Below are 288,358 nucleotides of genomic sequence, written 5' to 3' on the forward strand. Positions count from 1 at the left end.
GCGCATTTCCTGTTATATAATATTCAAATCATGAAGCCTGAGTGAGAAAGGAGGTTATTTAATACTGAAGACATTTATAATGCAAGAAGGAAAATCTTACAAACAGAGCTCTTTGACAATAGGCAACTCTTCAAGAATTTATTGATTTATGGTGGAGTTACTGATTTATGAAGATGATGCAGCAGTGAACTTCTTGCTTCTTAATACATGATTATTACAACTTTTGGGGCCAAATTGTCTTCACAACCTTCCATGCATATTCTGCTGATGGAGGTGACACTGATTCAATACAGGATTCACCAGAGTTTTGGTATCAAGGAGACATTCAGACTTGAAAGAAAAATTTCAAAGCAAAGAACAAAGAATGGGAGAAACTGTTTTTGCCATTTTCTGGCTGGTTTCCAAGGTGTTCAGGAACTGTCTGACCACCTCGTGGTCTCAAATACATCTTTTATCTTCTGGAAAGGCCAGGACTTAGTGAACAGGGAAAATGTTGCAAAACTGTCAGCATGAAATAGTAAGGAATTTATTTCTATGTATTCATTTTGATACTCATCACTGATCAGAGGAAGAGGAGGATGAGTAGTCATGAAATAACTAGATGTCAAAAATGTAGTTGAAATTTTAATATGTATTCATTTTGATACTCATCACTGATCAGAGGAAGAGGAGGATGAGTAGTCATGAAATAACTAGATGTCAAAAATGTAGTTGAAATTTTAATATGTGAGAAAAAAAAAGAGAGAGAGATCTTGTTAGCGAGAGTAATTGTAATATGAGCAGATGTATCACATTAAAAAAATACACTGTAATGACAAGTTGGTCTTCTGCTCTCAGGGTTCTTGGAGTTCTCAGTAGTCTTGAGGATATGGGTTTCTTGGGTTGGGTAACTGATGTATCTCTAGCATGTACTGTTGCCCTGCCTCCTTCACTGGCCCTGGCTTTAAGCTGCCACCCAAACACATAGTTCCTGCTTCCTTCATCTCTGTCCTCCCATTACAAAACATCATTTAAATAGTCCGTCCCTTGATCAGCAGCAGTTTTGCTTGGTGTCATTTGATTTCCTTATCTATCCTTATGATATTTTGATTCTTAATAACATTAGAATTGAATGACTATCCATCACAGTTTATGAGTGTTGTCCTTATGTAATTTCAACATCACACCATTTACACTCAAAATTGATAGAGTCTGTATCTTAAAACACATAGTCATTGTAGTTGTGGTGTATATTTGCTAAAGTTTAGGGAAAAAATGGTTTTGTGTTTGATACTGTAACAGGATTATGCTCTGCCCCCCCCAAAAAAAGATGATAATAATGACCACCAAAGTCCTTTCACTGATAAGTAAGTGGGTAATTTGTGTTTTGCAGCTCCGGTGTGGATTTTTACATGGGTATTTCACAGGGTCTTTAAGATACGTGAAGAAATTTGGGGGGTTGTATAGATTGGAAATCTATTATTATTTTTCCTACTTAAATGAAATTTGGACCAAATTGTCTTCACAGCCTTCTCAGTATTCCCTAAGCAGTATCTGGTTTAGGGTGCTGATGGAGATGACACAAATTTCAATTGGAAACTTTATGTGTATGATCACAAAATCTGTTTGGTGAATGTTAGCAAATTGGTCATCTCGTATGAGTAGCACTTCCTGCCAGAATTTGATTTGTCCCAATGGGTGAATCAGTGATTTCTGTCAAAGAGAAAAGTATGCAGCCTCGGCACCGGCTACATTTTAGGAACATAGTGGATGTTTTCTTTTTTAATGGTAAAGATAATTCCCTGTTACACATACCTAGGATAAACTTAGCGTGAAGAGAGCTGAATGATCAACTGGATCACAAACTGGTCATAACTTCTTGAGACGTGGCTCCTTTAATAAATACATTACATGTATTCTTGTTTAGTGTGATAAGTACACTTCTTTATTATTTTCCCAATAAAATAATTATAAAATGTGGAAAATAAATCCACGTCTACGTGATCAACTTCAAGTATGAATATTTTTATAATGCAAATTCAAATCTCTATTTTAAAGAAAAAGGAAGAAGTATTGCTAATTTGGCAAAGTCACCCAGCTCTTCCTCATCTATGTCCTCAACTGGCATCAGCTGTTTTCCCACCAGTGAAGGCGGTTCATCCTAGATGCAGTCTCCGCGATTTCACCCACTGTTAAAATGCTTCCTAATTCAGCTTTAAAAAGAGAAGAGCTTGCTCGCTCTATTTGAATACGCTCTGGTTTATTACAGGCAACAGAATGATCAAATAAAAGCCCAGCTGAATCTGAGTTACAGAAGAGATCTATTCATTTATTCTGTGCACTTAAGTGAAAGCTGTGTCAGCGTATGACAGTAGTTTAATAATACTAATCTTGATAACCCATTATATTTTTATAACAGTTATCACTCTTCCTTTCTGTTAGACATACAAGTAGACTTGTTAATCCATGCCAGATTAACAAACAAACAGAACAATTTTTCTTTCCCAGAAGATTAATAAATTTGCCCTTGCTGGGTTTGTAATTAAAAGAGAAAATAGCATGTAACACAAATCAGATAAAAACAAACACTGTTCTAATTCGATTACATATAAACACAGTCCGTCCCTCAATGTCTTCTAAGGATGCTGACCAGCAGTCTTAACTTCTGAGACAGAGATAGTGGATAAGAAGCATTAGACTTTCTCCCTATTGCACTTTATTTCTGTGAACGAAACAGACTCAATAATGCTCTCTACAATATATAAAAATCATTGAGTCCTCTTTCTTTTTAAATCTATTATTCACCTCCTGATCAAATGGTAATCCAAGTAGTCCTCATTTATCAGAGTTAATCCGTTCTTTTCTGAAAATGGACTGCATTATGAATTTTTAGATAGTGAGCATCTACAGACCTTCCTGTTTGTTGGCAAGGAGATCCCCATCTCCTCTGTGTCTGAAGTCGTCTCTCAGCTACTAGAAGCCACCCATACTCCTTGGTTCATGGCTTTCTCCTCTTCAGAGCAAATAATAGAGACTAGAACCGTTCTCTTAGCTCATCTCCCCTGCTGCTCGTTGCATTATCACCTCTCTCTGACCAGCCCTCTTGTCTTCCTCTGCCACTTCTCAGGGCTAGTGTGATTACACTGGGCTCACGTGGGTAACCCAGGATAACCTACCAATCATAGAATCAGCTTTAACCGTCTGCAACCCTACTTTCCTTTGACCATGTAGCATAACATATACAGAGATTCCGGGGATTAGGTTACAGATATCTTTGCGGGACCATGATTCCATCATTTACTAATGCTCTCATCTAAAAATCGCACATCCCTCTAGAGGTTGACAAAACTTATTATTTCCAAGTAGTCTCTTGGAACTTCATTATAGATTATTCTCCCTGAATATGGGAAGTGATTCTGTTTCATTAATAATTTTGTGAAAATAATTACTTTTTGTATTTAAAATTTCTTTTCTGAGTTTCTGCTGTTTGTATTTACCTCAAAGTAGTATTTGTTGGATTATATTTTATAAAAACAATACTACTGCTTTGCAGCCTATTCATATAAGTTTTTATTTTGATACTATTCTTGGAATGAATCAGTCTTTATAATCTTAATACATATGTACTTTTCTCACCTACTTTTATAATGGCAGATTATCAGGGTTTTTTTTTTCATTTTTATCATTGTTCCTGTTTTTTCATTAGTAATTAATTATTAAACAGCATAACAATTGTTGAACCTCGTCAAACAGACTGAAAACAATGCTTTCCATCAACAACAGGAGCAGTCTCTCAATCCTACGACTATTTTCTGTATTTCGTGTGTAGGTTCTGGAAAACTACCCAGCAGCTGTTCTTATTTCAGGAAGAGACATTCTGACAAAGTTTAATCAATGCAGTGATATGACTAAACTATGTCCTCAGAGTCTTAGCTACGTGGAGGAGGAGTGGTGTGGTTACATCTGAAGGCTTGGAGACCTGAGAGTTTGCTATTACAATAGTCCAGCTGAAAAGTAAGAAAGTCTTGGAAATAAAAGCACAGAGAAAGGATCAGATAATGTTTTAGAGATCAAAGTAGGGTGAGTTAATGATTCCACTCATAATAAATGGGGAGGAAAGGAGTCAAAGATGACTGTCAGGATAGTGCCTGGTTCACTGATGGTGACTTCTCAGATATAAGGTCAGAGGAAGTGCAGGCTGGTGGTGGTGGTCGGGTAGTTAAATTCAGTTTGGGACGTACTCGGGTTGTGATACTAATGACAAACACTAATCGAGACGGTGATTTTGGAATCTTTGTAAATTCAGTCTATAAAAGCCATTAAGATTACTCAGCAAGAGCAAGCAGAGGGAGAAAAGAAACAACAGAGAATCTTGGGGAACACTAATATCTGAAGTACGGGCAGGGAAAAAGAGAATACAAGAAAGCATATGCAGAAGAAATGCTCAGGATGGCATGTTTTAGTGAAGACAAAAACCAGAAAAAGAAATTCCAGTAGACAGAATCTCCTAGTCTATGAAATATTTCAGATGGGTCAAGTCATTTGAACATTGAAATGTAACTATGAGAGTTAGTAACGCTTAGGAACTATTCGATTTTACATCCTCAGTAGATGGGCTTAGAAAATTTAAGTAACATGTCCAGGGTTACACAGACAACAAATTAGAGAATATAATTTTAGCCAAGTTTTTTTAAATCTTTGATCTTAATCATAGTAAACAAACAAACAAAAAACACCCAAACGAACAAAAAAGCTAAGGCAAAGGAGTGATAAATATTTATTGGTTCTAGTGGTGGAAAGGCTTCTAAATTTGAAAGCTTTAAAAGGAAACTAAATTACAGGGAAAAAACTTTTCATGAAAATCGGTAACATTTACATATGGAGCAATAATAGCAGTTTAAGAGGAAACATAGTCTCTTTCAGTGACGTATTTATACATTTTAATTTAAAATGCATGAAGCTTGTACCAACTTTCCTTTGAAACACCTAAGATGATTCAGAAACACCAAATCTCATAAGAACAACTGAAAACTGAAAACATGACGATAACCTGAAAGGAAGTACAAGACCGGCGGGGCTGAGCTGAGAATCACAATTGGCAGCTGACACGAGCTCTGCCAATTGGAGCAGATGGTACGAATATGATTTGGTTCTGCGCCACAACCTCCCTCTGGTAAGAGACCAGAATTTGTGCCAACAGAAAACTTGGAAGCTGCCCTCCTACTGCACAGATATAAGATATTCAGGGGCTCATAGTGGCCCCGCTTCCCTGTTGCTGTTCTGTCTCAAGGACCTCTCGTTATGCATAATGTAAGATCTTAAAGGGAAAAATGAGGACAGAGACACTAGGATTGACCAGTTGTATCCTGTGCGGTGCTGCCCTAACATATTAAATTTTGTGGGCAAATCCATAGGTGTGCTGTTAGTCCTACTACCTGCTGGTGAATGAAAATGTTTTGTGAATTCGTTTCGCACAGTGACAGAAAAAGATGTCATCGTTTTTTGAGACCATTGTACCTCCATCAAGTAGAATCATGCTACATAAATATTTCCTAGCCCAGGAAATGGGTCTAGAAATTCTGTCATCAATCTAATGTATACAAATTAGGAAGCCCAGGTTTGCTTGGTTTTTTTTTTTTTTTTCCTTCTCTGCTAAACAGGGTGGTGTGTGAGCTTTCTGTTTAGAACACAAACAAATGCTATAAAGTGTCTTATGCTAAAATGGTCTTCCTTACTTCACTGGCTTGAGCTAAGCAAAACTCTGCCAAATTGCTGCTTGAATATGAAAACATAAGGCTTCAGTCCAGCAATTCTTTTCTGATGCTATCTGAGAAGTGTACCCAGTGGACAGCGAGTAAACACAGGGTAAGCCATAACCTTTTTTTTTTTTTTTTTCTGGAAACACTGAATGTACTAGCAACTCTTCATTCCAAGATAAGTAAACAGAATCAAAAATCCACATGAGACTCAAAAAAATATATAGAACAATAAATGAGGAATAAAGAAGTTTTAAGATTCAGAGAAAGATTTTGCTTACAAAGATGGTTTAATTTTCTGAAATCATAAAATTAATTATCCTCTATGACCACGGGGTGTAGTTCTTCCAAGGGTTCTGCACCATGATTGCCTTAACTCCTGGTTTGCAACATCACTGAGCCCTCCAAACCCCTATTTCCTCTTCCTCCTTCCGCCAGCCCCTTTTTTCATTGTTTACCTCTTTTCCAGCGCAGATGCTGGGATCTCTTCCTTGACCTTACTCTTGTGAATAACCTCAGCTTTTCTTTCTCACTCGTAACCACCTGGAATAAGTTCAGAGTTGGACACACCCAATATCTGCATTTTCTAAGCCTATGTAGGTTTGCTGAACCAGTTTACAAAAAAACAAACAAAAAACTATATAATTGCAAAGAGAATAAAAATAAATCATACATATCATGTATCTATATCATATATGTAACCTTGTATATATTTGTGTATATTTATTTTCACCCTCTTTTCAGATTTTTGCTTCTTCTACATAGTGGAATAGTTCAGTCACATCTTCTCAACTGTCCTCAAACTTGTCCCAACGTCCCCTCCCTCTCAGCACAGGACCTTGCTTTACAAATCAAACAGCGCCCATTAGATGAAAACACATTCCCCTGTCACCAAATGTGAAAACCATCAGTGTTGTTATTAGAATGTGCTTTTCCTGTTGTAGAGGAGAAAGTCTTTCCTGTCCGAGTAGTGACACGCTTGTCACGCTAGGAGCAGCACCACTGAAAAGGGCTGGACCTTTCGGGGGACGGCTGTTAGCGGTCATGTTGGTGGATGACTGTTACCCTCTACGAGGTGAAAATCAGTGAAACAAGAAGCTCTGAAATGTTCAGGGAAGTCCCCTCGTTGAAAATGTTTCCTCTCCCGCCAGGACTTCTAGATGTTTATCTGGGACTCAAATCGGTGAAAAATCTGTCTCTCATGAACTGAATGTGGACCGTAATTCTGGTTTCGGTGTATCCCACCACTTTTTGCAAGTGTATAATGTAATGAGAGTTACAGCCGTGCAGCTACTATAAACATCAAGGGAACTTTTCGTTCCTTATAGTAAATAATGTACGTGAGAAAGTGATAAAGGCTATAGAAAAAAATAATGCAGAGCGAGGGGATTGAGGATTCTAGAGAGAGATTTGTGATACAAATATGTTAGCAGGATAGGCTTAATCGAGAATGTGGCACTTGAGCTAATACTTGGGGAGGTGACATATTTAGCCATTTATTAATGAAGGGATGTATAAGAAGAAATAGCTACGAAAAGGAACGTCACACACTCACACCCTCTAGTGTTTAGGTGATGACAGCTGTTAATAGCTCTTGTTTCTGGTACAGTTAATAGTATAGTCTTGCTGTGAAAATAGTGCGCTGCCCTAAAAGGATTTTTACACTTGGACCATTCATCACAAGAAATGAGACTTCTCTGCAAACATGAAAATGTTTAGACCAAGTGTTACAATAAAATATATCATCATAAAAAGTTGAGAGTAATCAAAATGTCCATTCGAAAAATAAAATATTATAAAAAGCAGCTATAATTTTTAAATTCAAGGTTATTTTATAAACTTTAAATAAATAAAACACAAATGTTAGTTACTTTTTTCTGTAGTTAAGAGTTAGAAGTTGTTGGTTTAATATAAAGAGCAATAATAAAATATTTCTAATTAGGCATTTAAAATTTAATTTGTAAAGTAGCTACAAAATGTTGCTCTTTTAAATTGTTTTATGTAGTTAGAGAAATTATACTCTTTATATTTTTAAATTTAATTTTATATAGTTTAATTTTTTATTATAAGCATAATACATATATGACATTATTTCATCTCATTATATGTTAGTTCTTAAATATGTAAGGACTGGGAATATTTGGGACCAAATGTTTGTAAACACACAGTTAAAATTTTCATTACCAATGGGATTATTTCTATTGTAACACTTTAAAAAAAAAACTACTCATATATTTAAATAACAACATATTTGCAAATTGAAGATGATTGAAACTACATAACATCCCACATTTATCAAGATTGAATTTCAGAATATATTTTTTTCAACTTGACTGTGGGTGTATTGAGTAGTGACATAAAGAATGAGAAAAACGCACCCCACTATGAAGCCTTAGAAATAAGGAGTAGGAGTACCATCTGCCTTGGAGAAGATTGCATTTTACCCATCAGTTAAATGTTTGTAAGCACTGCAAATATTTCTCAAGGAATGTCTTTGCTCCTCCAAGTATATGTCATTTATGAAATCAAATATAAACATTAATAAATGTAATGTGTGGGTATATATAATATTGAATTTTTTTCTTAACAAGATCTCAAAGTGGAGCATTGTTGAAAGAATAGCAAAATGCAAAAGGAAGAAATGTTTGATTGTCTCTTACAGAAGGGCACTAAAAGAGAGGTCACCAATTTGAATACTCTCTTTTTTCACTGGAGCAAAATTTTTTAGTTTTAAAATTTAAAGTTTTCAAGTTTTTAGTTTTAAAGTTGTTAAAAGTGCTACATCCCACTCCATATTTTATCTTTAAAGGAGAGTTTGAATTTTTGGTCTCCAAAATATTTATATTTTTCCAAAGTATTCCAACATGATATTATTATACTTTACTTGCTAATGTACAGTGTACACCCAATGTATATAAGAAATGCTCTTAAAACATTCTCTTTTTTTGCAACAGTGCACTATACTTAGTAATAGTAAAAATAGATATATTCTGTGTTGATCATTTTCCCTTAATACTTTACCACTTTATTTTTTAATTACCTATTTTTTTTTTTTTAGTATTTTTGATTAAACACATTTCATTATTTATTTAATTTACTTAATCATTTCATTCACCTAGCAAGTGCACTTCTTTTGGTAAAATCTTTTCTAGATAAGAATAATTGATGGCGTATGATCATGTCATCTCAAAAAGTCAAGTGGCTTCCAATGGAGAGAATCAGCCTTGAAAGGACAGTGGAGGCGGTGTCTGAGTGAGTAATTGTGTGACTCAGGCTTGACAGGCTGCTTGCTGAACGTAATGAGTGCCCTGTGTCCATGTCGACAATAAGAAAACCGAGTCATTGTCTATTTCCACAGGGCTTTATCTGTTGTGGCTGAAACTCAGTTAAACAATGGTTAACTCAAACTCTTCGTCTGACTTATTTCTTCATCATTCTTTTCTCAGACTTAACTAGCTATTTTAGCTGTGACAACAGAATTAGTTGTCCAGGCTGACTAAACCCATTAAGGAGTAGGCCTTTTAAACATGTACATTTATTTTTTTGGTTCCTCTTTATTTTTTATTTTACTTTTAATAAAAATTGTGCATATTTAGGTATTGGTAATGACATATTGGGAGTGTTTTAAAAGAAATTTTGATGAATTCCAATTATATTGGACATAGTAAATGAATATCAATTTGTAGAAACTACCTAAAGATATTCCAGCTCTGATGCCATGTTGAAAATTCCTAGAAAAAGAAATTTTTGATAAACTCTAATTCTTTTGTATATAATAAATACATATTTATTTGTGGAAGTGGTTTAAATGTATATATTCAGTTCTCTGTGAATACAACACACTTGGTTTACAAATAAGACAATAGTCATATATTAATATCTATAAAAAATGTGTGAAAGTTTATGTGAATTACTGAAATTTGATGCTCTTTTAAATAATATAAATAAATATAAGATGATTTCAAATTGGAACAAAGTATTTGGAAAGGGAGTTAGTATAAAATAATGAGATTTTTTTATAGACTACTCAAGAAATAAATATCAACATTTTACATTGTAAAAATGTGGCCTAAATGTTAGAAACTTGATCTAAACACTACCTAGTTATTTCACAGGAACTCTCTTTTTCGGTTTCACATATTAGTTATAAAAGTTTACATCCTTTCAAATGTAACCTAAATGAAAAACATTCATTAATAGGAGCAAAGAGAGTTTTATGAATGGATGCTAAAAGGAGGTAGCTTCAAAATTAGATTTAAAAATAGTATATAAAAGGGCTGTGGCATTTTATTTGAGTATATTGTTAAATTTGCTAAATTCCAAATAATTGATCAACACTTTATTGTTTGTATGGATTTTTCACAAGTGGCTAAAAAAGCGGGGGGATCAATAATTTACATATTTGACACTATTTCCTTCTGAAACAGGAAAATTTTAATAATTCAATAAGTGGCCCTGATAATCTGCCACATTATACACAGTCATTATGACAATCTCAATTAAAAATGGACAGAAATCCTTCCAAAAGTGGTGGGTTTAGAATGATTTAAACTAGTTAACTGTTTTGAAGATACAGGAAGGAAAAATTGAAAGTTTGAAAACTGTGGACTTGGGAAAGGAGACACTAGCAGACGAGGGCACTGCCCAAGAGTGAAATGCTTCATGGTCACTAAACTCATGAGAGAGCGTGCACCCAACTTAAACACTGCCTTAGCCTTTAGAATCCTTTAGAGTGTGCATTTAATGTTAAAAAAAAAAAAGAAAGGAAAAGAATTTCTGTGTTAAAAGTGACATCTGACAAGCACTGAAAGGTTTTTGGTTAATAAAAGTTTTACTATCAATTATAATACAATAATAATAATTGAGCCTCATTAAAGTATAATACACATATATATCAGATTTTTTAATAAAAGGATCATCTTAGTCTAGAGATGGTGCTATCTTCTCTTATAATAGACATCTATTATAATTACTAATTTGAATCTGGAGAAACTAAGGCATAAAATACTCTTTCATTCAGAAAGTCAGTGATACAGTTACCAACAGGGTCATAACAATGCTATTTTCATTGTAATCTTTTATCAATGTAACAACTTACAAAATAAGTTGAGTACACCTTTATCTAAAATGGAAAATCATTATTTGATAATATTTAGATTTTCATGGTGTCTGATAATTCAGTTCACTTGTCTGTGTATAATAAGGTGATATTGAAAGTGGGTGTGAAATTATATTTAATAGACAATAAACTGAGAAGAGAACACTTCATGACCAATTCGGTTTTGAGACCAGATTGTATAAAAAATGACAAGGCAATTAGCATTACAGACTTAGTCCACAGTGAGAAATGCTGAATGGCTGATTTTTCTCAAGTTATTTTTCTCAATTATGAAACACTCCATTTGCAGTAAAAGTAAGAAATAAGTAAGATTTTTAAAAATTTTATACAGGATTTAGCAATAAATGCATAAAGTAATTATAAATCCATGTGACTTTACACATCATTTATAAAGATAACACATTGTAACAATAACAACACAGAGAGGACAGGAGGACGGGGCTGTTTAGGTGCATGGATTTTCTGCGTTATTGAAATTAAGTTGGTGTTTATTTTAAATGGACTGTTATAACTTCAGAATGTTAAATATAATTCCATGGAAAACAAAATATTTTTGAAATATACACAAAAGTAAGAGTTTTCTAAAAAATGAAATAACACAAAAGAGAAAGTATGTTAGAGGTTGGTAGGCTTTGGGGGAGGGAAGGTTAGGGAGTGATTATATAATGGTTACAAAACTTCTGCTTAGGTTGCTGATAAAGTTTGATATCTGTCCAGCATTGTGAATATATCTAATGCTGAAGAATTTTACAAGAATTATACACTTAAAATGGTTAAAATGGCAAATTTTGTGTCATATATATATATATCCCAATAAAAAATTTAAAAATCCCCAATCCACCAAAATATAAAATAAACAAACAAAACAACAATAACAATAAACCTCTTAATCAGAAATGAGGTGCAACATTAAAAATCTTTGCTGTATAGACATTCACCTGTGGTAAGTAATTAACAAATTATTTTATGTAATGTTTCAAATACAATAAAACTGAAAATTATCTTCTGTGAAATTCTGACTTTTCTGAATTGTGACTTTTAAAAGCATTAAAAATATAAAGTCGCATAATTGATTAAAATAATTTACATTAGATAATGAGTTCCTGAGGACAGGAACCATTTCATACTTTAAAAATACTGAGGACCTTAAGAGCTTTATTAATGTGTCTTATACCTACTGACAGTTACCATGTTATAAATTGAAACAGACATTTTAAAAATATGTATTTATTAACTAATTAAAAACCAATAGAGACCTATTCATGTTAACAAATGCTCTATGTAAAATGTTTTTGAAAAAAATTTGTCATTGTTGTACATTTTTGCACATCAACTTAATGTCTCACAATAATAAGAGAGCATCTCATTTTGCCTTTGCATTCTGCTTGTTAAGGTATGTTTTTTTGTTTGAAGAATATGAAGAAAAATCCAAAGATATATAGTCAGAAAAGACGAGACCTAGCTGACCCCTGAGAAAATCTGAGATCCCAGGGGACCTGGAAACCAAGGATCTATCTGGAAACCAAGTTACCAAAAAGACATAATCATTTATGACAGATCTGGATTCTAGCTAGAATTATTCTCAATCTCTGGGACTTAATATGAACGGACACATTTGTCAGGAAATAATCACACATGTACCTATTTGGGGATAGTCCTTCTGTTTTCCCACAAAACCTTGGCTTATATCTCTCCCCACCCTGTCATGACCAAGGCTGCTCACTTTTCTTTTCCCTCATTATGCTGCCGTCCCTTACAGGGCATGGGGAATGTCCTTCCACTCCTTAGGACCAAGTCACAAGTTAAGAGGACAGTGAGTCACTTGTTAAAGAATGAATGAATGCTTCTTTGAATGAATGGACCAAGGGAAATATGTGAAATTCTATTTAGAAGAGATTGCTATGTCTTCTTGTGAGATTTGGAGATAATGGAAATGTCTGTGTTCTGAGAGGCTTTGGAAGAATGGCAACTGAGAAAATTGTATTCATTTACACTGGTGAATAATCTGACATCTTACAGACTTCATACTGGTATCCTAGACAGTTAAAAAGAAAGTCTCTTCCTTTTTTTTTTTTTTTCCAGTTTGCTAATGTGGTTTCAGTGGTAGCGTTGCTCTTATATTAATCCTGGTACCTAAAATCTAAAATATATTTTATAAAACCATTAATTTACTTAGAAATAATTTACTAAATTGAGATAATAGAGTGGGAGCAATAAGAAAAAAAAAGTTCTCACAATTAAAAAAACCTTTTTATTCGTACAGCTAGATATCCTATAACAACCCCTGGCAAGGTGATTCTATCAATTATTTTTTATGTTCCTCTGGTTTGGTCCTGATTGTAAAATTAAGTCTCTGAGTGCATGTATGCATTCGTGCATGTAGAAGACACAGAGGAAAAATAATGTATGGCCTGCAAAATACAGATAGCCGAGCTTTTCGTGAAACTTTTGTAGAAATTTTACCTTTTCCTGGTAACTGTATTATTTACAAAGTTTGTCATTTGTCTCCTTACAGTAATTTACAAGCAAGGGAAATTGAACTCTCCATGCTTCAAAGATTCGGAAACAGGGTTAAGAGAATCATCCAAATTCATGTCTTTAGCATAGAGTGAAAACTCCTGGGTCTGCACTCTTTTTTTTTAACTCATTGCCTTATCTCTTCCCTCCTCCTCTCCCGAGTCCAATCTTCCTTCCCCTGTTGTGTGTCCCCTCTCCTCTGTGACTGTGTGCGTGGGCACACAGCTGACTCTGTGGCTCTTCTCGCACGGGGAAGCATCTGGTGGTCACCCTGAAGCTGCCGGCACTTCAGGGTGTGTAGGCCCCCCCAGCTCACTGCAGGTGTTGGAACCGCGGATGGAAATGATAGCCTGGCGTAGAGCTGTCAGCCACAAGGAGAGCCTCCGCCCTTGTGTTTCCAGGACCAAACCCACTCGGGGAAGGAATTCTCTTCCTCGGGGGGATGGTGGCTATTCATGAGGTGGCCACTGGGTGGGGCGAAAGTGCATACTTTGTAAGAAGACGCAGACGTAATTGACAAGCATACTAAGGACAAATTAAAAACATTTCCCCACATTCATTTTTTCAAGCAAATTAGGAAGCTCAAATTCAGATTCTAAGGTCTAATTTTCATTACTTAGCATACCTCCTCTCTAATGTTTGTGTTAATTCCATTACCCTCCCCCAACGGTCTAAAGATGAAACACAACCATTAATTTGTACAAGGGAAAGTAGAACAGCTAGTTATCATTGCCACTTACAATAACATTTCCTCCCTAATAGATCTTATCTGCTAGGCTTTTGTTTTTTTGTTTTTTTTTTTTTGGTCTTTCTGAATGTTCATGTTGTAATTTTGCTTCAGTGGGGTGGTTTTAAAAATGATAGTTTCATAGTTTATTGCATTTTTCTCCTAACTTCTGTTGGTTTGTGATTGTTGTGGTTACATTCATCAAACATCGCGTTCAGATGCAGCCATGTAATTGTGGCCGTTTAGTGTCTATAATCACTTAAAGAGGATGAGTGGAAATTAGCCCTCAGCTGGAGTGTTTAAAGAGGGAAAGAGTGAGCTTTAGTGTTTAAAAACAGATGAGCCATTTTCTACCTTTAGATTTCTTGCGGGATTTGCGCCGAGTCTGATTGTATATGTATATTTTTTTTTGTCACTATACCCTCCTTGATTCTATAAACCCCTGGACTGCTTTAAAGCTAGACTACAGATCTGAAGACACAAACAGGTAACGGCATGTTCTTTAAGGCAAATGAACCATGTCTCTGTACCATGTTCTGTGCTCCTCCCAAATGTTCTGGTCATCTGACTTAGGAGGTAACCATTCTCTCCATTCAAAGGCTGCTCAGCTCCCTCTCTGCTCTTAAATATAACAAAAAAGAGAGGACCCTTTGCTTTTGAGACTGACTCAATTGTTTCCCACTTCTTTTCTTTTGAGTGCATCACAGAAAGGCAGGGATGGGTCCTGTTGATTCCCCCAAAGAAAATTCCTCCTCCTTTTTAAAACGCATCTAAATCAGTGACTCTCAGTGTAGGCATTCTGGACGTTGGTGGGGCAGTTTGAGCCCACCCCCGAGCATTTATATATTGAAATATACATTATTTTAATGTCAGTTGTTTTCTTTTTATCTCATTTATTTTTCTGTTGGGGCATTATATTAAGTTTTTTTGGTTTTTCTAAGTGTAGAGGTAGGTTTATTATCTATGGATTTCATTTCAGGATGTTAAATGATCATTATAAAGCATTTGGTACAAAAGGAATCTTTGCATGTTATAGAAGTTTGGCTCACTGGTGTGAAATAACTCATTATTGACTAGGAAGCTCTTTCTAGGTTGGATAAATGATGCCTCCCTTAGCTCTAGTGTTCATTTAATCCTTGGTTTAGCAGCTCCCTAATTTCCCAGTATTAGAAGATTATCTGATTTTTTAATTATTCATGGACAGATTGGAGTCCCATGGAGAAAAAAGTCTGTGATCAGTGTTGCTTCCTTTCCAATCCCTGCGATAATCTGCTCAGCTAACATTTACTGAAAACATACGTTGTGAAAAGCTAAGTGTTCAGAGAATCACATGGTCACTGTCTCAGGAAGGCTATACTTAACGGTTGGCAGGGAAGGAAGAGACACATGAATGTAAGGGCATAGGTGTTTATCAGAAAAGCAGTAGTATGCTATGGCATTGCAGGAGAGACAGTTCTTACAAGGGGGTTTAGAGCGTGTTTTATGAAAGAAATAACATTTGAATAGAGGCTTAAATGTCGAATGGGGTTTTGATGTAGTGGGAGAGCAAACAGTCTGAACAAAGTTAATTGGCGTAACAATGTGGCCATGTTCAGGGAATAATAAGCAGTCAGTACAGGCACCCAAGCGTGCTTGCTGACGGAGCTGATGGGCAGGAGGTGGCAGACCTTGGAGGGACTGGAATGCTCCCCCTGGGAATTTTGACCTGTCCCCTTTGACAGTAAGGACACCTTACTTGTTCTAGGGGAGAAGATACTGGCAACATCCAAACTAGTTTAGGAAAATGACCGGCAGCAGTGGAAGGAATAAAAAGCAGAGCAAATAACAAGACAGGCAGGGAGACTAGTGAGGACTTTCTTCCATAACCCAGCAGTGAGAGGACGCGGCAGGACTGATGTGAGACTGGGAAGGAGGAAGGCAGACAGGTGTGGAAATGGTATTTCCTAACCAGGTGTGGGGGGCGGTGAGGAAAATCAAGGAGGAAAAGACCGTGAGGCTTCTGCTGTGGGTGGTACCGGTAATGAAAGGAGACAATTTCACTCTGGAAGACTAGATGTTTGAAGAGAAGGCAATGAATTTGGCTGGAAACAGGCAGAGTATCCCCCAGATAAGCTTTGCTCTCAGTAAAGGTAATGTCAACATGGAAAGCAGAGTACTTCCCCACCCCATTGGTACTAACTTGGCGATATCAGTTGTCTTCGTGGGGCATGTAGGCGTCCGTGGTTTAAGAAGCCATTCAAAATACAAATGAGGTTTGATCATGATTTAAAGAAAAGATGATTGAATCATAGAGGCATCAATGTTATGGGTAGACTTTATTAGCAAATACAAAAGAAGTTCTTGAGTGAATGCTACAACTTAAAAAATGCACCGTGTGCAATGTCTGCCGATAAAACAGATGTTTCCACTACCTGACGTGTGGTAGAAGACAGGATATGATACTGTGCAGAGAGTAAGAGGAAGTTCTCTTTCTCTCCCGATGATCTTAGCTGGGGGTTATCAGTGAGAACAGCCGGGCTGAAGTCCCCATGGTATGCAGACTGAGATGTCTGAGTTCCCACTTCATTTGCTGGGAAGGGTTCCTCTGAGCACGCTTCACAGATGGAGACAGCTGCTATAAATCATGTGGAATTGAATAGGACATTTTAAATGTCTTAAAATGGAATTAATTAAAGTTAAAACATACACATGTGAGTGAATAAATATAGAAAAACAATTTTAAACTCAACAGCAAATTTCTGTTGCTCTAATAATCAGCTTCATGTTAGAAATTGCTTTAGATCACAATATCAGTGATTGTATACAATGTATTATTAAGATCAAATCCAAAGAGAGAAGCTCCAGGATAAGTGACTCCAACAGTGTAAATCATAGAGCCTACAGCCAAGAAAGAAGTTGCATACCCTGCATCTTGGCTTCTGATATAAATAGTACAATTTCTCTGAAATAAAGGGCTTCCAACCTTAATGATTTTCAACAGACGTGTGGTCTTAGGCAGTTTAGTGGTGGGATTAAGAGCACCTCAGTCTAGTAGCAGCAAATTAGAAGGGAGTGGACTTTAAAAAGGAGGAACTAAAACAAATTGGGTAGGATGTATTTAAATTTGATGTTATATGTATGTAATACATTTTTAAACATTAATTTTTTATTGAAGTATAGTTAATTTACAATGTTATGTTAGATTCTTGTGTACAACATAGTGATTCAGCTGTATATATTACTTTTTCATATTATTTTTCATTATAGGTTATTACAAGCTATTGAATATAGTTCCCTTTGTCTGTTTCGTATATAGTAGTTTGCATTTGCTAATCCCAAACTCCTAATTTATCCCTCCCCACCTCCACTTTGATAACCATGTTTGTTTTCTATATCTGTGAGTCTCTTTCTGTTTTGTAAATAAGTTCATTTGTGTAACTTTTTTTTTTAGATTCCACATATAAGTGATATATATTTGTCCTTCTCTGTCTGACTTCACTTAGTATGATAATCTCTAGATCCATCCATATTGCTGCAAATGGCATTATTTCATTCTTTATTATGACTGAGTAGTATTCTATCATCTATATATAACAAATTCTTTATCCAGTCATCTATGAATGAACATTTAGGTAGCTTCCATGTCTTGGCTGTTATACATAGTGCTGCTCTGAACATTGAGGTGCATGTACCTTTTCGAATTAGAGTTGCCTCCAGATATAGGCCCAGGAGTGGGATTGTTGGATCATACAGTAACTCCATTTTTAGTGTTTTTAAGGCATCTTCATTCTGTTTTCCATAGCAGCTGCACCAAATTAAATTTTCACCAACAGTGTAGGAGTGTTTACAGAAATAGAACAGATAATCCTAAAATTTATACAGAGTGACAAAAGACCCAGACTTGCCAAAGCAATACTGAAGAAAAAGAACGAAGCTGGAGGAATTACTGTCCTAGACTTCAGACAATACTACAGAGCTACAGTAATTAACACAGTGTGGTAGTGGCACAAAAACAGACATATGGATCAATGGAACAGGATAGAGAGTCCAGAAATAAACCCACACACCTGCGGTCACCTGATCTTCAACAAAGGAGGCAAGATACACAATGCAGAAAAGACAGCGTCTTCGGCAAGTGGTGTTGGGAAAGCTGGACAGCTGCATGTAGATCAGTGAAGTTAGAACACTCCCTCACACCATACACAAAAATAAAGCCCAAAATGGCTTAAGACTTAAACATAAGGCAGAATAACATAAATCTCCTAGAAGAGAACATAGGCAAAACATTCTCTGACATAAATTGTAGCAATGTTTTCCTAGGTCAGTTGACCATAGCAGTAGAAATAAAAGCAAAAATAAACAAATGGAACCTAATTAAACTTACAAGCTTTTGCACAACAAAGGAAATCATAAACAAAATGAAAAGTCAACCTATGGGCTGGAAGGAAATATTTGCAAACGTTGCAACTGACAAGGGCTTAACTTCCAGAATATACAACTAGCTCATACTAGTTGTATAACAAAAAAAAGCAATAACAAAAAAAAGCAACCCAATCAAAAACTGGGCAGAAAACCTAAACAGACATTTCTCCAGTGAAAACATACAGTTGGCCAATAGGCAAGTGAAAAGATGCTCAATATTGCTAACTAACAGAGAAATACAAATTGAAACTACAATGAGATATCACCTCACACCTGTCAGAATGGCCATCATTAAAAAGTCTACAAATGATAAATGCTGGAATGTGTGTGGTGAAAAAGTAAACATTAAAATTTAAAAGTAAATAAATATACTTACACTATGCTTACTTATAGTTCTTTAGAGATTCTAAATTCCTATGAAAGAGAAACAGAACATGTAAAAATAAAAATTGTTGGTGCATTAAGTTAGGCAAACTGCAATCATGAAGAGAATCCAAAAGGCAATAGACCAAAAAGATAGAAGCTCATTTGTCTTTCAGATAATGTTTCAGGGAAAGTAAGCAGGTTCTGATCAACAAAACCATGCATCCAGTGACATAGGCCAAAAAGGGTTCCGCCATATTTAATACATAGCTTCTAAGATGACCTTGGACATGGTCTTTTCAGACCCGGGCGGGGGAAGGGCAGAAGACTAGAGGCAGGGATTTCCCCTTAGACAAACGAGGTGGAGGTGGCACACATCAGCACCACACACATTCTATCCTGGACCACTTGGGCCCTTGACCATGTGTTGCTTAAGGCAGGCTGACCAATGCACACCATTCAAATGTCCACAAATAGCAGAAAGGCCAATATTGATAGGCAGTTGCCAGTCTTAGCTGCTTAGACATTGCAGATATTTTCATCCTTTACCTGTATTACTATTACTTTGTATTATTACTATTATTTAGTATTATTATTATTTATTCAATAAAGGCAAATAACTTTCAGTAATCATTGAGAACTACTTCCAAATAATCCTCCACTGGATTTTCCGTTGAATGTTCAATGAAAACCCGAAGTTCTTTAAGAATGGAAGAGCTGGTCATGCCATAAAGGTGAAGATCACTTGACTTCGGTTGGCATAAACCATCATTTTGTCAGAAAGAAAAATAGGAGTTCCCCTCCTGAACAGTCAAAGGGTACTTCCCGTCTAGTGGCCAATGCCAGATGTTTCACTAAGACAAATAAACACACTTAATTGCACAATACCAAGCGGGGAATATCTTCCTGACCCAGCTGGGGAGCAGCCTCTGCCCTGAAGCATGAAGACAGATAGCGGATGTGATTCTTTCCTAGAACTGTAACTGCACTCACTACTCTGCGTCACACCAATGTCTAATTAGCTTCAGGATTATTTTCTCTCATTCACATCCTGGCACCTACAGTTAGACAGGCTAAACATTTTGTTAATCCTTGACTGTTACTCAGCAAGGAAGGAAGGAAGGAAGGAAGGAAGGAAGGAAGGAAGGAAGGAAGGAAGGAAGGAAGGAAGGAAGAAAAAGAAAGAACAAATTTATGACAGCAGAATTGTTTTCAGGTCACCTGCTTTTTTGGAAAAACTGTTCTACTGATGTTTTATATTTCCCCCAGTGGTTTGAAAGGTGCATTAACAAACTAATTTTCCCTCAAATATATCATTGGCTCCATATCCCCTATGCCAAATGTCTTTGTTGATTTTCTATGATGATTTATAGTCATGAACTAACTTCCTTGCTGCTAATTTCACTGTAAATTTCATTGTGTTACCAGACACCCTCTGGATTCGACTTGAACAGATCAATACACTGAATTTATATTTGTTATGGAGCTATTAGCACCAGTATCAGCAGGGTAATTAACTTCCCAAACAGAGATATCATTTCCCATCTTCATTATTAATAGTATGTATATCTTGAAGAAATATTTCTATTTGCATCTGACACATGAAAAGAACTGGTGGCCAGATTTCAAAGTCCATGTGAATTCTAGACTTTAGGGACTCATTAAGATATATTAGGAAAGGAGTGAGTTGAAAAATATACACATTGTCAGTCGTGAAAAGAGATACACATAGGAACAAAATATAGAGGCCACATTGCAGAAAGAGCTCAGTATTAACTACTACTCAGAATTTCGATCATCCTTTCAGAAACGATATAGCCAGTCCCTATGTAGATGAATGTGCAATCCACTTAAAGGTCAGTGTTCGCTTTACTAAAGCAAAGGCCAGTGAGTTCTCACTGACAAAATAATTTGCCCCTCGTCATTTGGGAGGTGACTACCTTGGTTGGAAAATACGCTATTTACTTTATGAGGTTGGAAAAATGTGTAGTATCTTTTATATATTTGCATTTGTTTATTTTTTGTGTGATGTTTTATATACCAAAGTAGTTTCAGTTAATATTTAAACCTAATTCAATTAATGACTGAGTGCACATGCTATGCAAAATTCTCTGCTAAGTTCTTTGAACATAAATAAGGAATGTTAACTGTTCTCAATAACTACAGTTCTAGCAGGGAGGAGAAGAAAAATATTCTGAAGCAAAATATATTCCAACATATAAAAATCTTCCCACTACCTATGGGTGGGAGACTTGGGATTGAAAGGGGCTTGTGGAATAATTATCCTCAACTTTAACCCAATAATAAATGTTGGGAACTAAAAAATGTGGAATTGACCCTAGTATTTTAAGAAATATAATTCCATTAAAGAAGAAAAGCATCTATTCTTACATAATATTTGCTCAATGTTGTTCTCACTGAATGGATTAGGGATAGTTTATATTTAAAGTAAATACGGGATCTTTGCAACATGCTCTTTTAAAATTTCTCTATTTCAAAAGCCCTGTTTAAAAATGATGATGTCATTTATATCAATTGATGCTGCTTTTTATGTAGTTAATTTCTGTTATCATCTGAACATACCTTCTTTACTGCTTTGTTTTTGGAATAAATCTATCTTATTAGTTTTAAACTGCTCATATAATTCTGTGCTTAAATCAGAAGACGACCTAACAAGCTTTGCCTAACCATCACTCTGCTTAAAACCACTTCCCGCTTTGCTTCAGTGGATGTTTCTTCTTCATAAACGTCGTCAGCCTTCTGTCTGTGTCAGGTGTGCCTGAGGAGTTTGTTACCTATCTCGGGGATGGTGAGAATTCCTCAGGTGTCAAGAAGATCTAGAAATACAGGGCATTTGATAATTAGGTGTAACTTAATAAATGCCCGAGTACTGTATTTCCTTATTGTCATTCCCATAACTATCTTGTAGTTTCTTATGTCAGTTTGGCCCACTTTTCTATAGGACCATGTCTTAATATCCAGTGTATCAAATCTAATCCTACGGTGTATTGTGGGCAACCCCGTTTGGTCTGTTCTGAGCGTTTTCCTGCCTTCCCAGTAAATGGAAGTTAGAGTTATGCCCTGCTGGTGGCTTGAATCACCTCAATTTGTTCTGACAATCAGAGGCAGCTGCTTCGTGTGAAAGGCGCGAGGCCCACGAAACAGCACGTTAGCGCTGACCTCCAGCTGAATGGAAGGGCTCAGCCCTTTCTGCCAGGCCAGCCGAGCGTGTGTGGACAGAGCCGCTCAAGTGCCAAATGGTCCAGCGATTTAAGGCAGCTGGGGATCCTTTGTCTCACGCGTTTTCTCTTTTCCTGCCTTTAAAAATGAAGCAGGAGAGAGGACGGGCTCGTGCAATCTTAGCAACATCTGTTGCCTTTCACAAGGGCCTTAGCTGGGGACAATACATTCCAAAAGGGGACTGAGTTCTTGTTGATGGGGGTAAGATGAAAGCTCTCAGCTGAAAGGAACAGGGCCTGTTTCCCCACACACGGAGGAGGCCTTTCGTGCCTTCTGTCAGATCAGGTGTGAAGAAAGGATTTCCCCCTCTTCTTTCCTGATGAAACTGCCAGAAAAGAACTTTCCCAATTAGTGCTTAATTGACTTAAAGAACCGCAGAGAAGTTACGTCTCTCAATACCTCCATCCTAAGCTCGGTTAATCAGGAGTGCGAAAGACTGTGCTTTGTGTTCTTTCACATCTGGTACTTTCCAGCTTCCTCCTTCAATTAACTTTGATACCCAGTCCAGACAGTTAGAGAGCAACTATTAGGCTCTTACTTTTTTTTTTTTAAATGGTCAAAATGAGTATTTCACACTGATTATTTTTCCCCTTGAATTTGATCTGTTCCTCTTACTAATTATCTAACTTCGGGCTGCAGTAAACATTAAATTTAGATAATTTGCAGAGAAAGAGTTACCTGCTTTTTTTGCAAGATACTTTTCAGAGCAATGTTCTTCCTGCCAACCATGACATCCTTTCATAGAAATGAGATATGACTCAGCATTTCTTCAAACAAACAAACAAACAAATGAAAATGAATTTCAATGACTATACTCTTATTGACCTGATATATATTTTTGGAATCTGTCACATAATTTTGAAAAAAAAATATAGGAAGAGAAATCTAAAGATACAGATTTACGTCGGTTAAGAGAATGATAGATTTGTGTTAATTTCAGTGATTATATTTATAAAAAAAGAAATATATTTCTGAAAATATCTGAATTTATACATGTTTCTTTAAAAAACATAACAGGTCCTTTTATACTCAACTCCTTGTGCCAATGTAGTACATGGTATATTTAATAGCTGTTTAAAATGCTCTTACTTATTAGTTAAAATGGGTATAATGTATTATATCCCTAAATTAAAATTTTGTGCCTCAAAGACTTTAAAAAGATTCCTTTTAGTTTAACTGCATTATTGTACTTCCAATGCTATTTATATACATGCAATTGAAAATATAAAACTACAGTATTGTATTCATGCCTCCTATGACTCTCATTAATGATTATCAAGTTTTTCTATTTTTAAGGCCAGAGTAAAAATAACAAAACAAAATCAGTATAAGAAGCAGAATTTAGGAGTATGATGATTGTGTGTTATAAATATGGAAGAATATGCTGAGCATTATTGAAATAACTGTATTTTTCAGAGAAAGAATCCTTACAAACAAGGTATTAATTAACATCTAAACCATCCTGTTAGGACGGGGGAGCTAAAATTACTTGAGAACATTTCATAACTGGTCTCCATGAAACATGACGATTCATGTTCTGCTATTCTGGCTTCTAATAGATTTATCTAAATGCTGAGATCCTGTTTAAACCGATAGGAGTGCCAAGCTTGGGAAACCTTGATAGCATAAGTAAAATAAGAAAAAAAAAATCAAAAGCCATTTGCAAACTCACACATAATATAGTAAATGCGTCCCAGTGGGTGGTACTAAGATTTCCCAGGTTGTGTAATAACGCAGCTCTGCCGGTGCTGGAGTGTCCATTCACTTCAGATACACAGCACAGATAACTTCCACACACAAGAACAGCAAGATCTAATAATGTCCAATGGTTAAATGGAAAAAAAACTTCAGATTTTTAAATCTGCCTACTTGCATATCTTATGCTATGGACTGAATGCATTCCCCCCAAATTCATATGTTGAGGCCCTGATCCTCTGTATGATGGTGTTTGGAGGTGGGGGCTTGGGACAATACAGGATTTGGGTGAGGTCCTGGGGGGTGAAGCCCTCAGGATGGGCCTGGGGCCCGTGTTGGGGAGCGGAGAGAGAAGACCTCTCCTCTGGCTGAGAGGACCCAGCAGGAGGCAGCCACATCCAGGAGGAGAGTCTTCTCAGGGCCTGCCCACGCCGGCACCCTGACTTCAGCCTTCTAGGGCTCAGACTGTGGGACATAAATGTTTGTCGTGTAAGCCACTCAGTCCATGGCATTTTCTTACAGTAGTGTGAGCAGACTAAGACATTTTACCTGTAATATTAGGGATGATAAATTTACACACCTGCAAATGCCCGACAGTTAAACTGAGGAGCAGACTGACTGTGGTAAATGGCGTGTGCTTGCCCGTCGCAAGGGAACTGAAAGTCCTCGTGTCAGTCACGCTTTATAATACGAAAACGCAGCCTCGGTGTGGTCAGACCTTCAGTGTGTAGAACCCAGAAACAGACACTTATACATAATCTTCCAATAACAAATACTGAGATACACAAATAAAAAAAAAACCCTACTATGTGGGCCCAAGTTATCTGCAGGTTGGGTATAATCAGAGGAGTGCTGAGTTGGGGCACATGCTTAAACAAACTAAAACACCTAAAACTTCATTTGTTTTGCTCCTTTATAGCGTCCCTCTAACATGAGACTCAAATTAGGCAGATTTGAAGGTCAGTTCAGGAGCTGCCTTTCACAATTTAGAAAGGTATATTTTTGTCTTAATCTACAGGGGAATATTTAAATGTTTAAAGAGTACCTAATAATTCTGTAACAAATAAGAGAACTATTTTTATTCATTAACCATGGTTTAAATGAACTTATTTAGCTTTTTTCACTTTGGGGTGGGACTACTTGATATTTCATATGATAAAGGAACTGAGTTAGCAATCAGTATGGATTCTAACACCAAATAACTTTCTTGCCATGAGCTATTCATTTGACTTTATAGTCCTTCAGAACATAGGTGTTTTACTCTAAAGCAAACCGACTCCTTTAATTCTTATTCTCCTAAGAATGAGAATTATGATTTATATTCGTAGTTAAATAAAATTTGAAGGTGTGATGAAGAGCAGCTAGGTCTACAGAATTATTTGTGAAAATGTGTTCAATTTTTATAAATTCACTACAGTCCAAACTATAAAAACCGTTAAATTAAAAATGAGTGTGGCTACAACCAAATTCTTTTTCCATTGCTTAAGAGAGCTATGAAACATAAACAAAAAATCCTACTTGGTATTTGAAATGCAAAGTATCAGATAATTATGTCTGACTCTCCAGGGTTTTGGGGACTTCCATGTTGGACGTTGCACACTTTCATCATCCTGGGTTTTGATGCTGATTCCCAGACCAGGAGTATATGATGAGATTATGAACCAATCCCTTTACCTTCCAGAATTTCAGTTTCATCATTGATAAAATGAGGGAATATGCTGAAGTGTCATCAAAGATGTCATATGCAGGTCATTTCATGCATAAGGTGGAAGCTCAGTTATCCTCGGTGACTGTTGCTGATTCAGTTGCTTATTGAGGCTCATTAACCCTTAAAGACCAGGATTTGTATCCACAGATGTATTTGGAAGGAAATATGTAAGTTCCTTACTATAACGTTTTCCTGTCTGCATTCAATCAAAAGCCCTAAGAAAACGTGGCATAAGGAGGGTTTATTTCCACCATGACTTTTTCTCACACAAATACACAAATGCATCAGAAAATGTTGTGCCTTATCTTGTTCATAAAGTCTGTTGATGTTGGGCCTGTTATTTGGTATCAATCTGAATTGAGTTAGTTTTTCTGATTTAGTCTCTTGTAGTGAGGGGCCCTCCTTAATTGGGGGTGTCACGTGACCGTTTTGCTAGACGGGAAGAGAAGTGAACGAGAGATGCTGTTACATTCCTTTTTAATCATTCAGACCTAAACGTGGCCAAGGGGACCCACTTGCAGTTCACAAAGATAACGACTGCTTCAGACGCCATCTCTGTGCGTGCAGCAGTTCAAGTTCATAAAAAGACCACTCTCCTTCACCACAAGTACCTTCCAGGGCGGCGCTCCTTCAGTCTTTTATGAAACTTGCTTACCTTCCTTGGAAGAAACTGGCTCATTTCATCTAATCTTTCTCCCTGAAGCATATCGTTTTCTCTCACATTTTCCCTTCCTGGATTTTCCTTCTGAACCTGAGTTTAGCCTCAAAGTCACGTACTCCAGAGAGCTGTACTCTGGGCTGCGTACAGCTGCTGGAAGTAGGGTCACTCCTACGCGCACGTTTTATGTGTGTTAGGAGAGCACTAAACATAACTGAGTGGTGCCAGCTATAAAACGGACAGAGCCCAGGGCCGGCCAGCGCTCCGAGTCTCCACACAGGGAGCGGTCAGGTTTGCGCTGCGGGCGCGGGCCGAGCGGAGCGCAGCATCTCCGCACACGCTGAGCGGTGACCACGAGCTTAGGGAGCCCTCTCTGTCTAGGTGAGCAGAGGATGATGGAGAAGAATCTCATTTTATGTGAAAAAGAAATTCCCTTATTAAATCCCTTTGGTCCTTGGAGACGGCCTGATGTTCTCCGAACGTTCTCCTGACGTTGTGGTGTCTCCCACATCCACACCACACCACACTCATGTCCAAGACCCAAGTGAAAGGTCCTGTTGGTTTCTGCTTTCAGGGCTCCCCAATAGCAAGTGTCTTCCTCCTTCAAATCCTTGCTGTTCTCTTACAGAGTTTAGCCTCATCTCTTCCTTTTATTATAGATCTGTGTGTGCCTGGAATATTCCACAGGGCCTTGCCCATACTTTCCTTTGTAGTTCCTTTACTTTGTGGCGTGAAACCTGGTACACAGCACACACCTCATAAATATTTCTGAAATGAGTTTATTGTGAAAATCAACTTTTCCCAAAAGAGTCCACTGTTTATCACAGAGTGATAGAGCAGTGTTTAGCAGAAATTTGCATTATTGCTTCTCTCTCTGATGGTTTTAGAGGCTTTTATGGAACAACTATAATTCAAGAGACGGCACAGGCCTAGCTCTATTATTTCTGACAGTTTTGATTTGAGCTGCTTTCTCAAAAGTAATTTGTGTTCCAACTGTTCTAAATCCAGAGATACAACTGCACATCTGTAGTATCATACACTATTTAAGTAAGTGTTCCCTTGCTTTGGCATTTAATACCAAATCCAAATCAGGTGTTTATCTGAGCGTGTTCATCAGAAAGGAAATGATGAGAAATGTGACGTGCAGGGGCAGAAATCTCTACTTCTACTTTAAACTGATAACCAGTGACCCACAATCTCTCAGCTATTTTAAGCCCCATGAAAAAGCTGGAGGACTTGACTCGAGGAGACTGGAATAAGAGTCTGGCTGACTTCCTTGGCTTAGAACAGGGGAAAAACAAATCCGTCACCTTTGCTTTCCTAGCCCTCCAAGTCTCATTTTGTTCCTGTTTTCTTTCAGTGTTTTTTTTTTTAATTTTTAAATTTTTTCTGAACAGTTGGGGTGAGGAGCATGCTGCCTGTAATCTAAAGCATAAGATATACAAGTAGGTAGATTTAAAAGTCTACAGATCTTTTTTTCTATTTAACCATTAGACATAAATAGAGCTCATCTTTGTCGTGTGTGAAACTTGTCTGTACTGTGTATTTGAAGTGAATAGAAACCCCAGGACTGGTCCACCCGCGTCATTCCATCACCAAGGACACCTTCATACCACCTATTGGGACACACCTACCTTATTAGATATGAGTTTACCAATGACTTTCGATTTTTTTTCCTTTCTCATTTTCCTTATGCTATTAAGGTTTTCCATGCTTGGCACTTTTATTGATTTAAGTGGGATCTTAGTACTGCATTCTTACATTCTTACTGGGCGTCCTGACTGGCCTCTTGCCCTCCTCCTCAACCTGAAAAATGTTTAAGAATTCTTTAGACCCCATTAGACATCCTTGAATTTTGTAAATAACCCTGTGTTGTCTCAGCAGCTCCCTTGTTCTATGAATATCTTCAGGGCCCTTTAACTAAGTAGTATTCATTTTTGGACAGACTGACTTTTTAATTTTTATTTATTTATTTAATTCAAATATAGTCAATTTATAATGTGTTAATTTCTGGTATACAGCATAGTGATTCATTTATATATATATACACACACATATATTTTCCCTTTCATCTATCTATATATATATATATTCCTTTTCATCTTCTTTTTCATTATAGGCCATTACAAAGTATTGAATATAGTTCCCTGTGCTAAACAGTAGGACCTTGTTGTTTATCTGTTTCACATACAGTAGTTAGTATCTGCAAATCCCAAACTCCCAATCTATCCTTTCCCCGCTTTCCTCCCTGGTAATCGTAAGTTTGTTTTCTACGTCTGTGAGTCTGTTTCTGTTTTGTAAATAAGTTCATTTGTGTCTTTTTTTTAGATTCCACATATAAGTAATATATGGTATTTTTCTCTTTCTAGCTTACTTGACTTAGAATGATGTTCTCCAGGTCCATCCATGTTGCTGCAAATGGCATTAGTTTATCCTTTTTTATGACTGAGTAGTATTACATGGTATATATATATATATAAAACACAACTTTTTTATCCAGTCATCTGTCAATGGGCATTTAGTTTGCTTCCATCAGACTGGCTTTTTGGATAATGTAAAAGGAGCCATTGAGAACATCTTAAGCAGCAAAATTGTATCATTTCGGACTTTGCATTCTTCCTGTCTAGTTGCTGTGAGGGGCACAGTCACCAGTGAGATGTGCTTGCGGGTGGAGGCGGGGTGATTCCAGGATGCTAACCCTAAGCGCATGCCTTTCCTCTCTTAGTGATCATTTCTGCTCTGTTGTTGATAACTGCATTCAAGACATCCTTAAACCTATTCATGTTTTCCGATTACATCCAAGGGATTTTCATACATCATTGCCACAACTAGCGTCCAGGGCAATACTTCTCTCACCTGCATTTCTGCGGCAATTTTCTCACCTCCAGTGCCATGCTTACTTCAAAAAGGCCACCAGGGTGTGACCTTCTTCTGCAATTACCATCAACATCTCCCTTCACAGAACTCTGTGTAGTCCCACATAGCTCTCATGGTACAATCCAAACATTTTCTCTTCTCATTCAAGACTGTTTGCCATGGGGCCCCTCATATGGGCGGCCACACTTGATTTTCTGTGTCTGTCTAATCGCAATGCTCATCATGGTGGATGGAGATGTAAGTACCTTCTTATTTTCACAATAAGTTGGAAGATTCCAGAAGATAAGAACTACATCTTCATCTCCGTGTTCCCAGCCCCTAGGCTAAGGATCACCCAACAGGGGATAATATTTACCAAGTTAGTGAACAGAGTGCTAGATATCTCTCCTACTAAATCCTCTCTTTTCTGGAAAATGGAAGTACACTTAACTAGATAAAATACATTGAAGAATATAGACATACTCAGGAAAATTCTAAGTATTACATAATGAAAAGATATATTTGTATTATTATCCACAAGTTTATATTGGGAGAGGCTTTCACAGGAAACTATAAATGGCCCAACTTTTTCAGAGCTTGCCTTACGTAAATCTTCTTACCTTCTGCCACATCTATGTTTTCCTACTCATGGCAGAATTGTTCAAACTACTCAGGTCTCCTTGATTAACTCTTTTCTGCTCTCAGCTGCCAGATACTGGAGCCATATCTCTGGTTTTAGAGTAAGAGCAGGATGGAATGAATTTGAATATAATCTAATCAGCAATCTCACTGAAACTCTGTACCAAATCTGCTTTGGGAGGTAAAACATGTAGGGAAATCCTGTCTCCAACAGAAATCATGGCAAAGTTCTCTTACTTTTTCTGACTCCTCCTTCTCCAAAATATAGATCTGGTACAGCTGATTTGATTGAGTGAAAATAAATTGAAAGTATTGTTTTAAGTAGGAAGGGAAGGGGGACATTTGTCAAATTTATGTACAGCATTATGGGACACTGAAGAAATCAAATCTTCAACTGAGAGGATTTGTAAAAGACTGATGTATATAAGAATAGAAATATTAAAACAAATTTGAAAATTATATGGAAACATGAAATTTCATACTGTAAGCCTAGGCAGTTATGACTTACATTTGTATTTTATGGAATACATGTAAACATCTGGTAGCATCTTGGGATGTATCTGATACAGTGATTCTTTTCTTTGTGTTTCTCAGAAAACAAAGCTTTCTAATCAACCAAAAGTTGTTTGGAAAAGGAGGGAAAAGGAGAAAGGGTCTAATAAAACATGTCTTGACCTTGGACTTGACCACAGCATAAACTTTTTAAATTTATCATTCCCAATGTTGGGCTTCCTCCTAAAAGCACAAACACCTTCAGGAGACCTAGAAGGCCCTACAAGATTTGTCCCTTGCTTGCAAACCCGACACAATCAATCTTGACTACCCCCTTGTGCAGGACTCTGTCTCAAATACACCCAACTCTGCTTCTGCAAACATTTGCCCTTGTTTGTTCTGCTCAGGTCATTTTCCTTCAGATCTTCACTGTGTCTCAGCTTCAGTGCCATCTCCCCGGAGAGAAACCACCCCTGACCTCCCCGAGTCTAAGGGTGCTTCTCGGTAATTGTCTGAAGCACCCCCCTCCCCCATTCCTACCCTTGCCTTCCATGCTGTACTCTCTGGGCGAGAGGAACCTGGCCTTTCCTCTAGGACGAACAGCTTGTCAATGTCAGAACAAGAAGTAGTCTTTTGGTTAACTAAACTCATTTCGCCCCTTCTAGAATTCAAGGACATTTTTAAAAAGGAAGGCAAAGTTGAAGGTTCAAGACGGAAGCCCAAACTGGTGATCAATATTTGTGCAGAGGCATAAGAAAATTTTAAAAACTGAGGAAAATTGTAGGAAAAATATGAGCAAAATGACTTTTAAAAAGCTCTTCAAAACTTTTCCTTTCTTATGTGGTGTCTGTTGATTAAAATAAATAAATGAAGATACAGTACCTGATTCCTGATCACAGATCATCTCTTATAGTTGAAAGACCCAGGCAGTCAGTGAGCTGCTTGCAAATAGGTTGGTGGGCTCAGAGCTGAGTTAATGTTGGATGGGATATGAACATTCACTTCTTTATTCAACAAACAAAATGTCTGAATCATTCTGAATATGAATCTTTGCCTTCCTGAAGCTTTTGGTCCAGAACAATTTTAATAGGTCCTATCCCAAAAGCAAATTCATTAGACAAAGCAAGACAAATGTACATAAGGCCAGAAAACAAAAACAAAAACAAAAACTGAAGTTCTGGACTGTGTGATATTAGCCAGGATAATTGAGGATTTTCACACAGAAAATCACATCAAAGTCTTCAAAGAAGCAGCCAGGGTTTCCTGTCTGGCTACCAGGAGAATGACCATGCACTCAAAGAGAAGTCCATACGGGGAAATCCAAGGCGATATCTATGCAGAGATGAAGAGGTCTGTTCTAAACGTACTGAGTTTGGGTGATGGTGACAATTGAATGGAAATGGACTGTGAAATGGCCATCCAAGCAGGCCTGGAGCTGGAGAGGTTTTGGCTTGGAAATCTAACTTGTAAAGTGAAGCAATGTTAAGTAAATGGCGTGGCATGCATGGCATCTGGAAATGAACAGAAGCTGGAAAAAAAAAAAGGTTTGCTGTTAGAATTATTAGCGTAGAATTCAGTTTTAAATACTAACTAGATGAGAGAGAAAACGCAAGCTAAGTGGACAGGAGGAGCTGGATGGGGGGCGGGGGGGCTGAGCAAGTGTGCTGGGTGAACAAGAATGCAGAGGTGCTGACACCGGCAAGCCCGTGCCCACAGGACCGCTCTCCGGAGAATCACAGTCAAGGATGGATGAGAGACGCAGAGCGAGTTCCGTTGACAGGATGAGAAAAATGAAAACGAACGCAGTTGGAAATGATCTATTCACCTTCCTAACCTCTACGACAGACCATCTAGCCATCAGGTTAAATCAAGCACCAGAGCAGAGGAAAACAAAACGTGCTCAACTCTACCGGCTGCGGCGCACTCGGAAAAGAAGACCGGCTCCCCTTCCCCACCTCGCTAGGGTCCCCTCTCCCACCCGGCGCGTAAATCACACACCTCGGGAGTTTTGCATTAGAGCGCCCAGCAGGGGAGGGAATTTTCTGCCAGTAAAGAAAGTAGAACTAGGGCAGTCCGAGGAGATTGAAAGGGCAAAACTATCACGCAAGAAAACTGTAAGTTCTGATTAGTTTTATGACTCTGCCTTCATGCCTCAGGAGCTCAATTGATCACGGCTTCCACGACACGTTGGGGGTGGGGAGGGGAGGGCGCTGGAAAAAATTCTCCAAACTCTCCGCCAGTTCCGCGCTTTCAGATGCAAATACCTCGCGGAGAGATGGATGGGCTGCGGCCCCTCCTACTTTCACCGCTCCTCTCGATTTTCCTGCGAAGGACTCGGTGGGCACGGAGCTGTCAGGAGGGCGGTGGAGGAGGGGTGCGCGGGGGTGCGCGCGCGGGGGTGCGCGCGTGCCGGCTGAGCGGCTTCCCTGCCAGGAGCCCTCGCTGGGGCTGCGGGAGGTGCCGAAGTCTCAGCGGCTCCCCGGGCCGGCCACGCACGGCGCTGTCTGCAGGCGCCCGCCGCCAACCAGCCTCCCCTCCTCGGCGCCCGCCCGCCGCCCCGGCCCGGCCGCGGCGCCCAGTCTCCTCCTCCCCCGCGCTCGCCCTCTCGCCCTCTCTCCGGACGCGCGCGCCCGAGCCGCCCGTGGCCGCCGGCGGAGGCGGCGGGCCGGGGGCGCCCGCGGCCGGGGCAGGGACGACGCAGCCCGCGCCCGGCGTCCGACGGCGAGGGCTGTGATTGGAGCAGGCGCCCGGCCGGCCGCCGCCGCGAGTACCGAGCGGGCGCCGCGGGTCCGCCCCGTGCGCCCAGCGGCGCGCACTGGGTCCCAAGGCGCCCGGCTGCTGAGCTCGCACCCTTTCGGATGCCAACGCCCGGGCGGCTGGCCCCGGACGCCGCGGGGAGGGCAGCGAGGCCCCAGGTGAGTGGGTCCGCCTGCTGGGGGCTGGGGCGGGCGCCGCCGGGCGGAAGCGCGCCCTGGCCGTGCGCCTCGGGGAGCGGGACTCGGCGGCCGGCGGAGTTTCCCTGACGTCCCCAAGTTGCTGTGGCCCTGAGCCGTGGCTCCGCCGGCCAGGACGGCTGGGCGGACCGAGCTGAGGGCTCCGGGCCCGGAAAGCCGCTGCTGACGGACACCAGGTGCGGTTTGATTTGACGAGTTCAGGGAGAGCGCAGATGCCTGCCTTCTCCAGAGGAAGCGGGAGCACAGTCTGGCCCGCTCTCTCCAAAGAGGAGCGCGAGGGATACCCCCCCACCCCCTCCGTTGACCTGGAACGGATGGGGGCAGAACTCCGCTCTGGAGGGGCATCCGACTTGTGCCGCGGGCTGGGACTGGAAGGGGGTGTGTGCCTGCTTGTGCAGGAGTCCGTCTGACCATCTGCGTAGACTCCTTTTACCTTTCGTGAAGGTGGAGCTCATGTAAGGGCGCTTCGCCTTTTCACTGTGATTAGTATTCCGCTGCTACCGGGCAGCCCCTTTCCCTTCCGCCCGGCTGTGCCTGAGGTGTGCGCTGTTAAAAGGGCGCCCTGCTTCCCGGAATGCTTGGTGGACTTCTTCGTGGGCACACCTGATCCACGGCTGGTTGCGGGCATTCAGCCTCCCAGCGTGGATGAGTGAGGAAGGACCTATTGTCTTCATTGGCTCCACGTTTTAGACCGTTAACCTTACGGATTTCTTAGATATAGTTCAGGTGAGTAAAGATTGGCAGTTAGTTCAGCCAGCAGTGGGCAGATGGGAACCTGTGAAGAAACCATCCAGGATTGGGTGTCTCCAGGCTTTGGAGATCTGCAGATTGAACCATGAATATACTTAAGATGCCTTTTATTTTGTAAGAAGTATCTTCTCTTTATCGGATCATTTATTAAGTGAAACATCTTTAAGTAAGACTCGCCCTTCGTAATTCCTGTAACCAGGCAGGTATTCAGATTATTTTTTTCGTACAAAAGTAGACAAACAGAACTTTATGGGGAGAAAATAGGGAAAAAATGTAAGTAACGTGTTAATGTATGGCTTGAGCTAAGGGACAAGAATGCATTTTAAAAATACCAGGTTAACATCACAAAAATGTGTGTTTTTTAAGAGTTTAGGGGGAGTAGCAGCTTTTTTTTTTTTAAGGAAAGTTTGCATTGATACACTGCCAGCAACATCTGAATAGTTTTAAGTGTGTCTTTAAAAAGCCAAGTTGTAGTCAAGAAAGCACTAAGGAAGAAAGTGATTGCATTGGAAGCTTTCAGTAAGTCACCATGTACTTCTTTCTGGAAGACCTAGTTAGATATTTGCACATGCTCTTTTCTGGTTACTCTCTGTAAAGGGCAATACGTTAAGAATCCTCCTCCATTTCTGGGTTATTTGGAACAATCTGAATTAAAATGCAAAAGGATTGAGGCAGGTAATCAAACTGGCAACTCTGTGGAAGTGGTGCTTCCCTGCTGGTGTTTCATATGGAGTGGAGTGGCAGAAGCAATTAGCTAGCATCCAACTTTAATAGTCTTATCTGGTAAAGCTAGCTGAAAGTCTGTGGAAAGAGATATAAAAGAAAACCATCATCCGTAGTGCAGACCATCAACGGGCTAAAAGCCAGGAAGGTTTGCAGCTTTCATAAAAGGGCACTGTACCCTTCCAACGTGAGATATTATTGTAATTAAGGGCTGCGGTAGGTCATTAGAACTGTGTTATCAGCTGACAGGCTCACAACTCTTCTTAAGTCAACTTTTATTGATTTAATGGCACAGAGCTTTCTTATCAAAAGGTAATTGTCAAGCATCTATATTACTGCTGTTTACCCTTGAATTGACTCTAGTTTTTAGTATCCAGTCAAGGAGTGAGGATGGGGAGCCTACTGAGTTGGCCACTGCTCAGCCGTCCTGGATCTGAAACTCCCCCCACCGTGTCTCCTCAGGCGCGATTTCTTTGTTGGTCTCGCTGGCATTCAGCATGTTAGTTTTTGTGAGGGCAGAGCTGATAGGAACTTCTCAGAATTGCCACTGATGTAAGGAAGTGCATACATCTCTGTGTAAAGTCCAGTACTTTCTCTTTTAGAAATCTTTTGTTAAGTACTGTAAATTGTTCAGTGTTGTGAGAATTTATGCCTCAGTGATCGTCACCTTCTTTGATTTTCTCATTTATTGCATTAGCAGTCTGTGTCGCATCACGGTTCTCCGCCCCCCACCCCACATGCTTTTTACTGGCTGGGAAGGCTTCAAAGCCTTAGCTTAAATTGGGAGTTTCAGAAACTTCTGAAATAACAAGGCACCTTCGTTGATTGCAAAGGGATGGTGATGGAAGCTGTTGTCCTTAGCAAGAAGGACTCAGTGGCTTCTAAATGAGGTGGTAAGGGGAGCTGAGGACAGCGAAGAAAGGCATGTGATCAGAGTCCTGTGTGTGACCCGCTCCTCCGCCTCTGACAAGCAGAGCAGATCTGGCTGTAACAGGCAGTACTTGAGTGCCTCCTCTGGGAATCTGCTGGTTCTGCAGAAAGATATCCCCGCAGACATTTCCCCCTCATTCTGCAAGACTCCTCACTGACAAAATTATCAGTGCCAATGAATGTGCCGACATGAATGTCTTTACATTCATTTCAGATTATGCTGCAGATTTTCTTCCTGGTAGAATTTCTTTGCAGCTGCTTTGCCAAGTGTTTACTGAAACATGTTGTATTGAACTCACATAACTCTTACCTGCCTCAGTGTAAATGGAAGGGAAATTTAAAAATGAAAATGGATACTGCTGAGATATGTTGTAAAAATACAAAGAAACAAGCTCTTTAAATACGATTTTAACATTTTGATGTTATATAAATAGCTCAGAAGACACTTTGTTTAACTTACATAGGCTTCTAGTTAATTATAAACTTGTTCCTTTTTTTTTTAAATTCCTTGCATCCATGGCCGAGGTTATACGTGCTTAGTTGAAATTGACTCTGTCATTCACTTAGAGAACTTTTCATTCCATGTCTGATAACCAGATGCAAACTACAGGCTGTGTAATTCATTTCCAGGGCCCCTGCCTGAATATTTAGGCTAATTATCAGTAGGAGGTTGTGGTCTGTGGTTGTGATGTTATCTGGCCCAAGGAGCTAATGGATTTGATCACAGTCTCTTTACATGAGAAGTCACATATCACAGAGGGTCCCCAGCCCCACTAATTAAAATGTAAAAAATAATACCTTTTCAGTACAAAAAAAAAAGGGCTGTTTCATCAGTATTAAAGTTATTGAAGTTAATGCTAAACTTTAAATGGTGCAGAAAGGAAACATGATAGTGTATTTCCATAGTAAAAGCTGAAAATGGCAATATTAAATCTAGAGTGATTATAACCGTTACATTAGGAACAGGGAGACATCTCAAAATACAGGATTTATAGCAAAAACCAAATAATCATACATACGCATTCTTGTATCCTAAGATATTTTCCTGAGTTGGTACCCTATTTCTAAAACATTCAATGGACTGTTATTCAGATTTCAGCAGTGATAGTTAACTACCATAGAGTTACAGCATAGTAGGAAGTTACTATTATTTTTTGATCACCAGGGTTGTTTAGAAGGCAGAAGGCAATTTCAAAATCGGGTGCTGCTTACTCTCTATTTTTTGGTAACATCTAAACGTACAATCCTGAGAAACAGCTCCCTTTTTACTTTTACTCTGTATCATGACCCTTCTGGATGGAATCGTGATGGTCTACTTGCAACATTCAAACTCATTGGTTATAGTAAAAATTTGAGTTAGAGCAAATCTACTTTTTTTTGGCTTTTGGAAAGGATGAGAAATTCTGAAGGTAGTAAATTAGAAACATCTTCCTTATCAGAATGAGAAATATTGAACAAGCACTGTAAATTTTTGTTGCATCCAGAAATGCCCAGTTCCATCAGTCACTGGCCGTGTGACCTTGGGCGTTTCACGAGTCGTCTATGGACTGTGGTTGTGTTCTTTGTAAAGATAGAAAAGACCGCTTAGGTTTTTCTTGTGCCAATTCCAGCTCTGTGGTTCCCCCCACTTGAGGAATCTTCATACATCAGCAGGATAACTTCTTTATTTTTTTAATTCCCCCCTGCCCGTCATGAGTGCTCAGGAGAACCAAACAGTTCCCTTCTGCAGCACTGAGGTGACACCCTCTCTCTTTCTACCCCATAGACATCGTCTCTAAAAGCTCTGTTTGCACGTGGTTGTTGGAGGTGAAGTGTGGCCACAGGTCTTGAAATGCTTCTTGTCCCGGATTACTTTCTCTCCATTGTAGTCCCATGGCATCTTGCATCGTGAATGCGAGCTTAGAACAGACCTTTTCCCCCTTCTGCATTTTCCAAAATGTATGAAGTGGATGCACTTTAAAAATCAGTAAAAGTACTGATGAACGAGTGTTAACCTTTTTAACAATGAGACTACTTGAACTCTGTGCCCAGAGATAAATCACAGTCCGGACCTCAGTGGAGACAGGTGGCTGCTGTCCTGGGGAAAGGCAAGGGCAAATGAAGGTCTTTAATGAAGACATTGCGTGAATCAGGAGGCAGACTCTGCTGAATTTAAATAATTGCCGTTAAATACCGAAGAAGCCTCCGAAAAAGAACAGGCTTCTTTGGCCAGACTATACAAAAGAACTAGTACATGGAAGGTTGTTCTGAGAGCAGTGGTGATGCCTTCACAGTGCCCTCTAGCCACTGCTGTGAAGTGCTAACTTCCACTTTCAAACTTGTATTGTTCCTCTTCACAAGGACTCATTAAAAATCTGCTGCTTGGCAAAATGTAGTTCAACTTTAAAGCTGACTTGGAAATGACAGTTTCCTCCCAACAGCCCAACAGCAAGACGACTCCCCCCCCCCCCATTTTGTTGTTGTTACAACTGTGATTTCTTGTACTACTATGTTTTCTAGACCAGCCAGCAAAACATCTTGGGGAATGTGAGTTACATTCTTAAGTTGTTTGGCAGTTATCCATCATGGATTTTTCTGATTCTCAGGGGTTATTTTCTATCAAGTATACTGACAGTCCTCGAATGGCGTTCTTACAATTTTCATAGAAAGTGCAAATTACTGAATTTATTTTGGGACTCTCATCTTCCACGTGATTGTGAATTGCACCAGTTTTGTAAAGAGGCAGGACTTCAAGTCTTCTTTAAACTACCAGTAGGTAACAAGCTATGTGTTAGTGTGATATGCCTTAAGTATATTTCAAGTCAGTTGCAGAAGACCTATATCTTATGCAGCTCCAGGCACCCAGAGCTTGAACATCTATTCCTTGTGTATATTTTAGAGAAATTCATGGTATAAAGTCTTTAACTGAGGTAAGCCATTGACTATTGATATTGGACTGCAAAGCACACATTTCAGTTTAACTCAGTGCCACCAAACCTAAACTAGGGATAGATTTCCTTTTAGTGTAATTGATTGTCATATTTTATAGCCCAAGTTATTCCTAGAAGGCAGATAGCTGTCTGTGCCTTTCTGAAAGGCAGTTTCGCAAGGATAAATTAATTGGTAATTAGGCATGTGTTTATGGGTATATATTGATGTGAGTGGCTGAGTAAGATACATAATTGTGTTTTTATCATGTTGACTTTAGATAGAACAGGGTCTGGAAGATTTGCCCTTTTGCTGGTTAACAGGTATGCTAATGCATAAAATACCTTTTTTTTTTTTTTTTTGGTTGTTATTAAGGGATTTTTTAGTCATTGTTTTTAGGTCTGGATGAAACATTTGATTAAGAGCATGATGGTCACTTGATCTGATTTTTGAAAGTAGGTTCACAGAGGTGTTAAGTGGAGCAGAAAATCCAAGAAAATTTTATAGTAATGAATTTATTTGGGTAAAATAATTTTAGCTATTAAGGTTAAATGAATAATAAACTATCTACTTGGAAATAATTCTTTGCCACTGAGTTGAACAAAAATAATTGGAACAAAAAATAGCATGATAAAGTGATTTTAGGTCAAACAAATGATGTTGAATTAGTAAATACCACCTGACTGTTTCTCACCCCTCTCCCTTGTTTTTTTCTTTTTGCTCCGGTCCATTTAAGATTTCCTTTGTGAGGTTTAATTTTGTATTCTCTGACGAAGATGTTTTGTGCTGGTCACAGTATTACTTTGGTGATTTTCATGTACTTTTAGTTTGGCAAAAACAAAAAGACACCCCAAAAAACAACCTAACTAATGTTATAAGTTTAAAAAAAAAACAAGTTTTGGCTTTAAAATATCAGAGCAAAAACAAAATAATGTTTGATGCCTTACCCAGATATTTTTAGATTTTAGATCAATTATTTGTCTGGTCGCCATCACCACTGCTCTTTCAAACATCTGTGGTTGGCCCCTCAGATGTAACCTTTTCCTGTTGTTTTTCTCCTCGAAGTTATAATGCTACACGTCTGTAACTGTCCAAAAGTTGATACAGATCTGTAGAGGTTACCTAACTGTGTTCCCAACACATTCTTCTGTACTGTCCTTTTTCCCTAGGCTAGTCGTAGTGACCAGGTCAGTGCTCCAGACCTCCAGAGTGTCACTCTCCTAAGCTTTCCCATGGAGACATGATGACCCATGGCACAGCGTGGGTGCAGAGGTCTCTGTTTCTGATGTGACTTCCCCCTAGTTAACCCCTGGATGTGACACTCACATAGGAGACAGGGTGGAAGAAGGGGAGAAGATGGACAACATGGAAGTCAGAGAAGAAAGGGCGCGGGTTTCTGCTCTGGGGTTTGGGGTGCAGATTCGCCAGGCAATATTTAACCCATCGGGGAAAAAGTCAACAGCTGTGATCGGTTGGCTGCTCAAGTTCATGGATATGGCCCAAATGTCACTGTGGTACCTTCATACGTGTTGACATTTGTGTAAAGATTGGAAGCCTTTTGGGTGAGGTTATGGGATAGGAAATCTTAAGTTCAAGTCTTGATTACTCCTGTTTGATGACCACAAGTAATCGAAGGCTTTTCCTCATGCTTCAGGGCCCTTCGTTTCTTTCGTGGTACCTCAGTACGGACAGGATGAGCTGGGGTGAACCGCGGCACGGGCCCTTACTTTGTAAACCAGATCTGATTGGAAAGCCAGTCAGGGACTTGCGGAGGACTGACAAAGAAAGGGGACTCCAGGCCCTGGACCAGACAACTTTCCTTCCTGCTGTATCAGGTCGTAACTACAGAAAATATTAGTGAACACATGATGAAACTGCCCCGCTCACATCACACTCATTCATGCATGTTTTCCCGACTTTACAAGCGCACGGCACAGAGGGTATTAGAAAGGCACTTATCTGCCTCATGAAAGAGAGTTTCATCCTCCAGTCAAAGTATCCTTGTGCCCGCTTGTGGCCTTCAGGAAAGGTGGAGGAAGTTTGGCTCAAGAGCATGGCAAATGCTTCCAACCCTGCAGAGAAATACGATGGAATTGTTTTCAAAGTGGCTGTGACTTATAAACATGGTAGAGTTACCAAGAAGTTTATCTGTTGCCTTATTATATGGTCAATATTTCACAGTAGAAAATGAGGTTGGTTCTAATGAAAAGAAACATTCTGTAAATATTTTCTGAATACCAATTATGATGCCTGCTCCTGTTCTAGATACTGAGATGCGGAGATAGGGTAAACATCCCTGTTCATTCAGGTACATGTTAATACTAACTGCTTTTAAAACCCTTGGCTTAAGTAGGAAAGTACAGAATTCTCAGGTATCTTTGCAAATATTATGTCAGTGACTGTAAAGTAACCCCTGGCATTTTCTATCACCCAGTTCTTGTATATGTTCTAGCTAGTCCAATAACTCCACAATGGAAGGGAAATATCAAGAGGCAAGAAGAGTAATTAAAACATCTCATGTTAAAAGTGCATGCTACCTCTCATAAATATGCCACATGCGTCTTTTACATTCCTGTGACTTTCTTTAATCTCTCCACCCTTTAATTATTAACAATGTATACTTTTTCACAACTGAAAAATGGCAACAAAAGCATTTCCAAGTAATCAAAACCTGTAACAAACAGACTTCATAAGAGAAAGGAGTTCAGATGCCGCATTTTGCAAATGTGGAACATGGAATCCCAGAGGGATCCAAGGTCATTGCAGCAAGTGGTGGAGGTTCTGGGACAGAGACCACAGTCATCCCGTTCCCAGCCCAGGTTACATTTCTTCTTTGTCGGTAAACATCATCCTGAGTGAACTCATAAATTTCTCCAGTACTGATACGAGTTTTGACTTATAAAAATTACCGAGGACATGGCTTTTGGAAAGAAAATATTACATTCTTTTTTGTAAGAAAGCGTTTTGTTGTCATTGTTTGTATCCATCTAGATGTTTTGGTTTATGATCTGCATAGTGCTCGGGCACTGACTAGAGCTGTCAAGAATATTTTCATTCAATGTTAAGAGTTTTCTGAAACAGTTTACTATAGAAGACATTAAGATAAAAACTAAGGTCACTTCACAAACTAGTATCAAACTGAAAAAAATGATAATAGCAACCCCAACAACTGTTTTATATATATATAATATATATATATATATTATATATATATATATATATTAGTGCTTTTAGCTGTGCTGGGCATTATCCTTAGCTTTTTATGACTTGCTTATTTAATCCTATGAATCAGATGCAGTTATTAACATTTTCATTTTACAAGTGGGAGGCTTGAGGATTCATCTCTGGAACTTAGTTTAGAATTTAAACAACTTGTCCAAGATTGCATAGCGAAGGCATGAGAGACTCAGAATTTGAATCTTTATCTGATGCAGGTGCCCCCAGACTTTAGCAGTATATAATGATGATAACTCCCCAAATTTAGAATTCTGAAAGTTCGTTTGCTGATTTTTTGGATGTTGGATACATTTTCGCACTGAAGCAATGTTACCAAGTTCACTTAATCCACAGAAGAGGCTGAATAACATAATTGAGCTATATCATGTTTTTAAACATTTTGTCTTAGGGACCAAAGTGTTTATGCCCTTATTTTTATGAGAAAATTAATTTTCTCTTGAGGAAGGAGAGCGATGAGACTGGAAATGTTCTTTAGCCAGCAGTTTCACAGGCCGGTTTCAGTCCTGTCACCAGAACTCTAACCCACTCCCTCCATCCCCTTCCCCGGGGAACCTGGTTTGCAACAGGAGCCACGTGGCCCTCCCCTTGCCTCCAACTAAAGGCCACTCAGTGTGAGGGCCTGGCCAGGATTCCTGGCTCATCACAGACTAACCCTACCCTAGAGCACCGTTTCCTAGTTAAGTACCTAGTTGCGTTCTTTAACTCCAGGTAACCCGGCTCTCAGGTGGGTTAGCTCAGACCAGCCTGCAGTGAACTTGGAACCCAAGGATGGAGTATCAATAGATGACCCCAAGTTACTTCTTGTTTATAATTCTAAGCGTAGAACAACTCGCCCTTCTAGAGTGATTTCTAGATGGACCCATTTCATTTCTGATCATCAGATGGGAGATCTGGATTCTGGGAGAAGGTGTTCAGTGCGCAGACTGCAGTTAATATGGCTCAATAAAAGTTTACCTGTTTTGGTGGTTCTCAGTGCACATCAGTTAGCTGTATGTTGGATTATTCTGGAATAGCCTCTGGAATTTCAAAACTTTAACCAGAATATGTTCATTTGAATACAGCTCAAAGCCCACGAACCTGTTTCTTCCAGTTGTGTGGACTGTTATAGCATATGCAATCAGTTTTGCCTGTCTTACTATATATGGCATTTTCCAGAAGCAATTTGACTGTCAGAAATCATCTAATGAGTAGCAGACATTCTTGTTATAAGAGAGACAGGTAGGAAGCTGGAAAAGCTGATGTAAAGATAGTGTGTTTTCTGCTTTGATAGGGAGCTGTCTTGTGGCTTCGTGTTCTTAAAACTGCATTTTTCTCCTCTCCCTCAAAAAAAAGCAAATGTTAATCTTTTGCCTTAATTATCTGATTGTTGATTTATTTAGAGATAGTCAAATGAATTCATAAACCAAAGTGCAGCGTAGTGATTTAAGTGAGCACTTTGTCGGAAATTCTCATGCCTCTGTGTTTTGGGGCGGTGTTTATTTCATAAACTGGTTTTATATCTCTGGCATAATCAGAATTCTGTGACTGAAATAAGTAGACTTTAGAATAAAAGGGTTTCTCTGTACTGCTGCTAAGATACCTCCTGGATGCATAGAACTGTGAACGGCTCTCATAAATACAGCTGATTTTTCTCACCCCTCTGATGATCAGTACAATTCAGTCCCATCAGTCTTGATGGAGAAAGGCCCTACTGTGCGCTCGCCATCCTGTGAGATTGTCAATCAATATTTGTAAAGGAGTAAATAACTTTAGTGCAGCAGAATAACCTCCCGTGCTCCACAGCGTACGTGACAATAAGTTTGAAGGGTGAAAATTGGAAACCACTGAGCTTTTCAGCTGATCACAATCAAATCAGAACACATCAAAACAGCTGGTATTCTGTGACTCAGAATCAATCAACCAGCTTTGAAGCATCTCATACTTCTTTATTTCTCTTTACAGTTTCACAGAAGAGATTTAAACCAGCATATGTCCTTTCCATTTGGTTAAATCCCTGCTTTGAGCTGCTTTGCTTTCATAGTCTAATACCAACGAATGAAACTGACTGTACTATAGAAGAAAAAAATAACGGCTAGCATTAAAATGATATTTTTAACCGACATGTTGCTCCATTTGTGTTAAATAAAACCATATGCTCAAACAGAATGCCCTAGAAGAAACACGAAATTTTTAGGTTATATTATGGAATCAGGATAATTCTGCATCAGCAGTATTTAAGTAACTTATGAATGTGGCAACGGCTTTTGCAATTTTCTGTCTTAGTTTAAGTTAGTAAATGAAAGTCACACGTTATTATGTGCTGTGGTTTCTCACACTGGCTCTTCTCTCTGTCCTGATAGGTACCTATCACACCATTCTTTGGCGAAGGTTATTCAGCAGTTGTGACCTCTCCCAATCGAACTCTCTACAAATTATTATCTCTGGACTCCCAGCTGACACCCTGCCGGAGGCAAGAGCTACTAAGCCAACTGGAACTGTGCCTTTTCTCTTGTCAAGGTTTTTTTCTTACACAGGAAAAAGAAAGAAAAAAAAAAAAAGATGAAGTTGGGCAAAGTGGAGTTCTGCCATTTTCTGCAGCTAATAGCTCTTTTCCTGTGTTTTTCTGGGATGAGTCAAGCAGAGCTCCCAAGGTCCAGATCAAAGCCCTATTTCCAGTCGGGGAGGTCCCGGACCAAGCGCAGCTGGGTGTGGAATCAGTTCTTTGTGCTGGAGGAGTACATGGGATCAGACCCCCTCTATGTAGGCAAGGTAGGGCGTCTGGCCTTCTGAAAGCAAAGGGGATGGCTGTCAGTGTCTGAATGGAGAATTGCTCATTTTTTGCTTTGGGGTGGGAAACGCAAAACTGTCACTCCTGCGAAAGAGTTTGTGAGGTTTTTGGCATTTGTTAGCCAGGCTAAAACTTCAACCTAGATGTTATTGTCAGAGTGAAGCTGCGGCTCAGGGAGTGACGCTTTATTCCTAGAAACAGAGGAGGACTTACAAGTGCCTAGTTGACCATGATTGTGGCACGTTAGTAAAAGTGCCATTTCCAAAATTAGAACAAGGATGTTCACGAATAAGTGAAGAGTAGTGGGTTCTTACAGCCAGTTGACTTTTTAGCTTCTTTCTTGGGGGTGAATGATGCTCACGCTGACTTGATGCTTACACATCCTTTTCCGATTCTCGCCATGAAAAACCTGCAAAGTGTAATTATGGAGCCTGTTGTCTCTTAAATTATGACCAGTTCAAGCCCATTTTTCTCAGTGGTGGCCTTGTTTTAATGGGTGTTCTTTCATTTGCTTTTTAAAGTGACATTTTGGTTAAAAATGGATGTGAAGAGAAGTCAGAGGTGACATTAGATGAACAGTGGGCAGTTTGCGGTGTGTTTATCTGGTGGCCAAGTGGTAGCCAAATTGAGATTTTTTCCGCAGCTTCTTTCTGCCTGCGTGTTTGGGCAGGGAGTTCCATCTGAGTGCCTCCTGAACTGAAGGGCGCTTCAGGGGAGCCTGGCCTGGCCCCTACCATCCTGGTATCTGCTCCTGGTCTGTTGCAGGTTTGATTATTTTCATGTCCGGAAAGATTTCCGGAGTGTTTCAGCTGGGTGCTGAGCACGGCTGAAGGGTTTCTCAGTCAGTGTGTTGGCAGAACATCTGTCCATCCGCATTTCCACTCTGTACTTTGTCAGTTTTTCTGGTGAAGTGAATCACAGCAAACTGATGGATTTATCCCTTAGTGAATGTTCCACTGTGAAGGACTGAGGAAGAATCCTTGCTGTTCATTCCAGGGGTCAGTGTTTCATTTGAATAAACCCTAAGTAAAGGTAAAAATTTTATTTCTGTTGGTGGGTATCTACAAAAAGCAAGGTAAGCTTTATCACATTTATTCTTATTTTCCCTTCAACGTGTCTACATTGTGCAAACACTGACGGATGCTACGTTGAAAACAAAAGGATCTGAACACATTAAAGGTTTCTAGGGATGTGGATTAGGATTTATTTTAGCCCAGTCATAGCGTTTTTCTGCTCCAAGAAAGAGTGCACAGCGGTGTGTTTGTGTGTGTATGTATATTTCTTGTCATAACCATTCTGCTTTTATCAAAGCGCCATCATATAGGCTTTCCATGTGCTGTCTTTCATTCTCTCGTTTTCTTGTAAACAAAGTGAAAGCAGTAACCTAGTGCAATGTTACTGACTTAACAATCTAGCTCATAATTTCATTCTTAATGAACATTTGAGAAATCCATCAAACTTTTTCAGTGGACATTTATCAAGGTCTACAATATTCAGCTACTTCATAAAGAACCAGTAGTCATTAGGTGAAATCACGCTTTTGCACAAATGTGAAGTTTTTCCAAAGATGACCAAAATATTCCCATCAATTTGGTTTTAAATATAGATGCTTGGGTGAGGTTGATGTTTTGAAATCAACATAATTTAAAAATTTTTTAAACGCCATTATTTTAAATTTTGTAAAACTTTGCCATAACAATTCAAAATGCTTACATTGAAATAATCCCTGGAAGTCAGTTTGAAGTTATGAATGCATGTCCCTAGGTTGCTTAAATCCCAAATGCATGTGAAGTTCCAGGGCAATGCTGATGTTATTTTTCTAAGAGAAATTGTGTGGCTCCTTGATCAGGTAACAAATATGCTGTGCTTCCCTTTCAATTAATCAGAGATGATCACTTAGCAGATTTTATGTGACAGAAGACGAGTTTGTGCTTATCTCCTGGAGGCCACGTATTGGGCTTTGAAAACTGCCGTTCACAGTAAAACGTTCAGGATGGAAACATTAAAAAAAAAACCAACCAAAAACCTCTTTATTGAATAAAATACAGAAAAAGGGCAATAAAATAACTTGAAATGGAGAGAGGATTCGTAGAGAAGAGAGACAGGTGTGAGATGCCTTAAAAGAAGCAATTTATATTTGTTTGAGAAAAGGTGGCAGAGGACATGAGCAATTTAGATCGTATTTATGGGATGATTCAGTGAGTCTTTTGGGATGGTCTGAATGGGTAGTGTTATAAGAATAACTTTTATCTCAGTGAAGTTTTGATCACTTGGGTGTAGAATCATAGAATACATACATTTTTCTTCCTTTCTTTTTTTTATAATGAGGGAGGTAATGGCTATGAGTAGAAGTTTTTACAGGACAGAGAGAGCAGAAAATTCTAGGCGAAGATGTGGAACAGTGGATAGACAGATAATCAAAGGAAGAAAGGAAGGAACCTAGTCATTACTTTTCAAGACACGTATTTAACCCATTAGGCTGGGAAGCAACACACGTCCTGATAAAATCTAGCTGTTTGGGTAATTTGGAAAATAGGAGTGATGACCTTGCCACACTTGATAGCCTGGTTTGACCCTGTAAGGGCGAAGGACACTGTGTGTCAAAGTGACGTCAGTTTTATTGCTGACTGCCACTTCCTCCTAGTTGTTTACCTTTGGTTAAGTTGCTTGATGTTACCAAATTCGAGCTTCGTCATCTGTAAAATGGGAACAACGATACCTACAGTTCAAGTCTTTTACTGAGAACAAATGAGAGCAAACTGTTTGGAACATACATTCAATTAATCTAGACATTATTTGATTTATCTACTTCCCTACCTGTTAGTTATAAATTAACTGAGTTATAGATAATCTGTTGTGTTATGTGTCTAATGTTATATTTGTGACCTTACAGATGAAAGCAGGCATTATGTTATGTCCTAAACAGTATTTAAACTCATTGTAGTTAGTTAGAGGGGTGGTCTGTAGTGGGTGAGGTTGGAAATACAGTGTGGCTTTATATTTGGATAAGACTAGACTACGGCAGAGATAGGGTTAGTGGGTAAATGATTCCATCTTTAAATGCAAGAGCATCAAATGTCAGAGAAATCATGTCTAAATTTTTTTTTCACTTTCAAATATGGAGACAATACTCATGGCTGGTATCTAACAAGGTCAGTTAAATGATTCTACAGTAAATAAAACTTGGTCTTTCAGACATTGGGGATAAAGAGGCCACAAAATGGCTTATGGCTGTATTCTTTTGGCCGGTTTACTGGGTTTGTTTACCGTGACAGCTCAAGACTGAGGTAGAGCAGTCTGTTGGAGGGGGGTCGGGGTGCTGCTCGAAGCCTCACCGAGAGGTCCCCAGGGCACAGACATGTGGGCTGGGTTAGGCTCTGACCTGGTCATTAGCATCTCATCTTTTTCTTGGGATACAAGTTGATAAACTGCTGAGTCTTAATGTATAGACTTAAGGAAAGCGTCACTGGTCATTACTCCGATGGAGGTTTTTTTTTTTCCTATTGAGGTGTAATGGACATATTACATGATATTAGTTTCAGGTGTACAACCTAATGATCCAGTCTTCGTATGAATTGAGAAATAATCACCACAATAAGTCTCATTAACATCCGTCACCATACATAGTTAGAAATTTTTTTTGTTCTTGTGATGAGAATGTGTAAGATCCCCCTCTCGGCAACTTTCAAACGTGCAATGCGGTATTAACTCAAGTCATCGCGCTGTAGGGAGCACTGTGTTAGCAGGGCACCTTTCCTTAAGAGCACTTCTTAATTACCAGTCATGCTGTTTCCCTGCCCTTTGACAGGGACAGTGAAGTGGAGAGTCCTCTCTTTTCTCCCTGTGACTTTGAATCACCCCGATGTGACTCTCTGAAGTCCACGTGAAGGAGCCGTTTTCGGCGATCCTCATTGCATCACTCTGCACTTTTGTAGTCCAGTCTTTTCCTCACTTTGGCATTTCTCACTCAACGTCCCCTATCTGACAAAAAGTTCTGTCTACACAGCCACCCAGCCTCTGTTCTGGGTGTTAACTGTTTTTCATCTCTGCTCACCGGAATGGGCTGCCGGTCGTTTGCAGTGCTCTGGGCTATCACTTTCCCTGAAATGTGTGTTTCGTGCCTCTTCCACAGTCTGCTTCTCGAGCTGTGAACATCACTCTTACCTATTCTGCTACTCCCCTCTCTTCCCTCCTCATTCGGGGAGAATTTATGCCTATTACCCTAGTCGAAATCAAACATATAGAAATGCAGCGTGGGATTCACTCTGCCTTCAATTTGAGCTAGCTTGAAAGTGTTAGTGAGCATTTTCCATGCATGTCATTACCCCTTGGCAGTCTCTCACCAAGGGAGTCTGTCTCCTGATCACTAAAGCTCCAGTCAGGGTTCCTGAAAAGAAACCGTCATCTTGAAAATAGTTTAGGTTAAAAAACCAGGTTACAAATCAGATCCCTTAACAGAGCAAATTTATATCAAATACAGAAAAAGAAAATAATCCCCAATATTGAGGACTTAGGGAAGAGCATATCTGTCACGGTAAAATTTACATTTTCTGGATACCGGTGGGAGAAAACAGCAAACATGTCCTCTAAATATGTAGATTACCTGGAATTGGCTCTAATCTTAGAAGAAAGCAAATTGTTTTCCCTATGTGTGCACAGAAAACCCAGCTCCTTAACGTCTTTATAAGCAGAGTGCATGGTAAGGACCCTTGTTCTTATCTTCTTGCTACTTTGCTGATAGAAATGTGGAACTCCTGGTGGCTTCGAAAGGAATTTGGACATGGATCAGCTCTGTGGGATGCAAATAAGTTCAGACTTTTAGAAATATTTTTTGGCAGCTATTTTTAAAAACTTACAAAACTCTGGGAGAACTCTAAAGTAGTAGATGCATTTTCTTCATGTAAAATCAACAAACCAAAGTCTTGGTTTGTTCTTTTAAAACCATAATGAAAAAAAATATAGTAGATTTTGACACGGAAATGCAGAGACCTGCCATTAATTCAGCTTAATATTGCTTATTTTTTCCTCCAAAGTTATCTTGGGTTAGAAATGAAGGTTATAATTAACTACCAGAGACTTGACAGGTGAGACTCCACAGCTAGCAGTCGGAGGAGAGGGACTTGGAGTTATAAGCCTAATTACAGTCACACTAGCTAGCCTTGACTGGCTCTTAATTTTCTGATTGTCTATGTCGATCAAAATCATTTAAAAAAAATGCTGGCTTCTGTAATGCATGCTTGTGTTTGTACACATGTTACTTGCTATCCATTTGGTGATGGAGGCAGCAAAAATTATTTTAAAAAATTAAATTCAGCTTCTACCAGTTGTGTTTTTACACTGTGTTCACGTTGAGTTTTTAAGTACGAAGACGAGCTGTGAACTTGAAATGATGACACTGGGCCTTTTCTACAGCAGGTGCCCTGTAATTGGTTGACCAGTGTTCTGGGCCGTGCTCATTGAAATGGAGTCAGAATCCACAGCCGTCTCTGGGACTCCCCCAAGATAAATGACAGAATTAGATAAGGAGCAGGGCCGTCACTGAGTCTTTGCTGGCTTAAGCATCTATAGATGAGTAGCAGAGTGGGAGAAATTTCATCTTAATCATTTTGTTTGATTTATATTGATTATCCATCATAGTGATTATGATCGCTGGAGAGAAATGGTAGTTTGTTTAAATATGCTTAACATGCTGTCCCCCAGATTCTCTCTGATGTGCTGTTGAGGCTGTCCTTCCTTCTCTTCTTTCTTCTTCAAATACTTGTTAAGTCCGCACTCCATGTTAGGTCCTGTGCGAGATAAAAGAGCTTAAAAAGAAATAAACTCTTCTTCATAAAATTCACAATCTGGTTGATCAGCCAAGCAGGTCACCAGATGGCAGGGGGAAAGCAGTAAGTTCTACAGCTAATCTACTATTTTGGAGGTGGGTACACCAGAGGAACAGATTCGTGGATCTGTGAATGAGAGCTTGCATGGGGATGCCTGGGAAACCTCTGTGATTTCATGATCCTTTTATTCAATATCCAAATCAATGCAAAGAAAAAGGAATTATCTTCTTAGAAAGTAGGGCAGAGTCTTCTCCCACTGTACTGGGGGAAGCTTTATATAGTGGAAAGATGAGTAAGTGGAAATCCTGGGTTATACTGGCAAGTTTCTCATTCTTTTGAGCAATGCTCTAAAATGTCATAAATTACAAGCTTCTCATCTGTCAGATAGAGATCAGATAGGTAAAAATTTTAAACTTTATTTTGAAATAATTTCAGACTTACAGGTGGGGTGCAAAGTACCATTGCAGAACCCAGCCTCTCCAAGTGCTCATCTCTTACATGACTACACCTGCTGTGTAAACTGGCAAGTTACCATTGGTGTAACAATCTTTACTGACCAGCAGGTCATATTTAAAATTCTCCAGTGTTACATTAATGTGGTTTTTCTGGTAGAAGCCAGCTCAGTATCGCATCCTGCACTTGTCTCGTCTCCTTAGACTTCCGTTGTCATTCTCAACTAGTAATTCGGTTGAGTCTCTCACGGTCTGGGTTAGTGTCATGTTTCTTCCTGAAGCAGACGTGTCAGGTGATGTAGTGACGGCAAGAATTCCACAGGAGGGAATGCAGGGAGAAGGGCATCTCATCAGGAGGCACAGGATGTTGAGAGGACCCGTCCGTCCTCATACTGACTTTGATCACTTCATCAAGGTGGGGTCTGCCATGCTTCTCCACTGAAGAAACATATGCAAGTTTTGAATCTTGAAGGAGGTATAAGAGTATCTAAACTGTCCTTGTAGATTGGAGTAAATATGACTGCTGGTTTGAGGGCTATGTACTGAATGATTCATTAAGGTCTATTGTCCGTTTTGGGGGATGAGGGAGTAGGTTTGTCTGAAACGTGGCTCAGATTTAAAATCTAAAATGCCGTCAGGTAATATCCATGATTTTATGTCATAATTGATCTTGTTCCTCAAAAAGCACATCAATTTAGAATGTCTCAGGGAAATTGATTTTGTTTTTTAATTCTGAGCCATGTGATAATATTGTCTCTAGGACTCCAAGAAGATGTCTACTGATCTATAGTTAAATAAGAGCTTTCCCCTTCACTGCTTGCAGAATATAAAGAGCGGTACTGTACTGAACGGTGTGCCACAGATATTTAACCCTCACAATTATAAATAAAAGCGTGTTATGAAAAATAATAGATACAGTTGGCCAAGGTAAAAGAGGAGGCTCAAGAGGGAGCAATCTGATGTCTTCCATTTTAATACATTCACAGGAGAGCTGAATTCTGAACAATGAGTAGTTCTATAGTTAGTGTCTGAGAAGATTTAGTAACGAGAGTTTCTCCTAATGACTCTTTTAGAGCCTATGACATTTCTGTTTCATAGTCAATACTGATTAATCTCCAGAAAAGCCTGGTGAGTTAGAAAGGAGGGGTTGTTCTTATACTGCAGATGACGTATCGGGTATATTTGGCAGTAACAGCGCATAGAGTCTGGGGACAGTCATTAGCACTATACTTTAGAAGAATTAGAAAGCAAATCTGGATGCTCATGTCAATTCTGGAAAGTAAATTTCTATAAAAATGTTAATAAGATGTTTTACATGTATGAAAATACTTGGTTTTTCTTCAGAGTATCAGATTTAGTTGCATTATTATCAAGCCCTTTCAGCCTATGCTTTTGAAATCTTACCTTTCAAGTGGTGTGTATCCAAGAGGACATGGGTCCATTTACAGGGCTCTCAAATTATTTCATACTGCTTCCTAAATTTTAATAAATCTTGAAACTGCATAGTGAGGATAATAGGGCATGATAATAATGGAGAGATTAAAATGGTATTTAGCCAAGACACAGAAGTATTAGAAATGAATTCTAGAACAGCAATTTCCAGAAAAAGGTGCGCAAAAGTAACTAACTAAGAATTGGGAAGGGAGATATTTAGGACTTTGACTCAATTTTGAAAAAAATCTCCATTTTAAAAAATTCTAGATTTGGGTGTATGAAGCATATGGTACACTTAGGGACTTTTAACTGATAAAAGTACACTTTCAAACACGTGGGAAGACCACTGGCTCATCCCAGGACAGGGGATAAGAAAATTAGATAAAGGACCTGTGTAGCTGGCTGGCCCTACACTGCCGTGCAGTTTCCAGTGCGCTGCTGTGGGAAGACGGAGACAGGCTCACAGGTCAGCTGAGCTGACTTCCCTACCTCCTGGCTTAACATTTCAATAGAAGAGAAGGTCTGAACACATCCCAGTGAGTATCAGCCAGAGAAAAGGAAATGGCCAGGAAGACATCCACGGTGGCCTCAACCAGCCTTAGGTCTTCTCAGATCAGCCTTAGGATCATCTTCTGTCACCACACAGATAACAGAGTGCCCAAAAGATATGGTGGGAAAAACCAAGATGGTATGGGGAGGCCGTCTACATGTCTAGTTCAGCTGGAATCCTTGTCTTCTGTAAGAGAAATGCAGAAGAGTCATTTCTCAAGATGGGGCTGTGTTAGAGGAATGGTAATTACAAGAAGCGAAACGATTGACGTCATTCCAGCAAGTTTTGTGTGTAAACAGCACACAATTATCTGATAAGAATACTTCCCTGAGCATGTTGACTTATCTTCTTAGTTAAAATGCTGACATGTTTTAAGGTATTTAACTGAAAACACACAATCAGGATTTGGACAACACATACATAATGCTCAACAGATGTGAGCTTGGAAGATTTGCAATGATGACTAGTGAAATTAGTCAAACCCTGCTCAAATTAGATTTTTTCTGATTGGTGAGTCATTTAAGGGTCCACACTGGAGCAGAATATGTGTGGGGAGTAAAAGATTACACATCCTGCACTTGGTTCTTTGAAATGAAGAAAGGAAAGCCTGCATTTTCTGTTTCATAATGTGTCTGAGAAACGCAGTTCTGGAGTGCGTACGCTCTGTCCTTTACACGGTTTGTGTAATTTACTCAGCTGAATCCTAACAGCTGAATTTGGGTGGCTAATTTTGCTTATTCAGGAGAAGCAGATACTGGTGAGCTCTAGTCATTGGGATTCAGTGTTGTTATATATAAGAAAAGTGAAGCCGTCGGTCGGTAGAGATGATTACTAAGGAAACAGGTGAGAATCATGTGACCACAGCACATGGCGAGGGCTCATTGTCATGCTAAAATCACACGTGGGCCATATAAAGGAACACAGAGCCACGTCTAAAATCAAAGTAACTTGAATTGTAGAGCAGATGACACAACCTTGGAAAAGTGCTTTTTGCAAAGACTCATGTCAGATGATGTGATAGTATTGTACACTTGGCACTGACATTAAAAATACAAGCTTCATTACAGAGGATAAGGTGTCTTTCTGGTTGATCCTTGTAACTCCTGCAGATAGACTCCTATCTGTGGCACAGCAGCTGTGTGCAGTGAGGTTGGGAGAGCAGTTGTGGAGGGTAACGGTCTGAAACAAGACTGTTTTTTCCTATTGATTAGATCATTTGTTGGAAATGTGAGTACAATTAATGATGGAAAATATACACAAATGAGTGAGATTCAGGGCTGGGGTCAGAGGAGGAGATGCATTCTGTTTCAGGTCCAGTGAAGATTTCACAAGGAAATTGATCAAAAACATAGGGAACCAATATTCAAATGATTAGTATCTTGTAATAGATATTTTTCAGTGCTGCTCTCATCACACTGTCTATGGCTTGTGACTTAGGTCAAAGTTTGAATTCTCTATAAACTCTGGGCACACTGATCAAATCTAGTTCTTCACGGTACTTTATTTTTTATTGACTTATAGTTGATTTACAATTTTGTGTTAGTTTCTAATGTACAGGATAGTGGTTCCTTTATACACATATATATTCTTTTTCATATTCTTTATTGTTATAGGTTATTACAAGACATTGAGTATAATCCCCTGTGCTAAACAACAGGACCTTGTTGTTTATCTAATTTGTATATAGTAGTCAGCACCAGCAAATCCCACACTCCTAATTTATCCCTACCTGCCCCCTTTCCCCTTTGGTAACCATAAGGTTGTTTTCTATGTCTGTGAGTCTGTTTCTGTTTTGTAAAACAGTTCATTTGTATCATTTTTTTAGATTCCACATGTGAGTGAGATCATATGATAGTTTTTCTCTGACTGACTGACTTCACTTAGTAGGATCATCTGTAGGTCCATCTATGTTGCTGCAAATGAAATTATTTTATTTTTAACTTTCTATCCAGAGCTAGAGTGTGTAGGAGAAATCGAAGTTTTAGGGAGGAGGAGTTGAAGCTACTTCAGAGGCGTCAACAGTCATGTGGTAGCTCTTTTTAAATTTTTCTAAGCAATGACCTCTCTTGGAATTTAACAACAACAGCAACAAAAAAGTATTTTATGTAATTTTGGTCATGAGATACACATTGTCACATAAATGATTTGTTTTCCAAATCATGTGTCCTTAATTATTGAAATTAAATATTACTATCAAATATTTTCATCAAAAAGAAAAATACTATTTTCTTATTTTAATTTCAATTCTTTTTTTTTTTTTTTTTAATACTAGATCTGTTTGGTGCTTTAAAGTTCATTTACTCTAGTCTCTTTCTGAATTTGGGAGTTCTTTGTCCAGTACCCTGATGGGTGACCAGGCAGCCTCAGGCCTATCTGTCCGTCGCGGTGGTGTGGAAACACACATTTCACAGTCATGTAGTTGGGCCTGAGTACTCGCTGTACCGCCTACCAATGGGGTGACTTCGAGCAAATAACTCCATTTCTCATTTCATTACTTAGAATGTAGGAAGAACACTAGCCTCACAAGGCTGTTGTAAGCGTAAAAACAAAGGAAGGGTTCACGTGGAAGTGTAAAAGGGAGAGAGTGTATTTCCAAAAGTGAGTGAGCCCGGTGTGGAACAGGGTCGCGTCCACCCCCAGCATCGTGCCCAAGGTACAGGCCGGGTGGTTGTTGATGGCGTGGGAAGCTCACAGAATCGCGGGTAGTTCTCTCACTCTGATGACCTGGGCTCACAGACTTTACCATCCCTGGAATTCCTCTGATGGCCCTGGCCCTGTTTTAAGCCTGCCATAAACCCAGCCAAAGGAAATAAATAGAAATGGGGTGGGGGAAAGGAGATAGGTTATTTTGGAGCTTTCTGGAATGTTCAACACAAATTTCAGTTGGTTGTCTGAAAAGAAGCATGTGGAGGATAAAAAGAAATAGGGCCTAGACCCCACAAATAAGGGCCTTAGAGAATTAAGATGGAAGCTCTCTGCTTTGTTGTGTTCTCTCATAGGGAATTGGAAATTACGTGACAGTTTGCGTGTTCCATGACCGTTATTGGCTGTGTTAACCTAATACAGATGGTAATGAATCGGTAGATTAGGGCAGAGCATTGAGAGGAAGGTAGCCTACTTAGCTGTTAACTCCTAACTCAGATTCATAAATCAAGGAGAGCTGAGTGTGAATCTCAACCATCACCACTTACTTAGAAATAACATCATCCCTCAGTATCCACAGGGGATTGGTTCCATGGCCCTCCCTACCCCTCCAAGGGTGCCCAAATCTGAGGATGCTCAAGTCCCATTTATAAGTTGTCCTAGTTCAGTTGGCCCTCCTTATCTACAGGTTTCGAAGTTGGCTGAATCCAGGGATGTGTAATCTGGGGATACGGCGGGTCAACTGTACTCAGCTTTTGTCAACTTAAATCTCTGTAAAATGGGTTTAATGATGGGTCTCACATGATACAGTCGTTAGAACTAAATAAGATAATACATGTCAAGTGCTTTATCTTTGGTACCTAAGAAGCATTCATAAAGGGTTAGCTGTTCTTGTTAATAGTGGTACATACTTCTATTCTGCCTTTTGTCACTGCTTTCTATAATTGACCTGAGTCAGCTGTTCTCTTTTTAAAGCATATTTTCAAAGCAGCTTATAGTCTAAGGAGAAGCAAGGATAAACCCAAGCAAGACCCCTCACACTGGCACACTCTGTGCATAGACAAGCCCTTTAAATTCCCTTTCCTTGTGCGTTCATCTGTCAGGAAGGGACAGCGATGCCAGAGCTCCCTGTGCCACAGAGTTGGAGTCAGAACCTGCAGCAGATAGCACCTGTTAAAATGCTTGGAAATGTACAAAATACTAAGCCTTAAGTAAAAATTATTTTTGATGGGAAAAACAGTTACTAGTTAAATTGATAAAATCCTAGGTTGGGAACAGAATTTACAACACGTATACTATTTTTTTGGTAATTACTGATGAACAATACTTGGGCACTCTCTGGGTAATCCTTAGAGAGTAATAATTTGATAAATACCATAAAAACACTTTCAGCACTTGACTGTTTTAAATTTTACATATTCCAAGTCAAATCAGACTTAAAATTACAGAGGACAGCTTTTCAAACCACAAATTTGAACAAAGGGCAGGACACACACACACACACACAGACACACAACACAGGATTGTTTTATTCTCAAATACTTTCTAAATCTAGAAAGCTAATGACATCTTTGAGACTTTCCCAGGAGGCAAGAGATTCCAGTTTCATTAGGATTCTACTGAAGAGAAGTGATGCTTAATGGAACTAGATAAATGGAATTGTTTGTTAATCTCTCAGCTAATTTTCTTTCTTTTCTTTCTTTTTTTTTTTTTTAGGATTATGCCTTAGTTCAAAATTTTATTTACTCTGAAGTTTGGGTCAAACCTCTTGCTAAGGTTTGCCATCCTATACTCCATGAAGTTCTGAATTCAGAAACTGAGTTTGATTACTTCATTTTTGCTCCAAATACGGTAGCATTTAAACATCTCCAGCTTAAGAGCTGAGAATTAATCCTATGTGCATAACATTTCTTGGAGTAGTGAAATTCTGACATTTTGAGGGAGGGAAGTGTATTGGGCATCTTGATGTAATGTGAGTATTTGTAGAAACAGATATTGTGTGTGTGTGATTGGAAAGATAAATAAGGAGAAGCCAAAATATCTGGCAATTCTGGTAGCCTTACGCACAGAAGGAGGCAGAGAAAATTCATGTTGGGAATGTTGCTGGTCTTCTAGGAATTGCCATCACAGAGGAGTCGGCCCAGGTGGGCAGGTGTTCTAGAGCATAAGGAAAGAAAACTGAGAGGGAAAGAGGGCCAGGGGCTGTTTTTCTTAAATGCATAAATAGATAGATGACAGGATGCTGGATTAAATCATCCAAAGGCTACATGATACAAAGGGACAGAGGTTTCCCTGAAATGCAGCTCACAGTACGAAGCAAACGAAAGGCTTCTGTCGCTACAATAAGTGTTTCTTCATGTATAAAAATAATCATGTCTGTTGACTACATCCAATGAAAGCCGCATGAGTTGGAGGGCAAATACTACACATTTGAGTATGAAAATCCTCAAGGATTCTAGGTAAAATGAATGCTAAACCCACCCCAAAGCACATAGGAGGCTAATTATATGATCCCCGGGGTGAGGCTTGCCTTTAGGCGAAAAGAAAACTCTTCAGCTTGGAGCAAATGTATCCATCCAGATCGAAGCATCTAGTTGAATGGAGAGAAGACATACTCCAGCTTCACAAACTCTTCACTCCAGATTGATGTCATAACTGGGGGGTAATCTTTCTCCTTTTTCCCCTGCATCGTGTGATGTGATAAAGCTAATAAGAATTCATACCCTGTGCCCACAGACCACCAAAGTATAACTATTATTCAGCTTTAGGAAAGTATATAAAAAATATGGTATCTAAGTGTACTATATTCTTATATTAAAAAATAAGTATACATAAGAATACAGAATGCCCCTTTTGTTGGTTTTGTAACAATGTCTGCTCAGAGAAACTAAATTCTTTTCCTCATGTTTGTTTTAGCTTTGATTATATCTGATTGGAAAGTGTCATCAACCATTTAGTGATTTTAATCTATATTTTTCAGAGAGTCAGTGACTTTTCCTTTGTGTTTACTTCATGCTGATCTACAGCAAAATGCTAAGCACACCTGAGTGTTTATCATTATTTTTATCAAGAGCTGGTACCATGGTGATTCAAAAGCTCATTAGCCTGAAATACAGAATTACACAAACATGATGGGCTGAGTTACAAAACCAAAATGGGAAAAACTGCGTAAAGAACACTAGTGTATTTTTATTCCCAGGGATACATGCCATTCTTCATATTTTTCTACCATCAGAACTTGCATGAATGAGAGTGAGCACCTCTTTAAATTTTATGCATCTCACTCTTAGGAAGGGTCCTGCTCTCAGGGAAACCCAAGATCAAGGTTAGCACGTGCCTAAAACTGAGAATGAGTTCATCTTTAGGTTGTGCATCCTCAGTTGCCTTGCTTCAAGTCTCGGCCTTTTGACTGAGAAGCCAGTAAGTGGATTTTCCTCCCAAATCTCTGACATTGATTCAGTTGTCACAGAGTCCTCACTAATACATTTTGGAAGTCAGTGGAACTATAAAATACAAGTAAGTAACTGCCTAAGATGGAGATAGAATGGGAGGAACTGACAGTCTCTTTAGTGTTTTGGAGGAACATCTACCAAATTTGGATTTACTTTTCTCTGTTGGCTATGCCATTGCCATTTATCAGAGAACTGGCACTCACAAAGATTTGATGGTGGTGGTTGGTACCCCTTGGACTGGCCCTCTTCAACCTTTCTTTTTGTTACATATTCCAGATGTATTCAATTTTATGTCAACCACAGTTAGTAGATGATTAAAAAGTAATTGGGAAGAGAAAGATGATTTAAATAAGAAATCAGGTTAACATTTAAATTTTTTCTCTAAAGTAGCATGCATATAATCTGACCATACATATAAATTTCATGCAAATGTATGCAAATGTACATATGATAACTGTTTTTTTACCGTAAGCATTTTATATACTTGAATGTGGTTTCTTGGTACAAATTTAGAGCTATTTCACTTGAGAAAGAATAATTTCATGTTTATAAGTCAACCTGTTAGACATTTTAAAAGGAGATGCTACCAGAAACAAGGGAATACCCAGCAGCATGTGTGCAATTCAGATCCTTTCCACTTTTATATTTCCCATTTCCTTTCCTCTCTTTCTTCTCTACATCTTTTTCTGACTGTTCCTCTGCCACATTTTAATATCTATCTGCCACTTGAGAGGGAGAGGTACTATCTTAAAAAGGGAAAATGACCTTGGTCTCTGAGTACTCTGCTGGTTGAATTCAATTTGTTGGTGGAAATGGAATATAAGGATAACAAAAAGTTGTAAAATGGAGCCAGATTTTCCGTATGTATGTACAGGTGGTACTTATTATGATAGTTGTTCTAAAAAGTTGCCATAAACACTGAATTAGCAAATACTGAACCATTGCTCCTGGGGTGAATACAGGGTTAGGATCTTGTGAGCCTCTGGTCACATTTCAATCAACTGATTAACATGTAACCTTGTTTTATGTGTGTTTCTGTTTAAAGGCACCATATGTGTGTGTATATGTATGTGTATGTACACACACATGTATGTGCATATATATACACACATATGTATATGTATATTATGTATACTATATCAATATATACCTATATTGTTGATCATTAACATTGAACTCACAGCCAATAGTAGTGTGCCTCGTGCCCTAACAGAGCTTCGCCAGCATATTTCTTCCCCCCGAGGCACATCGCGCAGCCGTCTCGTGCCGAGGAACACTAGGTAGCACTTCAGCACTACACTTGGGGACCACTTTAAGTAGCAAAAGCACAAAGATACAGAAAGTGTGGCATTAAGTAGATCACAAAATAGGCACTTATTTACAATATGAGTGCTGAAACAGGAGGGCAGAGTGTTGACTTGTTTAACTGTCGTTAGGACTGAGCAAACCAGGGGACTCAGATTTTTTTTGCTGCTCTGCGTATGTCCAGAAATGACTCCAAACAAATAAATGTTAACAAGAAGGCAAATTCATGAATACAGAATTTAGGAATAACAAAGATCAGCTGTATCTACTTTAGTAAAGAGTTGTGCTTTGGACCACGATGCATAAACACTTTAACATCCAATTTTTAGGTAACTAATCTCCCCAAATAAATAAACCGGAGGAAAAGGATATCGATGATGAAGATAAATTAACAGTAAGATAATGATGAAGCAAGAATAGCAATAGTTGAAAATTCTGAAAAGCTCAAAATGTTGCAGATAATACAGCATCCTTTCTGGAAATAGCAGAATTTTCAATTCATTGCATGTGCATATATGATATAGGAGGTTGGCAAAAACATTGCACTGTTTCATGGCAACCGGGTTTCTTGTAGAATGTTGAGTTTGAGTCTATAAATGATAATTGCATCCTAGCTTGAGTTTATGAATACCAAATTTAGTCAGATACTAGCGCTAACCCTTAGCATGGTACAGAGAGTTTCTATGGAAAATTGAGCGGTACAGATGGAAATTCTTACCCATCTCTCCACGGCCCCTGAAGAGACCTTGGTGGGTTGAAGAAACCACCTGGAGGATCATTGAGTTAGGCTTTGCAAAAACTGTTCACGAGTGTCTGATGCCGCATTTTATCCGCCTTATCCTTTTTTGATGGAAATTCTGAGCAGAGCCAATTAGGAAGTAGTGATAACAGTTGAGACCAAAGATGGAGCGAGACACCTTGAGTGGAGCTTATGTCCTAGCGGGGACCTGGCGAGACCAAATAAATGAAAATAAAGAGCGTATTAGATGCTGACTCATTATCTAGAGAAAAATCCATAAGGAATGGATGTACAGAGTGTCAGTAGAGAACTGGTCATTTTTTACAGGGTGGTCAGCTTCACTGATTTGACCAAATTCAGTATGTTGTATCTAACATTTTTATGAAACTAATTTCTAGAGAACCGTACTACATATAAAACGAGAGTATGTACCATATAATGTGTGTCATGTAAAAATGTACATATTTGTATTGGAAAATTCTCCAGCCAAAGGGATGGATATAACATATAATTCTCTACAAAAACAGCATGAAAACTGGATCATTTCCTTAAAATGTGCTGGCAATGTGGTAGACATTATATGCTGTGTTCATAAAGTAAAAATACGTCTGGTTAAAGTGATGGCATGAAATTCCTTGTGTCATCGTTGAGGCAAATTCTGGTCATTTAAGACCTCCATTTTCTAACTCAGAATACTTACTTGTAGAAAATACATGAAGAATAAATTCTTAGCCAGCATTCTAAGACAGCTCTGCCCAGTGTAGTAGATATTAAATAAGATGGGGGAGAAGATCTAAAATCTTTGGAAAGAGACCCAAATGACAAGACTTAATGGAAAACTATCTAACGGTGCTTAGGGAACTTCGTATATATCATCTTCCTAGTGGCATTGGTTTTAGCGTTCATTGTATATATCATGAAGGCAGTATTTATTGCTTTTACTCTGATTTCGATCATCTAAATGAGGAAAAGCATGCAAATTGCAACTGTAAAATCCTTTGATTTAGACAGGGAGTTATTTTCTCTACAAGGAAACAATGCAAAGATTACAACAAAATTAAACTTTTAAATATAAGAAAATGTTTAATCCTAATGAGCAACAGAACCTTTTTAAGCAGCATTCTATAGTAAGATGCTGAACGTTCATTTTAAATTGTGTTGTAAATAACTGTAGTGTTCACTGCAACTGCATGTTTCTCTCGCATTGGCAGGTGGACTCTGGTTCCCCAGGCCCAGAGCTGTTACCTGGCATTAAGTAGATGGTGGCAGTTCATGTGGCTTAAATACGGTTGTAACATGAATTGGTAATAATGACATTTTCACTCTGGTATTTAACACATAATCAGGCTTGTGTTTCTACAGCGAGGGCACCTGATTGTATAATGGGGATGGATAAGGAAGAATTTTTCAAGCTCAACATTTTGATATGCTATGTGATATTTCAGGAGCAGACCTAACACTGAAAAAAGTGAACCAGAGAAAAAGATACGCGTTTTGTGGGTTCTAGAGTTTCACAAGAAAAAAATTTAACGATTGCTTTTGGACATTTTACAAAATTGTGACTGCATGAATAAACCTACCATTTCTCCCCAGTCCCTGAGCGAGTGTGAGGTCTGAAGTCTTAAGGGGCATTAGCTTCAGGGTAAACCCACCTCTACAAAGCAAGCCGTAAATCTCTACTGAAAATGTTTAATTGGATATGTTAACGTAATGTCTCTGATGGGGTTGGGTTCTTCTTCAACATGATGTCAAAGACTAGCATTAAGGGGTGATAACTCTCTGGGTCAGATATCTTCTTGGTTTCACGCTCCTCAGTGAAAACTCATTTCTGATACAAGACTGTCTCATTCGTAAGTGTTTTTATCAAAAAAAATTAAGGATCATTATCATTAGCAACATTTATTGACATAGGCAGGTTGAAAGCCATTCATGAAACACTTAGGAAATTTTTATCAAAAATTATGTATTTTTAATTTTGGTGGAAATTTGGTATGTATGTATGTGTATGCGTGTATATATGAATAGAAAGAAGGAGCTTTTCTTGCAGAACATTTTGTTTAATTAATGGTTTAAGTTCGTTGAATTATACAACATATATTTAGGTGCTCAGAGATCTAAGGAACATGACTTGAAACTGATTTGAGGGAGGTGGTGGTTGACTTCTGCCGTTGCTTCTGGTAGAGGTCGTTTTGGTGTAAGTTCAATGTAATTTACCAAGAACTGACATACTGTTTGCCAGTCATTTCATGAGGTATGCTAGAAACTTTCTTACAAGCGTGAGGATGTAGGGTGAGCATCAAATGCAAGTGAAACATTTTGAAGAATTCTCAAGCGACACTTTAGGAGATTTGATCTACGTGATCAGGGTGTAGCTAGACGAAGAGCAAAATTAGAACTGCTTTAGTTCTGCATTCTGTTCCATAAAAGACCGGATGGGCTGTCCGGATAAATAGAGGCAAAAACAACAGTATAAGAGCTCTCATTCCTGCTCACTAGACTGGCTCTTCCCTTGGATGAGCTCTTGAAAGGGAGGATCTTTGTCTCTCATTTTTACGTTTTCAGCACTGAGCAGATGGTCTGATGTAAGTATTTTTAAAATATATTACACAGATGCACGTAGCTAAGAAACTACAGTTTCTAAGAAGACGGAGACTAATAGGACGCTGCACTCAGCAGATACATGGGTACTGTGTTTCCTGAATAAGTTGGTGAAATTCGAGGCAAAAGAAGTAACCAGTTAGTGTGAAGAATGGAGGACAGTAAATCACATTTACTGTTTAACAGGATAGATCTTAGTGAAATAAAGGTACTGAAATCTTGCCTTAAAATATTAAGCAAGAAGAAAGGCAGGTACTATCTGTAAGGATTTTTGTTTTCTCAGTGTTTTTACTGAACTCTGTCCTTCATTTGAACACGTAGAAAACTAGCATGTATAATCAGGAATTGATCCAGATTCATCAAGGGAACGATGTATTAAAGTTAAATTATGTGGACTGTGGCTGGTTCGGTACAAAGTTTGGGCTAAAATGGGCATGTGAAATAACGAACGGTTATTTCAGTAAACATTTACTAAGTACCACTAGTGCACACAGTTCTCACCCCTCAAAAACCTAATACAGTGGACGTTTTAATCACTTAGAGCTATTTCTACTAGACCATAAACCAAACTCGACATCACTGGCTCAAATCATCAAATAAATTAAAAGACTGAAAAACTTAAAAACGGGAAGTCATCATCACTGAATTTAAGCTGGCTTTGACGTGCTTTATCAAATCTGCTCATCCTAAACACACACAAAATCTGAAATTAATGAAACTGGTGCAGTGGGAAAGGAGAGGAAGAAGGAGACAGACGGAGGGGAGAAGAAGGGAAGGAAGAAACCCTGTTTGCCACGTTACGTTCGCGTTCGTTTTGGCAGCTCTAAACCACGCCGAGTGGCACCAGCAGGTGTATTTATAGATAATCCAGTTCAGAGCTCCTAGGGGCCACCTGCCGATCTGGTCAACTCGTACAAGTGCTTGAATTTCTTGTAGGTCATGGCTTCCCACAGTCACCACTTCACTGACCAGACAGACCTTTCTTGGGATGCCACTTGTCAGACATCTGTGTAATCTAAGGAATAGCGTAGTAAGTGCTGTTTATGTGTCTCCGTAGGGAGGAAAGGGAAGCAGAGTTACGCCTGCTTTCCCTAAGATGGACGCCATGCCCGGATGGTTAGCCATTAGTGACAGTCGGAGATTTTTAAGTAAGCATCTACTCTGGACAGTTCCACCCTATCCAAGTTTAATTTTTTTATTTTTGGAGGGGGTAGGTAATTAGGCTTATTTTTATTTATTTATTTCATTTTCTTTTTAATGGAGTTACTGGGGATTGAACCCAGGATCTCATGCATGCTAAGCACACACTCTACCACTGAGATATACCCTCCCCCAACCCACAAGTTTAGATTTTACATTCAGCTAAGACAGTTTGCCTGGTTGAAAACCAAATTTGGGGGCTATAAAAAAGGGAGAAATTTGTGGTCTGTAATGGTCCTATGAGAAGTCGTGTCATGAATATTTTTCAGGACATGTGTTAACTGACTCTTCGATTAAATATGAAGTCCATGGGCTGTACACCCATGTGGCTATGTGCTGGGGGTATAAATATGCAGAGAACAAATCTTGTCCTTTCTGTAGGTCACGACATAACGAGGACATTTACAGGTAATCTCAGTGTTGTCTGGTGGTGGGTTTTATAAACGTGCAGTGGAAGATTAGGGAAAGAGCACGAACAGAAGCGGGGGCGGGGATCAGGCGAGTCTTTAAAGAGGAGGTGACATTTCAGCTGAGCCTTGAAGGATGGGAAAGCAGTCCCTAAATAAATGGAACAAGAGAAAACCATTTCTTGTCCCAAAGGAGTAGCTTATACAGAGGCATGGAGTTGGGAGAAAACACAGTTAGTTAAGGGGCCAAAGCAGAACAGAGGAGCCGTGAATCAGGAATCGTGTCATGAAAGTTTAACATACTTGATACGGAGTTGTTTGGTTTTTATTCTTCCTTTTGTCTTTTGGTACATTTGGGGGATGGTTTTGAGCTTATTGGAATTTCAGGAAGGCCAACTCGGCAAGTATCCAAAGATTTTCAATTGAAAGGGGCAAGACTGGAGGCAGAAGGTCAGTTCAGTGATGGTGAAGGATTTCAGGTAAGAGGAAGGGGAATGAAGGTAGAAAGGATAAAGTGAATACAAGTTACTTGGAAAGCGATGTGGTTATGAGGTGTTTAACAATTGAATGTGGAGTTGAGAATGTTGGAAGGATACAGAAAAGGGAAGAGATGCTGCCGTATCCACCGCTGTATTCACAGCATCATCATAGCAGCAGCATTCACGCCTAGGAAGTGTGTGCAGTGGATGAGAAATCCAATGTTTTGGGCTCAAGACAGGAAATATCAGATTAAGCTGCAATTTGGCTGCATTGAATGTGAAGTTCCCTGAGGGATCGCCACTTGGAGGTGTTCGTTAATGAAGGTGAGAAAAACAACTTACTGAATCTGGTTGATTTGAAGCAAGTAGGATTGATGACTCAGTGAAGAAGCTGACTTTTAAGCTTAGTCATTAACAGGGCCCTTTGGGAGTGAAGGGCAAAAAAACTTGAAATACACTGATTTTTTAATATTCTTTCCCACTTCTTCCTTTATTTCCTGTTCACTCAAGTAGTCAGAAGTACTACATTAATGCAAAAAAATTGCATTAAATAATTTTAGTACTGTTTGTAGAAATGCCATTATTATAGACTTACAGTTTATGAAAGGTAATTGATTAGTTAAAAATGCACCCACTGCATTACAAAGCACCATGTACCATAGTGACTCACTGTAGGTGTATGAAGTAGATTATTTAGACAAACTGAACAGAAAAAAACACTTTATTTACAAAAAGGCTTTCTGAAATGTGAAAAAAATGTTTGAAGATTTCATTAACGCTCTTGCTTTTGAAGCAGTTATCCTTATACATGTGTCAGATGCCTTAAGGGGGATCTAATCCGAAAGCTGGGAATGACACTTCTGCCTTTCAGTCCCTGTGCTCACCTTCTCCATCTGAAACATGGAACATCTCCGAGTGTGCACCTGAGTGTGTGTGTGTGTGTGTGCAGACATGTGTACACATGTATCCATATGTTTATATGCATGTGTGGATTTCTGTGTTAACACGTGTACTCAGTTAGCATTTGGCGCACATACATGAATTAGTAAAATAGTTTGATCTGAGACTATCTTTTCTACGTGGTGTTCTTAATCAAATAGCACTCTTTATTTAGCATTTTGTAGTTTGTGAGCCACTTTTTTTCCCTTAACATCTCACTTGAGTCTAACGAAAACTCTTTGAGGTTGGAAGACATGTTATCATTTGTCACCTTCTATATATGAGAAGATTAAAGCCGAAAGATGGTTACAGACGTAACTAACAAGTACTGGGGCCAAGCCTTGGCCCCGGGTGTCTGGTCACAGCCCGTGTTCTCCCACTGTTGGTCACTGTCTATTTAGGGCGATGCCAGGACAGTTCACTAGAATTCCTGGGGGCCACATGAGGTGGTAGAATGTGTAATAATAATTTAATATTTGCTCTCTGAGTCTGCCCCCAAATTCCTGTCTCTAGTTTCAGAATTTTCTTAGAATAGGACAGCATTATTGGGGAAACAAATACCAACTCAACTAGTTTGAATTCCTTTTGCCCTGATGGTTGGGTACGTTCTCCAGTCCCCCTCATCCTTCTCTGTTTCTCTTTGGCCTTTATTTTAAGTTGGTATGTCTGGCTTTTAATTAGGTGGCATGTGACGAGATAACCTTTCTCTGTGTAGTGTGCTGGTGTGTTTGTATGGTACTTGGATACTGAGTTTGGAAAACTGTATTAACTACTTGGTTTGCCCTGGTGGTAGTGATTTTTCTTCGGTCCTCTCGAGGCTGACGTTCCGTGTGTGAAAAACCAGCTCTAAGACGCTCTCGCAGTGCTCCGCGGAGCACCTGAGGGCCGGCTGTCTTCAGCCCTTTCTCAAGAGTGACGGAACACGTGGAAGACCGCTTCGAGAGTTTGGAAGAAAGAAGCAGAGAAGGAAAAGGGAGGGTGTCCTGGTTTCTGTACTCTAGAGGACTGAAGTGATGTGCCCTCTAGGGCCTGAAAGGAAGTTCGTGTCTGTTCAGCACAACAAGTAGGAGGACTCGAGCACCTCCGCCTTGAACAAGCCCTGGGGTCCCCCCGTCTGAGAAGCTTGCAGGTGAAGAGGGAGACAGTCTTCCCGGGCTGTGGGCCAGTCATTTTGTGTTTTCATTTTCTTGCCTTAACGTTAAAATAAGACAAAAACAAAAACCAGTGCAGATGGGAGAATATGTGTAGGAGAATCTTCTTCGTAAGGTTGGTTTGGTAAGTGTAGGAATAATCTCATTTCCTAGAATGATACATTTTTTAGCTTTTTTTCTCGTGTGGCCACAGAGTTGCACTGTAATGTTGTAGCTGTGAGCCCTCCAGGGCCACAGACTAGAGAAGAGGATCCTTCCCCGTTGTTACCAGTTTCCAGAAGCCCCGTCATCCGTGCCGACCTGCGCTGTTTGGCTGGTATCACAACTCAGCTCTTTGCTGATTTCCATAAAGAAAACATGACACCTTGCATTATACGACATTACAAAAAAATCATTATTAAAGTTAAGTGAAGCCATGGGGGGTACCATTCAGCCTGTACTTAGCACATCCTCAGTCCCTGCTTGAAGGGTTTAATGGCTTTTCCTCGTCCCCACCCCTCTTTGTAAATCACCCAGCTTCTGGTTTCCTTTCTCTTTTATTCACGCTGAAGGATTTAACAGTTACCCTTCAGAACGTGAATGTGAGGAAGGGGTGAGTGTCTCTGTCTCCATCCCGCAAGGTTTATATAAGACTTTTGCTCCTGCATAAATACGCGTGTGTATGAGAAACTTCAGTGAATACACTTATTTCCATTTCATCACAAAACAGACACATTTTTCACTGCGTTAAAAGCCTGTATGGCAATCTAAGTCCAGTCTGTAGATTGGAGCTCCAAGAATTAGATGAGATTTTTTGTTAATGGTGGTAACCATAAGTTGCTTCCAGCATCTCATCACCCTGTACTTGTCACCAGAGTAGACTACCCCTCAGTGTGATTGCAGCAGAGACTTGATTTTGTAAAGAAAATAAAAATAAGATCTTCAGAGATGTTCTGGAGAAGCTGCATGCCGTGGCAGCACTAAAGCAGATCCTGTCATTTGGTGAAGCTGGTGTCATCATGTTTCCTTGAGCTACGAATAATAGTTACTGCTTCGTGTGCGCTTTTCTTTTTTACTTGGCTTTCCTTGATTTTCATGTTAGATCAATGTGAAATACAGATAATTTTGGTATGAAATCTGATGGATTTGATTGCCGAAAGCCTTAGGCAATGTGATCTTGCTTTGCAAACCCTGTTGCATTCCGGGGCAGAGACAGGGCAGGGTAGGGGAGGATGTAGAAGATTATGGGAGAAATGCTAGTAGGAAATAGAAGAAGAATCAAAGAACAGCATTTTACCCTCAGTAACTGGGATGTCTGGGACAAATAAGAACAGCTTAGAATTATACAGGTTTCTGTTCTTTTGTGGTAGAATTACGGTGCAGGTTACAGTCACTGAGCTCACACCATTGGAGACACTGAATGCTAAGCTGATCTTTAACATGGAAAGTTGTAGGGAGCCATCCGTGGTCTTGAGCCGGGGAGCGCTGAGACTGTTGCATTTTATTACTAAGGCGCATGTGACAATCCTGTAATACTGTGTGTTAGAGACGTTAAAAGAGGGGGCAGCAGGTGAGAGTCTGCAAGTTTTTTGGAAAGTATAAATCACTGTGCTTTTAATGCACGTGAGAAATAATGAAATCCTGATTCCGAGCAGTGATGGGCGAAGTAGAGACAAAATAACGGAGCTGGTGGGCTATTGAGGGGGACCGTTAGGAGTTGATACTCCTTGGGGGTGGGGCTCAAAGGACCAGGAGGCATCAGGAAAAAAAACCCTCAAAATTTCAGCAGCTGTAAATTCTCATTTTGCCTTACGATTGGTTGGGTTTTTCCTATCAGGTCATCCGTTTCCTATGGTGGGAGATGGGTGGGGGCAGCACGCGCCACCCATGACACTGGGTGGCGCGCAGACTTTGATGCTGGGGAGATCTGGAGTCAAGTCGGACGCTTCTGTGTAAGTTTAGACCCAGCACTTCATCCTGTTAAATAATACTTTCCTTGTGTATAAAGTGAGGCCAGTAATGCTCACTGGAGAAGTTTGTTAGGAGAATTAAAGGCCCCTTTACCGCAGTGTCTGGCACATAATTACACTCAGTAAATACCAGCTCTCGCTATTAGCTATCTGAATAAGAGAGCTATAAAAAAAATATGTGAGGCAGGGTGGATAAAGGTCAGGATTGTGGGTATAAACCAATGAAGTGGAAGGGGACAGAAAGGAGCAGAGAGGCTATATTCTTTAACCGGATTGATGGGGTTTTGAGTTAGCCTGGCTCTGGTCGCCATCAGAAAAATTTTCTGTTGTACTTCCGTCAGGGTTAGAGTGGCCCCATTTCACATAGTACTGCAGTCCAGAATCAGCCACCTGCAGTGGTGACTCATGGTTTTATAGTTGGTATGTGACAATGCATGTTTATTCCATTATGGACTTAAAAAAAAATCACAGTTAATGTAAAAGAAAGGAGATTCAGTTGGCACTTTTTTATTTTAATTTTTTTGGTGGGGTCCACAGCAAAGGAAGTTTTAGTTAATAGAAGCAACACAGAAAACAAGGGGGAAATATCCACCCCAAATGATGCCCTTCAGGAAGGTTTTCTTGTTTCAATATCCCTCAGTGACAGGCTTTCCACCAGGAGATCATTATCATCACGTTACTGCTGCAAGGAGTTTTGGGTGGTTCAAATTGAAATAGAATAATACATCTAAACCACGTATCTATAATGGGACAGGATGATGCACAGAGAAAACGTAGAACAGTGTAAATCTCAAAAGAAGAGCAAATGGGTTTTCTTAATGTGTGTATTTGTATGTGATGCTAATTGAATGTGTGCATAAGATATCAGACAAATTATAAATACGTATCATTAATAACATCCCCTCTAAAACAAGCACCCTCATCCTGACAGTTGTGTTTAGGTAGCATGTTACTGTGATGAACCCTTTAGAGTTACTTTATGTATGTTCTTGGCATAGACTTTTAAATCAAAAACTAATTACTTCTGTTGAATTATTTTAACCAAATTGCAAGCTGGTGTCAGGAGGAAATAATTTTCCTCTCCTTTTCTAGGCTTTTCTGGCTGGTCTAAGAATTCAGTTGACCTGAGAGAGAGAAACAGGAGAAAAGCAAAAAAAAAAAAAAAAAAAAAAAAGCAAATAAAATTTAATTAACGAGTATACTTGGGAGAGACCCAGGAGAACTGAGAAACTGGCCAAAAGGGCTGAAACCTTCACCTTAAATACTATTTTCAGCTAAAAACAAAAGAGGTTGTTGGGGGGGGTGGTTTAGAACCTCAGAGGGGAGAAAAATTTTTCCATAAAAGTGCACGTTTGGTCAGCCAGTGTTTGCTGGGCTGGGCAGAGGCAGCAGGGCACCCAGCGGACACTGGGCTCCAGGCCCTGTTAGGTAGAGTTTCCCCACCACGCCCAGCCCATACTCTTTGCGGATGTATCTGGTGATAGTTCTAGGGGACAGACCCTCTATCTAAATTCTTTTCGGCAGTTAGGGAGCTGGTCAAAATTTCTTCCTGAGTCTTTTGGGCCTTGACTGTTTTCAGCTCAAAATAATGTGCATGACAAAGAGACATGTTGGGGCCAGTTACCTCTCCTGCGTTCCTATAGCCGCACTAACGTTATTCCATTTCTTTATAGAAACATTACCCATAAGGCTTTAAACATGGAGATCCAGACTGTCCGTGGTGGAAGGCATGGTGGTGGTCACATCCCTGTGGCTGCCTTGGGTGCTGAGAAAGCTCAGAAGGGGCTCTACTGTCTTCATTTATTTTTAAATGATATTTTTTCTTTTAGAGAATAGAAAACATGATTTAGTCCTTCTTAGCTCATCTCAGCCAGAATATAGCCTTCTTATTTGTCATACCTGCTGTATTTCAGATGAGACAGTCACGTGTCCCATGGAGGGTCCTGACAGGTGAAACAGGTTGATTTTGTGTTTTTGTGTTTATTGAAATTATGGCAGAGATTTGGGGGGGCGAAGGGGGACCAAGTATTGCTTAAACTTTGCAGGCGTGCCTATTTGCTCTTTTTTATCTCACTAATAAACCTCTTTTCCTCAGTCCTTCAAAATGATAGTATCAGTAAAATGGAAGAATATTTCCCTTAGCTCCTGTGTTCCTTTCTTCCTTTTAGGTCAGTGGTTCTTGCACTGGGTGGTGTATAAGAGTATGACCTGGAAGGCTTTTAAAAATTAAAAACAGTCTGGACCCATGGAGACCTACTCCGATTGGACTATTATGTAGTAGGTCTGGACATCCCACCTTGGGTGGACATATGACACTTTCCCGGGGCGTGGGGAACCGAGGGGCTGTGTAAGGAGAAATGGGTGCACATGTGGCCCCTGGGCTTACTGAGTTAAGGCCATTCTGCTTCTCCCTCTCCAAATGGAAAACACCACGTGCATCCTCCCTACCCTTGTGACTGGTTCATTCATAGTGAGAAGTTTCTAGAAATCAAAGCATTTGGGAGCATGGGAAAAATAAGTTTGTATCAGGTATGGATGGAAAGAAACAAGGGACCCTCTGCCCGGGGTGATGTCTTTTATGAGTCTGGCCAGCCTGCAGCTTCTCCTTCAGCTGTGGCTGCTTTGGATCTGCACACACGTAGCTTTTACCACATTTTGCCGATGTGCCTCTGACTCTCCTGTGCCCCTGCAGGAAAAGGCTTGGTATGCAGGACAGATGTCCTCGGAGAGCCAAGCCCTGCCACTCAGTAGTCACTGAGTTAGTGACCTCTGTCCAGGAAACAGACTGAGACTGGGATTTGCCCATGGGGGATTCACTGGAGTGCATTTTTGGAACCAAGACTTGAGGTGGGGGGTGTTGAACTGCAGTGCCATCACAACCTAGAAGGTGGCTGAGCTTTGGGGAACTTTGGAGCTGGGAAGGCTCTTTGAAGTTGTCTGGATCAGGGGAGCAGGAGGAGCTTTAAATCAGCCAGTCATTGACTGAGGGATGCCCCCGAGAAAGAAGTGTTATCGCTCTTTGCCATTTTTGCAATCGGCCAGATTTGTGTATTTCCCCAAGGTGAGTGACGGTTTTTAGGAAGGACTTAGCTGAGAAGCATCAGACACGAACGCTTCAGTGTTTCATGGGCTCAGGTGGGAAGTGGACCTGGGAGGCTGCCCTGACTTCCCCTAGGGGGCCCGTGGCCCCACTCATATCCATTTGCTTCAGGTAATCAGTTCACGGAGCCTCTTCTACAGAACGTGTCTGACCTCTTTTCTTAGTGGAATTTACAAGAAGTTCAGCACAATGAACTCCAGCCCCTGATGCTGTCACCGGTCTCCAGGTTACAGCCGATACTCATCATTGTCCTTTCATCACCCAGCCTGCTTCAGGCTGAGGTTCTTGGACTCGTCCATTTATTGTGAAATGGGGCAAGGGAGTATCAAAGGTACCCAAGCGCCGAGATGCTAAGCCTGTTCTTCCTGCCTCCGTTTTATAACAAGCCCACCTCCTCCTGGTGATCAAGGTCCAGGACATCTACCAGGATGGCAGTGCTTCTCCTCGTGCATTGGTCCTTTGGCGCTGAGAGTCCAGATGCAGTACCACGAACCTAGTGGGATCACCTCGCTCTAGGAGTGGAAACACGTGTCTCCAAGGGGGTCAGGAGGAGTGAAGATACCATGGACCTTTCCACTCTGACTTGCAGTCCTGGTCTTGCGATTCTGTCTGTCCCAGGAGGTTGCGTGGTATTAGATGGGGCGTCCCTCTCCTGTGGAGGGTGCGTCTTCCTGCAGCCAGTGGTAGAGGGCTGAGAGCAGACGGGCTCCAGCACTTCAGCAGTTGGAGGGGTCTTTCAGCCCTTAGGGTGAAGCGGGGTGGGTGCGATGGGTGACCCACCGTGGATCCCCCAGAGGGGAGACTCAGTTTGAAAAGAACCTCTGAGGTTTTATCTATTTATTTATTTTTAAAATGAAGTACAGTCAGTTACAATGTGTCAGTTTCTGGTGTACAGCACAATGTTCCAGCCATGCATACACATACATACATTCATTTCATATTCTTTTTCATTAAAGGTTATTACAAGATACTGAATATAGTTCCCTGTGCTGTACAGAAGAACCTCTGAAGTTTAATTGAGATCAGCAATATTTTTTCCACTCCTACTCTCTTTGCTTTATATTTTCAATCTTTTTATCATAAGCTTATGGGTAGATGACAATGTTAATCTTCTGAGCAGACGCAAATCATTTCTGTGTCACAGATCCTGCTGCCCATGGTTCTTGCATCACCTTAACGTTCTCTCAGTCTGACCAGGACTAACTTCACATAAAATATAAGCAGAGCGTTTAGCTGTTCTTTGTTTATCTTTCTGGTCCCAGATGGATGCCCAGAGCCCAAGGGCATCCCTACGTCTTGATAATATGACCTGGTCGTATACAGAAAATGCAGTTTACGTTAATAATGCCTCATCACTTTGCATCATCAAAACATCAAATGCTTCTAATATTCCGCAAGGTACTCCGTATTATAAATTAGTGGCGCCTGAGTATTGCTTAGCCTGGCCCATCCCTAGGAGTGTATTTCATCATTCAGTCCAGTTTCTTCCTGGAAATTGCCTTCTGCCCTTCATTACGCAGACTAGTCCTACCAATGACTAGCCTGCCTGGCTCAGCTTAAATATTCTTTATTTAAAAAGCACTTTCCTGAGCCCCTGAAGTTGGCTTGGTTACCCTGCTGTGTGACTTCTCAGCATTTAGTGGGTGCGTTTTTGTGATGATCAGAATTGCAGTGGTGTGTTCAGCCTGGTGCTCCGACAGCCTGCCCCGGCGTAGACGTCTCACGACGATGGGGACTGTTGGGTTCAGTGCCTTAGGCTCTTGCCCTGTCCTGTCTCGTCTCCATCCATGCACATCCGTACACCTGACCAGTGGAGAATACTCTGTACATATTCTGAATAGATGATAAATACGTGTTGAGTGTCTAGACGAAGACAGAAACAGACCTGATGCAGACTTTATTTTACCAGGACAATCCAGTTTGGGCACCACAATTACATCAGTTGTGTCCCTCTGGTCCAGGTAATTGCTGAAGTGGTGCTTTCAACCTGGTGCTTTTAATAACTGCCAGGGGGATTTTTTTTTTAATGTGAAACTTTACAAAGATGTCAGAAGTCGTTAATTAGACAAACACTAAATACCCAGTGAAGAATATTTGAGACCAAGTTTACCAAATAGATATCACAAATCACAAGTACACGTGTGTCCTTGCTGTGGATCTAGAGTTAACCGTGAGGCCTCCCTTCCAAACTCTTATTAATAAGGGTAGGCGTTGCATGGCCTTGGCGCTGTCCTCCTCCTGCGGAGCTGCTGTTCCGTCTTCGCCCTCCTGGGCTGTGCTCTCCCTGACACTGTATTTCTCCATGTCTTTGCTGGTCCATCGGGTCACACTGGATACATACTCCCCTTGTGTTAGAATTGATAAGACAGTGTAGACTGTTCTCTTCTTAAATCATAACGCATGTTGACGTTTTCACCCCAAAGGTAGACTCCAAAATTATACTTCCATTCTTTTAACCGCTCTTGTTTCTGTGTTTGAATGCACAAGGCGGTGCAGTGCAGAAGACTTCTGGAAATATTTTGCAAACACATGGTGCTGTTAACCCTCTGCAACATACACGTGAACGCTTTCTCCAAAATGCCACATACAAATCATCTTTGCCCTTCTTAAAGGTGGCCTCTTCAGAAGGCCATGCCTCTGTGGTGGTGAGTGTCTTCCAGTCTTCCCTGACGGTAGGACAGGAGAAGTTTTAGGATGATGACCGCCGAGAAGCATTCAAAAGAGCTTGCCCATGGGGTCTGACCCACTGACCCAGTTTTTCTCGGCTGGTCTGTGGGGAAATTTCACCATTGTTGTGTGCAAGCTTCTTGGTTTGTAAGAACTCAGGTCATAATGTTTTGACCTCCTAATAATTTTGTAACTACATTAAAAATGAATTACTTAGATACAAAATTAACCCCCCTTTTTGGTGTTATTATTGGGCTGAAGAGACATTAAATTACTTGGTAAATTGACAATCACGTTTGTTAAGCGCTTCTTCTGAATTTCCATACTTACCTTGACTTGGATACGTGGCATCTGGTCCTAGGACTGCTCTTTGCATAGCCCTGCTCTGGCCTCCTGGGACATGCAGGTTTTGCTCAACTTCTGCTCAAAAAGAAAAACGCTTAAGCTTCCCAGGGGTTGGCCTTTTAACAGCTTCTGGTTGATGACTTGGAGTTGACGACTAAGTGTGCGAGGCAGTAGACCAGAGCCCTGAAGGGGCCAGCACGATGCTCTCCCAATTAAATTGGGTGACAAGGAGTCTTGATCAGTAAGGATCCGACTCCAGGCAGATCTGTAAGTTGTTTGAGAGTTTTGGATGAGACCTGGAGACAGCGACCAGAGAGAGGGTAAGCTGACTGCGGCGGAGATTTTCTTTTGGGAGTTAGATGTGGCCGCGTGGGATGGAAAGCACTTTTCTGAGCTGTTAGCACTCAGTCCCTGGTGAGAAAGATGTGGTTCTTAATGTGAAGCTCTGAGGAACATAGACTTAAATGTAGAACTTTTTTCAAACACAAGCAAGATCCCCACCTTCCCCCTGCCCCCAAGGAAGGCAGGTACTTCTGCTGAACATAGACATTTTGCAAAATACCTCCAAATGCCTTGCTTTATTTTATCCTCACTTTAAGGTCCCAGGCTGAGTGGACATTTAGGATGCTGATCTGTAACTACCGGTAAACTGGGACTTAAGTGTGATCAAGGCAGCACGATTAGGAGCAGAGTGGAGATTCAGTAGCTGTCCCTCTGGTTCCCATGTATTGAGCAGACTAAGGATGAACTGAGACCCCAGATTGAATGTTTCTTGCCACTAGATTAGCGTGGACTTTTCCTGTGAAGAAAAATAATCTGAGTAGTCCCTCCTTTCTTTTAATGTTTTTGTGGGTTAGAAAGAGAAAAAGAAATGAGATGATTTTCTTGGCAATTTTAACCTTACCTGAGCACTTCATAAACTGTATCCCTTTCCTTTATTTCTCCGTGTGTGGTAATTAGTACTTATATTTCTTAAAACATGCGTCTTTCTCAGAGATGCTTCACAAGAAGATTATATTCCATTACCCCGGACCACAATGATAACTATAAATTAGGAATCCTTCAACCGGAAAAAAAAAATGACTCATACACTTGTTTTCATTTGTAATATTTCTTCAACAGCTTGATAATTACATGGTAGCCAGTGGCATGTGGAAAATATCTATTAAAAAACATAATGAGGAAAGAAAACTTGCATGTAATGTGTGTATTCAAGCAGTTTTATTTCTGCCAATTATTGTTCAAATCTGCCCTCTCTGCTTATAATTTTAACCTTGTAAAAGTTTAGTAAAAGTTCACTGTGTGAGTTCTAACCATCTGTAGTATATTTTTAAACTTAAAAAATCAGGAATCTATAATAAGTAAACCAACAGTATAAAATTTACCCTAGCCTCATATTCAATATAAATCATTCTCAGATGGATTTACATGCTGTTCAAAGGAACATAAGCGTATTTTATTTTGCTCAGCCATTGATATTCCATTTTTGTATACAAATGTAGTAGCAGTATAAACTTTTACTTATATAATAATGCATTCTGCATTTTTCTTATGCAAATGTTCATTATAGAACAATTGAATATAAACCTCTAATACTTCCATCACCGTATGTAGGTCAGTGAGGCTCACAGAGGCTTTGTTCGGTTTTATTTTTTTTAGTGCCAACACTTCTGTGATAAACATGATCTCCTTACTAATGGTTCCATCTTATGTCTCTGTTTGTTCTTTTTTTGTGACATGGAAGTTTAATATGTTGCCAAAGGCAAAAACGTTAAAAAGTACAGTCCTGACATCATAGTAATTTACCTTTGTGAATCACATTCTACTGCATCATCTCAAGTAGTTGTCACAAATGTTCAGTTAAGTCCAAGGGTAGATATTTTTAATCTGTGTTCTAGAGAGGAGGGGACTAAGATGCCAAGACAAGATCATCAATTAAGATCAGATAACAAGCCGAGTTTAAGATGTTCATGGAGGGAAGAAAAATTGATCAGTATTTTGAATTGATTTTTTTTTTACTTCAGTCTTTGCTAACTTGAAGAATATTCACCATCTTTGGACTTTTTAAGACTTTTGTGGGTGCTAGATCAGGTGGTTTGTATCAGTTTGAATAATAGATGTAAGAAAATTGTCAGAACTGCAGTGCATGGATCTGGTTTTAGTTTTGCTTTTTACTGTCTTAAATTTAAAAAAAAATGGTGGATAAAAAATGAATCAAGGACATGAGATTCTGCCATCTGAGGGCGTCCAAGGGTTTTTAAAATACAAAACCCGCTTGAAGCCTTTCCGTGTGCGTCAGAAGTGCTGTACAAGACCTAGGGAACCTGAGGAATAGAAAGCATGTCTGTCCTCCATGGTTCTTGGGGAACACAAACCTGCCCATATGCCAGTGTTGCTGCAGGCGCAGGAAGCCAGGTATCTGATCTCCATCTAGGCGGTTTACAGAATTAGGAGAACAAACCGGAGATAACGGGATGTTTTCTGTTTCATTCATTTTCTTTTGGCTTAATGCTATTAAAAATTAAAAGGACAGAAATTGAAATAAAACAAGCACTACTGTTTTACGAAGTGGATTATGAATTTACTAAATTTAATACAACAAATTATTGGTGGAGAATGTGGAAGATGGTGATAAAAGGAACCTAGCTCTTAAGGAGTTTATAAATGAAAGAAGAGGTTGGATGGGAAAACAACCAAACCAGATTTGCAATATAAAGCAGAATTAAATGCGTTCTGTCATAGAAATTCAAACAGCGCGGCATGGGGGTGGGGGGACTGGATCGTTAAGGCTGCAGTAGAGGTGACTTTGACGTTAAGCCAGTTGGGTGTCAGCTGGTGGGTAAGATGTTGGACGACTTGTCTTGAAAGGGGTAGAGATGCTTGCTTTCCTCAGACAGTGGTGACCAGTCCCATATTCCTGGACCACTGATGGCCCTCTGAGACGCGGCAGAGGAAGAGACCAGGGAAACTGCGTATGGCCACATGGAGCCCCGTGCTTAGAACTTGGGGTGAAACCCATAGACCGTGGGAAGCAATTAAATGTGTTTGATGAGCTGTGTGACACAATTCAGTGTATGTTTTAGGGAGATAATTTCTGACATGCAGGGTAACAGCCTAGATGATGTGAGTTATTAAAAGTGGAAAGAAACTAGGGAATTTTGTATTAGCCCAGGTGAAAGATTTTAAGGTTCTGAATTATGATTATTGTTCAGAGTGACTGATAAGGAATGGACTGATGTATTAGAGATAATGAGTGCGTACCCCATCAAGCAGGGGACGAGGGAACCACGAGGGACTGTGAAACATATTATACGCTAGGCGCATGCACAGTGTGCTTTGCATTCTGGCCTGTGTAGATTATGGCTGAGTCCCACCCGGCAGAGTATTTCTTAGGTTGTCACCGCACACAGGGCTGGCATAGTGACACACTGGGTTCCCATCATGATTGGCTCTCCTTCCCTGCTGCTGCTTTCATCTTATCATGAACTGGACTCAGCTGAGGGGTCAGTGCGCCTCCCTGTTTGTGCCTGTTTGCCAAAAAAAGTTATTTAATGTAAATCTTTACTTTGGAGTCACAGCAAATATTTTGAAAAGGGTTTAGGGACACAAGCAGTAAAAGTGAGCTTTGGTGATTAGTGAATCAAGATTCTGTTGCTATTGTTTAGATGAATCACGCGGTCCTATTCCCAAGGATATTTGCAGATGAAGTAGACGTACCGTCATGAGTTCTGCTCTGCCCCAGAGCACAGATATTTGTGCTTTTTTAATTGTGTTTTTCATTTATCGTTTATTTGTTCACTTACCATAATGTGGGACAACTGCATTTTTTTTTTCCTGGCTAGAGGTTTCACAGTGGAGAGCAGTACTCTGTCCCATAAGAGTCAGTCATTTACAAAGATTGTGCATGCCTCTGTGTGTGTGTGTGTGTGAGAGAGAGAGAGCGAGAGAGAGAGAAAGAGAGAGAAGGAGAGAGGGGGACGGAGGGAGAGGAGGAAGGAGCACATGAGTCAGCCACACAGACACCTGTTAATTTCAGAACTCCATTCAGTAGTTCTGCACTTGCCCCATTTTTCTCTATACAGCATGCTTTTCCAGCACAGGATAGTAGTTTTTTCTGACAGCATGGATTTCACTCCACCTGTGAAGATTAGAATAGTGTGCATAATGTCACAGATTCAGCGTCTGAATGCATCTGAGAATTTTGTGTCCATCTTAACGTTTCAAAGTTGGTCCTCCACTTTCAACTGAAGACGCTCACACTGATCTTGCAAGGACTCTGAGGTTAGACTCAAAGCAATTTTCTGCTTGTGAATTTTGGCAGTGGTTACAAGCCTAGTGATGGTCCCAGCTGGGAGAAAAGTGTTGATGCCGGGGAGGATGGTAGATTTCAGGGCTCCAGAAATTGTGTGTGTGTGTGTGTGTGTTTGTGTGTGTGTGTGTGGTGGTGGTGGTGGTGGTGGAGGAGGAGGAGGAAGGTGGAAGAGAAGAATTCTGATCCTTGAATGACTGGAGAAGCAAATGAGAGGGACTTTTTAAACCTTTAAGCTTTCATGCTGTCAGTGATGGAGAACAAATGACAATTCCACATCATGTAAAACACATCAGAGCTCAAGTTAAAAATCAGTCGGGGTTTAATGGGTGTTAGATATTGAAAGGAACATAACCCCCACCTTTACCTGAATACCACAGGAACATTATGTCACCATGCCCTGAAAACAGCAATCAGTGGATGAGAATGAGTTTAATGAATCCTAGAGGCTGGTCTTATAAATGGGAGCCCCTAATGATATTCAGAGATAGCAAACCTTTGGGTGAGGACGCAGCCTGTGTATTACTGATGCGTTTCTGTGAGGAGGGGTGGGGGGAGTAGCTGTGAGAAGTGTGTGCGTCAGGGGGTGTACTTGAGGCCTTAGCTGCTTGAAAACAACTTATTATCGCCTGTCATCTGCATTTGTGTCTGGACTCAAGTTTTCGCTCTGTGTTGGTCAGTGTGGTAGAGTTTATTGCTAGTGTTTGGTGTCGAGAAAGGTCCGTCCTGGCGAGTCATAGAACCCCACCCCGGAGGGACCAAGCTGCTTTAGGATTTAAGGAGCGATCGGGCTGGGGGCGGGTCGCCTGTCCCCTCCTTCCCTGCGTTCTCCCTTGTAGCCACTTTTGCTGCCCTCACTTCTCAGGACACCGCCCCTCGCTCAGAGGCGGGATCCCGTTGCAGGGAGTGGAGAGTGGGCTTCCTGCGAGCCTAGTGTTTTTCCTACTCTTGGTGCACCCAGAGACGGTGTGTAGCCTTTCTCTGCCTCGGTTTCCTCCTCTGTTAAAGGGAAAATAAGTCATTCAACGTGAGCGTTGAATGGGTTGCAATGTAGAAAACATTAATTGCTGCTGGCATGTCGGGAGCTCTCTGTAATTTAAACTTCAGTGGTTCTTAGCTTGCCTCATCTTAAATTAGATGGAAATATGGAGGTGACAGTAACCCTAAGAAAGACTTAAGAAAATTAAATAATTCATTGTATTTCAAGAAGACAGTTTCTCCCTATGCTGCATAATCATGCTGCAGAGTGATCCACTAGATAATTCCACCCTGAACAAATCTGATAATTTGTGCCAGATGTTAATTTTTTGGTATTATTTGGTTCTGCCTGAAAACCACAGCAACTGAAGGCTCCACCAGGCACCGAAGTGTTCTGGAGGGGAGCACCTGCACCGCGGTTACAGCTCCGTGGGAGAATCACTTAGAGACGCTGGCGGCACAAAAGCGGCGTCCTCGAAAACTACCAGGGAAGGATGGAAGTGGACCGGGCATACACTCTCCTCGGTTGCTTCCTGTATCTGCTACGTCTATCACCTTGTCTTTTAAAGGATGAGAGCGTAGTTCTGCAGGGCAGTGAAAAAGCCTTGCCATTTGGTAGATTGGGTCTTTACGTCTGTATTCATTGCAGCCCAGAATCATGGCAGGTATAGGGGAGGAAAGAGCGTTGAAATAACCTGAGAAGTACAGCACTCAGTCTGTTGTGAAGTTCAGGAAAGTGTGTGATCATTCCTGAGCTTGCCCGGGTTCCCCTGTTCAACATCGTGTTCTGACGTACGGCAGGGCCAGCTCCAGCTAGGAAACGTGAATCGGCAGGTGCTGTCCCGGCTTTGGCGGCAGGGCTTAATCACGCAAATCTAATGCAGTTCTTGGTATTTCAAGAAAGGTTTTCCTTGAAGTCTTGGGCACATATTGATTTAAAATTCTGACTTCAGAGAGCAGTGTCATTTTTTTTTTCAGCTTCAATTTTTAAAATATAGAGCAGGTTTTGGAGACCAATTTAGTGACTGGACCTCCATCCGTACTTAATAATCATCAGAAGGAGTGGGAGTGGGAGAGGAGGGTACCCTTAAAGGATGTGGCGATTTCTTTTTTTTCTTGATTTTAAACATCGATTTTATTTATTTTTTTGTATTTTTTTTTCAGTGGGGGTGGGAGGGAAGGGTACCCTTAAAGGATGTGGCAATTTCTAAGCACATTAAATAATATATTAGATCTAAATTTATCAGTGTTCTATAGCAAGTCCCTTTGCTTGGAATAAGACCAAAGTGACCAATTGTACATGTTTACTGAATGTCCTCTGTTCAAAGAAGATGGCTAAAACTGTCAAGGACAGACAAAACCAAAAATAACACTAAAAGTTCCTAACTTTGGGAGTGATAGAAAATCCCCTGGGAAATGAGACTGTTTCCAGGAAGGAATGAAATTGTCTTGCTCACACATTCTAACAGCCTTTTCTGCCGTGCGCAGGACACACCAGCTTATCTTCCCAAGAACAGTAAAAAAGTTCACATCCTGCTGCCTGATGTAAGAACTATTTTTTTTTTAATGTGTCTCCGTATCACTGCCTCTCTTGTAAGTTAATCTCATCTCACGTGAATTTTTCACCAGCTTCACTCTGACGTCGATAAGGGAGATGGCTCCATCAAATACATCTTGTCAGGCGAAGGGGCGAGTTCCATCTTCATCATCGATGAGAACACGGGGGACATTCACGCTACGAAGAGGCTGGACCGCGAGGAACAGGCCTATTACACGCTCCGAGCCCAGGCGCTGGACAGGCTCACCAACAAGCCCGTGGAACCCGAGTCCGAGTTTGTCATCAAGATTCAGGATATCAATGACAATGAGCCCAGGTTCCTGGACGGCCCCTACACGGCCGGGGTCCCCGAAATGTCCCCTGTGGGTAAGTCAGCTGATTTTGCACCGTCTGATCTTAGGAGGTTTGTATTTAAAATTAAGTCGTCATAGGCACCCGGGGGCAAGAAAATGACACTAGTGTTTGTGTAGTGATTGCCAGCTAGAGTGAGGGGAAAGTTGGAGATGTGTGAGTAGCCAGCACCCAAATTCTATTTTTTGACACATCATTTTATTTATATGGAAAATTAGGAAATTCTTACTTTCACACAGTTAGCTCAGTGTCCTCAAGAAATCACATAGGTCTTAACAACCCCTTTTCAGTTTAATATTTAAAATTAAAAACTGATTATAAAATTATGCCTAAGAGGTTAAAAAAGAAAATCCTTCCAAACACAGCTACATGATGATCTTTTACTTTTCTTCTTGCTGATACGAGGATAATAAATCACTTTTTCTAAGCATCTCTCTGGGGCCGAGGTATCAGGCAGACCCCCAGTGGCCAGCCAGGCTAGCGTTGGGACCAGCTGGTCTGTTTGCTTTTAGAGTATGCTTGAACCCATAAACATCCATCCATCCATGTGCCACCACTAATCTTCTTGCAATTTCTCTAGAAATTTAAATGCATGAAAATTTATATTGTATTTATAATAATGGTAAAGTGATACTCAGTGTGAGATATATAAAAGAATAATGAAAGGCTGTTTTACTCAAAGGCCTTTTGACATTGCCCCAATACTGGAAAAATAGGAAATAAATTACTTTTCATATATACTTTGTTTCAAATACTATTAAACTTTGTTTTAAATTCCATTTATTTAGGTACTTTTAGAATAGTTTTCAGCCAGCATGTAATTTAGGTATGATCTTACAAAATAATAGCACCCCAAAAAATTACAGGGCTGGGATAGAGATCAGGTGATTTATATATGTATTCCCTGTTTATAGGATGGAAGGAGGAAGTTTATTTAAAGTAATAATTGAACTTGGATTTTAACACGTCTCAAGTATTTAACTTGAAAATGGTACCCGGTGTGATTTGTTTTACTTCAAGTAAAGGTCATTGCATTCGTTCCAGCATTCAGTGCACACATCCGCTACGACGGGGAGTGGAATTGCAGAGACGAGTATTATGTGGGGACTGCAATTTAGTGACCCTAAATTTCTGTTCCGGACGGATGGGAGAGGGAGCATTATGTGGGGCACCAGGGCTCTAGCTGCTGAAGGAGTAAGGGCCGAAAAAGAACCAGAGGAATCTAGACCCGAGTCAGGAGAAACTCTGAACCACAGTGGCAGCACCTCCCTATAATTAGCTTATCTGTAAACATTTCTGTGACGGAACGGGCTTGTTCGCAGTCTCTCAGTCCTGCCCACACCCTCAGAGTATTACCTGCCTCTGCTGTTGAATGACAGTAACAGACACAGCTACAATGCCAGCAGCAGCGAGAAGATTAGGGAGGTTCCAGAGAAAAGAGAAGTCACAGAGCCCTCCCCAAAGTAGTCATGTTTAGAAACACGAAGTTTTGAGGTATGTTTAAGCAATTCGGTTCAACTCCATACTTCTCCCAGGCATTTGGGGCATTCTTTGTGGTCTCGCTAAGATTTCCCTTTCCTGCATAGAACATAGCCATGTACGTTGGGTTAATGTGAGCTTAGCGTTCTGGACGTTGAATAATGCACTCTCGCTGTGGTTCCAGTGGGACCACTCTGATATCAGACAGCAGGACTGTTAGGTATACATGTAAGTCATATTAGATATTTGATGGATTCCAGCAGGTTCAGAACTTTTTAGAAAAGGATTTTCAAATGTCTTCAGGATTTACTTGACACTAATTGAGATCACTTGATTACTATCAAAATTTGAACTAAGAACAAGAAATGTCTATATAAAATGGCATATAGATTTATAGTGAGCCATAGTTTATCAAAATGTTTAACCAAATAATTATAGTAGCCACTATATGGTATGACATACACAGCATGAGTTTTCAGTGTTTATTATTCAGGCCTATTTTTTCATTGCATACTAACTAATTGTAAGATGTTAACCCAAACTCGTAAGCCCCTTGGAACACTTGTTGCCAGAAGAGCACAGAGAAGCATGAGAGTGTGTGTGTGTGTACGTGTGAGTATGTGTAATAGATTACTTAATGAACACTTCCGAAAAAATTATGTGACACACAATCAAATTCACTGAAGGATAGTTTTCATTATTTTGTTTGTTTCAAGTTGTCTTCTTTTCCAGTGAAGTAGAAAAATCAGTCCTTGAGCATCACCAGAATAAACACTGCTGTAAAGACAGTGCATTATAGAGGAACTAGAGAACATTAAAGTCATTGATTCTAACATTTTAAAATAATCAGGGTCTAATTCTTAAAAAGATATTTAAATATACATCATTCACCGTTTGGTCCTACCAAACATCCACAGGACATCATCTCCTAAGTCTATCAAAGGAAAAAATAAAACTTCAGAATTTAAAAAATGGTACCATGTAGATATAACTTCATAATTTCCAGCCAGTTTGAAAGAAAATGGAATTGATAAGGGAAATCATAATGTGAAAAAGAGAACAGATTTATGATAAAATGGGCGTTAATGACTTATTTAAGGCATTTAGAAAAGGAGATCTATATAGTAATACATCTAAAAGAGATGTTAGATTAAAAATGCCATCTTTTCCAGAATTTATTAGAAACCAACTTAAACCTTAAAAGAATACATAAAGGGACTTGTCTCCTTCCTGTCAACTAGGACATAAATGATAAAAGAGCACGTGCTTAAATATATAAATGAAGCAAATGTGAGGATCTGGTATTTTTAAGATCATATTCCAAACGGAAATAAAAAGAACAGACCACAGTAAATGCTTTCCGCATGGAGTTAAGTAAATACATAGTAAAATGAAGAAGTGATATAGACACTCTTGTCATACGAAATAGAGAAAAATAACCAATATTGCAATTTGTCAAGTTGCTGTGCTTTTTTTCCTTTGGGAAGGTTTGGTTTAAATGTTCATTTCATGCTTTTGTTTTTAACTCAGTTAGTGGAAACAAATGAGAAATAAAACTATGGAAAAGGTAGAGCAGCCACCGAGTATCCAGAGTATCCAACGAAATGTATCGATTGAATGTTTATTCAGTTTCTGATGAAGTTTCCATTTCTGTCTGGCTTTACTTTGCTACAGCAGTGAGGTCTCCTCCATGATTTGAGTGTCAGGATGCTAGCATATGTCATGCTGCCTTCTAGACAGGGATTCAAACTTACAGAGATTGCTCTGGGTAAAAACTTGTTACTTGACTTTGATGGATGAGATGCTTAAAATTTGAGTCCCATCCAAATCTGAGTATATATTCCTGTCTAGCTGACATCATCAGTCTTATATTTTGCCAATATATTTTCATATCCCTTCAATATTTGAGGGATTAATGATCATTTGTCATTTTGGGGGGTTTGTCTTATGCAAAAAAAAAAATCAGTTTTTCACGTCTCTTGGAACAAGGAACATAAAAACATTCAAAACAAGTCTCATGTAGAATTTTCAGTGTTTTGTGAGTTCTTAACGCTTTGTGGCATTTGGGAGTTTTTAATTCAGTGGTTTTTGGACTGGCATGTAGGGACCTCAGTGGTACAAGTGACAGCAACGGATGCTGATGACCCCACGTATGGCAACAGCGCGCGAGTGGTCTACAGCATTCTGCAGGGACAGCCGTACTTCTCAGTGGAACCGAAGACAGGTAAAGACTGAAATGCGCCACTCCTTGCAAAGCCATCCTCTATGTCCTGGCATAGGATTAGTACTAGTTACTTTTATTCAATGCCATTGGCACTGATAACAGACAGTATTTTTATTCTGCTTCTCCCAATGTGTGTGCTATGGTAATAAATAGCATGTTATTTATAGAGGCATTAGCACCTTTTAAGAATTTTTTATTACATTTACCAGTGTTCCTACCAAAATTAAACTATTACACATTGAGAAGTGTTTCAGCTGCTATCTTTTGTCTGTGTAAGAAAATGTTGATTGTTCGCTTCTAAAGTTTGTTTTGTTTTCTTGAATTAATTCGCATAGGAATGATATAGCGTCAGATTTAAATCTTAGGCAAAATCTCCCTGCCATGCAGTAGAATTTATAGTAGGTTCAGCTTATCTTTCTAGGGGCTGCTTTTCTCAGGGAAATTCATTTCATCGTAGCAATTAGGATGATGATCTGCTAAATCAAAAATGAAATTAAATGACTTTTTTAATTTTAGGAGGGAAAAAAATGTATGAGTTGCAAGTCTGCCTGGATAGAATATGTGATTGGCTAGATGTTCTGTTTTGTTCTGATGATGAAATAGTTTACATAAAGTAAGGCTATAATTTGGAGCCCTGTTTTCTTGGTTATAAAATAATATTTTATCTATTCTGTGTGTAGGGAAGCATGGGCAGGTGTGAGCCACTGATTTTCTCCATCATGTGAAAAGCCCACGTTTCTCAATTTTTTAAATAATTTTGCCTTTATTATGGAGACTAATTCTTCCTCAAACAGCCAAGTTTATGGTGTTGAATACTTGATAGTACTTATGATCCTCTATGAATATTTGAACACTGCTTATCCTGTTTTTCATATTATAAAAAGTGGTGATATTAATTCATTCTCAAATCACTGGGGGGAGTGGATAAATATTTTAAATGTCTTTTGAGAATGACAGTTGTCATGTGCAAAAACAGGGAAGTAAATTCCATCGTAGTTCATCGTTGCTTAGGATTTTCAGAGAGACTGCCTTGCATATTTTATACCAATGTTGGAGTAAAGTTTGGAAGCTGCCTAGAAAGTCTAACAGGAAGAAATGGTTCTGATTAAGCAAGTATTGAAGGAGAAGTAAATGAAAGTGTCTGATTTATGATACGAATCCCATGAATGTAGAAGTTGTGCTCGTGGTTGATTTGATAGATCTGAGAACCTAAATTCTGACACCCACTCCTTCCCTTATATACTTACTCTTGGCACCTAGAAAGACATTGACAAGCTTCTGACAGTTTGCTCACAAATTATACACCTCCTGCGTTATATAACCTGTCCAAAAATAGCATGTGCTAATCCCAGAGGTTAAATATTTTGCTGCTACTAATGACTGGCTTGTGGTTTTCGCTTGCTGCAAGATAATAGATTTTTCACAAGCCCTGTGTAGGTTAAAGACCTCACCTGTTGAACAGCTGGACAATAATCTGTATCATGGGACCACATGATTAGTACTTCAAACTTAATTTTAATTCCCAGTCTGAAGGATCATGTATTACAGGAGATCAAGTTTAGTTCAATTTTGTTTGGGCTAGAGTTTTGAATGCTGTAATCATGGTAATCATTGGGACGTTCTTTCTATAGTCATCGGTGCAGAAATGCTCTAGGGGTTTTTTGTCCTCTCTGCTCTCATAATATGGAGAATGCATTTTTTTTTTCCAAAAAGAAAAAAATAAGGAATTATGGGGAGAAAAAGGAATTGTATTTTTCTGACAATGATGGAAAATTTCCAGCCCTTAATCGTGTGAAGGGCTGGAAAGACAGTTTGAAGTAGACTTCCTTAGTTGATTATGATCCTTACCTGTGTGAGAAATAACATTATTTTCCCAACCCCTAAATCTAAGGGGTTTTGAGAAGAATGTAAAACTTTGACAGGAAAAATGCTGAAAATATGCTAAATCAAGGTTATATAAACATAGGCCCAGGAAATCTGACAATTTAACATCTAATTTTTTTAAAGGGGGATACTATTAGTAACGTTAATAATAATGATTACTATTTATGAATCACATAGCATTAACTTAGCATGGCTAAAATCTCTGTGCACATTTTCCATCTGTAGCTCTACTTACAGGCCAGATGCCAGAGGGTAAGTGTATTTTCTACCTTAATTTCTCCATCCACAAAACAGGAATGTGAGTAGCCCCAAAAAAACAATGTTGACGATTCAGCAGGCAAAGAGAATGGCACAGGGAACAAGCTAGTGTAGCGTTAAAAGGACTGCAGAGATGCCCACCACCTTCATAGCGTCCCCAGATCTACTGGGAGATTGAAGATGCTTCTAACATGTTTGTCTAGTCTGTAACCCGCAAGCAAATAGATCCTGTTTTTCTATCTCTTTCATACACGGCAGGACTGGCTGTATCATTTGCTGTTGGAAGTGAAAATGCAAACTTCTTGTTGTAAAATTAGTAGAGTTTCAAATGTCATCAGCAGAGCAGAAGCCAAACATGGGGCCAGCGTGACCGCACAGATCCCACGGCCATGAAGTTGGCCTTGGAAAATGGATGGAGTGTTAAATATCACTTGTCATTTAGGGGTTCATTCCTAACACAGAGGTGTGACGCCAGGGCGCCTTCAGTATGTGTTCCATGAATACTTGCCACATCCCAGCTTTATGTCAGTCGTGCAGTCACAACACAGCCCTCCTTCCCAGATGGGCCCTTCACACGTGTTCTGTTCTGTGGTGTGGCTCACGGGGTGGAGGGCCCTCACTCCTGCCAGGGCTTCCTGAGGACGTCCCCTCACAAGCTCGGGATTAGACTCTTCGTTTGTCCCTTCCGGGGACTCTGGAATCCTTTGATGTTCCAGAAGCTTCCATCTTTACTATTTCTGGCTCTTCTCCATCTTTTCATGGTTCTATTATATGCCTCATTTTCAGGTAGATACACCAAATAGTACCAGGCTTAGATGGAAAGTTTAGGAAGAAATACAGACTTATTAGGAAGAGACAGACCGTGTACATCTGAGGCAGACTGAACCCATGGCGAGAACGGCCCCGCCCCGTGCGGTCGCCTGGACTCCAGAGTCTCATCCCCAGCTTGACTGTGCGGACCGCGGCCCCCTCTGATTGGTTGTTCCCTTAGCTGGGGGAGACTTCAGAAAGGCTTCTCATCTGTGATGGGTCGTACACCTACAAATTCGTCAGAAGCTTTCATGCTAACAGAATATGCTTAAAAAAAAAAAAAATCAGTGGCTGGTAGGACATTAGAAAACATCTGAGGATTTTTTCCCAAACTAAAACCCAGACCGTTGTTGAATAATAGCAGTGATAAATTTATGTTTCGTATACTTTTTGTGAACATGGATTATAAATAAATGCAAAGTTCTGGGTTACTGGGTCACATGAAATATCTGTACAAAAATGATTATTTGAAAAATCTAAAAATCTGAGCCAGTCTCTTTTCTAAAGAGCTACGGGAGATGGTCTCTTTTTTTTTTTTTTTTTTTTTTTTAAAAATTTGTTTACTTTTTAAATTTTGTTGAGGGGGAAGTAATTAAGTTTATTTATGTATTTTTTAATGGAGGTACTAGGGGATTGAACCTGGGACCTCGTGCATTCTAGGCATGCACTCCACCACTGAGCTATATGTACTTCCTCCCTACAGGAGATATTCTTGTCATAAGTGGCTTAAAATGATTGATTATTAAAAGTAAATATTATCTTCCATGAAAACCTCCCAGAACTGTGGGGATGTAACTAGACAAGACGAGCCTTTATCACTTCAGAGACGCAGTGTTAACGGTTTGCTGCTGTGTGTATGTGTCTGAGTAACATGCAGCAAAATGCAAATCGAATCCCATAGACAAGAATTCTTTTCCAAGCACAGATGGCCTATATTTCAGAGTAAAAAGCTAGCAAAAGCCATAGGGCTAGCAGTCTGTTCTTTTTTTGATTGCTACTGTTTAAATTCAGTTCTCTTCCAACTGTTTCATTCTTGTAAAAGATATGTTTAATAATTGAGGTATTTGGAAATTACCTTTGCCGCCTGCTTATTTTTTTGTGCAAACTTTGTGATGATTTTTGCTTTGGAAGAGGGCTATTTATAGGATCACTTGTAAAGAGACAATTAGAGGTGTGAAAAATAAGTAGCTTTGACAACCAGACTTCTCTCCTGGTAATTCTATGTTTTCTTTCAAATAATGCCGCTAAGCAAAACCAGGAGACGATGAGGTGGCAGTGTTTCCTCTGCTGATTAGTTGAAGGGTTATGGACCACGGGCCTCTCTCCATCACAATAAATGTGCAGGGGTGCAGACTCACTGACACATACTGATATTGGAAGGAAAATGAGAGGTGAATAGAAATTCAAAATTAAGACTGAATGAGAGGGAAATTTTGTATAAATTTTCAGTATTATTTTGTCTATGTGTAAACATATAGTTCAATATTTGCAAGATTGACAGTGTCAATTATAAAATTTGAGGTTTTTTTTGGTGGTAGTTTTGGATGCTTCAATGAAGAGGTAGGGTTGGATTTGGTGGAATGGGAGAGTGATGTAAGTCAGAACTCTTAGATGATGAATCATTATGCTTGGTAACAGTGAGTCTTACTGAAGTCAGTGCTCGTTGTCTTGTATATTAATAGAGTTAAGAGAAGTATTGAAAACCAGACATGAAGTATTCATAGAGTTATCATGGCTCTCAGAAGAAAACGTCTCAGGCAGTGATCAACTGAACTGAATGGTATATGACTGTTTCTTCTGATTTTCATTGTGATATTTCAGCAGTTGACTGTAAGCAGTGTGTAGACAAGCAAAAGAGTCCAATGAAGGAGTTACTTAAGGAGACCCTGTGTTGCTGAGATTGTGGCAAGTGTCCAGCCCAGTTCATGTATTAGGATAAGTGATTGTTAAAACAACAAGAACAAAACCTACCCTCAAAGAAGTATAATTAAATGCCTAAAATACTGATGTGTTGTTGTGGGGGTTGTGTGTGTGTATGTGTGTGTGTGTACTTGATAGCTAGTGCTCAGAACGAAACAAAAATATGATTGCTTAAGATAGTTGTGAGTGTTATTTAACTTGGAATCTTGGGAACCAATAACACATTGGTTCAATTATTCTTAAACTATTGAGAGCTTTTCTCATCTCTTACCTACTCCAAGAATAGTTATCAAACTGTGGAATATTGTGAAGAATAGGGCAGGCCTAGTATAGTGTAGCCTTGGCTTGTCACTTATTAGGGCTGAAATGTAACACGCACAGACCATTATTACACATGTCCGTTGAAGAATCAGCATTTGAACAATTTAAACTGGCAGCTTTTAAAAACGTTTCATAAATTTGGAGAATATAAAAATATTTTTCTGCTGAACATGAGGAAAAAAGAACGTTTAGCCCAATTTGTTTATAACTATTTTCTTCCCAAAGAACTGTTGATAAACAACCCACTTTTGCTCTTGAGAAGTCATTGATACCAGAGTTTCTGTTCCTCAAATCTGGGAGTCACTGGGGACTTAAATTCTGACTTAAATTCTAAAAGTTAGAATCTGCTTAATATAATAGATTAGACATTTTTCAAACTAAGTCAATAAACAGAAAGGTTCCAGGCGGGCAGGAAAGACATTGTCGTCATTGGCAATGATGAAAGTACAAGAAATGATTAAGTAGGATTCTGGACTCCTTGGAGAATCTAATTAGTGAAGATGGACCCAAGATATTGCTCGTTTCAACATCTATATAGAGCAATATTGAACACATTTTCATTTGATATTATCTCTGTGTATACACTAAATTTATTATATTAAGTATATACATCATTTTATAGATTTACATATAACATAAACTAAATTCTATCCCATAGATTCTGTTGCCTAATATACTTACATAATAAGTGGGTATTAACATAAAACAACTAATTTACTGCAGTAATGATCATTCAGTCAAGTTTTCCCATCAAGCAACATGAAATTCTGATATCAATTTCTCATACCTCTGAAGTCTTAAGGGCTAGCCATACTAAATGCAACTGATTAGAAATGAACAACAAAACATGTTAATGTTTTTAGCGTCTTGATTTTCATTAACACAGTGATGCTCATCTTTACTGCTTTTTCTCAGACCTTTAGATGCAGCATAAGATCATCCAGCAGCACAGTCTGGAAAGCTGTTTTGCTTATAAATAACTGTCATTCTTTTCTTTATAGAATATTTAGTTATTTTGCTAGAAGAGAGCTGGTAGGGACCAGAGCTGAAAGGTTTATGATGAATTTCACATCACTGGGAATTAAGTTGTTGAAGAGGGTGAAAGAGAAAAAGAGAAGTCTTGTCATACACTTGTGTAGGCGACCACCCATTCTTCTAGTTGAGTACATTTTTATTTTAAGTTGGTGTTTCCTGAACCACATTTCCATAAAACCTAAAGATAATTCTCTCTCTCCACCCTGCTCTTCCAAATTACGGCATTTTCCATGTTTTGTAATATTGTATATGATTATTGTATCCCTTGGTCTTTAATATGGATTGAAATTGTTAAAAGTGAACAACAAAACAGCAAAAGGCAGCAACTCCAGAGCTGTTTTCTGCCTGTATCAGTGTTCTTCACTAGTATAAATGCAGTGATTCATGATGTATTTTACTGGGATTTGAAATTTTACAGGAGTCATCAAGACCGCCCTTCCAAACATGGATAGAGAGGCTAAAGACCAGTATTTGCTTGTTATCCAGGCAAAGGATATGGTTGGTCAAAACGGAGGACTCTCTGGAACCACGTCAGTCACCGTGACCCTAAGTGATGTGAACGATAACCCGCCTCGCTTTCCTCGAAGTAAGCTGACCTGTTGCATGTCACAGGCATTCGCTCTCCTTTCTAACTTATAAGAATGTCTTTAGAAAGGAATTTTTCCAAACAAATAATTATCCTAACTACATTCTCCCACAGTTTTATCAGGGACGGGATTTTTAATTCAGTAATACGGAATAACTGAAGGGCATTGAAAACAAATAGAAATAATTGTATCTTTGTGTTCTTTCTATCTTAAATAAATTTTTTCTGTTGTTCACATTTTGAATACTAGACAACTATTAAGTTCGTTTATGCATTAACCTTTTTATTCAAAGACATGCTGTTTTATACATTCTGTAAGTTAGGAGGTTGTTGCCAATTAGTAACATTGAGATGCACTCCATGAATTCTACACACTAAAAATCTTGCTTTATTTTTAAAGATAAAAATAAGAGTACTGAACTTTATTTTTCATTCCACACTTTTCTTTTAACCAGTTCATGTACATTGAACATGCCTTTTGCTTTCTACTGCATCTTTTTCATGCAAACACTGTGTTTCAAAAGAAGTCAGTCCAAGGAACCAGAAAACCACCTGCCCTCAATTTAGTTCCTTTGACCAAAGTGACTTTTATTTTAACCAAGTAAAAAAATAATAATTTCCTTAGATAGAATTATCCTGATTATGAAAAAGCATTTCATCTCACTCTCTTTTAGTTGCCTTTTTCCCCCTTTTTGTTTTGTAAATGTATGCAGTATTTCTTCAGAATAGTCAAGAAAATAAGAAAATTGTACTGACTACAATGTCTTTAAATGCTTGCTCGATAAAAATAGTGAACTGAGCTAAGGAAAAGAAGTTAGAAGCTAATGATGTCAAACAAGGACACTTTTTTCCTGCAAATATGAATGTTACCATGTTTTCCTTCAAATTAGTAATAGTTTTACATATTTTAATATTTATATTATTGTGCAATAGAGATTTTGATACTTTCTGGCAAAATAAAGAAAATTACCCTAAGTTTCGCATTACAAAAAATGAACCTGTCCTTAATTGTGTTGTTGGCTTACAGTGGGGAGGAGAGGAGGACTGAAGAATAAACAAAAGAGAACAATTAATGTGATTATATTTGACTCATAATAGAATTAGCTGTTTCTCTTTTCTTTAGCTAGAGTGATAAGAATTGACACTAAGAAATTCTGTGGTTTCAGTTGTCATGATTTAATAAGATAGAGCACAGGTTTTCTAGCTTATTAGATACTCTCCTCCTTATTAAGGTGCAGGAAGCCAAGAATATGTCATTTTTCCTTTTGGCTGGGAAAAATTTCTCTACCATTTAGTGACTATTCTAACTTTTGAAATTTTGGGGTTTTCCTAAGGACACTTGTGAAAGGGGTCACTCAAAAATGATAAGTATATGTTGTCATCATTTAAAAAAAATCAGTAATAATTTACAAAATGTAGAAAATTGCAAACAGCAACCATTCGTAGCTGAGAATGTGGTCCCTTCATCAGGATCCATTTTCCTTTCTTTATTCCTCTTGAAGAGGATCCTTTCTTTTCTTTTCATAAGAAAGTGCACCTGCACCACATTTAGCAGCTAAAAGGGAATGGAAAGGAGTGGAGGAAGCAGGAGAAAGTCAATGATTAGAGGAAAACGGTGAAGGGGTGCAGTGTCCTGAGGTGTTCCCTAGTTTCAAAGGGGTGGTTTGGGTACTTCATCTGCCTCCCAAACTTTTTTTCTTCCTTAAGTTGAGGGTGCTGAAATAATTTTTACAAAAGAGAGTTTAAAAATGTTATTCTCTTTTAGCTTCTCTTTCCTCCTGTTCAGATAACGTTGCCTCTGCTCTTATACCACTCTGCCCCAAACAGTTCACCATACAACCCACACAACTAATTCCTGCCCTCAGTGAATTTATGAACTAGAAGACGACTAATACTGGCTTTCTTCAACTTTCCCATCTGGTTTTCTGAAACTGTTTTAGTAAAAGACATGATGATGTAAATCTCAACATTAAGTCCTCAGAAATATTTAGCCTTATTTTTGGCCCATTTGAGGACTAAGCTATGCTATTTTAATTTTTTTAGTTTTTATAGTATATGAATTAATTGCATTTTGATTATAGTCAATATTCAATGTTAGCTCTATTTAAAATTGTTTTAAATGTATTTTTATTAGTAAAAGCAGCATATTTCTCAGCACTACCAATACCAGAATGGAGATTCTCCGCTTGCCTTTCCCAAGCCAACTGTTTCTGCTTTTACATGTTGATCATTATCTACAAAGTACCATGACATTTCTTGAGGCTATTTGAAACTTGTCATTTGCCGTATATTGCCTTAGCATCTTCTTTGTTAAAAAATAAAAACAAATTAAGCAAAGATGATGTGAAATAGTCAAGTAATGAAATGTTTATTGATTAGTTAGTGGTAAGGTTTCATTCATTTCTCATTTTTAATTTCCCAGGGTCATATCAATATAATGTCCCAGAATCACTGCCAGTGGCCTCCGTTGTGGCCAGAATTAAAGCTGCCGATGCAGATATAGGAGCTAATGCTGAGATGGAATACAAAATTGTGGATGGTGATGGATTAGGGGTTTTCAAGATTTCTGTTGACAAAGATACACAGGAAGGAATCATCACTATACAGAAGGTACTATTTTCTTTATTTTTATTTCCTATGAAGGTAACATCCTAGACACTATTAGGAAGCCACATCTGCTTTGATGGAAGAATGTGTTAGACAAATTTGAATGGCCACATGGAACCATGGTTATTGTAATGTTGGGGGAAAAGTCATGCATTTATTTTGAAGTGTCAGGATTGTGGAGAAAATTGAGTACCACTTGGAACCACACGCATCAGTTCCATTCTCTGAGTAAACACACAGTTCTCATCCAGAGCTCTGTCACGGTAAGGCATCCTGGTCCACGGGCTATTTTAAACAACCTGCCTGGAGAGATGAATATGATTCTTCACTGACCATTCCAGTAATGAAACCAGCCAGAAGCCTTTGCAAACAACTAGGCAAGCACCCCACATGCATGAGAATAATAGAAATAAAGTTGGAAATAGAAACCAAAATGCTGAAGACTCGCTACATTACTGACTACTCCTTTATAAAATGTACACCAACTGAAGTGTTTGAAAAATGTATGCAATCAGAGCACATAAAGTTGTGAAGCCTATCATAACCCTTTAAATATAAGTGCAAAGGGGATTTTTAAAAAATCATTCTAATCCAAAATAAACACTATTTGCCATGATATATTTATTTTATTATTTTTTTCTTTTTGAAACATGGTTCTTATTGAACTATAGTCAATTTACAATGTTGTGTTAATTTCTGGTGTACAGCATAGTGATTCAGTTATAAATATGTATATTCCTTTTCATATTCTTTTTTATTATAGGCCATTTCAAGGTATTGAATACACTAGGATCTTGTTGTGTATCTATTTTATATATAGTAGGTAGTATCTACAAATCTCGAACTCGAAATTTATCTTTCCCTCCAGTAACCATAAATTTGTTTTCTGTGCTTTGATATATTTAAATTAGCTCCCCACATTGATTAGATATGGGGGAAAATGAGCTGGTTTCTCCATTTGCTCTGTATAGACATGATCTTTGACAAATGTTAATTTAAAAAAATACATCAAAAAGAATCATTCCAGCGTATAGTCTTATTTTCTCAAATATTTGAAACACTAAAAATTAAACCATGTGTGAAACCCCCGCCCCCAAGATACTGGGATTTTATGCCAGTTTGACGATCCAGGTGTGTAACGCTGTAATTAACACTCCTCAATAACTAACACACATCAATAAAGAAAGTTATGTTTTGGTTGTTATAGGAAAACATATGTTTGATTTCAGGCCAATGGGCAAAACATTTCTGCAATTATTTCCAGTGGGCAGCTGCTGTTTTAGCTCAGCTGGTGACAATCTGTGTAAAAAAAGTTTTAATAACTAGAATAGGCCAACTGTCGGTAAAATGTTTTGTTTTGTTGTCTAAAATAAAAGGAATGCAATAAGGTGTAGTGCTGCTCAAAGATTTATCTGAAATCAGTCTGCACATGTTCAAGAATTTTTGAATATATACTGAAATTATTTTATTGAATATATACATATCTTACATATATTATAATGAGACAGCATAAATACTTGAATATAAAAATACACATGTATGTGTATTTGATATGAAATATTTGATTTCAGTAATAGAAAAAATTTTATACTCAATTCCTTGGTATTATTTCTAGATGTTTTAGAGAATTGTTATGAAAAATTATAAGAAAACAATAAAGTGCATTTAATCTCCTAGCATAAAATTCATGAAAAAAATCTACAAGGTAAAAATAAATTATAACTTCCAGTGATTTAAAAGTAACATGAATAATTATTATTGCTGTTCTAGGTAGTGATTAATATCTGCTAGGATTTATTTGGAGTAATTTAAAGGCTTCATCTTACTTAATTTTCTCAACACTTCATGAAGGCATTATTAGTATAGTAATAAATAGAAACATTATGAAATGTCCAACAAAATAAAAAATTGTTAAATGTTGTAGAATCTTGTACATCATCAAAACGATCTGGTGACATTGTCTTAACATAGTAACTAATATGAGAAGTAATTATATACAATTTTATAGGGAAAAACAGTATCCAAAATTGTACAAACCCTTTGTTTCAAATTTTATGGAAATTGCATTTATATAGAATTATGAGATGGCAGAGAATGTTAAAATTTTAACAGTAATTGTTCCTGGATCTTTACTATTTTACAATATAAATATGCATTAGTTACTGTTATAATTACAGTGTTACTTGATTCATAAAAATATTATGTGACCCCAAATATATTTCATTAACAGCACTGTATAATCTACTTTGAGTACTGTCGTAGACAAAAATCTTGTCTAAATGCAGAAATACGTCATAGAGATGTCAGTCACTGGGCTTAAATTTAGTGTATTGTTGAAGCTCTCTCCAGTGTTAAAAAAAGGCATTGTCCTCTGTCTAATGAATTAAGATTCAAAAACATTCCAAATCCTCTAAACATTTAGATTTAAACATTTTTGATCCTAGAGATCCCCAACCCATGCACGTGAGTGATGTTTTGTACCTAATGAATGCTCAGTAACGGGTAATTAAAGATTTATCAATCTGTTATATAAGTTAGCTAAATGTTTTAATAATTTCTTATGCTAAATATGAGATCAAAATTGTGTTATTTTCAGTTTAAATTCCTGACAACTAAAAATAAGTTTTATTTTCTCCAGTGGCTTCTAATATAAGAATACTGTCTAATTTTTATTGTTTCTCCTCCTATGTTTTCTCGTATAGTGTCAGTGATTGTCTTTGGATAATCAGGCACACTCTAAACAGTGTACAGGAGAAACTTGAGAAACATGGATGGTGGGAAATTTTGCAGTTTTACTGTTGTGGCAAAAGTAACCGGTAAAATATTTAATATTTAATAAAGAAAATCTAGTCCATTTTGAACTCTACAAAGTATAGAACCAAATCCATCATCTAGCTTTCAAGGGTCATAAAAGCACATTTAGGTTAAACGCAGGGCTTCTTAAAAAAATCCCTTGAAAACTCAGATGTTGAACGCTAACTTGGTTTTATATACCATTTTGAGTCTAGTAAAACACTCTGTTTATACAAACATTAATTTAGACTAAGAAGTGAATGATAGTTTATTACTTTTAAGATGGTTAGTTTGCTCTAACTTTACTAATGTGGACAGTTGATCTGATGTTTAAGTTTTATCCTCATGTGAAGAATATAGTTACCATATTGGGGCAGAACCATTAGATTCAGACAGTGAAATAGTCTAGAGTAACAGATCACATGAGAATAAGCAGTATAGTTGTGTGCGATTTTAATGATTATTAACTCATTATAATAGAACGTATGTGTATTAAGACAAGATAGCTGAAACCTTGTTATTTGAAAAAGGTAAAACTTAAATAGACTTACGGTGTTCATAATGTGCTGGTAACATCTACATAGAAATAAGTGGAGATAAAAATCTGGTTTTCTTTATGCTAAAAATCATTAGTGTTAGAAAATGTTGCTTCACTCTTTCTTCCTACCTTCTTTCCCTACACAATTCTGAGTAAATAATAGATATTGGAGTGACTAACTGGTATACATCAGCCTAATTTTTAGTTCTAAAGCTCCATCCACCCCCAACTCATTTTTAAAAATTATAACTTTGCATTATTTGCTAATGTATTCCAGTGCCTAACCAACCCAGCACAGAGTTCTTACCGATGTTTAAATAAACAAACATAAACGTGATCCCTCTAAGAGTTGATTAAAAATAGTGGAAAGGATGCATTTACTTTGCAGTTCCAGCTTAGTGACTGGTGAAATTTATTCACTTGAAAAAAATGTTGATGCTATTACAGATTTAGTTTTTAGATGAAAAACTACTGTTAATTCATAACTTTTTCATTTTAAGCAGTTATATTATTAATTTTAAAAATGTAATTCCCATTTTATGTGCAGTGACTACACCTAGCACTGTAGGTGCTACAGTTTTGCATTAATCAAGGGGTTCTTTTGTTTAAAAACCTCAAATAAGGCTAACATTCTAATTCCTTACGTGGATATCAAAGAACTAATTTTGGATCCCTAGAATTATTCATCTTACATTTGCCAGATACATACCCCACTATTCCTGGTGTTATTCAGATACCTAGAGTAGGCACTAAGATGCTTTTAACTTCTAGAAGCAACGTACATTTTCCTCGAGCTCTTCAGACGTCCCCTCTCCCTGTGGGACCCTCCTGTGCTCTGCTCCCACGTCCGCTTACTCTTACTCATCTTTCAAAACTGGAAAATTGCCCCTGCTCTTCCTTTCTTAATAGGTAAACAGGGGAAGTAAAATTTTCTGTGTGACCATTTATTTCTCTTGTTGAAGGAAGGGTGTGAGTGCACGTGTGTGTTTCTCTTCAGTGTTGGGAGCTGGTCTAGTAAAGATGCAATATCGTGGGGTTTTGTTTTTGTTTTCATAGACTTAGCTGTGGTCACAAAGATTTGGGTAAACATCCAAGGCTCTGTAGAAGCGTCTGAGAGCGCTCAGGCTCCAGCTGCCAGCCAGCTGCTCGGCCCCACCCAGCCTCTCAAAAGACATGAACACGGCCCGCAGAAGGAGTTGCGTAGCCGCTGGATAACACTTCTCTCTAAGTAGACAGGGAAAGAGAGACTTTCTCACGGAGGTAACCACCTGTGCAAAGCTTCACTGTGTGAGACAGCACAGCATGCTAAGCTCAGAGAGCCAGAGCGGGGCCAGCTTTACTGGAAGGGGGTGTTGGCCCCAGTGAGACAGTGTAAGGGACAGGGCTCCTTCATGACTTTATGCCTCCTTCACAAGGACACTGTTAGCAAAGAGGAGCATATAGCTACAGTGCTTTGCAAGTAAGAATGGATTACAGATAATAAATATTAAAAGGTGTTTTACTTGCAGCTGCAATAAAATACACTACAGAGTAAAAATTTACATTTTCTAATTTCTCTTGGATCCTTATTATTGGGATCCTGTGATCATTCTAATTCATTCCAAACATTTCACTTCTTTTCACAACACTGAATTATAATGGTGCTTATTTAAACATTTATTTAAAATGTTACTACTTTCCTGGCCACAGTCAAATAACACATCATTTTTATTATTAAGTTTAAAGCCTTGAAGTCTTTTCTAGTTGCCCCTTCTTGGTCCATAAAAGGTCTTATATGTATGTTTGTTTGGTTTTTTCCTGTTCTGTTTGGCATCACCCTGAGGTTGGTTATCACTGCTTCACTCCAAAACTGTTCTTGTTCCTAAGCTCACGATCTGAGCTCTAGGGTTTTAGTTCTTAAATTTATCCTTTTTAAAAAATTTCTGTTTAGAATTCAACACTGTTTTATTCTTACTATTCCAACTAGTTTGAACAAAATCTACCTCATGCTATGGGATTAAGGCGGAGCAATACAACAGATTGAAAGGAAGTGGTAAAAATGGTCATTAATGAGGGTTGTAAGACTTAGAAATTCTAAAAGAATTCATTGAAGGGTTATTAGAATTAATGAGAGCTTTCATTAATGAGAGCTACAAAAGTCAGTTACAAATCAGCAACTTCATTAGAGCTCATGAGAACAGGTGTATGAGCGCTGGTCCTTAGCCCAGCCATGCAGCTTCAACCCGCTAGGAGTTGTGTCTGGAATGTCCGTCCCTCCACCCTCCATCTTAAAGCAATGTAGTCTGCTGATCACAGAGGCAGTCTTTCCTCCCAAATCTAAGTGCTTTTCCACTGTGAAGCCACCAGTATCAACAGTATCTTCATTCTCTATCTCAGAAGAGTGTCTTTGCTTCCATTTTCAAACTAAAATCTCTTTGGAGTGGTTTTCTCAGAATGAAGGTTGTCTGTTCTTAAGATTTTCTGATTCTCTTTGCCAAGGACTGACAACTGCGTATGTCCCTCCAGGACAGGATTTTGATTTTCAGTTCTGCTGATCAAGATTTCAGTAAAATGGGGGGCTGTATTCTAGTGCAGGTAAAACATTTCCAGAGACCCCCTCAGAGTGAGTGGAGTGTGGGGAAAAAATGTATGAATGCCATCAATTTAGTATTCTTTTCATGAAAATAGTAGAATCACCTGTGAAACCTGGAATATATTTCTGAATGTGAATCTCAAGAGCATTCTGACTAAAAGCAAGAAATTCTGAAAGAAGACAAACGAAGCCTTTTTTTCCATTGTTCTTAGAATACTTATAAATTTTCACTGAGATAAACAGTGGAGTGCTCTGGGTGGTCTATAAAAATGAACCATTTGTTGATAGGTTTTCCAGCTCCCCTGACTCTAGGAGAACATTTACAACCAGGCGCTGCTGGGATGTTGATGAGCTTGTGTGTTAAGGACAGAAGTGTATTTGTTCTGATGATTCTGTACATCTCAAAACATTACTTTACATTTGGATAATAGAGTTCCTATATCCATTTAGACAGTCATTTCTGTTGGAATTAGGTTATTTTGTGCCTCTGAACCATGCTTGATAATCATCTGAACTTACCTTCTCTCTACTCTATAGTATAATAAAACTTTAGTCCATTGCTTTTTCATAAACAATGCACCATCATGGTGATAATGAGATTTATTCCAGTTTGAGAAAATTATTATCATATTTTGAAACATCTACATATGCTGTACTTCGCACAGGGTGAAATTAGGAGCAGGGAGAGAAGAATAGAAAAACAATTTTTTTTTTTCACTGAAGTCTAGTCAGATACAATGTGTCCATTTCTGGTGTACAGCACAATGTCCCAGTCATGCAGATACATACATATATTTGGAAAAACAACCCTTTTCTAAAACACGTTAGAAAAAGAAAAATAAGTACAGAACTGTAAAAGATTGTCTTCAGTTTTGCTACTATTGCTCCAGTGCTGTATACAGAAAAGGTTTATTAACGTGACCAAATAACGCAGAATTCACAAGGCTAAAGATTTGAGTAGGTGTTGCTATAGAATTACATTTTTTAGTAATTTAATTATTCTTTTTATACATTAAGAATAGACATGGTTATATATCTGAAGTATTTTTTTTTACTGATAACAAAACTACAGTGTTAAACAGTGAAAGTGAAGTACAATCTATTTCTGTGGCTGTTGATGAAAGATTTGATAACCTTTGTAAATAAAGTTACATAGGGCTTCGAGATTCACAAGGTGTGAACATAAGCATTATCCCATATGAGCGAAAACTGTTTCTTTCTACCTAGAATTCTTTGTTTACATTTCTGCATCATTTACAATGCAGGAACTTCAGACTTTTATTTTTCCTTTGCGATGCGGCGGTCTTACCTCTGACGTACTTCAGTTTTCAATGTAAGACTTCAGCTGGGATTAAATATGAAATTCTGCCTCTATAAAATCCATTACTATTGAGTTACATTAAAGTAAAAAAATGAGCGTTTTCAAAATGCATTTCCTACAAAGGGTAAGTACACGTCCGGTCTCTGGCACACGGATGGCTTATTTGGGACTCATGTCATCATACTGCCAAAGAACGTGTTTAAGCTACTTCAGACCCATTCTGCTGTCCTGTCTTCTTCATCTCTCCATATTCATACCCTAGAAAAGGCTGAGTGAAGTGGAAACCATCAAATAATAGAGCGTCATTGTGGAGGTGTTGCTATTGCTGGGCTCCATTCCCTGAGGGGGAGGAAGGGTTAGAAGATGTCCTGTTCCTCCAGCCTCCCCCTCAGCTGCACAGATTTCTGAGCTCTGGGTTTGCTGTCTTACTATTGAGACGTGTCTTTTGTCTACTGCTGGTAATAATGAGGGGCTAATTCCCAGAGTCAAGTGTCTATTTCAGTGTTTCATAAATGCTGCTGATGTGAAGAGGAGGAAAATGAAACCAGCAACATTTCCAGTTTATTTTTCTTCTCATTACAGTGTTCTTTCAAAGATATTATTCAATTAATCCTACTGCTGTGAAGGCACATTTCCCAAAATGCAGCAGAATGCAGCAAAGATATTTGTCTCCTCTGACTGTGAAAAAGCATAAGCTTTGGATTTTAGTTTTAAAGGCTGGATGTGATGAGATTAATACAGTAACTCAAGTGAACTTCTGAAATCTCAGGTTACATTTTCCAGTTTGTTCAACCCATTGTTACTGTGTGTACATAAGCAGATCCTAACATCATTTTAATCATTATGCACATGTGCATGTATGTAGACTATTGTCTGTTTATTAAGGCATAATCTAACCTGTTTTTAAATAGTCAAGATTAGATTTAGAAGAAAGTAAGAAATCGGCAGTCTTTGAAAAAATTGATAGTATTGTTAATGTCAACATGTGATGGTCTTGCTCAGAGAGACTAAGACCCTGTTCCTTAGGAATAGTTTGTTTTCTTTGATTTGGGCAGTTATCAGAGCAGTGTTCTCAGAATATATGTATGTCAGAGACATTTTCAAGTGAGCCCTTCATGACTTTTTTTTTGTTTTTGCTTAGTACCAGTCACAGATAATGTATGATTTTCCTTACTTCTGTCTTTTTCCATGGTTATGTTGTATCCTAGATTAGTTTCAATGGGTAGGATTCCAAGAAAGAGATATTTAAGAAATAGGTAAGAGAGGGTTTATTGAGTATATAAGAAAAGTTAGAGAATTTAAGCACAAAACTAATGCTTCTAGTATGAGTAGCTAGATGAAAAATGTGCTGTTCCTTCAGAATGGGAGTGTGAAGGTGATTAAAATGGTTTGGAATATATTACATTTGAGTTACCTGTGATATCTAGGTAAATATTTCTAGAAGGTCATGAGTGAGGGTTTGTAACTCAAAGAAGAGGTTTTTAGTACTAACTTAGGTTGGGCAATTAAAGTGAAAGGGATGACTGAGAACATCATAAAGCACGCACGTAAAATAAGGGAAGGAATGCTTTAGACGTTACTTGGTGAAACTGACCAACTTAAGTTGGCAGGGCAGAGGAGGATTCAGAAAAGGCAATTTGTTGTATTCTTTCAGGAATAAGGTATTTTAAGAGAGTTTAAAAACAGCTAGTCAACAAAGCAAATAAGAAATGATACTCAGATCAGTAAAAGGAGTTGCATGTATTATCAGTGGAGGGGACCGATGGATCCTGGAATCTCTGCTAGATGGCAAAGACAGGACGTAAGCAATAAGGAAATGATGAGTTCGGGGGCCTGGAGTTTAAGGAAATTTCCATGTCTGGATCTGACCTCTCTCCCACTCATTCATTTGGTCATTTCAAGTCAATTGCCATTCATTTTTCCCTGGATATGCGCCCATCCCGTGTCAAGTGACATCACCCACTCTTAATTTTCTTAAGGCTGAATCCGCTGTCTTCTGCTACCTAACAGATCACCCCAAAGCTGGTGCTTTGAAACAGTGCTTCTTTAGGTCGTGATTTCATCAGTCAGCAGTTTCGTCGGGGCTCAGCCAGGTGATTTTTCTGGTGGTCTTAGGTGGGCTCAGGTGTGTCAGAGGTCAGCTGCTGGTGAGTTTGGTGGTTCTGCCTCAACAGAGGTGGGTATCTATCTGCTGGGATGATGAGGGGGCTGGAAGTGTGCCTCCCCTCAGCCAGAAGCTAACCTGGGTTTGTTCCATAAATGGCAAGAACACAAGCTGTCTGGTGTCTTGAAGCTGATACCCAGAATTGACATAGCATCACTGTCACCACATTATATTGATCGAAGCAAGACTAGGTGGTCCAGATTCAAGAAATGAGTTGTGCTGGGAAATACATGAAAAGAGAGGAGTTATAAAATATTGTGGACACTGGGAAAGAATAAGAAAGATTTTAAGTCCAAGCTCTGCTCCAGAAAAACTTAAAAACCTTTAGGTAACAATTATAGGAAATGGCAGAAGAAAGAGTGACTCTCAGGGCAGCTGACTTCTGCTATAATCTTCTCTCTGCTATCAGATTACTCACAAAGTAATTGTTTGGATCAAGAGTAATTAATTAATACTTGCCACTATTTGATAAAGGTCCCCAGGAAAATAAAAACTAAACTGCCTTTGGGTCATAATCCCAACTCAGCTTCCCTGAAAATGGCTGAGACCCGTTGGCAGAGGTCCCTGGTGCAGTCAGTAGCACGTGTCGGGAAACGGGGACCTCAGCCCTTAGGGAATCAATCTGAGAGTAGTGGGAACCAGGTTTTTGAAGCTGGGCAGGAAGATAGTCATTCCCAAGGCTTGTTTCCTGCTTTCTGTTTATAAACGCTGAACAGCCTACCTGAATTCAGAGTAGGAGTCCGCGGCACACAGAACAGCGCCCCCCGCAAGGACACCAACGTCCGAACTTCTGGAACCTGTGCCTGTTTTACCTTGCATGGCAAAAGGAACTGAGCAGATGTGATGGAAGCGAGGGATCTGCCTTGAGATTATCCTGGATTATCTCAGTGGGCTCATTGTCATCGCAAGGACCCTCATCAGAGGGACGCATGAAGGTTCAGTGTCAGATAAAAGAGATGCGGTAACAGAGTCTGAGCTGAAGGGATGCGCTGTCAAGGCGGAGGGAGGGTTATCAGCCAAGAATACACGTGGCCTCTGGCAGCTGGAATGATGCTCCCCTGAAGCCTCCAGAAGGAATGCAGCCCTGCCGACACCGTGAGTTAGACTCCTCGCCTCCAAAACTGTAAGAGAATAAATGGATGGCTTTTAGGCCACTCAGTTTGTGCCGGTTCCTTACCACAGAAGTGAGAAATGTATACAGAAGTCAAAGTGGGCAATTTCTGTGAATGGAAAAGCTGATCCAGACAACAGAACATGAAAGAGAAAGCAAGATGTTCATTGGCTGAGCCTGGGTAAGAATCTGGGTGGTTTAACTGAGGTGCTCCACGCTCAAGCTAAAATAATATGTGATGGCAGTGGACATCGTGGTGATAACAGCCCTCAGTTTCTGTCTGTCTTGAATCTCACCAGTATCACTGCTTTTCTGCTTCAGGTTTACAGGGGTCATCTCACTTTTCTCCTTGGCCATCATCCTAGGATTAACTACTACTCTTTTCTGTTTTAGATTATCTGAGTCATACTTCATTCTGATATATATATATATATATATATTTTTTTTTTTTTAAACAAAGATACTGGAGTTAGACTAGTGGTGTGATTGTGAGCAAGAAACTCAACCTCTCCTTGACTCAGTTTCCAGATTTGTCAGAAAGATCTGTAGAAAGCTGTATTATCTTATGTTATATTATATATTACCTTAGAGATTGTTTTGAGAATCAGTGAGTGGGAGCAGGTAAGACGCTGATACTGTAACACGCTTAGACCAACACCCTGCACGTGGGAAGGACTATATAAATGTGTGTCGTTCATGGGAAATACATTTAGCAGTTTATATAGTACTACCTCTTTGTACACAAGTGCAACTAGCAATGTGAAATATCTGTGCATTTAGTTGGTGGTCACAGATTTTTTTTTGTTACAAAATGGAGGTATTTTAGGATACCTGCTTGAATTGCTTTTTTTTCCCATTCAGTGGTCTTTATGTCTAGGTTAAAATGTTAATGTAAGGACTCATGGAGATCAGAGGGCCCTCGTGGCACTAGGTAGTAACAATTCCTGATAGTTACAGCCTTACTTATTCCTAATATCTTGACATAATTTAATGTCTCAGGTTTAAATGTTTCTGCGATGATTCATAATACCTTTCTCAGGGTGCCAGTTCACCTACAGAGCACCAGATACTTTGTGTACAGTGGAAATAATCTATTTGCAAAATGTGACTATTTGTATCAGGCACTGGAGAAGCAGCTGTGTTAAAGTATGATTTTTTGGAAGTTAAAATAATGACTCATAAAAATATAAAATGGACATGGAGACACCCAGTAATTTTTGACTGCTTGTTCTAAATTTGCTTTTACTTATTTTGTGAGTTTTCAAACAATTTGTTTGTCCATGGATTTTTTTTTTTTTTCTTTCTTCAGCAACCAGTGGATCTCTGTTATATCCGAGGCTTTTGTTGCACACTGGAGATACGTAAGGTTATATACTTGGCTTCTATCATAGATCTCAAAATCCAGCATAGTAAGATATTAAAGGGACAGTCCCTTGTAGAGGACACCCACAGAGCTGGCGAAACTCCCAGAGCTCTTTTCTCCCTGGACTCCAAAACCTCTGTGAGGGCATCAATTTGGGGCATTGTATATAAAAAAAAAATGGGAATGTATCTTTCCTTTGCCTTCTTCTCTGTAAATAATAATATTAACATTGCCCAAATCCGGATATAGGTTTTGTGATTCACAGAAACTTCAAGACAAGTCAAAGCTTCACCTAGCTGATAAAATCAGTTGCAACTATCAAAGCAAAATTTTCACTGGACAAAGTTAAACAGGTAGGACAGAGTTTAAGGATGTTGCAAAATTCAGTCTGAACTCAACTCAGGGAAACAAAAGGCCTGAAGAATTTTTAAGCACTGGAGTGTCTGCATTTGTGTGTCTGTGTGTGTAATTGGAGGGGGCGGGGGCAGGTATAGATCGTGCTGTGTTTGCTTAACCCAAAGGAAAAGGAAATTTTCTTAGATACTCATGATAGAAGATAGTTTTACAACTTGGAGCGAGACTCCTGTTGAAGGTTGACTGTAAGAAAAGGGAGGTCAGGGGCATGTACAGTTAGGAGGAAGCCTGTCTTAAGTCTGTCAAGTCAAGGGGAACACTGAAGCCTTCCTGGGCACAGCCCAGGGAAGGGAGAAAATAAAGGCCGTAATGCGCTGTTCATAATAATGGTGTGTTTTGCTTTTGGAAAGTTCTTAGGGAATAACCTTTGAACTCTTACTGTATTGAAATATACAAATTGTTCTTGCTGACTTATCTTTCCCAAGGTTGGAGATGATTTCTCAGATTCTAGGTAGTAGATTTACTGACAGTAAAATAATCATAAAGGGAAAGTTGTGACTGAGGGCTGTTTTTCCATTGGTACAGCCTCATTGAAGCTGTTTACTTAGGAAAAATGATTTATGTTGATTTGATCAAAAAGTAGAGAGGATACTGGAACAGAGTCTGCTTTGTTCCAGAAGACATCTGCTAGCTCCAGAGAAAGAAAGGCTTTTAAAGATGATGGACGATGGTCTCTGTGCTTTTGTACAAAATCACCATTGAACGTGAGGCACTAACTATGTAGACAGGCACGTGTGTGTGCGTGCACACATACACACGCACACACACACACTAACCAGCCCTGGTGGCACTATGCCGTGGTTACAGGAACAGAATGGAGAATTTCCAGAAGGATGTAACTGGGATCAGTTCCTGAACTGGCCATCAGGGCAAGGGCCAAAAGGAGGTCATTGAGCTTAATGAGAGCAGATTTGGCTGTTGACCAGAAGCCAGGCTATACAGAGAAAGAAAAATGCAGTGCAGTGATTTTATAATGAATTCAAGATTGTATTTTAACTTAGGTTTTACTACTGAGAAACCTAAAAATGGCAGGGGGGAACTGTTGAGACGCCACTATTTATGATCATTAATTTATTCTTAATCCAACAGATGGATATTATAAACTGACTTTGCCAAAGACAGAGGCCTAGGTGTCATGGGGGAAACAAAGACAAGAAAGACACAGTTTTTACTTCCCGTTTGATCTGCTTATAATCTAGCAGGAAATAATGGCACTAATAATAGAATAGCAACAGCAAATGCTTATACAGTGATTACACTGTATCCATCACTATTCTGGGTGCTTTAAATTTGTTAATAATTTACAGCAATCCTATTCAGTTGGTGAGGTAGGCAGGTACCTAAATATGATCATGTCATTTAATCTAATGAGGCACTGATTGCTCTTAGAACTGGAAGAATGGCTGTGTGTTATAGCAGAAAGGGAATTGGGGTTCACATAGTGTGTCTGCCCCAAGTACACATAAATGTAGGGTTTTCACTGCTATTTAGTTTCAATAATACCAACCTTGCATCTTTTTAAATGCATGCTAAAGATGTGTGTGAAGTTTTTTTGTGTGAAGTTAGCCCTGTATAAATATAAAGAAGCTTTATTATCAGTTAGGTAAGGAAGCAGGATGGGGTTGCTCATAAAGAACATGGTAATTGGTCTCCAAAAGATTTCCATAAGAGAAATGGCAGGGCCCCATGGGAAAGAGGGGTACAAACTGGAAGGTGCAAAGTGCGCTGTTCATAGTGAATAGTTCATTGTTTGGTTTTGTTTATTTTTTTAATTCTTTTTTAAATTGAAGTATAATCAATTACAATTTTAATTGTAGTCAAAAGGGTAGGAGGAAGAGGGGTGAGCCTCGAGTCTGCGAAGATAAGCCTACATGATTTGGGGCTCCTTAGACCAGGGACTGGCAGACAGCTGCCTGTGTGTTTCTGTACAGCCCAGGAGCTGAGGATGGTTTTACATTTTTAAACGATTGGGAAAAAAAATGAAAGAAAGATGTTGCATGATACATGAAATTTATAGAGAATTCAAATTTCAGTGCTTATAAATGATGTGTTACTGTCACACTAGTTTACTTACATGTGGCAGAGAACATGGGGCCTGCAGAGTCTAATTATTTTCTATCTGGTCTTTACAGGAGAAGGTCGCCAGCCGCTGCCTTAGTTGTAATACTTGCTTTTTTAATCCTAAAGTTCATCGTCCTTTGATGGCAATAAAATTCAACCACCTAGTTTTATAGTTTAGGAAAGAAAATGTCAAACAAGCTGCTGTCTGTCTCTTTCAGTGTCTCTGACATAGATGTCACTTGACAGATGGAGAAGCAACTTTCTCCACTGCATCATGAGTTGGGTCAGAGTGACTAGAATTTGATTTCAGGTTCTGGCTTGCTCTTGTGGGCTGCATTGTGAACAGGGTTTTGGTCAAATTTCCAAATATATCGAGTCTCTGATGATACATCATTTCAAGTGTTGAATCTGTTTAAAACGTTACCTTAATCACCTTCCCTCTCCTTCTCCTTGTCTTTCCCCCGTTGTTATTTTAACTGTTTTTTCCCCTACGTATAGCCTTGCTCATTAAATCTAATAGTTACGGAATACATTGCTTATGTAGAAACCAATAAGGAGACACAGGAATGAAAATTTTCTGCAAAAGCTTTTTCTTCAATTGGCTTCACAGTCTTGTCCCGCACACCCCACCCCTCCCTGAAAACTAGTCTGGCTTATTCTGATTTGCTCTGAAACTCATTTTGTGGGGCAGTTCCTTTTGTCTGGAATCTTGATTCATAGCCTTTCATATGAATTCTTTTATTGCTCTATTTTCCTAATAGCTTTTCGGCAACCAATCATCACGTGCAATCCCGTGTCTCTTTATGACTTGGCAGCATCCAGATGTCTTTCCTGCATATTGTTGCCTTTTAGACACATTTAAAAATGCAAGTTGCCATAAAATAATTGCATTCATTTGTGCATAAAATGTTAAATGATTCTTTCATCAGCCAAACTTTGACTTCAAGACAGAAAGACTTGCTGTCCCTTTTGGTAAAGCTGAGTGAACATTTTAAAAGTTGTTTTGGTTTTGAATTGATTGCAAAGGAGATGGTAAATGGGGTTTTTAAAAAACATAGTCTATCTTACATAGACATAATAGATAAAAATAAGATTTCTCTCATAATTTGTCAGTTTTATAAGTAATCTAAGAACAAAGTGAATAGGTTTATATCCAAGTTCTGTGTATGCTTAGAGTCTCTAAATACATTTAGGTGAATAAAAATACTATGTTTTATTTTTAGCAGAATCCAAATGAAATATTGGGTTACATGTATAGGCCCAAGAAAATTTCAACGAGGAGGCCAAGTTTCTTACAAGAGGATTTGCATCATGGTTACCTGAAAATCCTTTTAAAAATAAATATGCTTGTGACTCAGGCTGGATCTGTTGAATTGAAATCTTGGAAGGGGCCAGGAAGTTGTGAGAAAGTCCCCCTGAGTGGTTCTAAATCTCACCTTTGGTTGAGAACTATTGGGCTAGATGTATTTTTAGATAATAGACAAAAAAGGGTGGCCTCATAAAAGTGTCACTGAATTTGTTAATGAGGTGATCTTGAAGGCACTGGGTACCACATGCTCCAGCATTTTCATGTGAAACCTCAGATAAGAATTAAAACTTGATTCTCCCATAGTAATTACATGAAATTCTTTGTAGTCAAGAAGAACAATGTAACTGGCTGTTTTCCTGCCCCCACCTTCCGCCTCAGCCATCTGGAGTCTCTGGGCAAAGGGAAAGTTCAGTTTTAAGGCTCCTGAGGTTTAGATACCTGCATTCTAGCTTTTTTCTAATTCAGCAAGAATTTATCGAGGCTTTTCAAAGTACCAAATTCAGAGCAGGCACTGCAAATGCTAGTGTTGAACAGAATAGTCTGGCGCTTACAGTCTACGGATGAGACAGATGCTAAGCAGATAAAGATTTCAGTGAGTGCTCTCTGGCCTAGATATTGTGAACCTGTTTTGAGTATTGGTTTATATATTTTCATATATAAAATTAACCAGACATGAGCTCTGGAATCTTTTCATGCACTATTTATGTGGAAATACACACACACACACACACATAGTGTGTATTTTTGTATTTTATGTATGTATTTGTGCTTTATACTTAGTATATATGTGTCATATATATAGCATATATATACACAAGAGTATGTTGTATGTATATATAGTTTACGTTCATACAACTACAGTGTTTTGTTTTAATTAGCATCATATCCGTCTGGGGTGAGTTGGAATGTACACGTACCTCCATGTGTGTACACACGTGTGCCCATACACATGCTGGATGAATTTAGGTTGCAGTTCTCAACATTACATTTTAGCCCGTTTTTATTATTGCTTTATTATTAAATGACACGTGAAAATGACAATTATGCTTTATATTTGATAGTATTTCTGTCAGTTTCTTTACTTTCTAGAATTTTTGTTTTTACATCATTAAACGTAACGAATATTTTGGGACAGTTTTTCAGCGGTGAGACTGAGATGGAAAGCCCCAACAAGCTGGGACTCTGTGCCCCTTGCAGAAAGAGAAGTGTGTTCTTGTCACAGCTTCCACGTGTTGGGTATATAATTCTTTTTTTTTTTTTTTTCACAGATGGTGCCTCACTAGTACAACATTTAGCTGCCCTTACAACTTTTAAGTTACCATATGGCTTGACTCGGGTCACTGTTTTTGAGAAAAGTGATGGCATGTTAATCCTGTTGGAAAGTTGCAGAATAGAGATTCTGGAATCTAACTGCCAAGCATCGAATATAGACAGAGAGCTAGTGTACACTGATGGCGGGATGCAGAAGGGAGAAGGAGCGGGTGTTTCAGCAAGAAGAATCAGCTGTTTTCAGGCTGTACAAACTCAATATGCCACCTCTTCTGCTGCAGCTGCCTTTGGAGCACCTGAAAGTTTAGGATTGTCATGGAGTCCCCGAAATCATTGACAGTGACCTTTTAAATGAGAAGTTCAATGGAAAGCTATATTTTTCTTCCTTTTAAACTTATACCCCTGGATAATGCAGTTAAATCACATGATGGAAGAGTATCACCTTAATGTCCCTGTTGGAAAATATTTTTAAATCCTATCAGTTTGTCTTCCAAATCATATTCCAAAGGCCTGCGTTTGCCCACGCGATGGACTGCAGCAGAGTGGATTAAGTTTGCTCAAAAGTCCTTACCATCGTCTGTGAGCCAGAAAGCAGCAAGGATTCTGACTGGCATTGCTATTTATTATTTTTATGCATTTTCATAGCTGAGTCCCTACTACACTTACTGACATTCATAAACAAGGTTCTGCTTTGCTGGCTCTTTAATTGGCAATTTAATTTTCCAAACAATTTTCTTTACAGGACTTGGATTTTGAAGCCAAAACGAGTTACACGCTACGGATAGAAGCTGCCAACAAAGACGCCGACCCTCGCTTTCTAAGCTTGGGACCGTTCAGCGACACGACCACCGTGAAGATAATCGTGGAAGACGTGGACGAGCCCCCCGTGTTTTCCTCACCCTTGTACCCCATGGAGGTGTCAGAAGCCACCCAAGTGGGGAACATCATTGGCACCGTGGCCGCGCACGACCCGGATGCTTCCAACAGCCCCGTGAGGTAAGGGCTCCCCGCTCTCCTTCTCTGCACTTTTGCAAGGTGCCGTTTTCATCACTCACGTCTCCATAGAACGATGCTTTTGGTTCATAGCAAAGAAAAACCAGTATTTGTGTTTTGTAGGTAGTTGTATGTAATCGAGCCAAAGCAGCAGAAATGACACGGGATCAGAACAACTCAGCATTTGACTCATTCAGACGTGTCACCTGGTCATCCAGGGCCCCTGCTGTGTGGCAGGATTTGTGGGCATCCGTTATCATCCACAGGCAGAGCTGACGTTCCTGTCAGCCAGGGATCCTGAGCTCTTTCAGAACAAACTGTGTTCAGAGATAAAGTGCTGCGTGTCCTAGTCGCAGGATGAACGCATGTGGTGGGAGGCTAATTTTATAAACAGTTTAAATTAGGGACTAATTTTTAAACAAATCCTTTTTTATATTGGTTTATATGGATAGTATATGTTTGTTAGTTTATTAACTCCACTTACAGAAACTAAAATAATACCTTGTGTCTATATAAGGACTGTTTAAAAACGTCCTCTCAGCCGTCCTGTGGAGAGAGTAGACCCGTTGTTATAACCCTGCCTCTTGAAGGTGAACAGAATGATGATGTGTGAGCAGCTCAAAACATCACGAGCTTTCAGTCCACACTTTTTACCTAGAGTTGACAGTCTGAGATCCTCACACGTTGTTGTGTATGCTTGTGTGTGCATATGACAGTCTTTTTCAGTGAATGTTTAATAATATTTAAGTGAGTAGATAGAATGTAATTGAAATTACACTATATTAGTGTCTTAATTTGGGTTCCTAAGTAACACTTTTCAATGTCATGGTTTGGATTTTGAGTCTGTAAATTACAAAAAAACAGTGAAGGTTTTATATTCAGGTATGTTCAGCTTATAAGCTAAGCACAGATTTAACTTTTAGATTTAACTGATCTTTAGTAATGCTGAGTGCTTTTGAGCTAACTTCTGACTAAGTCTGGACACTGACTAGAGTGTCCTGAAAAATATACATTAGATAATGATTTTTAGGTAAGGAGAGCTCATAATCTTTTCTCTCCCTAAAATAATAAGCCTATCAGGCATATATAGTATATATTTATGTGTACATAGAGTGTAATATAAGTCATTATACACATTTAGTAGTATTTTATTACTTATATACACATAATAATCAGCATATGTATGTGTGTGTATATGTAATTAGTGCTCTCCTTTCCTCCTTTTCTATTTGACATTAATACCCTAGCCTGGTAAAAAATTGGTATGAAATATTTGTTGTTCCAAAAATGAGGTCATACCCCTTGCTTCTCTGGTCCAGCAACTTCAGGCTGTATGGATGGCTGTATTATTTTTAATGCAGTGATCGTATACCATTTCTAAGAGTGTAATCCGCTGTGCACTAGAGCATCTGTGAGTCATAGATGTTCAGCGGGAATAAGCCTGCCCCTGCTCCCTGTAACGCCCAGCCTTCACTGTCAGATGACTCCCGGACGTAAGCTCAGCTGCATCCCCCAAGCCCTCCTGATGTGCACAAAGTCGGACCCGGGGTTTGTCGTAGCGCCGCGTCTCTCGTGGCGTCCTGGTCTCCTTCCTCCGTGAGCCACCAGCCACGGTCCAGTTGTGGTCTTAGCCCAGCGGCTCAGGACAGTCTGACTTCTGCTGAAAGTGCTTAATATGACGCGGGGAAGGGAGAACGCTTGCGTTGAAAGCAGGGGTATGGGGAAAGAGAGACACAAATCCTAATTCAGTACTTAAAGGAGCGAGAGGATTTAAGAAAATTTTGACTTATTGTCTTGATACTTTTATCTTTTTTAAAATTTTTTCTTCACCCATCCCATTGTGTATCATCCTGTTAAAGCCTTTCAGAGTAAATATTTCACTTTTTATAGTATTTTACTTCGAAAACATACAGAATTACATACTAACTTAGGGAAGGGGAGAGAGTGGGACCAAGGGGGCCGTGACTTGAGTTAGTGCTGCAATGAGTTTCACGTGGGCTCCCTGAAGCGCAGAGGTGGGACGGGCCAGCGGCTGAACTCTGCTGATTTTGGAGGTGATTTTCCAGGTTTTTAATCAATAAAAGAGCAGCTGGCCAGCAGGGGATGTCTGCCTCGTGTTCATCTTCTTAAAACCCATAAACGTGACCTGAAAGTTCAGGTTAGTACTTCTTACATCCTTTTCTAGTCTCTAAACCTCACAAACAGAGACTTTGTTCAAAGTTATTTTGTGTGTATGTGTGTATGAATATTTCTTTGGCTTTTGTAAAATTTACTTCTTGACTTAGATTTTATGCTTGTATTCTTGAAACGTTACTTGCCACTGTTTTTCACAAGGCCAGCACAATCACTCAGCCTGCCCATTCACGGTATCTGTACGAGGCCAGGCTCCCTGAGTCGTGTAGTGGGGTGAGCTGATGAGTGCTCCCAGACGCACACGTTCGCTGCAGGACTGGCTCTCTTCCCAGCACTGCTGTTCGCTGCGTGTCCTCGGAGATGTCACTTAGCCTCCTGAGTTTCCATATAACCCAGTAAAAAGGAAAACCAGGACTTATCTCTGCTTCAGCCCAGGTTTTTTTTCAAGATTAAGTCAGAAAGGTAAAATAACTGATGCTCTAAACTGTCCATCACGGCTTCAGTATTAGGAAGCATTATCATCACACATTGCTGTGATTATCGTGTATTGTTTTCATGCCGTTTTTATTTCAAGGTCAATGAAGTCAATGAAGGGAGACATATTTTACAAGTAGCTGCATTAGCTGAAGGTTTTGTACTCATATATTTTCCAACATGTGGAAAATATTACATAGTCGTTTAATGGACATAAACGTGTGTTTGCACTGGGTATTCAAGTAACTCAGAACGTGAGCCTGCCTTGAGCAGATGCTGGGGGACGAGTGGGTCACACAGTCTGAGAGGTCCTAGGAAAGTGAATCTCCAGATGGAGATGGAACTGAAGGCTCTCAGAGTCGTGTGAAGACTCACAGTTGTATGCTTTGTGCTTCTCCACCCTCAGAAATATTGTAGTTCTTAGAGGAATGGGAAAGCAGTATTTGTTTTGTTGTAATTGTTTAAAATTAGGCGAATAGAATTTGGACTGTAAAACAGTATAGGAAGTTGGATAATTAGTGTTTGCATTCACTGACATTCTTCGTGGTGTAATACTCAACTCTAGCATCTGCCATTTACCCTGGGACTCTTTACTGATATGGGCAAGAGATTAGAATTCTAGAGGGAAATACATTTACTTGCCTCCAGCAAGGTCAGTTGAGATCTTCCCACATTATCCATGCCTTGCCCAGCACGCGTGCATGCGCTCACGCACACACACACACACACATATACATATATATATATATATATATATATATATATATATACTTTTTTTTTTTACCTGCTCCACTGAAATACCAACTAAAAGCTCTGTGCACCTGCCCTTTCCTTAAAAGAAGATATGGGCTTCTCCATCACTGTTGGAACCTTACCACTTGGACTGTTTAGAAGTGTAGTAACAATAGGTTGAAAGGTTAAATGAACCCAGAGCCCAGCGATAGGTCAGCATATAACCCCTTTGTGAAATGTCACATCTTCATTACAGCTTGCCTGCCTTCTAGAGAGCTTACCTGCCATTTCATTACACTTTGTCTTCCTCTTTTCTGATATGGAAACTGGAAGCCAACACTGGAAATGAGGTGCTACTTGAGATTACTTAGGAAAAAAAGAAGAGAATTTTTGAAAGCAGAAGTGGGTAATTGAGGGCCCACATGGTTCTGGCTTTTTGTTTTTAGGTAGTTGCTTACCATTTCAGGTAAATTTTGGTCTCAACTACCCACTATCAGGCTTTATGTATTGAACTTGGAAGGACAGATTGGGTTCCACTGATTCTGATCATCTTTCTGAATGACAGAAACTTCACTTCTGTAACTTTGTCATCAGTAAGGTGGTAAAAACTGTAAGAACAGCCTTGAGTCTAGAGGACTATTGATTCCCCATGTCAGTATCCGTAGACCAATCGATGAATCAACATACGTTGATTAAGAACCTGCTTTGTGCGCACCTCTGGGGAGAGTGCTGACGGGAAAGACAAAAATGAATAAAACATTTCCTCTGACTTCAGGGAACGTACAGTCTGGGTGAAGAAATAAGATCCCATAAAAGTTCAACAATACAAGGGGGGAAGGTGCCAGAGCTGTCCCGTGGCAAATTGTGAGATAAATACCAGTAATCGCTCTGAGTTCACTGGACGTGAGCCCTCATCTGAAGGACTGATTGCATAAGCTGGGCTTTGAGGGAGGGCAGGATTCGGACAAGCCAAAAAAAATTACGTAAGGTCTGTTTATGTTTTATGTCGGCCCGGCCTGCGAGTCTAGTGCTATGTTATGAAATCAGCACATCGATTTCTGGAGGCAGCACAGTAAGCCCGAAGTCCTTCTGCTTCAAATAGCCCTTCTGCTTCAAATAGCCAGGGAACTGAAACATGGCATTATTACAAATAAGATGAGATGTGAGGGGTGATTCAGAAGCAAAAGAGATCATTTTCAGTTCTAGCAATCTAAATACAAAACTCTAGGTGTATTTATTATAGGGGTGATAATAATGTTTACCTGCAGGCTCTTCTGGCATCCCCGGCATGGTATGTCCTCAGACCAAAGTGATACAATTGTATCAGATGCTGTGTTAGGCAGTGTGGTAGTATGAGCACATGCGGGGGGGTTGAATGATTCGGTGTGTATTTTTAAGTAGCTTGTATACATGCCTGTATTTCTACATATTATTTTACTCTGAATTATTTGTGATTGTCTCACAGAATGAAAGGGAAAGTTGAACAGCCAGTCTTCAGAAAAGAGAGGAGTGAGGTTTCTCTAGAAATACAAGTATCAAAAGTAAGCAGTCTCTTCTGAATGTGGCTGTAGGGTGAACTGCTGGGAACTCTCCACCTTTTTTTCCCCCCTTCTCCTGGCTCTCTGTTTAAGGTTCACATTTCTTGGAAAGTGTTTTTGGTCTGTCTTAGAACGAGTGTCTCTCTCTTGCCCAGGAAGCTCTGGGCGTCTACATTGTGAGTCCCCTCCAGATTGCATGAGATTGGGAAGGTCAAAATCCCCAAAGGAAAACTGAGTTGCCGTCATCAGAAAAAGGGGATGAGGATGCAGACAGTGGCATCGCTACGTACTGAACTCAGTAGTTTAGTGTGAAGTAATTTATTTCTCATTAAAGCCCTGTAAGGCAAGCATTAACATTCCCTTGTTTAAATAAACATGGCCCCAGTCACATAGTTAGAAAATATGGTTCCAGGATTTTAGCAAATTTTGTATCAAAACCTGTACAGTGCTGGCAGCAACACACATGCCTACATTTCTTAAGAGATTAAGGTTTCAACTCAAGTGATTCAACTATTTCTGTTGATCAGATTTGTTGCTTATTTTAATTTTTTTTATTGGAGTACCGTCAGTTACTGTGTCAAATTTCTCATGTACAGCAGTGTCCCAGTCATGCATATACATACGTATATTCGTTTTCATGTTTTTTTCATTAAAGGTTATTATAAGATATTGAACATAGTTCCCTGTGCTATATAGCAGAAACTTTTAAAATCTATTTTTACATATAGTGGCTAACATTTGTAAATCTCAAACTTCTAAAGTTATCCCTTCCTACCCTCTTCCCCCCAGTAACCAAAAGGTTATTTATTATGTCTGCAGGTATGTTTCTGTTTTGGGGATGAGTTCATAGTGTCCTTTTTTTCTTTTTTTTTTTTTTTAGATTCCACATATGAGTGATATCATATGGTCTTTTTCTTTCTCTTTCTGGCTTACTTCACTTAGAATGACTATATCTAGATCTATCCATGTTGCTGCAAATGACATTATTTTTATGGCTGAATAGTATTCCATTGTATAAATATACCACAACTTCTTTATCCAGTCATCTGTCGATGGACATTGAGGTTGCTTCCATGTCTTGGCTATTATATATAGTGCTGCTATGAACATTGAGGTGCATGTATCTTTTTCAAATTAGAGTTCCCTCTGGATATATACTCAGAAGTGGGATTGCTGGATCATAAGGTAAGTCTATTTTTATTTTTCTGAAGAATCTCCATACTGTTTCCATAATGGCTGCACCAAGCTACATTCCCACCAGCAGTGTAGGAGGGTTCCCTTTTCTCCACACCCTCTCCAGCATTTATCGTTTGTGGGCTTTGATGCTTATTTATTACATTGTCTTTGCCAGCTGGGGAGTAGCACTGATACGTTTGTGTTAATCTAGCCTCACCCACCTGCGTATCCTGTTTATGGATCTGACATGCGTGTCAGTAGCGGGGTGATAGGTATGCTACTTGTGAACATGAAGACCGTTTTAATCGACCTCCATAGCTTATCCAGCAGCGGCACTGATAACTAGAGGCATTTATTAGGGGATTCATTTTGTTGCAGATGTGCGGAACACTGAGGACACACACATGTGTAAGATGTGGTCCCAACCCACTCATTGTGTAGCTGTAGGAGAGATCTTATGTGAAAACTTATTTTTAAAAATCCAGGGTTCAACCTGGAAATGAGAAACCATCTTGTAAAGTTTTTCCTCATTTTGCAGATGAAGAAACAGAAGAGGACAGATGGTGAATGAAAAGCCCAAATTAGTACATTAGGTTTGTTGTGGGGTCATGGCTATAAATATTGCCTCTCAGTGCCCAGTCTGTGGTTCATGGTGTGCAGCCCAAGGAGCATGTAGTAAATAAAGCCCACGGGTCATACATGCTACAGGCTTTCTTAGAAAGGCATGATTTCTGATGGGACTGGGAAGGTTTGGTGCTTTAATGCTAGAAGGTTATCTCCTGGAATAGTAAGACTAAATAATTGGAAGGAGGAAAAATGGGAGTCCAGGAGGGCCAGTGTGAGGAAAAGCAGAGAAATGGAGACTCACGTGATATGATCATTAATCAGTTACTACATCCATGTGACTGCCTTAAGAGTTTTAGATGGAGCAGTGGGAAAAACATGAAAAGAGGCTCAATTCTAGAGTTGTCGGTAGCAGAGACTCAGAGCTCATCTCTAGGTAATGCGTCTTATACCAGAAGGATGGCTCAGACAGGCACAGTTCCCAATCTTGGCTCCATCAGCAACCAGCTGTGAGACTTTAAAGCCCCAGTGCTGAAATATAGCAAAAATGGTACCTGTTACCCGAGTTGGAAGTTGTGCTTGGCTGGTAGAAACAAAGCTTTAACATGAGTGAGTTAACCAATGAGAAGCCTGGAGCCAGCACTCGAAGACGGACAATTTGGCAGGATAATGTCATCAAGAGCTTGGCTTCTTATATCAGGTACTCATCACCTCGTAGTTACAAGATGGTTTTTGAATTGCTTTCCATTGCTTTCATGTCCTGGGTGAGATGGAGAGGAAGGGGCAAAAATCAAATGCCAGCTGAATTAGCAATGCTCTCCTATCCTTTGGGGAGTTTTTCAGTGATGCTCAACCAAACAACTTTCTTTTCTATCTCATTTGGTGAAACTTAGACATAAGGATGCTGCATCTGCAGGGAGGCTAGCAAGTGTAGTTTTTCAGCGGGACACATGGCTGCCTCTAATGAAAGCCGGCTTCTAGTAATAAGAATTAAGGGCATATAGATATTAGGCATGCAAATAAACGTCTCTGTTACACACGACCTCACAGAGCTGTTTTGAGGATTAGGGAAAAAATGTAAACTGTGTTTTAAATTCTCACTATATGTCGTAGGGAGGGATAGTTTTGAGGAAAGTTTAGTGAATCTGCTTTTAGATATACTGAGCTTTAGCTGAAGATGTTGCCAGCGTCTGGAGTAGTTTACGAAATGTCAGGGAAAGGATTGAGGCTGGATACTGAGACTTGGAGGTGTCCGTGTAATAAATGGATACGGCAGAAGCTTTAACTGCTGGTGCTGCGGAAATATGGAAGTGATCTCTCTCGTAGGTCACTCCGACATGCAGTGAAAGAGGACGGGTTCTTTAGGCTGTAATTTACAGAAACTAGAGGGACGCTTGTGAGAGGACACACCAGTGACTGCAGCAGATGCTGCATTAAAGAGAACTTCGGGTCATGATGAGAGAACCACCAAGCCCGTCCTTCCTGTTCAGCCTCTGACTGACTCTGGCAACTGCGTTTCTCTGTCCTTAGTCCCTTAGATGCAGAGATACAGAGTCTGCTGCTCTGAACTTTGCAGGGCCTGCTTCCTCTCTGGGCTCACTCAGCCCTCCCAGATTCCAGTTTAAAGACTCTTTGCCCCTCTCACTCTACAGAGTGCCCAGATTTTCCTTATGTTGCTTGTTCTCAGGTGACTATATATTAGCTCATGTCCCACACATACACTCTAGCTTTTTGCATGGTCCTGAGGCACTGGCAGAAAACAGGAACCCCTTTATGCTGGGTGATCACACGTCCTTGTGATTAAGAAATACAGTGACCACTGTGATTGTCCTCGACAGCTTGTCTGCTTCTGGTCCTGACCAAGGTTTCCATCTCTTCTCAGGCCAGGACTTCATTCTTTCCCCACACCTGCCCCAGTTCCCTTCATCAGATGTGAGGATAGCAATTTGTTGGTTTCCTCCCAAATACTTATTATGAATTGCTGTCTTTAAAAATATTTTGTTCATGCACTATACTTCCTGAAATAGAGTTTCATGCAGGTGCTCAAGAATAACTGCTGAATGCATGAATAAGTGAACAGGAGACAATGTCAGTAATTCTCAAATCACCAATTATATATATAATAATTTATAGTATATATTACATATATATATAAATTTTTCTGTAAATCTAAAACTATTCTTGAAAAGTCTATTAATTAAAAAAAAAAAACACAATAAAGCTACATTAAAAAAAAACAGAAACAAGTGAGTAGTGGCTTTGACAACATGGACGCGAAGGATGAACTTGACCCAAATGGAGGAAATTTGTTTTTTAAAATAGAAAACACACCTTTTTGATTCACCTAAAGCTGTATAGATGGAAAGGGATCTAAATCCAAGGGAAAAACATTGTTGAGAATGTCAGCAGATGGAACGTACAGCGTAAGTAGCATGGTTTGATCTGGATCTGAATGAAGACACTTTGCAATAATGCAAGGATAGTAAGTAGAGGGGATGGGGAGACGCAGCAAGATTTCTTTCTCCTCTCACATGTCGTGGAGCGCAGATCCTGGAGGTGGGGGTGAGTACGTTTTATGCTGCCATTGCCATTTTCAAGCTATTTAATTTTCCTTTCCGTTCAAAACTCTCAATTCTTTTGCAGAATGCATCATCAGACTTTACTCAAAAATCTTTCATGCTGCTATCAAGCACCAGACACCCAGTGTTCACCCGTGATTTGTTGAGGGTTTTAGTGCCCAGAGTGTTTCTTCCCACCAGCATGATGGCATGATGCTTAGTGGCTGATTCCGCGACACCCACGACCCGTCAAACTCGTTAGCCTCTCATTTGCTTGGTCTTCTTGACTTCACTGATCTCTTTGCTATGGTTTTGTCAGATTCTTATGAGTCTTGGCTTGTGATTCACTGCTGTTGAAAATCTACTTCAAGCATCTCATCCTGTCTGCTACCTCCCACACCAGCAATTCTGCATCCTGATAAAGTCCTACCCCCTACTGATGCTGCCAGAATCTTCTCAATGTCAGTCTGCCTTCTCTTACTTCCTCAGTGCTCCCTTACCAGCGTAGAGCCCGTGGACTTTCATTATCATCGCTATCCGCCTTACCTCCGTCTCCTTTCGCTGTCCAGGACTGGTTTAACCCAACCTTCTGCTTTTTATGTATCTTTGAGCCCATAGATGAGAACAGAGCAAGACACACGGATGGGATGACTGGTTTCACATTACATTGATGGACGTGAATCTCAAGGGAAGTCCACAATGCTTAGCTATTCCACTCTACTCTCCCCAGTACATATATTTTTGTCTTGTCTGAAAAATGAATTCTCTTAAACCACCTTCTCCTGTCTTAGCTGATAACCTTGTCTCCTGTGCCATCAAGAAAACAGAAGCCGTCAAAAAATAACTTCTAATATTCTCCACATCCAGACACACATTACTGTGCAAAGACATTATTTATTGGTTTATGGTCAGTTTTTTCTAACGTTTTCTTCTATTTTCTCTTTTCATGTTCCTTGCATTTGTAATATAGCAGACTCTGAGGAGTTGATGCCATTTCATAATAATTGAACTACTTTGGAAACACAATTCTTTCTTAAATTGAGTGCATGTTTATCTGTTTGTTCTTTTGTTCATTTGTTTAATTGTTTTTAAATGACAGTCCTTATTTCACCCAACTAGAAAGACTGTAAGGGGCATTTGCAGGTTGTCATTAATGAGGGAAGGGTGAATTCTGTGTATTTAACCAAAAACAGCAAAATGGAATAAGAATTCAAGGGGAGAAGTAATTTTCACTAATATTTGGATAGTAGATATTTTGCAAAAAGACTTCTACACATCAAAATATTTGTGTAATTTGAGGGGTTCTACTTTGAAACATATCTGTGGAATCCGGGTCAAGACCCCTGAGTGAGAGATTTAAAAAGATAAGTATCAGTCTGGTGTTAAGACAAAAGACGTTACTAAGTATATTTGAAATGGGTCAGATGTCGTGTATGTTTAGAAGGTCTACATATATTTCATTTCATCATGACCAGGGCTACTCGATCTATTGTAAATGGTTTTTAGGAGCCAACGTAATAAAATAAAATCGAAGTTTGTAACGGCATATTCAAGTCCACCGTGAAGGTAACTTTATTATGTTCATTTTGTACTGTTGGACAGAAGAGCAAAGAGATTACTGGCAAGTGGTTTGTGAATCAACTAGAACGCTGGTGAAATTTTACACTAGGGGTATTTTATGTAAGTATGACGGAGCATGGAGTCAGCAGAATTTGGCAGTTGGCTGTGCAATTAATGAAATAGATTTAGCAAATGATAAACATACGAGTTGACTTTTTAATTTTTTTAATATTCAATTAGGTATTCAATTGACAGAAATACAGACTTGGAGAGATACTTCAACATTGATGCCAACAGCGGAGTTATTACAACCGCCAAATCTTTGGATCGAGAGACAAATGCTGTTCATAACATCACAGTCCTCGCAATGGAGAGCCGTAAGTTGTAAGATTTAACATTAAATTAGGTTGGAAGACACTTGAGAGTGGAGAAGCATCCTCTTGAGTTTATAATTTCAACTTGAATTTCATTAGGTGCTTATTTGAATTAAGCAACATTTTGAAAATCCCTAATTTCAAGCTGGGAAATACATTTATATTCACTAACTTTATTTGCTACTCACAAAGCTAATGGCAAGAAGTTACCGCAAAATAATGGGCCTGAGTTACCCTCAGAGGGCTTCTTGTTTTGTGATCGTATCTGCATTTATGCTGACAGGGAATTGGTCAAATAGCCTACACAAAATAGTAAACTGGTCTCTAACCAAGACACTCAGTTTTGTAAGTTCTGATATTGAACTAATTTTAGTCTCTGATAAGAAAAGTGTTGAAAGAACAATGCATAATTATATTGTAAGCATGTTACATACATTTATCATACAGTAAATAAACATGGAGTATGTACATAATATATACATATATTCATACAAAAATGAGCTGTAGCATCAAAGAATATTGAAATTCATGGCTTACTTGTCACTCGTGTGTGTACGACTTTTGGATCAGAATTTCTATTTCTCCCTTTAAAGTCTACAATATTATGACTCTGGATTTTGAGGCTTGGTCATTCCCTTATTAGATTTGTGCTTTCGAGAGGTAAGCATTTTTGTTTGATTCTGATCGTTTTCAACATGGGTTTCCTAAGTAAAGCAGCATTGGTGTAACAGCTTCCCCCTGAGTACCAGCAGCCCTCGAAGAGGCTGCAGGTTCTGGTCCAGCCCCCACGGTAAAGTGAGCATCACAGCGAGCCTTGTCACACAGAGGTTTTGGTTTCCCAGTGCACGTAACAGTTACGTTTACACTCCATTATGGTCTGTTATATGTGCAGTAGCATTCTAAAAAAAAAGTTCACACCTTAATTAAAATACTTATTACTAAAAATGCTAACCACTATCTGAGCTTTTAGCAAGTTAGAGTAGGAACATCAAAGATCACATATAATAAAGTTTGAAATATTAGGAGAGTTATCTGGATGGGACACACAGACAGGAAGTGAGCAGGTGCTCTTGGAGAAATGGGATGATTGACTTGCTGGATGGAGGGTTGCCACAAAGCTTCAGTTGGTAAAATGCGCAGTATTTGTGAAGCACATTCAAGGGACGCACGCTAGGAACGAGGTGTGCCTGTATATGATGAAACGTTTTCCTCTCTGTTAGAGAATCCATCTCAGGTAGGACGAGGCTACGTGGCCATCACGATACTCGACATCAATGACAACGCCCCCGAGTTCGCCATGGACTACGAGACCACGGTCTGTGAGAACGCCCAGCCTGGCCAGGTGAGTGGGCGCCGGGACCCCCAGCTCCTCGGGGCTGACTTCTTTAAACCTCCCCAGCCGCCGGGCCTTTGCAATCCTGCCAGCTTTCAGGTAAACTGTAATCGGCGTGTTTCAGCAAAATGAACACTTTGATGTGCAGCATAAACTAATATTAACTTTTAAATTCCAGTTTCAGTGGGATGATGACAATGCCTCGGGAAGAAAAGGTAATAAATGCTGTAAAAGCCGTGGTAAGCGGTTCAGGGCTGAGGCTGTTTCAGGGAGGAAGTGTGCTGAGCTCGACGGGGCTGCTTCCTCCATGACGCGGTGGCCCTACGTCCCTTTAAGTCCTAACAATTAAGTGGAGTGTGACCTCGATGAGCTTTCTTCTCATCTGTGTTGGCACTGTCTTGTGCTGTTCGCTGGCATGGAACAGTCAGCTGCTTATTCCTGCGGTTCGCAAAAGTAAATTCAAACATGAATTTTGAAAAGGCCATGATGTGATTTTCAGAGCCCTTTTGAGATTGGGTTCACGCTAGGGCACCTGACCCTTCCCTCCCTGCTCATTCAGGAAGATGGATTTGTTACGAGGTGGACATTTGCTGTGTAGCAGAGCACATCAACATGCTGCCACGCTGGACTCCCTCTCTCCCCAGGTTATCCAGAAAATCAGTGCTGTTGACAAAGATGAGCCATCCAACGGGCACCAGTTTTATTTCAGCTTAACAACCGACGCAACGAATAACCACAACTTTTCACTGAAAGACAACAAAGGTAAGGTTAACTTGCGTCACCAGAGGAGGCAGCAGGTAGAAGCTTTCTCAGCAAGTACTTTTTCTCACTCAGGACTGCTGATTGTGGATTTTTTCCCCATACCAGCAAGGATATCAATTACTGGGCAGTGAGCCCCCTCAAGTAATTTTTATCAATGGATTTGCTGTCATGAAAAAGAAATGGCTCCTTAAATCATTTTAGGCCTAAGTCCAAAGAGAGGGGAAGTCAGATCCATCTCTCTCTGTCTTTCCTCTGGACATTTGCTTATTTGTGTACCATCCAGGGTCTCGGATCAGTTGAGGGCCAGCCAAATGCCTTCATAAGGATGATACTCCCTACGTGTACCTTCAGGAAAATCATTGGACTTAACACATTTCAACCTAAATCAACTTACTATTTTCAATGCCAGCATCAGTTATTCTTTTATTTTTAATATAAAAATACAATCCATGCAAAATAATCGCAGATATGCTCTTGATGCCAAAAAATATAAAAAGAATAGAATCCCCTGTCATCCCCACTACCCCATGTCTCTGCTTCAAAGGTAAACACTCCTGAATGTCATTATGGAAACATTTTTACAAGGTAGGTAGATTCTGGTTTTGCTTAATTTTATATATACATATATAGATACTTACAGAGACTGTATATAGAGAATTGTAAAAACTTTTAAGGGAAGCTTGAGCACCTGCTGTTTATTATCTTGATTTTGAATATTCTTTTTCTTTCTCTCTGTATACAGAGAGAAGAGTGTTCCCCAACGATACAGAAAATGTAATTCTTCCATTTTGAACGTGTGAATCAGGTTTCAGAAACTTAGTTGTACATTTTGGCTTTGTAAGTCCAATCTGGCTCATCTAAAAAGACTTGTTCTCAGAAGGTGGACATAAGTGCTTCTGCCCGAAGCCACCACCTATTTTAGTGCAGAAAATTCAACTTTGGCCTCAGAAATTCAATCTGAAAATAATAAATTGTTCTGATCCCGCTCTCTGCTTAAAGAGAACATTGTCTTTTCCCCTTAGTAACAAAAAAGGAAGTGCACGCTCTTTGTGAGTAATCCCAAACTCTCTGACTTAATCATAGCTGGAAAGGGTAATTCTCAGCCCTTGTATTCATCCAGCACAAAGGCAGACGGGAATTCATACCGAAGAAGGGTATGAAGATTTCCCACGTGTATCATTATCCAGCGCCGCCATGATGGTTGGACAGCATGGTTGCACTCAAACGGCTGGATTTTCAGGGCATTCACACAGCCACACAATAGAAACATTTCCCCAAGTCAAGCCCGGGGCTCCCTCGCCTGTAGAAACCTTGTAGGAAAGCCTAAGGTAGAGGAAGAATGAACACCAATCCATTTGCTGGCTTCCAAGCACATAAAGAACGTGATGAATTTCCTAATCTCTTTCCAGAACACAGAAATACTGCTATAAATTTAAAAATCACATAAAGCAGATATTGGGCATTTTAGCACATGCTCCTCAATGTGTCATGTGTGTGTGTTATTTGATGTTAGGTATGTTAGATTACAAATCAAAACTTTAAAAAAACCTTTGCGTATCCCATCATAAATAGGGATAGTATCTGAATGGTTGGGAGGTGGAAACGTAGGGGAGATGTGTTTGTTAATCCCATAGAAACACGCTCACGACAGTATCCTTCCACAACTCTTGGGGTACTTTTTTAATGAACACCTCTCGAATTCATTTTAAAATAAAAGATTTGTTTACATAAAAACCTACCAGCTGGAATCTGAAAATCAAACTCTCTCCTTCCTGCCACATCTGTAAGTGCAGTGTGCTTGCTGCGGTGTTTGAGAGAGCATGGATTTCAGCTTGGCTCTTTCGTTAGTCTTGTTAATTCTTTCATGATAACACTGGATAAATATCTTTTTGACAGCTTGGAAAGGAGATACATACTTAAGAAAACAAACACTGGATGAAACTGTGGTCCTGGTGGTCCTTCTTTTCCATTATATTTTCATGAATTGCTGTAAATTTAAAAGAATCACATAAATTCCATAATTAATTAACTAGACAAATTATTAGATTAAAAATCTATTTCTGATACAGAAATCACAGTTATGTGAAACAGACTTATTATTGATCACTGCTATAAGTTTCATAATTGCTATAATTGTTTAAATGGGATGGAATATTAAATATAAACTAAATCCAAATGACCTATTTTATCACTGAGAAAATGTTTACATACAGGGTGTTTTGGTAAGGCTGTGTACCAACATGGATCTTAAAAAATTATATAATAATTCCTCTTGACTATCTCTGCATACTCATTTTAATTTAAACTAGAGTTTAGTATTTTACTTGTTTCTATATTGAGCTGGGAACTTGTTAAAGAAAGGATGGGTTGGAAGTTTTACCTATGCTATCTGAGGACTGCAGAAATATTTAACCTGTTTTTTTTTTATCATCCTCTCTATAAGGATATGGTTTGAATTTCAAGATCAGTAAGAAGGTATACTATATGTAATTTTTACAGAGTTGCAGGTAATACAATAAATGATGTATAAACACTTTCCTACTTAGTTTTACTTTATAACTGTTTCTTTGGTTATAACTATTAGCACTTTGTAAGTGTAATAAGGTGTATTCAAATGAACCAATATTTGGAAATATGGCTTTCTGCCAAAAAGAAGCTAAATGGAGTGACTTAAACTAGATACAGTTTGGCAGGACAGATTCCATCAGCAATCTTGTGTTGCACATCTGCTTCCTTTATCCTAGACAACACAGCCTCAATTCTCACCAGGAGAAATGGCTTCCGGAGACAGGAGCAGTCTGTGTATTACCTGCCAATCTTCATCGTGGACAGCGGATCGCCCTCCCTCAGCAGCACCAACACCCTTACCATCCGTGTCTGCGACTGTGACGCCGACGGGGTAGCCCAGACCTGCAACGCAGAAGCCTACGTCCTCCCTGCTGGCCTCAGTACCGGAGCCTTGATCGCAATACTGGCCTGCGTCCTGACGCTGCTCGGTAGGTACTGCTTCAGCGCCTGCGCTGTGAGCATCGATCATGACTTCTCTTTTCTGTTCCTTTTCATCCCTTTTGAGAACACATGCAAATATTCTAATCCCTGGTATTTTGCTCAGAGAGCAGTCTGTGATCAGCAGCCACACTTTCCGGTGGCGTATTTAAAATACAACTTAGGAAAATGATCAATTTCATTTTAAAAACAGCAGTGAAGGTAAATGGCTGATGTTTAAAATTGAATTTTTTTCAAGATTAAAAAAAAATTTACCCTATCCCCCAGCTCTTTGCTTTAGATTACTCTGCAGGGGAGTTATATTAGACTAGAGAGAATCTTTTTCTGTGTTGTTCTGATAATAGGCATATTTTAGAAATGATGGCCTTGAGTGAAGTATGTAATATTTAATTTCTTTAAAAAAAGACCTGAAGCAAATATGGTATAATGTTAAGATTTGATAAAGCCAGATGGTAAGACACGAATGTGCTTTATACTAGTTTCTGTTCTTGCCTGTGTGTTTGAAATACATCATAATAAAAAGACCAATGAATATGGGAGCTTAAAAAAAAAAAGAAATGGCTTTATATCCCACTTCTTTTCAGAAAAGATTTAAGGTGGATTTGATCATTACTTGCAAATTTCAAAAGACTGAAATTTCAGCAGTGCAAAATTTCCCAAGAATTAACATATTTAATTGTACTTTTCCATGATTATTTTATTATGTGGTTAAATTAGATTTATAACTCATAGTAGAATTGCAGTTTTATAAGAGATTATGCAGCATCCTTTTAAAAACTGGGAGGCATCCAACATTGGTACTGGGTAATGGGTGTATTCCTTAACTGCATCCAGTGAAAGCACTGTATAACTTTCTACAGCAAGGACAGCAGGCATCTAATACTGCGTCTGAGGCTGTGCTGTTATGTGTTCTTGGGGTTCAGTATAATTTGTAAATCCATTTATGTTTTTGTAAAAGAATTTAGCAATGCGAGTCATAATTGTATGATGTTTAAAAACAAGATTTATGGAATTAGGTAAAATTTAGCTTTTATTACTGCCTCCAACATACACTAGTTCTTCACTAGGGGAATATTCATTCTTCTAAGGCTAGCTTCCTTTTTTTTTTTTTTTTTTTAACAGCACAGTGTCCCAATCATGCATATACATACATATTTCGTTTTCATATTCTTTTTCATTAAAGGTTATTACAAGATATTGACTAAAGTTCCCTGTGCTATTCAGAAGAAAAATTTTAAATCTATTTTTTTATATAGTGGCTAACATTTGTAAATCTCAAACTCCCAAATCTATCCCTTCCCACCCTCTTTCCCCAGTAACCATAAGATTGTTTCTGTTTTGTACATGAGTTCATTAGTGTCCTCTTTTTTTAGATTCCACATATGAGTGGTATCATAGGGTATTTTTCTTTCTGGCTTACTTCACTTAGAATGACGATCTCTAGGTCCATCCATGTTACTGCAAATGGCATTTTAATTTTTTATGGTTGAGTAGTATTCCATTGTATAAATATACCACAACTTCTTTATTTAGTCATCTGTCGGTGGACACTGAGGTTGCTTCCATGTCTTGGCTATTGTAATAGTGCTGCTATGAACATTGGGGTGCGTGTGTCTTTTTGAATTAAGAGTTCCCTCCGGATATATGCCCAGGAATGGGATTGCTGGAACATAAATAAGTCTATTTTTAGTTTTTTGAGGAATCTCCATACTGTTTTCCATAGTGTAGGAGGGTTTCCTTTTCTCCACAGCCTCTCCAGCATTTATCATTTGTGGACTTTTGAATGATGGCCCTTCTGACTGGTGTGAGGTGATACCTCATTGCAGTTTTGATTTGCATTTCTCTGATAATTGGCAATGGTGAGATTTTATCATGCATCTGTTGGCCATTTGTATGTCTTCATTGGAGAATTGCTTGTTTTAGGTCTTCTGCCCATTTTTGGATTGGTTTTTTGTTGTTATTAAGTTGTATGAACTGTTTATGTATTCTGGAAGTTAAACCTTTGTCACTTGTATCATTTGCAAGTATTTTCTTCTATTCCATAGGATGTCGTTTTGTTTTGCTTATGATTATGCTGTGGAAAGCTTGTAAGTTTAATTAGGTCCCATTTGTTAATTTTTGTTTTTATTTCTATTGGCTGGGTAGACTGCCCTAGGGGAACATTGCTGAGATTTATGTCGGATAATATTTTGCCTATGTTTTCTTCTGGGAAGTTTATTGTGTCTTGTCTTATCTTTAAGTCTTTAAGTCTAAGGCTAGCTTCTTAATTTACAAGGGGAAAGTAACTGTTGTGAAAATTAAATGAGAATTCATGTGCCGGCCATTTAGTAAACATTCAATAAATTTTAAGTGTTATTGATAAAGCAAGTTCTCAATCTGTTAACCAAGCTAAGACCTACTTACTAATACACTTAACTTCGATTTTTTTATATGAGATCATTTATCTTCTATAACTTCAGCTAACCAAATACATCCAGAAGGGAATAAACTATTTTTTTTTTATATAGCTTCACACAGATGGCCAAAACTTTTAGAAATTCATTAGAGGTGGCAAGTAATTCCAGTGAAAGTCTGATTAGAATCCAAGGGTTTTGAAAAAGATGGAACCATCGCAACTACTTACTATTGCTCTGTCATAATAAGATGTAAATCATGTGTTTATCTTACGGTAGCTGAATAATCCAGACAGGAAGATAAACGTTTTCCTTTGTATTTAAAATGACAGTATCTTTAGCGCAAAAGCATAGAATCAGAAAAAATGAGCACATAGAGATGGTGTGTGCGTGACTGTTTTTGAAAAGAACTTGACCAGTTTATCACAGGATCATACCTTATTTCAAAGGAGAGATAAAATTGTACTCCCTAGACTTTAATTCTACCCAACAGTTAAGTAACTTCTTGATTTTTTTTTAAAAGGGTGTCTCTCTTAGAAAATCCTTCCACCTCTGACCTAGGCGTTCTTTGCAGTTTAGGTTCCTTGATGATTCTAGTTACTTAAGAACCATCACCTCTCAGTTACCAAAAGTGAGTGAAATCGACCTTTATTAGACTACGTTCTTGTACATGATCTGTATGAGTGTGTACATACATACATGCATCTCAAGGTAAATTTATAGGTTTGGGGGATTTTGATCAAAATTTAGTTAAGTGTGGCTACTCTTTTTGTTTCATTTGAGCATTTTCCTTATATAGACACCAGAGTTGAAATTTGATCCTTAGGAGTGAAAGAAGCATTTCTAAGTCCTGTATTTTATTTGTTTTTGTAAACTTAAGGAAACATTTAAAAAATAAGTCAAAATGGAGCCTATTGTACGGAAATATTTGGAACCAAGGGCTTCTGTCTAATCATCAGTGTGTTCAGATGTTAACATTTCACAGTTCAGAAGTTGGTCTCTTTGCCCCTGATTTCCTAAGTCTTTGGAATCTGATAACCAGGACTGTCTACTCTTTCGGTTCTGTCTCCTCTGTTAGAGGCTCTGAAGCCAGTACTCGGCGGGGTGTGGATGGGGTGCCCCACCTGGCATGGGACCTTCCAATGCACAGATGACTCGTTCTTTACAACACCTCAAGAAGTGGTGTGAATCTTACTTCTAATTCTATCAGAATTTGTAACTCAATCCTCCTCAGGCTTCTGAACAAATATTGCTAGAAGAAAAGCAAGGTAAAGAGAAAAGGTGAAAAGGGGGAAGAATCTGACAATCAAGTTCAATGTCTAAATGAAATGGGGGAATCATCTCCCATCCTGCCTCACCAGTCAGCCCCCAAGTACTGTCAGTTTTAGGTTGATTCTTGAATCTGTATCTTCCTTTCCATTGATGTCACACCTGATTTTTGTCCAGGGTCCATCTTTCCCCTCCTGAATTAAGGCAATTTACTCAGTCTCCATCAGCTCTGATCCAGCAGTACCACACAGAGAGTAAGCTTTTTAAAAGCAAATGTGACGTGCCCCAGCTTAAAATAAGATTTCCATGGCTCCCCATCATTTCCAGACTAGAATTACCTTCCTTCTGTGACCTGACTACTCGCCCCCAGTTCAGTCTTCTCTCTGCACTCCCAGTGCACTTGCTCCGAGTCGCACAGCTGCTCTTCCCCAGGCTCCCCCTGGTGTGCTGCACCTCCTCTTCCTTGCCTTGCTCCTTCTGCCTGGAATACCTCTCCCCGGCGCCTACAAGGGGAACTCCTTTTTGTATTCAAGACTTGCGTCCTTTGCCTTTGAGTCCAAGGCGGGCGGTGTTCCTACAGGCCCCATAACACTAGTGCAATGTGGCTGATTGGTTTCATTAGTTTGTCTCCTTGTCTGTCTCGTCCGGTAGACTCCTGCTTCTGGAGGCAGGGGCCGAGCATATCCACCATTGTATATGTAGCATCTCGCAAAATGCTGACCTGACACAGAGACGGCATGTGCTGCATGCCTGGGTGTACTCGTTAGTAGAAAAGAACGTCTGATTTGGTCATCACCTGTAAGTAGTATTCCCATGTGACCTAGACTTTCCCATTTCATAACAATCTACAGTTTAAGATCCAGCCTATTTCTGTCATTTCTTTTTTGGAGAATGGATATGACACAGGTTAAGAGCATTTAAATTATATTTTTGGTTTAATAACCCTGGAGTTAGATACGGGCTCAAGAGGAAAATAATATGATTTTTAGAATCCATCTAGAGAAAATATTGCAGTAGAGATTTCAAGGATACTTTGTTAAGTTCAACTTTTCAGTTAAAAATGCTATTTTGATATCTAATTTACCTCAATCATACACCTGAATTTTATTAATTACAAATCTTTACCCTTCATGACTATGAATAATAGAGTGGGTTCATAAGTAAAAGTTCAGTTTTTGGCCTTTTGTTACCAGGAATCTGCATACATCTGATTCTGCAGCACACAGGTCCAGACAAAATGATAAGTTGACTTCTCTCATCTTTTAAATCTTTGCTTAGATGTTATTTCCCATGACATCCATCTGTGAGCACAAGCAGACTGCACTAGCACCCCTGTATTTTTCCTACCATTTCAGTTTTTAAAACAAATTATTTCTCTGCCTGAAACATTTTAGTAGCATCAGATATACTTACATAAAATCCAAATGTTCTTTACAGCCCGCAAAGCAAGGCAAGCTCTGACACCTGCTTACCTCTCTGTGGTTCTCCACTCACCCAGTAGGAAGAGCCACATGGCCTCGCTCTCAAATGTGCCTCCTTATTTCTGAAACATGCTTCCTGCATCTCTTCACCTGCTGGACTCATACTTTCCTTGATGCCCCAGCTCAGCGTTACCTTCTCAGAGGGAAGATCCTTACCCACTGATTAAATTAGGGGCCCCTTCACACTTGTGATTCTTTATCATGAAACCTGTGTGTTTCCTCTGTGACACATTTCACATTTAGTAAATACGTTTCCATTGCTCAAATATAAAAGGACCCTGAGAGTAATGATCTTAATATTTCTCTTTTTTAAACCAATATATTCTCAAGGCCTAGTGCAAGACATGCAGGAGGAAGAAGGATTTGGGGAGGAAATCAGTGAACAGTACGTATCACACTCTACTGCTAGTTTAACCTCCTTTGTTAATACATTTTACACCCATCAGCGATAGGCCTCGCATCTCTACTAGTCATTATTCTACCATCCAATAAATGGAATAGATGTCAAGTACATTAAATTAATAAGGGTTATCAAAGTCACATGTGTGTGAGTGGTAAAAGTGCATGTTTCTTTCTGGGCACCAGTTATATGATTCAGATTTAAGCAAGACCCCCAAGAAGATGGGAACTGATTTGTATAATTATAGAAATTCACAAAAATGACATTTAACACAATCAGATAGTGCTTATTACATGTAGCACTATTTAAACACTATAAAAAATATAAACTCAATCTTCATAAAGTTACTACGAGGTATTTCCTTTGAGGTAAGTATTATTAATCTGCAGTTTGGAGAAGAGGCAGGGCAAGGGGGGAAAACATCTCACCTAAGTTCACACGTCCAGTAAACAGAGAAGCAGGGATTTAAAGTCAGTTAGGGTGTTAAATAGGCAGGGAGGTGGGTGCACACGCCAAGGGTTAGAATATGTAAGGACTGGCTGACTGAGGTGGTGGGGTGAGCAGGAGGTGAAGACAGGAAGTGAGGAAGCTGGAGACAAAGTGATCTGGAAGCTTCTGGTTTGAGTATTCCTTTGAGAAAAAAGGTACAAGCTACAAAACTAGAAACTAGAGGAAAGTTAATAATGAGCGTAAGTCTGGAAACTTTAAACGTTATGTGGGGAGAAGATAGTGGAGCAAAAAGTTGTAGCAGTAAAAGAAGTATAACAAATGATAAAAATGGTAAGTAACATTTATGAAGCATTTACTATATCTTGAGAAGTCCATGCATTTTTATTATCAGTCAAAATTGTGAGTAGTCATTTATAAACATGCTCTGGTTATCCAGAGGCATACACGGAAGATTTAGAGGTCAGTCAGCAGCAGCTGCCACAGAGGAGGGTTTCACTGAGCAGCCCAGGAAGTGTTGGGTGAAAAGGCAAGAACACGAGAAGGAACGTAGGGAAGATTCACCACAGGTACTGCTCAGAAAAGAGCAGCCCCCAAACGAGCCGTGACGTGAGAAAAGTGAGTGAAACATTTTAAATGGCCTCAAAAAGCCACAGAACAGTCTGCTGAACTAGCTCAAGAAAACCTGCCCCTGTTGTGTCCTCTGGTTCAGTTCTGTGTCAGATATGACGTGTGTTTTCTAACAAAGTGCTGAAAAGCACCCACTGGATTTGGCAAATGTCGAGGTCTTAGGTAGCCTTCATCTGCAGGGGATGACGTAGAAAAAACGCCATTCTCTGGTTTAGGAGCAAACAGTATCTAAGAATGTGGAAAGGTGGTCACTTTTACAAAAAAGGGAAGCCAATAAATTAACTGATTGTAGGTGAAGACAAATTCTTGACTAGAAATTCCCATTTGCCGACTTCGCTGTTTTTTGACGAGAGTACAGAGCTTGGTGGAGGAGGTGGGGGGAGTTGGAAACTGACACTGAAAGGGGTGAGGATGTTTCTCTACATGGTGATCTCTGATCGGAAGCCACCAACTCAAGATAAAAAGAAAATGAGTGAAACTTTATTAGTGACAAATAGAGAAAATTAACAGATTGTTAGTAACATTAATGCAAATCAACAGGATCAAAGAACAGCAAAGAGTTTTGAAAAATAGAAAGTTGTTAAAAAAGCTAAATTCTACTTGTCCATTGATGTGGATAATTGTTCATAATAAATTACTGAACTTGTGTTCTGACTGAGCTGGCAGATTGTTCACGCAGGTTTTTAGTTGCACCTAATAAATACAGTAATAATTGTAGCATAGTAGCTGTTTCACTGTCCAACATGTCATTTGGTAATAAAACCTCCTACTGTAAGAGTAGGATACCTTCAGACCATATGCAACTAAGATTTTACTAGTGTATCTGAATCTTTTGTTCAGGTCAGCCATCCAAAAGAAATACATCGTGATTCACAAGTGTGAACCACATGTGTAATTTTTAATTTTCAAGGAATCTCATTAGCAAAAAATTTTTTAAAAAGTGAAAAATACTAATATTTAACGTGGTATAAACTATCGGAATTTTAACATGTAATCAATAAATATATTTTACTTGAAAAAATTAAATCTTCAGCATCACACGTACATTTTACAGTTACAGCACATCTCAGTGCACATTTCAAATAAGGATGTTTACATTTCCAATGCTTGTCCACCACTCATGGCTAGTGGCTACCAAGTTTTGAATAGTGAAGATTTAGAGAACTCTTTACTAAGAAGAAATTCTGAGCAATTAGGAAATAGGGTTTCTTGGTGAAGGCTGACTTACCCTTCAAGAGTGTCATCTGTTCTGAGACTTTCTCTGAGCATCCTGGCTCAGAGGATACCTCCCATACATATTTTCTGAGCGTATGTTATGATGCTGTCTATTTCATTACATAATAACTGATTTTTTATACAAAATATTGAACATAATGGCAAGAGGTAACTGCATGTTTCCATAGTACCTTGCCTGTACTTTGCCAATTTAACAAATGTAATTGAAATCATACTGTCAAGTACTACTCTTTGTGCTTTAGATCTGTCTTTGTGGAATAAGATTGCTGCCCTTCCAGGGCTTACAGTTTTAGAAAATCTGTGCTCAGTAAAAAATATTGTTGAATCAAATGAAACTCAGGCATTAACCTTTTGGCCGTAGTCTATAAACAGTGGGTTAAACTTTAGAAAGTGATGTCCAACAGATTTATATATAAAGTCTTGCAGTTTGATGTAAAACAAAAACATATTAGAGTTTTAAGGGTGGGAAAAATAAATGCATTAATGGAAAAAGTTGATCTTTAATATAAATAGCTTTGTTTAGCAGCTGGTGCCATTTTATGGTGATCAGATTCCGTCTGCAGAATTCTACCTGGTTCTGGGCAAACCATGCTGTTCGCCTCTTAGAAGTGGACTGGGAAAGTGAGACTGAAATACTTCTAAGGTGACTGAGGAAAAACTGGGTTCCAGTTGCAGTGTCTGGATGTGCACCCGTCTCAGTGAAGTTGAGAATAAGGGCGCTCACTAGTTATAGTATGAATTTCTAAATCCTCCACCTTCCCTTTTATCTTCTCTTGGGTTTGGGACAGCGGTGCTGCTCTGGTCCGCCTGCTCCGTGCACCCCTGCACGGCTATGCCTTCTTACCGTGACTCCCGCGATGATTTGTACTATGTGTGTCTGTGTATATGTAAGCCACAAAGTTTGAGCTGCTTGGATGCAGGGATCCTCTCCTGTTTTGATTTTGCCAGTACCCGGCACTGTTTCCTGCATACTGGGGTCCTCCAAAAATGCTGAATTGAATGTTAAGAAACTGAATTCTAAAATCAGAAATTTAGGGCAACATCATGCTTTTACTGCTGCAATGGCATCCTGACTTCTTCTCTCACATCTACTCCCTTCTTCCTAACATTAGTCCAATCACAATGATTATTTTTAAAAAAGATAAATCTTATCATATCACGCCTTCCTTAACGCTTGTTGGTTCCTGAGCCTGACGGCTGCCTGTGTCTCCCAGCTTCTCTCCCACCACATTGGCCTCAACCCTTGGCTCACCAGTTGACTGTGCCGAGAATGTCTGTCCATATCACCCCATCCCAGCCCTCAGCCCTCTCTTCCCCTCAGTTAAATCTTCCTCCACTGGATCTGTTACCCCTGGCATATATCCTTAAAAGATATCTCCCCCTTTCAGAATAGCTGTCACTGTTCAACATTTACATACAGTTGTCTTATTTGGTTAATATTTGTCCAGGCCATTTAATTGTAAGCTCCACAAGGAAGTATATTACATCCACTCCTGTGTGCAGCACTGTGTCAGAACACCGAATGCATACAGTAAATGAGTGGCACGTACTTGTCAGATGGAGACAGAAATTCACGAACAACCAGCACAATGTAAGTACATGCCCAGACTTCAACCAGGTCTAAATATTTTCTCCTGTCTCCCCTCAGAAGTATAGTCCATGTGCCAGGAAAGACGTATGATAAAAGCTCTTAAAGTATGTAATCTTGTGCTTACTTAGGCAGAAAATGCTCTTTTGAATGCAGGGATTATCTCCATAGCTCCTGAGGAGCAATTAAGACTTGTTCTACATAAAGGTTAAAATTTATTTTTTATACATGCTCAAGTAGTTAGAAATTAAGATTCTCCCAAGTCATTGGCATGTTAAATTGTCTAACCTTCTAAAACACTTGCCACTTTGTCTCAGTTCCCAACCTTGCCTGAAGCTGAGAAAAACTCCATAAGGTATGACTCTCCCTACTGGGTACTGTCCCTGTGGGCTGACACACCCATGGTGCTCACAGATTCCAGTGTAAACGAGGGTCAGAAGGCAGGTGGATTGGTAGTGTGAAAATACATGGACAGTGGAGTAGAAGAAATACTTGTGAGAGATACATACATATATGACAAGAGTCATTGTAATTATATGAAGGACAGAGAATGGAGAATTTTGAAATGTTCTGCCATCTGAGACACTGACTTCAGTAAACAGAGCATCTAATTCAACCATAATTCTTACCTTCTTCACACCCTCCTTCATTCTTTATGCCCATTCACTTCTTCCATCCTTTTGAACTCCATTGGACACTTGCTCCCCTCAGTTTTTCTCTCCACTATGTCAGTTCTCATTTTCATCTCCCTCAACCCATCCACCCATCACAGTTCTTTCTGACACTCATCTCTCCATTCTGTGTCTTACTTGGTTTGACTTCTTAAGAAGAAGCCATTCTTGGTCTGATTTCTGTTGCAGTTACTTTTATTTCCGGTGACTATGTTGTTGTTGGTCCCCCCCCCCCCCCCGGTTTCAACATTATTAGCATCTTACTTCATGTATTTGTCCCTCACACTGGCTTTCCTTTGGGGGAATATTTTAAAAGAAAATCCCAGCAATCATGTAATTTCAGCCTTAAAAGCTTCAGCCTGTACTTTAACAGATAACACACGCTCTTAGTCTACAACAGCCCCCTACCTTCACTGCCATTCTTTCCTCCCAAGTCATTTTATTTTATTTTTTTTACGTTTTAAATCAATTGTACTTCAATTAAAAAGCAAACAAGCAAACAACCCATTTAAAATATGGGCAGAAGAACTGAACAGACATTTTTCTCTTTTTCCAAAGGAGGGAATGCAGATGGCCAACAGGCACAGGGAGAGCTGCTCCACATCACCCATATCAGGGAAACGCAAAGCAAAATCACAGTAAGACACCATCTCACACCTGTCAGAATGGCCACCATCAAAAAGAACACAGATAGTAAATGTTGGCAAGGATGCGAAGAAAAGGGAACCCTTGTACACTGTTAGTGGGAATGTAAATTGGTGCAGCCACTATGGAAAACAATATGAAGGTTTCTCAAAAACCCAAAAACAGAACCACCACATGGCCAAACAACTCCATTCCTGGGCATATACTGAAGAAAAACAAAAACATTAATTCAAAAAGATACATACACACCAGTATTAACAGCAGCACTACTTACAATCACCAAGACATGGAAGCATCCTAAATGCACATCAGTAGATGACTGGATAAAGAAGATGTAGCACATATGTGCAATGGAATACAACTCACCCATAAAAAGGATATTTTGCCATTTGCAGCCCTTCATTCCCCCCCCCCTTTTTTTGTACTTCAAAAACCAGAATTTTATAACTGGCATAAATATTTTCATTGCATCAAAAACAACAAAATACCTAGAAATAAACCCAACCAAGGATGTTACCTATACTCCGAAAACTGTAGAACATTGATGAAAGAAATTGAAGGTGATACAAAGAAATGAAGGTATCTTATGCTCTTGGATTGGAAGAATCAACATTATCAAAATAGCCACACTACCCAAAGCAACCTACAGATCCAGTGCAACGCCCATCAAAATACCCAGAGCTAGAACAATTCCAAAATTTATATAGAACCATAAAAGACCCCAAATTGCCAAAGCAATCTTTTGTAGGTCTTTTTTTCTTCTTTCTTCTTTTTGTTCATTTTTCTTGTAGTCTGATGACTAGAGAAGTTTCTTTAACATTTGTTGTGAAGCTGGTTTGGTGGTGCTGAATTCTTTTAGCTTTTGGTTGTCTGTGAAGCTTTTGATTTCTAGCTCATTGATCCATTCTTCTGCCTCATTTAGTCTATTCTTGGTGGCTTCTAATGTGTTATTCATTTCAGTAACTTATTCCACTCTGTTTGGGTATTCTTTATATTTTTCAACTCTTTCTATACTCCTTTTGAGTTCTCATCTCCATCATCATCACTCTAAATTCTTTCTCAGATAAATTGCCTATCTCCTCATCGCTTATTTCTTCTTCTGGGATTTTATCTGGTGCCTTGGCCTGGAAGATATTCTTCTCTTGCCTCATGTTGTCTGTTTTTCCATTTGTATTTTTAGGTAGGTTAGTTACATTTCTCAGCCTTGGAGAAGTGGCCCTCTGTGGAAGACGTCCTGTGTGTCCCAGCAGTACACTCCTCTCTTGTCACCCGAGGGCCAGGGTCTAGCAGTCCCAGGGAAGAGTCTGGCCTGTGTTTGCGGAATCCTTCCACCAGTTTTGGGACTGTTCTTTTCGTATTTCTGGTATCTGTCCCTGGTGGATGAGGCTGGACTAGAGGCTTAGCAGGTTTCCTGGCAGGAAGAGTCGGCACCTGCCCACTGCAGTATTTGCACACAACCAATGCGTATCATCCCCTGTATCATGTCTAGATTACTCTTAATACCTAATACAATGTAAAAGCTATAATAAATAGTTGTACATATAACATAAATGCCATGTAAATAGTTACCTGTGTGTAGCAAATTCAAGTTTTGCTTTTTAGAACTTAACTGGCTTTTTTTTTTAATAAATATTTTCAGTCTGAGGTTGGTTGAAACCTTAGGTCTGGAAACCTCCGATACAGAGGGCTGACTATACTTACTAAAAAGCAGAAAAAGTATATTCAGTTTATTTAAAGAGTAGCCAGTGTAGTTGTTCTCTTGTGCTTTCCAGTGCGATTGTGTGCTTTATTATTTATTAATTTTGATATAGAAAGAAATATTCCCAATGGTAAAGGGATGATTGATTTCTTAAATCTGTCTTTGGGAAACACAAAACTCTCATGAACTGTATTTTCTCTCTGGGTCTGATACATAAAAAGGAAGTTTAATGTTTCATACTGAAAGTGGGACTCTATCCTGGAGAAGCTTTTAATGTGTGTCTGTGGTCTGACGTGATGGATTTTATTTAACAGCCAAGTTTTATAGACAAATACCAGGCATTGCTTCAAAGAACCTGACCAATTCATTTCTGAAATTGCAGTTGTTAAATTAGACCCAAAACATTTATGAATGTCACTTTGCCCTTCCAGCAATTAAGAAGTTCAAAAAAAATCCCTTTGTGTCTCGTGGCTTTGAAATTATTATGTTTATCTTGAACCGGCCTTTGAGTTGGCTCTGTCACATGCTTTGGAGGTCACATTAAAGAGGGAGACGTCAATTCTGAGCAGGTTTGGGAAAGGGTTTCTTGATGTATAAAGGGGCTCTATTTTAAAGGTGTTTTAGCAGTTTTAGCACATCTACTGCTGTGTCTTCCCTGTAAGTAGGCAGCCCATTCATTTCCCTTTAAAGAGCAGAAAAATCTGAAGTCAACATCAGAGGCTTCATTTCACCAGGATGCAGCGTGGTTGGTCGGTGAGTTGACTGAAATTTTCCCTTTGCCGTCTCCTCGTTTCAGTGCTCATCCTCCTGATTGTCACGATGCGAAGACGGAAAAAAGAGCCCCTCATTTTCGACGAGGAACGAGATATCAGAGAAAACATCGTCAGATACGATGATGAGGGTGGGGGCGAGGAGGACACCGAGGCTTTTGACATGGCCGCGCTCAGAAACCTCAACGTCATCAGAGACACCAAGACCCGGAGGGACGTGACTCCAGAAATTCAATTCTTGAGTCGACCGACATTTAAAAGCATCCCAGATAATGTCATCTTTCGGGAATTTATTTGGGAACGACTGAAAGAGGCTGATGTCGACCCCTGCGCACCCCCCTATGATTCCTTGCAGACATACGCGTTTGAAGGAAACGGCTCAGTGGCTGAATCGCTCAGCTCCTTAGATTCCATCAGCTCAAACTCTGATCAGAATTACGACTACCTTAGTGACTGGGGGCCCCGTTTTAAACGACTCGCAGACATGTATGGGACCGGCCAGGAGAGTCTGTACTCATAGCCCGGAACCTTCATTGGAAATGTACTGAAGAAAAAGTAAAAGCAAAAAAAACAAATAAAAACAAAAACAAAAAAACTACAACCCCAACACTATATACAGAAAATAAGGACTCCACTTGCTAGAGAAAATGGTTGTAAATATTTCCCCATTTTTAACTGTTTAGGTTTCTGCCTTGGTGAAGCGTATCTTCATTAGATTTATCCAAGGGACTGCACTGACCACAGCCTCTGAGCATTTGAAGGCTTTTTGATAAAAAGAAATGCTCAGTGGTTTGTGAATAGATAGCAACTCTCAGATACCTGCAAAGGCACCTAAGTTCTATGAGTAAGGAGAGCCCTGTGTCGTCGGTGACCCCAGGATGTCCTGTGCACGCCTTCATGGTACTGGCAGTAAGAGGAATGAAAACATGATGTGCCCTTGAAAAGTCCTGGAACTTCCTGCATATCAAAACGTGGGATAAATTTAATTTACAGTGATGCTTTTAGCTTGCTAGATTATAGAATCCAGCAGAATTTAATCGCTGTTGGGTTAGCAAATATATTTTATTTAGCAATATAAAAGTTTTTAGGAAATCCTCCCCAATCCTCCAATACAAGCCAGTAAAATCTGGTTTAAGGCAACATAAACCGTTGTTTAGCCAAATAAATTCTGAAATGTTCCAAATATGAAAGAGGTCAATCATTCTTAACGTTTGCAGCCGTTTTGAGATGCTTGTGTAGGTATGAAAAAAAGTTGCTGTCTATTCGTTGATTTTTATTATCTCTTCTGATTTGTACAGGAGAATATCTTTTCCTTTTTTTTTTATTTGACACATGGTGTTTATTTATTTTGGAGCTCCAGTCTCCACTAAATTCAGGTCCCTCTTACTGCCTGATGATATTATGCTCATCAGACATGCTGATTTTTCTCCAGTCTGAGCTACACAAAGGAAATGAACCATAGAAATGGGAAGAAAAAAAAAAAAATAGTGGAGCGGTTGAGCCCTGTTGCTGCTCACATCTCCAAGAGGAGCACCACCCCAGGGGCGCAGAAGTTGTCTGAGCCATTAGAACTCACAAAACACTGAAATAAAATATTTCTATTTTAGAGGGAAGATTTCAGAGAAAATTGAGATTTTTCTTCGATGCGAGATTTATTTTTCAGGGTCACAAGTTCTCTATGCTCCAAAGACTTTGAAGAGTTTATTGTCGTCCGCCCCCCCCCGCCTCTTCTGCTACAATATTACATAAAGGACTGATTTTTTTAAATATATCTTAAGCAACATCATGTTATAAATTTCAAAATCCATCTTTAAATTCTGATGCAAGTATGTTCCTCAAGAATGAATCAAGCAATGTATAATTTCCATACCGGTTTAGATGTGCCAAAGGTAAGGAGAGAAATTTCAACTGATCACATGGGTTTAAGTTTGAGGAAAAGAAGAATTTTATGACTAAAATAATATTTCTACCTAACATTTTTTCCTAGATGAATACAAATTTAATGTGAATATATTCAAGTAAGAATGAATTTATTTTTTTTCTTTCTTTTCTCCTTTTTAAACAGATTTATTGTTGGGTTCCTAGTAAATCTACAGATCTTGGACACTGTACAGGAAATTGTGCCCTGAAAGTACTTCTTTATGAAAGACAAACACTGGAAGCAGAATATCAATATTTTGATTCCATGAGGAGAAACTCTGTAGGATTCTGTAAAATCGCAGCCCCTCCCCCACTTGAGAAATGAAGTGCATGAAAGTGGCCTTCAGCTTCTAAAAATAAGAAACTCCATAAACCCAGTTACCTGCGCTCAGAGTCCTTTGGTTTGAGTAAAGTTTCACAGACCCTGTTTCATGACTAGAGAGATGCTTCTTCCCATATTAATATGCATATACATGAAAAACCAATTTTGTACCAGTAGAGCCTGTTCATGACTTTTAGTCATATATGAAAGTTTTTCAAATTAAAAAAGGAAAGCAGAGTACGCTTACCCAGTTTTAAAAAATCAGCGTGAGGTGCAGGAATTACATAGGGGTTAAATCAGCAAGGTGCTGAGGATAGTTTTGCCATCATCCATCCCCTTGTCTGCAAGAAGATAAAACAGTACATTGGGATTATGATGTCAAAACTGCTGACTGTTGCACATGTCACTAAATGGAAGTTTGAATGTACTTTAGAAAAGGAACATCACATCAGTCACCTTGCTTTCTCTCCTTTTAAAGTATCTATTTTTTCTTTCTTTTTTTTTAATTCGTATTTGCTAGTAATAGATTGGGAGGAAAGGCTCAGATTTAAATAAAGATTTGAAATTCTTGCATATACTCAATTGCTATTTTACGTGTGGAAGATTATAACAATATAGTATGGAACTTGATTCAATGGTATTTAAAAAAAAAAATCTTGAGATGGCTGGAAGAACTTCCCTAATCTTGATGGGATTTCTATGAAGCACTCTAGCTAATCTTAATTGTAAATGGTGGTGAATTTGTTGTTATTTTAAGTTTTCTTTTTCCTTCTGAAATCTAAGGCTGTGTATGTTTATCTGACCTAACACTTGAGAAAGAGGTCCTTGTTGTAAACCCAGAGACTGGAACGGTTCATCAATAAAAATCAATGTTAAAGCCAGCTGGGAGATTCTCCAAAAGCATTTAAATAAATACCTGTCACCAAATCACTACAATTCAGGGTGTGCTGGAACCAACTCCCAGGAAGCAATTATGCACATCTTTTTCTATCTCTTCCATTTTGACAGTTCAGCCATGGTGGTAATTTTTAGACCACCGTGGAAATCAGCACACACTACCTTTTTTTTCCCCACCCTGGAGAACCAGTTGTTAAATGTTTACCAATACTTCTCTGCTTAAATTACTTTATAAAAGGAAACCACATGATTGTAAATACAGTGTGAATGAATAGGATATCAAATAATGGCATAAAAGTAATTTATGCTTTATTGTACTACTAAATGTGGATACGTGTGGTAGGGATTTCCTGGTATCAAATCTTTGGAGCTACGGATAGAAAGGAGAGGAGCCTTTGTTATGGGAAGGAGTAGCTTAATAAATCCAAGTGCAGGCATCAGTTCAGGAAGTCAGTAAATTTAAGTATTTTCCATTTGTCCACCTGGACATTAGAAACTCAAGGTACACAAAGTAATGCATATTTTGAACAATTTAAATTCTTACATGTGCATTTTATTTGTTACTATCTGTGTAAAGGAAATACGCGAATTGCTATCCTTAAATAATTTTAAGCCAGCATAACGAATATGAAAACTAAATCTTATCAAGAAAGTGGACTTTTGGAGATCAAGCCTAAATTATGATTCTGGATACACAAAACAGTGTCTGCGTTAAAGTGTTATTCCAAGGGCAGCTGCAGACTACAATCAGGAAGGAGACAAGAAGAAAAGATGCTCTGTGGAGACACTGAGTAGATCTTTCTACAGGCGATAACCTACATGACCCTGACGGAGTTCTGACTTTGATGGGAAGCTCTGCAGCCTTGATGTGAGGCAGGCAGGAGTTGTGGGTGGGTGACTCCTGGACACAAGCAAGAAGTACTAGTGTTGAGGTGATGATAGCTGCCTTCTCAGTCCTCTGAGATGTTTTAAATTATTTTCAATTACACTGACTACGCTGGAAGACGAGCAGGCTTTGGCAGTTACTCTCATGTCAACGGTGTGGTTATACAGCATAGGGGTGATATTTGGGTGATGGCCCACATGCCCAAAGAAACTTGTAAGCAAGCAGACAGCATAATATTCAAATATGAAATCTAGAAGAGCTTAAAATAAGTCAAATGTATTTCAAGAGGCAAAATGCATCTTGTTGGAATATTTTAAAGCTTCTGAGCACTAGATATCAATCTTAAAATTTTCCATTTTAATTTGACATCTACGGACTTAACAAACTGTTTTAATTACCTAATTATTTCTAAATCACGATTTGAAGGTTTATTTACAGTTGATCTAATTAAAGCTGATTAACAGAAAGCTTCAACTTACTCGTAACTCTTTCTGGTCAGGGATGCCTGGGGGCACGAGGGATGGACAGGACAGTTAATAGATAAGGAAACTCAGTTTCTATTAGTCTGTATAGTTCATTTGATCTTAAGTATACTTGAGTCAGTTATTTTAAAATCATTAATACATATCATGTGTCTCTGCCACACTGTATGGAAGTTTGGCAGGGAAAGCTAACACAGTAATGCTAGCTGAATAATTGTCATTGTAATCAAAAGAGCAAGTCAGGAGTAACAGCATTTCCATTTTGAGTGAAATTGAAATTGTTTCAGAGGAATGGGATTCGCCTTTAGGAAAAATGGGAGTTATCTGAGGCTGTGATTTGGCAGGCCCTGCAAAGTATAATTCCAGGAGTAATTTTTCAAGCAAAAACAAGACAGCCAGCATGTGTGACAGTGTGACACTTTTTCATTGTTATGCCAACTTGTACTGGCTCAGAGTTTAACTGAAAAGAACAGGTGTGTATATGTGTGTGACAGAGAGACCTGGGGCCATAGGGGTGGATGTATGCCTGAAGCAACCTTAAAAAAACAGGCTAATATTTCCTAGTTAATGCCAGCGTATTACTGTGATTGAGCAAGTGCCTATCAGGGCATAAGACTAGAAAACTTTGATCAACTGAAGGGAGCAATATTTTATTTGCTTTAAATATCTAAATTAGGAGAAGGATTTTGGTGCTACGGGGGAGAGTGAGCTGAACCATCTGGATAACTGCCTCATCTTCCTTTTATTGCATAGATGCCATCTCACTGCTAACACAGGACATGGAGTGTGAATTACTACGGAAGGTCAGCGGGTGTTGGCCTTGGGAGTGTGTCTGTGGTGCACTAGGAAGCTCCCCTTGTCTGTGGTTATGAAATCTGGGTCAGAAGCCAGATCCAGCACATTTTTGCTTTGCCATGAACGCCATTCTAATTCTCTGAACCTCTATATCTTCATGATTAAAATTGAGTTAATTACTATCCTGTCTGTTTTAAAGGCTTGTGAGATGATGGAGTGAAAATGCTGTGTAAACTGTAAACCACTGTAAAAATGTAAGGCATTATTATGGAAAATTATGGAAATTATGTAATAAGGTTGATTATATTTATTGTTAAGTGGTGAACACTGATTTCTGTTTTTGGAAATATGCATTAAGGGGGAAAAACATGCAATTAGTATCCTAAATGGGGAAAGAGCACTCAAAGAGACAATTGGCATAATTAATTGGAGCCACTTCTCAAAAACTCTACTCAAAAACAGACCTTATAAAATGCCTTTAAAGATTAGGACCCAACTCAAACTAATTCAGTCATTAATAAGAATTAAGGATATCAGCATGAGCAAGGGATTACAAGTAGTATTTTTTTCCCACTCACAAGGATGACTAAGTGGAATCTGATCCCAGCCTCATTACAGATGACAGAAACACCGGAATAGAGAAAGATTATTCCAAGAGAATAATGCACGTGAGTTAGGTGATCTTCCAGACGTCCAGAGGAAATAGTGAGGTTCTTGAGAATTCAGTAATGTTTGCCAGTCATGAGTGGCATATGTGTAATTAATAATTTATACACTTCAAAGAATTAAAGTTCAATAATATTGACTTAACATGAAAACCATCCTGTACTCGCTTTTGGATGACTTGAAAGCACGTTCAATATCTTCCAGAGGCTTATTTTAGCCTTTTATAAATGAAGAAGAGATCAGAGATTAAAAAATAATATGCACAAGGTACTACGGCTTTGTCGGTGACAGTCTGCTCATAAAATGAGTATTAAGAAGCCTTCTACTTCAGGTGTTGGTTATCTGGTTAGTCAAAGCTCATATGAACAAGCATTATGAACAAACACATTAACAGCCATGTAACTACTGAGAATATTGGTATGGCATACACTCAAAATTTATTCTCAGGTTTTCATTGTATTCATTAATGAAATTACGCTGCTAATGGCATATATTTTTATCAGCAGGGAAAATTGTGTGATTCCCTGCCTTACTGCTACAGGCTGTACTTTTTTATGAATATAAACACTTTTGTGTGTGTCAAGATCTGAAATATGTAGCATATTGAATATGACCAATACTTCAAAAGTAACCAGATTTTTAAAACTAACTAACTAAAATAGCAGTTGCATTTTACCTATAATAATTTTAAAGGTAAAAAAATGGAACGAGAACTCAATATACAAGTTTAATATATATTAGGCTTCAGATTGCCTTTATGCATATATATAATGTTGAATATTATATACTGAGTGTACACACGTACATATCAGAGACACAAAATCTGATGCTAAATGTTACAGTGAAGCAAATGGCTTTTAACATTTTGTTTTTATTTTTTAAGATAATTATGACAATCAGATCTAACCTCTACAATTCAATTATGTGAGCATGCTGGAAAAAATGCTGCACATTTGTAAAGCTGTTCTTTATTGCAGATATCAGAATCTCTTTCTCAAAATGTCAAGGAATGAGCAATTCACAGACGTGAAATACACAGCATAACTTTCAATGAAACAACCAGTGCCTATTTTTGAAGCTCTATTAGTTATGTTAAAATAATCCGTTTTTCTGCAATGTTTTTGCTTATATGAGTCACTTGAATAAATGGATACAAAAGAGTTTCAAAAATGCTAATTCAATTGACCACAAAATCAACCCTGAACATCCAGTTCCACTTGGCCTTGGAAATGACACACGAAGTACCATCTGGAGGTTGGAATCTACGTCAGGACCTGACGAGACTGTTTTTGTTCGGCTCAAGCACTCCCTCTTGGGCAGACAGTCTCCTAGAGTATTAAGTAGTTGAGTTATTTTTTTTCAGCCAACATAGGAAATAAAGTACTGTTTCAGAATTCCACTAGTGTGTACAGTAAACAGGAACCAAGTCAGAAAACCAGGCAGCATTAACAAAGGTGCTCAGTTTTTTGCCACGTTTTCTTGATGTGTGCTTTGCTGTGTTTATAAGATGAAGAAACATTGTTGCAGATTAAGTGCTTATAGAAAAAACAATTTGCCAAATTCCTGGTAACAAAAGACCTGAGCTACCATGTCTACTTCTATAGTCTTCACTCTCAGCTGGGATGGTAAACGCCAACTTGACTTCCAGTTTCTACCTTCTGACCACTTGGTACAGAAAATGAGTCCTACTGTAATTAAACTTGGATGTTTTCTTCTGAGTGACTGATTTTTATATAAAACTATCTTTAAATGTTCCACAGATATGTCATTTTAAGTTTCTGAGCAATCTAAAGCAATATGTGATTTCAAGTTTCTTACAGACCTGTGAATTGCCCAAGAAAGGCAATGTTACACTTTTTTTTTAATGGACAAAAACTGAAGCCCAGAATAATTGTACCTTATCGAAGGAAACATGTGAAATAACTGGCAGAGGTGAAAGAGGAAAAAAAAACCTTAAGATATTTTGCCCATTATATATTCTATTTATTGCAGAGATTCAAAAAACTGCTTTTCCAATTTGGAAGGATAAGAACAGAGCTGAAACTCATTTCAAAGTCAGAGTCTCCAATCTTACTTAATTAGCCTTCAGTTTCTTTACGAAGAGTTGAGACTTCTTTATTCTTAAAAAATATATATCCTAACTGGGAAAATGGTATGAAATTCTGTGTTTCAAAATAATGAGAAAACAGGAATATTTATATCACAAGGAATCTAGCACTTCATCACTATGTTCCAATCCAGGGCTAATCATCACTCTGAGGCAGTTTACTGTCCTAAGAATGGACAATAGCACAGCACTATGGCAGACTAGATATTCTGAGGGCTCACCCTCTCTGCAGATTCCTCAGCTTTTTACTGCACCATTGACTTACAAGAGTGTTAGGAGAATTTTGAAAAGCCCCAGACTTTGCAAAAAGAAAGAAAAATTAAAAAAAAAAAAAAAAAAGCTGAATACCATGAAGATGCTCTATACACAAACAAGGACACTGAAGTTGGGCGGCTGTCAGCCAGCGCTGGGCTTGTGGAAGGCAGCAGGGCACCTGCATTAGGGCAGGACCTGACACCACACCAAGATCATTTGAGGCTAGTGGTACCCCCAGTCCTCAGATTACTTTCAGTCAGCTATGAAAGAACGACTAAACATCACCAAACAGAAGAGACCACCCACCGTGAATGAGATGGTTCACAGAAACCCCCAAGAAGTTCAGATACTGTAATTATCAAAAATATAAAAAGAAGAAGCCATGTATAAAATGTTTAAAGAAGTCAAAGAGGGGATAAAATGTAAATAATAGAAACATGATCGAGGATGAGGATATTTTTGCCAAAGAATCAACTTGTGCATTTAGAAATAAAGAATGCAACCTTTGACACTAAAGTCAGCAGAGACAGTATATAGTGCATCTGACACCGTGTGAGAGAGACTTGGTAAACTAAGAGACAGATCGGCAGAAATTGCCTAGGTTGCAGTAGAGAGAGAGATTGTTTTTAAAAGCTGTTATATACAAAAACACATGGGACAAGGATAAAATTTGAAGGTCTAACCAGTCTTTACACATCGTGATCTCTGTTACTCAGTATTTCAGTAGAATGTTTAACTGCCTTATTTGACTCTCATCTTTGAATGATGTTTTAACCTTCCCCCTGTGCCCCTGACATTATAAGAAGCTGGACCCACTCTACACTACGCAGTTTGATTTATTCAGTCAGTGATCCACTTAATAAACATTGTTACAAATGTAGGAAAGTGTATTGTGTGCATCCATCAAAACTTGCAGCACACCTATGAAAAGTGAATAGGATGCCTAAGCCATTTGAATTCAAGTCAGATCATTAAATAGAGGCCCTGCTTTATTTTTTCTCTCAGGGGTGTTTGGATGACTTCATCTGTGGTTACTGAAGAGCAAACTGAAGCCCTGAATTTTGCCTCTGCTTGAAAGAGGGTTTACTTATATTGGACAGAAAGGACACAGCATAATAAGGATACAAGTGGCATAAAGCAAGACGATGGTTAATTCTCTCCCAAGTCCTCTCTCCCCATCCCCTCCCCCCAAATCCTCTCATCAGTGTGTCCAGAGCCAGCAAGGGCAGCCAGTTGAGGACCGGGCCATTTGTCAGCTCTCAGTCACTGAGTCACTAATTCTGACCTGTGTCAGATTCTAGGGAGCTGCAGACATCTTCCCTGAGAAATTCCATGAAGAAAGCTGAACCATGCTTTGCCATTTCACAGTTTGGGAGTATGGGGGGATCTCTCAGTTCTAGTTCAAGGGAAAAATGCTGTGTTATTATCTATTTTTTCTTTGGAGCATCAAAAGAAGGCTATAGGTGAGCATGGTGTTACTGGGACTTGGTCCTATCAGAGAAGTAACCAGGCTGAGTTTTTATGACAGACACAGATCCCTTAACTTTGCATTTGTTTCCATCACTAGAAAGAGTAATAAATACGACCTATTCTGGTACCTGATGGGGCAGCAGAGCACACGGAGGCCTACGATCACGTGGAAGGAACCACAAAGAAGTTTCCTTTCTATAAGCCTAAGAAAGGTTCCTGTTCTCACGCTTTAGTCTGAACCTTAGGCTAATAGCTAGCCTCTAAGTTGAAGATGATTAGTAAAATAATGTGAAAAAAAACTTAAACAAGTATTTCTTTATCTTAATATGCATTATTACTTTTATTTTATATTATTACGTCAGGAGGCCTAAATCACATAAGTGCCCTTTTACTGAAACTTAGAAAACTTATTGATACGAAGTTTATTTTACCATTATTGCACGTATGTTTTCTGAGTCTGTGTGTTATTAACAGTATTTCACCTACAAGGAAAATGAAACTCAAATGGTTTCTAAGAATTGGCTAACATTCCAGAAACCTCAAGTGATGGACCAGGAACCTAAACTCGGCCAAGACCGTTTTTCCTTAACACTGTTATTACTTATAATTTGAAACTCAGTGTTATGATACCATCATTTCACCTATTAGATATATATGTATTGATCATCAAATTCATAGGTAATTACCAGCAATTAAAGCTTGATTTTCCTCCAGGTTAATATGTGGTCAGGGGGGAAAATCCTTAAAAGCATGATCTGTTATCTCTATTATGTCTCAATGAGAAAACATGTGAAATGGGTTTATAGTCACATTTATGCAGGAAAATCTTTGTTAAGTTTTAAATATTATTGCACCTTCGCAACATCATGTTGGTGTTGACACAAATCAAACAGAACTGCAGAGGAATTTCTGAGAGAGAATTTGGGCAGTTGGAAAATTTGGGTGAGGAGGGCTGAATTGTTACAGATCAGGGCTAGAATTACAAGCTATGACTTAGAATTCATTATCTAGTGTTGAACACACTGACTTTAAAACAAATGCCAGTACCAGTAACAGGCAAGAGATAGGTGTGTTGCAGTAATTGCCTTAACACAGGTGTTTGTAACTGAAATCCTCTTGAAGACTATTCTTATGCCAACAAAGAGGAAGAGATGTGCACAGATTGGGTCCATTCTAACACCGTTAAGAGGAGGTTCAGAAAATGCTAAAGTAGAGTCCTGGCTAACAATTATTATTCGAATTAGTCATAATTCATGTCAAAACCCCTCCCCCTCTTCAGCTCAGCCTCTTTAAATCTCGCCGTTTATTCATTAACTTTAGAAGTGTTTCCTTAGCATCTACCATTGGCTAGGTGGTCAGGCAACAGTGAGTGAGAAAGACATTATTACGTCACGCCTACTTGACAGTGTCTCTGAATGGGATTCCTGCATTACCTACATCGGCGTAAGTCACCCTTACTAAAGAATGACATTCTTGTTAAAAACATTTAGTCCTGCAGACTTTATAATATACAATCAGAATTAGAATTTCTGGGAGTGGGAGCGTTTGCATTTCAAAACATCGTATTTCCCTGAAATGCCACTAGGAGAGTGCCAGCAGGTGCCTCTGTCAGATTCTCCACCATGGACACCAGCAAAAAAAAAAAAAAAAAAAAAAAAAAAAAATTCTTTAAATATTTATACTAAAACTATCCATGGACCCAACTGGTCTCTACATTGGGTAAGGAAGGTTTTATAATTATCAGTGATTTTGAAGCGTTTCAAATTGTCTTTTGGAATTTGAATATCAAAATGACGGCTAATAATACGGATTATAAGCTACTGAATAAGATAAAATCCATGAGTCCATGCTAGTGTAAACGAATACAAAATTAGGGATAAAGAAATGTACTTCCCTGCAAAAGAAAGACAACCAATAAATACTTAAGGGCTAATGAAGCTAAGAAGTTATCAATGGATATTAAAACCAGTGTGTACCGTCTGATGATAAACATTATGCACATACATACTCTCAAGGTTTCTTCCCACAAGTATTTATTAATTACAAAGGGAAAGTAATAGCTTTACAGTGGAGAAAACTGGTCACTAACATTACATCACAACAAACTCTTATCAAATGCCCCTTTCTATGATACACTGAGAAGTACACAACATCACTTTTGTGTTACTCCTAACCAATGTATATAATTTGTTCCTATTCAAGCAGATACATGGTGCAAACCTATATTGAGAAATATTCTCCAAAACAGTGAGTCTATATTTTTCAGAAATGTCAAGCTGAAGACCCTTTTTTAAAAGCTAGAGAATGTTCCAGGTTGAAGGAAAATAAAGACATATAAATGTAATGCATCTACTTTCACAGTTAGAAGGCAATTTTTTTCAAATGTTTTTATGAAGCTACAACCTAAGGGCCAGTTTAGCCTCTGCCAGACCACAAAGTGAAAACCCTTTTATATCGTTTGTGAATAACAAATGGAATCTTTGATCACAGTAGGAATAGAATGTTAAATAGAAATAGCATTATCTAGTACCCATGATAAATTAAACTAGATAATTAAATAAAGCATAGTGAGAGACTTGTATGTGACAACGCTCGGGCATACAGCGCAGGCTTGGAAGTCGTTTCTATGGCGATCGCCCAACTACTGCTGATCACAACGCAAATTTCCTTTTCCATGTGACAGTGTATTTTTTGTTATAAAATTCTAAAAGACGTGTTATATTTATATTAACCAACAGAATGAGTTGGCACTAGCTAATATTTCCACCAAGCCATTCTTTTTTTCAAGTAAGTGTAAGTTTGGTAACAAACATTTTCACTTTTTTTCTATGATGTGAATGACAGAGTATCTGATGGGCTTACATAGATTCACTTAGTGGAAATCTATGTATTCACTTAAGATTATAAATTTTCTTGAGCACATGCTACCTGTGGGACTATGTCTGCTGTAACAAACATGAGGATGTGATTTTTAAGTGGTCTGTCATTCACTGTTTAAAAAAAAAAAAAATGTCCTAATGGTATGAACCACAGCTAAGTAAGTGTTTGGTTATTTACTGTCAAAAATTCTAATTGATAGAGCCAGGCTTGTGAGCGAAACATTTTGTGTATTCTTAAAAATAATTAAGAAATTTAAATTATTATATATAATCAGAGGTTAAATTGCCGAAGTACACTTTAACAAAATAAAACAAAACAGGGACCCCACACTTTCTGTTTTAGTGGCTGGCAAAAGATAAGACATAATTACAATTTTATATGAAATTTAATACCATTGATATTTTAAAATCTTTCCCTGAAGCTTAAATGCTCTCAACCCTTGACTACATTATCCACATGCATAATGTGCTCGATGGCTTTATCTTCCCTTTATTCCTTCTGCCTTAGATAAGATTTATTAAGATGTTCAATCACAGAATTATCCTCACTTCCTGACAGCATCTGATTCATAGCAAAGCCCTGCTTTCTTCGACATTCCCCCAAATCATCTAACCCAAGTTCCAATAATATCTTTTAGGTGCTCAATAATTCATCGTTCTCGAATAGCATATATATATATACATTAATAGTAGTATGTTGCAAGTGATGATAGGGAAATGAGGAAGTGGTTGCAAAAGAATGTGGAATGTAGTGTCAAGGGAGGGTTTTTCAAAGAGGGGGCAATAGAACAGTATTTCTGTAAGGTGATGCCAGGGAGATCATGTACGTCCTGTCTCTGAGGTGAGAGGAGAAGGGGTCTAGGACCTAAGGGCTAGCCTCAGGGGAAAGGCAGCCCGTAAGGGGCAGCCTGAGGGAAGGCCGGGCACGCCGCTGCCCACACAGGCAGACCGACTGATGTGGGAACATGCACAAGTTCTCCCCGAACTGCTGCCGCTCTTGCAGAACTTGAGAGCAAAGTCGTCCGCGGAAAGTGAGGCAGGGTGCAGGCTCTTGATAATGGAGGAGAGAAAAAGTGAGAAGTGGATTTCTAGGGTGAAGGAGAAGGGGGAGGACTGGCGAAATGGAAGAGGAACCCTGGCAGCAGCAAGGGCTCAGCACCCTTGAACTTACTGATCGTGACCGAAACCCAATAAAACCATGCTACCTTCCCTGCGTGATTCTGGACGAGAGACTTGCTTTTCTGTGGCTCAAAACTTTCATCTACGTAGTGACCACAACAATAAGGTCTACTTTATATGGATGCTAAAAAAAAAAAGTTAAATATATGTATACTTACAAAGTACTTCGAACAGTAGCCAGCACTCCATTCACTAAATAAGCAGAAATCTTACAAACTGAAATCTCATTTTTTATCACAAGTTGCTTTGGAAAAATGAAGTCAAATGGGAGAGCCAATGAAGTAACCTCTCTTCATGGCCTATTTGCCAATATGATTATTTCTGCTGGTCCTTTGGGACAGTCTTTGTTCGGTAGATCATGGTTGGCAACTTGAGTGACTTAGATCATTTAACTCTAAGCCATTTATGAATGAAAGGACTGTTTCCATTTGCCCAAACATAACATTTTTAAAAGTGTATCTAATACTGACCAGTATATATAAAATAGATAAACAAGTTTTTACTGTATAGCAAAAGGAACTGTATTCAATATCTTGTAGTAGCTTATGGTGAAAAAGAATAAGAAAATGAATATATGTATATTCACATGAATGAAGCATTGTGCTGTACACCAGAAATTGACACAACATTGTAAACTGACTATACTTCAATTTAAAAAAATTTAAAAAGTCTAGAAAAGTATTGACAGAAACATGTTTGAAAATCTGGAGAAAATTTTAGTTCCAGACAATGATAAAGCAATCACTTACTAATACATTAATACATTACTTATGTGGCCAATTATCAGGGTTAAAGAATTCATTATTGCCTCCTTTATTTATTTCTATCAGAGAGAGAGATCTTAGGCTGGTATTGTCCAACAACTCTCTATACCCATCACCAAAACAAAGTCCCAAAGAGAACATACTGAGTGTGTCCATTTAACTGACATGTCTTGAAGGATTATTGTGAGATATCAAAGGACAGCCCCAGTGTGAAAGCCCAAATTACTACTCATCACTGACTGCCCCAGTTTTAATATTACATTTTAAATTGTTGAGATATTTATTTATTGCCTTTTAAGCTTAAATATTGGTTTTTGGATGGCTAAAGATTTATTTTTAGAAATCTGTGTTCACAGATTTTGTGAAATCTTTAAAGAGCCAGTCTATTGAATGAAAATTCTTTCTCAATCCTATAAAAATTCAAATAATCAGACTTCCAAGAGAAATAATTTCTCTGAGGGATTTTATTGACTCTGGCATTCCAAATATATGCAACTTCTTGAAAGAAGTAACCACTGTGATAATTTTATTAATAGAGAATTTGGGGATAGCAATAATCTAAAGTGGTTGAGCTCACGTCTTTCAGAGCAAAAAAGCATGAAGACAAAGAACAGTGCCTGAGAACTGCTTAGATGCTTCACAGGAAGAGCTGAGATCCACCCAGGAGAAATAAGTTTCTATTAAAATATGACAGGGCATTTAAGTACACTGATCATCTGTTCTCTTTGGAGATACGTTCGATGGGAAGTACTAGTGATGGAGTTCTTTTTACTTTAAAAATTGCTGTTCAAAGCTTTCCTTTTGTGTCTCAAAGAATTTTGCCTTGCTTTACAGGCAATACCCACAGAGAAATAAAATGACTTTGTGTGATATTACATTGCGTTTTACAGTCAAGGACACTGTAAGGATTTGTGAATTGTACAAAAAATCAAAACATTCCTTTTCTTCCAAGAACAAATAAAAGGTTGAACAATGCCTGATTCTGTTCTTCTGCACCTACTGCCCTGCCAAGGCTAGAGATGACGGCAAAAGTATTAAGACATTATTTTAAACTTCTTGATAATTACTCATTCTTTTTTGTACCTATAGAGTAAATATAGATTAACTAGATAACTGTGCAGTACTTTGTACATTCTGGATTTTAAAAGTTTTTTTTATTATGCATTATATCAAATTTACCACTGTATGAGTGGAAATTAAACTTTATGTAGTCTTTATATTTTGTAATATTTCTTCAAATAAATCTCTCCTATAAATCGCAAAGAAAAAATAGATAGCTAAGTTGAAATGTGGGAAATACTTCATAACTTCAAACCCTTTGAGAGTATATGAATGTGGGATATTGTCTTCAAGGGAAAAAAATCTTTTCTGACTTATAGAAAATAACCTTTATGAAAACCAAATTTAAAATAGGAAATATCACATGAACAAAGAAAGAAAAGGCAACTTAAGTTATCTCAAATATTTAATATTGATAATTTTATTTTTCTAGCCTACAAATACTGAGTCAATGCCTTATTTTGTTATTCAGACTATGCAAACCACTGGGCTTTAAAGTTTTTAAAGGTTTTAAACACCACCCAAATCACTAATGAAAGAAAAGAAGCTAGATTGCAAGTAGTTATCTCCTTACGTACATCTGTGTATGTGTATGCATTCATTTGTGTATGTCTATACACTGCCCTCATATTCAAGTTGGCTTCCAAGAGTCAAGTCGTGAATAGCAAGCAATGGACTATTTTACAGGATGGGAGATTCTCAGCCCTTTGCAAATTTCTAGGCTCCATTATCTATGATTCTGGAAAAATAAAGCAAATTCAGTACTATTTGCTGAATCAATTCACATGAGGACAAAGGGAATTATGTGAACAGTATTTGTTTAAACGTCCCTAAAGAGATCTTACTGGTCTTTATTCCTAGGAAAGAGATTTATCTAATGGCATTCATGAAATTAACTATATAAAGGATTTTTGATACCTTTAGGCATAAACTTTTACAACACACTGACAAGATCCTACAGGAATATTTGTTTTTCTAGGTATGTCTGTACATTAACACAAAAGAAACTCCTCTATTTTTATTTTTCAAGTTTGTTTTGAACAGTAGTTAAGACACCCTTTTAAAGACTTCTGCATAAAGCACATACTGTTTCAAGTAGAGTACTTATTTTTGTGCAAAACAATCGGATGTAATCCTGGGGCTCAGAGAATAGAGCTATCTCGAAAGGTATTAATACAAAAGGTATTAATATATTCTCTTCGAGCATTTCTGCAGGTATCTTTAGTCTTTGACCTCCAATTTCTAATGTTCTTTGTATTTTTTTCAAGCTTTATACTTAAAGCTAAAAGAAAAAATCAAATGGTTTCATTCTTAATTTCACATCATTTGCCAGCAACAGAAAGATGTTTTAAATAATGTGTTTATACCGCCCCGGTGTCATGATTCTAGAGTTTTTGCACCATAACCTCTGAACAGCTCAGAAATAGGATGTCATGTTGGCAATTGCCTGTATTCATCGGAGAACTGTTAACTTAGATTTATTAAATTTAGTGCACTTTGGAAAATGTAAAATTGAACACAGGAGACTAAAATATAAATTGTATTCTACAAGCAAATAAATCTAGCTCTTTTGAGCCTCTAAAATAAGCATAAAATACACAGCGGGATGAAAAGAGACCATTTCGAGGGCAATCGCTAGTTTTACAAGGATGCCTGTCCCCTTAGCAACTTGAAAATATATGGTGGTTTGCATGCTCCACGATTCTTTTGCTCTGTCTTGTGCTTTTTCACCTTTTATGAGATTTTCACACTCCAGTCAGTGAAGAGCTGAATTAGTTTGAAATAAGTTTAATATTCATGCTAGAAAATAAGTTAAAGAGGAATGGAGTTTGGTGCATGATGCAAATTATATTCTGAAACTGTGCTTGCATTTTGATGGTGCAATATTATAAACAAATCAGATAATCATGTAGGAGAAATTCACATCAACCTGAAGAGTAATGACAAACACTGCAGAAATTATAGTTCAGAAGTATGCAGACAGTCCATTATTTAGAACAGAAAAGAGTGTTTTATAGATGACAGCTGTATTCACCAAGTATATTTCAATTCAGGATGGAATACTGTAAATTCATTGGCCCATGCAAATGCTTCAGCTCTCTGATAATCACCATGTAATAATGTTTAACTACCTAGATACAGTGCAGAACGTAAATGCAGAGCACAAAGACTGAGTACTTTTCTTATTTTTTTTAAATCAAGATAATTGTAACAGACAACAGAAAAAACCATAGAAGTTGTAAGTTACACTGCATTCTTTCCAAACACAAATACACACATATAAACAGATGCACACATACCCACAATGAAAATGCAGAATATGTCAAAATATGGACTTCCATTTCAGTGGTCTTGAGAATTTTCTATGGCTATATTTAAAAGACTTGAAGTCCTTATTTAAATTTAAAAAGCATTTTTCAATATATCTTTTGCATAGATTCTAAATTATTTTTTATCAAAATTCTAACTAATGAGGGGCCTTCAAAAGTCCTAGCATAAAAACTACTTTAATTTAGAGTAAAAGAAGACAGAATAATATCTTTAAAATAGAAATCATACCCTTTACTAAACCTTATGACAAATAAATTTGCACTCTCTTTGTACATTTTATTTGGGTTAAAAAAATCTAAGAGCTGGTTTAACATGTTTGATGTTCTCAACTACACAGCAAACTTGCTCAGGGACGAGAAGATGTCCTCTTCTCTATCCTCTTCCACTCAGTAAACATGGACACATGCTTCTGAGCTGCACGCAGCCTATACCTGAAGTTCACTGCTGTGAATAAGCAACCCAGTGGAAAAAGAGGTGAGGCTATTAAGATAATTTGAATAAACATTCCATGTGATTAAAGACTCATTGAATCCTAAGTATCAAAGCAGTGAGTTTCAGATGAAACATAAACATACACACCCACACACATATTTAGTTTCACATCGTATCTGTGGGTAGTCATAACAACATGCTAGAGATATTTGGTAGCATTGTTTTGTTCTATAGTCTTAAAATTCTAATCCATGTTATAATATGTATAACACTAAATGAAGACCTTCCATTTCTGGTAACAGTGGAGGAGTTTCTATCAGGAAGATCTTGTAGGTAACAGTTATATACTCTAGAAATATACAAAAAGTCATTATTTGAAGGTGCCAACGGGTAGATGAAACTAGAGGAAATTTGGCTGTTGAAATCAAAGGAGCACCATGCGTGACGTGTGAAATGATTAAATTCCGAAATTAAGAAATTTGATAAATTAAAATTGAATATTTTTAAACTAGTACAAACCCTGAAAATTAATAATAAAATAACAGATGTGACTAAAAAGCATAAAGATGAAAGAAATGGAATGCTAAAGACAGTCAATTTGGCCAAGGAAAAGCGAGAAAGAAATAACAAGAAAAACTAACAAACAAAAGAAGTGATAAATGGAGAACAAGTATCAAGGTGGTTAACTTAAACCAAATAACATGAAAATTATATTAAGCATAAGTAGCAGAAACAATCCAATAAGAGGCTGAGGTTTTCACACTGGATTCTGGAAAAGCAAGAAACAATTATATGATGTACAAACAATGCACACTATAAAAATAGATATGACATTGTAATATAGAAAAACATATGTCATATAATCTGCTTACAATGGGTGTGCACTTAACGTCAGCAAATACAGACTTCAAAGCAGTAAGTCCTTCTAGAAATAGGAAGACTTTTCTTAACAGTAAAACAATCAACTCATTAAAAAGGATAATAATCAAAAACATTCTTGTTGGCGTTTGGCGTTGCCAGTGTTTTGGATTTTGGCCATTGTAATAGGTGTGTAGAGGTATCTCATTGTCTTAATTTGCATTTCCCTGGTGACATGATTTGGAGCATCTTTTCATTGACTTATTTGTCATCAGAACCTCTTTTTACTTCACTGTTATTTCTAGTTCTTTCCATCTAACCTTCAACTCCTTGCCTCTTCAAAGTATTCCTCAGTGTTCCTCCAGCAATCTTTTTTCTTCATTGAAGTATCTTAATTTTTTTACATCTGTATGAAGATGTTTCAAATCTTTTCCTCTAGCTCATCCTCTCTTCTGAGATCTTGATCCACATTCCCAAACCATTATCTAACACAAGATGCCTTAATACACCTCAGATTCAAAATCTTTATTGAAAAATATATTCCATTCAAAGTTTATGCTCCAAACTTATTTTTCCTATTTTTCATTAACTCAGTTAATAGCAACATTATCCATCCATGTAGTCAAAGATGAAATCCTTTATTTGTCTGCCACTCTTGATTTTACTTTACCTCAAATCTAATCTGTCACCAAATTTTGTTCTACTCAGGAATGTTTTTACAATTTCCAAGTCTATATACCATCCAAGATACATAAAGAACTCACACAACTCAATAGTTTAAAAAAATCCCAACAATCCAGTTTAAAAATGGGCTGAAGACCTGAACAGACACTTTTTCCAAAGAAGATGGACAGATGACCAATAGGTACATGAAAGATGCTCAAAATCATTAATCATCAGGGGAAAGTAAATCAAAACCACAGTAAGATGTCACTTCATACCTGTTAAAATGGTTATTGTCAAAAAGACATGAAATAAGTCTTGGTGACAATGTGGGAAAAAGGAAACCCTTGTGCACTGTTTGATGGGAATGTAAATTCATGCAATCACTATGGAAAACAGTATATATAGAGGTTCCTCAAAACGTTAAAAATATAACTACTACATGATTCAGCAATTCCACTTCTGGGTATTATTGGAAGAGAATTAAAACACTAATTAGAAAAGATACATGCACCCCCATGTTTATTTCCTTATTATTTACAAAAACAAAGATACAGAAATAACCTAAGTATCTATTGATGGATAAAGAAATTATGGTGTGTATATATAATGGAATATTACTCAGCTATAAAAAATAGTATCTTGCCATTTGCCACAACACAAATAGACCTTGAGGGTGTTATACAAAGTGAAATCAGTCATATAGAGAGAGACAAATACCATATGATCTCTCTTATATATATATATTTGGTTCTAAAACCAAACAAAATCCCCCAAAACCAAGCTCGTAGATACAGAGAACAGATCGGTGGTTACAAGAGGCAGAGGGTGGAAGAAATGGAGTGGGTTCTTTTTTTTTTTTTTAGTTTCAATAAAAATTAAATAAACACCAGAAAGGTATGAGACAACAGCTTTCGTGACGTTAGATATCAGGCAATGAAAGACAGTGATCTCTGAGAGACAGAAAATAAGTGATGTGAACTGCACAGTTTCCTTGGACATTACAGCAAAGAAGATAATCTGGGGAGCAAAAAACCAAACCAAAACAAAAAAACAAAAACATATAAAACCCAAGTGCAGGGCTATGTATATGTTACAGCTGGAGACTGCAATTTCCCAGGCACGTCTTACCCTTTTCACTCAGCTAGGGTTACACAATTTGTCACACCAAAAAAATGGAAGGACAACTCTTATCTGATTCTCTTATTAACTTTCCAGTTATTGCTAATTCTTTTTCCTGCCAAAGCCTTCCAGTTGTGTAACGCATTTTTGAAAAGTGACTTCCACATTCCTAGTCATGTGAATCCAAAAGTGTAGTTCTTTGGGCAGATAACTTTTGGGGGCTCTACAGGACCAAACATTTTTACTTCCTGAGCTACGACAGGAACTCTGTGGATTCCTACAACTAATCCCCCAACCCCTCAAAAAGAAGTTGACTTTTTCCAATAGAGATACGTCATGTTTACAATGTCTTATATACAGAATTATTTACTTACATTTTTGATAGCTTTATATTTTTATAGCTTTATTAAGATATGATTGAACTACAATATGTAGCACATAAGGTGTACAATATATTTTCACACATACATGCAAGTGTGAGTATAAATTCATCACCAGAATCAAGCAAATACAAGTGTCCATCACCACTCAAAATTTTTCTGTACCCCTTTGTCATGCTGTTCCCTTGTCCTTCCATGTCTCTGCCACCCACAGGCAAACGCTGATCTGCTTTCAGTCTCTAAGGTTAAACTGCATTTCTAGACTTTTATGTGAATGGCATCGTATATGTTCTTCCTTATCAAGCTACTTTCATTCAGCATAAATCTTTACATAATCATCCATGTCCTTGTGTGTATTTGTAATTTCTTCCTTTTATTGCTGACTATTATCTCATTGTACTGATGATCTACAATCCTAGGGGTGGACGTTTGAACTGTTTTCAGTTTTTGGCTTCTGCAAAGAAAGCTGCTATGAACATTTGTATCAATGTCTTGGTATGGACATATGCTTTGATCTTTTCCAAGAGTAAAATGGCAGTGTTATGTGGTCGGTAGATGTTTGAATGTATATGAATCTTCCAACTGTTTGACAAATAGTTTTCACATGACCACCAGCAGTGTATGAACATTCTAGGAGCTCCATATCCCTGCCCGTACTTGGTATGGTTAGTCTTCTTAGTTTTAGACATATAAATAGATGTACAGTAGGAGTTCACTATGATTTTAATTTGCACTTAGCTAATAGGTAATAATCTTGGGCATTTTTCATGTGTTTTGTTTTGTTTTGTTTTGTTTTGTTTTGTTTTGTTTTGTTTGCTCTCCAGGTATCTTCTTTGGTGTAATGTCCAAGGAAACTGTGCCATTCACCTCATTTATTTTCTCTCAGAGATCACTGTCTTTCATTGCCTGATGTCTGATGTCATGAAAGCTGCTGTCTCATACCTTTTTTCTGGTTTTGTAATTGTTTCAGGTGGGAGAGTAGACCCAGTCTCTTAGAATTAGTCTAGCTTGGCCAAAAGCAGAAGTTATCTGTACAACGTTTATCCTTCTTGCCATGTAAATGCATTTATGTGTAAGAATCCACGTACATTATCCCTATATAGCAGTCATTTAGACCTAAGTAATAAGCATTTCAATACTTCCTTTTTTCCCTTATATGCTTCTCAGTCCCGCCATCAAAACAGCTCCAAGGGCCATACCCTTCTACAAGTGGTTTTCTGTTTTTATCACGTTGATTCATTTTCCCACACTTGAGATATAAATAAATACATTTGGTTGTGGTTTCTACACTTATTTTGAACTTCTCTGCTACTAAAGATGTGGAATTTACTAATACTACTGCACTGTTGTGGCGCACATTCTTACTGCATCTGCACACATTCTCCACATGCTGCCACTGGATCTACTTGCAGAACCATCATTAGTGTCTGTCTGAAGTCATTGATTATCTTCTCTAATTACTCCAGTTGAAGAGTTTGGTGTTTTCCATAGTTGACATGGTTGTATTCCCATGTGACCCAGACAAATGATTGGGAATTTACAGTTATCATCCAGGCTAATCTGCTCATGGGCCCCTCAACTTAGCGGAACAATATATATCTAAAGAGCCCTGGATACACCTGTACTGGGGCAACCAAATGTACTGTAAATTTTCCCTTGTCACCATAAGTCATCATTTGACACTGCAGGACTCTATATGAAGGGAGCTGGGTGATTCTGAGAAAATGAATTCATAATTAAACCTCAATAAAATAGATAAACACACATTTATACTGTATAGCACAGGGAACTATATTCAGTATCTTGTATCTTATGGTTAAAAAGAATATGAAAACGAATATATGGATGTTCCTATATGACTGAAGTATTGTGCTGTACACCAGAAATTGACACAACATTGTAAATTGACTATACTTCAATAAAAACACATTTTAAAAAAACTAAATTGAAAAAAAAATTAAACCTCAAACGATAGAAGCTATTGTCACATGTAGCAGGAAGAGGGGAACACAGTAGAAAAAGAAAATCAACTAGAAACTTTCTAATTATTCATTGTTTAGGGTTTTAAATTATATTTCCCATGATACTAATCAGCTGCTCATTAAATGTGTCCTGGACCCTAAACATTATTTCTCTGCTTTGGGTCTGGTTCCTGGATAATTCACCCATAATTTGCCTCTTATTTGGTCATAGGGAATTTTTATGTTTTTCATTCATCCTTTTCGTGAATTATGATTTCATCAGGTCCCCCCCCCCCCCCATTAACTTGGTACTCCACAGTTTGGAAACAAAAATAATTGTAGAAGTTCACCTTAAAAACTTATCAAATTCATATATTCCCTTAATGAGTCATCTACATTTTGTTTCAATCTATCATTTCCCTCTTCTGCTTCAACAAAGACAAGCTGAGAAAGTCTTATTTCATCAAGTCTCATCATATTGATCACAGTCAAATGTAAATGACAGGATGGCCTTCCCATCACTTGTGTGTGATCTGTTTTCTGTGTTCCACCACTTTTATCTCCCATCTAGGAGTTGTCAGATGTGGGTGATTCATACAAGAGGTCACAGAAGACCAAAATCTGTTAGGTTATAAGGGTAAAAAGATCCCAGAGAGGGCTGAAATAAACAAATGTCACTTTTGTTTAGTTTTATTATTTTTTTCTTTTTTCCATAATGATTAAAGTTTGGATAGACTATCACTTGGATTTCTGCATTTCATGCAACCCAATGTTTTAGCCTCATTGCTTCATTTAAACAAATTAGGCTGAACTTAGCACATGGCCTAAATGATTTATCTGTGTGATCAGCTCATAGAAATACTTAGATGATACATTCACATCATAAAATGTCTTCACCTAATGGCAAAGGCTTTTGAAATAACTACACTGTGAATTATTCATTAAAACAATACCATATTTTCTAATATGGGTTCACAATTACCTTCCTATGACAGGTCTGGTACGCTTTGTTATGAATTATTTCCTGGAACACTCCCGTGGCTAAACACTGTCAATAGCTTTCTCCATAGTAGCGGTTCTCAAAGTATGGTCTCGAGGCAGAGGCTAAAGCTTCAGCTGGGAACTAGTTAGAGACGCAAATTCTCACTCCAACTCCTTCACCTGTACCTCATTCCCACACCAAGTGTATCAGAAACTCTGAAAATGAAACCCAACAATCTTTTAATAAACCCTCCAGGTGATTCTGAGCAAGCCAAAGTTTGAGAACCACTGTTATAAATAATCTTACTTTGTTACTCAAAAAGCCTGAGATGGCCAGGAAATGAAGTGCCTGGGGAAAGATTTACCATTGATTAATTACTCTTATTCAAATACTAGTCTTGTGAGTCTGTTCAGCTGATGCCATACACAGATTTCCTTGGATCAAACCAATTTAAGAATATGGCCAAAATCTTTATGAACAGGAAACTACATGATGTCAAATTCAGGAAAGGCACCTGAGGATGGAGTAAAATGTCATGTTTTATAAAATAGGTTTAGTTTTTTGTGAAAAATTTAAGTAGAATACTGGGCTAATGACTATGACATTTTCTCCCTAATATTAATTCCTTTCCTTAACTTGCTAATCAACCTAGTATATTTAAAAACTGTGCTAGAAATAATTTTAATGATGAAAATTATATAATTTAAAATAATGCATATGTATATATATATACCCTAAATAATAAGATATAAAAGTTGTCCTGTGATGGTGACAAAGTTAAATTATTCTATATAAATCGTATTTTAAGACAATAGCTTGCCTCAAAGTGATTTTAACAAATGACTGCTCTCCATCTTTTCTTTACCTGTCAGATATAGTTTATATTTATTCCTTTCACTGTTTTGAAACAAGAATCTCAAAGAATTCAGTTCAATATACTGCAATAAAATGGTTTCACTACTTTAGTCAATGGTGTCAGTTGATTCCAATATTTAGTGGCTTTCAATATACTGAGAAATGCTAGCTGTATAAATTGGAACTCTGATCAATTCTTCAGAGCATCCCCTTAGATACATGGCGTGAGCATGAATCTACAAAGACAATAATAAGAGTTAAGCCGTGTTTGAGGTACTTTAAGAATTAATAGATGTGAATTACTCTTGGCAGCTGGCTAATCATTTCCAAAGCACCATATTACATCTCCATTTTCTATCTGAATGTGCCTCTATCTCCCTGTCTGTACAATTAGCACAAAGCTGTACTAGAAAATCACTATGCTTTGCCACAAAGCAGAATTTTCAACAGCAATACAACTCTGGTTTTCCCTCCTTATTCTATGACTCCACTCATTTTGGAAAATGTTTGAAGTTTGTATTGAAGGAACTTGGAGGTGTGCCATTTTCTTCAGGGCACAGAATCCCTAGATTGTGACTCAGCCTTAAGACACTGTTCATGTGCTTAACAAAGTGGTACAGATGATGTAGTGAAAAAGGAAGATTAGGCTGTTTCAAATTGTATAAACTTGGAAAATTTGTTCTGACATCCACTTACTCTATGCCTTGGACTATTAAATTAACCTCTCTTAGTCTCAGTTTCTTCATCTGTAAAGCAACGTAATAACACTTACTTTCAATGATTACTGTGAGATTTAATCTTTATGCTGCTTTCTTTCCTTACCATAACCCTCCATACCCCCGTGGTGAGTTTACGTGGCTGTCAATAAAAGCAGTTCACTTGAAAGGCAATGATTAGTATACTTTATTAGTCATTGTTTTCCTCAAGACAATGATTTTAATTTCTGATTCTCTTACTTTGGTTCTGCTCTGGTTTTTTTTTAATAAGTTTTTTGCTGTGTTCTTTATGCTGTTCTCATAGAGCAGAAGCTAACTTTTAACATCCCTCCAGTATTAAATATTTAATCATGTTTGAATACTAACTTCTTAAGGATGTTTTAAATCTGTAAACACACTAGTACAAATCATAAAGGTTTAGATCTCAACTAAATACTGAGAGAAACAAGGAATGAAATCCACTACAAACTTGGAGAAGTTACATGGGAGATGTTATATAGTAAGGAGGGCAAAATATGTATTTCAATTTATTTCCCTGGAGCGAGAAACTTTTTCTGCTAATTACCAGTTAATGACCATAAAGCACGTTGAAAATATGTAAGTGCTGTATATAGTCCTTATAATGATCAAATCTTTATGACTCCTTCAAATACTATGATCATTTAACTGCCTTTGGAAACTCTTTATGCTAATTGCTTCTCTTAGTCATTTCCATTGCAGGGTGACTGCTCCCATTTGAAAAGAAACATTCACATTCTTGGAGCCCTCTTCACAACCTCAGTTCATGTCCTCTGGCATTCATGTTTGACTTTATCTCAGATATTCTTTTAACTACAAAACTACCTCTATCTCTTCACGTATGATGCATAAATAACACCAATTGATGGACTTTTCCTTTACCCTCTTGTTTCAAAATTAGTATCATCTAAATGTTGTCACAGGCTTAAGTCTCTAAAATCCTGATCCTGTATTTTCAATCGAATATACTCTGGATTCTGGCCGACCACCACATTTCCTACCTCCTCTCCTTTCAAAGGTATAAGTGCAATTCTCAAGCGTGTGGCTTGGCTACACATCACGTTTTATGTACAGCTCTACAAAGATTGCCATAGCAACTGAAAATGTTAACATACGCTTATATGAACTTTCATGGGGAGGAAGAATAAACGCTTGGAATGACAGCAAATACTTATCTATAGCTGTTAGTCCTCCACTCTGGTCTAATACGAAAACTACGGACAGACTGTGTCTTTTCTCTTCTGTCAGGTATGGAGGTCCAAACTGGCTGCTATGATTCACGCTGACCTTCTAACACCGCTTTGGAGTCACGGTCCCTTGGTGCTTGATTCTGTGTCTGAACTGAGCAGCAACTGATTTATCACTGAGCAGAGGAAATAGAAATGGAAGCAAGTGAGAAATGTGCTAAAGGGATGCATGCGGTTGCCTGTTACCTAGGTCTGTCTCTGCAGAATCGAAACTATGAACACACAGTGTACTGAGCTAAGTCCTAATTTATGTCTGGGCCTGGGATTAAAAATATCTGGTAACATTATGTATGTTTCATGACCTCTGAATTATCACTGCTTTGTTTAATCTATTCATTATTACTACAGGAATTTATTAAGGGCTAAATATTAATCACGTTTAAGCTTATTTAAAAAGCAAATCAGCTCTAGAATTCATTTTTCATACACGTGTTTTTGTAATCCTATACAGTCCTGTAATTTAGTACTTAAAAACTAGTCTTTTTAACTGCTCTGCAGAAAAACAAATTCCAAAATAAATATTGATTTACCTAAGCAAGGAACCTATAACTAGATGTACAGGTAAAAAGAAAAAAAATTACATTAGCACTGAGTATAATCCAAGTATCTGACCTCCGTCATGGTGAAGTTTTGTCGGAAATGGGAAAGTTTGATACCTCAGGAGCCATGGGAGAGGGTGACCTAAAGCACAGCTGAATTACTGAGATCAGAGCCCGGGAGGGAAGACATCCTTCAGTTCTGGACAGTGAAGCAGCCCACCGCCTCCAGGCACTCCGGGGCCTTCAAGTCAGTGTGTCATTTGCTTGAAATCTGCCTCATGTGTCTTCTGGCCCTCACTTGGCCACATTCTACTTCTGCTTACCCTTCTCGGGTGAAATGTCCTTCCCACAGTGGGGTCTGTCTCACCCCTAGACACCCCTAGCCCACGCCGACGGTACTAAATTCCTAACACCATCGGTTTTCAATGACTTGGCGAACAGCAGTAACACCCAACAGGAAGGTTCACAAAGGCAGAGGCAGCATTTAATTCTGACACATAGTCACTCAATAGATGCTTTGGGAATAAATAAGGAATAAATTCATGTTAAAGAATTTACCATTTAAACTATATAAAAGAGTTGGAGGTTCTAATCACAAGAGCGACAGATATGATTTGGAAATAAGCACTTACAAGATCTTGGTTTATGCCAAAGTGGCCACAAATCAAAAGTATGACCAACTACCATACTAGTTAGAGGCAAGATGCTTATAAATTACCCTGCTCTCACATTCATCATCCCTTTCCTGAGGGTTGAAATCAGCTGGTGACCAGAGGCACCTGCCCACTGGCTTGTCTGACGGTGCCGGGCTATGTACGTGCATGTACGTGTGTTAGTCTCGAAGCTACATGAACTTTTTGTATAACAGACTACATTGTTAGGAGCCTCATATTTTGTAGCCCTTGTCTTTAACACACAAAATCTACCCAGCCTTGTCCCTTCCTCTAGAACAGACTTGTAACAATGATAAATATTTGTTACGCATTTAGTGGATATTATGCTTCACATACGTTACGTGATTTAATCTTCACAACTATTAAGAAGGTATGATCCTCACTTTAAAGATGAGTTAATCGGTGATAGACAGTGTTCAACTGTTTGCTATCAAAGAAGAGACTTGGGGCTATTGCTCCAAGTCTGTCTGACACTGGAATTCGATAGTGATGGATAATCACTAACCACAGAACCATGTCTCTCCAAGTATGATGCCTGGAGATCTGCTGTGGTTTACTGATGCTGGCTCCAACCTGCTCACGTGAGCCGATTGGCTGCATGTCTTCCCAGCAACCTGCTCAGCGATTGCATGGACAGCTGTGTGGCGAGAATGTGGGTGGTATGAAATCAGCCCTGGTGAGAGTATTTCATCACAGAAATGATGTTGCAAATCAGGGCTCTTATATCTCATGGACTCAGTTTATCTGCACACTATGAGCAATGAATATCCTGTTATTAGGCCATAAAGTGGCCAAAAATCTAAATCCTTTCCTTTTGTTCTTTTGAATATATCCAGACACATTTTATTTTTACCTATAACCACTGGCTCTTTACTAAATCTAAAATGAATTAGTTTCATGTGTGTTAGGTTACATGACAACGGGGAGTTGGGGTCGCAGGTGGAATTACGGTGGCAAACTAGCTAACCTTACAACTTCGGGAGATTATTCTAGATTAAAGGTCCAATATAATCACAATGGTCCTTTGACTATTCTAGATTACGCTGGGGGTCCAATATAATCACAGGGAGGCAGAGTCTGTGTCAGGGTGACGTGCTCTGAGAAAGAGTCACATCAAAGGCCTTTGCTGGCCCTGCAGATGGAGGACGGGAACCATGAGCAAAGGAATGCGGGTGTCCTGGAAAAGGCAAGGAAATGGATTTGACCCTCCAGCCTCTAGAAGGGAACACAGCCCTGTGAACAACTTGATTTTTGCCCAAGGGGGACCCATCCTGGACTTCTAACCTCCAGAACTATATGATAGTAATTCTAGGAAACTTACGTGGGTACATTCGGAAATCCTCGTCACTGTTTAACTTAATTTGAAGGCAAAGCTTCTTCAAAGAGGAAAAATAGCAAAGACTCAATTATAGCTAGAATAGAGGGTTGGAGAGGTACGCAAGGCAGAACTGATGCTAAAATACTAGGAACAAAGGATTCCAGGGTCTCCCTGTGCTCCAGGTTCAGGAGAGACCCTCCCCCATCAGCCCAGAAGTCACTGGCCCAGCATGCCTGGTCGAATGTGCTTGAGACGTGTGCTCAGGACGCTTGGTCTGGCCTTACAGAGATGGTCTGTGTTCAAAAGCAAGCTTCATCTTTAAAATTGAATATACACTAATCCTCCTTCTAATACATTTTAACGAATTTGGAAAAGCTTTTGTGTTTTGTGTTAGAAATTAATAAGATAACAGGTATCAATATATGCTTGTTTTCTTGAATTTAATGACAGAAAAGCAGCTACTAAAGACTGGGTGATTCCTGCCAGCTGATCGGCTTGTTGATTTTGTCAAAATACTGATAAATGAAACAGCCAAAGCCGTACATTTTCTCTGAAATCCTGTGGCTCTGACTGATTTGGTGAATTTAAAATTTAAAGCTGTGATAAATCCTAAATAACCAAGCAATTAAAGCAATTCCGGAAAAAATACGAAATGTTACACGACTAGTTGAATTTCATCAACTCATTCTAGTTATTTGTAAATTCAGCACACACACTCAAAAAAGAAAGTCAGTAATAAATTGCCTGGCACCCATCCAGCGTCTGTGTGACAAGCAGAATGACCCCCTAAAGATGTCTGTGTCCCCATCTCTGGAAGCGTGTTAGTTGGCATGAGGAAGCAGCTCTGCATGTGTAATTAAGGTTCGTGACGTTGAATGGCGAAGTTATTCTGGATTATCTAGGTCTCCGCAAAGGTTTTTTTTAAAGAGGAGAACTTTCTCTGGCTGGAGTCAGAGAGTCGAGGAAAAAGGAGAAATCAGACGGATCTGAAGCGTGAGAGGGTCTTGCTCCCCACTCCCTGAGGGGGCCACACGGGGAGCGTGAAGAGGAGTGGAGAAAGTTCTAGAAGCAAAGACCGTCCTCTGGCGGGCAGCTCACAAGCATCACAGACCCAGTTCTACAACCAGTGGCTGAATCCTACCTACCGCCTGAGCGAACCTGGGAGCCGACTCCCCCCAGAGACTCCAACCACAAACCCACTTCAGGCGTGGGAGACCCACAGCAGAGAACCCACTCGAACCCATCAGACTTCTGACCTCCAGAAGCTGCCAGGTAAAGCATTTGTGCTATCTGCAACCCCTGTACTTGTGGAAAGTTGTTAAAACAGCACAAGAAAACCAAATAACCTTGCTTCCAGAAGGAGGCACCGCATGGAGTCAGAAGGACTCGGAAAAGCACCGGGCTTGGAGGAGGAGCAGGCGCACCGTCGGGGGGCGGCTGGGAGGTGCTGGGGGAGGGGAGGTGCTGGGGGAGGGGAGGGGAGGGCAGGATTGTTAGTGCACTTACTTCTCTCTCACCTGGAAGCACTGCCCTTGAATTCTTGGTGACATAACTCTAACTACTAAGCTAAAAATAAAACCAATTCAAAACTTTTAGTTGGATGTGGAATGGCGCCCTGTGTTTGGGATTCATCTGTCATCCCGCTGGGCCACCCGGCTTCTGCGGAACCTGGGCTGGGAAGTGTAGCTTTGATATTCACAGGATTCTGCTGCCATGAAATGTGTTACGGGAGACGCTGCAGAGTCATTTTCGGAGCACTGCCTGTTTCTGACAATCTGCCTTCCAAGTCCAATTGCCCCCCTAGATTGCTCCCTTAGCAGGACTCCTCTGCAGATTTTAAATGATTTGGTTCTCATTTGAATAAATACTTGGAGAAATCCTGGTACAATTTGATCATAATGCTTCCTTTCTGTCAGATATCTGTGAAAGACTTCTTCCTTTGAAAAATGTTATTACTTTTTTTTTTATAGCTGTGTTATAGCTGAAACATGTAGGAGAGTGTATCACTGGTTGGCTAAGTTCTGTGACAAACACTTCCCGGCTTGCCTCTGATCATTTCCTCTGACCCCCTGTATCACACACACCCCTCCCTGAGTTTCTTTCTCTGCCATGTTTTAGTTAGTGTGATCATTTAAATGAAACAGTCACTTGTCCTTGTCCTTAAATGGCACCCTGTCCTAAGAATTTAAAGACCTCTAAGTAGCTATCAGAAAGGTTAACGGCAAATGAAATGATGCATTTCAGTGTTACTGTGGACTTCATTAAAATTCAGTGTTCGTTATGGGTCTTTTCTAAGATGACGCGTTCCAATGATTCATTTGATTCTGCCCTTGTAGTTTCGTTAATAATTCAAAAACTTTGTTTCAAACATCTCTTGTCAGCATCTTCAAGCATCAAGTTAATCATGACCAGACACCATCTGAATATCAAAGAAGGGAACCTCTGGTAGAGGCTGGGTTTAGCCCTCAAGAAGAACCCACCGCCTGTCAACACGGCTTCCTGAATGGATGCAGACTCCGTTACATCTGAGAAGCCTGTCCTCTGAGCATGCTTCCTCTAATAACAGGACTTATGACACTTAAGCGATACAGTGTTTGTGTGATAGTCTATAAATACATCTTTATAGAAAATTAAAAATGGAAAATAAAAACAAGGCATTCTCTAACTACCATTATCATTTTGGTATACTTGTCTCCAGTAATTATACAGAACTAAGATCATGCTATGTATGCAAATGTTCAATCTTTTATTTTGTCAAAATAATGTGTATTTCCTCTTTGTTAATTAGTCTTACAAATTAAAATGTGAATTGACGATCACATGGATATGACACAATTTATTTAACCATTTCCCCATTACTCAGTTCATAGTTATCAAAGTTGTGCTACTGTAAATAACAACATTGAAATCTATGAGTTTTGCACATAACTTCTCCTCCTGTCCTTGGTAGACTGCTAGAAGTCTAGAAAACCCTTGGAAAGTTCATTATACCTATGGCCAATTTCTTAACTCTAGGAGATAGGAAGTTCTGTGACACTATCATGTAATATTCTCTTCAATCCTGCCAATTTGATAGACGAATAGTATTTCATTGTTTTAATTTGCACTGCTTTGATTTCTAGTAAAACCATGCTTTCAATCCACAATTCATTGCCTCTGAAAGAACTGGTAATAGTTCTCTCTCCTGTTTACCTGACATTCATTTAAATGATGAAGTTACTCTTCTCTATTTAAGTCTTCCTATCACATCTCAGCCCAATACAGTCATTTTTGCACTAGTATGTATTTTTCTTTACTTAATGTCTCTCTTTCTCACTAAACTGGACTGTTTTATACTTGAAAGCACGGGCTATGACAGTTTTGTTCATCCGGGGTAGGTCCAATTTTTATGTGTTCTCTTTAAGAAAATAAGTAAGAAGTGCACAGATGCTCACAGCTATTATTCTGGCATAGCTGGACGTGTTGGTGATTGCCCAATAAAGAATAAACCAGAACGTAAAGAGTTGTCTGAACCAACAGCAATTAAATGTTTGCAAGGACATCTCACCCCGTGAACATAATTGCGACTCTTCCAAGAGTCGCGGCTAGGGTTCGTGCGAATGAGGGGGCTCTGAAGTTTAAGCCTTATTACTTTCAGGATAAATCCACGTCGGCACCGTCACAGGCCCACTGCCAAGCTCAGGCCCTGGCACATCCGCAAATCACAGGAACCAGGAGAGGAGCCACTGGATTAGCGTGCTCAGGGATGCTGTCTCTGAAGACGTGGCATTTAGTTTGAGAACTGAGGGACAGACGTACAGACGGGGAAACTTACTCTCATAAAAAGAAGTAACACTAACAAAAGGCACAAAGCAGGGATGAGCTTGGTAACTTAGAGGGAATCAATAAGAAACGGGAAGAAAACGAAGTAGAAGAGGAAAAAGAACAATGAGAGCAGGCATGTCCTTACAGGCAATGTCCCTGGATCATGGGTTTTCTAAGTAAGCCACTGACCGGTGCTCAGCAAGGGTGTAAAAGTATGTGATCTGCAGTTTATAAATACTACTTGAGTTGTGTCCTTCAGAGTGAGATATGTAAGAATTTATTTATTGAAGTATATTTGATTCACAGTGTTCTGTTAGTTTCAGGTGTACAGCAAAGTGATTAAATTATACATATACATACACACACACACACACATTCTCTTTCAGATTCTTTTCCATATAGATTGTTACAAAACACTGACTGTAGTTCCCTGTGCTATGTAGGAGGTCCTTGTTGTTTATCTGTTTTATACATAGTAGTGCGTGTCTGCTAATCCCAAACTCCTAATTTATCCCTCCCCAGCACTTTCTCCTTTGGTAACCGTGAGTTTGTTTTCTATGTCTGTGAGTCTGTTTCTGTTTTGTAAATGAGCTTTTGTCTTTTTAGATTCCACATATAGATGTGGTATATGCATGTGCATGTGTGTGTGTATCTATACACATATGGATGCATGTAGAACGTGTGTGTGTATATATATATGCACATACACACACAATAGAGTATTACTCAGCCATAAAAATGAAATAATGCCATTTGCAACAACATAGATAGACCTAGAGATTATCCTAAGTCAGAGAAAAACAAGTATCATATGATACCACTTATATGTGGAATCTAAAAAATGATACAAATGAATTTATTTACAAATATATATATATATTTATATGTAACTGAATCACTTTGCTGTACACTTGAAACTAACACAACATTGTAAATCAACTCTACTCAACAACAAAATTTTTTAAAAAGAGAAGACCATTCCAGGCAGGAGGAGCAGAGACCATGGGCCAACTAAGCTTGGTATATTCCAGAACTATTGGAGCAAGAGCAGAGCTGAGATCAAAGCAGCACAAGACAGGTGCCCAGTCACACAGGCTTTTTAGCCACAGTCCTGGTTTGCTCTACATGCAGTTAGAAACCATTCACAGGGTTCTTACGTGGGGCCCCTCCTTGGAGGTGTAAGGGTAGAATTTAAGGGGTCCTTAACTTGAATGAGTAAACACTGCATGTTTATTTCCACCAACCTCAAAGTCAAATCTAGCAAATTCAGTAGTATTTGAAGAACACGTGACATCTGTCCCCAAAAGAAACCAGATACTTTCACAGCACTTTATTGCTGAAGCATTCGTCCCAATGATTATTTACGTTCATCACTCCCATGTAAGTGCAATTGTTATTCAACCTGTTACTAAGTTTTATTGTTTACTATATTAAAAAGGAACACATTATTATCTCACGTGTGATGGGTATCTTTCACGGATTTGCTTATTATATCCATAGGCCCAGGGAACAATTAGCCTTTGAGATTAGAAGAGAGGTTCCCTTCACCGCAGAAACAGAAACAGAGATGAAATTGGATCCAGGGGCAGGTATGAATCAAGGAGAAGTTTTTATTTTCCTTTACATAACTGCCATTTCTTTGGCGAGGGCCCTGTTTTAACCCCAGTGTCCTCACTGCACTCTCACGTGAACCTGTTCAAGCCTTGAACATTCCAGCTTTTATAACTCTGCTGACCAAACTCCTGATCGCATCTGCTCCAGCTGGAGTCGCTTTCTAACACGTCCGTCTCTATCTCACCTTCCCCACAAACCCTTAGACCTGCCGACTCACAGGGCCCTCCCTGCTCCCACCTGCAGCTACGGAGAATACTGTTTCCCTTTTATTCGCTGTGACCTTTTGAATACGTTTTTCCCACTGAAGATACTAGATAATTATTCCTCTGAACGAAAAGTAAAAATTAGTTTTTGTTCAACTGAGTAGAAGTAATGGTGAATTGAATGTAAAAATAATATTTAATTGTTTGCTTAAATGACCTTCATCTATCGAAATTTATCTTACTGCTACAGTGGCTGTATTTTCACAATAAAATTGGCACATGCAGTTAATACCTAACAGTACAATTGAAAAGGGTAACAGACATGATCAGGGTTGCGGGGTTTTCATATTTATATTTATACCTGCATCTACAGCTAGTACAACAGTTTTACTTCCAGGTATGAATATAGACACCGTGTCATTATTACGATCTCTATACAGATCAATCCAAAATGCACTATTTAATTTTTTTTTGTCTCCTGACTTAGTAAATCTAAGTATTTTAATTTTTTTATTTACTTCTTGTCTCTTTGTAAAACACATTTGAATTTACTTTTAACAAGCTAAAAAAAAAAATCAGGACAAAGAAAAACATAAAGAAGGCAAATAAACTACCTAAAAGTGTTTTTTATTTATCTTCAGAGCCCGAGTTTAACATTTGTTTCTGAACTGCTTTGGATCCTAAACAGGAAGGAAAACACCATGATTTATGTGGCGAATGAGGAATTATTTTTCCTTATATATTAAATGTGGAAAAGTAAGGTGATGACATGGGCTTTTTATTTTTTAGTATTTTCCTAATATGAAAATACAGCGCCGTAGAAAAGCACAGGTTTCACTTAATCTAGACCAGCTTAACTCACTCTTGACATCTGTGTGGGAACCTTGTATTGATTTTGTGACTCATCCTATTCTTTCTTCATTATCTAGAGCCAGGAAAAGGGGCAATGACGGTGATGGTGAGGCAAAGAGAACACAGTTGGAGCATAATTTTTCCCCTAAAAGCTCATACTAAGTATTATGTCCTGACTTAAGAGTCTAATTCTCACAGGCTCCTTCTTTAAAACTTAGGTTTCTAGAATGTTGTGAAAGATGCTACAGAGTGCTTTATGAGGGGGGAAAAAAAAGTAAGGCTCTGAATTTTTCACTTGAAAGGCGTCTGCTGGAGCCCCAGCTCAAGTGGGACTGTCGCTGTCTGGGGACATGGCAGGCAGGAGTCGCTACAGAGAAAGTATAAGCTGTGTGTAACCCGCAGCCGTCCAGGACCGGAACTCTGAGGGCATTTAATACCTCAGGTGCTTAAAAAGCACGGTGCCTTCATCGACCAAGAGATCACATGTTCTTGAAAAGGGGAAGCAGAATGCGGCTGGTTGATGATCATGACAACGATGCCACCAAGCACCAACGGCACTGGTTCCGGCCTGCTGAGACATCGCCCACCAGAACTCCGTGACAACCATGCTCCCCTCCCCCTCGAACAGAGAACGTGTTCTTTACTGCACAGAACTAATATGGAAATACCATGAAGAGTGAAAACCTGACTGATCAAGAATCTCATTATTTGAAGACGACTTTTCAAACCACAGCAAGGGCAGTGTCGTTCATCCACTAACTGTAGATTCTCTGTTGCCCAGATAGCAGCCTGGGTTGAAGTCCCACCGCCATCTCCTTACTGGGACACCTGAGCAAGGTGTTGTGTTTCTCACTGAGTTTATTCCTCTACCTTTAATGCAGAGCGCAGACAAGAATCCTCTCTCGTAAGGCTTTTGGAGGTTTAAATGGGTGATGAATGTAAACACTTAGAACAGTGCTTGGCAAGATCAAAGCTTTGGATTAATGACAGTGACACTGGCACCATGGATAGGATTCATCAAGATGCAAAGCCATTCCTGACTTCTGGGAATATGTACAAACTCAGAGGAGGGGGGATATATTACCCGATCTGACTTTGGCTGGATCAAGTTCTGGGGAGGCAGGGATGCTTTCGTTTAGCAAGGGTCTGTCTTGCTCAGGCTTGATTAATTTTCTGACATTACAGCCTGGCCTTTTACGAGTGATAACGTATCACCTACTTTCCTGTGGCATCTTAAAATTATCTACGAATAATAGAATTTCCTTGTGGTCTAAGATTTGGGTGGCATTTGTAGCACAAGGGTAGGGACAAAGTAACTCAGACAGCTGTTAGATACACAGGGCTGAGCTTCATTTCGTTTACTAAATCACCCACTGCCTTCCTGCTTTAGTGCTTGCTCTTGTAATTTTTACTTATTAGTGTGAAGAATGTGTCATTAGTGGAAAGGATGATTTATGATGCTAATAGGTAGAGTAATTAATATGCATACATAATAGAAAGTAAGTATTTGAGGCATTCTTACTATCTCCATCAATCTTAAGGAAACAGCATAGTAGGCATTTAATCAGCCTGACCCATGACTCTGATTATAACCAAATGATCGATTGCAACAAAAATATACGAATATTCATGTTAGAATTTGGGGAAATAGTTAAGCCTAAATGTTGGTAATTTGTTCCAGAGGGTAACATTTCTAGTTTCTAACCCGTCTCACTTCTTATAATGGCAACGATGACAGATGAAAGAAGGTTCCCAGTCCACCGAATCCTTCAAAGTTTTTTTTTTTAACAAGTTAAGAGAGTATGCAAAAGCCTTTGTGAATTGAAATGTTTAGCTCAGCGATTCAAAAATCTTTTGCATTGGGTTGCAGATTGCAGCGCTAGCTTTGAAAGGGGAGAAGTCAAGTTTTCTTTTGTTCAGCAGCTATTCAACTTTTTGATGCCAGATTTCAACACATGTCAAACTGCCTCACGAGAAATTAGGATTCGTTACAGGGAAGAATTTTCCTGAGAATTTAGGATGGCTAAATGGGAGATAGCCTTATTTTAACAGTATTTAATGTTCCATTTCCCTCCACCGTCACACTTGATTTTCTTCAAGCCCTCAGCTATGGTTCTCTGTGTGGTGGACACAGACCTGCTGCCCAGAGCCCCCTTCGGGAATGATGATTTATGCCCCCGTTGTCTGAGAGGGCTGCTGGAAAACGGGTGGCTCTGGTTCTCACTCCCTTTGGGTGGTGTCAGCTGTAGAAAACTGCCTCGCTCAGGTCCCTCCGTCTGAGGCAGCCCACCTTCAGTGACAGGTCTTCGCAGGGGCATGAAGGTCAGAAGCCCTCAACACCGGTTAGGAGAAGGCTTAACAGCTGTCCAGCCTCAGAGCTGCCCATGGGGTGGCCTGACTCCTTCCTTGCTGCCACGTCTCAGCCCAAGCCCGCTACACCCTCCCCTGCACTTAAGGTCCCAAGGGGACCCTCTCGTAAATATCCCGGATGCTAATCTCCATCAGAGTCAGCTTCCCAAGAAGCTGCAACACACAAAAAAACCTTTAGAGCTATTCACTTATTTTTTTCATATGGGCAACATTTTTCTGAAGGAATATAGAGAGAAAAGTGAGCAAACAGTAATGGTACAGATCAGTGACTTTTCACCAAGCTTGCACCTCACGATCCACGGGACCAGGAAGTGGAAACAGAACGTGACCAGGACCCCCTCTTCTCAGGGGAGTAACTACTTCTTTGTTCCTAGTAAGTGACTTTTTTCCTATTGACTTTATATCAAACTCTTCGTGAGGCTCACATATTAATTCTATGGTTTTGCCTGGAGACATCTTATAATTTACCACAAAGACTGGTTTTTATTTATAAAATATACTGCATCATGCTATTTTTCATCTTTGTGAATGGAACCTTCTGGGTGAAAACAGTGTACTGTTGTGGGTTCCACTGATGAATACAGTTGGTGTTGGTGTGGGACATGCTTGTCTTGTGAATGTTCTAAAGTCCAGAGTGAACTGTGAACAGAAAGAGACATATGCAGAGAAATGGTTGGACACAAGAATGACTCCTTAACCTGTCTTCCCGTCCCCTCAGGGCTGGTCCAAAAGCAGCAACAGAGCATCCCAGGAGGAGACAAGGAAACCACTGCCTGCGTAGAGCCTTAAAATGCACAGGTGAGGTAAACTTCAGCAAAGCTTAGTCTGATTTTCCCCCGCTGCAGGCATCCCCAGAGGATATTAAGCTCAGAGCTTGTGTGCTAATCTGAACCCTGCTCTCTGAGATTCCTTTGTTTTAATCATTGTCTCAGCATCACAGGAGACTGCTTTAAACACAGCTTTTCATAGACTCCTTGCTTAGAGCTTTAGTCGTCTTCTCTGCCTGGTTTTTCAGAATTCAGTAAGTACTTTGTGGAAGAAGCTAATTCTATCTCTGAAGGAGACCAAATTCCAATTTTTTGTCTCTCAACTTAATTTTTTTATTTAGTTATTTTTATACCTTTTTAAATGTTCCTTCTTGCTTTTGGTGAGTCTATTATCTGCCACCATCCACTCCTTCATACCCAGAGACAGTGGTACAACTATGCCAAATGTTGGTATGTGTGTATGTCTGTATGAGACAAGTGGGCTCAATACTTTATGCTAATTTCTAGCAGATTCGGTGTTTTTCCCCCTTTACTGTAGGACTTCTCAGTGCCTTTAATGTACCAATGAATATTAGTATCTCCGAGAGGCAGACAGAGTGTGCAGTGTTTCCCAGATTCAATTGGTCATGGAATCCTTGATTCACGGGGATAACCAGTAATCACTTAGGGGGCACGAGTGAGTGCTCTAAGGAATACAGTTTGGGAAACACTATCAAAGAATGCAGCTTCCCAGGATCCTTGATAACACAAGTTATCTGACTATACACTTGCAGTGACCCTTTCAGTGAGGTGGTGTTACTTCTATTGGAGGTACAAAGGTCGTGAATCTCTATAATGTTAAGAAATTTACCAAATTCACACTTTCAAAAATGCAACAGTTACTAACACCTGGTCTATCTGAATGCAAAGAACCTGTTCTATTAAACCATGCTAATCAACATTTGACTAGTGAGCTGAATTCCCTACGTGAGATGATTCTGGGCTACAGTGCTTTACGTTCTCTAAACTGTGTTCACAGGCTGCAGATGCTCTTGCTGTCTCTAAAAAAAGATTACTTCCTGAGTACCTACCTATGGGTGATGGGTAATTACATACATCTACACTGATGTCCTCATCCAGGCTAGATACGTATCTGTGTGTGGCACCAAAAGTAAATCTAGGAAGCTGTGGTGTTGATGCCTCTTATTTTTGTCTCTAACGATTTTCTTTGTACCTATTTACTCAAGACTTATTTATTTGATGTCTGATGTTGGCTTGGAAGAGAATTTAAGAGTAAGAGCATATGTTTGATCCTAAGCACCTACAGTTTCAAGGAGGAACACATTTATAAACAAATCATTACCATAAAAAGTGGTCCCTCTTTCCTTTCTTAGTTTCTTAAAAATCTAATTTAAGAAAGATGTATTTCCTTCATTTCTCCCTAACATATGGTCCTAATAATTAATGAAAGTGGACAGAACTTTAAGGAAATACATGGTTCTCAACTCCTTCATACAATCTGAGCAGCCTATGTCTAGAAAAATGTTATGGAACAAAATGTACATTATTTTACAAATATACACAAAAATAATATACACAAATACAAAATAATAGATACAAAGACACAAAAATAATATTATTGATCTATTGTTTTTCTCAAATAATTCTGGTGTCAACTGATCCCTTTGAATGTTGTTTAGTATCTTTTTTTTTTTTTTTTTTGTCTAGGAGATACTCTGAAAAACCAATTCCAGTTTCTTACTCCTTAATGTAAGACAAATGTGTCAGTTTGGTGTGGCTCTTTTTACCAACGCCACGGATCCCGTTACTGCTATTATTATTTTTTGTAGCACAGTGCCTGATGCGTAGGAAGCCTTCCAAATTACTGAATGAAAGGTCAGGGTGGACGGAAGCCCATCCCTGGACATTCTGTGCCTTGGCCGCTAAGGCTGCATGTCTCACACTTGGACCAGAGTAGCTGTAACACGAAGACCAGACTGCAGGAAGAGCGAAAGTCGCTGGTTTCGTCTCCAGTTGCTTTTAAATAAACCGGCTCTTTAAACCTCCTAAGTCTATTACGGATTAAAATATATACATATCGAGCAAACAAACAGAAGGGCAACACTGAATAATGTCACAGAGGGTGTTTCATTTCTGTCACCCCCAGGTATCTCTAGTGCCCAAGCTGGGAGTTTATATTTGACTTTGAGTGTTTGCTGGCCTCTGCCAGAAAGCAGATGGTTACAAGGGAGTTTATTCCCAAAGTGGCCAGCTCTTTAGCTGTACCTCCAGGATGTCAGGATGGTAAGTTTCATACAGCAAAAAAGAAATAAAGATTTTTGAACGAAGGATCATGAGATTACCAAAATTCTATTGAGACCGAGATGTTTTAATTTGCCAACTTTCCAGAAAAAACAAACAAACAAAAACCCCAATTTAAGAACTTTCCAGGACATAGAAAAAAATAACAAAGCAAAAACTAAAGATAACTTTTGCGGCTTCTTCTGAAACTAGCCTACATTTTCTAACAGTTTCAGCAAACATCAGCTTCAAAGATATTCTTTGGACAATTCTGTTTAAATGTACCTCTACCAACCTTGATGAATTTTCATAGAAAATGAGAGCCGAATATGAACAAGTATCAAATCTCATGTCAAGTTAATTTTATTGGAAAGATAAGCAAAATGATGGTCGAAGGCATTTTGCCCAGACCTCCTCTTAAAACAAGGGCTAAACTTGGAATTAGGGGAAAAATCCTAAAACCGAGAACAAAACATTTTCTTTCTTTTTCTAGAACACTGTCTGCTCATTTCATCCACCTGGTTGGGTTATTTGGCATTTCCCATCATGGAATAGAGCTTTGATAACAAAGGGACCAATAATTATGGAGTTTAACCCAAGTCAGCAAATACTTATTTAGCACTGACTATGTAGGGAGAACTACTAGTTACGGAGTCAGTCTTTCCGTTCTGGGAATCTGAATAAACTATTCATTTTTCCTAAATTCTTATTTCCTTTTCATTCAGCAAGATGAGTGAGGATCGGGGGCTACTTTTAAGTTAAATGAATTATTGGGTACCCTGCCCCAGCAGCCATGATGAAGGTGGTGGCTCTTTTAACATTTGATTATCACATCTTAAAGGTTCAGTGTAAACCTGATGTAATCCCTGATTTTAACCAGGACACTAATATTTTCCTAGGAAAATCCTACATGGTTGCTACAAATAGGGACTTTCAGCACCAGTCAACTTCCCAGGCAAATTACCCTCAAGTTGAAAAGAATACAGATTCTCAGAGTTAAATTACACATTTGAGTTTTAGGTAAGTTTTAATTTCACCCCTTAAGCTTTGTTTCCACTAAAAATAGGTTTTTATATTCCACTAAAAATACTAGATCCATCTATAGCTCAGGGAAGGAGGCTTATGAAAGTAGCACCAGAAATACCGCACAGTAGAAGGGAGGCGATTTACCATGGCTGTGGATGCATTCCCTAGCGTGCTGTGTGCAGGTTGACTTTTACCAGGTAATTATGTTGAATCTTCTCCTAAACCTTTTGTTCCCTGGGCAGCCTCATCTTCTGTGTCAAACATCATCCGTATGCCTTCCTCGTACATCATCCATGTGACAGCTTCAATGGTGTGCTGAAGCAACAGCTCGCCCGAGCAGCGCTGCCCTGTGATGATTTATCACAGTAACTTAGCATCAGAGGGAGGCAGAATAATATACGGCCAGAAGCATTCAGGAGTGTTGTTCAGGGACATAGGCAGTTGCACCACATAAGCCAAGAAAACTAAAAACTTCGCTTTCGCAGGCATGTGTCCTCATCCACATAAGAAGACATGTGCACATGACAACCTTCATTTGCTCTACATGTAACTGGATGCCTGACTGTGGTTGGTTTTCCAAAAATACTGGGCATAAACCCTTTGCAAATACAATTCAGGTTTTGTTTTTATGAGAAAGTCGGTGGTGATTAAAAGGGACATAAAATGGCAGAATTTGCTCTATGTTAGAAACACTTTGAAGTCTGTCCCTATCAAATTTTCTACAAGGATGTGTAGTAGCTTAAAAAAAAAAAACTAACTTACTCTAGAAAACCACTGTCTTACATGAAATGAGTTTGAAAGCCTGGTCAGTAAGGGGTGAATATTCTCCCTTGAATGAATGCAAGGCAAAGACGGCCTACAATTCTTAAAGGCATGTTTACAAAATTCAAGCGTTAAGGAGACATTTCACCATTTTAACAAAGTTTACAATGACACTGTCTGCCATGTAATTTTCAGAGAAAGGCCTTGGTGGAAGCCACACGTCCTAAGAGCGTCTGGTATCAACCGAGATACCAAGGGAACTTTCAAGCTTCTACAATATCCAGCCTTTTATCTTCATGGATTTTTGAAATAACACTAATTGAAAAGCTTCACTGGGGATGTTGATTTTATGAATTTTTTGGTAGATAATTCAATTTGCAATGTTCCTGGGCATCGTTTTTTATGCGTGGTGGGTGACAGCCTCAGCCCCACCTGAGGTGATCAGCGGAACATTAAAACAGGGCTGTTTTGGGAAACACAACACCATCTCTGCTAATGAGTTCTACTTTTGGAAGGACAGAGAGTGTTCCTGCCCTGATTGAGATGTGCACGCATGTCCGACTTCCTGAAGGTGCCGTTCGGTTAGAAATATCCCTTGGCAAACCTCCCAACACGGCATTTGTCAAGATCTTGCCCATCCTCGATCTCAATTGGATGAGAAATAGTTCCTGAGTGAGTTATTTCTTCTCAATGCAGCAGGAAGCTGTTGTCACCAGCTTTATTGGGCAGTAAAAAAGAGGCTTTAAAGAGACTCAGTTGTACATTTGCTGCCAGTCAGTATTTCAGATATCCTCAACATGCAGGACTTTCCCTTCCAAGTTTGGACACAGTGCCTCCCCAAGTCCGTCCTGCCCGGGCTGTGCTCCCATCAGTGTTTTGTGCAACTTCAACAGCACTTATCCTTACACAATACGTCACTGTGATTTATGCACCTGTATGTCTTCCCCTCCAGGCCTTGAGGTCCTTGAGGACAAGAGTTACATTTTATCAATCTTTGTATTCTCAAGTGTAGCGCGGAACAAATGCGCGGAACAAGTGTTCAATCAAGTGTTCAATCGATCCAAGTTGCAATTTTGTTACCTATGGTGACTTAAATATATAAATTACTGTTCAACTGAACAAACTTCTGTTTATGTGGGTGTTATATGCATTTTGCACATTTTATCCATCGCGTATTTTCTGCGTCTGGCTGGTGATGCATTCGCTGATTTTAGTTTACCAGCATTAATGGAAAACACAGATTTGTCAGGATTGTTGTTATCCCTCAAACTAGGAAGAGCACAGTCAGGTAAGCCCACGCTTGCAGCCTAATATGTTAAGTGCCGCCTAACAGCCACAATAATGATCATAGTAACAGAAACTATTAGAAACAGTAATTATTGAAGTCATTCCTAAGTCCTGAAAAACACACCAGTGCTCACTAAGCTGAATGCACTGTGCTTAGTGATTTGTTTGTGTTGTTGAATTCAGTACTCTCCTTCACTCTGAGGCAGGTGTCATTAGTGTCCCGACTTTACAGAGATTGAAGCTAGTTTAAAGAGGATGACATGCCACTTCATCAAGGACACACAACTAGTACGCAAAGTAGCAAAGATTCAACCCCAGGGGTGTCTAACTTGAACCTAAGCCCTACCTACCTCTAAAGTGTTTTACTGAGCATACACCCAGGGGCTCCGTGGGTGTAGAGGAGGGTTTTCCACGGACTGAGGCACCTGGAAGGGATTCCTGGAGGAGCCTCCCTAAGCTGAGGCTCGGACTTTATCTTCTGGTTATGAAGATGTTAAAAATTCTTTAAGGGGAATGATACTGCCAGATTCGTTTTTGTGGGCTCACTTGGTGACAAGAGAATTCACTTAAGGGTTCTAAGAGCAATGACAGTGACTCTAGGACTTTGATGTACATCAGAATACCTGGAGGGACTGTAAGAGCAGAGCGCTCCCCCTGCCCCGCTCCCCTCTCAGAGGTTCTGTAGGTCTGGAGAGGGTCACCGTCCCCTCCAGGCTTCACCTTTGTCAATAGTGTTCTGCTGATGCAATTGCTGCAGGTCTGAAGACCACACTTTGAGAACCACCAATTCACATTATTGCAGCAGCCAAGGACCATAATGACGGGAACTCAAATGGAGGACGCACAATAAGGATGCAGAGGAGTGGCTCCTATTGAAAAATATTTAAACAATGAGTGCTCAACCTCCAAAAAGAAGACAATGACTGCATTTCAGTTTTGAAAAACACAACGAAGTCTGGGAGGATTCTCCTACTTTTAGGCTGGGGGATGGTATTCACTGAGATAAAGAATCAACAGGGATCATTTTTGAAAGATTAAGGAAGGTGTTCCCTTTGGGATTTTGAGATGTAACATTGCTGAGAGCCCATTCTCCACGAGTCTCTCATGCTTCTCTGCTCTTCCTGTATTAATTCTTGTTCTGCGTTGCCTTGTTAAGGATATATGCACACCAAACGTACTGTCTCACCTGGGGCACAGGACAGATTTGTTTGCTGTCCAGGCAAGGATTGGGCAGGTTTGCTTGCAGTCCATTTAAAAAATGAGGGTTTCCTAAGGTCACAGGATCTCAGCTGTGACCCAATCTACTGTATTACAGCGTCTACCATGGCCAGTCCCTTGCCTGATGGGACTTGAGGGGGAGCAGGGATGAACACAACCTGAGGTTCCTGCTCCCTGCTCTGCCATGAGTAGTAAGGCCTTTATTTCTGACCCAGGAGTCTCATTTCTCTTACCAGGATCCATGAAAATGCAACATGCCAACTTGTGAGCTTGTAAGATGCAATTTTAGGTACTTCACAGCTCTTAACGGATGTGTGTGGGACAGTATAGTAGATGTGACCAAGAGGAAGAGGGACAGTCTGATGCTCAGAGAAACAGATATGAGGATACAATTGTGTCAGTCTTCAGCACAGAAGTGAACAGAATGTGATTAATAAGATCAGCTAAGGAGCACACAGATTTAGGCAGACAGCTGGTCAAGGACAGAAAAAAAAACACTAATTTTTCTTTTAAGGTCCTATACCTGTTCTGGATGGTGAAATGAGAAGTTCTATGGCCTCAGCTGTGGGTGGGAGAGAGATGTAGAAACCAAGTCAGAAGTCATTCTTTTGGAGGTAAAATCAAAGAAACTGACTTTAAATTAATTAGACCACTTACTTTAAAGCATTTTTATATACAAATATTTGTTTAAAATAGGGCATGGACATGGGGAAAAGACAGAAAAGAAGAACCAACTATAAAGAAAGCAGCCAGGGATGCATGCCATGGCAGATTCCCCTCAAAAGCACTGAGTTCACTGACAGAAGCCAGACAACAGTCTCCTGACTAGATAAAAGGAGAAAGCACAGGGAAACCACGTTGGCCACAGTTATCAAGGGCCCGGGCAAGGAAGGGTACTGCCTGCCAGGCGGCACAGCCACACTTTCTTGGGTGATGACAATGTTCTGGGTCTTCATGGCGGTAATCCCACTACTGTTTATATTTGTCCAGATGAATCACATTGTGCATCTAAAATCTGTGAATTTGGTAAATTATACCTTAATAAAGCTGATTTTAAGAGAATTAAGTAATACTGTTCAGGTTATTTATGTGTAATTTAATCTATGTCTTCTTTTTGGATTTTATTAAAATATCAAATCTTAAGATTGACCAAAGTTCTAACTTTTTTTTTTATTGTATTGCTAAAAATGTCTTCTTTTTGATCGTCCATAACCTCCTATAACTTTCCTCCCTACAGACACTGAATTTATGGTGTTGGCATCATTTAGACGAACTCATCACATTTCCTTAGTTTCTCTACCTTGAACTGACACCACCTTCGGTTTTGTATTGCTTCTTAATGCGTCTTCTGAGTTATGAGTGTTTTAATACCCTTGGAATATGTCACCTTAATGAACAACTCAATTTTTATATGCTCTTCCAGCTCTGAGACCTTAAAATGACAGGATTTTGATTATGTCCCAAAAGAGAAATTTTTAAAAAGTGGGTACTACTCCAGAATACCAATGGCATGTCCATGTCAATATCTGAGTCAGGCTGTTTCAAAAATACAAACCTAGTTCAAAGAGAACTGTATATATTTTATTATAATCAGAAAACCCAAGTTCTAGTCCTAGTTATGAAATTAGGGTCTTCCTTGGCTGGGTCATTTTACAGTTCTGCCTCAGTTTATCTTTAAGCTGAAAATAATCATATTTTTACCCAAAACTGTGAGCAACAAGTAAGAAAAAATTATTGGGGAAGTCAGTAATAGTGACATGTTATTTTGGTAAGAGTCTGAGCATTGCATGTGGCAGATAATCAGAATTTCAGGGCATATAATGGAATGGCTTCTCTTCACTCAAAATTACTAACTTCTCAATATCCTGCCTTACAATGTATTGCTTACTCATTCATTTATTTAAAAAATTCTTATCAAGTTCCTGTTAGAGTTGTATCACTTACTGTGTCAGGGGTGGGGATACAAGGCTGAGCAGGACAAATCCAAACCTAGTTCTTACATTGCTTGGGGTGTAGAGGAAGGCAGACATCAGCCAAATTCTGATGAATGGACTGAAAAAGAGGCTTCTTAACAAATTATATTATCTCTATCTCTAAGGGGTTTAATCCTTATGAGATGAGGGCTACCCCAATGAGACAAAAATGTAAACAATTAAATCTAAAATTCAGACAAATATAAATTTAAGCAAAATATACATTTCTTAATCATCTGGAGCCAATTGCACATCTATGGAATTTTCTTTGAATCCACCAGAAATAGTCTTTAGAAAAAATGCTATTAATTGAAAATATTCTCCCCACTGCATATTTTTATTTGATACAGGTATCATGTATGTTCAAGTAATTTGATTTTTTTCTAAATACTGCAGGAAATAAAATAATGATCTCAACTATTTATTTTTGTATTCAGAAATAGTCACATACGGTTTGGCACAAGTCTATGTATTTTGTGAAACTTGTGGATTTGAGGACAAGTACTGTACACTGTTCCATTCCTACAGTGTCTAATATGATTTAGATGTATAATAAATTTCTAGAAGCCATGTTATATATGGAAATAGACGTGTGTATATCTAACAGCAATTTAATCAGTAAGCACTTACTGAGAATATACGAATGGGCCAATTTTTATGCTGTTAAACTGAACATTTCTCATGTCATATTATTATTTAGTATTTAATAAACTGATTAGAACAAGAATCTTGGTTTAAAAATAATCATGCTTTATCATCTGATTCATTTACCTACAACAGCCTCGTTATTATAAGTAATCATATACCATCTTAATACAAAAGCCTTGGGCTTATTTCAAACCATCTTATATTATGACAGTGTTATTGATGGGATTTACTTTTTGTATTTTAGTATTTGTGTCATTTTCTGAGAAAAGGAGGTCAAAATTTTACTTACCGCCTATTGTTCATTTTTGTGTGTGTTTTACAATATTTGGGTTTTTAAAAATATCCCTTTATTTGGCCAATGTATTTAAGAAAACAAAGTTATAAAAAAGAGATTTAAAAGTTACAGTACAGTTCATAACAGTGTCTGGATGTTGCGGATAGAGATGAGTATCAGGTGACATTAGATTCGACGTTTAGTTAAGCCCAACGCACATATGGTACAACCAGAGTGGCTCAGTGTATTAGTTTCCTACTGGCACCACAGCACATTATCTCCAGTTTAGTGGCCTATGCTAACCCAAATCTATTATCTTACATTTCTGAAGGTTAGAAGCCTGACGCTGGCATCATTAGGTTCAAATCACATTTCTGGCAGAGCTGGGCATCTTTCTGATGACTTTAGGGGAGAATTCATTTCCTCGCCTTTTCCAGTCTCTAGAGGCCCCTTCCCTCCATCTTCAAAACCAGCGACACTTGATCTCTGATTATCCTCTAGTTACATCTCTGTCCAAATCTCCCTCTTGGCCCTCCTGTGCCAGGTTCCTTTCTCGCAGCTGGGCTTCAGCAGGATAGTCCAGGATAATCTCCCCATCTCATGTTCTATATTCTTAATCACGTCTGCAAAGTCCCTTTGCCATTAGTGCTGCATGTTCACAGGTTCAGAAGGTGACATGGGCATCTTAGGAGTGGGCGGCATTATTCAAACCCCCAGTATTTTTAGGACATGTTTCATTATAATGTACCTTGATTAGCTTAACATTTTCACTATTTAAATCAACAAACATCTGTTCAGAGTTGTTATAGTCAATTACTGTAATAGGAAGTGGAAATGCAAAGAAAAAAAAAAAAAAGAATGGATTATTTCAATGGAGTAAAGTCTAGCTGGAAGCGTGAGTTAAACAGCGGTAGGGCAATGCCATCAGAGGTGAGATATAAACCAGACCCAGGTAAGCGCAAGTGTCAGGCAGTTCAGGAAGATGTTTCCAAAAGAGGCGATTCCCGCACTTGTCCCGAAGAACAAGTACGAGTTAATTTTGTAAAGGAAGAAGACTCTTGAGACATATTACATTCTTTAAACAATTTAGTCCCTGTAGGTTTAAAGCAAGCATTAGAGTTCTATCTTAATAAAACTCATCATTAGATTCATGACAACTGTTTCTATAAAGATAACCTGGCACTTCTGAACTAAATATGAAATGTACCGTAATGTAAACTTAATTTCCTACTTGCATTTCACCCACCTATTCCAGTCACTTCTTGATAGAATGTTCACGGTTACTTCCCTTTTAGGAAACTGTTCTATTTTAAGACGGATCCTTCTGTACTAAGCACGACACACGGCGGGAAATGCTCACTTTCATCCACAAAGACCGTGCTCTCAGACACTTTCCGGGAGGCTTTCCTCCTCATCTCCTCTCATCTCCACTGCTTCTCCCCAAAATACTCAGAAAGCACAAAGACAGTGTGTCCCACCCATGAGCTTCCAAGAGGTCCTCGACTTACACTTTCTGTAACGTCTAACGTAACTCTTCCCATGCGGTGACCTCTAACAGACTCTCCCAGTCAGCAGCAAACGTCTCAGGGAAAGGCATGCCAGCTACCTCACTTTATAATCCCATCAGCTAGTAGACCATCTAGTAAAATCTTGCACAATGTTTTCAAATGAACATTCTGCACAGCACGTATCTGTAATACAGTAATTAGCCACAAGACAAGGTAGGTTCTCTGTTTACCTGCTTTAGTAGATGAGGAAATGGAAGCCTACAGGACTGATCAGCTTGCCCCAGTTCCCCTTGCTAGCAGTTGCTGGAACGTGGATTCCAATCCCTACGTGACTGGGCTCTCACTTAACCCTTATGTGATTCTTTCCTTCTTGGTTAGGTGGGCTGAGGAGACAGACGTGATCGCTCCTTCTAAAAACACATCACTTGCAGGAACGCCCAGGCTCCAAAAGGAAGACAGACTTCCTCAACAAAGCAAACTGGATAGAAGGCTCCCCAGAGATGGGTCAGCTGTGGGGCCGGAAGTCAGTGGCGGGAGAGGGCTCAAAATTCCCTGTGAACCATTAACCTGCTCATGTCTCATGCAAGCATTTTAGGGGAACTATCCCATTATTCCACTCAGTGATTTTGTTTTGATCTTTCTTCGGCTCACAAGTGACCTTAATAACTCCAACACTGACTACCCTCCATAAATAGTTCCGTTTGAATTTGTTTCACTGACAGAATTCTTACATGTATATATATCACTAACATTGAATGAAGACAAAAACTGTAACAACCTAGAAAGAAGGCAGAAGAGAGAAAATAATACAGCATTTTCAGAATTTGGGGAAGAAAGAATCTAACGAACAAGCCCTCAGCTGAGTACGTGACAGGTGCATCAGGACCCAAGGATGGAGTCCGCGTCGTGTTTTGCCGTGCTGCTGGGAAGGAGTGTGGGCTTTGGGGTCAGGCCAAACTGCTTTGATTTTTCTGGTCTTATTCAAGAAATATTAGGTACCAAGTTTTAACAGTTTAAGTGTCAGAAGATAAGATCCAACTAAAGCATCTTCCTCTTAATTAGAAGACTTTGCTAGGTTGCCCAGGGTGGCAACATTATCATCAAAAACTTCCCAGTTATTTAAAAGACTTAGACCCCAGGGAGGTCATGACTTCCTGTGACCTAGAGAGAAGCCTATGACTAATATAAGAATATAATTGGCCTGAGGATTCTAGAATTTGTTATTAAAAGAAGAGAAGTTTCTTTACAGCCTTTAATTAGATAATAGGATTGTAGCCACAGGCCAGCAGAGCAGTTGCCAGAGCTGAGTGATGAGGTAAATGGCAGGCCAGCAATCCCACCTTGTTAAAAGTAAGAGTTACCTGGTCTTGCAAAGATTAAAACAGAGTCCTTGGTGAAAAAAGAGAAGCTGGACATCTGTGTATGTAACACTGAACTGAACAGGTGATCTGAACTTCTGAGTACACTGCTTTATGCATTTTGAAAGCAAACTCGATTTACAAATGTTAGCCACCGTATATAAAAATAGATTTAAAAAATTTTTTTCTTCTGTATAGCACAGGGAACTATGGTCAATATCTTGTAATAACCTTTAATGAAAAAGAATATGAAAACGAATATTTATATGTATATGCATAACTGGGACACTGTGCTGCACACCAGAAACCGACACATTAGAACTGACTATACTTCAATTAAAAAAAAAAAATACCAAAAAAAAAAAAAAGCAAACTCATGATACTTGAAGGACTAATAATGGGATCTGGAAATTAACCATTGACCAAGTACACAGTTTGCGGATTTTGCAGATTTACCTTTTGCTTTTTTTTCCTTTTAAATAAGACACCTGCACTCGGGCTCCCTTATCATTCGATAGAACCTCAGTTAGAAACATGACTATTTATTGTAAGTTATGACAAAAGTTCCAGCAGATGGGGAGGGGGTCGTAAAATTCTATCATTGCAACTTCCCTATTTCCCTCAGGCGTCTTGGAGTTTTCTTTTTTATTCAAGCGTTCCCTTAGAGATGCTACTTCAAAAACCCCATTTCCTCTAAAAGCTGCTTCTGACAATTTTAAACAACGTCTCTAGCTAAGAGACAGAGAAACTACGTTCACACTCAGGCATGAATTTGAGTTTTACCTTGTTCTCTCTCCACTTTAGAAAGATTTTTCTCTTCTTTTTTTCTTTTGTTAATTTCATGAATGACTACAGTTAAAGAGAAAACATTAAAATTCTCAAAAGGTGCCCAAGAATTATTAAAACATTTAAGATGCACTTTGAGACCTGGCTGATGCTTTATGCCCATGGCAATCTTGGCTAATGAGGCCATTTACATGCATGAAATGAAAAGATGGTTTGTAGAAGGCTATGAGACACATTTTTACACATTTAAATACTTTAGTGGTATTACCTGGACACTCCTGAATTGCAGGGCCAGGAGCCTCAATTACTTGAGAAGCATATTTAAAATAGCCAAGTTTTGTTACAAAGACCTTAAATTTTCTAATGTTCCTATAGCCAGGATACCATTTACAATGTATGTTAGTGATTACTCTTATTTAAAAAACAGATCTGCGATATTTTTCGTTGAGGTGGACCATTAAAAACTATTTTCATAATTTTCAGTCTCTATAATGTGATTAGGGTTTCACAGTGTTTAAAACATTCCCTGATCCCAGTGAGTTTAGCCAGCTGGATAGCTGTTTCAGGAGATTAGGGTCCTACTTGGAAAATTAAAGCAGGAAGTTACTTAATAAAAAAGCCAAATCCTTTCCTCAACATCCGGTGCCAGCTTGGGCAAGAGAAAACGTTTTACAAGTGATTTACCTTTTTCATTTTCTTTGCATTTCTGAAGTATCAGTGAAAACAGTACCATTTTAAGTAAAAATCAAGGCGCATATTACTTCAATTTTCCAATTTATGTTCCTACCTCCCCCTGCACCCTGGTCACACTACTGGCCTCTGAAATCTCAGAAAATACACAAGTCAGCCACTGTTACTTTCTTTTCATTAAGAACTTACCCCTGAACTACACTGGAATTTGACACAACACTGTAAAATGACTATAACTCAATAAAAAATGTTAAAAAAAAAAAAAGAAAAAAATTAAGAACTTACCCCTGTACACACATTCACACATAGGCACATGCTTTTTTCAAATGACAACATATAGTTCAAATTTCTTTTACTTAATCATCACAAAGGTAATTATGTGCTAGAATAGTGACCTGGAAGGCACAAGATCTTTGAATTGACCCAGGAAACAGTTTTTCTTCCTGAATCACAGAGACTTTATCATGAATGTGTTCAGAACAACTCATATGAAGCAATACCAACACCTGTGTTTCCTCGGCTCCTCTGAGAACATTTATAGAAATTTGATATATATATACATGATTTATTGAGTGCTTTTAATACACTGCAAAATTCATTTTAAAAAGATGTGTGTTTTCAGAGATTGGTAATAGAATAGATTTGTTCTTGAGTAAACAAAAATTCAATATAAATCTATTGGCATTTGAATTTGAGTGGTAAAATCAAAATGGACAATAGACGCCATGTTTCCAAACTATAAAGTAAAAATATATAATGGTTTTCTTGTACAAGATCTCCTTAGATAATTTACTTTTATAACCTAACGTATTTAAATTATAATTTTTATAACATTCTGTGTTGATTTTACTCATTCTTCTTTAATAAGTGCAAGGTTTTTTTTTTTTAAATAAAAAATAGTTTTCTTGGATAAATGATCAGTTCTATCAAGAATGTAAATACAACACAAAATTTTCAGAGATGTTTCTGGAAGGTACATTTTATCTTATTGCTCATTTTGGGAGATTCATACATAAGTATGCAATATTTTAAATATAAAAAGGCATCTACCTTTTAGAGACAAAGGATGACATGTTGACGAAAACTTACTGATGACATTATTATTTTGGGTGCTGATGTATCAGAGCTCTTAAAAAAAAAAAAGTATCAGTAACTTGAACAGATTTCCAAGTAAGTGTTTAAGTGGGTCTTAGTGCAATTTATTTTGTTTCACTTATGGGAAAAGAGTCCACATTTTAAATGCGTAACTATCCATTTAGACACATTTGAAACAGAAGTTGGTCCCTGAAATGAATGTTACAGCTTTTCTCTTGATTTTCAGTTTAGTGGAGTGTGTCCTGATGGTAGTTTTAATTTACTATTGAGCATAAATTAAGTATGTATTAATCAGTTTACATGCAAACACACTCCAATATTTAGATGCAGGGGCCTTCAATGTTTATATTTAAACAACCATCTCCTTAGCAATCCCTGGCAGCTCTCTCACCGCAGGGAACAATCAAACTGTACAGATGGCTTAGCTTTATACATGGGCTTTAACTAAGCAATGTGTCTTTTTCTTTAAAAAAAAATCAGCTAGGATTTATTGATTGTTCACTTTATGCCTAGGGGTGAGACTCAGTTTTTACATGGAGAACCGTGGGAATAACTTTTCTGCTTATGGAAGAGGATAGTTCCCTCTCGTATTCTATAACCCAATCCTCCGTCCTGATCAGCCGAACTTTGGTTCAAGTGTAAAATGACTCAAAAGACTTTCATTTTTCTTCGTAAAGAATTATGACCAATTTGGAAAATGAAGAGGTCGTACAATTGATAATCTAGCCACTGGACCTTTGAATGATTCTTAGTATCTCTGCTTCTTCATGGTGGATCCACGTTAGGCTGCAGCAAAAAGTTCAATTCAACTGTCCCTTGCAGTAACATTCATGGTGCTGACTCAGCTGAAATTCTAGGGAAAGACACTGCAGAACTCAGTGTCAGCACTGCATGTTGGCTTCTGTGAACGCCCTGATGAAGGTACTGAAAGTTAGACTTGAGTTTAGGATCTTTAAAAGATTTGTTTTAGTATTTTTGGGGGGGGTAGGTAATTAGGTATTTATTTATTTATTTTTAATGGAGGTACTGGGGATTGAACCCAGGACCTTGTACATCCTAGGCATGCACTGTACCACTGAGCTATAGCCTCCCTTCCCAAAGACTTGAGTTTAGAACACTTCTGACCAGATTTCTATTTTTATACTTTCACAGCTCTTTCCTTGTAGGTTCCCAGGTCCTCCATGTGCTAAAAGTTACTTGCTAAAGGCAGATCATCAAATTCATTTCTAATTTAAAACCTGGCCAGTGAATACTCTGCAGCTCCAAATTTCTAATTATGAAAAAAAGACATTTGACATTTTAAGTCATTTTTGGGCTTCAGACATCACACTGGTGATGGAAACAGGGAGATAAAAGCTTTGGGCACTTTTTTACAACCCTTAAAATATTCCAGTGAAGCCAAGTTCCAGCTGAAAGTCAGAATTCGGTTCAATAATTTTATTTTCAGAAAATGTTGCCACCATCCAGCAGAGGAACTGCTGAAATTATATAAAAAAAAGGTGTGACGTTTGGAAAAGGTGAACTATTTTCCATAACAAGAAATACAGCTGTCATTCATGGTGCTTCCTGCCAACTGCTGAAGCCTCTTTTCCAGAAATGATTTAGGACAGATTTTCAGCTCTACTCTGGCATCTTGCTTTCTTACCAAAGAGAAATTTGAAATATTGAATGTAATTGTCATTTTGAAAGGTGAAATTTTAAGTTTGTATCTAGAGGACACCCTGCAGCTGTTAAAACTGTTGATCTAGGATCTAGGCAAAAGACAGCAAGCAGTGGTTTGTATTTTCAATTCAAATGCCTGGAAAGGGAATCAAAAAGTAATCTCTCTTCATAAGTCTTGTGAAAGCACAGAGCCTGTGTCCTGACTGGCAGGGAGGAGAATTTTAAGAGTCTCCAGAAGTGTTAACTGAATATAACGTCAAACTGTCAACAACTGCTTTCAGAAAATAAATTACCTCTATACCTTGTGATTTTTTTTCACGCCTTCTATTCCCCTGTTACCAATTAGTTAACACTCGCTTTGACAGAGAGATGGTGATTCTCAATAATCTAAGACTTCAGATGTCGTGTGAATAACTTTAATGATGCTCTTACAGGAGAAAATATCTCATAAAGCCTCCCTATATCAAATCCTAATTTAGAGAAATGCAGCAACGAGCTGCAAAGTGCTCTCAAGTCAACGTGCAAATGTTTATTGACGTCTCATTTCTCATCAGTTTCACGTTTCACTTATGTCTCTCTCCTCTCCCAGGGACACATTTCCTAAAGGGACTTATCTTGTTTTTATTGATCACCATAGAAATTTAAAGTTATATTCAGCAAGAATAAAATACATCATTCTGGAATTACCAAACAGACTGGCCTACGATGCACATGAGAAGCAGAGTTATCTGAAATGAGGTCACATTTTAATGTGTCTGAAGCAAGTATTTATACAAACGGGTTGGGGAAATGGGCCAGGGAATAATCAAAATTGTATATTAATCAAAGAAACAAGCTTAAGAACTTACAGACTCAATAGCAAGGCAGCTGTGTTTTAGGTAGCAGATGAGAAAAAAATAATGTTGCATAAAAGTGCCTGGATGATTCTAAGGTATCGTGCTAGAATCAAAATAAGATAGCTGTTGTCAAATCTTAGCACAACTCCAAGTTCATTATCTTTTCCTTTTGCAATACTCTACCTCCCTGCTTCCACTGCCCCTCTTCTTCTCTGCCCACCTCTAACCCCAGCCCCAGGTCATCACGCTGCTCCTGGGGCCCAGGGCGCTGACTGCAGGATGACCGTGTCTGCCTCTTGTCTGTGCTCCTGCCTTTTCCTGCATCTTCTTCCAATCAAACGTTATCAGCCCTAGAGTTCACTCCTTGCATTATTTGTCACAGCCATGATGTCACAGCTTCCATATAAAAGGAAGCTCTCCTTTTGAAACTTGTTTACCTATTTGAAAACTGAGGTCATAGGGCAAACCACCCCCACTGAGACCTGGAGAAGCAGGCAAAGCCAGAGAATCCCAGCCAAGATCAGCTTATCTGGAGCAGAAGCCACTGGGCCATAAAGGAGTGGAAATGCTCAAGTGCTCATTTTGACAAATTGCTAGAGGCTGAGTGTGGACTAGAAGGGGATGACAAAAAGAAACCTATCTAGGAGGGGTGCCTCGTCCTGTGGGCATCACCACAGGACTGAGCTAAGGAAACCCTTACTTTCTCTCAAAGGGCTAGAAGGATACTGTCATATGACGTGAAGTAAGCCAGAAAGACAAAGAAAAGTACCATACGATATCACGTATGTGGATTCTAACAAATGAGACAAATGAACTTATTTGCACAACAGAAACAGATTCACAGACAGAAGACAAACTTGTCGTTACCAGTGGGGAAAGGAGGAGTGGAAGGATAAATTGGGAGTTGGAGATTTGCAGAAACTAACCACTATATATAAAATAGATAAACAACAAGGACCTACTGTACAGCACAGGGAACTATATTCAATACCTTGTAATAGACTATAATGAAAAAGAATATGAAAAAGAATATATATGTGTGTGTGTGTGTAACTGAATCACTATGCTGTACACCAGAAATTAACACAATATTGTAAACTGACTACAGTTCAATAAAAAAATTTTTAAATGAAAGAGAAATGACTCAAAGACAAAAACTGAGGAAATTCATCACCACAGAACTGCTGTGGTGCTCGCTTCAGCAGCACACGTACTAAAATTGGAACAATACAGAGAAGATTAGCATGGCCCCTGCGCAAGGAGGACACGCAAATTCATGAAGTGTTCTGTATTTTAAAGATCTTATGGTAGCTCACAGAGAAAAAAATGTGACAATGAATATACATATGTTCATGTATAACTGAAAAATTGTGCTCTACACTGGAATTTGACACAACATTGTAAAATGATTATAAATCAATAAAAAATGTTAAAAAAAAAAAAAAGAACTGCTGTGTTTGAAACACAGATTTTTAGGCAGAAGGAAAATGAGTTAGGTCAAAAACCTGGATCTCCATAAAGAAAAGAGAAGTGGCTGAGATGGAAAACAAAATGTTTCTCTCTCTTCACTGATCTAACACATAGGAGGGTAAAATAATAATAGTACCAATGTGCTGGGTGATTACAGCATGCAGATGATTGAAGTAAATGACATCAGTGTCCTAAGGGACAGGAAAGAGGAGCTGGGAATATTCTGTTATAAATTACCAGGACCATACGTGAGGCAGCACAGTGTTAGCTGAACTTGAATTTCAGTTACGTTTAAATAGGTATTGCAAATTCCAGGGAACCACTAAAATGTTTCCAAAGAAGTGTAACTGCTATGCTAAAAGAGGGAATCACATAAAATGCTCAATTAAAACCAGTGAAGGTATAAATAAAGGAGAAACAAAGAACAAGCACAAGAAAAGGAAGAAGTACAAATATGGCAGAGATCAACTCAACTACATCAGTAACCACTAACTGTGAATGGCCTAAATACACAAATTAAAAGATCAAGTACGTCAGAGTGGATAAAACCAAAGAAAACAAACCAAGACCCACATCATACACGGTTTTCAAGGAAACAATTTAACTACAAAATGTCCATCTAAGGATCTCATTCATTCTCTAACAAATGTCACTGGGGTTGTCAGGTGTCAGGCATTGCATAAATGTCAAGTTGTCCTTGTGAAGATTTCACGTTCCAGTTTAATTGATCTGTCTTGTGATCGAGGTATGTTGTGCACTAAATATCTGTGCCTCCCCCACCTGCCAATTCATATGTTGAAACCCTAACCCCCAAGGTGACTGTATTAGGAGACAGGACCTGTGGGGAAGGGATAAAGGTTAAATGAGGTCATCATCCTGTGGCCGCAGTCTGACAGGGCCGGTGCCCTTACAAGGAGAGGAAAAGACACGAGAGTTCTCTCTCTGCCATGTCAGGACACAGCAGGAAGGCAGCCCATCTGCAGGTTAGGTAGAGAGCTCTCACCTGGAACTGGAAAGGGTAGCACCTGGATCTTGGACTTCCCAGCATCCAGAGCTTTAAGAAAATGAGTATCTGCTGCCTAAGGCACCCAGTCAATGAGATTTTGTTCTAGGAGGTCGTGCAGGCTAAGGAAGGCATCAGCATCCTAAAACCCACCAGCTGTCCAGACAGGCAGCCCAAGTTGAGAAAAACCACTCGTTTTTCTCATCAGGAAAATACAAAAGTCAAACAAAACAAGAAACTATTCCCTGCGTCCACATTTTTTTTTTTAAATTGCCTTTCTCTTGGTCTTTCTCTCAGATACTCCTTGCTGGGCCTCCGTTCCCTCTGCAATGCACTTTACTCTGCCTTCTGTCACCTTTACCTGCACTGAAGATTCCAGTGTCCTTCATGACACCAAAGCCAAGAGACAGTCCAGTCCTCTCCCCTATAACGCGTCAGCAACTCGGACATTCCTGAGCTCATCTTTTTCTCTTGTTCTCTGTTTTCTTCTCCACATTCATTCCCCCTGTCTTTTATTTCCACTTATTTTATTTTCCTTTATCTCTTGAAAATAATGCTATAGTGACGTTCACATTCTCAATGGTGAGACCAAAAAAGGTGAAGATTTTGTCATGAATACTTCCTATTTTCATTAAGAAAGTAAATCGTAAAGCTGAAATCCCCTGTGGCATTTAATGCAAGAAATGTTCCCTTGTCCTTGCCCCAGACGTCTATCTTATCACACACTCTGTGTAAAGTCATTAGCCTTTCTTTTCTAATTTCACATGTGAATCTAAGTGTGGGGGGGGGAGGGGGAAGATATGTGTGTGTATGCACACTTTATGGGACTATTTGACTATTTTTAAAATGTTTAAATATTAACAGGGGGAGACACAGACCCACCCCTTTTCCTGCACTTGCTTTGCCCCAACCAACTTCTTATTCTCTGTCTGATTATTATTGGTTAAACTCAGAGTTGTTTGCCCCTCTGAAACTAGCTAAACAAAGAGAAGACATTTCCTGTTCAGCTGACTGAGACCTCCCCTACTCACAAAATAATCCCAACTGTAAATCATTCCATCTGTAACTTGTCGACTCTTTATAAATGTCTATGACAAAACCACCCTGCCAGGCACTCTGATCTTATCTGACGTGCTCTCCCCACTGCAACAGCCTGAATGAAATCAATCTCTTCAGTTTCCCAGGTTTTGTCATTGATTGTGTCATACTGAACATGGGTTTCCTGCCTTTTTACCAACAAAAACAATTCATACCATGTATGTCTCAATGCACTGTTAAGGTACATTTATATAGATTTTTTTTAATTGAATTAATCTAGGAATATTTAAATAATGAGATTAGTGCTTATTTGTATTACTAGCCTATTGATGGATAATTAGATTATACTCAATTGTTCGCATTCAGCGCCTGCAATGTTTACTTGTCAATGTCTTCATGTGCTTATGTATCAGTTTCCCCCAGTTTATAATAATAAACTTAAAATAACAACATCATATTTCAAGTGCTTGGCACGAGATTACATTTTATCCTCATAATATTTTGTAAGTGCCAGTATTATTCCTGTTTTACAAATAGAAAACTGAGACAAAAGGTTATGCCATTTGCCCAAGGAGAAACAGTACTTTCAGTGAGTAGGAGTGCACAGTTTTGATTTGTTATGAGACCAAATTGTTTTCCAATGTGTCTGATCCGTTTTATTCTTTCACCAGCAGTGTATTTAAGTGTCCATTTCCCTGTATCTTCATCAATAAGTGATAATGTCAGACTTCTTAATTTTTCAAGAATGATGAGTGAGAATTATTTTGTTGTTTCTATTTGATTTATCCTGATTAATGGGTATTTATTTTCCCTTCACATTTTTTTTCAAGTTTGGAATTGCTTATTATTGTTCTCAGCTTGTTCTTAGCCAATTTTCTAATTTGATTGTTTGAGTTTTCCTCACTGATTTGTGGGCATTCTTTAAATATACCTAGATATTAATGCTTTGTCCAACGGATAGGTTAAATTTACAATTTTCCTCTTATTTCTTGGCTTACACAGAAAGTTTTAAAATTGAATGTAGTCAAACAAATTTAAACATGTTGATATTTATATATCATTTAAGGATACTGTCTCTCCGAAGTTTACAAATATATTTTTTGTTTGGATGTAGATATGATGGTAAATTATCTTTTCCACCTACCTTTGGTCCTCAGGTAGCCACCAGATGGAGTGTTTGGGACTACAGCACAGACAACTCAAGCTTATTAAGTTTCAATTTTGGTTACAGAGGGTTAAAAGAGAGCAATTTTGGGGACTAACCTAAATATTTTTGCCAAATAGAATTGAGGGTCGAGCACAACTGAATGATCCCATTGTAATTTTATTTCCCAAATATGTCTTTTTTATAATATTGAACACACTGCCTTCCATTCTTAATTTGCTAAGATTTTTATCCAAGATTGGATATCTGGATACAGTTTTTTGATGTACTGAAGAAGTGCATATATTTTCCCCGTTAATCTACTCCTGTGGCCACGTGCAGTATTTGATTTTTAAATGGTAAACCAAATTTGTATTGTTGGAATAAGCCCAGCTTGGCACTCATCTTCCAGTTCATGAATTTGCCCTTCTATTTTAAAATGCTTTAAGATTCATCTATTCAGCTCCAAGTTTTATTTATTGAACTAATCACATTTAGAATTTCCATTGAATATTTTTTATACAATAGAATTCTCTGATGTAGTTCCTTACCATGTCATCTAATTTCTGGCATACATAAACCATACACAGTTCAAGAACCTGGCCGGAATATTCTGGTATCTAAACTCCCTATGGGTTATGTCAAATGGTCTGTTTTTTTGCTTTGTTTTCAGTCACGTCGCCTTATTTCCTGGTAATCTTGGTAATACTTCACTGAATACTGGACACTATATATGAAAAGTTGTTTGACTTTTTTTTTTTTTTGAATACTCCAGAGAGAGTGACTAATGGAGTTAAAGCATTCTGAAACTATGGCACTTTCTGGAAAATGGTAACAGAACTAAATTATATTAGACTTTTTAATAAATCAAGGATGTATTTTTAATCTGTGGTGTAGTCACTGGAAGAAAAGCAAAATACACGGAACTAACAAGCCAGAATAAGGTCACAAAGTGGAATATTCAAAGTATTTAAATGATCCAAAGAAAGCGCTCTCCAAGTATAAATTATATGATGAGAAGGAAGCAAGAACTGTTCACCTAATCCTTTTAATTTTTTTTGTAGTTGATTTACAATGCTGTGTTAGTTTCAGGCGTACTAGCAGGTACAGATGTACATACACACACATTCTTTTGCAGATTCTTTCCATTAATGGGTTATTGCAAGATACTGACTATAGTTCCCTGCACTATACAGTAGACCCTTGTTGTCTGTTCACCTAATCTTATGCTTTTACTAAAAATAACACATTCTAGTTCTCAGTCTTCTAATATGTTGAATTACTTAGTAACTTACTTTCTTAGTAAACATTGCTTTGACTATTTTTCCACTTCCCTATGCATTTATAGCCAGCAATGAGAGAGTGGGTAATGTTGTGACAAAACGTGCGAGGTCACTGAACAACTGCATCCTTCCTGTTGACTCTTAACGTCACTGGGCACAGCTTCACCCTGCACCACCACCTTTACTGCCTGGTCCTCCACGCAGAGTGGGGTCTAATCTTTATGAGCATAACCTCTTGCCATGCTTACCGCTGTAAGTGGAAATGATTCCACAGGTAGGAGAGGTGAAGAGCACCTGTTTTTACTGGTTATGTTTCATGAAGTATGAAGTTTGTGAGTTAAGCACGAACATTATATAGATTCGATTCAACAAGAAAGCATATATACCTATTCAATTTTGTTAATTTTTTCTCATGACTGGTGACTGCATGAAGTGTATTAATCATGTTTTTAAATATATGGGTAATTTAAAAAGATTTTCAGCATGGGCAGCAAATTTCTGTAGAGGTTTAAATTCTAAACTGCAGTTCAGTGTGGTGGTGGTAATTCAAGCATATATTAGTATAAAAGCTAACAAACATTAGTTTATTTACAGGTATATTTACAATAAGCATGTCTAACAGATTAGGCTGAATCAGTGCTGTGGATGGACCTCAGTGCCAGGCTGAAGAATATGTATTTAACTTGGTAAAAAATACCACAAATCTTAGCAATGCTACTTTTCAGAAATGTTAACAGCTGACACTTTATAGGATTTATTTTGCACCAGGCACTGTTGTAAGCACTTCACACACATTAGTTTTATTCTCACCTTCACCAGGTACTACTATGGTTATTCCCATATTACATTCCCATATTACAGAGGGAACTGAGGCACGGAGAGACAAAGTGATTTGCCCAAGTGCACACAGAAGGAAGCGGTGATGCTGGAATTTAACGCCAGCTGTCTGGTGTAGAATATGCTCGCTGTGATGTGATACACCCTCATATGTACACAAAACCCCTCCATGACACACGGCCCGTTCCTGTCCAGTGCCCTCGGCCACATCATCTGCAGAAGGCGCTCTATGACTCGAGCATGAGTAAAAGTAGTCGTGACAATTAAACAATATTTAGATTTTGCATGACTTTGGAAACTATGTCAAAATTTCATACTAAATCAATCAATTGATCTGGTAAGATAGGTTTACTGTAATAAGACAATGCAAAGAGAAGAATATTTTTAGTTTCTTCAATAATTATACTAAAATATTAGTGCTTTAAATATACAAACAGAATTACGATTTTTAAAATATTTTTGTCATATTTTGATTTACACATTTTATCCTTTTTTCTACTAGTTATTCTTATTTTCTTCCAGTCTCTAGGTTAGGTGCTTGTCGTTGAAAATAAAATTCAAAAATATAAAAGGAAAATTATATTACCTCTTTGTTAGAGTCTAATTTTTATGCATAATTTGTTTTACAATTTTACCGTGATAATCAATGTGTGTTTCCATTTCTATTCTAACACAATGCTACATTCATATTTATTTTCTGTTTACAGTACTAATGAATGGGGCCTATTGTACTGTTTCTCTACGGAGGGGAGCAATGCCATCTACGAACTCAACAAATAGTAAGAGAAGTTAAGTGTAATTGTGAAAACCACACTATTTGTTTTAATTGTGAGACCAACAGAAACCTTCTTTACCTATGTCTTAATATATTGCCAAGTCTCTTCAGTTATTATGCAACTACGTGTACAGTTTATAATGAAAGATTATAATTTCTATAAATCAAAACAAGGTATTATTTAAGAATAAAATATGCACGGATATAAAATACAGGAAGCAGACTGAAAGAATCCAACCAAACAAGATCGTGACTCGCCCTAGGGTGGGAGTTTTGGGAAGGGCAGAGTGAAAGGGGACTTCAGCTATTTCTGTACGTATTTTAAATTTCCAGCCCTAAAGCATAAAGCGTGTGTAACAGGTGCTAAGTATGACTATCATGGGTATGAGTCTTCCTTATTCCTTTTAATTTTTAAATCATTTCCCTCACTTGTTTACAGCTTACTCCCTACCCAGGACTCAATTTTAAAAAAGAAAATTATTGTCATGGTGGACATCACTAATTTAAAGTGATTTCATAAGCAATCAGTTTTCTTTTTCTGTTATTTCCCAATCTGTTTATGTGTTTCTCAAAGATATCTAACAGGAACACTAAACATCAGAGGATATTTTAAGTGGTAACCTACTCATGGCCTTAAATACCACACTGTCTCTCTAGACTGTGATGAAAACACATGCAACTTAGCATAGTGTATTTCCATTTCATGAAAATTTTAAGGAGGATGCCGTGTGAGGGTTAATTTTGTGTGTCGCCTCGGCTGGGCCAGGGTACCCAGTTACTAGGTCAAAAACCAGTCTGGATATTGCTGTGAAGGTATTTCTTAGATGAGATAAACATTTCAAGTCAATGTTTGAGTCCAACAGATTGCCCTCCATGATGTGGCTGGGACTCAGCTTCAGACAGAAATAGAAAGAGGCATGAGGAAGAGGAGGTGGTGCCTCCCGCTTCCATTTGGACTTGGTGCAAAATCCACTCTTCCCTGGGTCTCCAGGCTGCCGCCAGCCTGCCCTGCACAGTGTGGACTTGCCAGCCTCTACAATCACAGGAACCAATTCCCTAAAATCTCTCTTTATATAAGATAATCTCCCCCCTCTCTCCATATATGTATGTGTGTATAAATGTGTCTATGTGTGTGTGTGTACATATATTAGATTTTTCCCTCCCACACATCCCATTAGCTCTGCCTTTCTGACATACCCTGGGCGATATATAGTTCCCTTTAATTTTTGACCTTTACATTTTAAAACATTTAAAGCGCTGGGATCTGGCTATAATCTGAGGTCACAAGATTCATCCCAGCTCATTATTTTGAAAGCCTCTATTGTCAGGATTGACCTCTAATACATGCTCTTTCCTGGGCTGCAACATCCCTATTTCCTCAGTGGTTTAACGTAAGGGGAAAATGTGAAACCATCACTAAAATCCAGACTGACATCTAAAAGATACACCTTGGTTCTGTCACAGCTCTGTTTTCAACTGTCCAGTTAAGCAGAATGACACTCAGTTATGCCTACTACAGTGAGGTAAAAAATCACACTGAACTCCTTGCTGACTTGGGATGTGAGCAATGACGGACTCGGGAGATGTGGGGATGTCCTTAAGCCAAGAGAACAGAATCCTCCCGTAGTTTTCAGATAGATTTATTTTTTAAGAGATGCTGGCTTGCCGTCTGTTTTCATTTGTTGAGTACACATTACATTCCCTAAACCAAACAAGCATCATGGACTTTGAATATAGAGAAACAAGATTCTCCCACCGCCTTCCCAAAGTAGAAAAAGCAGGGGTCAGACCCTGTTGCCTAGTCACACGTTGTCTGATGGATGGGCCGGAGTCACTCCTGGGTTACCGATGTTAATGAGCCGCTTAGAATAGCTCACGTGAACTAAGACTCTCAGCAGGCCACATTCTTTCAGCCGACTAGGGGCGTACCAGGTTGGGTGTGGTCTGTTTGCTTTTTTCTATCATACACCGTTTTGATGTTTTTAAATATGTGAAAAAAAATACCGTATGTTATTTATACCAACACGTATTTGAAGAGGACAGGTAGATCGTACGTTCATTCTGACAATAAAACCCCTATTTTGTCTTTTCAAAAACAAAAATGTAAGGGAGAAACTAATTTCATTACAGAAATTCTAAAACACATAGGTCCTGAGATCCTAAAGTTAGTGTTTTCTTTCTTGTTTTGGCTGCTATTCTTCCCCTAGTTTTTCCTTCCTACACTTCCTTCCCTGTTGTCTTGTCTGTTGTGGGCTTCCTTGCCCCTTCCGGCATTACTCATCTTAGAGAACAAACAGCTGCTGTGTTTCTTTTTAACCCAAGGTTCTATACTTTCATTTTTCATGTGTGCTCAAGTATTTATCCCCCACAAGCAATTACAAGCGCCATGTCAGCACCAAGTAATTACATGCTTTTACAGATTACTTGATAATTATTTCCGACATTACTAAGTACTTTCAAATATTCATCTGCAGTGTTTTTAGAATTTATGATATTAAAGCATGTGAATACATTCTTGAGACAAAGAAACCTATACTGCAAAGCACTTGAGCTCTGTTTTCTCCATTTGCACATGAAAAAGCATTAAGTGCATGTGTAATTAATAGGATTTTCTGAACCTAAAGTGACAGTTCAGCGAAAGTAAGTGGTCTTGATTTTCTCAAAGAAGAGTAACAGCCACAGGTACATTTCTCTGAAGTCAGAAAATTTTCTCATTTTCATCGATTGATTCATTGACAAATATATACTGGATGTTTACCATTTGCCAGGAATAGTATTAAATGCTGGGAATACATCAGGAAACGAAAACAAACTTGGCTCCTGCTCTCATTGTTTTTCAACCCAGGGGACTAAGTGAAGATTGATCAAATAATCACACAATTAGATTATTAAAGTGGCAACTTTGAAAAATGCTATGAAGGGCTGGTACATAGTAGCAGATATGATACGGAGGTTTGACATATCCTATGTTGACGATAGAGAGAGAAAGTTGACCAGTGATTCAATATTTGAAAGCTCAATAAGAAACAAATATGCTAAGAATTCTGGGCAAATTTGGTTTGGGGAAAAAAGAATTCAAGAAAGATGGACTGCAGGCTCACAGAAAGGGAAGCTGGATCTGGCACAGGATGTAAAAGAAACGGGCTCATTGTGAGCCAGGCATGCCGAAGATTATAGTTCTGCAGAGAAGATTAATGACACATCTTTTTAAGCTACTAAGCATGCTGGAAATATGATCAGATCTGAAATTACCTAGGTGGAGCTCTAGGAAGCAGTATAAGAAGTTATGCAAGGTGAGAGATAAGAAGTTGGGATTCAGTTTGCCGTGGGAGAAGGGGAAAGATGAGAATTATCTCGGTGCAATGGGGTGAGGGGACAAGTGTGAAGAATCTCTTATACGTCTGATTTACACAACTGGAAGTAGAGAACAGTCAAAGAGGACTGAGTTTTCACCGAAAGATCCTGAACGCCATGCTGATTTTGAGCGTGTTTGATGTGAAAGTATTTGAGGTCTTCTCAAGCAGTGATGTCAAATAAATGGCTGAATGTATAAGCAGAATCATAGATGGAAATTCTCAGACAGATTTTGATGCTGAATAGATGTTTAATGACAGAAGAAAGGAGAGCTTGTTTAAATTACTCAAGCTGCACAGTAAGTCCATCTCAGATCTTGGTCCTGCGACCCTGTGGCTCTTTTCTCTAAGCCATGCATCCACATTTTCTAATTTATTTCTGTGAGATAGCTCTTACACTGTTATTAGATTTGCTGAGGGTTGTCTCAAGTTTGTGGTCTCCTGGGATAACAGATGCTTTTGGTGTTTGATCCAAATCCCTGAGCACTGGCTGCTAATGGCTCACAGAGCCCCTCTCTACAGAGTATTTCCCTTGACCAGCTAAAGCCACCTCATCTGAGAGGCCTCTCACACCTGGTATCCTGTAGCCAATGGCTAAGTCTTACAGGAGTAAAAAAGGGCTACCTTCTTCATCTCAAAGTGGAACATCTATGCAGTGTAGTTTATACTCCAGAGCCGTCATCCCACCTGGATCAGCCTAAGGGTAGACAAATCTGAGACCTCATTCTTGCTCAGCAATCTCTGGTTCTCTCCCCTTCATCTTCTTTGCTAGAAGAGCAGCTTTCACGTTACAATGCCATGTCACAAGTACCCTCCGCCTGAGTGGCTTTAGAACAGTAACATTTATTTGGCTCACTAACTGAAGCTTGGATAGGGTTTGGTGAGGACAGCTTTTATCTATTCTGTGTATCTGTTAACTTGAGTAGCTAACATCATCTGAAGGTTGGTTCTTGCTGATGCTGGCTAAACTCAGGTCCAAGCTAGAACAGAGATGCTCATTACACACTTCTTACCCCATCTCTGTCGTCTTTTTGCAGAATCCCTCCAGCATGAGGCTTCTTACTTGTAAGGTCAAGTCAGCACTCTGAAGGAATGACTCCTAAGTGAGAGTCAGGCAGGAGCTCTAGCTTTCTCATGGTTCAGCCTCAGAACTCACACAGCACTGCCTCTCCCATGGTCTCGTGAGCTATCACAAGCCCACTCAAGTTCAAGGAAAAGGGAAACTGACTTAAGTGATTCCTACTCTTGAAACAAGATATGGACCAGGTTCAGAAAGAACATGTGAGGACTGCACAACCTGCCACGCTTCGATAAATCACATTTACCTGAATCCCTGTCTCAGGCTCTCCTCTATCGACCATAACAAAAACTACTGGGAAAAGCAAATCAGTTTCTTATGCCCCTAGTATTGACAGAGTTTGTAATTACTTTTGAAAGTATTTTTAGTAATACTCTATTTCATTTATCATAAAAAAACTCAAATTCTGTTAAACAATTTTTATTATATCTGTTGACTCTATAGATAATACCAATAGACATGAGTCATTTATCATTTTACATCATGATAAATTTCATAAAGGATTTTCAAAAAATATCCCATTCATTACATATGTGTGGTTTTTTAAATAACATTCATCATAGTATATAAAAAAAGGTTTTTTTTTTGGTAATAGGATTTTATCTATTTCTTACTATTTGGAAAATATTTTATTATATAATATTGATGAAATAAAACAAAATTTAGTTTCTCTCAAGATTATGAAAATGAATATGTGTATGTATATGCATGACTGGGACATTGTGCTGTACACCAGAAACTGACACATTGTAACTGACTGTATGTCAATAAAAAATTTATTTTTTCTCAAATAGATGCAATATATAGTTTAAAAAAAAGACTGATGGTAAAGGACTTCTATTCCTCAAACATTAAATTGAAGATAATACTTGGGATCAAATTGCCCACTGGGGAACTGTTTTATTCAAACATGGGGTAAGAGGAAGATAAGATTTTCTTGAAAACCCTGGAGAGATGCTAATTTGGGGTCCAAGTATGTGAGTTTGAGTAGTCATAGAAGAATATTAAGGAGGAAGGGATGAATGGCTGTGTTGAGTGAATCCAAGAGAAGCTGAAAAACAGAAAAATGCAGTGTGCTACAGACGGGCCTGCTGTGGAATCTACAGAGCGGAGAACTGAGCCAGGAGCAGAGCGCTCTGTTGGCCTGGGGTACCAAATATACTGGTGGAAGTCCCAAGCTCTGTTGTTGGCTTGGGTGTTTCATCATTTGGATTTATAAAAGGATCGTTTACGCATCATCATCTGAGCTCTAGTTTGCTTTCTTGTATTTCACGGTTGTAAACCAAGTTATTTTCACGCGCGTGTCTCTGTAAGTGATCTTTCAGCTTCACAATCTGGAGGAACACAAGTTGTTGATGTTAATTACTCCTCTGCCACCTGTGCTTTCAGCACAAAGCTCTGCCAGCTGACTCAGGTTAAAGTCTTGTTAGGTTTAGAACTTCTGAGATTTCTTTTTCTTAATATGAGTAACTCTGTGAGCCATGATAAAATATTTTATTGATTCAAATGAAGTATTTTTCAGTGCTCACTAAGGGCTGCACCTACTGGTACTATATAAAAACGAATGTAACTGATTCTCACAATTCCAGGAGGAGACTGACCTTTGTCCCTAATGGTAAAGGTTAAGCTGAGATTCGGAAAAATTAAGTCGTTTTCAATGAGTCAAAGATATAGTGAACTCTAAAAGTTGAGGTTTTAACCTAATACTTACACTGTTGTTGCCATCTGACTTGAACAAAATAATCATGAAATCCTTGAACAAATGACTTGGAAATTCTAAACAATATTACTTAGGAAAATTAATTGGTTTTATCTGAGGACTCTTAATATTTTAAGTAGTTTCTTAAGCTGTGTTTTCATCAAAAACATTTCTATATGTAACAAATATGTATATAAAATGAAATTATAAATACATATATACTTAATGTATATACACATTATTTTTCATCGTGTTTTGTGTTCCTGAATAAGAACTTAAGTGTTTATAAGCAAAACCCTAACTCCAGATAAATTTCCAAGAAAAATTATTTCACCTTCACTTGGATTGATAATTAGTAGTGACTATCTGAATTCAAATTTGTTCTGTCCTTTATACATTGTGAATCAATTTTAATGTTATATCAAGTATTTAAATGAAATAAAATCCTGAAATTAACCTTTGTGAAATTTAATAAATCTGGTTCAGAAATAATCATTCTCTAATTACTGCTTTATGAATGAATAAATGTGCAACCTTCTTTTGCTTTGTTGTCTCAAAGTTTATCCAAGTATTTTAGTTGTAAGGAAAGTCTCCAACTAGCAGATATTAGAAGACATTAACAAAAAGAACCATGATACCATATATTAATCATTTGTTGTATATATTCTTAGTTAAATAGAGCTAGATATAGTATAACATTAAAAGTTGTCATTTGATAAGTGTCTAAATTGCAGACTGACTCACCTCTCAGTGTTTGAAGAATCTTTGTTTTCTGTAAGGAGAGCATATTCTTTGCTCATCTATGATGGCATTTATAAATGGTAACTATTCATCATGTAATTTGCCTAATCTTAAAACAATCTTCCAATTAAATCATGAATAGGAATCGTGAAAGAGGTTACTTGCTTCTGGTCTATTGAAAACACTCTTTCTCTAACATTGCTATCAAAGATTCTTCAAATTCCATACAATACCACTCATTTCTATGAAATGAGAACACTGGTTTTAGACTCAGACTTCTGTGTTGTACTGACAAGGACCAACCAGTCAGTCAACAAAATTTAGGGAGTGCCTAGTATAAACCACCAGGTATCTAGTGTTGGTCCTCAAGTTATGACCTTGAATACAATAGCTGAAGAATAGACAAGACACCAATCTGAATTTATACTCCCCCCAAAACTTGGCTTATTGCTAAACTCTGTATGAACAGGGGAGACTCCTGGGACACAGGGAAAAACACGTCAAAATACAAGAAGATTCTTTCCTTGAAGGACAGACTTTAACTGAGACTTTGTTCCTTTCTGAATGCATTCATCAGTCACACGTAGCTTTAGCAGCAGAGAGTGGAAGACACACCAGCTTGAAATGTCCAATGACAAATACTGAGGCTGGTAGAATGGCTACAAACCTAGCTCTAATGGTAGATGCAATAAAATGTCAATTAAATATGAATGTTTATTATACACACAAACAAATAAACTAGTACTACACTAAATGAAAAGTAATTTAAAATAGTACCTGTGAAGGTACAGTTATTAAAAGTATGTCCTACATGAGTATACACTCCAGACTTACAGACACATCTGGAAAGAAGCCAAAAGAAATACATCAAATACTATGCGTTTCTCTGTGAGAGAATTATGGGCAATCTTCCTTCCCCATACTCTTCTGTATTTTCTGAAAACAATTCTATGCATTGAAGACTAAACATGTTTGTTGCTACCACAGTAAGATACATATTTTTAAAAATTTATCTTGCATCTCATCAATTCAGCAATAAATATGTATGTGGTTATTATTTTAAAATCTTTTTTAGCTGCTCCTTGCTTAGCACTCCCAGTGCACACAACTCTGAACTTGACTACACAGATGCACTCCACATCAAAAGGTTTAAATAACTTCCCTCATTTGGAAATGCCCATCTTATTTTTCCTTCTTTCACAACGTGTTCAGAAATAAATAGATGTTAAAAAAGAATAACCCTATTCACGTTGTATTTCTTATGTAGAGGGAAACGATGCTCAATCTATACATTGATTCCTTTTTTTTTTTTTTTATTGAAGTATGGTTGATATGGTTACCAAAGGCAAAGGGGGGGAGGGATGAATGAGGCGTTTGGGATAAGCACACATAGATTTCTGTATGTGAGGTCTTCAAAGACTGTAGCGCCTGACTCTCCTGTGAGAGTTACAATTTTTCCTTTGAGTTTTTATCCTGACAGAAAGATACATGAAGATTGAATTTTTATGTTAATGTTGCATTTGTGAAATGTAAATATCTTGATCTATGAAGGTTTTGTGAACTCAAATATTATTTTTAAAATGTCCTTTCATTAAGAACTTCTGTGAATGAAAGAATAATATATTGATTAGCAAATAATGTTAATGAGCATGCAGAAATCACTGAGCGGCCTTCTACATTGCTATTAAAATAATCAACTTGTCATCAATACTCTGCATTTTGTGTCAAGGAATTGCTCGCTCTGGAAAACTGCAGAATGGTGGGGGATTCTGACTTCAGAGCAGTGTGGAAAACAGGGTAAGCTTTCTACTTTTAAACTCAAAGTCATAAGAATATTGTTACAGTACAAAAGTTGTTCTAGAATCAATAGATGCAACACTGGAGTTACTTTTTTCCTCAAAATAGTCTCCCTGCTTAGTTTCTATGATACCATTTTCTCTTTGATTTTTCCCTGTCTCTCCGGCAGTTCCTTTGTGAACTCCCATTAGGAAGGGAGCCCGTGAGGGAGTAAGCAAAGAGGAGACGGAAATTATCCCAAGCTACATCAGGATAAAATGAAATTTCTTTTTTCCTTTAATCTTTTCAAGGACAGTTAAAACTGAAGAACTAGTATTAGCCTAGACTCCGGTAATAGACCAGACTCCAACAGGGCAATGGAATTTAATACCTAACACTGGGGTAATTCCCCTTGTTCATATGTCCCCAGGTAGCTTTTTACATGTGCTGTTGAGACCATGCAACATCTTGCATTATACTCCTCTGTTCCTGTGATCAGCTCCCTGTGGACGTACACTCTTTGAAGCTGGGGGCTGGGACATATTCATCACCATGTTTGCGTTGCTTAGCGATGTGAACACACAATATTGTAGCAATACTTTTATCCATTGTAGATGTTCTAAACACACTGTCAGATGACTACAAAATTAGATTTAAAAAGTGAGACCCAACTACATGTTAACTCCCCAAAACTTAATTTAAATATAAAGAAATTTATAGGATAAAAGTAAAAAGATGGAGAAAGACATACCATGCTGTTATCTACCAAAAGAGTGCTGAATTAGCTATGTTGAAGCTAGAAAAAGTGTATTTCAGAGCAAAGAATACTCCAAGTAAAAATAAAAAAATGTCATTATATAATGATTACCACGGTCAATTCTTTAAGAAAATATAATGAATCCAATGTGTATACTACCAATGACAGCTTAAAATACATGAAGCAAAAACTTACAGAACTGAAAGGAAAAATATTCAAATCTACAATTATTTGGGGGAGGGATCTTCAACACTTCTCTCAATAATTATTAGGACAAATACACAGAATAAGAAGATAAAAAAATTACAAAAAATATTACCCACCAACCTGACAACCTGCATTTTTCAATGACTTAACCTAATGACAGAATACACATTTGTTTCAAATATACATAAGGCATTCACAAAGATCATATTTTATCCCATAAAATACTAAAATTTTAAAAAATTGGTATATACAAAATACATTATCTAATTATAATAAAATTGAAGGAGATCAATAAAAGATTTAAAATCCCCAATTATTTATAAATTAAACAAAATACTTACAAATTATTTATAATTCAAAGAAAATGCCCAAAAGGAAAATTAAAATATTTTGAAATGAATAAAAATAAAATATACAACATATCAAAATTTATGGAATGGAGCTAATGCAGTGCTAAGAGTTAAATGTATATTAATTCAAACTAAATGTTTGTATTACTTTGAGAAACTTCTTTTCTAATAGACTAAGACTTGAAGTTATGAAACAAGAAAAAGAACAAGCAAATAAACCTCCAAGTAATCAGACAACAAGTAGAATAATGGTAATAAAATAAAGCAATTAAATTAAAAATAGAAAAATAGAGGAAATCAATGAAAGTAAAAACTTGCTGTTTGAAAAGTTCAAAAATATGAATTAAATTCTACCAATACTAACCAAGAGAAAAGAGAGAACCTAAATTCAATTTCAGGAAGGAAAAAGGAACATCACTACAGTCACCACTAATGTTAAAATAGCAGTAAGAGAAATCTCTGCTGATAAACTGAAAAATTTAAAGGGATGCACCAATTTCTTGAAAAACACAAACTAAGACTCACTCAAGAAGAGATGGAACATCTGAATAGTTTTATATCTATATAAAAACTGAATTTATAGCCAAAAAATTTCCCAACAAGGCAAATTTCAGGCCCTGATGGTTTCACAGGTGAACTCCATCAAATATATAAAGAAGAGATAACACCAATTATTCTCAAGTTTTTCCCCAGAATATTTAAAAAAAAGAAACAATTCCCAACTCACTTCATGAGGATAGCTTTACCTTGACACCAAAACCAGAGAAAAAATACAAGAAAAGTAAAATATCACAAAAATATCCCACCTTAACACAGATTCAGCTACCTTCTCCCCCAGTCAATAGAAGTAATTCAGCTAAACATCAACAGGATAACAAATCACATCCAGTGGGGGTTGGTTACCCTAGGAATCCATATCAAATGTTGAAAGTCAGTCACTATACTTCAAAATATTAATAAAGAAGAAAAATCACACAATCATCTGAATTGATGCAGAAAAGGTAATGATAAAATCTAATGTCCATTATTGATTAAAAACTATCTATAATCAAAGAGTAGCAGGGAACTTCCTCAATCTGATAAAAGGCATCTACACAAATCCTACAACCGGTCACACTTAAGACTGAAAGCTGTTTCTCTTAAAATAGGAGCAAGGCAAGGATGCATCTCAGACCATTCCTGTTCACCATCATACTGTAAAGCCTATGCAGTGCCAAAGGGGGGGGGGGGGGGCAGGGGGAGGAGGAGGAGGAACAAAAAGAAAAAAGAAATCTTACTGTTTGGAAAAGAAAAAAAAACTGCCTCTATTCAAGATAACATCACTGCCTACTTAGAAAATACAAAGAATCTATCAAAATGACCCTAGAACTATTTGGCTTTGACAAGTTCTGAAAATACTGGACAATATACAGAAATTGTATTTTTATTGACTAGCAATTCTTAATTAGAATTTGAAGTTAAAAATCCAGTACCATCTGCAAAGCACCAAAGATTCTATAGAACATGTACAGGATCTATGGACTTTCAACTATAAAACACTAATAATATAAATTTGAGATTTATATAATTGGAGCAACAAGCTATGTTTATGGATTAAGAAATTCAAGGTTGTTTAATTGCAAATTTCAATCCAAGTCTCTCCTGAATTTGTTATCATTTTTATATTCTAGTAAGTTGGTACACAAATTAAATGGAAAATAAAAGGATTGGAATAGCTAAAATAAATTGGAAAAAAAAAACATAAAAAAAAAAAACCAAAGTTGGAGAACACACATGAAGCCTAACTTTAAGGTTTACTATAAAGCTAAAGTCAGAGTGATACTGATGAAAGGATAAACACATAAGCCAATGAAACAGAAGAGAGATTCCAAAAATTTAGACAACTGCTACCCAAAAGACATTGTTAATACAATTAAAAGATACACAACAATTTATAGAGGATATTTGTAAATCCCATGACTAATGAAGGATTTTATTCCAGTGTATATAAAGAGTTCTTTAAAATCAACAATAAGAAAACAAGCCAATCAGTATAAAGTGGGCAAAGGTATTGAGTATTTTTTACCAAAGAAAATGCATCATAGAAAATAAGCCCATGAAAATCTGCTCAATATCATTAGTAATTAGAGAAATACAAATTGATACCAAAATGAGACATCATTATATCTATTAGAATGGCTTAAAAGGAAAACTAAAAACTGAAAACACCGCCTGTTGACAACCATTTGCAGCAACCGCAATTCCCATGCATTGTTTGTAGAAATACAAAGTAGCAGAGTGTGTATAGTATTCTTTAAAATTTTCTTCCCTACTCATTTATTTATCACCTTGGGGAGGTTAACTCTGGAATAAAAATAATTATTGTGCTTCTTCAGAGTTACAGCTTTCTGAATAAAATCTGAAAACGGGTACCTGGGTTAGCATCAAGCCTTGGGAAGTTAATTTACGGCTGTACGGGTAGTGAGAGGCCTCAGATTTGCCTAATGCTAGAATTGTTTCCATTTCAACAGAAAATAAGGCCTGCAAATTTACTTCTAGGTCCCCAAAGCCAGAAACCGTGAGGAACCACACAGTCATTATTTGGTTTTCAGTAAATAATGATACTCTGAGTCAGAACACTCGTGTTTACGTTCATAACGAAATCAATAAATATTAAAAACACAACCATATCTCATCCTGCTCTGGCCGTCTAGGTCCTCAATAATTGGTTCACTTCAAAAAGAGGAGTCCATCTTAAAGCATAATTGATAACTACAGGGCTCGTGAAATCGACAACAGCTCCCAAGGCCAAGAGTTCGGTAGGAGGGAAATGTAAAGGCTACTTCAGGAGCTGATGAGAGGTGAACAGTGCAGTTGCCACTCCCACAGCTGACGTGTCCCCTGCTTGCCCGTGGGGTCTTTAATCAGTGCACAAGGTGTGTCCACACATGCACACAGCACCTTTCACAGACTGCATTGTAGATAATTTTTAGTAGAATATGTATATATATGTTTTCTCCCTCTGAGCATGGGACAAGATTGGAGCTTAAAATGTAACTATGTATGATGTTTATCATGCCTCTCTCCTTCCCTTTTTCGGGTTTAATCTGGGGAGAATTTAATCAGCCAAATTTCGTGTGCTCACAGTCTAACAGGCTAATTTCTGTAATGAAGGGTCATTGTGGTTGGACCAGACAAGATAGAGGAACTCTCAATAAAAAAGTGAGGTCAAAGACCTCAATTTTTGCATTTAGACCTTTTTGACATACTATTCAACGTAGTACTTTAACCTCTGGTTTTAAAATGGGAAGATTGAAATTGTAATTCTGACCCTCCTGAGTGAGGATAAAGGCTCATGATCTGACTGAGTGCTGTCTTCTAAAATGAGTAAATTGACAAAAATGGTAAAGTTATTAAATGAGGGTTATTTTAAATAATCTAATGACTGTTTTTTAATGGCAAATAATTCAGTCTGTTATAACTGCAAAATTATCAGAGCAGAATACTGTGAGAAGGATTATGTTGAATCAGTGTTAGATTTGGATTTGACTTGCTGATTATATTATTTTTTGTCCACTATAGTAAATAATAATTTACATCATCATTTTGCCATGTTCAAAACCAGTTCAACTACAATAATAGTTTATTATGGTATCATTATCCTAAACAACAGGACCACAAAATATAGTGCCCACCACCCACTGAGTGCGAGCTAATGCAGGCCTTCTTGTCTTTGGACAGTATTATTTTCATAACACAAATGACAAGGCATGACTTCTCTCCTTGGTGTATCCACAGTGGTAACAGGAGGATGCCTTAGCCAGCCTCTTATCACCTTCTTATACATCTTAAATCTGTTACACACCCAGTCCCCTAGACCTCCACGTGGTATCTGTGAAGTAACTAATTTCTCTACTCTTTTCATTCCTGACCTCGTGTATACTACCTCATGGTTCCTACACGAATATCACTCAAGAGCCTTATTTAGGCCAAATAGCGATAAGTAATATCACTATTTAAATAGTAAGTAAGAGATAAAGAAAATATATTATTCCAACTACGATGTTTTGGAAATGACATAACTATGATGACAGTAGGTGGTGAACCGCAGTGGTTCACAGAGGCTGGCGGATGGAGAGGGAAGAACAGATGGAACATAGACGATTTTTAGGGCAGTGAAAATACTGTGTCTGAGGCCATAAGAACAAGTACATTGTCCAAACCCATAGAATATATAATACCAAGAGCAAACCGTAATGTCAACTATGGACTTCCGTTGATCATGATGTGTCAATGTAGGTTCATCAGCTGTAACAAATGCAGCACTCCGGTGGGGAATATTGATAATGGAGGAGACGGCGCATTGATTGGGCAGGGGTCACGGGGAAATCTCCATCTTCTAACTTTGCTGTGACCCTTAAGCTGCTCTTAAAAATAAACTTTAAAAAAAATTAAAATAAGGAAATGAAAGCATATGGCAAGATAGCCACCTACAGAGCAGAGGAAAGGGAAGGAAAGTTAGACTAATGAGAAAAAGGGGATCAATGCTTCATCTTGGGCCATATCCTCCCTCTGTGTTAGAGATTAAACATAAAGCTTTCACCCAGTAAGTCCTTCCTAGTGGGCAAGTGTCCCTCACGGTTCTACTAATCTTCTTCCCTTGAAATACCTTTGACAGGGGAACCAGTGCATCCTCTCCCACTATGTATTTTTGGCTGCCTCTAGGAAAAGGCATCTTATTAGCTGAGGCCCAGCTATTCCTACTAATGTTACTTTATGTGTAGAAAGACTGAACATGGCTCCAACTTATTTCTACAATGGTAACATTTGCTTACGTACTTGGAAAATAAAGACGGAAAAAGTTATTTCAGATGTGATGGATAGGAAATACATCATGTTTATGACATGACATCCTCTCCCCAGTGATTGCAAATGTCACCATCTGTCATGGTCTTTTCTCCAATCTGAGCCCAGAGTAGCCTCTGAACCTACCATAGCAGAGAAATCTACAATTCTAGATGACCAGAGTTGACATGAAAAGCACAGACTTACCAAGGAAACTTCATGCCTCTCACTCTAAACATGGTATGGTATAAATTATTTTTTGTCCTTATTAATGAAATAAGAAAAGGAAGCAAAAAAAGTAAACCTTAAATATTTTAATTATATATTATCCCATTTTATATTCTGGTCACAAATTGGAAGGTTGTGTTAGGACTTGGCTTTGGATTTAAAGTACGAAGAGGAACTGAAAATTATTATAAAGCCTGAAGTGTTTATGTCCCCATTAATTATATAATTTGCATGGTTTTATGATTCACTATAATTTGAAATCTATCCTCAGTCTTCACCATTTTCTAACACATTATTTATATATTGTTGCATAAAAATGAATCCAAAAAGTTTGATATAAGCAGTAACATTGTCAAGGTTCTGAGCGTTCACTAGGTTGAGTTAGGTAATCTTTGCCTGGTGTCTCTCGTGTTGTTGCAATCAGATGGCAGCTGGGACTGAGGTCATCTGTAGGTTGGACTGGGCTGGAAGTTCAAGATGGCTTTTTCCCTCACATGCCTTGTACCTCAAGTGGATGACGAAACAGCGTAGAGCTGGCTAAGTATCTCGTTCTCTTTACGTGACTTCTGTTTTTGCCTAGGGTAGTCGGACTTCTCACATGGTGGTTGGCCTTCTCCAGAGCACGTGTTTCAACGGATCCAGATGGAAGCTACAAACCATCTCATGATCTAGCCCTGGAAGAAACTTAGTACACCCGTCACTGTACCATACTGGTCAAAACCCAAATGTACAAGAAGGGGCTATGCATGAATGTGGATGCCAGGAGGTGTGGTTCATCCGGGGTCCATCTTTAGAAATTAGATAATACTTCTGCTTGGACTGCTGCGCTGGTGTACATAATGTCAAAGGTATCACTTTGGACCTGGAAGGGAGGTACCTCGGTCACAAAGGTAGATTTTGGAAGGAATTCATTAATAACTTATTCTTTGCACGGGAAAATATACAATAATTAAAGAATTCAAGTAAGAACCTATAATGTGTGGGTTTTCTTGGATAAACTGTCACAAAATGAATTTTGTAAATGCACATACAAGTTTAAATGGAAATGCCTTCTTACTGAAACAAGTGGTATTTTATGTTTAATACTCAACACAGCATAAACCATACCTGAAGTTGTCTTACCCTTCATCCTAGCAGTGCTGAGAATTTAATAGATGTTAAATCCTTGCTCATAAAATACTAATGACAAATAAATGCATGTGCATAAATAAATATATTTCAATTTTGACTGTATCTGCGTTGTACAATGTGATGCTGATATATCAATTAGTGTAATTATGTTGTATTTTAGAAAACAATTCTGTAGTTTGTGCAATATGTTTGCATTTAACAATGAAAGAAAAGGCAAATAACTTCAGGTGGTATTTATAAGGATTTTTTTTTTCCTGGGTCAGCAAACAACACATAATATCAATGAATGGATTTCTTCTCCCAGGTAGCAGTCTTCATTACCCTGGTGTCTGTGTAACTGGGGTGGTACTGCATCACATTATTATTTAATGTCTGTTGAGACTTAATTGTAACTTCACATCCACAGTGAATAGAGAATCTAACTTTTATTCCAGTGTGTTTGTAGTCAAATGCATTCTTCCTTTCTGTGTGGGTATTCAGTATCGAGGAGTCAGAATGAAACTCTGCAGGCATTCAAAATGATTACTGCAAAATATAGAGAACAGTCAATATTCAGTCACAACAAGACGGACTCTTTGCTGATTCTACAAACTCAAAGATATAGGAAAAATCCCATCGAACTAGTGACTGGTAGATCAAAGTGTTTCTTCAGTGTTTGTGTGTGTGTGAGAGAGATCTGTGTATGTGTGAGAGAAGAGTGGATGTAATTGTGTGTGTGTGTGTTTTATTTTGGAAAGCAGGCTGAAAGGGTACAAAAGCAGGGAATGAATATTCATCATTTATCCATTGCACTTAAGGACATTCAGTCTGACTGTAGAAGTAAACACTGCTCAGTTTTGTAAAAAACATAAGTATAGATACCTAATTAATTATACCACTGAAAATATTCAGTAAAAATAAGTTTCTAATATAGCTACATGATTTTTTTATATTTCTGAGGTTGTACAAGATTGACAGTATTTTAGTCTTTTAAATTTGGTAGAATTTACCAGTGAAGTCATTTGGCCCTGCAGGTTTCTTTGGATGAATAATATTTTATTATGAATTAATACTTTAAAGATAAAAGTCTTCGGATTTTGCATTTTTTCTTGAATTCATATTGCAAGATGTTTTTCACGTAACCTCACTTTTTAAGCCATTAAATGTTTTGTCACATAGTTGATCATAATACTCACCTATTATTTTTTTTTAATGTTTATAAGGATAGATACTAATGTTCTTACTTTCACATATTGGCAATTGTCATAACCTTGCCATAATACTTGCAGCAAGGCTCTAAATACTGCCTTTTTTTCCCAAGACAAGTAAGTCAGGGAGCAAGAGAATTTCAACCATAATTAAAAAGAAAAAATCTCCTCATAGCCTAGGCTGCTATCATTTCAGATTCCATGCTTTCCTTCAGAAGCTTCTCTTTCGTTGATGTTTGGAGAAAGAGACTGCACTACGGGGACATGCATCATCCTGGCAGCAGCTGGACTGGCGTCCCTTCAAGGGGATGAGAAACAACAGAGCAGCCATAGGTTTTAGGTAGGTCTCAAAGGTTCAGATTTCAACATGCTCTACTTCTGTGACTTTGGTATCTAAGTATTTTCAAGTCCAAGGAACTCAATGAAATCATGTTAGGGTGTGAATGCAGCCAAAGGGAAGAAGGGATTCAAGCACTGAGTTCTGAGGTACCCCAATACTGAATACCCCATACCGTTTAGAAAATGGAGAAAAACCCAGCAAAAGATTATGAGGAAAAGTAGTGAGGTCACAAATGCCTGAAGGGATTGGTGTTAGGCAAGGCAAGAGCCGAGTCTCAAGACACAGATAGCAACTGTAAGTGTCAAATGCCGTCCTACTGTCACGTAAGATCAGGACAGAGAATTAACCATACCTAAGGAAATGGACAGAATGAATACAGACCACTCTTGCCGAGAATCTGTAATTAATGAACGAAGATAAACTGGGTTGGAGATAGAAATGTTAACCCAAGAGAGCTGAAGATGGGAGATACTACAACATTTTATCCTGAAGAAAGAACCAATGAAGAGTCCACTCATGACAGAGAGATGGACTGACTGCAGGAGAAAAGTCCAGTCCACGAGTAGGATGTGTATTTTGATGACTGACTTGATTGATGGGAAACAGAACAGTCCTTGTTACAAACTATGTGAGCACTAAGTATGTGATATTGTCGTATTACTTATATTTTCAATCTCATTCTAGATTTTAGTTCCCTTCATAAATCTCCATTATTTACCCTTCTACTTCTCATTTCCCTCCACCATATCTTTGTTGAATTTACTTTTGGTAGCCCCATACTTGCTCTTTTCTCTATTATGGGTTTATAGTTAATCCAATAATTTAATCAGCATTGTATCAGGCCCAATGGAGAGTAGGGTGACAAACATACTGTCCATCCACATCTGAACCCTGGTTAATAAGATGTGACTGTACTGACCTTTGATTTTATTATTGTTTTCCCAATATACATATATACCACCTAAATCACAGAATGTTGATGTCATTTTTCTAAGGTCATGAAGTTAGTAAATTGTATAACTGAAAACTCTAAATGTATCTGTGACTCTAGAAGAAGTCACTTTACAACTAATAGAATGCATATAAACAAATCTGGCACTGCTTTCATTTCATTTTCTAAATTCTTGGAAACTCCTCAAGTATTTTAAAATATGTTTTGCATCAATGAATATATCAGATAAGAAAAAACAGAAACATTATATTCATCCCATCTTCTAAATCATAGGTGACAGTCACTGGTCAGAGGGCCACCAAGCGTAAGTGTTGTGGTTGTCCTTTAAAACCAAATGACACGGGGTCGAAGAAAAAAATTCCATTTCTTTTTAACATCCTGGACATTCATAATCCAAGTACTCTTTAGAGACATCACTTTATTCTGGTATGTAATTAAACACCTTAATGGTAAACCATTCTGGAATATCATTAATCCTAGGCCACTACACCAAAACTGCTGGCTCCCAGGGAAACGACTGTGGTAAATACTCGATCTGCCCAAAGATTCCTTCAAACCAACACTGACTGAGAGTCTTCAAAAAAAATAGCCCTATTTTCTGAAGCAGGAAAGTGATTCAGACTGGTTCTGCCATACACGTGGCCTTACACGCAGCTGTCATTGGAGCAAACAGCAGAAAAATATAAAAGCTGCTCAATACCTTGAGTTTATAGGGAACAACCTTCAGAGTTTCTGCCTAACAGCTTATCGATGGAATTCTATTCTGCTAAAAGGCAACGCAAAAAGTGTCAGTAATACCAAGTCAAAGCAGCTGAATGGATGGGGGAGGCTATGTCTCCAACTGTGCTCAAATTCATTCACATTTCGTTCTAATAATTGTATTCAACTTGTTTTCAACATGAAAACATGTGGTTCGAACCACTGAAAAGCTTAGTTATACGTGTCTGAAGAGAAACACAGTCATGCTTCAGGGACTGTGGAATCAGGTAACAATTACAGCAAATTTCGTTAAGTTTTCCAAAGGTCAACAATGACTGAAAAGATATGTGGAAATGAGAGAAGCTACAGGGAAAATAACTAGAATTTATAATGACCTTTATGCCAATAAAATGAAAATTATAAAGCGCTTACTTTTTCACTTTTCCATGTGGGTATCATTTTGGAAAGTTTCAAACAACAATCTACAAAGTAAGGAAGCTCACTGGGGCCACAGCCACGGAACCGGCATTACAACATTTACAATTTACGCCCAGAAAGCGCTGTCGGAAGTGGGCTGCAGGCGCCCGTGGGATGAAAAAGCCAACACTGACTCCATGAACCATCAGGACAGGTATTTAATCCCAACTCGAGCACTAACTGGCTATGTGACACTGAGAAATTCATTTAAGTTCCTCGGGCTCTAGTTTCTTCACCTCTGTGTAACTGAACCTTGTGAAGATTTAATGGAGAAATGTATATAAAAGCCTCTACCCATCGTACCTGGAATAAATGGTATTTTCATAGATCCAATAGGAATTTTATATTTTTATGTATATATACCTTTAGCCATGATGACAATACTTGTCTCGTTTGACCTGTCTAAATCTACCGGCACTTTTAACAGTAAGTGGATTTTTAATCTTACTAGTTATTGTTCAGATTCAAAGGTCACTGTTCCCAAGCAACAGTGATCATTGTTTGTTCCATGTAAAATATGTGTGACAGAAATAGAAATTTTACTTCCAAACATGACTAAGCCCAGATTCAGTCAGGAAATACCTAACTAATCTAGTCAAGAATACACTTTTAAAAACATTTGATGTGTTTAAATTAACCTCCAGCTTCTTGAAGCAGAAATAAAAATAGGGCAATTGAGCAAGTTTTGATACTTTTCATATGAAATAAAGGCCATAAACCAAAATTACACACATTAAAATATTCAGGCCTGAGGAAAACGTTTCTATTAACTTGTATGTCGACAGGTCAATTTGAAGGTCAAGTTCTGATTCTGTAAGAAATTACATTATTGTCAGTTGGTATTTGGTTTACAGAGCTTAATATACTTCCATTTTGGGTAGAATTTGCTTATTTTATAAGCTGTAAGCCCAAAATGAATCTTTATCACCATAAAACTTGATTTAGTCACTTACTCGTGCTCACTGTTAAGCAATAGTAAAGACAATGACAGTCAGACAGGCCAGGCTGTTCAGTCAACAAGCTTCAGCAGATTCGCTCTGTGATGCCCGCGTCCCTGCCAGGGAGCCATGATGAAGGGAGCATCCCTGGGACCACCGACAGGGCCTGCAGGTGGTATCTGTTCCTAACACACAAAACCACATCTAGAGAGAGACAGTGTATATAAGTTAGAGGGGCTTAGGGTCTTTTGTTTGACTTTGGTTTTGAAACCAAGTAGAACTCTGTGCCCCGCACCCTCCAAGTACAAAGGCCCCTCTATGTTCCCTATCTGTTGTTTGTGGAAAAAAAAAAAGTTGAAATCTCCCAGGCCTCCCAGAGTCACAAAAGAGCAGATGCCAACAATTAATAAGAGTCCCAGACTCAGCGTCTGATGAGAGAGTGAGATTTACACTACGGATCATAATAATCTGTATCATCGTGGGCATTAGAATAATAGCAGCTTATGTTCTGCCCGTATATGTAACCAGGCAAGTAAAATTATCAGCAAGGAGACACTACAGACTTATGTCGAAATCTTCCACTCTAAGAACGTGGTGCCTTTTTTTGCCAGCACACAAAGTAACGGAAGACGCCCTTAATCTCATAGAAATGGAATAATGTCTGACAAGTGGGGATTAGTAAGCAGCTGTTTTGCCCCTTTCCTGTTTGTCTATTTCTGTTCCCCTTAAACTCTAATTATAAAAATGATATCATCAGGTAACATTAAACCTAAGTCCTGACTTCTGCTCTACTGAATGTACACAGTGCCTTGCCTAACCTGTTGATTACTTTACTGGATTAAACGGAGTAAGGATAAAAAAATTAAGTCATTAAAGAATAACTGACTCTCTATTCCCAGCTTTCCCCTTAGCCATCTTGCAGGTGGACCACTCAAGCAAGATAGCATCCAACTGCAGGTGGACCACACAGGCAAGAAGGCATCTAAAGGAAGATCAGGAGAGGTCAGGAGGTCTGCACACAATGGAAAAATGATGAAGAATCTAGCCGCCTACTGTTACGATTAACTGAGATCATTTCCCCTTTTTCTCTTTAAAAATTGCCATGGCTGAGCAGTATCTTTGGAGTTGGTCTTGGGACACAAGTCCATCTTCTCTCCAGATTGCCAGCTTCCCTTTCCACCAATACTTGTCTCTCAATTATTGGCTTCTAGTGGCAAGCAGCCAAACCTGAGTCCAGTAACATTTTGATTAATTTATACTAAATATAGTAAAAATTCCTATGTAAGTAAATATAGCCTTATCTATACTACACTGAAATCATATACTACTCTTTTGTCAATATGAAGTGTTAGCATGGAATCAGTCTTTCAAAAACAACTAGGTTATATAACATACTGATAATCTCATGGACAGCAAAATCAACGGGGTAACACTGTTACTCAAACTCTTGAGACTAAAACAAAAAAGAATTGAATTTTTAGCTGTTTCAGTGGCATTGTGTTTGTAACCACATGGATTTCACTAGAAGAAGCCGTCCAAATCAATACAGAGGCTGTCATGGCTTTTTATCAATGCTTTCAGCCAAATAACATCTCAACATGACTTCACTTAACTGAAATGCAAAGCAGATCTATTGTTTTGCAACAAGCAAAAATTCACTAACTATTGCAATTCGTTTTTCTGCTATTTTTTTTTAATCAGAAACTTTTACATGATTTTTAGGATACCGTGAATAAAATCTGAGCTGTCCATTGAAGCCTTACTCTCTCAGACACAGTCTTTTATATGAGAAAGGTAAGATGCCTCATTTCTATAATCAATCTTGTCCAGTTTTGCTATTCTTTTTCCCTAAAGTGTCCTAGTTCAGTTTTCCTACTTGAGTCAGATTCCCTCTGCTGGCTCCCTGCTTCTGTCCCCTGCAGCAGTCACCCAGTCTGAGCAATGGACACTGCCTCTCTCAGTAAACACTAGAGGATGGAGACAGATCCCCTGCACCCAGCACAGGGCTGGGCACAGAGGAGAAGATTTAGAATATATGGTAGAATTCTCTGGCTGCTTGGTTCTTTCACCCTCAAGAACTCTTTTGTTGGCTACAGTCCTGAAGGTCCGGGGGATGCAAGCCTCTCTGGCTTTCAGAGCTAGGATTTGGGGGACCTGTCTTACAAGTCGAGGTTCCAGAAGTACAGTTCAAACTCTTCACTCCTCAGGGAGAGACTGGAAGCTGAGAGTTCCCCCAGGGTTGTAGGGCGCTCTGCTGGGGGTGCGGTTTACAGTGAGAATGTGACTCAGCTTTTCCTACCCTTTCCAATGGGGTGTTTTTTCATTTACTCACGAGTGGGCATCACTCAGCTAGTTTCTGGATTTCTCTCAGTGAAAAAACTGTGTGTGGGTAGACACCCTGCTGTGTCCGTGGGAGGGGGCAGTTCAGAACCTCTTCTGTCACTATCTAGGTCCCTCCATTCAGTCTTGTTCTGAGGTGTGGGCCTCCTCGTGGACCTGACTCGCATTTCCCTGCTGATGAGTGAAGCTGAGCTTCTCTTGATGTAACTGGTGTTGCATTCGTGTAAGTCTTCTTTGGAAAAATGTCTCCGCAAATCTTTAGCCAAATTTCCAATCCGGTTATCGATTCTTCTGCTACTGAGTTGTGAGAGTTCCTTTCATCTTATGGAAGTTATCCCCTTACATGACGGATGGTTAGCAAGCACTGAGTCCCATTCGGTAAGTTGCACTTTCACTAAGAAAGGGAGAGTGAGTGAGTGAGTGTGGTGGCATAAAAACACTAGTTTCCTTTTAGCAGGAAGGCCATGTTCTGTCCTTGTCTTCATCCCTGTCTTTGTTAACCATTTTTCCCCCAGTTTCCCAAATTACTGAAAGAGGCCAAAAAAAATCATTAAAAAAAAAAGTTAAGATAGTGAAATTTATCTGTTCTGAAGAATTCTGTGTTGATTTTATCCATTCTGAACTGGTTCTTTGGCCAGCATTTTATTAAGCTACTTGGCCAATTGTGTGTGTGTGTGTGTGTGTGTGTGAGAGAGAGAGAGAGAGAGAGAGGGAGGGAGAGAGGGAGGGAGGGAAAGAGAGGGAGGGAGGGAGGAAGATTGAGGGAGAGGAAGAAGGCACACACTTAGGAAAAGATTGTCATCACTATTAGAATAACAGAGCAACAAAGTAATGGACTCTTCTCTCAGGCAGAGAGTGGCACAAAGCCTTGGGGACTATTTGCACATATTACACTGACTTTATATGTTAAGCATCTGACACTGTAATTAGTTTTATAAAAATGCCCTTCTCACCATTCCCTTCAGTTTGTTACTGATCAATCTGAAGCACACTACTTGCATTTTCAATGACTCAAGTATGGATTAGACCTTTTTCTCTTAGTTTTAGGGTTTTGTTTTGTTGTGAGCAACCTCTAGCCTCAGTACATGCAGGTCGTCCCAATCAATTAGGTCTGTAAAGGAAGAGAATCTTTTTTTTTCCTATGATAAACTGAGAAAAGCCAGCCTTTATCACTCAGTGTTTTCTAATAACAGACAGACAGGGCAGCACGTGGGCGTTTGTGCCAACACGACTGACTTTCAGATCATTAACCTGAAAGCTGGGTTAGTGTCACACATTCTTAAAATCTCAGCCCACCTCCCAGCAAATATTTGATAGCAGAAAACTAGCCGTGAAGATTTACGGTAAGAATTCATTACTGGCATTAAATAGAGTAAACCCGTTTAATAATGTACCGTCGAGTGTTCAAAATAATGGAAACTAAAATGGTACTTGTCAAAATAGCTTTTTAAAAGGATATTTTCTGAACTACTTGTGTCAGTCTTTTTTTTTTTTTTTTGGCATTTTTACAACAAAAAGTAATTCTACAGATCTGGCCAAATTAGTTTTCCACATCATTAACGTGAACTGTAAAACTCTTACTAAGTTGCATGATGGGTTCAGAAATTCTAAAACTTTTTCAGAGACAAGGTTTTTTAAAAATCATTTGATGAATGGTAGGAAAACCTGAGTATCTATTTCCTTCCACTTCCTTTTAACCAAAGTGGCCTTAACTTCCCCTCAGCGTGACTCAGCTCTAGACTGGCTTCTTTCCGGACTCCAGGCCCTTGGCCTCCCTTTTCTTAGAGCATTTACTTTAGAAAAAACTTGCTCCTGTAAATTCTTTCTCTATTCCTTTGAAATGTAAATCTCTTCTCAGCCTCCTGCCAGTCTCACCCCTTGGAAATATCTTTCTCAAGGACCTGGGAGCCAACCCTTTGAAATGTCATCATCAAAAAGGCTAAGGCCCCTCTCCCCGTCTCTGTGGGAGGGCAAGAGCCTGCCGTCAATAAAGGAAGATCAGAAAATAGAGGGAGCCACTGACCAAGCTCCCACCTCAGTCCTTCAGAACTTTCCTGTTAGCTCACCCACCTAAAGAGCCTCCCACACTTTGTTTCAGAGAAACTGCGTTCAGTGTCTCTCCCCTAGTGCCACAGCCTTGGCCCCTAATGCAGTAATCCTGAGTAATGTCCCTCCTGCCTGCTTAACCCGTCCCGGGCAATTTTTCTTTGGCACTTACAAATGTTATTTATTATAACCATTTCTGCCTGTTTGTAACATTTTCTAATTTCTGTCCTTTTATTCCCTATTCTTTTTTCCAGGAAAGTATTAAAATAAGTGGATTAAGGGAGAGAAATAATGAATGTGAGGACTTTTCAGAAGTAACTGTTTTCTCCTCTTTAATCATGTACAGTTAAATGTTTTCTCCTCAGATCAACTGAAACATTTTTTCAGTCAGTGATAATACACTTAATTGTATATCCCATAAAAATACTTTATAAAGAATCCACGTGGTACATCTGGGCTTGTAAATGATAATTTTAACTGGTATTTGGATGAATGTATTTATTTTAATGCTACCTATATTTAATATAGCATTATTTTTTATCTTTATTATCATATATAATTCAGCAATTCCACTTCTGGTATAGGTCTAAATGAAATAAAAAACACTAACTAGAGAAGATATATGCACCCTTGTATTTATTGCAGCGATATTCACAGTAGCCAAGATATGGAAACAATGTATCTATCAATAGATGAATGAAGAAAATATAAGCGACATATAAAATACGATAGAGAATGGAATATTTAGCCTTAAAAAAGAACAGAATCTTGCCATTGGTAACAGCATGGGTGGACCTTGAAGATATTATACTAGGTGAAACAAGTTATACAATTAATTTCCATTTAAAATATATACTCAAATAACACAAACCACGTGAGGGTGGTACAAAAGACTAGTGTTTGGGAATCCCTGTCCTATCTAAAACTAAAGAACTCTGATATCATGATTTCTGTGCCACAGGTTTATAAATTCCACTAGGAATAAATAATAATTAGGCAAATCCTCTGTGATAATAAATTATTCACCCTTAGATAATTTGAAAAAAAAAGTATTGCTCTTAGATCAATTTAACAACTGAGATATAAATGTTATTGAATTAAGTTTTCAGATCACATATTTATTATTTATATTATTTATTTATATTATTTATTCATATTATTTATTAAGACCAACTATAGGTCAGGAGTACTCTTGGTTCTGGTGAGGCAAAAATACCTATAAAGTGACCCTTAGCTGACAGTGCCCTAAGAAAAGGGGTTGAAGAAGGTCCAGGTGATCAGCAGACAATTAAAATGACGTGATAATTACTACCCTAGAAGTACTAACAGAATTTCTTGAAAAGCTGATGTACTAGGAAAGAGAAAATTGGGAAGATACTTAATAGATGCAGTGAAATTTAAATAACCGTCTTGAAATTTATCAGCAAGAAGAATAAAGACATTTCAGGCAAAAGACTCAGTTTTCAGCTTTTGCCAAGGCAGCAGAGATGAGACAGTATGACATGTTTGGAGACAAGGAGAAGTAAGGAAATAGTTTCTCGTGTGCAGAATGAGATTAGCTACACAGATTGACCTTCAGTTCTGACAAGCATTTTAGGCGCTGCCACGTATTATGAGAATTGTCCCTGTTATTACATCAGTAGTTCCTTCCTTTTTATTGCTGGGCTGTGTTTTATGGTACACACGTCCCACAATGGTTTCATTCATTCACTTGTTGGACAGGAAGGAAAAACTGTCACAGTTATTTCTATGCCATCATGTGATTTTATTCCTCTTGGTAAATACGTGTGAGTAGAATGACCAGGTCACAAAGCAGGTATGTTTAACTGTTTAAGAAATTGACAATTTGTCCAAAGTGACTGGACAATTTTACATTCTAACTGAGGTGTACAAGATTTCTTATTCCTCCACTTCTCAGCAAGTCTTTTTTATTTTAGCCATTCTGATAGGTATGTGATAGTCGTTAGTTTTCTTGTCATTGAGATTTGAGGGTTCTTTACATATTCTGGATAAACATTCTTCATCAGACTTTCCCCTAGTGTCAGACTTGTCTTTTCATTCTCTAAACAATGTCTCCCTAAAAAAGCAGAAATGTTTAATACTGATGCATTTAAACTTATGATTTTTTTCCTTCAAATTGTCAGCCCACCCCCTCTAAGTAATGGACTTTAATTACTCATCCATTGGGACATTTGAAATTGTCTTTCAGTTTATTGGTGTTCTGCTCTGTTTGATTCATTTTTTTTTCCCCTCTCTGTTTCATTTTGGATAGTTACTATTGTTATATCTTCAGATTCTCCCATCTGTTTTACTGCAAAGTTAACCTTCCACAAATTCCATCCAGTGAATTTTTCAATTTGGATATTGTTAAATTTCATGTTTGGAATTACAATTCAGGTTTTTCTTTTATCTTTCATGTCTCTACTTACAAATATACAGAAAACAGTTACAATAAATGTTTTAATGTACTTGTCTTCTTAATCCAGCATCTTTGCCAGTTCTGGATTGGTTTTAATAGTTGATTATTTTTTCTTCATTATGGATTGTCTTTTTCTGCCTGGTAATTTTACATTAAATGGCAAGCATTGTAAAGTTTACCTTGTTGGATAGTGGTTATTTGTATAAGTGCTACTGAACTTTGGGGTGCAATTAAGCTACTGATAGCAAGTTTGAACATTTAGGATCTTGTTTTAAGAATTATTAGGTGGGACCAGAGCCATGCTTACTGCAGGGCTAATTACTCCCCACTGTTGAAGCAAAATCCTTCTGTGTACTTTACCTGAAAAGTCATGAATTATGAGGACTTTCCAGTCTGACTGGTGGGAACAGATACCACTTCCAGCCCTGAGGGAGCAGTTACTACTGGCTCTGATTCTTTGGAGTGGCCCTCTCCCTGGCTCTGGGCGGTTTTCCCACTTGTACGCCCTGGTCAGACCTCTGCTGCATGTGAGGAGGGCCTCAGTCACTGTTTCTCTTGCTTTGTGGTCCTCTCCTCTCCAACAGTCAAGCCTGTCTTCTCGGACTCTTAACTCCAGCTCCCCAGCTTTCTAAGTCAGCCGTTTTCTGCTTGGTTTCTCTATCCCTGAATTGGGAAATTTATCAAAACCAAAGGGTAAAATAAAGAGAAACCGAAGAGAAGGCAATACATTTTACTAGCCAGGAAGATAAAAAGTAAAATAAAAAACAAAAACGTCAAGAAACCAACACAATGTGGACTGAACAGGGCAGTTTAATTGTTAAGATCATCCTTTGTGAGCCGTGCAACCGGTGGTCTGGGCGAGGCTAGAGAGGACACGTTTTTTCACACACATGAAATTTTTTGAAACATGAGTTCCTCATTTCCCTCATGCTCTGCCTTTTGCCTGCCATGTTTTTGCTTGTTCCTTTTTAGTTGTTAGCTCTTCATTAATTCTTCCATCTCATTTTTATTCAGCTTCTGCTTACTCGTAACCCACATCATTCTACATCATATTCCCCCCACCCCTCACTGCTGTCCTGCCCTCCACTCAGTGCTCCACCTGAATCTGCTTATTTGAATTGCAAATGACTATGCTCACCGTCTAGCCAGCATTTAAAACAAGCAAATCTAAATGTGAAACAATGTATATATGGAATAAAATATGTATGCTACATACTGATTACCTGTACTAATAACAGCTTTGTCAAAATATGAAAGAGTAGTTAGGGACAAACCTGTTTTCAGGGTTACTTTTGTTTTGTCTTCCTTGTGATTATACTTTGTTTTTTCTCAAGAATATCTGAACTTTGAATCCTCTGAAACTGCGTCTAAGAAAATTTGATTAAGTGGTATCATACACATAACATTTCCTTTTTTACTCCAAAAGCTATTAAAAAAATAATTTAATCATTTATAGCATTTTAAATAAAATACAATGATTTTCATTACTTTTTTCCATCACATGTAATTATTTAATTTATTTATCTTTGGCTGCTGAGAACATTAGAATCTCCAATATAAGAAGTATGCCATCCAATTATAATTTGTAAGTAGAGATTCACCCAGCCCAACAAGCACAGAAGGGTCTTTGTTACCCACCTGGATTATGGTCTCTATCCTTCCAATTCTAGAGAAGAGTCTATGCCATGAAACAGAATTCTTTTCTGTGTGATACTCTCTCTCAATTCCTAGGTTGATACTCTGGGTACCAGGAGGTCATCCTTTCTTTTACTCCAGCCCAAGTCAACATCCATCTTCCAAAAAACGTCAGACACACCACCTTTTAATTTTGTTGCCCACTCAGTCTTGAAATACCAGACTTCGTTGCCACCTCCCTACCTGGTCCATCTTTCTAAGACTATGTCCTCAGTGAAGTTTTAATCAATCTATGGCTAATAAATCCTGGCAGACCACCTTCAAGAAAAGTGGTAATAGTGAGATAGCCTGGCTTGAAAATAATTACATAAACTTCATAATAAATGCTCTAAACTTTCTCGGATAAAATGCACAAAAAGTGTTCAACATATGCTGATATCTACATGGGGTTAGTGGAGATACTTAGTATTTGTGAATGTCCATGTGTCTATGTCAGATGTGAGCTTGTATTCTACATACACCGCCTTTAAATTTTTTGATACTTTTTCAAAAGGATACTAACAGAAGGAAAAGTAAGCACAATAGAAAGTGAGACTGAAGTTCATGGGTAAAAACTTGGAATCTGACGAAGAGCTACATATGCTAACATTCCCTTAAGCCACTTACACAAGTCAGCCAGTTTTTAAGCAGCAGATGGAACATACAGGCATTGACATCAGTGGAATTCTGCCACTGACAATTTGCAACAAAGACTATTCATCAAGGAAGTCTTCATTAGATATTTGTGCCTTCAATTTTGGAGAAGAAAACATATTACATCATGATTAGCGTGCAGTACCATTAAAATGATTGAATGAGCCTTTATAAGCTTTTTACTCTTAAATTTGTGGGCACTGAGGGGTGGGTGCAAGTGTGAAAAATGAAAAGCCACAGCAATTGCTATGTGATTATATTTTCTGAGTGTAAAAAGTGGATTTATTTCAACCTTATCTTTCCTTTTTACTCTTGAGCCAGAGTTCTCTTCTGTCTAAAATTGTGCAAATACTTGCAACTAGGTTTAAAAAATCTTAGTTACGATAATTTTACAAACTAAGTCAACACAGAAAAGTCTCTGTAGTCTTAAAATGACATTTTTAGTAATCTGATTAAGTGAAGAAAATTTTAAAAAGACGCTGTTGAAATTTTTTTCCCCTTAATTTCACCTTTCGTCCCATGTTGACAATTTAGTCTTTTAGACAGTGTAACTTTCAGAATTTCATTGTCATATGTAACAACCCTGACAAAGTTCTATTCTTCCCAGGCAAAACTGATCTCTCAGTATTTATACACAAATTCTCTCTTTTTAAATAGTTATAAATGAGGGTAGCAGAAAACATATTAAGACTAATTAGCAGAATTGAATTTCAAAATGTAGAATAGATAAACAAGATTATACTATACAACACAGGGAAGAATATACAAGATCTCACAGAGAAAACAAATGTGACAATGAGTATATATATGTTCATGTGTAACTGAAAAACTGTGCTCTACATTGGAATTTGACACATGATAAAATGATTATAACTCAAAAAAAAATGCTAAAAAAAAAAAAAATTGGGTGCCATGGCAGTTGAAAAAAAAAATTAAAAACAAACAATAAAAAGACCCCGTAGTCCTCAGCTCTGGAATTTGCACCTATCTTTTCCTCTGAACCCTGGGAAAGCTTTTTTGTGGGTATATGTTCTCCCTTTTTTAGTTGATAATTATTTAGAACTATTAGTATAGAGAATGATTTTGGTTTTTGAATATGGAGACATCTTGTGATTGGCAATGTTATAATTTAACTTATTTATTAAATATCAATAATTAACAAAAAAAGGACTAATTAGAAGCTTGGAAATGATTGAATATGATCTTCTATCAAGGTGAAATGATTTTATTTCAGAGCTTTCTGAATATATACTAAAAATCCAAAAGGAATGGATTTATAGAGGAAATGTTGTACAATATGAAAGGCAGTTAGAAAAGACAGAAATTACTTAGTTTCAATGCTTCAACAATGAAGTTCTTATGTAACATAAAACATACATTTTCTAGATGTCAGTTTCCTAAACCTGAGAGGTAGTTGACGTAAGGTGAGTTTTCAGCCTTTCTCAACTAGAAATTATCCCAACCAATGTAGCAGTGAAGCATGAAAAAATAATTGAGTTTCATTTAACTCCTTTGTTATCAAAGAAAAATTGTTTGAATCTATGTGGAGTTAAAATGCTAAATTTCAAATATCTACATTCAAAATTCTCAAGATTGTATTGGGGTTAGCATCACCTTATGTCTGCTCATATTTTATGCATTTTCTCTAGCAACTAACCCCTCTATCAGTAAATTATTGTCATTTATTTAGGTAACATTATTTTGCCAATATATGAAACAGGTGCCCCAAATGACAATATTTTACCTAGGAACTGTTCTGATGTCAAATTTCAAAAACTGCCTTTTTCTTATTAAATCATGACCTATTTCTCCTTGATATTGTCTCTCTGAACCTACAACATGTAGACATTGTCTCTGGCTGTGAATGATTTTGTTCTTCATTCTCACCACACTCAAAGATTTGGAACTTGCTTCGTTTTTGTTTTTTTGGATTCACTCCCTTCTCTGAACCTAGCACCTTCACTTGTTCCAGATAACAACTTCCACCTTGCAGCTCAAAGTTCTTTTAAACTCCATGTCTAAAGAACTTCATATGATTTATTTCTAGATCATCAATAGACCTGTCTAGCCAAAGATTAGAATTAAAAATCTCTTGAGTTTTGAACTTTCATGATTGTCAAGAATTATGTAACCCTGATGATGCATAATTTAGGTACTGCCGTTTAGAGATGCATGCTCTGAATTCGCCCCACATCCCTTCACACCTATTAACTCAAAGTCAGCTTACTTAAGTATGCTCACATAAGGAAAATAAATCAAGTTTCTGTATTTCCTGTTCACTCTCTCCTGTTCACATTTTTCTCGTTAGTTTAAATTATTCACTCTAAGAAAAAATCTGAGAATCAGAAAACATTCTGATAGAGGTTTCAGGAAAATCAGAAAAAGTTTCTGATAAAGGCTAAAATTTGACTATGTGGGGACATGAAGCTATAGAAGATTAAAAATAGGGTGCATTCAATAGTTGTTATGCTTACCTAGATGATGCAAATTTTTCTAGTGATCTGTAGCACATATAATTACTTTCTTCGTATTTTTTCATATTAAAAACTAGACCTAAGAATAGCATAGGTCACGGTTGTAATTAAATGTGCAAATATACCAGGTAAGTATGTCAAAGAAAAGGTACCCACAATAATGTAAGGTGATTTACAAGGTAACTTTCTGGTTATCTTATGTACAGAAATGAATAAATAATATCTAAGATTATGTTTCAATAGGAAATTTTTTAAAGACATCTTTTATTATGTAATCACCAATAAGATTCTTATATAGTCTCTATGATTATATTTTCATCTTCCTGTTATTCCAAAGCTTCACGCTGTTTCCTCTAAACACCAACTCATTAATGTCTCTCTTGTAACCGCATCACAGAATGAAGAGAGATGCAGATACAAGGGGGTGAGTAAGAGCAGGGAGAAAGGAAAAACGTATCTTTTTCACTTCACTGAAAGTTCTCTAATTCTAGAATTGATTTCACATTTTAAAGTTCATCTGAAATCAAGCAGAACCAAAACAATTTACAAATATAGAAGCCTGAGTATTTGAAAACAAGAGGCATTTGCTTTGTATGAGTAGGCGTTCACCCAGTTATCTCCATATATTAGCGCTTATCTACAGTAACTGACAAATGCACTTGCCTTCAGATCAAATTTCTATTTTTCCTAAAAAGAATGTTCGATCATTATGCTCTTTATTGCATGTATATAATTTAACAGAGATCAAAGGAATCATTGCATTATGAACAGAAAAGTAGTATTTAGGCACTGACTTCTACTGGTCTGACTGTAGAATCACTCACCACCTCAGCCTCAAATTCAGTTTGAAGTCCTCTCTCCCCTTGGTACACCCTAGACCTGGTTCTGCAGTGGGTTGCTTTCTCCCTGTCGCCCTCCTGCCTTTCTCTGGGCTTACTGTGCTGAAGTCATGGTTGGGAAAGAAGAGAAAGGCATTTTCTCAACTGACCATTATTGGTGAGCTCCCCAGTCTCTCTTACAGTGGCCAAAATTCCTCCTGCTCTTGGCATCCCTTGTCCAATGTATAGTGGTCCAAGATAATTTAATTCTCAACCACCTTGAACAGATCTACTTAAAGCAAGACAAACTGTATTATCCTTGTCATGTGAAATGGGATTACTTCCTCTCAGCTCTTTCATGCTTCCTTTACCCTGACATCTCCAGATGCCAGCAGCATCGCGCTAGTTCTGTGCCTCATGAGACTTCACCCAAATATATTTATAAGTACTTGACCTAAAGAGACTGAGCATCAGCCAAAACTTTATGGAAGAAGAGAGAGGGCACTGATGGCATCTTCTCACAAACTCTGTGTTTCTCCACAGCACTCTTTTCCACTCATTTGTTGTTGTTGTTGTTGAGGGTGAAGGGAAGGATGGCTGAGGTGGTACATTTAATTAATAAGCCCTTCTAAATTAGGCTGGACTCTCTGCTATTAGTGCTTTGAACTGAGATTGCGCAACAGCTCATGCTAATGTTACTACCTAAGTCAACTAAACACAACGGTGAAATTAGCAGTGATCCAGCTGGACTGCCAGATCTCAGAGGGCAGTGCCACTATCATAATCTTCATATCTACAGCTCCATGTGCAGTTTGGACAAACTGAAAAATGTTTAACAAAAGATAATAGTTTTGAAATGGTTTTTAAAGCCATATTTGGCTGGATAACTTTTATTCATTGATATAATGTCTCTTGTCCTGTAAGCAATTTTGAGAAGTATACGATCATGTAACCCTAAAGAGCTAAGAGTCACAAAAATTATAAAATTATGGGAAATTCCTTAACAATGATAATAAATAGGATGGAGTACCATGTAAGGAAATCACCAAGAAAAACAAACCAATATCGTGCTGTAGTTACTGATTTGCTCTTATGATCATACTGCAACAGAAAAACAAACGTATGTTTACTCATTTGTTAAATACCATTTAAGCACACACACACACACACACAAACACAAACACAAACACACACACACAGAGTATCTGCAATAAAAATAGTTATTACCACACAGGTAACTTTTAAAATGTAAGCTTTTAATTTAAAATATATTTTGTATCTCTTAATTGTTGAATTTACCACCCAAGCCTATTTGATTGCATGCAATAAAACCTACCTCATTAAAAGCAAAACAAAAATATTCTTATGCCATCTAAAATAAAGAGTGCACAAAAGTAAGATATGAAAAGACAGGGAGTAAAATTAGCTGTCTCGTTCATTTGCAGCTGTTTAAATGGCTTTGTAAGAATGGAATGAATATAATTACTTCAAAAGACATAAAAAGCATCTGACAAAAAACTTAACACCTTTTCATGATAAACCACGCAATGATCTAGGTAAAATGAATAACTTTCTCAAACTGATAATGAGTATCTATGAAAAGCCAAGAGCTAACATCACATTTAATGGCAATAATTTGAACACTTTCTCCCCCAGATCAGGAAAAAAGACATAGATGTTTAGTCTCTTCACTTCTATTCAACTTTGTGCTAGAGGTTATAATCAGGGCAAACACAAAAGGAAATAAAATCATTTGGACTGGAAAAGATTAAACCTATCTCTGAGAATGACAATTTAATAGACATTAAGTTATAACTTTAGAAACTATTAGAACTAATAAATAAATTAAACAAAGTTGCAGTATACAACAAGACTAATATAGAAGAAAGAATTGTTCTTCTTGTATAAATGAACAACCCAAAGATGAGTTTTTAAAAACTGCATTTACAAGAGCATCCAAAAAATAAAATACTTGGAAACAAATTCAATAAAGGAAGTGAAAATTTATATACTTAAAAGTGAAAAATACAGTTAAAAGTAGTTAAAGAAGATCCAAATAAATGAAAAGTCATCCCATGATCATGGACTTGGAAACTTACACTGTTAATACAAAAATACTTCCCGGGTTGGCCTACAGATTTAATTCAATATCTAACAAAATACAAAGTAGGTTTTCTGCAGAAATTGACAAACAGGCTGATCCTAAACTTCCTAGGGAAATGTAAGAACTCACAACAGCCAAAACAATTTTGAAAAGGAACAAAATTAAAAGTCTATGATTCCACATTTCAAACTAACAACAAAGCTAGAATTATCGAGATACTGCATGGTGTTGGTATTTAGAAAAAATACAGATCAATGTAACAGAACTGAGAAATTCCAAATACACCCTTGCATTTATTGTCAGTTGGTTTAGGAATAGGCTGTTCAGGGGGAAACATTCAATGGGGAAAGAACAGTCTTTTCAACAAATGGCACTGGGACAACTGGCTATCTGCATGGGAAAGAATCAAGTGGAAACCATACCTCACACCACACACACCAAAAACTCAAGATGAATCAGACATAAATGTAAGTACTAAAACTATGCAAATCTCAGAGGAAAGCTTTGGAGTAAGTTTTTTCATTTGGGGTGAGGCCAAATCTTAGATACGGTGTCAAAGGCATAAGCAACAACAAAAGACAGATGAAGCTGACTTCTTCGAAGTCTGAAACTATTGCGCTTCAAAGTATACCAAAGAATAACATGAAGGAATTTTTTTTTAAAATGAATAAAATGGGAAAATGTTTATAAATGATATGTGTTAAGGGACTCATATTTGTAATATATAAAGGACTTATAACAATAAAAACAGTACAATGAAAAAAGATATTTGTGGGAAAAAGATCTGAATAGACATTTCTCCTACGAAGATATACAAATGACAAAAGCATAAAAAAAATCTATCAGTACCAAGATGAAAATGCATCTCAAAAGCACAGAGATATCAGTTCAGACGTATGAGAATGGCTATCATCAGTACCATGTTAGGAAGCCTCGATGAGGATGTGGAGATACTGGAACCCCATACCCTGCTGGGAGGAATATAAAATGGTGCGCCATTGTAGAGCAAGTTTAACACTTCCTCGAAATGTTAACGGAGTGTTCCTGTAACGCAAACACTCCTAGGTGTTTACCCTAGAGGGCTGCAAACATGTTATGAATCGATTCAGAACAGGGTTTGAATGCTGGAGCACGAGCCTTAGCTCCCAGCCCCAGATACGAAGCACGTGGGCACTTGAGCTCAAGTGGTCTGAGCGAGGACACGTCTCCCTTGCACCTACTGAGACCGCTAATGGGATAAAAAAAAATCTCCTTCAATGTCAACAGGAAAATGAATCACTTGAAAGTTGCAGTAGATAAAATTCCCTCAGGACATCAACCAATGCAGAGCTGACAAATGAAACGTATTTCAGCTCCACCAAAAGCCCCTGGGGGCTGGTTACTCCCGGGTGCAACAGGGATTAAGATTCATTCTACCCTAGGCCTTGCTTAGCCTGTAACAGAAGCAAACTTAATGCAATTAAAAGATTTAAAAAGTGATTTCTCTATAAATGTGAGCCACCTGGATATATCTCTTCGGATTAAATTACTCACTTGAATGCTTCCAATTTATGGAAATGGATAAAAAATATACCACAATGTGGAAATCCTACATTTCTTATTACCATCAAAAGAATGCGCTCAGTGAATTAGAAAGGGCAAATGAAACACTTGTCATACAAACAGGTGATGGGTCAGATTTGAAAGTCTGGTTTTCACAGCATGTCCCTAGATTGAATATTCTATTAAAGATGGGAATTCCACAGGACATCTGAGATTAGAAGGTAGAGACGAGGTGATAGGAAATTGATAACGTTACATATTTTTAAAACTGTGACCCATCATATTTTGATTTCTTATTTTCCCTTATGATGGTCTAAGGCACAGGCTTAAACTTCTGTGTGCTCAGAGAAGGAAATGTAAGTGCACAAAACACAAAAGCCATTTCATTAAATTGAACAGTGTATCTTCTTAAAGCTTCAGGGTGGGTACTAACTTCATCTCATAGAGCCACGTTGGGGGTAACCGTGCCACGAGCACCAGCTGTTCGAGCCCTCACACATGCATCACTCAGGCATGTTCCAAGTGACCATGGGCAATCCTTGCTGAACATGGAAAAAATGTCAAACTTAATAGGATTAATAATTAGCAATGCAGACTTCGCAGTCAGCCCTGGATTCAAGTCAACCTTTAATTCTCATCCCACTTGTGACTCACTGTGGCTCAACTGATTTCCACCCCCTCCCCTCCTCACAGAAACTGAAAAATTGGGTATGGATGGGCCAATACCACCAACTCAATGTGTGACATTAGGGGACAGGCCCTCGGCTGTGACCCTCAACCTTCAGAGGGTGACAGCTGTTCCCTGCAGGTCTATTCCAGGAGGCGGCATGGAGGAGGGTGGTCTGTGCTGCTGCAGCTCTCATGTGGCCGTCTCGTTTCCAAGTGGTGGTCTGGCTCTCACTCGGACCAGAGTGAAATGATATAGCTGTGTCTCCTGGCCTAGTCATCTGTCTCTGCTCCTTCCCTGTCCCTCCCATGTCTGTGAAGCACTGAGCTTGGCATGGTGCCCAAAGGCTACACCTAGGGTCAGGCCCATTGACTGAATGCCCACCAGGCATAGGTCCCTGCACGCCACACTTCTAAGTATGTTGTATCATTGAGTCTTTAAAGTTCACATCCCTATTTCTGAGTCTCTCATTTGCCTTGCTATTCGATAACATCTGACATGTTTAATCATCATCTCAGTCGAGAGGGAATTCTGTGTGCTGTTTAATGCTGTGGACCCTGGAGCCAGAGGGTGTGACGTTCCCCCTTGACATCACCTCTGTCGGCTGTGTGAATTTGGACAGGTCACTTGAGCTCTCTATGCCTTAGAGTCTTCACTTTTAAAACAGTTACGATGATATCTACTCTAATAGGGATGCCAGGAGGCTGAAACAAGTTGGTAAATGGAGAAGGCCTGGAACAGTGCCTGGCCCAGGGTCAGGATTTAGTATACGCTGGCTTTTATTTTTTCTTAACTCAGTTCATCTGGATCCTGTGAATTTAAAAAGATTTCTGACCTAGCAGTGTTGGAATTTTTATATTTATTTCAATTTTAGAATACAAAAAAACCAGATTGGAATTATTTTGTCTTTTCACAGAACCATAGGAGTTTATGCCCCATTATTTAGGAATGCTTAGAAGTCTAGAACTATCCATCTCTTTTGTAGTAATAAATTGTTTTTATAGTCTGTCTTCTGGGTTTGGCTTGTGAATTACACATTGTTTTCACTATGGTTTGATCATGTGTGGTCATGAGGTTTTAATGTCTTAAGGCAACAAGATGGCCTCAGTCAGTGATGACGACAATAATTGCAGTAAGATTGACATCTGTGTAGAACTTTGCAGTTTGAAAAGCCCCATCACACACACATTATCTTCTGTGATCCTCGTAACAGCCTTAAAAAGAAAGAGAACAAAGCTGCTCCCCTTCCATTTTTACAGATTAAAAAATGCAAGTTCAGAAGTCATACAAAAGTAACAGAGAGGAACACATTTATTTCTGTTGCCAAGAAATATTGTGAACTCTTGAACCTGATGTCATGCTTCTGCAGATTTTTAATTTTTTTTTCTTTTAAAATCAGTGAAGGTGATTTGCATAAGAGGTGCCAGTGGCACAGGGTTCAAAGCTAGCTGGATTGGAGTAAGGGACCGCTTTCTGACTGTATTTTTTTTAATAAAGTTAACTGGCCTTCCACAGATTAAAATCACCAGTAGGCAGAAATGAAGTCTGGAATAATGCTAGGTCACGAAAGTTCCCTTAAGCGCCAGACAGTCTAAAATTCGAGGCAGAAACACTGCAGGCAGGAGGAGTAGGAAGAATCAACCTATTTAATTTTGCTTTGTTCAAACTCCTTTTCATGATCACCCAGCTTTCTTGAACTTGACTATTGTTTCTGACAAAGTGAAACTGAATATGAAAGTTGAAGAGAAAACATCCCCTGGTGAAATGATTCAAAGCATGAACCATGCTGGTAACAATTCAGTGGCCTCATCACGGTAGATGGAGGACATTTGCATATAAATAGCGTGGCTCCTGGTACAGCTCTCCTTAGAATGTCTGAAATTTGAGCCTGAATTGCAAGCACGTTTTATGTTTGCTCATTTATGGTGAAGGAAGCAAGTTATTCGTCATTTTCAGTCTCTTTTGTTTCTGTCCTCTTATTGTTTCTGTTGTTTCACCTGGTTGTTGCAGAGTTCTCAAGTCCCCAAGCAACAGATATCATTTTGAAATATTTTTGGAGAGGGGGTGAGGCAGGTTGATGAATAAAATATGATCACAGTCTTTGGCGATGGGGTGTGGAAGGGTGTGGAGGGTGTGTCTGTGTGTGTTTTTGTGTGTGTAGTTTTCAGTATGTAACAAATATGCTAAATTTGAAATAAGAATTTCTTAAATGAGGAAGAAAGCCCTTTTCAACAATAAACATTATTACGCTAATAGTAGGAATTAAATTCCTTCATGGTTTTTCTCTCCATATTGATCCTTTTACCAGTTAAGACTTAGGAACACTGACTGTTTTGGGTAGAAATCAATTATCTCGAAGCACGTTAAGGATAAACATTTCCCTACTGAATTTATTGTTCTTTTTCCAATTAGCTATCTTATATGTGTGCTGGCAATAATGTAATTTCACTTTCCCTTACTTTCAACCAGGCAGAACTGGGTATAAACAATTCCCTTTTTATTTTCCACTTTCCAACTTTATTATGAACATTCTACATACAGCATTAGCGTTTAAAAACAGTGGTTTATCATTGATTTTTGTTACATCTCCTACAGCTTGCCTGTCCTTAGTTCCTTTCTTCTATCCTGTTTTCCTACAAAAGTAGTCAAAGTGTTGAGAATTTTTCAAACAATATAGCAGCATCTGAGGTAAAATTCAACCCTGCCTCACTCTGTGGATATGATGCTCAATTTCATGCTAAAAGCTTAAGAAATTACATCTTTAAAAGACTCGTTGGATTTTGTTCAGCCTGGCTTGATTCTTATTGAGTCCTGCTTGATTTCCTTGATATCAAGTGTTTAGTGTGGGGGATGGGAGGCAGGCACCTCTTTTTGACACTGTAATTTGGTCAATTTACCTTACAAAACCCCAACTTATGCTACAAATATAAATGCAACGAGTGTACAGCATACTCAAATCTCTCCTTCAATACTTATCTTCCCCCTATTATTTGGATCTAGGGGACATTAAGCAAAGATATAGATGATCTCACATACTGTTGTTGAAAAATTGAGTCTTTGGTCACTGGCACGGCAAGTCCACTGATTCTGGCCATTTTATTATCAACAGTAGTGGCAGCAAAGCATTATCAATCTCTGAAGCCATCAGAGCGCCTCATCACATGTCCATTGCTGTGCATTCTCCTCATTTAAGGATGACATCGTTTGCTGCCGACACAGCCTAACTACCTTTAAGTATGGGTTCACCAATTTAAATCCCTGCCGCCTTATCATTTCCCATAAATTGAACATTTTTCTACCTTGAGAATAAAATCCAAATATCTAGCTCTTAAAATTTAATGATGAAGTCAAAGTGGGTTCTTCCACGGGGCATCTGATCAAAGACTTTTCCTTCCACTGATGTAACTGTGGAAGATTGTAACGTCTAGATGCAATTTGCATATTTGTGTGTGTTGGCAGATTGAATTCATGTTAGAATATTATTTAAGTCATAATATTTGCTATTGCAAAACAATTTAAGCTATGATCCTTGTCTAAATTTATAATGGCCCTTCTCAAAAATAAGTGAATGGAAAAATAAAACCATATCACCGAGTTGGTAGATGCCTGGCAGCAAGGTGACAAAAAGCTCACTGTGATTATGCTGGGGACAATGATTCTGATGGTTTTGCAGTGTCTTCTGTAATCACCGAGACTCAAAAACTTTCACTCAGTCACGTGATGAAACAGAAAAGTTTAATTCATTCGGCGATTAATAAAGCCCCAGGAAACTTTAAAAAGTCACTGAACTCTTAGATTACAGGTCGAGGTATGATACTATTTATTCTTTAAGGGACAAAGAAATACTTTCTAATAAATTACTACTATACTAACATATTAAAAGCCTGGGCTTTTTTTTTTTTTTTTTTTAAAGAATGGGAGAAGGGCCAATGACTTTCAATTTAACTTGGAATTAGTATTACAAATAAATTTCAATAATCAAAGTGGTACAGAATCATCAGAATGGAATCATCTGGAGCATCCATTATACATGCAGCGTTGTTTATAAAAGATTCAAAAAAGGAAAACAAACTAAAATCGCCCATTTCAGTATCTCCACAGGAGCCTACGGCTGCGTGAAAAAGTGCGTGCTTTGGCATGCTGGGTTGTGTGCGTGCGTTTTGGGAAGCAGACTGTAAAACTGTCTTTGCTTAAGTGTTTGACAAGTTTATATTCCATAAGAAGCTTTAAACTGAGAATAAAGTAAATGTCACTTGATATAATCTTTACCTTTTTCTTATTCTTGATGAGAATTGAGGAGAGCTGGCTGTATATAATATCTACCAACTCAATTCCCTTTATCTTTATTTTTCTGGGTTCAAAAATTTTTCCCCCCAAATATTTTAATCACTTTAGTTTTCCTCCTCTAGATCATTACTAAATTTTCTAGATCTCTCCATGAAACTAAGGAGTTCTGCACAAAAGAGGTTTAGCTCACCTTGTAAAATAATGTCCTCAACTTGATCACTGAACCTCTGACTCAGGCTGAACAGTTGGATTATTAAGGTTTCCAAACACTTTCATATGGACTGATGTCTAACGTGACGTTGCCATCGCTGTAATCACTCACTAGCAGTGGAAGCCCCAGGCCTGGGGCTGATGCTGAGGGTGTGTGAGGGCGGGCAACAGCATTCACTGAGCAGGGAAGGTGGCAGCAGCTACGTCATGGATAAGGGGTATCTGTCCCTGGACAAATGATGACAGCACTCAGCTCCAGGACACTGGGACACAGACGTCCAGCCACTGCCAAGTCCAGGGTGGGACAATCAGTGGACGGCTGTATTAGAGACAATTTAAGGTTCTTCCCAATGCTACGACTGTACTGAATACTGAACCACAGTGACTGGTATCTGTAATTTCAAGGACCAGAAACAGTGTGAGACCAACACTGTGTCCTTGGCATTCGAAGGGAAAGGTGATGGTTAGGTGCAGATGACATGATCCAGTGACTCCTGCGGTTTTGGTCAAGGTCTTTGAGGAAGTGAACGGAGAGATGACAGAGAGCACTGAGAAACAGACTCTTACCAGGTGTGACAGTTGCAGGCAAATATGATGGAAGCAGATGGTATTTGTTCCTACCATTTTTCATTTGCTTTTAAAGCAAGCTAATTAAATTTTGTTTCCGTAGCCCACAAGGTTTTGAAGTATCATTTTTAAGAGAAAGATATTAAAATAAGCTATTGACAAAAAGTTTTAAAGGGTAGCCATACAACAGACAACTTTCTTTTCATGCTGTTTCTGTGGTCTCTTGAGAAAAATCTTCAGAGAGCATCACTTGTGCTATCTTACCCACAAGAGCCGGTCACCCTAAATCAAACCACACCAGCAACTGCTTTTGAGACCAGTGTCCTTCTCTATCTAAAAATCTGTAGGCACATGAAGTCACCCTTCCTGTACTTCAAGTTATCTACGGGCATGAATAAAAATAACACCATCAAGGTTCCAACGACGATCCAACAACCACGATGAACGCGGGAAATGGCCAGGACACCACGCGCACAAGCCTCTTGAACAAAATCGAGCCGCGCTCAGAATTACCTCACAACGATGCCCATTACAAGTGGAGGCTGGGGGACTCCCTGTGCTCTGTGGTTAAAGCCACTCAGAATGAGTGTCAGACTGTTTGTAATCAACGTCTGAGAATCTTTACAGTCACATGAGTCTGTCCTCACACATCATGGTGTTTACTCAAATAATTTTAAATATATGCTAAGTCGCCTATGATTTCAAAAAACTGTGACAAATAAAATCCCTATTCCTTCATCCTCCGGATGAAGCTGGCTTCACAGAAGTAATTCCAGACTTCTCCCTGCTGCTCTGTGCTAACGGCATGGTTTGGTAATGGATGAAATGTACTTAATAGGGGAAGAGCATCAAGAAAACTTTCAGCCGGTCACACTGAGCTCATTCTGATCCCCTGTGCGCTCCCTCTGCATGAAGAAGGTACTTTTCAACCAAGGAATCCCAAAAGCCCATTTAATAATTACCTTGTTATACACACATTCCTCCATTTACCTCTGCGTGGGACCAGTGTCTCAGAACCATAAAGAGCTATTTTGGATTGAAAGGCATGTGGGACCTTTCCATCAAGATGAATACAGCAAATTTTCTCCCTGTAAGAAACTGGAGGTATTACTCAAGGTCTGCTTTTAGCACCTGTGGCTACAGACACTCCCTTTAAAGAGCACTTGGTTTCAGCTGGATGTGACCAAAGGAAAATGATTTTAAATCAAATAACGGGGTGTAGAAAATCTTGCCATCTGATAGACCTTGGGGTTTTGTAAAATCACAGGGCCTCAACAACTTCAGTGCTGATGAGAAAACTCTCTTGTCATCGTGTGCCAGGCAGAATTCCACATTCCAGGCTTAAAAATATAAGAGGTCAAATAACATGTCAAAGATACAAAAGGGATTCAAAATTTGACCACACAGATTGTGAAATCCATCCATCTAGATTGTTCCTCAAATATAATTTTCAAGTATTCATGGGATGAGTGTTGGGGTCATGAATCAGTCTTACTTTTCCTCCACGCTGCTGTTTGTTCTACTACATAGTCAAAAATACGAGGGAAAAAAATGGATGGTGAAAAATTATATACACATCTGTCATTTTGCTGTACCAGCAATACCAGTCAAGATACAGGTTTGATTGACTTTTCTGTCGGTGAAATTTATGTTGAGCACTATGATACGTAAGCCCCTTCTCAGGTCTGTTTACCATCACTCTCATCTTGGGGCTTCCATTCAGCTTAATTCCTTCAGGGATTTCTCTGTTCCACGGCTCTTATACCAGACAATCTCATCTCAAATCTCACTGTCATCCTCATTCAATCGTCATCCACCCCACACATAGGTATGAAATGTCACAAATTGGCGCTGTATTGTAATCACTCTACAGACATTTGTGAATAAAGTACATCATAAATTAAATCGTCTCAATCCTGAGGGCAGTGAGGTTGTCTGCACCACGGGCCAGGGAACTGATTACTGCAGCCTCCCCCAGCCGAATGGAAGGAAGAATGCCCAACTCAGCTGTACCAGGGATGAAGCCCACCTCTGCAGGCCACGTGGCATGCTGTTCAACACTCGTCATCTCAGATATAGGAGCACATTTATGAATGGTGCTCTGGGACCACAGTTCTGTAGCAGGAAAGGTGTAGAAAGAGATGGGCCAACAACGAATATCCCAGGGAGAGGGTGAAAGCAGGCTGACGTTCAGTGGGTGCAGAGTTTCAGTTTTGCAAAGGTTCTAGAGCTCTGTTGCAGGACTATACACACATAGTTGACTTAAAAATGGTTAAGATAGTAAATTTTACGTCATACGTTTTACTGCAGTGAAGAAAAATGAATACCAGAAGAGTGCAGAATCATGCTGATAGTAAGTCAAATGAATACCAGTACTTGTTCATAGAAGGTGTTATGAGCTGAATTGCATCCCCGAACGTTTACATGTTGACTCCTAAACCCCAGTGCCTCGGAATGCAACTGTGTTGGAAGATAGTCTTTAAAGAGGAAATTAAGTCAAAATGAGGCCTTATGGGTGGGTCCTAATCTGACTGGTGTCTTTATAAGGAGAGGAAATTTGGATACAGAGCAGGGATGCGCGTGCACAGAGGAGAGACCACGTGAGGACATGGTGAGGAGGCCCCAGTCTGCAAGCCAAGGACAGAGTCCTCAGAAGAAAGCAAACCAACTGACACTTTGATCGCGAACTTCTAGCCTTTAGAACAGTGAGCTACTAAATTTATCATTTTAACCATAAATAAACCAAAAACATAAGAATGTCCTCTGATATTAATAACTCCCATTTAGTGAATAATTTACGATTTGTCAGCACTGTTTTCAACTCTATAATCCCACATAAGAGTCCTCGGAAGTAGGTTGTATGTGTTACATATAAAGGCAAGATATAGAGGTAGGGAGGGTTTATACGTATTTCGGTATAAAATCTAAATTTTTGGTTTACAGACTTTTAAATAGTATCAAAAAGGTAGAAAATTTTAAGGATTGTATGTAAGATAACACAGGATATATACACCATACATATCAATATAATATTGAGTATTTAAATGGAAAGACAACAAAGAATGTTCTCCTTTTAGTGGTCCCATCAGCTGAGGTTCTCTAATTATTTACAGTACATTTGGATGAGACAGCCACATAAGCAACTGCAATATGTTACTTTTCTGGCTGATTCTGTGATCAGTAGCTCCCAGTGAGTTAGAAAATGAGGTGATTCACCTGACCTTTTAAGCTCTAATTGCAGCCAGTTTTTGCAGACTGTAGCGCCTGTATGAACCTCACCTTTCTGGGGGCTGCCTTCTGATTCTCTGTTTTAATTGACTTAGAAAATGATCAGAACCAGTGAGCTGTGAAAACAGGTGTGACAGAAAACATATGTACTTACATAACTCGGATATCCTGAGGTATTTCATGCAATTTTCAAACCAACTTCTTCCTAAGAGCTGAAATTTTCTAAGTTGTTCTTTTTTTTTTTTTAAATATCAAAGAAAGCATTTAGATAAAATAACAATTTCATAAGGAAAATGGTGGCTATGAATTTTTTTCTTTTTCATTCATCTTCCAGAATTCTCAACTGTTCCCCAAAAATATCTGCACTTTGTACATCCTCTTTAAGTGTTCTTTTCATCCTAACGTGTTTTCTAGAGCATTAGGCTAGCGAGGGACCATTTGGTTATAAGAGGTAGATATCCTCTCAAAATAGTTCAATCATAAGGAGAGGTTGTGGTTGAAGATTACAGAGATTTATCTTGGAAATCAAGAAAAAGCTGGATATTTCTGCCAAGAATGGGCCAAGGTAGACCAATTACTTACCATATCCATACATCATTTCTACAGATGGTTTTAGAATTGAAGAAGCCTCTTTCCTTTGTACCAGCCCAACTTGTCCATCTAAGCATCCATTCTAGTTTCCCCACAAGCATATCCAGCTTAAACAAAGTACAAAACACATGTGTCTATACACATACACACACGCACATAGTTCAAAGCTATTAAAGCATGGAAAATGTTTTTTTCAGAAAATAATTATCTTTCTCCCACTCAGTACCAAGGAAAAAAATTAAGATCCAGAGATTCACTAGAAATAAACTTTTAGTCAAGACTGAATACAAATTAAAAAATTAACAGGCGCATGGAAGAGTATGATGTCTGTCACCCTCACTTCTATTCACAGAGACTCTTACAGGAAAATGATAGGATGATGATTAGTATATAGATATTAAAAGACAAAGAAAGAAATGCCACTCCAGAGTTTCGTGCATCACTTCATTTCGCTACGCATAGACATTTGGAGCAGAAGCCATTTTTTGAGAAAGGCACATGAGTAGCCATATTGGTTTGAAACAAAGAATGAAGTCTTGATGGGAAAGTTGAAGGCAAGTAGAGCTAGTTGCTTCACATGGAATAGAAATGGTTTTTCCCCCCTCTTGTAGGATTGTGAGGAAAAAATACTTTCTCTTACTTTTCTTATAAAAAGTATTTCTGGAAGAAACCATAGACTTGGGCAAAGTGTCTCTACAAAGAATCAAGCAGAAGGCCATGGCTGCTTGGTGGCAGGCAGGCTTTAGCAGAGGCTCTTTAAGCATCAGCAAGGTCACTTAGACAGAGTGCCCTTGCATGAGTGGGCTCTGTGGGAGAGGGGGCTGTGCCTGCACTTGAGAGGACGCAGGAGAAAAGGTCAGCAGCTACCAGGAACTCAGGTTTCAAAATGAGACTCTAGAGAAAATAAAGCTGAGCTATGTGCACACTTCAAAACTAGAGAAAAGTCAAAGACCAGAAAAGTGTACGAAATTCCCCCACTAGTACAACTCCATGGGGAAATTGGAGAGATCACAAAGTTCGTCACAGCAACAAGGAAGAGATATTTAAATACGAGCATCAAACTCAAAAACTTCAACTTCTGGGAACATTAGTATCATCCCAGTGATATATTAGTCTTATTCCCTGGGTTGCATTTCATCATTTTTCTCTTGGTTTTATAGTATCACTGTACTTCTTACCCTGAGATATTGATTATCCTTAATGAAAATTAAATATGATGATCTAATGGGTCACTTGGTGGGAAATTACAGTAAACTTCTCCCACGTGGGAAGGGCCATCAGTATCTTCTCAGCTGTGAACACTTATCCTGAGTATGGATGCCTCTCCTTCCTGCAAATCCTCAGTCAGCAACACTACCTGAGGGCTCATGGACGCTTGACCCATGATATCACATCCAGCTAGAAGATTTACTTCACAGCAAAGGAGATATGTAAGAGTGGGCCCATGACCATGAAGTTCTTTTACTGTATCTTATGCCAAGACATTCAGAAATAGTTAGCCTCGTGGAGTGCTAGAGTAGATGGCTACTAGAGGTACCTTTGAAGCACCGGCATAGAGCAATTCTCTGAATGTGTGAGTACCATTTTTCTGGATGCATTGTATGTATTAAACTAGAGTTTACTGCAGCGGAATCTCAAATAGGAAGCGTTCATTGATCGAAGGACCAAAGTGTGGAAACAAAAGAGAGCTGCATACAGAAACTCCCAGAGACCAATCAGGGTTCCCACCCTGCACTGCTGGGCCTTCTGTGGTTGAAGTTCCATCAGAGAACTTGGTACTTCTTGAACCTACAGAGCAGTAGGCGAGGAGTCAACTTCTTCCAAGGAAACTGACTGCTCGGCAAGGGAAGGTGTCACACTTTAATCCAACGGATTATAGAACACAGGAGACCCACCTGGCTTGACATGTAGCAACCTTAATCTTAAGAAAGTACAATTACTTAGGGCCCAGACCACTCAGGAATAAGAGACTGGGTCAAATCAATATTTAAGCCATCAAGACCTGCTGAATAAATAATTGAGAAAAATGTAGCATGAGTGGTAGAGAAGGGAGAAAAAAAGTAATGCCTTTGGTTTTGACACACAGTACAGCAAAAACAACTGTAGGTGATCTTACTAACATTCCTCCTATAAAGACTTCCTTCAGGAAAAAAAAAAAAAAAAAGGCCCCAACAGCCCTAGAGGAGATAATTCCTCAATGTGCATGGAAATAATCTTTATTGGCACAAAGGGTAGACTGTGGGCATCAGTAGAACTAAGCCTTTCAAATATCCTTCCAGAGCACTGGCCACAGGGAGCCAGAGGACGGATGATAACCTGGCGACACTCATATCAGCGATTCTCCTGTTGCCCTTCATGTCCCCAACCAGGGAATGAGAAGGCACAGATACCAGTGCTGGTCCAACCCTGCAGGAGGCAGGACTCTTCCAGTAGGAACTTTTGTCTTGGGGACTGTCCATTGGCTAGGCAAAAATGTTCTTAGCACAATCCTCAGCTCCAAGATTTTCTGGCCTCATCCTCTTGCTTGCTCCCTCCCATTTCACAGATGCCAGAACTGTTTCATTGCTAAAGGCCCCTCATACCTAACTTCTGATTCTTGCCCTTTATTTTATTTAGGCACTTTTCCCTCAGTAAATCTCTTGCGTGTTTAATTTCAGCTAGGTGTTTGCTTCTGAGAAGACTAGAACCAACAGAGACCCTTTTGCCTAGATAAATAAATATATGTAGTGTGTGTATGTGTGTATTTATTTATTTTCATACTTGAGTTTTAGCTTTTTGCTGATCTTTTTCTGGGCATAGACCTCCCTTGCCTCCCTCTGCTCTTAATGTCTTCAAATCTCTGAAGTTTCTGTCACAATCCTTTGTCTAAGATGTAATTGGGGTACTTTATAGGAACTTTTCTCAAGAACCCAATCTTTACATAAGCTCTTTTCCTCACCTCTCCCATCAGGTCTAACAATTTATTAGAAACTGTAGTAATCACAGTAGGCTGATTAACTTAATAATTACTAAATTAAATACTTTTCTGGCAGCCTGCGGAAATAATTTAAGCCCTAGTGGCTTGAAACAAACATTTTTTGTAACTTAGGGAGCCTGAATAATATCCTAACTCTTCTAAATTTCATCATCTAAACACATGGGCTACTCAGTTGCCAAGAGAAGAGAGAACAAGAGGGCCACTTGTTGCTTTTTATAAAATGTTTCAGTTGATTAGTGACACATGTCATTCCATCTCAGAATACTGGATGGAGTGAGCCACTTGGCCACGCCCAGCTACAAATGTAACTAGGTCAGGTGTTTAGCAGCTCATATGCCTGGTGAGCACCCCATCTCTTCTGGGTACTTAATGCCGCCATGCAGACATTTTTGAAACAGAAAACCTGTAACAATTTTGTTCTCATGCTGTTAAAAATACTTTTCTGAGAGAAAATATGCTTAGCTACTCAAATCACAGGAAGGGCAAAGGAACATAAAATAATAATCAGAAAAATGTTGCGTTAAATCTCAACATAGGAAGCCAATATATACCTAATGAGATGTGACAATGAAGTATGCAGCTAAGACACCAAGGTATGATAGATCTCAGAGAGCAACCCAAGTGTGAGAGGAGTTAGATCACCTAGAGATCCTGAAAAAAAAAAGGTGAAAACAGAAAACTGGTTACATGGCTTCACACACTTTACTTATATTAAGAGTAAAATATAAAATCTTTATAGAGATATTTATGTTCTGATTCCCCAAATCCCCAAGGCAGGATGAAATTTAAGGGAGTGTGTTTACATTTTTACCTCTAGTCAGGGGAAAGTATCTTCAACTTGGAGAACTTAACAAGATTTCTCTTTAATTAGGGGATTGGGTGGATGGCTCACTGACCCATACCCAAGACATACAGAGGGTGAGAATTAAAGTTTCTAACTGTTCAAAAATGGAGTCAAGGAGAGCTCGATTCAGTAAATGGATAGAACTTCAGGGTCAACTCGTCTGAAATCAGTGCATAAGAGAAGTGTAAGCATGGATATTTGGATGACCAAAGGGGTAAACTGCTTGTTGTGCTTCAGGGTCATTCTCTCTTCTTTCCGTAATATTAGAACTTCCACCTAGGCACAGACATCTAGAATAACGACTGCATTTCCAAGCCCCAAGAAACACAGTCTGGATGTAGCTAGATGTGACCATGTGTTTAAGTTCTGGCCAACAGAATGGATGCATGGAGAAGCTTTCTAGCAGCCTTGGGAAACCTTCCTTAAGAACTGGTGCACACAATCTGACAACTTCTCCCTTTCCACCCTCAAGTTGCTGGAGTAGCTGGAGCTGCAATTTTACATCAGTATGTCCCTCTTTGTTCCTTACGCTACACTGGCATGATATCCTAAGGACAGAGAGAGCTGAAGCAGCCTTGACATGTCTGAGTCTCAGAGCACCATACATTTTCCACATCTCACCGAAGTGTGAATCTGGGTGTAAAAACCCACCAAAGAATGTCACTGTTGTGACACAGCATGCCTTAGGAAAAAGAGCTTGGGGACAGATGGAATAGAGAAATCTCAGAGGAGATTAGCAGTAATACACTTCACTATGGTATAAATATGTCTCTCCAAAAAATTTCTATGTTGAAACCTAACCCCCAAAGTGATGGTGTTAAGAGGGAGGGCCTCTGGGAGGTGATTAGGTTGTGAGTAGGATTAGGGTCCTTATTAAGCATGCCTGAGAAAGCTCCCATAGCCCCTCCTGCTGTGTGGGGACTCAAGGAGAAGTCCCAAGAGGGCTCTTACCCAATCATGCTGGCACCTCATCTTCTGGTCTGAGAAATTCATTGTTTCTAAGCGACCCAGTCTACGGTATTTTGTTACAGCAGCCTGATCAGACTAAGGCACATAACAAAAACTGCAGAGGTGAAGTAGTACACATCACAACACTTGCCACTAAGTACCAGCTCCTGCCCCAGTGCCTTGGTGCTACATCCAATTACAGAGACAAGGCAATAAAACATGTAGTGACAAAGGGAAATGTAAGTGACTAAAAGTCACTGGGAACTGGAGATCAAATTAAGTTCTACAATAGACAAACTTTTTTGTTCTTAAACCTGATTTTTCGGGTGAATGATTTTCACTGGTTTTGTCATTCTAGGAAAATGAGAATTGTCCACTTACAGAATAATCAAATGGAAGGCCCTGTTCACAGTGACCTCAGAAGGGAAACCTTCTCTTAAAATGGCAAATATTAAACAGAAACATAACCTTGATTGTATTGTGGATCATTTGGTGAGTCAGCCAGGTCACCTACAGCTGTAATTCAAAGAGAAAGCAGGAGCCAGTTTCTCAGAAAGCAAAAAAATGGCATCAGATTGGCTGTGATCTTGCAATATGTAAGAATGATGGCCAGAGTGATGGATTTTTCTGAAATACAATCAAGGGGGCATTTTTAATAGATCAACTCAAAGCATTTCTCATATATTCTACTTCTAAAATTTTTTATTTTTGGTGGAGGAGAGGCTATTCCACAAAGAGCTTAAAGTAGCTTAAACAAGATTTTTTTCCCCACTTTCTGGACTGTATTTATCAAATGTTTCTTTTTCCTAAATAATGATTCAGCTAACATAACTCCGTGTATTGAATACATGAGTCTTATCACCATGTTAAAACTTGGTCTTGATTTGTCTTTTTGCTACTGAAATCAACTGCATGTTTGATTTTTAGAGATCTTTATGATTCTAGTATCACTGTAGTTTTTCTTTCAGAAATTTAATGTTTACCACTGAAATAATATTTGTCCAAAGTTCTAGAGCAAGCTAAATTAAAGCCCACTGCATCAAAAGTATTTTAATGTGTTCTTTTAAAAGTGCGTATTTCTGCTTGGTTTTAAGGCATAGCATTAGATAATCCTCCTAAAAAAAATCTTTGTAATGAGTGATATTTAATATAGGTATAAACCTGATTAAGCAATATTATGCTAGTATTAATTTTTTCTTAACTGTGTAAAATTTTGTATCATCTCTGAGCCTATTCAATCATTGCTGCTACATTCTAGAAGCTTAATTTCCATAGTCAAGTGTATTCATAAAACAAAGTCCATTTACTTGCAATTGTAATACATTTTATTAACAAATGATTCACGACTGTCTCCATCTTGATGACTGATAAGAGAAAAATGTAACACATGCATTAATGGACTTTACAAGAAGTCTTTCCCATATTAATATACTAGCATATTTAATTTAATAGATTATTCATAAATTAATACATTAAAACTAAGTAATATGTTTTATGTGTTATGAGTAGACTTGTAATCTTATGTTCATTTCATGTAATGTGTAACCAGAAATATTTTAAGTACCTTTTTTTTTTTGAAATACCACTTTGCATTTTAAATATTCTATGTTTGCTTCTAACATAAAGTGACAAGATTTGGAGTGTTGAAGTATGCCTTAAACTATATGGTTTTAAAAAGACCTGTAATTGCAGCTGACTAATAGATGATAGAAATAGACCTGTACATCTGGGTTCTATAAAAGTTATAACTCTACATATATTTTCAAAACAAAAATGTGTTATACAATGTCTTTTACTGAGATTTAAAAAGAGGTATTTTAAAGGCCTTTTAAAAAATGTTTCAGAATGTCACTTTTTTGGCAAGGGGGAGGGTGACATACATCTGGGGAAAGTGAATGAAAATTATTTTGTCAGCTTTCCTAACCATCCTGTCGAAAAACTTTGCTATTTTCCCCATCATACCTACAAATGCTTATTAAATACCTGGAATTTTTACTGCATTTTTCATTTTACGTTTTAAAGCAAACAACTTTATTCAGAGTGAAAAATCCATAAAATAATTCCCACCATGATTATGACAAATTTTAACTTCAGTAGCAAAGCTTAAAGACAATTTGATTGCATGGCTGTTAGATAAATAACACTGTCGGTCCATTCGAAGGTTTCCAGGAATGGGGCTTATTTCTTTGTTCACATCACCAGCATTTACTCAACACTTGCCTGGCTCCCAGAGGGAATACAAGATACGTGGTCTAAGTCGCACAGATCAGTGGATAAATAGAGCAAGTTTGTACTGACTTCTCCTAACAGCAGGAGGTATGGTGGTCAAGATTTGGGATTCTATGTGTATTTCTTAAGCTTCTCAATATTCTTTCTCTTCTTGTAATTTTATGAGATAAATTTTAACAGGTGATGCTCGAGGTGGTGAAAATTTACTGGAAGGGATTTTGGGTGTGTAACAGGTTGGGTTCTCATGGGAGCTATCTCTGGGATGAGGTGAGCACTGAGGGGGTGACCTTGGTACCAGTACCTGCAGAGGGCAGGAGGAGAAAGCAGGAGAGGAAGAAGGGGAAGCGGAGTCAGGGTACCAGCCCAACTGCTGCCTGGGGAAGCCCCTCCACGCGGTACTCTGGAGAGAAAACGGCCCTGGCAGGCTGTCCAGAATTGGGCCAAGGCTACCAATGCTTTAAGACTCCTGCTTGTCTTCATCCACACAGCTCAGTCATGGGATGTTGGCCGCCCGGAGAGTGAGTGTGAACTTGGGTGAAGAGGAAGTTTGGAGCTGAAACAAGTAGACTGGCTGAGAGCTGAAGTTGTCTCACCAGCTGAAGCAACAAAACTTGGCTGAAGAAGGGGTGGAAGGGACACATGACAGCATCTCCATGGACCACAACTGGTCAGAGAGCTCTCTGAGGATTGAATACCTCAACTATCACCATTTCCCCCTTTCTTCTTCTATCTTGGAAGATCACAGACAATCCCAATACCATTTTCATTATCACAGTGGTTCTTCAGGCTTCCATCCTGAATTCTAAGTAGAAGACCCAGCTGCTTCCCCACTGTGACCCACAATCCAACCAAGGTCATTGTCATAGTTACTCTACAGTTCTATCACCTAAGACGGTGATGTTCAAACTCTCTCAAAGAAAACCGAAGTACAAATCCAAGTTGTTTTTTTAGATCAGAAGTAATCAGGAAAACTTTTAGATAAGCCACATTTTGTCATCAAAAGGTTAAAGAGACAGCACGTAATTCTGCATTGTGAAAGTATACATGAGGTATAGTGTTGACTTAATGTTGCAATATATCGTGGATAATATATATGTGGATAAAAATGAATAGTCTGTATTAGCCTTTTCATTAAGATTTTATTTCAAGTTCTAGATCATCTATTACTATTTATCAAATAATTGCAGTTTACTAAACTTTTCATTCAGGAAATTAATGACCATTTGACCTCTTTGTTAATAATTTAATAGTTTCAATGACTGTATTAAAGAATGTACATTAAAATGTTGTCTATGCATTTTAAAATATCTTTATAGACATGTTTCCATATGTATTAAAGAGTTTGAAGGTTTTGACAATCAATTACATAACAGGAAAACAGTTCTAAAAATCAGTTGTTTTTTTCAAATAATCCTAGGAGCAGTATTTTGTTTATCGATGATTCTCGTTGCTTCCTGTTAGTAAAATTACTGCTAAGTTGCCGTCTCCTGATTTTGAGAGTATTGCTAAGATATTCAGATATCTGTTTATGAAAATTAAAAATAAGCTATCTAGAATAGTATTGTAGCATTTGTTGTTAATGATAGATAAATTTATTTTTCCCTAATATGTTTTCAATCTCTGTCTTTTCTGTATCATTTTCTTATGCATTTTCAGAAAGCACTCTTGTTTGTACTCTTTTGTACAGAAGGTTTCTCTCTAGAGAAACACGTGATTAACTGATTTCACCATTACCAACTAACAACTGACTCAGTACAATCTCCGGATATGGATCACTCCCATTTGACAGGCACACTGATGTCTGAAATGCTTTTAAACATCCTTTGCATAGATATCGAATGAAGGCAGATTAGCTTTCAAAATTCATGGCAGCTGCTTGCTTCAAAGTGTTGTGCAATCTAAGAGACAGGATAAAAATAAGACATACGAGTCCTATTCTTTTAAATGGGGGTAATTTGCATCATTTAAAAAGATCGTATTATTCACAATAGATTTTTCATCATCAGTTTATAAGAACTATTCACACTATATCTTAAGACTCAAAACTTCTTTCAAATATTTTTTAACCTTTTTCTTCTAAGAACTTCTATAACTTCATAATCTTTTTGTGAAATTCTGTTTTATAGATAATCAATCTTGTTGCTTTATTCATGTAAAATTAATACATGAATCATCTATTACAAATCCTTTACACAGAGATAAACAAGTAAAAGTTCACTTTTATCTTTTCTCACACATGGTTAATAACTTGCTTTTTAAAGTCTTTTCATATATATTTAATTGTATTACGTATTTACACCTATCTTTGTGTAGCTGTGTACCTAATTTTTTTGTTCCATAAATTGGATCAAACTATACTATTTATAATATACTTGTTTCAATTAATAACATTTGTTTTCTCTGTCATAACGCATAGACATACCACATTCTTAATGATTTCATGGTATTTTCTAAGTGGGACATAGCAAAAAACGTTAACAATTCTTATGATGAACTATAAGTTTGCTTCACTTTTTATTGTTTTAAACAACTTCTATTCAAACCTGTACAAAATTTTGCATTCATAAACAGGCATGGCTATAGAACATAGTATAAAAATGAAATTACTAGGTCAAATGATACGCCATTTTTCTCAAAGCATCCAAAATGGCTAAACGTATTTCTGAACCTCCTACTGGAATGAATGCATCTTTTCTCTCAAAATTTAATAACTACATTAGAGATTTTCCAATATTTTATTTGTTGAAAATATTGTAATTTTTTGTAATTTGATTCACATTCTAGTGGATTTTAGCATTCTTTATCTTTTCATCGGCCAGTTGTGTTTTTTGTGTGAATTGCCTGGTTATGTGATATGACTATTTAAATAACTGGACTGTCTCTCTTATTAATTTGTATGTACTCCTCATATAGCTTGTATATTAATTTCATATTACTCATATCAAAATATTTTAAGTCTATAACGCCATGTTACTTTGTGTGTATTTTTCAAATGCTTTAAAACATTTCTATGTATTTAAATCTACCAGTTTTGTGCTTCACAGCATCCACTTTACGTAATGATTAGAAAGCCTTCCCTAGAACAAGCTTTCCCAGACAGATTTAAAACGCCACCTCATTACAAACGACGTTTCTAAATATATTATACATTCTTTTTCTTGACTAACTTTTCTATGCTATTGATTTGCTGATTCTTATACCAAAAAAATATAATCTAAATTATTTTTCTTGTTAATGTTTTGCCTTAACGTATAACAATATTAACTTAAAAATGTATCAACAGAAAAGACATTAAAGAGGGGCTACATTTAAATAAATCAAAAGGCACACGTGAAAAATAATACCTGAGTAGATTAAAAGCTAGACTTCAAAGTTGTCAAAATCAAGTTTGCCAGAATGTAGGTAAGACTTTTTCAGTCTTCCCACCAAATTCAACATAAATGGGTTTAAACATATGTAAGAAATCAATAACAGTAGTAAAAGGGTACTTTTCTAGATCTTACGTTTATAGATGTGATTTCCTTCAGTTAGCAAGTCATCGTTTTTCAACTATTCAAATTGCCTGACCAATACTGAACCATAAGCAAAACAGCGAACGTCCAAATGACTGTTGACTGTACTTTGCCTTCTGCTTATTTACCAATAATCTGCAAAATTCTTATTTACATTGGATTGAGAGTGAGTTTCCTTATTTGATTAATATGATTTGCATCGTATGTAAATACTTGGTTTTAAAATAAGAAAATAGAGTATACACTAGAATTCGAAACTGAAAACTATTAAACTCCTAAAATTCTCCTCATATACAATTTTGAACTTTTGATAAAATAAAATTTAAATATCTGAAAAATACACAGAGAAGAAAAATGGGTCAAAACAATAGAAATCTGAATCAAAGTGTGGACTTCCGCACTTTGTATTTTGTTTATTCAAATCAGGAATGAGATTTAATGCTGCCAATAGAGATCGATGAAATGAAATTCAAAATGTATTGCTTTTAGTGTCATAGTGGATTGAGATGAGCTTGTAATATACAATGGCCAAAGGTGGGATATGCATGCACGTAACTAACAGTAAAAATAAAACCCCATCATGAAGTAGGTATTAAAATAATGGTACAGGTAGAAGTTGGGGCATATGCTCTCTCTCAGCAAAAATAATACAGCTTTTCAACAGACCTTGATAACTATTTAGTCTGACAGGCCGGAAAAACATTTCTGACCGTTCAAACCAGCCATATCTGTATTTCAATGGTGATTCACTGAGAGTGAAGGCTGGTGGATAGAATGTTTTACACAATTAGGGACTGAATCCTGATCTCATCTTGTAATTGCTAACGCCAACTTGGGCGATTTCCTTCAAAACTTATTTATGTGGCCCCACGACTTCCTGAGACCCTTTCAGAGGACAGAGGATCTAACGCCTATTTTGTGGACTGTCTGGTTGACCTTGGGCAGAGAAAGATTTTCAGATATTTAAGTGATCTTATGACTGTATCTTTGAAAAGTGTAAGCTTATTTCTTAATATGTATTAAAAAACTGGAACATATTCACTTTGTACATCTAAACAGCATGACTTTCTTTTCTTGCTCAAAATAAAATAATTTAAAAATTCTGTATACATTTCCATTTACCAGCTATTTTTTTCCTCGTATCTCCCTAAAGTGAGCTAACTATTAACCAAGCTTTAATAAACGTATATGTAGTGTGTCCTTACCTGCAAACAATTTATAACCTATTTGGGGTAGACAGACATGTGAAAATTATGATCATAAGAATTTCGTATATGTCATCAAATGTTGATAATAAAAGGCTAAATTCCGTCATACCAAAAATTAGGAGCTAGGAAAGTGAGTATTTATATGACAGTTGTATAGTACAGAGTATATGATTAAAAATAATTAAGAAGGGAAAGATGGGGGCTGGGAATCACTAGGGGAGACATTTTCACAAAATATCGTCTGAGTTGGCTATTAAAGACAAAAATACCTTAGAACAGGGATAGTCAACTTTAAGAGAGAAGCAGGTCTAAGATAATAGGAACAAATTTTATGGTACTGCAAACATGCAAAGATGCATTTACTTTAATTTGTATATTTCCTATGCTTACAAACTAGAAATGCTTGTAACAATTATTTTGAAATGCTACTTTGTTGTTTAAAAAAAAGAGGAAACAACCCATTAAGGCTAAGAATGCATGCTATTTTTTGAAAGAAATATGAAATAGTTTAAAGTATCTGATAGAGCTGCATGTCCTTGGGTAAAATTTTTTAAAAACTTTTCTTAGTCTCAGTTGTATTTTCTGAAAAATGAGTCAGTACTAAGACATATAATTGTTTTAATGTTTAATGTGTATGGCATAGTGCAGACAATAAACATTTCTTTATCCTTTATAATTTTGTATAGAAATTTTTTCTAAAATTGATCATATTGTAACTCAGGATGAAGGATGACTGCATCAGTACAGATTAGTGTCTTGTGTGACATTCTTAAAAGTAACTGGAAAAACTCAAGGATGACTTTCCAAATGTGACTGAGAAATATGATACTAAAAATCCTGATGCAGGAGTTAAAATTGGCCGGGATAAAATTACGCTGTGGCTCAACACGAAGCTATGACTTCAGCACTTCCTCATGTTAGAAAACACACACGCAAACTCTTTACATGCTAAATTATCTTATTCAGAATGTGATGACTACACAGAACAGTTTGCCAAAACACAACCATTAAAACAAACAGCATGATATAGTTTCTGAGACAGAAGCAACGTGAAAGAGTAATGGAATTAAAGGACGCAGAAATAAAGCAAGGACACTGGGAGCTGTTGAAGCTTGATTTTCTGGCTTGGTAACAGCTCCTTAAAGCCCATTTTAACAAATCAAGTAAATTTCCAGATACCATGAGCGAGCAAGCTATTTCCCAGTGTGCTTTTTGTCTGTCACCTGAGAAATGTATAAATTATTTCAGACCCATTTGGGTATCAAAGAAGACAGGCCTAAACCAGACCAAAACACTATTTCAAGACATAGTACTCCCCTGTGGCACGCCTCAGCAAGCCAGTGTATTTCATCTATAATGGTCAGGCTTTAAACACATGACAGGTAAGATCTACTGCCGAGAAAGGCAGAGATAAGCCATTCTAAGTGAGTTTGCCATTTAGATTCAGGTTATTTCACTATATAGAGATCTGATACATCAAAGCCTTAATGTAACAGAGTAATGATGTACCAGCTTTCACCAAAGACATGACAAGAACTTACAGAGCATCACAGAACAGTTCTGGATGTAGGAAAAAAAACTTTTTTTTTTTTCATGTGAACTACATACACTGGACATGTAAATAGAAATACTATACCGAATGATGTTGTAGTTATTTGCTATACTGGATTTAATATACAATTATGTAAATTTAAATCCTCAGGAATGTGATTCAAAGCCTGGGGTTTTGCAGCGGTACAGCCAATGAATATAAACTACAGAGTAATATAAAATACTTTTACTCTTATTGGTTTAACTCCCATGTTTGCATAATAAGATTGAAATCAATAAAATGCCGTAAGTAATTCAGTAAGGTGAAAACATCACACAATCACTGGTCACAAATGGAGAAGTGGACTGCCCGGCAGGGCTGGGCTGGGCTGGGCTGGGCTGCCACGGCTGCTGGCTTTGGGACCTGGTGCTCCTAACATTTCTTCCTGAGCTTTTCCTCTTGCTCTTAGGCACTCACTTGGATTCCTAGAAAGCTTTCTGACTTATTTAAAATAACAAATCAAGGGCAAAGAGTCTAGTAGTGATGTTATGAAAGCAGTGCCAGAGTTCCCAACACTCTCTTTAAAATTTAAACCTTCAGAAATTCAAGTTATTACTGGTTTTTGATGCCAGAGTAAAGGTGATTCTATTCCACCAGCCTCTCTGAATCAAAGTGGAAGAATAGAGATACAAAATGGATAAGTAAAACTCAAGTTTAAAAAAAAATACAAGTCCAAATATGAAACCCAAGTATGAAAAATACTGAGAAAACTTGGACCAAAATGTATTGATGATATTCAAACCCCCTCATACCTCTTTAGATGTCAGGTGAATACAAATATTTCTAGAAGTGAACATCAGTTTTGAAAGGGGGCACCAAATGATGCTTGGATTATAGTGATTAGATCTAATGCTCTGTGCCAGCCAAGAGAGAAGGGATAGCACAGAACATGCAGCAAAGTACAGCTTAAGGAGAGGGGTACTGTCAAATATTTTCAGACTGTTCCACCTGGCACTCAACCTCAGGGAAACTGCTATGAATGACTGTGGCCACAAGACAAAGTGGAAGCTGCATTTGCCACATCATGACACTGGAAAACTATTGCCTAAGACACTTTACTGTGAACCACACTGACCTCCTAAGGATGGAAACAGAGGAGATGGACTCCTGGAGCAAAAACATTTGCTCTTAGGTTCCAAAGTCAATAAATCTGAACCTAAGCTTATTGAGATCATACTGCAAAAACCACATTATTATTCAGCAAACAGCACATCAAAGTGAGGTGAAAATGTGTCAGCAAGCTATGAGAAAGATACAGGAAGGAAAAATAAAAAGATCAACAGATACAATATCCCAGCCCCCCCAAAAGTAATAAAATCATCAATGAGAATATAGTAGAGAAGTGTGAGAAGATCCTATAAACAAAATATAACTGTGAAAGTAATTAAAGAGAAAATGGTAGATATGGAAGACACATGAAAAAACTAATACATACACTTAATATTTATAAAACTGGAAAGAGAATAACAGACTATTCAAATTTTCTACCCACGTGCTCATGAACAGATGAATGGATAAAGATGTGATATCTATGGGTGTGTGTGAATACATACATACATATATATATATATTCCATTCTATACACACACAGGAATATTACCTAGTCATCAAAGAGAATGAAATATTGCTATTTGCTGCAACAAGGATAGACCTAGAGAATATTATGCTTCATGAAATAAGAAAAAGACAAATACTATATAACTTATAGGTGGAATCTAAAACCTAATACAAATGAATGCTTACACAAAACAGAAAACAAACTTGTGGTTACCAAAGGGGAGAGGGAAGGAAGGAGGTACAAATTAAGGGTATGGGGTTAACAGATACAAGCTACTATATGTAAAACAGCTGGGCAATAAGGATATACTGTATAGCACAAGTAATTATATCCATTGTCTTACAGTAGCCTATAGTGAAATATAATCTGCAAAAATACTGATTCACTACACTATACATCTGAAACTAACACAATATTGTCAATCAACTATACTGTGATAAAAAATTTTGATATAGAGAGATGTCTTGGACTTTTGTAGATCAAAGAACATAATGTCCAAGAAAATCTGACACAGAATGAACAATAAGACATGACTGATAAATTACTGAGCTCCAGTAAATAATATCGTTGAGTATTCAGTCAGAAAAACAGAAATCAGCCCGAATGTATCCAAACCTTTACTTCAAAACAAAATGAATACAATCAGGCAGTCTTCAATCTCATCTCCATAAACTCTCTTGAACATATGATCATGTCTGAGTCAAAGTGCAAACCACTCATGCACTGTCAAGTTATAATTCATGTATTACTCATCATGAACAGAGTTTCTCAATCAAGCAAAAACTCAGACTGTAGCACCTTTATCTTATTCTTTAATAAAAAACAAAACCAAAAACAAAACTTAAGGAAAACAATCCTACCAAATATAAACTAAAGTTATAGAAGAAATAGTAAAAAAAAAAAAAAAAAAAATCAAGTTGTGGTCTTTGACTTCATTTAATATTGTCAAGAAAAATAAAAAAATATTGTCAAAAAAATAAAAAAATGAAATTATGGATCTAGAACAGAATACAAATAGTGCACAAATCAGTAATGCATAATATAACCAGGCTAATGCCAGGCAATTACAAACGTAACTAATATTTGTTGGATGATGAAAAAATAAAGCAACAGGAATTTGTAGGTGTCAAAGTGACATTGAAAAGAAATCTAAGTATTCTCATTTTTTTTATTTTTCATAGTAAAGAGTAAATAATTTAGAAACATGAATTTTAAGGGATAGTCACTCCAATCTTTTAGAGTTTTAATTGTATTTCTTAATTTTATTAGTTATTATTTCTTTTCATAAATAATACTTATAAACAATTCGCTAAACCTCAACATTTGTTTTACTTCTTTTTTTTATGTTAAAGTAGGGAAAACAAGAATCATTTATTCAGTAGTATGTAGAGTGCAATCCTATTTTTGGTAAAATTATTCTTCACTTTTATCTGTTTCTGTTTATAAAAATGTGGTATGATTTTCTCATATGTTAGCTGTGGTTATTTCTGGGCAGCTGAGGGTACAGTACTGAGTGGTTTTTCTAGTCTTCCGCTTTCCTGTACAATTTCATAACAAACTTGCAGTTTTTAAAATTGTAATTCATGTTATGTTTTAGAAATGTTTCATTCTTCAGCAGAAGTGATTTTATAATTATACATTCTCTAAATGTGTTTTAGCAGAAAGAAAAATAGTATTAAAATTTTAACAATCAATAAATCTTCAGGTGATCATCTTATATGAATTGGAAAATTCAAATCATAATCTAAATAGTAAAAAGCCTTCTATTCCTTAAGTTATATACATATATCCCAGTTCTCCACTACTTTCTGCATCAACCAGAATTGAGTAAAATAAAAACAATTCAAAGATAACAATGCCTTCAAACAAAATGCCCTGAACTATTTCCATAACTGAATACATTTTTTTGCCTTTTACCTAAATAATCTAAATAATTTGACTAATCTAATATTGAAAAGGCATCAGCTTATTTCCACAAAAGAAAACATCAGTTTCCTATGTATTATATTTTTCAACCCTTTTAGTATCACTGAGATAGTATCTGATGTGTAGTTATATATATGGTGGACACTTGGGAAGATACACAACCCATTTGGAGATAAGTATGCTGCAGTTAATATTCTACTTCCAATGTTTTGCACCATGACATAAGCATGGGGATGGCAAGCTTATCCTGTGAAGGGTTAGATATTAAGTGTACTGGGTTAGAGAATGTCCCCCTCAAATCCATGTCCTTCCTGAACCTCAGGATGTGACTTTATTTGGAAATCAGCTTGTTACAGATGCACTTAGTTAAAAATAAACTCATACTGGAGTCGGGTGGGCCCCTACTTTGGTAGAACTGAAGTCCCTACAAAGAACAGAAGATATACACTGAGAAACTACGTGACAATGTGAGCAGAGGTGAGAGCGATAGGTCTACAAGCCTAAGAGAGTCAAGCACTGCTGGCAAACACCAGAAGCTAAGAGAAAGCAAAGTGGGGCAGATGACCCTCAGAAGGAACTAACCTTGGTTTCATGCTAGTAGCCTCCAGAGCTTAGAGAAAATACGCAGATGTTGTTTAAAACTACCCACCTGGTGGTACTTCGTTACAGGAGCCTCAGGAGACAATACAGTATGTGTCACAGCTTAGCTATGGCATCCCATGGTCTCTGTCACAATATTCAAATAACATGTACCATTTATTCTGATGCAAATATGTTCTGTAAAAGAAGTGCCATGTAGAGAGAGGGTATAGTTCAGTGGTAGAGTGTGCGCCTAGCAAGCACAAGGTCCTGGGTTCAACCCTCATTACCTCCATCAAATAAATAAAACCTAATTACCTCCCCCCTCCAAAAGAAAGAGTATACAGTATGTCAATTATATCTCAATAAAACTAGAAGGCAAAATTTTTTTAAAATAAAATAAATGCCATGTAGGAATTCTCCACGATGCAATAGAAGTGGGAAACATTTACAAAACATACTTAACAGAAAACTCTCAAAAATAAAGACAATAAATAATCTGTAATATTTTGATAAATTAAAAAATGTATTTGGAAAAATTTATCTTTCTCACAATTGGTGAACCAGTTTTCATTGGTGAACTATTCGACTTTTTTTTTTGTAAGAGAGGAAGTGATAAATATGCTTGAAAGACATGAACTACCTTGAACTGTCTCCTAAAATCGGTCCTTTCACACATCTGCTATGATCAAACTGAACACGCTTACAGGGCACATAATTTCTTATTAACATAGAGTAAATTACTTAAAGAATTATTAATCCAAATCTACATGATCATTAATTGAAAAACTCATCTTTCAAAGAACATTCCATCAACCTTCAAACACATACGGAAAACTTTCCTTAACAGTTTTTTCTTTGCTTAATTTTATTTACAATTCTTTGTAAACTCAGTTTCCTTGGACATTTTTGCTGAAGTTGTCAAATCTTTATTTTATGAGAAAACTTCGCTCTTTGTTGTAGAGCACAAAGGGATTTCAAATGCAATGCTTTATTCATTTTTCAAAGTCCAAAAGCTCCTTAGAATATGTTTTTTTCCCTTCCTTCTAGAAGTTGGCAGCAGTGACTTGTGCATGAGACCCTCCCCTGCCTCATTCTTCTCACCCCCCCACCTTAACTCATCCTCCTCCCCAAACGCCTTTCCTGTTAGAGAATCTAACTTCCAAATGGGATTTTGGACTGACAAGGGGAAAAAGGAAAATGCATTGCTTAAAGTTGTTTTTCACTTTAAAGACTCCTTTAGTGACAATCTTTCTTCTCCAGAAAGAAGAAAATTTCAAAGGTGAAAGGTTCTTACTAGACCTGTGAAAGCATCAATTTCTGTTAGGAATGAATTTAACCTCACTCATATTTACTCTTTACTAGAACTGGATCATACTGGGGAGAGACCGATCCTTGTAAATGCATATTCAGTACCATCTTAAATACAAAAAAAAAAAAAAAAAAAAAAACTTTAGCTGGAAAAATTAATTCTATGTCAATAATTCTGTATAAATATATAACTTATACAGTTAAGATTTTAAGATAGCATCAACAACATACTCTCAGATTTGGTGATTTTTGGCAGACGAGTTTTTCAAACACATAATTCTAAAATATTTTTGAATCATTTAACTCCACGGAGAAGGGAAAGCTCTAAGGGAGGACATTTAGCCTTTTCATTCTCTTTCTACAGTAAGGGTACAAGGATCTGAGAGTCTCTCTCAGGCTGGTTTTCTTGTATCATTGTGCACTTTCATAAAAACAACATCAAGCGTTTAAGGAAAGCCTAGACAATCTCGTGTTTACAGAGCTACAGTATCCAAATAGATTTGTTTTACTTTTAATTATGTGAAATACCACTTAGCCTTGATATTTTTATTTTATTTCCCTCCCTGCCTCCCTAGTAGTCATGGCTAATTATAACTTTTTTATCTGAAGTCAAGACAATGTATGGCAGTGAACCCCAAAGGGGACACACTAGATGGTTTCTTTAAAAGAAACCATTATCTTAACCCCAAATTGACTTTTTTTGTGTGGAACTATTAATATTTTTCCTATTCCCTAGGATCACAAGGACCTGAATATTCAAGGCTGTATTTGTTGCCTGTGTTTTCTCCCGCAGTACCAAGCATGGATTTCAGAATACTGCTGGGTCTCAAGATTTATGGACTAATTAATCATTGGCTTAAACTGAAGTATGAAACAGGTGGAAGTGTAATGAAATTGGTAATCTAACCCACTGCTGACGGTGATGCAATTTAGTACAACCTACTTAGAATGTCAAGTTTAGTAGCAGGAGCCATTAAGATGTTGTGCCCTTTGACACCAACAACCATTTACTTAAACATTTATCCTCCAGGAATAAATCACAGAATCAAAATCAATTAACATAGTTTCATATATTAAAATCTTTAATTCCAAAGGAAGAAACACCAAAATACTTGATACTAAGGGAACAGTTTGTTAATACACATTATATTAACATAATTACATTTATGCAGTTCCTAGAATTATATACATGAAAATGTAAATTACTGAAAGCCTGTGAACACTTTGAAGAAGAAAATTGTGTGTAATTATAAATGTAAGCATATAGTCAAGAATACTGAAAATGGAAACTTTTATAAGGAGAAGAAAATATATTTTAAAAGTATATACATACATGTTAAAATATTACAGAAAATGTTCTTAATGGAGGGTTTTGAGACGAAAGCAGCATTTATTTTAAACTGGCTAGTTTTATGAGTGTTTTGGAAAGTTTTGTGGTAGATTCATTGCCTGTTTGGGTTGTTTGAGAGCAGATATTAATTGTGACCATTCAAGAAATATTTGTTATTTCTTTTCCTTATGGTCTTTTTAAAAAAGCTGTCCCCTTCTAATTTGAGGTTAAGACTGTTTATTTTGAACTTACGACAGAGGTCCCAAATTCACGTGATAAGTAATCTCTTCCCCATGATGCGACCCTATGTTTGTACTAAGAAGTAGTGTAAGAAATTCAAGATCAAGTGAAAATATCTTTTGATTGAACAATTATTACTGAGCACCTAATAGGTACTGGGCACACTGAGAGAAGATACAGAATTCAGAAAAACCTGAAAGCAATGTATACACGTTCTTTTGCTTCCAACACACTGTTCCATCTGCCTCTTACAGGTGCCTCCTTAGCTTATGGCAACACATCACTGATGGGCTAACCCTGAGTCGCTCTCCCATCTATGCACTGACAGTTACTATCAGTGTGAACAACAATAATGCCTAGATACGTTAGTGAGTAGGTATACAGGTGTATATAAAATAGAAATTCGGGAACAATTACTTGGGTTTCTTATTAATGTTAGTTCACTACATATAAATCACAAATTATTAAGATATATCCTTTACCCACATCTGAGATCACTTGATCACTCTGCCCACTTTAGTCATTCCAGCTGAATTCTCTCTTCTTTCAGTTTATTTTAACCCTTTCAGACCAAGCAGTTATCTTCTGTTCATGAAATCTTTCTTCTTAGCAGTTATAAACCAGATTATGAACTCATAGACTTTGTTTATAGGGACTAATTTAAGACTAGAATTCTCAGTAATGTTGAATAACTGGGGGAATCTAAATCTTTCCCCCCCCTGAATTGATTAAATGCTTTAAAATAATATTTCTGTTACTTGACATCAGGAAATTCAAAATCCTGAGTGGATAGTTAATTTTTGCTGATCTGTTGATTGGTCAGCATTACTCACCAATTATATCTTCAAAATACTATCTGTTAAAAGTTAATATTTAAATGTATTTTTATCATAGCAAGTAGTCAATATATAATTTTTATATATAAATGTGTATCAATTAATACATAACTTTCATCATGATTGTATTTTCTCCTTAATGCTCTAGCTTTTACATTAGGGGGGAAAAAAGCTATTTCAAATAAGATCAGAGTTTAATTAAATGTAATACAGCTATTTATAAGACATATAAAAGTTACCCATATATCTTGAATGAGTCAATAAGATTCAAAAATTATTCAATTTTGTTGTTAGGAGTAAAACTATGTATGCAGTATGCAGCAACCAGACCACTCAAATTGTGTTAAAACATAATTGTAGCTGGTGATGATAATGAATTGGTTTGCTGTTCATCGTCTGTTTTTTATTGTTGGTTCTCTTTGGATGTGGACCAAATCTTTTGATGAGGTTTAAGTAATCTTCATTTTCAACAGATGCCAGGTGTACATATAAGCATATATATATATATATATATATATATATATATATGCACACACATGCACATATGTGCATATATATTCAGAGACTGAAAAATACCAAGTCCTAGGGCTTGTTCCCCTGACTCCAGATTTCCTCTTCTAATTGTGGGATTTCTCATTTTCCGCAGGTTAGATGTGTGGCTTCTACTGTAATTCACGACTTTGACACTATTAATGGAGATGCATTATAGCTGAGGAAAGTTTAAAGGCTTGTTTTAGTTCAGAAAAATAACCTTACTGGACTTGCTTATCACAATTGCATCTCACCTACTCAAACCTTTCAAGTCTGTGAAATTAAGCTGAGAATTCTAGGAGAAAATGCAAGCTTTACAGCAAGATTTAATCTTTCTGCAAGCAGCTAGTCCAGAAATATCGTAGCAACAGCTGTTCTCATGGCATATTAGCATTTCTGCTTCTGGCCTCAGCTGCTTCTCAGAAGTGCAAAGAAATGCAAACATGGAAAATGTTAATTTTTAACACTAGCTTGAGTTTGAAAATCAGGGTACATTCATCGGTCCCCCCAAAAGTAATAGATGCACATTTCTGCTAATTATTTTATTCCTGAAGTGGTGTATGACATATACATAACTCACAGAAAATTCGCGTTAACTACAGAAGGGGGAAAGCATACTCATCATTTGGCAGCATGATTTTCAACTACTGTCCATAATAGGGATGTGGTCTTTGATTGCATGGGAGATAAAAATGCAACGTTAATTATCACTTTAATATTATCGTACTTCATTTCATACTTATTCTCTTATATCCACGACCAAAAAATAGACGCCATGAAACTGTAACAACTGTGGAAGTGATTTTAAGTAAATAAACTCCCTTTTCCATTCTGAACAAGGATGACCACATTGTATCAGCTCCAAGGTGGGGCTGAGGGATGGCGAAGTGGAGGAATAGATGTATGTCATGAGTAAAAATTTCTTTTAATTCATTTTTTAATTTCTTTTCCAGAATACATGTAGCCTGCCTAGTTAAGTTCCACAAATAATAACGGTTCTCCATTGTTACATCAAAATAAGCAGCCACTGTAAGGCAGTAAGACATGCCTTCTGTCTCTCACGGGTATCAGAGCCTATTTTGCTGAATGTGAAGTTCTTCAGAGTTTTTTGATCAATAATTTATCAACCTTGTAGCCTGATGTCTCTTGTCATAGTGTCTAATCTTCTCAAAGATATGAACGTTCTATTAGGATAAATATGAATTGTGTTTCCATCATTGTGACTTAATTACTTGCCCTGCTTAGATACCTTCCTATTAATTTTTGTGTTTATCCAGTTCATTTACAATAGATTCGAGGCTTTTGAAGCTTTGGGGATGTTGGTCCCTTCTTTTGCAAAAATCTACTGCAAATGATATTTGTAGGGAATAGTGTACTAGAGAACTTTAAAAAGAAAGCAAACTTTAAGACAAGAATTTTCATATAGAATTAATGATACACGAATAATTAAGCAGTCACCTTAGACACACACCCACACTGTACAAATGCCAAGTGATGGAATATTGAAACCATGATAATTGTGAATTACACACCTGCTCTTCTCTTTATTTAACTCAAATCCTAATGTGCTCTTGGGAGCTTCCCTGCCCTTAACCCGACTGCCCAACCCACCCCACCTCCATTTTGCTTCCTGTCATTAGGACTGGTATATTTATTATGGAAAAATTTAAATTTTCTGTAGGATATTTGTAACAGTTAATACTGAGGAACAGAGGCTTTGTCAGCAAAATGTCTATTTTTAACTCTGACTGTTCCTGCTACATTTTGCATATATTCATACAAGCACCGTAAGGTAAGAGGTTGGAGCTCTTTCCCTTCATGTTTAAACAGTCTCTCATTCCCTCTTAATATCTATGAATGTCTTCTCTTTTTCCTATCAGCATGGCAGCAAAGGAGGGGCTGATGGGTGAGGTTTATGAATTGACTTGACTTTTGTAGGAAAGAAACTGATGAACATTTTCATAAAAAGCCCCCAGAATTAAAAAAAGAAATTCTTTGTTTCCAAGTTTATACTCTCAAATATGAGCATGAAAACTGAGATTTTAGAGTTTAATCTTGCCCTAGTACGTGTTGTCTGTGGTTTTCTATGTTGAGTAGTACAATGCAGGGCGAGTTGAATTGATTCTAAGAGTTATGTGAGGTCAAGCCATTTAGATAATTATATAAATAAACTATCTAAATTGACTTAAGCATGGAGAACAAAGGTGAGGAGTGGGAAGGGTAGTGGGGGAGAGAGACATTGAGCATTTGAAAGCTTAAGAGAGTATATCCCGTCTAGAGGATCAGGAAACCGTATGTGAAGAAGATGGTACTGGAAATAGTTTTCAAGTAGGGATTTTTATAGAAAGCGTTGGGCATTCAAGGAGAACAGGAACATCCGTGAGTTACAACAGAAGCAACAACTTGGCTGTCGTCCTCTGAATGTTGACCCTATTGTCTATAAATGTACTTTCATTGTGCAGTAACTATTGACAGCGGTCATGGGTGGCATTTGTCCTCTTTAATGCACATACTGAGCTTAGAGCAGAAAATTGGGAACTGTAAACCACAAGCATCCTTAGTCCTATTCTCTCAATATCTAACAATACAATTCCCTGTGCATCTTCTTTTTTTAGTCGTCTATTGGGGAGGAGGCAAAAACACAAAAATTCAAGAGTTCTCAGAAAAAGTACCCAAAGATTGTTTCAGTGAGTTATAGCCACCACATGGTGATTTGCTCCTACCCGATTTGTGCTGCTCACAATGTTCATCATAGGTTTATGCTCAGGGTGGAAAACAATTCTAAAGTATTCAAAAAAACATGATGCATTTTTTAACATTCCACAAATCCCTCAGGAGGGAAAAAAAGATCAGCCCGATAATCACAAAGTTTGTTTTAAATAAAACTTGCCACAGACCTCATTTCCAATCCTACATCTTCACTTTATCCTGGATCTCCAGAGAGACCAATTACCCATTGGTGATGGCGTCCCTCTATTTGCCAGGAAGTAGGGGAAAGCAAAGCGAGCTTGTGAATTAGGCAAGAGACAGTGATGATTTGAGGCAGAGTCAAGAAGGCATCATCCCTGAACAGCAAAAGAATCAACAGCAAAAGAGAAACATCACCTTTGAAAATTCACCATCAAATAACTCACAAAGTAAATTTCTTTTACTGGCAATCATTATATAGCAAAAAAATTTATTTTGACACTTGTATGACATGAATATAATTGTAGTTTGTTTTGAAACTTCTAGGTTCATGTTTCCCAAAACATGAGGTTTCTCCTTTGTATCTGTACTAATAGGGAAAACATTCAATAAGGTAGTGTATTGTAAACATACTCGGCATACCCCTGAGTGGAGATAGGTAAGTATCTAGCCACTTACCCACATATATGTAAACAAGTAATGAATAGCTTATGAGACATTACTAAATGTATTTTTATAATAGGCCAACAATGAAATATGTGGCTTTTTCTAATTTCAATTCTATCACCATGTTAAGGAAGTGATGTCGGCTTTTCTTAGTATTTGCCTTCTTGAAACACCTTAGCAATCCTGTTAGGATCAAATTGAATATTTACAATGGAGGTACCTTTATGGGTTCACTGACCCTGCCCGCAATGCTTCTGCTAAAGGGTTCAGTGTAGAATTACAAAATGCCTTATTTACCACAATGGTATTCCACTCAGCATCGCCTCTGACAAGAAATTTTACACAAGTGCAGCAATGGGCATTCGCTCTTGGCAATCACTGCTCTTCTGTTATCCATGGTCCTGAAGCAGCTGGCCTCACAGAAGAGGGGAACAGTCTCGACAGTTCAGTTCTTATATTAACCGTGTATCAACCTCTGGAAGAGGAGCACGGGGTCCTCTGGGATGCAGCCTGTGTTCTGAATCTGGTGAATCGATGTTGCTGTTTCTCCCACAGCCAGGACTCACAGGTCTGGGAATCCACAGGGTGAGAACAGGCATGGGATCTCATGACTGCTCCTGGGGATCCGCTAGTGAGATGCTGGCTTTCTGATCCCATGATGTTTGGTTTTTCTGGTAGCAACATTAGTTTCTGGGGAGGGACGATTCTCTCAAAGGACACCACGATGATTCCATTCAACTGGAGGTTGAGACCACTCAATGTCACTTTGGGTCCCTTATGCCAGTCAATCAACAGGTCATTAAAGGTGTTAGGGTGCTGGCCAGAGCAACCGATTCTAATGTCAAAGGGAAACTTGGTTGCTACTACACAGAGATAAAGACAAGAATGTCTAGAATGCAGACATGTTAATAGTAAACCTTCTACGTCCGTATTTAAGTAACAACATAATCAAAAGACAATTGTGACTCAACCAAGGAAGAAATGCACAACGCTTAAAGACGTATTAAGGCATTCTGCACCCTCTTTGGGGGAACAGATTATTTTCTTCTCAGCTCTCCTAGCGGTAGTTGTGTCCCACTAGGTGTAAACACAATTTTGTTGTCTCTGTTTGGAAGTTAATGAGGGTTAAAGGAGGTACGTGAGGATATCAAGTGGACAGGAAGTGGACTGTGCTGGGGAGATTATGAATCAGCTTAGTCAAACTAGAAAGACTTTTTCATAAATTACATTCCCTCTGTGATTCTAGGTTGGTGTTGGCCATGAGGGAAATTTACATGAGATTCAGAAAGAAGACACGAAGACATCATTTTATACAGTTTCAAGCTTAGAGGTAGTGCCAGGTGGAGTGACACCTCACACACGTAGTCAAGGACTGGATTTACTGACATGGATACATAGTCTCATGATCTGAGGTTGAACAACCTGTCAGTGCTACCCAGCGCTATTCCTGACAAGCTACTGGAAGGGTTGCACAGGGGGTACAGTGGAGTAAATGATAGGAAATTTAGAAGATAAAAAAGCCTCACAAATGTGGACATGGAGATGTTATCATTTTATTACATAAGACCAGGAAACGCATTATCTGACGATGCCCTCCAGGAGTGACACAAGACCACTTCCTTTGCTAAAGTCATAAGTAAAGCAGATTATTGGTTAAGTTAGACAGTGACAACTTTGAGAAGTAATAGCTGGCTTCTCTATGCTAGAGCTGATAGAAGGCAATGCTGCCATGGAATTAGCCTCTCCAACATCCGTGTACGTAATAGCAGTTTCCAGGGGGCAGTGAGTAACTGATCAGGGCAAGGTGCAGGTAATTACAGTAAAGGGCAGTAAGCCTGGAACCACAACCAGGATTCTTTGACCCACAATGGCTCAGCAACCCTAGAGACCAGATGGCAAACCAGCCTGGCTATCACTTGACTTAGAGAAGCAGAAAGTAAAGATGGAACTCATAAGCAAAATGAAGAGCTCAGTCACAGCAACTGTAAAGAATGATCCATCCATCATTCCCCATATCTAAGTCCATTATCAGACCCAAAATGCTTTCCTGGAAGAAGCCAGACCCCTCTATGGATATGCATCGAGGAGGAAATCGGAATACCCAGGCCACCTAAAAGCTGTTGGCTCTCCAGTCTAAACTGATTCTGATACCAGTAGAGCCAACACACCGTGATGTTTAGAGGGAAAGCTTACAGAGGCCCGATGATCATGGGGGTTCTGACACACACATCTCTCAGTCACTCCTAAATGTCCCTGACTCACTATATGTTTATTTTTCTGACATTGGGATGGATCAACTGTAACTCAAAGAACCCTGTGAATATTTTCCTACTTGTGAGCCAAGAGACATTAAGACAGAGGAAGGCCGAGTAGAAGTCCCTGAAATCCACCTCTCCCACCCCTCCACACAAGCTGAGTCATGACAGAATGAATTAAAAATATTAATGCCTCCATCAAAGAAATAAAAGGTGCAGTGGTAAGTGTGCCCTGAAAATCCACATTCAGTTCCCTGTTGGGGCACTGAAAAAAAATCGAATTATGCCAGGTAGTCGTGGAATATCATTAACGTCCACAGCTGGTACTTCAGTGGCAGCTGGTCCATCAACATCTGGTACAGACACGCAAAGACAGCAACTTTCGCAGCCACCGGGACCGGGCGTGCGGCTGCTGATCAAAGTTAAGAACTGCCGTGAAAGGACATCAATTGGAGAATTACAATGTCAAGCCCCAGAGAGAGGATAGCTGCAAGGCTGATAACAAGTTGTTCATGTTCAAATACAAAAAGGAACTACCCACCCAAAATGAAGGCTTATTCAGTCGGAAAAGGGAAGAACTAATTGCACAGGTTCTTCACTGAACAGGGCAGCCAACTGGCCATATGCATAAAAGCACACTTTAATTCAATGGTTATCTAGGAGATTAAAGTCACACCACAATGGGAGACCTCTAAACACCCATCAGCATGGCCAACAATGAAGAAAAGGGCTGTGTAGGAGGGATGGGCATCAAATGAAATGCTCACATCCACATCTTAGTGAGGTGTCAGCTGGGGCAAGTGCAACATATACTAAAGCTGCACCTTGCAAACAGGATCACCTAGTGAGTTCTCCCCAGGTACATACAAAAGAAAAATTCCTATAAATACTTAACAAAAGACATGCACAAGAGCCTTCCAGAAGCGCTATGTGTAACAGCCTCAAATTGAAGACCCAAAAGTGCATCAACAGCTGGCTGACTAAACTGTAATATATTCATAAATGCAATCCTATGGAGCATTAAGAATAAATAATTCACCATGGCGCCCAAGACACGGATGGAGCTGACAAAGATAATGTTGAACAAGAAACAGCAGACGCAAAGAAGTCTCAAAAAGGCAAAACCCCTCTGAGGGTGTCAGATGCCAAGACCGTGGGCATTCGTTCCCTCGAAAACAGCCCATCAGTCCTCTCGCAGTGGGGCTGGTGACAGACACGTGCCCACTCGGAAAATTTGCCAGCGTACAGACTTCTGATGTGTTTATTTTTCTCTGTTTCATCCTTTAATGAAGTTTCCTCATGGGGAAAGGACAGCAGTGAACACCCGCTGTCTTGCCTCGGGGCTGTGTTTATTCGTCCGTCTCTGCATCGATGCAGTCGGCAGGGTTTGGGGGTTTTGTTTCGTTTTCCCCACCCTGTTATCCTGCAGGACATCATACTGGTCGTGATGCTGATGCAGTCACATCCATTGCAACTGTGCTAACCAGAAGGTAGTCCTCTGGGCACCCTATTTAAGACATACACACTGCAGAGGGCAGAAAACAGGGCCCACGGAGGCTAAGGGACGCGCCCCAACCGCGACAGTGCTCGGGTTCTGACAGGTGGTCAGGAATCCCACCGTCTCCTCAGAGGCATAGGGCACTTTCTTGCACTTTTGTACTTTACCTGAAGCCTGCTGAGCCTCTTTGGACTCCGGAGATGGATTATATTCCATCGGGAATGCTATTCCAATGCATTTATCAGGGATTTGGAAGCCCTCTAGCAAGGACGAGGTCTGCAGCGCGGTCTTGCCCGGGACCCCAGAGCTGGTGCTGCTGGCTGTAGCCCAGGAGAGGAGTGGTCTGCCGTGGCCCCAGGAAGCGAGAGGAGCGTCACAGAGCAGACACCTCGGCTCTGAAGCCAGGTCTGGCCTCCTCTGGTGGGCAACTTCTCATTGTTCTAAAAACAGCTGTTGGTGTGGCACCAGCCCCCATATTAGGGAAGAATCCCCTAATTCTTAGGTCCCTTCAGTAGACAGTGCCCAGATGTCTGCAGAGGTGACCGTTTTTATCATGTACCCTGTGATCGCCTTATCCTTCATCTGTTCGATCCCCAGCCTCAAATCCCGTTTCCTGGGATCAGTTCCCAAAGTAATCTAACTGCACTCAACAGTTTTCTCAGGCTTTGTTTGGGATAATAATAAAAAGAATAAGACATTGACATTTGGGAGAGGAAAAAAAAGACGACACCTTGATAATCCTAAGGGACTTTGGACTGGGACATACAGGGACTTTGAGTGTCCTTCTGTGAGGATGTTTCTTGGATTAGACCCAGTATATGGAGGCTCAGTATAAGCAAAGTAACTTTGTAATTCCCAGGGAGAATTGATACCTGTGTAGCTGATGTCACTATAACTTCTTTAAAAAAAATTATCTAGAGACTATTCCATTTTAGTTTGATTTATTGATGTTCATAAATGTTTATTTAGGAAGAAAAAAATAACACTACCTAAGGCCTCTGAATAGAGCAAGGATGAAAGGATGAAATGGAGAAGGAGGTTGCAGGACAGTGGAAGAGGACAGAGGCGCTAATTACTGCCCACTGCTGGGCCTGGCGGCGTGTGATGAGCCCTGAGCGCCCCCTGAGTAGAAGGAATCTCTTTCTGTCACAGGAAGAATGACTCCTGTGTTTCCCTTTTCTTCTCATACAAAGGAGACCCTGCAATCTGGAAGGCAGGGAGAAGGGTGCTGTCACCACGGAAGCACAAATCAGCGTTCAGCCTTGATCTTTCCTTTTTTCTTTGTTATTGACCAGAATAGGGTCATCTTCTGCTTCTTTTGTGTGTTTCTGTATTCCACTGTGTGCACAGTGATAGTAGTCATTTAAATGACTCCATTGCCAATCATGATGCAAAGTTATTTCATGCAGAGACTGTTTCCTCCACCAGGCAACATGTATCAGAAAAGAGACCAAAGAAGAAGTCATTGATTTGCGGACTCTGTTCCAGATTGTCTGTCCAGTAATTGTCTAGAATGTACCACATGGCACAGAAACTGGGTAACAGTGGTGAGGTTCAAACTCCACCAACCTTGCCTACCCAAAAAAACCAAAAAACAAAAAACAAAAAAAAACACTACTTAACTCCAAATGCTCCTGAACCATTTACATAGCATTTTTCATAAAGGGAAAGAAAATGGTTAGATGGACAGAATGAAAACTAATTTTAGTCATGAACCTTCTATATGCCAGTCGCTTTAGACAGAGTATCCCATTTATTTCCTCATTTTGTAAGTGTGAATGTTAAAACTTAGGGTTCCTAATAACCTGTCCAAGGTCACTTAAATCATGTCAATAGCTAAGTTCGGTATATAAACCCAGTTCTGTCCAATTCAGAATTGTTTTCCTATTGGATGTTTTCAGCAGGGTCAAGAACTGAATGCTGCCTGAGATTTCTTACAGGATTTTAACACCAGTTCATGGAAGAAAAGATCCAGAAAGTACACTAGCATCTTCACCCAACTTCACTAACACATTTCTTTCAAACTCACAAAGAAAAATTATTTTTTGTCAAACCAGGCCATTGTTATTAGGCTCACATTTGCTCCTGGGGATTTAAAGGGTGTAGCCAAGACAGCAGGTGAGAAGCAGAGAGAGACTCTGGGTTTCCTCAAGTGTCCCCAACAGATACCTGATAGATTCTGTGTACAAAATCAAAGTCTGAGAGCTGTGTTTTTGTGTCATTAACAAAGAAGTTTTGGGTCAGCTTACTTACAATCCACTTAGATGGATTTCAGTACTTTAATCAAACCCAAGAAAATCTCTTCCTCTGGATCACTACTTTATCAAAAGGTAACTATTTAAAAAAAAAATCACATGGGGGAAGAAATCTGAGTTCTTTCATTTGTATTTGTCTCCCAAATTGCGAAGTGCACTCCCATGAAAAGAACAATGACTTCTAAGGAAGATTTTAGATTTTTTTTTTTAATAAAAGCAGAGTTGATGTCTTACCTCAGCCCCCTCCTATTATTTTTTTTTTTCCAGCTGTATAACTGAGATGGATGATCTATTGGGTGATCAAGGATTTAGCTACTGCACTGTTTTCCATGAATGTCAATCAAAATGAAGAGGCAGTTAGTTAGCCATCCTAAGAAAATACAGAAAATACGCCCTCCCAAGCACAATCTTACTGTCCAGTGTGTTTGACTGGCATCAGTGGTATCCGGGGTGCTATTCTTATCTTTTGGCTGATGGGAGAGTGACGGGCATATACAACTCACTGTCATGAACTGGCAGATACTTAAAAAAAAATTTTTTTTCTAGGTGTCAGTGCCTTCCATGAAGGAAAGGATAGTCAGCTCAACACTCCTGTAATTTGCTAAGTAATTCTTGCTGTATTTCATGGCCACGGATTCTGTGAAAGAAGAAAACCATCCATTTTTAAGAGCATGATGGAAGTACCAATTTTCACAACTATTTGTTTTAGACAAAATCTAATACCAAAAAATACTGTAGGAAAGAAAAGTCATTTTCTCCTTTCTCAAAGTGAACCATAAGCATAAGTTACCAACTTATACATATTAAAATTACTTTTAAGGAATGAAAGTTCTCAGCCACCTTTAAGAAAAGTCCCTCTTTCTATTAACGGAGACACCGAACATCGCGCTGATAATAAATGGCAACATAACTTATATGCTACAATTTTGAGATTGTCTTAGTAAATCACAGGGGAGTTGATAAGATGTTTATAGTATAAGAGAAAATTCAAGGCGTTACACCACTATGATATATATGCCACTCACTCCTCATTTTACTGATGGTTCTCTGGACAAATACATATCTTTCGTCATAGCTTATCTGCATACATTCATAATTTGAGTCAATTTTCAAACAAACATTTGATAATTTGATTCAGGCTGCTTATTCACAGAGAAAGATTTTTCATAAAGAGGAAAGTTATGAAGTGGTCCAGAATTAAGAGGAGAAAAAAATTATTAATGTATCTGTGAGAATAACATTTTTAACAAAACGTTACAATTCTTTTTTAAGATAAACTGTCTTTGTCTTCACAATATATTCAGCTAGGTATGAAAAAAGAGCAAGCATTATTTAAATAACTTCAATTATTTAATTTCCCATTTGCATTTTAATATAAATTTTGACTGCACCACCTGAGACTTTTCAGAAGGCCAGAATTTAAATATTAAAGTAATTAAGGACTGAGCAAATTAGGAAATTTTTCTCTGATTTATTAATAACTGTTTGCTGCCATCCATCCGCTAAACCCAAGGTATGCTGTGCCAGTTATAAAAAGTATCCTAAACTTTGTAATGTGGTCTCAAATTTGAATATGGAGCAATAATAAGCATTTTGTGCGCTAGTTCTCATGCTAAGCAGAAGAAAAACACAATTAGGACTGATTCAACACTATATCCTTTCCTTTCTGTTACTGGACAGAAATTCAGAAGTTAAGAAAGTTGTTAGGTAAACTAATTCTTATAATGGTCCTTAATACTTTTAATGTGTAACTTGATTTAGTTGAACTTAGGCTGATTATCTACATTAATTCTCTTACCAAATTTATATTTACTTAACTCTACACACAGTGGGGGTTGGGCTGGGGGTGGTTGTACACACTGGGACTAGGTTACAGCTTTGCATTCCTATAATAAAATATCATGGCTGGCGCATGATTTCTATTTCTGTCAATTCAATTTTTTTTTTTTGCAGTTTCACATCTCTTGTAATAATGGTTTCCATTATAAATTTTGTAATTTACTGAACTTCTTGAACACCTGAAGTACATTTATCTTAAATTCTGGAAAGGCTAAAAAAGAGTTGGACTACGTATAGTTGGCCCTTTCATCTATTGTTAAAATATATTTTCTTTCTCTTTGAAGATAAAGCAGTTGCATAGATGACATCTTCGGGGGCTCCTTTTTGCATTGTGAAAGTCACCTGATGAAAGTCACAGCTGTTTCATGCCCCAGCTGACAGGACAGCCACCCCATGAGATGTACGTGTTTCAGGGCACCTGAGCTCCACATCTGCAGAAACAGGCAGCAAATGCAAACTGGTCCCTCTAACTGCACTTATCTGAAAGCAACAGGAATTATAAATATGCATATATTTCCAGTGGCACAATCTAGATACTGTTAAAGGGGAGCACTAACTTATAACAGGTCAACTGGACGTAAGGCAAATTGTGACTAGAGGTTAGGTTCTAAATTTGTCCAAACTAATGACTTTCAAACCAAAAACTGAGGGGGGTGGGGGAATCACTGTTAAGAGTCTTACAGCCGAGTATGTATTTCTTCACTAATAAAATTTTCTCATTTATAATAGTTTTAATATCAATGGCACTAAACTCTTATAAGAAGCCAATCATGATTCAGGAAGTGTATTAGGTACTAAGCACTTAAAGATGAGGCAGTCATGACTGTTCCTAAAGAGGTCTAGAGGCTAACAGGGAAAACGACATACATAAATAATGTCATTTTAGGGCAGAGTTTCTCAAGCTCAGTCGGCATCGGGAGGCAGATGGTGCTTTGTTGTGAGGTCCGTTCTGTGCACTGCAGGCTTAGCAGTGTCCCTACCATCCATCCATCAGGTTCCAGTATCTATACACCCCTCATTAAGACAATTCAAAATTTCTCAGGACATTGGCCAATGTCCCCTATGGACAAAAATCACCCCTGCTTGAGAATAAGTGCTCAAGTTATTAAATGTCAAAATAGAAGTGTAAAATTTTAACTGTGTCACTAAGTGACTAACCCTGGTGTGTGCTGAGGAGTGGGGGGCGGGGGGTAGTAAAGAAAGAGTGGTCAGAATTGTATTCACAGAACAGAGCATGTTTTCTGAACAGCTTCCTGCATGACACGTGGGATAGGTACTCTATCTACCACTTCTTTAAATATTAATGCATTATTAAAATTGAATATAGGATGAAAATGAATTTGCTTCACAAAACACTGATGTCTTGATAATTCAACTCAAAATGACAATTTTGTGCTTTAAAATTTTGGCAAAGCAGTTAAATCATATTCTACTTATCAAAAGAAATGTTAAAGACATCTTTCTAATGTAGAATTACACACAGTGCCTCTTAAGAATTTATGTCATCTAAATATATGTG

At 38.3% G+C, this 288,358-nt stretch overlaps 1 protein-coding gene and 1 non-coding gene across 4 annotated transcripts; both read left to right on the plus strand.

The window, feature by feature from the left end:
• The first annotated feature begins 32,938 nt into the window (after nucleotides 1–32,938).
• CDH7 (cadherin 7) lies at nucleotides 32,939–148,939 on the plus strand. 3 transcript variants are annotated; one of them, XR_004133364.2, is made up of 13 exons: nucleotides 33,013–33,065; nucleotides 43,991–44,399; nucleotides 82,570–82,864; nucleotides 86,433–86,552; nucleotides 93,199–93,366; nucleotides 95,789–95,976; nucleotides 113,631–113,884; nucleotides 124,857–124,993; nucleotides 126,211–126,332; nucleotides 126,968–127,085; nucleotides 129,830–130,081; nucleotides 143,347–145,209; nucleotides 148,581–148,939. XR_004133364.2 is itself a non-coding variant. In XM_031441773.2 (12 exons), exons 2-12 carry the CDS (start codon nucleotides 44,190–44,192, stop codon nucleotides 143,838–143,840), a joined length of 2,358 nt encoding a protein of 785 aa, XP_031297633.1. In that variant the 5' UTR covers nucleotides 33,013–33,065; nucleotides 43,991–44,189; the 3' UTR covers nucleotides 143,841–148,939. The 3 variants fall into 3 exon arrangements, 2 of the variants coding, with proteins under 2 accessions (XP_031297635.2, XP_031297633.1); XM_031441773.2 differs by having other exon boundaries at nucleotides 143,347–148,939; XM_031441775.2 differs by lacking the exon at nucleotides 43,991–44,399 and having other exon boundaries at nucleotides 32,939–33,065; nucleotides 143,347–148,939.
• Nucleotides 148,940–201,299: 52,360 nt separating this feature from the next.
• On the plus strand, nucleotides 201,300–201,406 carry LOC116149823 (U6 spliceosomal RNA). Its single transcript, XR_004133428.1, has one exon. It is a non-coding gene; the product is annotated as a U6 spliceosomal RNA (small nuclear RNA).
• The last annotated feature ends 86,952 nt before the right edge of the window (nucleotides 201,407–288,358 follow it).

This window comes from Camelus dromedarius, chromosome 28 (assembly GCF_036321535.1).
Source record: "Camelus dromedarius isolate mCamDro1 chromosome 28, mCamDro1.pat, whole genome shotgun sequence".
NCBI classification, from domain to species: Eukaryota; Metazoa; Chordata; class Mammalia; order Artiodactyla; family Camelidae; genus Camelus; species Camelus dromedarius.

What these genes read in the sequence shown, in the direction of transcription:
- CDH7 (XM_031441773.2), top strand. Translation starts at nt 44,190, where the DNA reads ATGAAGTTGGGCAAAGTGGAGTTCTGCCATTTTCTGCAGCTAATAGCT. An exon ending in GCTTCCAACAGCCCCGTGAG is followed by an intron (nt 113,885 to 124,856) that starts GTAAGGGCTCCC and finishes ATATTCAATTAG; the next exon opens with GTATTCAATTGACAGAAATA. An exon ending in TTCACTGAAAGACAACAAAG is followed by an intron (nt 127,086 to 129,829) that starts GTAAGGTTAACT and finishes CCTTTATCCTAG; the next exon opens with ACAACACAGCCTCAATTCTC.